The 288358-nt window shown below is 46.0% G+C and overlaps 2 protein-coding genes and 1 non-coding gene across 8 annotated transcripts; 2 read left to right on the forward strand and 1 right to left on the reverse strand.

Annotated features, from left to right (window-relative positions):
• Positions 1-3680: 3680 nt before the first annotated feature.
• LOC137564141 (aldo-keto reductase family 1 member C3-like) lies at positions 3681-95163 on the forward strand. Of its 5 annotated transcripts, XM_068277576.1 has the most exons (10): positions 3685-3946; positions 23690-23749; positions 26200-26379; positions 26781-26897; positions 51901-51978; positions 52634-52756; positions 53163-53272; positions 54889-55054; positions 58443-58525; positions 94996-95163. In XM_068277576.1, exons 1-10 carry the CDS (start codon positions 3830-3832, stop codon positions 95036-95038), a joined length of 1077 nt encoding a protein of 358 aa, XP_068133677.1. In that variant the 5' UTR covers positions 3685-3829; the 3' UTR covers positions 95039-95163. The 5 variants fall into 5 exon arrangements, with proteins under 5 accessions (XP_068133679.1, XP_068133678.1, XP_068133682.1 ...); XM_068277578.1 differs by lacking the exon at positions 58443-58525 and having other exon boundaries at positions 3681-3946; XM_068277577.1 differs by lacking the exon at positions 51901-51978 and having other exon boundaries at positions 3683-3946.
• On the forward strand, positions 90191-90262 carry TRNAG-ACC (transfer RNA glycine (anticodon ACC)). Its single transcript has one exon. It is a non-coding gene; the product is annotated as a tRNA-Gly (tRNA).
• A 595-nt stretch (positions 95164-95758) lies between the features above and the next one.
• LOC137564142 (aldo-keto reductase family 1 member D1-like) lies at positions 95759-189041 on the reverse strand. 2 transcript variants are annotated; one of them, XM_068277583.1, is made up of 9 exons: positions 188934-189041; positions 148838-149005; positions 134631-134747; positions 131387-131464; positions 127145-127267; positions 119136-119245; positions 106538-106703; positions 97640-97722; positions 95759-96048 (listed from the first exon to the last, which is right to left on the reverse strand). In XM_068277583.1, the coding sequence occupies exons 1-9, from the start codon at positions 189027-189029 to the stop codon at positions 96006-96008; spliced, it is 984 nt and encodes a 327-aa protein (XP_068133684.1). In that variant the 5' UTR covers positions 189030-189041; the 3' UTR covers positions 95759-96005. The 2 variants fall into 2 exon arrangements, with proteins under 2 accessions (XP_068133684.1, XP_068133683.1); XM_068277582.1 differs by lacking the exon at positions 188934-189041 and adding an exon at positions 182118-182253.
• Between the last annotated feature and the right edge of the window lie 99317 nt (positions 189042-288358).

The following is a 288358-nucleotide window of genomic DNA, read 5'->3' on the forward strand; positions in this document are numbered from 1 at the left end:
CCCCTAGGGCACCCAATCACCCGCCCACACCTCAGAACGCCCTCAGACCCCAGCCCTGATCACCTCGCCAGTGCATTGCTTGCATCTATTTCCCCCCTCTAATCACACCTTGAGACACCCATCAATCACCTCCTGTCACCCCCTAGCACACCTACCCATCAGATCAGGCCCTCATTTGCCCCGTGTGGGCTCCTGATCACTCGGCCAAACCCTCAGATCCCCCTCAGACCCCCTTCCGATCACCTCCCCAGTGCATTGATTGCATCTATTTTCCCCTCTAACCGCCCCCTGAGACACCCATCAATCACCTCCTGTCACCCCCTAGCACTCCTATCCATCAGATCAGGCCCAATACATCCTGTCATCTAAGAGGCCACCCTGCTTATGACCGGTTCCACAAAATTTGCCCCCTCATAGACCACTTGTCATCAAAATTTGCAGATGCTTATACCCCTGAACAGTCATTTTGAGACATTTGGTTTCCAGACTACTTACAGTTTTGGGCCCGTAAAATGCCAGGGCAGTATAGGAACCCCACAAGTGACCCCATTTTAGAAAAAAAGACACCCCAAGGTATTCTGTTAGGTGTATGATGAGTTCATAGAAGATTTTATTTTTTGTCCAAAGTTAGCGGAAATTGGATTTTTATTGTTTTTTTCACAAAGTGTCATTTTTCACTAACTTGTGACAAAAAATAAAATCTTCTATGAACTCACCATACCCCTAACGGAATACCTTGGGGTGTCTTCTTTCTAAAATGGGGTCACTTGTGGGGTTCCTATACTACCCTGGCATTTTAGGGGCCCTAAACCGTGAGGAGTAGTCTAGAAAACAAATGCCTCAAAATGACCTGTGAATAGGACGTTGGGCCCCTTAGCGCACCTAGGCTGCAAAAAAGTGTCACACATGTGGTATCGCCGTACTCAGAAGAAGTAGTATAATGTGTTTTGGGGTGTATTTTTATACATACCCATGCTGGGTGGGAGAAATATCTCTGTAAATGGACAATTGTGTGTAAAAAAAATCAAATAATTGTCATTTACAGAGATATTTCTCCCACCCAGCATCTGTATGTGTAAAAATACACCCCAAAACACATTATACTACTTCTTCTGAGTACGGCGATACCACATGTGTGGCACTTTTTTTGCACCCTAACTGCGCTAAGGGGCCCAAAGTCCAATGAGTACCTTTAGGATTTCACAGGTCATTTTGCGACATTTGGTTTCAAGACTACTCCTCACGGTTTAGGGCCCCTAAAATGCCAGGGCAGTATAGGAACCCCACAAATGACCCCATTTTAGAAAGAAGACACCTCAAGGTATTCCGTTAGGAGTACGGTGAGTTCATAGAAGATTTTATTTTTTGTCACAAGTTAGCGGAAAATGACACTTTGTGAAAAAAAAACAATTAAAATCAATTTCCGCTAACTTGTGACAAAAATAAAATCTTCTATGAACTCACCATACTCCTAACGGAATACCTTGGGGTGTCTTCTTTCTAAAATGGGGTAATTTGTGGGGTTCCTATACTGTCCTGGCATTTTAGGGGCCCTAAACCGTGAGGAGTAGTCTTGAAATGAAATTTCTCAAAATGACCTGTGAAATCCTAAAGGTACTCATTGGACTTTGGGCCCCTTAGCGCAGTTAGGGCACAAAAAAGTGCCACACATGTGGTATCGCCGTACTCAGGAGAAGTAGTATAATGTGTTTTGGGGTGTATTTTTCCACATACCCATGCTGAGTGGGAGAAATATCTCTATAAATAGACAATTGTGTGTAAAAAAAAATTAAAAAATTGTCATTTACGGAGATATTTCTCCCACCCAGCATGGGTATGTGTAAAAATACACCCCAAAACACATTATACTACTTCTCCTGAGTACGGCAATACCACATGTGTGGCACTTTTTTGCAGCCTAACTGCGCTAAGGGGCCCAAAGTCCAATGAGCATCTTTAGGCTTTACAGGGGTGCTTACAATTAGGCACCCCCCAAAATGCCAGGACAGTGAACACACCCCACAAATTACCCCATTTTGGAAAGTAGACACTTCAAGGTATTCAGAGAGGAGCATAGTGAGTCCGTGGCAGATTTCATTTTTTTTTGTCGCAAGTTAGAAGAAATGGAAACTTTTTTTTTTTTTTTGTCACAAAGTGTCATTTTCCGCTAACTTGTGACAAAAAAATAAAATCTTCTATGAACTCACCATGCCTCTCACTGAATACTTTGGGATGTCTTCTTTCCAAAATGGGGTCATTTGGGGGGTATTTGTACTATCCTGGAACTTTAGCCCCTCATGAAACCTGACAGGTGCGCAGAAAAGTCAGAGATGCTTGAAAATGGGAAAATTCACTTTTGGCACCATAGTTTGTAAACGCTATAACTTTTACCAAATCCAATAAATATACACTGAATGTTTTTTTTTTTAATCAAAGACATGTAGCAGAATAACTTTCACGCTCAAATGTATAGGAAATTTTACTTTATTTGAAAAATGTCAGCACAGAAAGTTAAAAAAGTCATTTTTTTGACAAAATTCATGTCTTTTTTGATGAATATAATAAAAAGTAAAACTCGCAGGCACAATCAAATAGCACCAAAAGAAAGCTGTATTAGTGACAAGAAAAGGAGGTAAAATTCATTTAGGTGGTAGGTTGTATGAGCGAGCAATAAACCGTGAAAGCTGCAGTGGTCTGAATGGAGAAAAAGGCTCTAGTCCTTAAGGGGCGAAAAGACTGTGGTCCTCAAGTGGTTAAGAAAACCTTTTTTTTGCCTGAAGTTGTCCATTAAATGGACAATAATGGTAGGATTTTTAGGCCTCTTTTCCACAGACTGTTGATAGGCAGTGAAATGCCTCTCAAACTCTCACAATTGCTTGTTGCTGCCTGGTAACTGCTCACTGCCGCCTGGTAACTGCTTGCTGAGCACACAGCTCAACAGTCCGTGGAAAAGAGGCCTTAAAGAAGTAGCAATCTAGAGCTAATCAGTATGCTAATAATGAATTACCTTACAACCTGATTAATTAACCAGACTGTTTTACATTTCCTTCAAAACCTGGCGAATGCCTGTTCATGTTAGGCCTCCTTTCCATGGACTGTTGAGCTGTGTGCTCAGCAAGCAGTTACCAAGCAGAAGTAAGCAGTTATCATGCAGCAATAAGCAGTTACCAGGCAGCAGTGAGCAGTTAAGAGAGTTTGAGAGGCATTTCACTGCCTATCAACAGTTTGTGGAAAGGAGGCCTTAAATTGGAACTTGCAGTCAGAATAGACAGATTTTTGATCTCCAATAAAAAGAGAGACGAGGTGAGAGGAAAATGGAAGCTGCCATATTTATTTCCTTGTAAACAATGGCAGTTGCCTGGCAGCCCTGTTGATCTTCTGGCATAAGTAATGTCTAAGTCAAAACCCTGAAACAGGCATATTGCTAATCCAGTAAAACCTGAGAAAGCTGAGTCAGAGTACCTGGTTTGTTGCATGCTTGTTCAGGGTCTATGGCTAAAAGTATTAGAGACACAGGATCAGCAGGACTGCCAGGCAACTGCTATAGTTAAGGAAATAAATATGGCAGGCTCTCACCCTCTCACCTCGGGTTCCCTTTAACTGGAAATAGAATTTGAATCAGCGTAACTTCCCACGAAGGAAACCAGATTCAGGAACTGAGCGGAGCACAAAGTTAATTGAAGTCCTGCCTCTCCAGAAGGAGAGTTTATAATGTTATATGGGTTATGTGTGTATCGTTGTCAGACAGGAACACTGGGTGTGACAGGCACAGAACTACCAAAACAGACAGGAACAAGACAAAGAGATCTGTGTATTTGGATTGCAGGAGATGTCCGTTTCTACTCAGGGAGCTAAAGACCCTAAACTTTACAAGGACTCCTGCATAGTCCTCAGTGATGGGCACAAAATGCCAGTCATAGCGCTGGGGACATTGGCTCCTAGTATGGTAGGTAATATCTTTTTTCACTCTAGAATTCGTGGAGCTGATCTGTAAACTGAGACTACATGGCTAAATGCTTAGCCCTCCTGTCTTTCTGCTGTAGAGGTTTGGGTTTGACTCCAGTCCAGGTTTGTAAATAAGCTTTTTCTATCAGAGTAGCAACACACTAGGCATTGCATGAAAGGTTACATTTTGCTGCGTAAGCATTTTTCGTTAACCTCCCTGGCGGTGCATTTCTGTCTGGAATTATGAGTCTAAGGGCTGGTTCAGACGGACGCTTGCGGAGCGTTTACCGCAAGCGTTCGGAACGTCGCGGTAAACGCTCTCATTCAAGTGAATGGGAGCGTTTACACCGAGCTTTTACGCGCTTTTACCTGAACGCGGCGTTCGGGTCCCGATTTTCGTGAGCGTTCGGGCTGCCCCTGGAAGCGACATGTTGCTCCCAGGGAGCGCCAACCGCGACGGCTAATGTTCCCCTAGGGGAAGAAAAAAACGCGACCGCATCACAACGCGACCGAAGGCTACTGAAAGCCTGACCGCGCAGCCGCCGCAACGCCCCCAGACGCGACGCCACGCAGACGTCCGTCTGAACCAGCCCTAAAAGTGGTACATTTTTTTTAACCACTTGAGGACCACAGTCTTTCTACCCCTTAAGGACCGGCCACTTTTTTTCCATTCAGACCACTGCAGCTTTCACGGTTTATTGCTCGCTCATACAACCTACCACCTAAATGAATTTTGGCTCCTTTTCTTGTCACTAATAAAGCTTTCTTTTGGTGCTATTTGATTGCTCCTGCGATTTTTACTTTTTATTATATTCATCAAAAAAGACATGAATTTTGGCAAAAAAATGATTTTTTTAACTTTCTGTGCTGACAATTTTCAAATAAAGTAAAATTTCTGTATACATGCAGCGCGAAAAATGTGGACAAACATGTTTTTGATTAAAAAAAAAACCATTCAGTGTATATTTATTGGTTTGGGTAAAAGTTATAGCGTTTACAAACTATGGTGCAAAAAGTGAATTTTGCCATTTTCAAGCATCTATGACTTTTCTGACCCCCTGTCATGTTTCATGAGGGGCTAGAATTCCAGGATAGTATAAATACCCCCCAAATGACCCCATTTTGGAAAGAAGACATCCCAAAGTATTCACTGAGAGGCATAGTGAGTTCATAGAAGATATTATTTTTTGTCACAAGTAAGCGCAAAAATGACACTTTGTGACAAAAAAAAAGAAAAAAAAAAAAGAATCCATTTCTTCTAACTTGCGACAAAAAAAAATGAAATCTGCCACGGACTCACCATGCCCCTCTCTGAATACCTTGAAGTGTCTACTTTCCAAAATGGGGTCATTTGTGGGGTGTGTTTACTGTCCTCGCATTTTGGGGGGTGCTAATTTGTAAGCACCCCTGTAAAGCCTAAAGGTGCTCATTGGACTTTGGGCCCCTTAGCGCAGTTAGGCTGCAAAAAAGTGCCACACATGTGGTATTGCCGTACTCAAGAGAAGTAGTAGAATGTGTTTTGGGGTGTATTTTTACACATACCCATGCTGGGTGGGAGAAATATCTCTGTAAATGACATTTTTTTCATTTTTTTTTACACACAATTGTCCATTTACAGAGTTATTTCTCCCACCCAGCATGGGTATGTGTAAAAATACACCCCAAAACACATTGTACTACTTCTCCTGAGTACGGCGATACCACATGTGTGGCACTTTTTTGCACCCTAACTGCGCTAAAGGGCCCAAAGTCCAATGAGTACCTTTAGGATTTCACAAGTCATTTTGCGGGATTTGATTTCCAGACTACTCCTCACGGTTTAGGGCCCCTAAAATGCCAGGGCAGTATAGGAACCCCACAAATGACCCCATTTTAGAAAGAAGACACCCCAAGGTATTCCGTTAGGAGTATGGTGAGTTCATAGAAGATTTTATTTTTTGTCAAAAGTTAGCGGAAAATTGATTTTTTATTGTTTTTTTCACAAAGTGTCATTTTCCACTAACTTGTGACAAAAAATAAAATCTTCTATGAACTCACCATACTCCTAACGGAATACCTTGAGGTGTCTTCTTTCTAAAATGGGGTCATTTGTGGGGTTCCTATACTGCCCTGGCATTTTAGGGGCCCTAAACCGTGAGGAGTAGTCTGGAAATCAAATTCCGCAAAATGACCTGTGAAATCCTAAAGGTACTCATTGAACTTTGGGCCCTTTAGCGCAGTTAGGGTGCAAAAAAGTGCCACACATGTGGTATCGCCGTACTCGGGAGAAGTAGTACAATGTGTTTTGGGGTGTATTTTTACACATACCTATGCTGGGTGGGAGAAATAACTCTGTAAATGGGACAATTGTGTGTAAAAAAAAATCAAAAGATTGTCATTTACAGAGGTATTTCTCCCACCCAGCATGGGTATGTGTAAAAATACACCCCAAAACACATTGTACTACTTCTCCCGAGTATGGCAATACCACATGTGTGGCACTTTTTTGCACCCTAACTGCGCTAAAGGGCCCAAAGTTCAATGAGTACCTTTAGGATTTCACAGGTCATTTTGCGGAATTTGATTTCCAGACTACTCCTCACGGTTTAGGGCCCCTAAAATGCCAGTTCAGTATAGGAACCCCACAAATGACCCCATTTTAGAAAGAAGACACCCCAAGGTATTCCGTTAGGAGTATGGTGAGTTCATAGAAGATTTTATTTTTTGTCACAAGTTAGTGGAAAATGACACTTTGTGAAAAAAACAATAAAAATCAATTTTCCGCTAACTTTTGACAAAAAATAAAATCTTCTATGAACTCACCATACTCCTAACGGAATACCTTGGGGTGTCTTCTTTCTAAAATGGGGTCATTTGTGGGGTTACTATACTGCCCTGGCATTTTAGGGGCCCTAAACCGTGAGGAGTAGTCTTGAAACCAAATGTCGTGAAATCCTAAAGGTACTCATTGGACTTTGGGCCCCTTAGCGTACTTAGGGTGTAAAAAAGTGCCACACATGTGGTACCGCCGTACTCAGGAGAAGTAGTATAATGTGTTTTGGGGTGTATTTTTACACATACCCATGCTAAGTGGGAGAAATATCTCTGTAAATGACAATTGTTTGATTTGTTTTACACACAATTGACCATTTACATAGAAATTTCTCCCACCCAGCATGGGTATGTGTAAAAATACACCCCAAAACACATTATACTACTTTTCCTGAGTACGGCGGTACCACATGTGTGACACTTTTTTGCAGCCTAGGTGCGCTAAGGGGCCCAACGTCCTATTCACGGGTCATTTTGAGGCATTTGTTTTCTAGACTACTCCTCGCGGTTTAGGGCCCCTAAAATGCCAGGGCAGTATAGGAACCCCACAAGTGACCCCATTTTAGAAAGAAGACACCCCAAGGTATTCCGTTAGGTGTATGGCGAGTTCATAGAAGATTTTATTTTTTGTCACAAGTTAGTGAAAAATGACACTTTGTGAAAAAAACCCAATAAAAATCAATTTCCGCTAACTTTTGACAAAAAATAAAATCTTCTATGAACTCGTCATACACCTAACAGAATACCTTGGGGTGTCTTTTTTTCTAAAATGGGGTCACTTGTGGGGTTCCTATACCGCCCTGGCATTTTACGGGCCCAAAACCGTGAGTAGTCTGGAAACCAAATGTCTCAAAATGACTGTTCAGGGGTATAAGCATCTGCAAATTTTGATGACAGGTGGTCTATGAGGGGGCGAATTTTGTGGAACCGGTCATAAGCAGGGTGGCCTTTTAGATGACAGGTTGTATTGGGCCTGATCTGATGGATAGGAGTGCTAGGGGGGTGACAGGAGGTGATTGATGGGTGTCTCAGGGGGTGGTTAGAGGGGAAAATAGATGCAATCAATGCACTGGGGAGGTGATCGGAAGGGGGTCTGAGGGGGATCTGAGGGCTTGGCCGAGTGATCAGGAGCCCACACGGGGCAAATTAGGGCCTGATCTGATGGGTAGGTGTGCTAGGGGGTGACAGGAGGTGATTGATGGGTGTCTCAAGGTGTGATTAGAGGGGGGAATAGATGCAAGCAATGCACTGGCGAGGTGATCAGGGCTGGGGTCTGAGGGCATTCTGAGGGTGTGGGCGGGTGATTGAGTGCCCTAGGGGCAGATAGGGGTCTAATCTGATAGGTAGCAGTGACAGGGGGTGATTGATGGGTAATTAGTGGGTGTTTAGGGTAGAGAACAGATGTGAACACTGCACTTGGGAGGTGATCTGACGGCGGGTTTGCGGGCGATCTAATGGTGTGGGTGGGTGATCAGATTGCCCGCAAGGGGCAGGTTAGGGGCTGATTGATGGGTGGCAGTGACAGGGGGTGATTGATGGGTGATAGGTGATTGGCAGGTGATTGACAGGTGATCAGTGGGTTATTACAGGGAAGAACAGATGTAATTAATGCACTGGCGAATTGATAAGGGGGGGTCAGAGGGCAATCTGAGCGTGTTGGCGGGTGATTGGGTGCCCGCAAGGGGCAGATTAGGGTCTGATCTGATAGGTAAAAGTGACAGGTGGTGATAGGGGGTGATTGATGGGTGATTGATGGGTAATTAGTGGGTGTTTAGAGGAGAGAATAGATGTAAACAATAGATTTGGGAGGTGATCTGATGTCGGATCTGCGGGCGATCTATTGGTGTGGGTGGGTGATTAGTTTGCCCGCAAGGGGCAGGTTAGGGGCTGATTGATGGGTGGCAGTGACAGGGGTGATTGATGGGTGGCAGTGACAGGGGGTGATTGACGGGTGATTGACAGGTGATCAGTGGGTTATTACAGGGAAGGACAGATGTAAATAATGCCCTGGCGAATTGATAAGGGGGGGTCTGAGGGCAATCTGAGCGTGTAGGCGGGTGATTGGGTGCCCGCAAGGGGCAGATTAGGGTCTGATCTGATGGGTAACAGTGACAGGTGGTGATAGGGGGTGATTGATGGGTGATTGATGGGTAATTAGTGAGTGTTTAGAGGAGAGAATAGATGGAAACACTGCGCTTGGGTGGTGATCTGATGTCGGATCTGCGGGCGATCTTATGGTGTGGGTGGGTGATCAGTTTGCCCGCAAGGGGCAGGTTAGGGGCTGATTGTTGGGTGGCAGTGACAGGGGGTGATTGATGGGTGATAGGTGATTGGCAGGTGATTGACAGGTGATCAGTGGGTTATTACAGGGAAGGACAGATGTAATTAATGCACTGGTGAAATGATAAGGGGGGGGGGTCTGAGGGCAATCTGAGCGTGTGGGCGGGTGATTGGGTGCCCGCAAGGGGCAGCTTAGGGTCTGATCTGATAGGTAACAGTGACAGGTGGTGATAGGGGGTGATTGATGGGTGATTGATGGGTAATTAGTGGGTGTTTAGAGAAGATAACAGATGTAAACAATACATTTGGGAGGTAATCTGACGGCGGGTTTGCGGGCGATCTAATGGTGTGGGTGGGTGATCAGATTGCCCGCAAGGGGCAGGTTAGGGGCTGATTGACGGGTGGCAGTGACAGGGGGTGACAGGGGGTGATTGATGGGTGATAGGTGATTGGCAGGTGATTGACAGGTGATCAGTGGGTTATTACAGGGAAGAACAGATGTAATTAATGCACTGGCGAATTGATAAGGGGGGGTCAGAGGGCAATCTGAGCGTGTTGGCGGGTGATTGGGTGCCCGCAAGGGGCAGATTAGGGTCTGATCTGATAGGTAAAAGTGACAGGTGGTGATAGGGGGTGATTGATGGGTGATTGATGGGTAATTAGTTGGTGTTTAGAGGAGAGAATAGATGTAAACAATGGATTTGGGAGGTGATCTGATGTCGGATCTGCGGGCGATCTATTGGTGTGGGTGGGTGATCAGATTGCCCGCAAGGGGCAGGTTAATTAATGCACTGGCGAATTGATAAGGGGGGGTCAGAGGGCAATCTGAGCGTGTTGGCGGGTGATTGGGTGCCCGCAAGGGGCAGATTAGGGTCTGATCTGATAGGTAAAAGTGACAGGTGGTGATAGGGGGTGATTGATGGGTGATTGATGGGTAATTAGTGGGTGTTTAGAGGAGAGAATAGATGTAAACAATGGATTTGGGAGGTGATCTGATGTCGGATCTGCGGGCGATCTATTGGTGTGGGTGGGTGATCAGATTGCCCGCAAGGGGCAGGTTAGGGGCTGATTGTTGGGTGGCAGTGACAGGGGGTGATTGATGGGTGATTGACGGGTGATTGACAGGTTATCAGGGAAGATAGATGCATACAGTACACGGGGGGGGGGGTCTGGGGGGGGGGGTCTGGGGAGAATCTGAGGGGTGGGGGGTGATCAGGAGGGGGGTGATTGATAGTGACAGGGAGTGATTGATGGGTTATTAGGGGGGTGATTGGGTGCAAACAGGGGTCTGGGGGGTGGGCAGGGGGGGGTCTGAGGGGTGCTGTGGGCGATCAGTGGGCGGGGGGGGGCAGATCAGTGTGTTTGGGTGCAGACTAGGGTGGCTGCAGCCTGCCCTGGTGGTCCCTCGGACACTGGGACCACCAGGGCAGGAGGCAGCCTGTATAATACACTTTGTATACATTACAAAGTGTATTATACACTTTGTAGCGGCGATCGCGGGGTTAACATCCCGCCGGCGCTTCCGTATGGCCGGCGGGATGTTACGGCGGGTGGGCGGAGCCAGTTGCCGGGGGAAGCGCGCGTCATCAATGACGCGATCGCTCCCCCGGCATGCCTAAAGGACGCGCCGCCTGAAGGCGTATTGCGGTCCTTTAGGCGTCCACTTTGCCACCGCCCATGGGCTGTGGGCGGTCGGCAAGTGGTTAAAGAATTTTAGGCCTCCAATTCTTAAGTCCTAACTCCCCAAAATATGTCAGAAGAAAAGCCTGGTAGACATTCTGCATATAAATAAAAAACTAGAATACAAATTTGTTTAATTCAATTTATGAATAAACTTAAAAAACATTGTGAAACTGTACAAATAAGACGCCTTGTTCACATTGCGTTTCGGCTCTCGTGTCCGTCCGCGGTGGGCTTTCTTTCTGCGTTTTTTAAAGCGTTTTCTGGTGATTTTCTGTGCATTTGCTTGTTTTTGTGGGCGTTTTTGTAAGCGCTTTGCAGAGCGCTTCCATCTTTTAATCCGGAAAAAATAAATACAATGTATTTTTTTTTTTTTTAAAAAGTTCACGCAATCTCTTGCCAAAGCGATATTGTGAGCGTTTTTTTTTCCCTATACCTTCCATTGAGGCAGATCGCCTCAAAAATGGCCCAAGCACAGCTTTCCAAAGCGGATCGCAAATGAACCATTCTGAGATGAACTCTCTCATAGAGAATCATTGCACAAGTGCTTTCAGGGTGATTTTGAAAATCGCCCATGCTTAAAATTTTCCAAAAACACCTATAATGTGAACAAGGCCAGAGAGTAGTCAAAATTCATGCAGTGGTCGGTGCAGGTGGCAGGCAGAGAGTAGTCAAAATCCAGGGAGAGTTTGGTGCAGGCGGCAGGCAGAGAGTAGTCAAAATCCAGGCAGACATCAGTGCAGGCGGCGGGCAGAGAGTAGTCAAAATCCAGGCAGACGTCGGTGCAGGCGGCGAGCAGAGAGTAGTCAAAATCCAGGCAGACGTCGGTGCAGGCGGCGGGCAGAGAGTAGTCAAAATCCAGACAGCCGTCGGTGCAGGCGGCGAGCAGAGAGTAGTCAAAATCCAGGCAGACGTCGGTACAGGCGGCGGGCAGAGGGTAGTCAAAATCCAGGCAAAATTCGGTAACAGTAAGGCAGAAGCACTTAGCTCAGAAGCAGTTGGGAACCAAATAACGGAAAATTGTATACTTACCTAACCAGTAATTTTCCTTTCCTGTACAAACTCCACGTCAGCATACAATAGTTAACTCCGCCCCTTTAACCCCCTCAGGACATGTAACTATAAATTCTAAGATGGCTGCCCCTGCCAGTGCTTTTTTGTAACTAGTAGTAATATTCCCTTCACATACGGGTGGGAAAAAATCCGTATGCTGACGTGGAGTTTGTACAGGAAAGGAAAATTACTGGTTAGGTAAGTATACAATTTTCCGTTTTCCTATACAAACCCACGTCAGCATACAATGGGATTTAACTATTAACAATAAGACACGGGTGGGCGCTGATAATAATGCTTTAACAGTGTTTCAATTTTGCACATACAGTATAAAGTGTTACATCACACTAAATTGACTTGTGAGGCTGAGAGAATCCTCTTCCCGAACTCTGATGTAGACCCCGCTGCTGGGTCCACCTTATAATGCTTTATAAAAGTGTTGATGGACGACCAGTTGGCCGCTCTGCAGATGGTTTCCGCCGATACCCTAGTATATGCGGCCCAAGAGGCCGATACCGCCCTTGTGGAGTGTGCCTTCACTTGTTCCGGAGGTTCTCTGCCCATTGCCCTATAAGCTGCCCTGATTGCCCCCACTAGCCATGTGGCAATTGTTCTTGATGTGGCTGGATGTCCCTTCCTATATCCTGATGGGATTACAAAAAGTCTATTCGATTTTCGGATGGGCTTGGTTAGGTCTAAGTAGGTAGCCAGTATCGTGGGTATATTCAATGAATTAGGATACTCCAAAGATGTGTCTGTAAAATTGGGTAGTTCCCATTCCTGATTGAAATGATATGAGGTCGCCCTCTTGGGGATGAATTCCTTGACGGGTCTGAGAGTGATTCTGTCTGGGAAAAACTGTAAGTATGGACTTTCGTAGGCCAAAGCTTGTAGTTCTGAGCTTCGGCGTGCTGACGTGACTGCAATTAGGAACACTAACTTAGTTGTAAGGTTGCCTAGCGAGCATTGTGATATTGGTTCAAAAGGTGCCCTCGATAATCCCTGCAGTACTAGTGGTAGGTCCCACTGGGGATACAAATTTTTCCTTGCAGGTCTTATCTTTGTTGCAGCTCTTATAAATTGAATGATTAAAGGATGATTTGCCCACTTCTGATCCATGAGAGATGATAGTGCAGAAATCTGTACCCTTAAGGTATTTACCCCTAGACCTAGCTCTAGTCCCTGCTGTAGAAATTGTAGGATCTCCGTTACCTGCGGGTTGTAGGGGTTAGTCTGATTCTTGGTTGCAAATTCGGTGAATATGTACCATATACGGTGATAAGTCGCATTCGTTGTTCTTTTCCTAGCGCGCAGCAGGGTGTCTATTACTGCCTCAGTGCAGCCCAGTGTTAGTAGTTTTGCCTTTCAGCTTCCAAGCCGTTAAAGATAGCATGCCCGGATTGGGATGGACCAGCTCTCCCTGAGTCAGTAAGTCCTGTGGACATGGAAGCGGCATGGGTGCTGCTATCGACAGTTTCTGAAGTAATGGATACCACGGTCTGCGAGGCCAGTCTGGAATTACTGCTATAACTGTGGTCCTCTCTCGTTGTATCTTCAACAGTAAATGATAGATTATTAGTATTGGAGGGAAAACGTAAGCCAGATTCTGGGGCCATTCTGATGTTAGCGCGTCCCAACTCACCGCCTCCCTGAACTTGTAGCGGGAGAAAAACATCCTGCATTTCGCATTGAATGGCGTAGCCATCAAGTCTATCTGGGGATGGCCCCATCTCTGGCAGATCATTTCGAATACCTTCTGGTTCAATGACCATTCGTTGTTGTCGTACCGATATCGGCTCAGACTGTCTGCTATCAGATTCTTCACTCCTGGTATATGAATTGCTTGTAGGTTGATTAGATTGTCTTGGGCCCATGCCATTATCGGGGACACCTCTCTGAGTAAAGAGCGACTGCGTGTCCCCCCCCTGGTTCTGAACATATGCTACTGCGGAGGTATTGTCCATCCTTAAGAGTAGACTGTTGTTGCGTAATGTTTGTGCAAAGTGACGAACTGCTTCGGTCGCTGCCCTCAGTTCCAATATGTTGGCTGATATATTTTCTGTTGGGTATGACCATGTGTTCTGGGCATATTGTTGGTTGAGGTGCGCCCCCCAGCCTATTTGACTCGCATCCGTGGTTAATACCAGCGGTGTTGGTGTTCGCAGACTGTGATAGTTCAGTAGGTTCTGTGGATTCTTCCACCAGGTTAGCTGCCGTCTGGCTGGCGGCTGAATCTGAATTAACTGTGTCATGGATCTTCCATCCCACTGATCGAGGAAATTTGTCTGAAGTACTCTCACGTTCCATTTCGCCCGTCGCACCATAGGAATGGTTGCGGTCATTGTTCCCAGTAGGCGTAACCACTCTCTTGCCTGAATGGTTTGAGTCTGTTCCACTGCTACAACCTTCGATATGATCGATAACATCTTGTCCCTTGGGAGCTGGACTGCATTCCTTAGAGTGTCTATGTGTGCTCCCAGAAAAAGGATGCTCTGTGATGGTTCTAAGCTGCTTTTCTCCCAGTTGATAAGCCAACCGAAGTCCCTTAGCGTGACGAGCAGTATCTCCCTGTGCTGAATTGCTACCTCCTGCGAGGCTGCCACTAAGAGAACATCGTCCAGATAGGCATGAATACGAAGACCTCTTTTCCTGAGTAGAGCTATAAGTGTTACCAATATCTTTGTGAATGTTCTGGGAGCTGTTGAAATGCCGAAGGGCAATACTCTGAATTGATAATGCTGCGTTCCTATTGCGAACCTGAGGAATCTCTGATATTCTGCCTGTATCGGGCCGTGTAGGTACGCATCTGCGAGATCCAATGAAATTAACCAATCGCCCACCTGGATTGATGGTAGTATTGTCTGGAGGGACTCCATCTTGAATGACTCTAAATCGATCTGTACGTTCAAAAGTCTGAGGTCTAATACTGGCCGCAAGTTTCCATTCTTTTTCGTCACGAAAAATAGTGGGGAGTAGAAACCTGTGAATTTTTGCAGCTGTGGTACCTGTATTATGGCATTCTTGTCGATTAATTCGGATAAATACTGGGATAGTATGTCTTTGTGTTGCGATGTCCTTGGGGTTCTTGTCGCCTTGAAGTGGTCTTGGGGGAAGCCCTGCTTGAACCGCCAAGAATGTCCGTTTCGTATTGTGTTGACCACCCATGGATCTTGCACCTGCTCCGCCCACACCTTGCTGTATAGTTGTAATCGTCCCCCAACTTTTGGTGTGTGAGCGGGCGTGATCTCAGAACGATTTTGAAGGTTGTGGTGCTGAGCTTGCAGTGCGCTGTCTGTTAAACCTGGTGATGTTAGATTGTCCACTCTGCCATTGGCGACGAAAATTTCTTCCCCCTCTTCCGGTGTTAGTATCTCTATATCGGGACTGAAAGCTCACTCTGTTCACCATCCGTTGCCTTTTTAGACGACGATCTTGAGGGATTAATCCAGACTTACCTCCGGTTACCCGGCTTATAGCCTCATCAAGTTTTGGTCCGAATAGGTTCTTACCGTCGAAGGGGATCTTGCACCATGTGCTTTTAGAATTAGGGTCAGCGGACCATGACTTTAGCCATAAGGCCCTTTTGGATGTTACCGAGTATAACATGGCCCGGGCCAAAGCCCGAATGATATCGAAAGCGGCCTCGCCGATAAATTCCGCCGCAACACGGAAATCGTCTAAAGCCTGGATAAGAGATTCCCTGTCGAGTTTAGCCTGGATCGCCCCCTCAAGATTGTCTGTCCAAGCACTTAATGCCTTTGCTATTGAGGTTAAGGCCACAGCTGGACGACAGGCTCCGCCCATACTAGTGTATGCCTTCTTTAGGTCAGCGTCTATCTTTCTTTCCATTATATCTCTAAAAGGCGTGGAGTCCTCTGACGGTAATGTAGTGTGTCTAGCTAAGCGTACAATTGATGCATCAATGATCGGTGGAGAATCCAACTGCTGGGTCAGTTCTGCTTCTAAGGGGTACATTTTCTGAAGTCTGTTAATTAATGGCGCTTTCTTTTCCATTCTGGACCATTCCTCTCTGATTAACTCCGTCACCTCCTCCATAATAGGGAAAGAGACTGCAGACTTCTTAAGATGGGGGTAATAGGATCTGGAATTACTGGGGGGTTCTGGTTGTTCCTCCCACAAAATGGCCTCCTTGACTGACTTAATGAGGAGGTTGATCAGTGCGAAATCAAAGCCTAATCTACAATCATCATTATCTATGTCTTCATCCATTTCTGTTGACCTGTCATCCTCTCGATTGGTCGGTATTAATCCTGAAGATGTATTATGTTCCCGCAGGGTTTGCTGTACTATATCCTTTACTAGTGTTGGCAAGTCAGGCATGGGGGGCTGTTTTTTCCCTTGGCAATGAGTAAAAACAGTCTGCGCATACTAATTTCCCGGGCATTGGATACTCTCCACAAGCCCAACAGCCCTCATGTTCCTCATAAAAGTGTTCACTAGGTTGCTGGGACTTTCTCTTTGCCGTAGCCTTCCTGCTTGAACCCGAAGATGACCCCCATGCCTGTGAGGCATTGGGTGTCTCCTTGGAAGTTCCAGGATTTTGGGGGCTGAGAAGACAATAAAGAGATATAGAAGACTGTCAGTATCTCATTCTATCCACCTCTTTTCCTACCTAATACTTACAGTGCTACCCACTCTTACCAATCATTAGGGGGCTGGTCTGATATGCGGGCAGGCAGATTATCCTCTTCCATATTGGGAAAACCCACTATGAAAAGGCATACAAAGATATGTAAATAGGAGGTAATGTAACGCTAAGCAAATAAAAAGTACATATACATGATACAAAGTTTATGTATGCACACCTTAAAGATCAATAACACTGCTCTGGCTGAAGCGCACTGGAAAGGAGAGCTAGACCTGGAGGAAAAAATACATTCAATATATAAATGGTCGCAGGGCAGTAAAATGGTATAGATGTAGGGAGGCTCACAGTTGCTCCCTCCTACCTCCTCTGATCTCGACAGAGTTCTGGCGACCAGCGACATGCTGGGAGACTAGCAGGCCCTATATGGCCGACTCGGCGTCTTCCGGGTGGTAACGCGCCTGCGCGTGACGTCACCACGCTGCTCCGTCCGTGGAGCACAGCGCTAGGGAGCCGTACACTGCGGAAGTCCCCGCCGCCTAGAGGCACTTCCGGAACCTAGACGAAAGGGGAACACGCCAAGCTCCGCCTCCAACCTCCGACATGCGGATGGATCAATAACCCCACAGACCAGCAGAAGGGGTCCCGCATGGATAACACAAACTTTAGGTCATTGCCATGCGAGCCTCACTCAGGAGAGGGACAGAACCTGAGCGGTGGCCACAAGAAGACGGCCTGGTAAGAGTAAAATAAAAATACTGAAGATGTCACTCATGTTGTCCTGAGGGAATTGAGACAGATGAAAAAAAGCACTGGCAGGGGCAGCCATCTTAGAATTTATAGTTACATGTCCTGAGGGGGTTAAAGGGGCGGAGTTAACCATTGTATGCTGACGTGGGTTTGTATAGGAAATATATTGTTACCATCCTGTGCTTTCAAATGAGCTTATCTGCCATGGCAGTCAGGTGACACAGGAGAGATCAAATTACATATATACATATACAGTGGGATGCAAAAGTTTGGGCAACCTTGTTAATCATCATGATTTTCCTGTATGGTTATGATAAAAAATGTCAGTTAAATATTTCATATAAGAGACACACACAGTGATCTTTGAGAAGTGAAATGAAGTTTATTGGATTTACAGAAAGTGTGCAATAATTGTTTAAACAAAATTAGGCAGGTGCATAAATTCGGGCACCACAAAAAAGAATGAAAACAATATTTAGTAGATCCTCCTTTTGCAGAAATTACAGCCTCTAAATGCTTCCTGTAGGCTCCAATGAGTGTCTGGATTCTGGTTGAAGGTATTTTGGACCATTCCTAGCGCAGCTTCAGCTTTGCCACTGATTCCTGGACATTGGTCTCCTGAAATCTGCTGATACTGAGTGTAATCCATGCGTCCCTCAACTTTGACAGGATTCCCAGTGACTGCAATGGCCACACAGCCCCACAGCATGATGGAACCACCACCATATTTTACTGTAGGTACCGTAGAAGGTGTTTTTCTTGGAATGCTGTGTTTTTTCCTCCATGCATAACGCCCCTTGTTATGCCCAAATAACTCAATTTTAGTTACATCAGTTCATAGCAGCTTATTCCAAAACGAAGCTGGCTTGTCCAAATGTGCTTTAGCATACCTCAAGCGGCTCTGTTTGTGCTGTGGGCGGAGAAAAGGCTTTCTCTGCATACAGCATCTCCTTGTGTAAAGTGCGCCGAATGGTTGAACGATGTGCACTGACTCCATCTGGAGCAAGATGATATTGTAGGTCTTTGGTACTGGTCTGTGGGTTGACTGTTCTCACCGTTCGTCGCTTCTGTCTATCTGAGATTTTTCTTGGTTTGCCACTTCAAGCCTTAATTTGAGCTGAGAGTGTGGTCTTCCATTTCCTCAATATGTTCCTAACTGTGGAAACAGACAGCTGAAATCTCTGAGACAGCTTTCTGTATCCTTCTCCTGAACCATGATGGTGAACAATCTTTGTCTTCATTTCATTTGAGAGTTGCTTTAAGACCCCCATGTTGCTACTCTTCAGAGAAAATTAAAAAGGAGGGACACTTACAATTGACCCCTTTAACCATTTCTGCCGCCCGGACGTGAATGTCACATCCGGGCGGCTGCTCTGCTGCGGTTCGGCGCGTTCCCTCCACCGTGCTGTCCCCCGGTAGCCCTGGTATCAGTGAACGGGAACATGGTTCCCGATCACTGATCCGTGTCCCCAGCAGAAAAACAAATAGTAAAAGTACATCTACATATTTTTACATTACAATTTACACATATAATAACATTAAAAATTAACTGTTTATTTCCCACACCAAAATATTACCCAAATGAATTTTTTTTATGGAAAAAAAAATTACTATAAAAAATAAAATAAAAAAGACATAAATAGTTACCTAAGGGTCTGAACTTTTTAAATATGCATTTAAAGGGGGTATATACGAACTTTTTTTTTAAAATTATAAGCTTGTAAATAGTGATGGATGGAAAAAATGCACCTTTATTTCCAAATAAAATATTGGCGCCATACATTGTGATAGGGAAAAAATTTAAATGGTGTCATAACCGAGACAAATGGGCAAATAAAATACATGGGTTTTGATTATGGTAGTGTGGATTATTTTAAAGCTATAATGTCCGAAAACTGAGAAATAATGCATTTTTTCCATTATTTTTTTCTTATTAATCCTGTTAAAATGCATTTATAAAAAAATAATTCTTAGCAAAATGTACCACCCAAAGAAAGCCTAATTAGTGGCGGAAAAAACAACATATAGATCAATAAGTAGTGATAAAGTTATTAGCGAATAAATGGGAGGTGAAAATTGCTCTGATGCATAAGGTGAAAAATCCCTGCGGGCTGAAATGGTTAAATAAATACTTATTCTCATAATTGTATGTAGGTCAGGGGTCACTGAGCTTACTAAGCCAATTTGAGTTCCATTGTTCCACTAATTTGTTCTAAAGGTTTTTGAATCAATAAAATGACCTCAGTGCCCAAATTTATGCACCTGCCTAATTTGATTTAAACAATTATTGCGCACTTTCTGCAAATCCCATAAACTTCACTTCTCGAACTTAAACTGACTTTTTTATCGTAACAACCAACGATTTAAACAGGAAAATCCTGACGATTAACAAACTTTCGCATCCCTCTGTATATGTACTAATGGCAATGAGGCTTCCCCCCCACCCCTGTAGCTGCAGGCAGTCCAGCGCTGGCTCCCCCAAAGTGTCCCGGAATCCTCCCTCGACAAGCCTGATGCACTGATAAGCGCTGATTTACCTTTCCTGGCTCCAGCGGGCCCTTTTTGCGGCTCTCCGCACGGAGATAGGCGAAAATAGCCGATCTCCGTCGGGTCCGCTCTATTTCGCAGATGCAGGAGACTTGCGCCTGTGCAGTAGAGCGGCCCAACAGCAATTGGCTATTTCCGCCTATCTCCGAGGTGGAGAGCCGATACTGTGCCTGCGCTGGAGCCGGGAAGGTAAATATTTACATCCCCACTGTTCGGGTCTAAGGAGGACGGGGGAAGCCTCAATAGGATACGGAGGCTTCCCCCACCTGAGGTGGGTACCACCCAGGGAAGGATGTTTTCGTTAAGGTTTTGTTTAAAGGTGAATGATTCTTCTAGCTAAAATGTTGTTTTTTTATATCATATGCTGAATATTCATAGCATGGTGGCATGATTTGATAAAATGCCAAAACTCTCTCCAGAAAGCAAGGGGCTGATCTCAGCCTCAGGTCGGGTTGCTGGAGGTGGAGTAATTATCTCTGATTACCGTCTCCATCGTCCAGTGGAGAAAGAGTTAAACTGCTGGATACACAGACTGTCAGAGTCAATCCAGTCTATCCATATACCATCCAAGATTTGGGCTGTTATCGTTGGACTATTACACACAGAACTTTATATCTTCACGGTAATTTGACAAACAACTCAGACATTAAACCCAGTTATTTTCACTTTTATTCCCTTCATTTTTACTGTATCAATCTGTTCATTTGCTGTATTCAACTATAAAATAAATGATTAAAAATAGTTTGTCTAAGTGCTTGTTCTGAAATCTCTGGAATAAGTCCCGCATTTCCTGAAAGAATGTTACCTTAACCATTTTTATTGATATTGTTTTATTTTGCTATCTCTAGAAAGAATGTTGAATCAACCCTTTTTCCTACTGAGGCAGTCACTGAGGCGCTACACCTGCTATTGCTGAAATTCTGTCTTGTCCCCATTTTTATTGCCTGATGAAGCGGGCTGGGCCTGCGAAACGCGTTGCACTGTTTTGGGGTACTAATTAATAAATGTGACTACTATTCAGACAGTCTTTCGTGTCTGCTTTATGGAGGTAAGTCCACCACTTCCTCCCAGCAAATTTTAAAGTTTTTATCCACTTTTATCCTGCTGGCGCCTCTGTTCTCCTACTGCTATACCGTGTCCACCCCTGGTGGAGGGGTGATCTACCCCCTTTCGCATCTACAGAGAGCGACTTCTTATCCCTGAGTGAGGACAGGTCTAATCTCCTCACCTGCCTATACAGTGGTTGCCTGTGTGGTAACCCATGTTTGTGAGTATAATTTTCTCACGATAACCTTTACTTCATTTATGCTTAACATACTACACTTTATTGGGCTCTCGGTTTCTCTACACTTTTTCCTACAGCCTCTGTTACTGTCAGTTGCCATATGTGGCTCTTAAAGAGAATCTGTACTGTCCGATTTGTACAATAAAAAACATACCAATCGAGTCACTGTGATCTCTTGGATCCCTCTTTGCCATTTCGCTGCTCCCCGCCGCGATCCTAGCTTTTAATCGCCCCAGTTTTAAGCAGTGTTTACAAACAAAAAACATGGCCGCTAACCAGGAAGTGGTGTGTGTGTGTGCGTGCGTGCGTGCGTGCGTATATATGTATGTATGTATGTATGTATGTATGTATGTATGTATGTGTGTGTGTGTACAAGTTTTTATTACATAGTGAATGATCTGCACTCCAGTCTGGGATTCGCTTCCCACGGTTTCTCAGTATGTGACAAGCAGCTCCCTCCCCCCTCAGCCTCACATACTGCATCAAGCTGAAACTGAGAGCAGCCTGTGAGGAGTAAACAAAGCACACAGAGCCTGCAGGGGGTGTGCATCACTTGTATTCAGAGGCAGAGGCAGCCCAATCCTCCCTAGGTTGACAAAGCTTGACAAAGAAAAGAAGTTTAGATATATTACAGAGACAACTAGAAAAGGCTGCAGTAATCCAGACCACATTAGAACAGATATAGGAACTTATAGGATAGAAGAAATAAGGCTGAACATTTTGTTACAGAGTCTCTTTAATATCTGCCAGCAGTCATAGTATAGTCCAGAAGTCATAGATCGGGGCCAGATTCTACTGGCAGTTCAGACACAATAGGGCACTGAAAATAAGGAAATGCACTGGTGAGCAGCGAAAAGCTGGGGCACTAAAACCTTCTCATATTATACAGAATCTTCTCAAAAAATTAGCATATTGTGATAAAGTTCATTATTTTCTGTAATGTACTGATAAACATTAGACTTTCATATATTTTAGATTCAAATACACACAACTGAAGTAGTTCAAGCCTTTTATTGTTTTAATATTGATAATTTTGGCATACAGCTCATGAAAACCCAAATTTCCTATCTCAAAAAATCAGCATATTTCATCTGACCAAGTGTTTTTAAAACAAAAAAAAGTCAACCTTCAAATAATTATGTTCAGTTATGCACTCAATACTTGGTTGGGAATCCTTTTGCAGAAATGACTGCTTCAATGCGGCGTTGCATGGAGGCAATCAGCCTGTGGCACTGCTCAGGTGTTATGGAGGCCCAGGATGCTTCGATAGCGGCCTTAAGCTCATCCAGCGTGTTGGGTCTTGCATCTCTCAACTTTCTCTTCACAACATCCCACATATTCTCTATGGGGTTCAGGTCAGGAGAGTTGGCAGGCCAATTGAGCACAGTAATTCCATGGTCAGTAAACCATTTACCAGTGCTTTTGGCACTGTGAGCAGGTGCCAGGTCGTGCTGAAAAATGAAATCTTCATCTCCATAAAGCTTTTCAGCAGATGGAAGCATGAAGTGCTCCAAATTCTCCTGATAGCTAGCTGCATTGACCCTGCCCTTGATAAAACACAGTGGACCAACACCAGCAGCTGACATGGCACCCCAGACCATCACTGACTGTGGGTACTTGACACTGGACTTCAGGCATTTTGGCATTTCCCTCTCCCCAGTCTTCCTCCAGACTCTGGCACCTTGATTTCCGAATGACATGTAAAAGTTGCTTTCATCCGAAAAAAGTACTTTGGACCACTGAGCAACAGTCCAGTGCTGCTTCTCTGTAGCCCAGGTCAGGCGCTTCTGCCGCTGTTTCTGGTTCAAAAGTGGGTTCATGCTTCCATCTGATGAAAAGCTTTAAGGAGATGAAGATTTCATTTTTCAGCACAACCTGGCACCTGCTCACAGTGCCAAAAGCACTGGTAAATGGTTTACTGACCATGGTATTACTGTGCTTAATTGGCCTGCCAACTCTCCTGACCTGAACCCCATAGAGAATATGTGGGATGTTGTGAAGAAAAAGTTGAGAGACGCAAGACCCAACACGCTGGATGAGCTTAAGGCCGCTATCGAAGCATCCTGGGCCACCATAACACCTGAGCAGTGCCACAGGCTGATTGCCTCCATGCCACGCCACATTGAAGCAGTCATTTCTGCAAAAGGATTCCAGACCAAGTAGTGAGTGCATAACTAAACATAATTATTTGAAGGTTGACTTTTTTTGTTTTAAAAACACTTTTCTTTCATTGGTCGGATGAAATATGCTAATTTTTTGAGATAGGAAATTTGGGTTTTCATGAGCTGTATGCCAAAATCATCAATATTAAAACAATAAAAGGCTTGAACTACTTCAGTTGTGTGTATTTGAATCTAAAATATATAAAAGTCTAATGTTTATCAGTACATTACAGAAAATAATGAACTTTATCACAATATGCTAATTTTTTGAGAAGATCCTGTATTTCATACTTGTGGTACCACCTATCCAGCACTCCTCCTCCCCAAAATGTCATAATTCAGTTCTCGTTAATAAGGACAGAAGAAAATGGAGAGAAACCGTATGTAGCTCAGTACATAAGACTCTCTTTGTTTTGTCTTGTCTGCACCTTTTTTTTTTTTTTTTTTTTTTTTTTTTTTTATAACTGCCCGTCTTGCAATCTGTTAAGTGGAAAATAAAATTAAATTGTAACTCAAAACCGAAGGGACGTGTGTAATTAATGTCATTTTTACCCATATTTTTCTCTACAGCTTTGTAAAGATATGTTTACAAGAAAAGCCCAGTCGGACTCTGGTGAAATCTTGGCTCAGGTGCGTTCCAACATATTTTACACTATATCCAAGGCTTGGTTTAATATGGTCCTGCGAACCACAGCTATCATTTTCCAACTAGTTTGATCCTCCAGGCAACAGTTCGTAGCCAAGTTCAATACAAACTCATCTGTTTTGTGCTATGGAGGGGTTAGGAGGGTTGATGTGTGACACACAATTAAGCAGCTTCCTGTGGGCAGGGTGAGGGGAGGGGTGATGTTGAGAACAATGCAATTGAGGGTCACTGAACACCCAGCATGCCGAATCTTTAGGCGATGTCAGGTGGCCGTTGTACACGCACTAGTTCCTGCAGTCATTATTTCTTGCCTCAAGGGAGCTTAATCTAGCGTGAGTATGTAAACTTTAGTAAGAACATAACACAGTATGTACAGTACTAGATTGCATACAGTGTATACTATAGTAATTGAAATGGGCAAATCCCAGCACTCAATGCAATGTTTCCTCAGGAAATGCTCAGCAGCTATTGTCAGGAATATAGCAGCTAGTTAGGATGTTGGGATAATACAGAAGCATATTTTCATTTTTCTGACTGTATCATATGTGATGTCGGCTACAGCCATTCTGGCTTTGGGGAAAGCTGTGTTTGTTTGTATGGCAGAATGAAGTACTTTGAGCTTTTGTAGTCAGTTCCTCTGGAAGTTGGATGCTGCTAATTTAATCTCCTGTAGTAAATTTGCATTCAGGGCAGAGCAAGGGAACTGCCATTGTCTTCATTGAATAGGACCTGGACAGTTAATTAGGACCTGTCTACCTAGCCACTAGCAAGGAAACACTTACTTAGACAATTACCCGACCAGGTTGAAGCCTACACAGGTGGTCGGCTACCTCTTAGTCTGAATAGTGGGCTGGAAGTGGAATTGCTTTGAAGTCTGTACGTGTAAACCGGATACTTGTTGTTCTCAAGATACAATTTTTACCTGTGGAAATTAGAGGTATGGAATGTTGAAAGCTCTGACATTTGCATGTCGCAGCTAGCCCAGATGTGACAGGGGGCTCGGCAGACGGTGATGTCACACTTTGGGGAAATTGCATTAGATTGTGGGACGGAACATTCATTGCCTGAGGCCCCAAATCGGGCTATAAAACAGCAGCTAGGATAGTCAAAACTGGTAGTCTTTGGAGATAGCACAACGCTAGGACTAACCTGGTTCCTGACCAGAAGTTGCGTCCTCCCGCAAACAACGTTTAGATCGATATGCTGGTAACGTTATCCCATTTTTATTTTTACGCAAATATCCTTGTGTGTATCTTTGTAACTTTTATTTTGTAACTTTTACGGTTTTTGTAAATCTTTGTGATATAATATTTTCTGCATTGTTCCACTTTTTTTTCCTGGAATATTAAATCGTTATTTAATAAGTTTGACTTCTGCTCTACTAAACTTACACTCATAGCCTAAAAGAGACTGAAGTGTAACTGTGTATAAGTCGATGCCTTATTGTATGACTGAGCAACACTACTGTATAAGATTGTAATTACATTGTGTGTATGGGGCACTTCTGCGTTTGAGAGCAGAGTGGGAAGTCTAACAGTATCGTTCGGAACGACTGTTAGTAGTTTTGCTCCACTACAGTGTAAGATTGCAACTGTGTGTGCGTGGCATTCTCGTATTCGGCCTAAAGCGCAAAGCTGACCCGAGTACGAAAACACGAATTGCGTTAGCCTGTGGTGGCAGTGAGAAGTGTTTGAGGGGTCCCAGACTTGTTTTTAGCTTGAATAAGGCGGCTCCCCACTTGATCTGGTCAAACCCGCAGTCGGGAACCGTATACGCAGGCATGCCGCAGGTCGGTTCCTGACAGCTATGGTCACAACTCTGTGCCTCCACGCAACAAGATTTCAACAACTGATTGTAAAAGAAACAACCGTGGGCACTAGTGAAAGCATTTCACATGACATTTAATGGAGCTTGCTGTACAATTTATCTCATGATGTACAACTGAGAGAGCAGTGTAAGCAGAGTTCTCCTGTTTCCCAGCAACCACAGCTTTCCTCTCATAATCCTTGGGACTGCATGCATCCACGTGTCCACGTGCGTCATGCTATTGCCAAGAGGCAATCAGAGCAGAAGCACACCGCGCATGCGCACTATCTGTCTGATGCTTGTGCGAGCGTGACGTTTTGCCAGGGCATATGTGAAGAACCTGATTGGCTGGAAGTGTGCTGAGGCAGACCCTTGCCAATCCAGGGTCGCTAAAAGGGCTCACCCCAAACCATATGGCAAGCTTTCTCCTCGTCCTGGTGCCCCGTACATGGTCACAGAAGATGTGCTAAGCAGCGCAAAACAATTGTCGGGCTGCTTGCAGATGTGTGTCCTTGTCAATGTATGCTCTAGACATGATAAAAAGACCATTCAAAATTATAATTCTAAGTATCTATAAACTGATATATATTGAGGTTTTGTTTGCTTTTTGGTTTGATTTTTGTTGTAGACTCCATCTCCTGAACACTTCAATACAGTGTTAGATGCCACCAAGTATGCATTGGACATTGGCTACCGACACGTAGACTGTGCATTTCCCTATCGGACTGAGGGAGCTGTAGGACAGGCCCTTCTGGAGAAAATTCTGGAGGGCACAGTGAAAAGGAAAGACTTCTTCTATACAACTAAGGTACGACGACTGGTTTAACAGTTTTCTTGTTCGAGTCCACAGCCGCTTTTTTTTTTTCTTTTTGCAGTGTTCTCTGTAAAGCACAACATAGTATGTCATCACTAGTGATAGTCAATGAGATGCAAATCCTCCCAAGTTAATGCATGATTATGCAAATTTCATATGCAAATCTACCCTGTTTGAAAATGAATTAAGTGAATTCACCAAGGTGGAATTCGATTGGTCCATTTTCAAACCCCATAAATTTGCATATGATCTATGCATAATCCTTTATCAACTTGAAATAATTTGCATCTCATTGACCATCCCCAATTAACACTATATTTAAACAGAAGAAATAAAGCTACATGAGAATAACCTACCCTAAATCTGTATGTGTCATTTTTTTGCATTTGTCTTAGCTATGGTGTACCTTCCATCGGCCCTATCTTGTCCGTCCAGCTGTAGAAAATGTTCTTGCTTCTGCCCATCTGGACTACATCGACCTGCTTATCATTCACCATCCTGTATCTCTGAAGGTACATCCCAATGCAACCTGAAACATGCTGTAAAATTATTGTCAAAGGGTCACCAAGGCTGATTATTAAGATAGGTGCAGAAAAAAGTGGTACAAAAATAGAGCAACTGTGCAATGCGATAAATCAGAATTTTTAATTTATTCAACAACTGAAACTTAAATGGTGGTTCCACTTTTCCACCAGTATTTTGTGCACTTGTATTGATAAATCAGCCCCATTGCCTGCCTGGTGCATCCCTCTACTGCAGCGGTTCCCAATCCCAACCGGTGTGCCGTGACACACTTATGTGTTGCGGCAGCACCGCCTATGTGTCGCCGCTCATCTCCCCCGCTCTATCCGGTGACTGCTAATTACCCTCCTCCTCCTATTAGTGCAGGACTACAAGAAAATGGCTGCCGCCATCCGCATTTGCAGACATTAACGGCTATTTACTTGTAGTCTTCACTAACTACGAGTCAGAGGGCGGAGGCGGAGCATCGAGGACGGAGCCAAAGTGCGGATGCTTGGAGGGAAGGAGGAGAAGGAGCAAAGGGTGGCCATGGAGCGGTGAGTTAGGAAAGTTTCTTCGTGTGGCATTGTCCCTGCACCATATGTCATATAGCATACTGTCCCTATAGCTATCCTGTGCCAGTAGCAGCAAATTATTCCTGCAGCCCATCGCTCATTGTGCATTGTGTCCCTCTAACCCCCCATTGTGTTAGCAGCAGTGTATCGCAGATTGTCCATGCAGCACTCATTGCACCAGCAACATCAGCAAATTGTTTCTGATCCCCCCATTGTTCCAGCAGCAGAAGCAGATTGTCCATGCAGCCGTTGATTGTGCTTTAGTCATATACATGAAAAGCTCTAGCCCTCATTTTCAAGTGTGTTCTGAAAAATGCACTCTTTATTGATTTTCTGATTATTATCCTTTTTTTTTCTATCATACGTGACGTGTCACGGATATCTGAATGTTTGGCGTGATGTGTCATGACCTGGAAAAGGTTGGGAACCACTGTATTTCTACTTCCTACCAGAATCTTCACCAGTTGGCATCCATTCTTAGAGCAGAATTTGTCAAGTACAGTTTTGCCTTCCTTAAACAAACGAATACGCAAGCATTCAGCCTCACATGAGCAAGAAGTTACTTCCCAATGTGTCCCTTCATACACCTGAGCGAATATGAAAATCATTCCTTTACATCCCTCAAAAGCCACCTGAGTATCCATAGCCACACAGCTACAACCTAATCTTTCTCAGTCGTACAATCTGGATTTAGACAGCTATTTTAGGCTGTACGTTAATATATTGGCCTCAATTCTGGTAGCTGTGTGAGGTGAATATTTTTTTTTTGTAGGTAAAATACCTCATGAAGTATTTCCCTCCTTTTTTTTTTTTTTTTTTTTTTTTTCTTTTTTTTTTTTTTTAGCAATTCTGAAAGATTTTTCTTCATTTCTGAACATGAGGTAAAACATGAAGTAAATGCATAAAGTGAGGTAAAACATGGGTATTTCAGCGGTAAGCATGCAGTAAATAAATAGTAGTCTTCTTCAATTGTCTTTCATAAGCTAGGATAGTCTTTGGAAGATGTTTTTTTCTTTTTTTTGAGGGAGAAAGGTGTATTTGATTATGTAGCAACCTATAAAAAGTATATTTACAGGCATCCCTTATATAAAAAAAAAAAAAAAAAAAAAAAAAATACAGTAAATATTTTAGGCTTGATTCACTAATCCGTGCTAACTTAGAGCACGGCCGCGCTAGCGTTTTGCGTGCATTTTCACACGCAATCATGTATTTTCACGCACAGTCGCGAATTTTAGCGGGAGCACGCAAAGATATAAAAACGCATGCAAAAACGCTAGCGCGGCCATGCTATGAATTAGCACGGTTTAGTGAATCAAGCCCTTGGAGTTTTATTTCTACTACTAGTTGACCCAAGCCCGTTTTAAAACGGGCTCTAGGTCTGTTGTTTTAAACTTCGCATGCGCGCGCACCCGCTGCTTGTGCGCACGCACACCTGTCCACCTGCGCAGATGCCCGGCTCACTGTTCCCGTCCTCCAGTCCCAACTGCTGTCTGGGTCCGTGGTGCGCACATGAGCAGTAGCAAAAAGCACGGGCCCAGCTACACAGGGACACAGGGGTTATAATATAGAGGATTCTTTTCTCTTACTCAGCCTGAATAGGAACAACACTAAAACAGCAATAGGAACGCCACTAAAAACTGCAAAATGCATGCAAATTGACTTTACCTTCAGGTACAGTCAGGTCTTAAACTGATCGGTAAATTTTTCATGCCACCCAGCTGGGAAAAAAATGCTGGGGAGAACACAGCAGTCTGAATAAAAAGGCTCCTGGATTAAGTTACAACCCACACGTCACACTCACAAGGGGTTGGTGGTGCAGTGGTGCAATCTCAGAACAACCCAATTAGGAAACCAATTCTGTGCACAGATATGAGGATCTATCTCAAAACGCAACCCCTTAACCTTCTGCCGCCCGCGTCACCCCAGTAGGCGTGGCCGCGGCGGCAGCCCCAGGACCGCCTAACGCCAATTGGCGTAAAGTCCTGGGGCTCTGTTTTGCATGAGATCGCGCGCATGGTGCGCGCGCATCTCATGCTCGGAGGGCGGAGCTCCGCCCCGCCTTCAGTCTCCGAGCGGCTATTGCCGCTCGGGAGACTGTTAGACGGCGATCACGCCGTCTATTTACTACGTGCAGCGCTGCGATGAGCTGTCCCCATGGGGGACAAGAGAGCGATCGGCTCTCATAGGCAGAAGCCTATGACAGCCGATCGCCATAATTGGCTGGCTGTGGGGAGGGAGGGAGGGAGGGAAGGGTCTTAAAGAAACGGGTTTTTAAACAAAAACGACAAACAATAATATTTTAAAAAAAAATAAACATGGGGGGAGCGATCAGACCCCACCAACAGAGAGCTCTGTTGGTGGGGAGAAAAGGGGGGGGGGGGAAATCACTTGTGTGCTGAGTTGTGCGTCCCTCAGCTTTGACAAGATTCCCAGTCCCTGCACTGGCCACACAGCCCAACAGCATGATGGAACCACCACCATATTTTACTGTAGGTAGCATACACACAAAGTGTATGGTCTTGGACATCTGTAGATGGAACAGGAGCATATGGGCGTACAACATTAAGGCTAGACAGAGCTTTCAGAGAGTTCCTCCATTCTACCCACAGATTCTTCTGGTCAGGAGGCAATGGAACATCCCAGTCAGTAGTTTCACGGGTTAAATCTCTGAGCAAGGACTTACCCTGGATTGTGACAGAAGCCGCAAATCCCAAAGGATCATATACGCTGTTGTTTGCAGACAGGACACCTCTGCGCTGTTGATTGCAGACAGCACACCTCTGCGAGTGAAAGCTTTCTCTTCCTTTCTAACTTGAAAGGTGATGGTGTCCGATTTTAAGTCCCAGAGAAGTCCAAGGCTATGTTGGGCTGGTAAAGTGTCTGAACCCAGATCCAAGTCCCTTAGGTCATTAGAATGATTTTCAGAAGAGAAGGCTTCCATAACTTCTTTGCTGTTTGAAGCAATCTTGTGAAGTCTCAAGTTGGAGAAGGCAAGCATGTCTTGGGCTCTTTTGAAGAGACTGATTGCAGAGTCATTGGAAGGTAATGATTTCAAACAGTCATCTACATAGAAGTCCCCTTCTACAAACTGTCTTGTGTCTGACCCATATTTTCTCTCTCCTTCCTGAGCAGAACGTCTGAGTCCATAGATAGCACCTGCAGGTGAGGGGCTGTTCCCAAAGATGTGTACTCTCATGCGGTACTCTATGATGTCCTTTGAAGGATCATTGTCTTTAAACCAGAGGAATCTGAGGAAGTTTCTATCCTTCTCCTTAACAAGGAAGCAATGAAACATCTGTTGGATGTCGGCAATCAGAGCAACAGAGTCCTTGCGGAAACGGAGGAGCAGGGATTCTCATCCGGATTCCGGATATCCAGGCAACACGGATATCCGAACTTTTTTCAGCTATCTGATTCCAGATTTATTTTTTTTTTTTTTTTTTGAAATCCGGGTAGCTATCTGCGGATATTTGGTCGCATACCCGTATATCCGGATCAGAATACTGTAACTAAGGAGATGACATCATTGAGCCAATCAGAGGGCTCCCAGCAGAAGCCCTAGCAACCAATCACAGAAGGGAACCTTGGCCAGCCCCACCTGACCTCATTGAGCCAATCGGAGGGGGCCCAGCCTAAACCCTGGCACCCAATCACAGAAAGGAACACTGGCCAGCCCCCCTGTATAATGAGGGCTGTCATAATGAGACATATCGTCCTAGCTTGCTGAATGCTCACTGAGAGACATGCTCCAGTGCTGGTGGCCTAGCAAGGACTGTACACAGTGATAAACCTAAAGCTGTTCAGTGATTAACCCCTTCACTATCACTACACTATTGTTGTAATGTTAATTAGCTTGATTTCATTGTGTGACAGTCAGTGTGTGCTGTGCTGCAGGGCTGCTGCAGCTGCTATGTGTCTGTGTGTGTGCTGTGCACAGACCAGGCCAGCTGCTGCCTGCTGGCCAGCTATTAGCCTTAGCTAGCTACAGTATAGTTAGGTTAGGGATTAGAGAATAGGAATACTGCAGTCAGTGCTAGTAGTTGTTAGAGTAGTAGTATTGCTGTGTTAGCTTTCTACAGAACTGCTGTGCTGTGAGCAGTGCCAGTGTGACAGTTAGTGTGCACTAGTGTCTGCTTCTCTGCTGTCTGTCACTCGGCACTTGTCACGTGGCACTTGCCACATGTCATGTGCCATGTCCGGCATGCTCCTGGCACACGTTACACCTGCTGCTGCTGCATTGCCCTGCTCCCTGTGCAGCTTCCACCACCAGGGTGCCACAGGTCACTGATACCACCTATATTTAACCCAAAACACAATTGCTGCATAATTTTTTTGGGAGGTGTCTTGGTTGAAAACTATCATGTCCCAGTTGTGCGGTTGGACTTTGGACACAATGTGGGCTGCACGACCGCTAACTGGAACCTAGTCCTGATGTTCATTGACAGCCACTTTTTTTTTTTTGGGGGGGGGGGGGATTTTAAGCCCCCCCCCACATAATCAATTAGTTTTTCCCTTTAAAAAACATGATGCTACATGCCTCATTTACCCTAAAAAACGTTTTAGAAGCAATTTAAAGCCCACTTCTGGTTTTTCTATTCGGATATCCGAATCCGCACGGATAATGCTTTCGGATATCCGCATGAATGCGGATATCTGAAAGTTCGGATATCCGATCCGGATATCTGGGTATCCGGATCCGGATCATTTCGGATTTTGAAAAGGGGTATCCGAGCACCCCTGCGGAGGAGTACCCCTAGTAGCCTGTTGTTCAGGTCAGGGCCTGTCAGGAGCACATCGTTTAGGGAGATGCCTTAAAATTTGGCGCTAGAGTCAAACACTACTCTGATCTGACCTGGCTTCTTTGGATGGTATACTCCGAAAATTGGCAGGTACTAGCAATCTTCAGGACCTTTAAGGGGTGGGGCAATCTCTGCATGATTGTTCTCAAATATTTTCTGCATGAAAGAAAAGAAGTGTTCTCTAATTTCTGGCTTTCTTTGGAAGTTTAGGTCTGAGAGAAGAGCACTTGTACTTTGTGGTTAGTAAGGCGTTGTCTCTGAGTTCTGAAACAAAGGGGTGCAACCCAACTGTTAGTGCTGTCCTTCACAAAGTCCTGTTCCATTATTTCCAAGAACTGCTTGTCTTCAATAGATAATGCCACCCGAATATCATCTTTTGACCTCTGGAAGACTGTGCACCCTAAGTGGTCTTGGTGACTGTCACAGGCATCATTGTCACTAGAGTCATCTGTGAAGGGACAAGGTAGATGGAAGGCACATGGTAATTCCTTTATGAGGAAGTTGTTGACACATGGTTGGAAAAGTGAGAGGCATCCACTTGCTAGTGTGCTTGTGAACATACAATGAACTGAGTCTGGCTTGTGCACACTCCCTAGGCAGACCTCTCCTATTATGACCCATCCTAGTTCTAGCTTCTGAGCATAAGGAGCGTCGTGGGAACCATCTATTTGTTTTCTCACTTTATGGATTCATAGGATATCCCTTTCGAGTAGCAAGATTATCTTAGTTTGTGGATCAAGTTCTGGGATTAGGTGGGCTATAGGCTTCAAGTGTGCATGCGACATCTGGAGCAGGAATTTCAGATCCATGATCAGGAATTTGATTGCACTCTATTAGTTGGTAAGGGCAAGCAGATGCTTCCATCTATAGCTTCGATCTGGAAGCCAGATGCTCTTCTCCCTGCTGTCTCCACAATTCCTGCACATGTCCTTAGTGAGTATGGGGAGCTGGGGCCTTTAACATTGAATATATCAAAGAAGGTTGAGTGGGATAGAGACAGTGGCGTAGCTAAGGAGCTGTGGGCCCCGATGCAAGTTTTACAATGGGGCCCCCCCAAGCACTCTATACATAACAGTTGATATGACGCACCAAATCCTGCCAATGGCAACTACATTGTCAGAGGTGCAAGAAGGGGATGGGGAACAGTTTGTTAATGATTACCACTATTCAAAATATCTATAGAAGTAATTATTATGAGCACAGGACCAATAGAGAGCTAATACTGTAGCTGAGGGAGGGCCTTTCGGGGCCCCTCTGGCCCAAGGGCCCCGATGCGGTCGCTACCTCTGCAACCCCTATTGCTACGCCCCTGGATAGAGACCCATTGCTTTGATCATCTAGAATGGCATACATTTTTACTGCTTTCTCCCTTTGTTCTGCTAAGTAGACTCAGACTAGACACATTTTGGAGCAGGATCTTCAACCTGTGCCTCCTTTGCAGACCTCTGTACACTGTGGAGTGACCTGTAATGTAGCTGTAGGAGTGTCATCCTCCTCCCCGCCATGCTCGGTGGTGCTGTGAGTATGTTGTAAAGTCCATGGAGCTGGTCCAGGATGTAATGCTGTGTTGTGATCTGTGCTATCACATTCTTTACAATTTTCACTAACCTTGCAGTTCTTGGCAGAGTGAGTGGTGGACGAACAGCACTTGCAGCAGATGTTGTTCTCTCGCTGGTTCAGACGGGCGTTTTTTGGGATCTACTGCCATCCCATGCAAGTGAATGGGAGCGTTTAGAGCTGGCTTTTGCAGGCTTTCATGAAAGCCTGGCAGTAGATCCCAGCGTTGCGTCTAGTCTCAAAAGCAACATGCTGCTTTCAGAGGCAGTAAACGCGAGGAAACAATAGCAGAGACCAGAACTGCTAGCCTTGAACGCTTTTCAAAAGCTTTCAAAAGCTAGCTTTTAAACTCTGGCGTTTGAACGCAATGCCAAGCAAAAGCTCAGCAGACGCCCGTGTGAACCAGCCCTAAGGAAGGCTTTACATTCCTCAATGGGATTCTATCTAAAGCCTCTACATTTCAACAGAGAATGAGGCCTTCGGTGTATAAGACACTGCTTACCAGGGTCTTTAACTTTGTTTGCTGCATGAGGGGAGGCAGCAAACCTGTGGAGAGTGTCTGGGGGAGACAGTTCAGTCTTGTAAACTGCGGCTAAAGCTTTGCGAAAAGGAAGACCTGGAACAGAAGTACGTTAGTGTAAAATCAAAACTAGGATAATTTCTTATCTTAGCCGGATCACGTATAAAGTCTACAAACACAGAAAATGGAGGAAATTAAACATGGTGTTTTTTCTTATAGTTAGAACCACATTTAACCCACTCATTTTGTAAGCCAGGGGTTAACTTCTGTACTATGAGGTTAACAGCTCTGGTAGTGTCAAAATATTCAAGTCCTGACAGATCACCTTCAGATTTGGCTACCTGAAGTTCCATTAACAAGTCACTAAGTTCCCTGATTTTCTGGAAGCCTTTGGAAGCTATTTTAGGGAAATCTTCTATCCTTTTAAACAAAGAGTTTTCTATAGCCTCCACTGAACCATAACATTCATCAAGTCTGTCCCAAACCATTTTTAGTCCAGCTGCTGGGGTTTTTTTGTTAATGGACCTGATTCTTTTTACATGCTCAGCAGATACATTCCCTAGCCACTTAGCTAAGAGGTCCATTTCCTCACTAGGGGACAGTTCAACATCTCTAATTGTGTTCTTAAAGGAGGACCGCCAGGCCCTATAACTCTCAGGGTGATTATCAAACTTCATAAGTCCCTTGGCAACCAGCTCACGCCATGTGAGGAACTTAACAATGTCCATGGTGGTTTGATTAGAAGCAGAGAAAGATGGCAGTGTTTTGCCATAGTAAGAATGTGGTGTATAATCATACCTGTCAGTAGTCTCTCCCTTTGGTCGAAATGTTTCATACCTATTTGGCGTGAAAGGAGAAGTTCCTGGAACATTATGTGCTGGCTGAAGTTCCTGACATGGAGACGGGTGATCTGAAATCAGTTTATTTTCTGTATTGTCTTCTGCCTTGCAAGCTGGAGATTTATTCTGGACTTCTGTCTGCACTGTGAATTGAGTTTGATGAGATCTGTCGATGAGGTCTCGTTGAACATCTTCCATTGACAGGAAAGAGTCGATCATTCTGGAATGTTGATGGACATAATCTGAAGTGCGCTGCAGGGGATCCTGATGGGCGAGATCAAGGCTGGCTGACCTGCTGTGCCTTTTGTCGTCTGGATGGACGAGTGCTTCTAAGGCATCTGCTTTGGCTGCAGCAGCTTCCCTCTGTGCTGAGAGCTTCTCTAGTGCTGCTTGCAGTTTTGATCTCTCAGCTTCAAATGCAGCTTGCTGTGTCGCTTGTTGCAGCTTTAGTTGCATCTCTTGCTCTGCGAAGGCAGCACATGCTTTTGCAGCTTCAGCTTCTGGGCGGACAATGGTAGCCACATTGCTGACTGATGAGGATCTTGTAGAACGGTTTAGACCTTGTCTTGTAAGAAGAAGTTAGGCTTTCTGACATGATACTGCTGTTAAGGATCTTGACTGTGTAGAGACTGCTGTGTTATGATATACAGGTAGCTGCGTGGTAGATAAGTGGTCTTTGTAGTCAGTATCAGTCGTTTCGCTAGCTGGGAAGCTAGTCATTTCAGTTCCACTCGCAGGTAGCAGCCATTTCACTGTCCTGTCCTCACTACCACGTGACCCCCTGGGGCGTGTATGGAGTTTGGCAGGCAGATAAACACCCTCCTACTACTCAATAAATTGAGACCAGGTAATGATCTGTAACTTTAATGAGCTGAAGTAAGTTGGTGTGAAACTGTGAACAAATAACAGAAAGGATGCAATAAGTACATGAACTGCAAATATACATATCACATATCAGCATACAATAGATAGTGTAGACTAGAGCATACAGCAGCATGGTTGCATGATTACCTGACTAGGCCTCACTATACAGTTGAACAAATAATTAGCTGCCTACACAGAAATGCACACAATACATGCCTACAGCTAGTACTAGTTATGCAGATTCATAGGAAACAGTTAGAAAGAATGCCTTACCGGCTATGCAGTCTTTAGTGGACGCACGGATAGGATTCTTCAGCAGAGAGCATGTGAAAGATGGCAGCTTCTAGACTACTCCCTTCTTTAGAGTGACCAGATTTTTGTGGGTCCAACCTGGGACGGGGAGGGGGGCGTGGTGGGGGGGGGCGAAAAGTGGGGAGGACTGAGGAGCGCGCAGCGCCGAAGACCGGGGGCGCCGCGGCGAAAAATGGGCGTGGCCATGACATTGTATGGGCGGAGCTAACGTAATGATGTAACAGCGAGGCATAAGAAAGCAGTGTTTACGCCATGATGTGGACAAACGAGACTTTGCATCATGGGTGTGCAGAAACTGTGTGATGCTAATAGTATACCGTAACCACAAAGCAGCAAACATAGCCATCTATGACCATTAAATAATAAATGCAGTAACAGTTACCCCGGACACCAGAAAATAAACGCAATAGGCAACATGTCAGCACAAAATAACCGCAATGCGGGCAACATGTCAGTATAAAATAAATGCAATGCGGGCAAACATGTCAGTATAAAATAAATGCAATGCGGGCAAACATGTCAGTACAAAATAAACGCAATGCGGGCAAGCATGTCAGTACAAAATAAACGCAATGCGGGCAAACATTTCACCAGAAAAGAAACGCAATGCGGGCAAACATTTCACCAGGCAAGAAACGCAATGCGGGCAAACATTTCACCAGGCAAGAAACGCAATGCGGGCAAACATTTCACCAGGCAAGAAACGCACTGCGGGCAAACATTTCACCAGGCAAGAAACGCACTGCGGGCAAACATTTCACCAGGCAAGAAACGCACTGCGGGCAAACATTTCACCAGGCAAGAAACGCACTGCGGGCAAACATTTCACCAGGCAAGAAACGCACTGCGGGCAAACATTTCACCAGGCAAGAAACGCACTGCGGGCAAACATTTCACCAGGCAAGAAACGCACTGCGGGCAAACATTTCACCAGGCAAGAAACGCACTGCGGGCAAACATTTCACCAGGCAAGAAACGCACTGCGGGCAAACATCTCACCAGGCAAGAAACGTAATGCGGGCAAACATTTCACCAGGCAAGAAACGCAATGCGGGCAAACCTTTCACCAGGCAAGAAACGCAATGCGGGCAAACATTTCACCAGGCAAGAAATGTAATGCGGGCAAAGTTCACCTGGAAAAGAAAGCATTTACTCACCTGGCAGAAGTCTCCTCTGGCGCGCTGCTCCGTCCCGGGACCGTCTTGTTCCTCCTGCTCTCAGTGCTCTGGTCTCCCGCGCTGACAGGGCTAGGGCAAGATGGCGCCCGAAGCCCTGTACTGGAGACACATAGTCTCCAGTACAGGGCTTCGGCAGCCATCTTGCCGTAGCCCTGCTCGCCTGCCGGTGTCGGAGCAGACACCGGAAGAGGAGGCTGGAGCGGGGCTGCAGGCAATGAACTGGCACGGCGTCTATAGACGCCGCTACTAGTTCATGCGGAGAGAGTGGCCAGAGTCCCGAGGCCGGAACGTCCCGCTGCTGAAAGCGGGACGTTTCCCGGGACCTCATGCTGCCTGGGACAGCGGACCCCGAATCCGGGACGCGTCCCGGGCATTCCGGGACGTCTGGTCACTCTACCTTCTTGTCTGATACATGAGGTCACAGAGGAGGAGTAACAGGGAGACAGAACTTAACTGAGAACAATGTAATACAGTGGTCAATAGGTGGCGCTGTCCTACCTCATTCTAACACAGGATAAATCCTGTATGGATTAGCACCTATTTTAATGAAAGATGTCTGCAAGACATGACATCAGGTAATTTGTGCATTGTTTTGAGACCCCCATGTTGCTAGTCTTTAGAGAAAAATGAAAGAGGAGGGAAACGTACAATTGACCCCCTTTAAATACTCATAATTGGATTCACCTATATAGGTCAGGGGTCACTGAGCTTACCAAGCCAATTTGAGTTCCAATAATTAGTTCTAAAGGTTTTGGAATCAATAAAATGACAACAGTGCCCAAATGTATGCGCCTACCTAATTTTATTTAAACAATTATTGCACACTTTCTGTAAATCCAATAAACTTCATTTCACTTCTCAAATATCACTGTCTGTCTCATATGATATATTTAACTAACACTTTTTATCGTAACAACCAACGAGTTATACAGGAAAATCATGACGATTATCAAGGTTGCCCAAACTTTTGCATTCCACTATGTGTGAGTAAAAAGGGAAATGAGAAATCCAGAGTCAAAGATAACAAAATAACCAAAATAATGAAGGTTATGTGGTTTAAGTTAGGTTCAACCAGACATTGAAGCCATGCGGGATCCTAGTGTCCATACAAAAGATCTACATTGCTCATTCTTAAGTAGCCTCTGGTACAGAAGATATTTATTTCTATTTCTAAATGGAAACTTGCCACATCCCCTTTATGGACATCACAAAAGTGTTTTCCCACTTATTGGTTAAGAGTCAACCTTGGCCAAGATAGTGTTCTGCTATTCTCTGTCTCACTAGCCTGTTTGTATACCCCACATACTGAACACAGCATGTCTTGCATATAATGAAGTAAATTACATAGTTAGAACTGCAGTTAATAAACTGTCTAATGGGAAAACTATGTCCGCTGACGACAGACCGCAGAGCATGACTTCAAATAAACCTGACAGAACCTGCAAGTGGCCAAGCCACTCCTATAGGACTCCACTGTGGACAGCCAAGTTGTAGACTGTGGTTTGATGTCATAAAGACTGGGGGATAGTAGATGACCTAGAGTTGGAACACGTCTGCTAGCAAATCTCACGCCCTGCCGCAAAAGAGGGTATAGGCCATCATCGGCTTCCAAAATTGGAAGATATCTCCTGATCATTTCTGAAACCAACGTAAGTTCCCCATTACAGGTGTTGACAAAAGTGGGCTTCTCATCACCCTTGTTCCTTGCGGCAGGGGCGAGTACCAGCTGCAACCTAGTTTAGCACCAGGTTTAGCACAGGCTCTTGCTCTACCTGTATCAATGTCCCATGTGGGATATCCTGTTTCTCTCAAATGAACTTTAACTATATCTAGTTTTCTCTGAAGATTGCCCTGGTAAATTCCCCCATTGCGATAACCTGTACTGTATGGGTTGGGTGACAGCTGTTAGCTTTAAGAGTAGAGTTCCCACTACCTTTCTCTAGGTAGTGGTGGTGACAACTCCTAGGGCCGGATCTCCTTTCAAAGTGATGTCTAGGTAATTAATGGAAACACCACCATATTCACAAATGAACTGTAGATTTAAATTGTTACTATTACGGTATGCCATCAAATCCCAGACCCCCTGTGTGGTGACTTTCCAGACCAGAAGAAGTTCATCGATGTACCTCCCATACCACACGTCATCCACTAAGATGTAGCACTCCTCCTACCAGCCCATGTATAGATTAACGAGGAACCATGAAAATTTAGCACCCACGGAGGTGCCTTATCTCTGGATGTAGAAGCCACCATCAAACATGAAGTAGTTGTGGGCCAGGAGGTACTTGGCAGTCATGAGAACAAAGTCCTGAAGATCCAAAGGGTATGCCGAATACCTGCAAAGATGGTCCTTTAATGCTGTCAGGGCCAAGTCATGGGGGATACATGAGTAAAGGGACTTGTCATAAACCATGACCCAAACATAGTTTGTTTTCCATACAAGTCCCTCTATGCTAGCCAGCAAATGTTTGGTGTCCTTCACATATCCCGGCAAACACCTGATAAGCGGTTGAAACAGGAAGTTGACCCAATCACACAGGCACTCACCTTGAGAGACAATGCCTGCCCCAACTGGTCTTCCCTCCAGAAGAGTGCTCAGTTTGTTGATATTAGGAAGATGGAAATAACTGGATGTTTCACTCCCAAAAACTTCACCAATTTCTGGTCAAATATTCCTGAACTCCCACCATATGATAGCAAACTGAGCAACCTCTTTTGGTATTCTGCCGTGGGATCGTGACCTAAATGCATATAAGTCTCCACATCACCAAGTTGTCTAAGGGCATCATTCTTATAGGTGTCACTATCTAAAATAATGACTGGTCCCCCTTTGTCTGCGATCTTTTGGAAATTTCTACTAGCAAAGCGTCTATCAAAAAAGGGCGCCTGGAAAAAAGGGCGCGGGGTATAGCCGAAATTTTAAGTTTTAATGCAAAACCATATTTATCTTTTAAGGGGTTGTAAACAAAAATTTAGTGCTAAATAGGTTAAATAATAGGTTAAATAGGTTAAAAAAAAGGAAATGAAATGGCAAAATACCGTCTATAACAACAAACGAATTCTGAAAAGAAACGTCAAATATCGTCTATAACAAAAACGATATTTACACTTGTATTAAGCATATCAAGGCAATGGTAGGTTTTACAGATATTTTACTGTAATTATACCTAACTGTAGGCTCACACAGATCTCTCCCTATCCCTATCCCTAACCCCTAGACCCCTCTTTGTTTAAATATATATAATTTAATAAATTGTATATATTACATATATCGTGCTGTAACTATACCTAACCTTACTCTCACACAGTGTCCTCCCTGTACCTATCCCTAACCCCTAGACCCCCCTGGTGGTGCCTAACCCTAAGAACCCCCTGGTGGTGCCTAACCCTAAGACCCCCCCTGGTGGTGCCTAACCCTAAGACCCCCCTGGTGGTGCTTAACCCTAAGACCCCCCTGGTGGTGCCTAACCCTAAGACCCCCCTGATTGCGTATATTATACTGTAACTATACCTAACCCTCCCTGTACCTATCCCTAACCCCTAGACCCCCCTGGTAATGCCTAAACCTAACCATCCCCACCGCACAAACACCCTAAACACATATAAACAATAATATATTTAATCCTTAAAATACTTATCTACAAATAACATGAATAAAATAATTTATATATTTGTAATAGAATAAATAGCCTTAAAATAGCCTTAAAATCACGTATACATTAATATTATAAATAGAGAAAAGTATATATAAATATATACAATACAATAGATAGCCTTACAAGCATTAGAAATCTTAAAATAACAGTAACATTAAAAGCGATATTTTAGTAACTATAATCAACGCATTATAAGTGTAAAAACAAAGTTAATACCAAAAGTGATGTATTTCTAATACAATAAGGTTGAAAACGGTATTTACACATTATACATATGAAAACTAATTTTTAAAAGATCAAAGAAGTGTAAACGAAAATTTAGTTGTTATACTTTTGTAAGCGAAATTTTTAAACTAAATAATAAGTAAAAACTGATATAAGCGAAATTTAAAAACGAAAAAATAAGTATAACACAAACTCAAAACGAACTTGTAAACGATATTTGTTATAAACCTTATTCTGTAAACGAAAACTTTTGTTAATACGATCCCTGTAACCGCTATTTGGCAGTTGGCTGATGGTGTAATGGTTAAGGGCTCTGCCTCTGACACAGGAGACCAGGGTTCAAATCTCGGCTCTGCCTGTTCAGTAAGCCAGCACTAATTCAGTAGGAGACCTTTGGCAAGTCTCCCTTACACTGCTACTGCCAATAGAGCGCGCCCTAGTGGCTGCTGCTCTGCTCTGGCGCTTTGAGTCCGCAAGGAGAAAAGCGCAATATAAATGTTATTTGTCTTGTCTTGTCTTATTTCTCGGGCGCCGAATAGCCGATATTTTGCATTGCAGTCTATGGCGGCGCCCTTTTTGTCCACTATCCCTGTGCGTTCTTTTTTACTAGCCCGCAGTAAAGGCAAGGGCCTGGAATATCGACCAACTTTATCAACTCCTTTTCCACTAGCTCCTGAGAAGTTTCCACTGGAGGAGTCCTAACTGCCACAGGTAAATCTCAAGATTCCTCACTCTGACTGGCTTAGCATCATTCAAAGAGATCAGGATTGCACTATTGGATGCCAGAGAATCCAGCACCAGTTAACATGGATACCCTGAAAATCCTCTGTCAGGTATCACAATTAGTGTTGGGCGAACAGTGTTCGCCACTGTTCGGGTTCTGCAGAACATCACCCTGTTCGGGTGATGTTCGAGTTCGGCCGAACACCTGACGGTGCTCGGCCAAACCGTTCGGCCATATGGCCGAACTAAGAGCGCATGGCCGAACGTTCCCCGAACGTTCGGCTAGCGCTGTGATTGGCCGAACGGGTCACGTGGTTCGGACCCGAACGCGCTCTGATTGGCCGAACTGTCACGTGGTTCGGGTAAATAAATACCCGAACCACGTCATATCTCCGCCATTTGTCTGTGGGTTTAGCTTTGGGTAGGCAGGCAGGGTAGTTCGCGCTCCAGCCACGCTAGCCAGGGTCCCCCCCAGTCATTGTGTGTCACTGCTGGGAACAGTAGTACACCGCTCGTTCAGCCACACTATATAGCATTCTGTGTACTGTTCTGTGTCTGCTGGGAACAGTGGTACACCGCTCGTTCAGCCACACTATATAGCATTCTGTGTACTGTTCTGTGTCTGCTGGGAACAGTGGTACACCGCTCGTTCAGCCACACTATATAGCATTCTGTGTACTGTTCTGTGTCTGCTGGGAACAGTAGTACACCGCTCGTTCAGCCACACTATATAGCATTCTGTGTACTGTTCTGTGTCTGCTGGGAACAGTAGTACACCGCTCGTTCAGCCACACTATATAGCATTCTGTGTACTGTTCTGTGTCTGCTGGGAACAGTAGTACACCGCTCGTTCAGCCACACTATATAGCATTCTGTGTACTGTTCTGTGTCTGCTGGGAACAGTAGTACACCGCTCGTTCAGCCACACTATATAGCATTCTGTGTACTGTTCTGTGTCTGCTGGGAACAGTGGTACACCGCTCGTTCAGCCACACTATATAGCATTCTGTGTACTGTTCTGTGTCTGCTGGGAACAGTAGTACACCGCTCGTTCAGCCACACTATATAGCATTCTGTGTACTGTTCTGTGTCTGCTGGGAACAGTAGTACACCGCTCGTTCAGCCACACTATATAGCATTCTGTGTACTGTTCTGTGTCTGCTGGGAACAGTAGTACACCGCTCGTTCAGCCACACTATATAGCATTCTGTGTACTGTTCTGTGTCTGCTGGGAACAGTAGTACACCGCTCGTTCAGCCACACTATATAGCATTCTGTGTACTGTTCTGTGTCTGCTGGGAATAGTGGTACACCGCTCGTTCAGCCACACTATATAGCATTCTGTGTACTGTTCTGTGTCTGCTGGGAACAGTAGTACACCGCTCGTTCAGCCACACTATATAGCATTCTGTGTACTGTTCTGTGTCTGCTGGGAACAGTAGTACACCGCTCGTTCAGCCACACTATATAGCATTCTGTGTACTGTTCTGTGTCTGCTGGGAATAGTGGTACACCGCTCGTTCAGCCACACTATATAGCATTCTGTGTACTGTTCTGTGTCTGCTGGGAACAGTGGTACACCGCTCGTTCAGCCACACTATATAGCATTCTGTGTACTGTTCTGTGTCTGCTGGGAATAGTGGTACACCGCTCGTTCGCCACTGTATAGCATTGTGCTCTGTGTCGCTGCTGGGAATAGTGGTACACCGCTCACCCGTCACTGTATAGCATTGTGCTCTGTGTCGCTGCTGGGAATAGTGGTACACCGCTCACCCGTCACTGTATAGCATTGTGCTCTGTGTCGCTGCTGGGAATAGTGGTACTGTATAGCATTTCTGTACTGCCACTGTACTGCTGCCAGTCAGCGTGTACTGTAAGGATAAGTGAAATGAGGAAGAAATCCGGTGAAAGAGGGAGGGGCAAGGGAAGAGGTGTTTCCCCTGACGGTTCACGTACAGGCCACAGGGGAGCACCCAAGACAACCCACTCAATACCGCCCATGTTGTCCAGGACAACAACCCTCACAAATCCAAAAGAACAGGACCAGATAATTACTTGGATGACCTCTCAAGCGTCCAGCAGTGGGTTAAGCAGCACCAGCACATCACGCACGAGGTCCGAGTCCTCAGCCAGTTACAAGGAGCCAGTGGGCACAAAGCTGACACAACCGGCAGCGACACCACGCACACAACTGCCAGATAACCAGTCCGATGAATTACCTCAGGACACAATGGGGTATTCGCAGGAGCTATTCCCAGCCCAACAAACTTCCACCTTTCAAAGGTCAATGGAGGAACAGCCAGAAATGTTGTGCCTGGATTCACAACCGTTAACTGTGGGAAATGCACCGCGCACTGAAATACAAGGCGAGTCCGAAGAGGACTCGGAAACCCAAATCCCAGAGCAATTTGGGCAGGAGGGGTTGCAATTGCAGGAGGTCGGCCGACAAGATCTGGAAGACGACGTTGGAGTGTGCTGCGCAGAGGTTGTTGTGGGGAGCTCTACTCCACGGCGGTGGCCCACAATGACATATGACGAGTTTGAGGAGATGGAAGAGGAGGGTATGGACAATGTGGACAGAGACCCAGATTTTGTTTGTGAACGAGAACATCGCCGTCGTAGCAGCAGCACAGATGAGTCTGTTGAAGAACACACTGCTGCACGAGTTCGCCTTGTGCCACAAGGTAGGCGGCGCGCAATTTCAGGCACCACAAGCGTGGAAGTTCAAGTGAGAGGCAAAAGAGGAGCAAACAGAAATCGCCAGCAAGGAGGCAGGTGCTCCAAAGTCTGGGCTTTCTTTGAAGACTGCACTGAGGATGTTACCATGGCGATTTGCAAGGTGTGCAAGACCCGCCTGAGCAGGGGGAAAAATATTAACAACCTCTCCACCACCAGCATGAGCCGTCACATGCTATCCAAACATCCCACTCTTTGGGCAAACGCGTCAGGACAGGGTACCAGAAACAACACTGCCTCCCTTGGGTTCACCAGACTCACCACCAGACCCGCCTCAGCAGCAGCAGTAGCCCAGCCATTGCGTGGTTCACAACATTCACAAACATCAGACGACGCTGACACTGTCACTTTCCGGAGTAGTGCTCTTGAGGTCTCCCAGTGTTCATCAAACACAACAACCAACAGCCCTTCCGTGTGCAGCGCTACGGTTCAGTTGTCTGTGTCGGAGATGTTTGAGCGCAAGAGGAAATTGCCAGCAAATGACCCCCGGGCCGTGGCAGTAACAGCCAGCATAGCCAAGCTTCTGGCCTGCGAAATGCTGCCATATCGATTGGTGGAGACAAACAGCTTCAAGGGCATGATGTCAGTGGCCATCCCACGTTACGTGGTTCCCAGCCGCTACCACTTTGCACGCTCTGCAGTGCCTGAGTTGCATGAGCACGTGGTCAGCAAAATAACCCGAAGCTTGAAGAATGCCGTTGCCTGCAAGGTTCACCTCACCACTGACACCTGGACGAGTGCGTTCGGCCAGGGTCGATACATCTCCCTTACCGCGCACTGGGTGAACCTTGTGGAGCCTGGCAGCGATTCCTCACCTGCTACGGCACGGGTGTTGCCCACGCCACAAACAGCTGCACCGCCGTCCCTCCCACTGGATAACAGCAGCACCTACCTCTCTGACTCCTTCTCCTCCAACGCATCTCAAAGCTGTACCTCATCCGGAAACGCTAACCCAGCAGCAGTAGGATCGTGGAAGCAGTGCAGCACAGCTGTTGGCATGCGTCAGCAAGCGTTGCTGAAGCTAATCTGCCTTGGGGATAAGCAGCACACAGGGGAGGAAATTTGGAGGGGAATAAAGGAACAGACGGATTTGTGGCTGGCACCGCTGGACCTGAAACCGGGCATGGTTGTGTGTGATAATGGGAGTAATCTCATTCGCGCTTTAAGGTTGGCTAAGCTGACACACATCCCTTGCCTGGCGCACGTGATGAACCTAGTAGTTCAGCGGTTCCTGAGGACATACCCAGGCGTGCCCGATCTGCTGTTGAAGGTGCGTCGAGTGTCCAAACATTGTAGAAATTCCAGTACTGCTTCGGGGGCACTCGCCAAGATGCAGGAGCGCTTCAATCTCCCCCACCATCGCTTGCTGTGTGATGTCCCTACGCGCTGGAATTCTACGCTGCACATGCTAGCCCGCTTTTGCGAGCAGAAGAGTGCAGTGGTCCAGTACATGACGGCGCAGTACCGAGGCGCATCCGGCCAGCTGCCAAGCTTCTGTGGATCCGATTGGGCCAACATGTTGGACCTCTGCCAAGTCCTCCAAAATTTTGAGCAATCCACGTTGCTTGTGAGCAGTGACAACTCTTCAGTCAGCATTACCATACCACTGCTGTGTTTACTGAAGAGGTCGATGTTAAAAATCAAGGAAACAGCTGTCATGATGCAACTGGGGGAATCTGAAGGAGAAAACGATCAGCGTGATGGTACCAACATCAGGCCATCCGCCTCAGGGAACGCTGGCCCCAGCAGCTATGACGAAGAAGAGGAGGAGGAACAGCTGGAGTTGGAGCAGGAATTTCATGCCACCACTGACGAGGGCCAGAGCGGTGCACGTTGGACTTCCACAATTCAACGCGAATGGTCAGCAGAAGCAGACCAGGAGGAAGGTGACGACTATGATGCATCACAACAACTATCACAACGCTCACAAGAGGATGATGAGGATTCTGGTAGGACTCTGGCACACATGGCTCAATTCATGCTAGACTGCATTGAACGTGACCCACGCATTGTGCGCATTCTGGACAACACCAATTACTGGGTTTATACCCTTCTGGATCCACGGTACAAACACAATGTTCCAAAACTGCTTGAAGAAAGAGTCAGACAGGTCAAAATGGAAGAATACCAGCAGGCCCTTGTGGAGACTTTAGAGAGGAGATTGACATCCTCCCCCTCCTCTAGCCAGTTGTACGCAGACAGACTGACTTCCGCAAACCCAGGACGACCAGGAGGGCAGCAAACAACGCAAGCCGCAGCTAGTACCCAAAAGGGAATGGTATCGGCAGTGTCCTTGGAGTGGGAAAATTTTCTGACACCCATGCAGCCGCAGCCCACTGAACAGCAAGCGTGCAGATCCACCTCCAACACCGATCGCCTGGAGAAGATGGTCAAGGACTACATGTCAGATGGCGTAGCTGTGTCGAACCATCCATCTGCACCCTTCAACTATTGGGTATCGAAGCTAGACACCTGGCACGAACTGGCAATGTACGCAATAGAGGTGCTGGCTTGCCCGGCAGCCAGCGTTATGTCGGAACGCTGTTTCAGTGCTGCCGGAGGCATCGTCACAGATCGGCGTATCCGCCTCTCTACAGAAAATGCAGACCGTCTGACTCAAATTAAAATGAATCAATCCTGGATTGGAAATGACTACGCAACACTCCAGGACCCCAACCAAGTAACATGACCAATGAACATCTGGGATGGTGTTGCGTTTCCGGGCCCTGTTTATTGAACCTCTCATCTGTATTACATTTATGACTGCATGGCGGCAAAAAGCATTGCTGCTATATCCGCACGCTTTTTGTCCACATGCAAGGCCTGGGTTGTTGTGTCTCACAAAGCGTGGCCTTCTCCTCCTGCGCCTGCTCCTGTTCCATCACGTCTGCTGCTGCTGGGTTAGCGTTGCCGCGTGGTCCCTGTTTATTGAACCACTTATCTTTATTACATTTATGACTGCATGGCGGTACAAAGCATGCTATCCGCACGCTTCTTGCCCTCATGCAAGGCCTGGGTTGTTGTGTCTCACAAAGCGTGGCCTTCTCCTCCTGCGCCTGCTCCTGTTCCATCACGTCTGCTGCTGCTGGGTTAGCGTTGCCGCGTGGTCCCTGTTTATTGAACCACTTATCTTTATTACATTTATGACTGCATGGCGGTACAAAGCATGCTATCCGCACGCTTCTTGCCCTCATGCAAGGCCTGGGTTGTTGTGTCTCACAAAGCGTGGCCTTCTCCTCCTGCGCCTCCTCCTGTTCCATCACGTCTGCTGCTGCTGGGTTAGCGTTGCCGCGTGGTCCCTGTTTATTGAACCACTTATCTTTATTACATTTATGACTGCATGGCGGTACAAAGCATGCTATCCGCACGCTTCTTGCCCTCATGCAAGGCCTGGGTTGTTGTGTCTCACAAAGCGTGGCCTTCTCCTCCTGCGCCTGCTCCTGTTCCATCACGTCTGCTGCTGCTGGGTTAGCGTTGCCGCGTGGTCCCTGTTTATTGAACCACTTATCTTTATTACATTTATGACTGCATGGCGGTACAAAGCATGCTATCCGCACGCTTCTTGCCCTCATGCAAGGCCTGGGTTGTTGTGTCTCACAAAGCGTGGCCTTCTCCTCCTGCGCCTGCTCCTGTTCCATCACGTCTGCTGCTGCTGGGTTAGCGTTGCCGCGTGGTCCCTGTTTATTGAACCACTTATCTTTATTACATTTATGACTGCATGGCGGTACAAAGCATGCTATCCGCACGCTTCTTGCCCTCATGCAAGGCCTGGGTTGTTGTGTCTCACAAAGCGTGGCCTTCTCCTCCTGCGCCTCCTCCTGTTCCATCACGTCTGCTGCTGCTGGGTTAGCGTTGCCGCGTGGTCCCTGTTTATTGAACCACTTATCTTTATTACATTTATGACTGCATGGCGGTACAAAGCATGCTATCCGCACGCTTCTTGCCCTCATGCAAGGCCTGGGTTGTTGTGTCTCACAAAGCGTGGCCTTCTCCTCCTGCGCCTGCTCCTGTTCCATCACGTCTGCTGCTGCTGGGTTAGCGTTGCCGCGTGGTCCCTGTTTATTGAACCACTTATCTTTATTACATTTATGACTGCATGGCGGTACAAAGCCTGCTATCCGCACGCTTCTTGCCCTCATGCAAGGCCGGGGTTGTTGTGTCTCACAAAGCGTGGCCTTCTTCTCCTCCTGCGCCACCCTCCTCCTGTTCCATCACGTGTGCTGCTGCTGGGTTAGCGTTACCGGTCCCTTTTCCTGGAACCTCTTATATGTATTACATTTATGACTGCATGCCGACAAAAAACATGTTACCTGTGCAAAGAAAACAGACATTTCCCGCATTTAAAAGACAGTTTTCCCTTTGAAACTTTAAAATCGATTTTCTCAAAAACTATAAGCTCTTTTTGCTAATTTTTTTTTCCTCTTGTACCCACTCCCAAGGTGCACATACCCTGTAAATTTGGGGTATGTAGCATGCAAGGAGGCTTTACAAACCACAAAAGTTCGGGTCCCCATTGACTTCCATTATGTTCGGAGTTCGGGTCGAACACCCGAACATCGCGGCCATGTTCGGCCTGTTCGGCCCGAACCCGAACATCTAGATGTTCGCCCAACACTAATCACAATTAGAGATGGCCCGAACAGTTCGCCGGCGAACGGTTTCAGGCGAATTTCCGGTGGTTCGAACTTTTCCAGAAGTTCAGTTCGCCCCCATAGTGCACCATTAGGGTCAACTTTGATCCTCTACATCACAGTCAGCAGGCACATTGTAGCCAATTAGGCTACACTCTCTCCTGGAGCCACTCCCCCCCCCCCCCTCCTTATAAAAGGCAGGCAGCGCTGGCTATTACACTCACTCGTGTGCCTGCATTAATTAATGAAGGGACAGACTCTCATAGGGAAAGATTAGATAGGCTCTTGTAGGCTTGTTAGCTTTTTCCTGGCTGATTGTTATTGCTAAAATAGCACCCCTCAACAGCTCTTTTGTGAGCTAATGTTCTCCTGATGTGTTTTTTTTTTTTTTGTGTTGCCCACTGACACTGCATTATACAGCCCTATTTGTTGCAGCTGGACCTTGGTAATTGCTATTACTGTGCCAGCCAGGTCCTGCCTAACTATCTATACTGGGACACACACCTACCTATGCCTACCTAACTACTGGGGCACCTACTTACCTATACGGGGGACACCTACCTACCTATACTGGGGCACCTACCTATGCCTACCTACCTATACTGGGACTCCTACCTATGCCTAGCTAACTACTGGGGCACCCACTTATGCCTACCTACCTATTCTGGGACTCCTACCTATGCCTAGCTAACTACTGGGGCACCTACCTATGCCTATCTACCTAAACTGGGTCTCCTACCTATGCCTAGCAAACTACTGGGGCACCTACCTATGCCTATCTACCTATACTGGGACACCTACCTATGCCTAGCTAGCTATTGGGGCACCTACCTATGCCTATCTACCTATACTGGAGCACCTACCTATGCCTACCTACATACAAGAAGATAATAAGGTCGTTGCTTCATTGTGGACAGACCAAATTTGATCAGGTGCACACTCAGTCACTGTTGTTCTGTCATTCAGCTACCTCAGCCCGACCATATGGGCTTGAAAACCGTCATGGCCTGCACTCTCGCCATGGTGCGCACCAGTCCAGCACAGTCGTCACTATGCAAACAGATGTTTGCGGTGCATTACACAGTGAGTTTGGTGTGTCAGTGTGAAGCAGAACTCTAATTACACTCCCTGATTGATGATTGATTCATGCAAGATGTTTTAGGCTGGTTTCACAGTGGGACGTTACAGGCGCACGTTAGAGCAGCCTGTAACGCACCCCAACGCACAGCAATGAAAAATCAATTGGTTGTTCACAGTGCCCACGTTGCGTTACATTGCATGCAGTACTTTACACGCGACTAAGCCGCGTTAGACGGTTTGCACATGCCCATTAGGGTTTTTTTTTCATTTTATGGGCGGAGAGGAGACGGGGAGAGGCCGCTACGTAGCCAGGCACATGGCTACTTATTATTCACTGCACTTGCAGTGTTTACATCCTGGAGCGGCGGAGATTGGCTGGCGGGACCACGTGATGCGGAGAACTCCGCTCACGTGGTCTCCGTAGTGCCTCCGACAGAGCAGGCACACCAAGAGCTGCTTGTAACGCGGCTCTTGGTAGCGTCCTGCTCCAACACCACCAGGCGTTGCATTAGGGGCACATTATGCGACCTTAACGTCCCCTCTAACGCAACGTCCTGGTGTGAAAGAGGCCAAAAAGCACTTTAGGACTGCAATTCAGCATTCACTGTGATTTCTGCTCTTAAAACGCTGCTTTGTGTCAAATACAGATTTTTCCCCGGGACTTTTGGCATCTATCCCACTCCGCCATGCCCCCCTCCAGGTGTTAGACCCCCTGAAACATCTTTTCCATCACTTTTATGGCCAGCATAAGTGTTTATAATTTTCAAAGTTCGCCTCCCCATTGAATTCTATTGCGGTTCGCGAAAGTTTGCGCGAACCGAACCTTTCGCGGAAGTTCGTAAACCGAAAATCAGAGGTTCGGGCCATCTCTAATCTCAATCAAGGGTGATGTGTCCTTCAAAAAATGCCTATCAGAAATCTGGCGAAATGGCCCCTTCAGAGATACCTGATGTCTCAGGACACATGCTGGACAAATAACTGAGCATACTTGCAAATGCCTTCCGCTTTAGGAAGGTGAGATTATACTTGCTATAGCTTTTTTTTAGTTAGTGTGTGGAAAGGAAGGGATGGAAATGGTTTTCAGGTCGCTTGGCCATGTACAAAAATACTAGTAGTTTTCTATTACTGATCTGGGTACTCTAACACCTCAAAAAAGATTTGGAAGAAAACTTGCAGTTGATTCACTCTTATTCATGGTTGAATGTTGGACTCTTCTGACTGGCAGTGCAACCAGCTGCAGATGCCTTTCTGCTACTCCAGACTTGGCAACAAAAATTCTAGACTGTCCTGTAATTTTATGATTTACTCATTTTATTAAGCCTGTAGGTGACCTCTTCCCTGTACATGAGAATGGAGAAGCCTTGTATGACCACGTTGATCTCCGAGAAACTTGGGAGGTAAGTCTGCACTTGGGGCAATTGTAACACACTGCAATTACAAAGGAATTGTGAAAGCCATACTGAGTAGACCCTATATGATGGCTACCTTTCAGAGATCTCAGTCCATAACAGAGACCACTACCGTTCTGTATTTTCTTTGCCGCACTGCTAAATTTTACTGTTATTGGCCATATCTTCCCTTTTTGTGGCATGAGAAAGTTGATGTAGGACCCAAACAAGATCCATCAGCATAGTGACCAATGCTTTATGCCCCTTCTTATTAAATGACTCAGTAAAATTAGATCAAGTGCCTGATGAGATACATCAGATACAACAGCGAAATAATATGCAATACTGTTATGCATATGGATGACTAGTAAGGGCAGGACTAGGGATACTCATTCGAATTTTGCAGAAATGAAATTTCCGATCAGAAATCAGCAACTCCAATCAGAAATCAGATTTCTGTAAAATACCACAGCACCGTAACTCAGAAATGTTAGGCCAATCACAGATCTCAGAAGCATTGGCCCAATTAGAAAATGCAGCGTCAACAGTATTTGGCCAATCGGAGAATTAAAAACAAAAAAGAATCCTCGGAAATCAGAAATCAGACTTGCGAATTCAAGCAACTGTCTTACTACTTGACAAGCTTTTCACCTCTCTCAAACAGGCAATGGAGCAATGTAAAGATGCTGGATTGGTCAAATCCATTGGATTGTCCAATTTTAACCGCCGGCAACTGGAGATGATCCTCAATAAGCCGAAACTGAAATATAAACCAGTCTGCAATCAGGTACAGATACTGATCTGTCTCAGGCTGCATTTTCAAATAAGCACCCATCACATAACCCCTTCTTTATCTGCACGACCACCCATCACCTAACCCCTTTGTTTATCTGCACAACCACCCATCACATAACCCCTTCTTTATCTGCACCTACCCATCACCTCACTCCTTTTTCTAGACCGGCAACCATCAGTAAACACCTTATTTGTTTGCACAATACCCATCACCTAACCCTACCTTTGTCTGGACAACCACCCATCACATACCTCCTTCTCCACTTGAACAACTAAACACACACTTATCCCTTCCTCTTCCTGCACAGCTACAGAGAAAAACTTTCAGCACTGGGAAATTCAGAAGTAAAAATGTATTTATTATTCCAGAGTTATCCAGATACTGTATTGTCTTACAGGTTGAGTGCCACCCCTACCTCTCACAGAAGAATCTGCTGGAATTTTGCAATGCAAATGACATTGTACTTGTTGGCTACGGGTTGCTGGGATCTCGGGGTGCCGGGAGTTTGTGAGTAATGCCATTACATTATATATTGCTGTTTATCAGACAGTGACTTGGGACACACATACTGGGTATAGGTAACTTGTTGTGAGTACCTAGTAGTTATTGTTGAAAGTTGGAACTCCTGTTGCATGATTCATTGGCTATATAAACAGCAGAGGAAAGTCATTTATATTCTTTCACTAGAAGCCTCAGTTCACCCTCCCCTCCCATACATATTAAAAAGTCCCTAAGGTAACTATTTATGTATTTATTTATTTTAATGATGGATATCATTTTTTAAAATGTTTTATTTTATTTTGGCAACTATGGGGTAGGGGTGAAAGGGATTAAAAATTAATAAAACAAATGTATGTATTTTTATTATATATTATCATGTATGTGGGTGCAGCAATTTACCCAGTGGTAAGTGACACTTTAAAGGGATTACTGTAGAGGGGTCGGGGGAAAATGAGTTGAACTTACCCGGGGCTTCTAATGGTCCCTCACAGACATCCTGTGTTGGCGCAGCCACTCACCGATGCTCCGGCCCCGCCTCCAGTTCACTTCTGGAATTTCTGACTTTAAAGTCAGAAAACCACTGCGCCTGCGTTGCCATGTCCTCACTCCCGCTGATGTCACCAGGAGTGTACTGCGCAGACACAGACCATACTGGTCCTGCGCTGTGCGCTCTTGGTGACATCAGCGGGATCGAGGACACGGCAATGCAGGCGCAGTGGTTTTCAGACTTTAAAGAGACTCTGTAACAACAAAAACCTCCCCTGGGGGGGTACTCACCTCGGGTGGGGGAAGCCTCCGGATCCTAATGAGGCTTCCCACGCCGTCCTCTGTCCCACGGGGGTCTCGCCGCAGCCCTCCGAACAGCCGGCGACTGTGCCGACTGTCAGTTCAATATTTACCTTTGCTGGCTCCAGCGGGGGCGCTGTGGCGACTTTCGGCACGGAAATAGACGGAAATACCCGATCTCCGTCGGGTCCGCTCTACTGCGCAGGCGCCGGAAACTTGCGCCTGCGCAGTAGAGCAGACCCGACGGCGATCGGGTATTTCCGCCTACTTCGGCGCCGAGAGGCATCAGAGCGCCTGCGCAGGAGCCAGGAAGGTAAATATTGCGTCACGGCTGTACGGAGGGCTACAGCGAGACCCCCGAGGGACGCAGGACGGCGTGGGAAGCCTCATTAGGATCCTGAGGCTTCCCCCACCCGAGGTGAGTACCCCCCAGGGGCCGTTTTGTCGTTACAGTTCCTCTTTAAAGTCTGAAATTCCAGAAGTGAACCGGAGGCGGGGCCGGAGCATCGGTGAGTGGCTGCCCCTGACCCCCCTACAGTATCCCTTTAAGGAAAGGAAATGCCAAGAAAACACAGGTCTGAAAGTCCTGGCCACAACAAATAACAAGGAAAAGGGCAGGGGGGAAATACTGGGCTGCATAAAAGAGCGTGAATAATTGCAGCACTTGGGGCCTGGAGGAGGTATTGCCAGGTACAACCACCATTTTTGACATAATACAAGGGGTGTACTTGCCTTTTTAGGAACTTTTTATGTTATGGGACTATTTAGAACAGGCAACACCACTTTTCCACTGGACAGGGCCTTAAAATTGCAGCAAACGTGTTACTTTTTTGCAGGGTGGATGAGAATTGTCCAGCTGTTTTGGATGATCCTGTCCTCATCTCGTTGGCAAAGAAATATAAGAAGACTCCAGCTCAAATATCTATCCGATACACTCTTCAACAAGGCTGTGCTGTTGTAGTTAAGAGCTTTAATCCAGACCACATGATGCAGAATCTTCAGGTAAATTGCTGTTAGTGGAATAAGGAAAATGCTAGCATACCTCCCAACTTTTTGAGATGAGAAATAGGGACACTTAAGTCACGCCCCTGCCACACCCCCGCCACACCCCTAGTCACGCATACCATAAAGATTGCATAAGAAAAATGTGTTTTATAATTCAAACCACACTGGTCCTTTCTATCCTGGTTCATTTTTCTTCATATTAACATTTTAAAATGAGTAATATAACAATGTAAAGGATTGGAATAAAGTTTAGAGTCAAACACATTTTTAATAGAGAAATATATATACTTACATAAAAAGTGGGACAACGTCCTGAAAGAGGGACAAATGAGAAAAGAGGGACAGGGCTCCCAAAGAGGGACTGTCCCTCCGAAAGAGGGACAGTTGGGAGCTATGTGCTAGTGTTTTTGTTTTTACTGCACTGAAAAAAGAGGGTTAGACCTCAGTGTACCTAGAGCTGTTCAGTTGGGTTTGGTGACCTGAGGACCCCAAAAGGCAACATGTGTCCCTCTCTTTCTTCTCAGTCAAGTTGAAGCAGTAGGTGCTGGCGCTAAGGTGTACAAGTTCTGGATCTGTGTCTGTCTGCCACCTATGGGTGTTCCATTCATGGGAGCGGGCAGCCAAAGATAGAAGCACCAAAGCCCCTGTGGCATCAAAGTACTAGCAAACTTTCATGGAAATCTTATGCAAATTCATGCAGCTTGAAAATTAACCAATAAAATAAAGCAATTGATACTTCCATTTCCAATTTTTTGAATCAAACTACTACAGTACTTCTTTATTAATAGGCTCCTGTTCAGCAGCAGGACTTGGCCATCTTAGCAGATCTGGTTATAGGGTCCTTTTCCACTGCTAAGCTGTGTTGCAATCACGCAAACATCAATTTTCACTTCCCGCGCTTGCGCTGTAGCCGCCAGAAACAGAGCGCAATCACGGTGAGAAGCACACAAGCTGGAGATGGAGCACTAGTGGAAAATGAGCAACGCGATTTATATGTAATCAGCAAAATGGCTGTGGTCCACTTTTTGAAGCATATTGCAGCTAGTGGAAATTACAGCAGCACCGACTGAGGACACTGGCTTCAGTTTGAGTAATTTAAAACAAATTAAATCTTTCTTCACACCAGTAACAAAACAAATGCAAACAATAACACTGAGGTCAGGTGTATATTGTATGTATACTACTGTAGTGTGTTTATCATTTATTACTGTCATTCCAAGTTGTCACATTATACATATAACACCCCCATTTCCTCTCCCATTTGTGTGTCCACTGGTCTGAGTTTCATATTTTTATTTTATTTTTTATGTATCTTAAAGAGACACTGAAGCGAAAAAAAATAATGATGTTATGATTTGTATGTGTAGCACAGCTAAGAAATAAAACATTAAGATCAGATACATCAGTGTAATTGTTTCCAGTACAGGAAGAGTTGAGAAACTCCAGTTGTTATCTCTATGCAAACAAGCCATTAAGCTCTCTGACTAAGTAAGTAGTCATGGAGAGGGCTGTTATCTGACTTTTATTATCTCAACTGTTCCTGGACTATTTACTTTTCCTCTGCTAGAGGAGAGGTCATTACTTCACAGACTACTCTGAAAGACTAATTTTGAATGCTGAGTGTTGTGTAATCTGCACATATTATAGAATGATGCAATGTTAGATAAAACACTACATACCTGAAAATAAAAGTATGAGAATATTTTCTTTGCTGCTAATCTTCTAGTAATTATTCATAGTACACAACCAATTCACTATATCATATTTTTTTTTTCGCTTCAGTGTCTCTTTAAGTGTTATTAATAGAGATGAGGAAAATATTCTCCTGCTTAGTAAGCTTTTTTTTCCATTCCTCTGGATCAACTAACACATGTGAGGTTGCAGGCAAGCCTTGTACCATAGTTTCTGGTTGAACTCAATGGACGTATGTCTTTTTTTTTAACCTGACTCACAATGTAAATAAACTGCAGTAAGCAGAATAATGAGCATAAAGGCTTACTGCACGATGAGTAGAGCAGAATGCAATACATAGTCTACTCATCCTAAGACTTTACACACCTAATTCTAAATAGTTTAGTGCATACGCCTGTATGTAACTATGTAGTTAGCTATTTACCGTATATCGTCTAATATAAGCCGATCTCGTCTATAGGTCAACTCCAATATTTGACTCTCTTAAGCTGGGATTTTTTTCTTGACTCAAGTATAAGTCTACCCAGCAACTTTAATGGCTGCACATGGTGACCAGGTAAACTTAACTGCATTTGGGGGCCAGGAGGGGTTAATGACTGCACCACATACAGTATTTTTCAGACCATAAGACGCACCCGACCATAAGACGCACGTAGGTTTAGTGGACAAAAATTGGGGAAAAATATATACTAAACCTGGTGCATCCATGGAGCATGGGTGTCTTGTGGACCTTTTACCCCGCAAGCAATATCTACCACTAAGCATCTGTTTGCATTAGAAGGTGTCAGCCAGTGTCACATTAAGCTACTTCCTAGGGATTTAAGAGTCATGGACACAGACAGAATGAGAATGCATTATTACTTTGCAGCACTGAGGCTTTGGAATCAGACTGTGCAGGTTTATCTTTATCAGTTCTTTTACACATCTAAGTCTATCTCAAAGATGCCAACTGCTGAGATGCCAAGTGGACATTGTTCAGTGTGGCAAAACTTGGACACAAGACATGTCATTACAACCCAGCACGCAACTTCAGCACACAGCTTCTCCAGAACAAAACAGTGCTGAGGATCACCGCTGCCTGCAGCAACACTTGGGAATACATGCCGCCATGGTGTTAGGGCGCCCGATGTGACTAATGTAGCGGCAGGTTGCCGCTCTGCCCCTCTGCTCTCTTCCCGACTATAGCACTGACCAGAAGTGCAGTGGCCTCCCGAAGTAGCGTCAGCGCCGGCTGCTGCTTGACTTGTTTCCCTACTGTGTCCTCAGAGTGCTGGGAGTCCGATACGCTGAGCCGCAGCAACTTGTGTCACCAAAGGGCTTTGCCACCCATCTCACTATGTGAGCTTCCAGCGCACATGCGCTGGGGTCAGGGAGACCATTCAAGCTGTACACTGAGGATTCAGAGGTGAGGGCTTCCTGCTGCGCTTCACTCTTATTGCAGCTGCCGTGTGGATTTCGCTGGTTCGAATATGTTTTATTTGGACCATAACATGCACTGACTTTTTCACCCCACATTGGGGGGACAAAAAGTGTGTCTTATTGTCTAAAAAATATGGTAAATCAGTTGATAACCTCAAACTTCCTCCTCTTGCAAGGAGCTAAATAGTTAGGGACCTTTTTGTCTCATTACTGTTTATCAACATCAAAGATGAAGATCCAATCATTTCAAATCTTTTCTTTGAAATCTTGTCAGGTCTTTGATTTCAACCTCAGCGCAGAAGATATGAAAACTATTGATGGCCTCAACAAGAACATACGCTATTGGAACTGTGCTTGGTAAGGAGATTGCAGCAATGTGTGAACTACAGGCACCAATAATCAGAACTCCTCTGTCACTACTCAAGACATTTTTAGGAATAGGCAATTCTGGCAGTCAGCCAAAGCAGTGTTTCTCAACATCATTGTAGTATATAGTATATATATGCAGTGTTGCTGCAGTAGTAAGAGAAGGGGGAGGAACCTGCTGCAGATATATGGAAAGCTTAGTTAGGTTCTTGTAGCTTGTTCCTAGCTGATATTTGCTGTTGAAAAGCACCACAAAAAGAGCTCTTTTCAGAGCTAATGTTCTTGTGAAGTTTTCTTTTGTGTGTGTGTGCTAGTGTTGGGCGAACAGTGTTCGCCACTGTTCGGGTTCTGCAGAACATCACCCTGTTCGGGTGATGTTCGAGTTCGGCCGAACACCTGATGGTGTTCGGCCAAACCGTTCGGCCACATGGCCGAACTAAGAGCGCATGGCCGAACGTTCCCCGAACGTTCGGCTAGCGCTGTGATTGGCCGAACGGGTCACGTGGTTCGGACCCGAACGCGCTCTGATTGGCCGAACTGTCACGTGGTTCGGGTAAATAAATACCCGAACCACGTCATATTTCCGCCATTTGTCTATGGGTTTAGCTTTGGGTAGGCAGGCAGGGTAGTTCGCGCTCCAGCCAAGCTAGCCAGGGTCCCCCCAGTCATTGTGTCGCTGCTGGGAGTAGTAGTACACCGCTCGCTCAGCATTCTGTTTACTGCCACTCTGTGTACCTCGCTCAGCCACACTATATAGCATTCTGTTTACTGTTCTGTGTCTGCTGGGAATAGTAGTACACCGCTCGCTCAGCCACACTATATAGCATTCTGTTTACTGCCACTCTGTGTACCTCGCTCAGCCACACTATATAGCATTCTGTTTACTGCCACTCTGTGTCTGCTGGGAATAGTAGTACACCGCTCGCTCAGCCACACTATATAGCATTCTGTTTACTGCCACTCTGTGTACCTCGCTCAGCCACGCTATATAGCATTCTGTTTACTGTTCTGTGTCTGCTGGGAATAGTAGTACACCGCTCGCTCAGCCACACTATATAGCATTCTGTTTACTGCCACTCTGTGTACCTCGCTCAGCCACACTATATAGCATTCTGTTTACTGCCACTCTGTGTCTGCTGGGAATAGTAGTACACCGCTCACCCGCCACTGTATAGCATTGTGCTCTGTGTCGCTGCTGGGAATAGTGGTACACCGCTCACCCGCAACTGTATAGCATTGTGCTCTGTGTCGCTGCTGGGAATAGTGGTACACCGCTCACCCGCCACTGTATAGCATTGTGCTCTGTGTCGCTGCTGGGAATAGTGGTACACCGCTCAGCCACACTATATAGCATTCTGTTTACTGTTCTGTGTCTGCTGGGAATAGTAGTACACCGCTCACCCGCCACTGTATAGCATTGTGCTCTGTGTCGCTGCTGGGAATAGTGGTACACCGCTCAGCCACACTATATAGCATTCTGTTTACTGTTCTGTGTCTGCTGGGAATAGTAGTACACCGCTCGCTCAGCCACACTATATAGCATTCTGTTTACTGCCACTCTGTGTACCTCGCTCAGCCACACTATATAGCATTCTGTTTACTGCCACTCTGTGTCTGCTGGGAATAGTAGTACACCGCTCACCCGCCACTGTATAGCATTGTGCTCTGTGTCGCTGCTGGGAATAGTGGTACACCGCTCACCCGCCACTGTATAGCATTTCTGTACTGCCACTGTACTGCTGCCAGTCAGCGTGTACTTTAAGGATAAGTGAAATGAGGAAGAAATCCGGTGAAAGAGGGAGGGGCAAGGGAAAAGGTGTTTCCCCTGACGGTTCACGTACAGGCCACAGGGGAGCACCCAAGAAAACCCACTCAATACCGCCCATGTTGTCCAGGACAACAACCCTCACAAATCCAAAAGAACAGGACCAGATAATTACTTGGATGACCTCTCAAGCGTCCAGCAGTGGGTTAAGCAGCACCAGCACATCACGCACGAGGTCCGAGTCCTCAGCCAGTTACAAGGAGCCAGTGGGCACAAAGCTGACACAACCGGCAGCGACACCACGCACACAACTGCCAGATAACCAGTCCGATGAATTACCTCAGGACACAATGGGGTATTCGCAGGAGCTATTCCCAGCCCAACAAACTTCCACCTTTCAAAGGTCAATGGAGGAACAGCCAGAAATGTTGTGCCCGGATTCACAACCATTAACTGTGGGAAATGCATCGCGCACTGAAATACAAGGCGAGTCCGAGGAGGTCTCGGAAACCCAAATCCCAGAGCAAGTTGGGCAGGAGGGGTTGCAATTGCAGGAGGTCGGCCGACAAGATCTGGAAGACGACGTTGGAGTGAGCTGCGCAGAGGTTGTTCTGGGGAGCTCTACTCCACGGCGGCGGCCCCCCACAATGACATATGACGAGTTTTAGGAGATGGAAGAGGAGGGTATGGACAATGTGGACAGAGACCCAGATTTTGTTTGTGAACGAGAACATCGCCGTCGTAGCAGCAGCACAGATGAGTCTGTTGAAGAACCCACTGCTGCACGAGTTCGCCTTGTGCCACAAGGTAGGCGGCGCGCAATTTCAGGCACCACAAGTGAGAGGCAAAAGAGGAGCAAACAGAAATCGCCAGCAAGGCAGGTGCTCCAAAGTCTGGGCTTTCTTTGAAGACTGCACTGAGGATGTTACCATGGCGATTTGCAAGGTGTGCAAGACCCGCCTGAGCAGGGGGAAAAGTATTAACAACCTCTCCACCACCAGCATGAGCCGCCACATGCTATCCAAACATCCCACTCTGTGGGCAAACGCGGCAGGACAGGGTACCAGCAACACTGCCTCCCTTGGGTTCACCAGACTCACCACCAGACCCGCCTCAGCAGCAGCAGTAGCCCAGCCATTGCGTGGTTCACAACATTCACAAACATCAGACGACGCTGACACTGTCACTTTCCGGAGTAGTGCTCTTGAGGTCTCCCAATGTTCATCAAACACAACAACCAACAGCCCTTCCGTGTGCAGCGCTACGGTTCAGTTGTCTGTGTCGGAGATGTTTAAGCGCAAGAAGAAATTGCCAGCAAATGACCCCCGGGCCGTGGCAGTAACAGCCAGCATAGCCAAGCTTCTGGCCTGCGAAATGCTGCCATATCGAGTGGTGGAGACAAACAGCTTCAAGGGCATGATGTCAGTGGCCATCCCACGTTACGTGGTTCCCAGCCGCTACCACTTTGCGCGCTCTGCAGTGCCTGAGTTGCATGAGCACGTGGTAAGCAAAATAACCCGAAGCTTGAAGAATGCCGTTGCCTGCAAGGTTCACCTCACCACTGACACCTGGACGAGTGCGTTCGGCCAGGGTCGATACATCTCCCTTACCGCGCACTGGGTGAACCTTGTGGAGCCTGGCAGCGATTCCTCACCTGCTACGGCGCGGGTGTTGCCCACGCCGCAAACAGCTGCACCGCCGTCCTCCCCACTGGATAACAACAGCAGCACCTACCTCTCTGACTCCTTCTCCTCCAACGCATCTCAAAGCTGTACCTCATCCGGAAACGCTAACCCAACAGCAGTAGGATCGTGGAAGCAGTGCAGCACAGCTGTTGGCATGCGTCAGCAAGCGTTGCTGAAGCTGATCTGCCTTGGGGATAAGCAGCACACAGGGGAGGAAATTTGGAGGGGAATAAAGGAACAGACGGATTTGTGGCTGGCACCGCTGGACCTGAAACCGGGCATGGTTGTGTGTGATAATGGGGGTAATCTCATTCGCGCTTTAAGGTTGGCTAAGCTGACACACATCCCTTGCCTGGCGCACGTGATGAACCTAGTAGTTCAGCGGTTCCTGAGGACATACCCAGGCGTGGCCGATCTTCTGTTAAAGGTGCGACGAGTGGCCAAACATTGCAGAAATTCCAGTACTGCTTCGGGGCACTCGCCAAGATGCAGGAGCGCTTCAATCTCCCCCATCATCGCTTGCTGTGTGATGTCCCTACGCGCTTGAATTCTACGCTGCACATGCTAGCCCGCTTTTGCGAGCAGAAGAGTGCAGTGGTCCAGTACATGACGGCGCAGTACCGAGGCGCATCCGGACAGCTGCCAAGCTTCTGTGGATCCGATTGGGCCAACATGTTGGACCTCTGCCAAGTCCTCCAAAATTTTGAGCAATCCACGTTGCTTGTGAGCAGTGACAACTCTTCAGTCAGCATTACCATACCACTGCTGTGTTTACTGAAGAGGTCGATGTTGAAAATCAAGGAAACAGCTGTCATGATGCAACTGGGGGAATCTGAGGGAGAAAACGATCAGCGTGATGGTACCAACATCAGGCCATCCGCCTCAGGAAACGCTGGCCCCAGCAGCTATGACGAAGAAGAGGAGGAGGAACAGCTGGAGTTGGAGCAGGAATTTCCTGCCACCACTGACGAGGGCCAGAGCGGTGCACGTTGGACTTCCACAATTCAGCGCGAATGGTCAGCAGAAGCAGACCAGGAAGAAGGTGACGACTATGATGCATCACAACAACTATCACAACGCTCACAAGAGGATGATGAGGATTCTGGCAGGACTCTGGCACACATGGCTCAATTCATGCTAGACTGCATTGAACGCGACCCACGCATTGTGCGCATTCTGGACAACACCAATTACTGGGTTTATACCCTTCTGGATCCACGGTACAAACACAATGTTCCAAAACTGCTTGAAAGAGTCAGACAGGTCAAAATGGAAAACTACCAGCAGGCCCTTGTGGAGACTTTAGAGAGGAGATTGACATCCTCCCCCTCCTCTAGCCAGTTGTACGCCGACAGACTGACTTCCGCAAACCCAGGACGATCAGGAGGGCAGCAAACAACACAAGCCGCAGCTAGTGCCCAAAAGGGAATGGTATCGGCAGTGTCCTTGGAGTGGGAAAATTTTATAACACCCATGCAGCAGCAGCCCACAGAACAGCAAGCGTGCAGATCCACCTCCAACACCGATCGCCTGGAGAAGATGGTCAAGGACTACATGTCAGATGGCGTAGCTGTGTTGAACAATCCATCTGCACCCTTCAACTATTGGGTATCGAAGCTAGACACCTGGCACGAACTGGCAATGTACGCAATAGAGGTGCTGGCTTGCCCGGCAGCCAGTGTTATGTCGAAACGCTGTTTCAATGCTGCCGGAGGCATCGTCACAGATCGGCGTATCCGCCTCTCCACAGAAAATGCAGACCGTCTGACTCAAATAAAATGAATCAATCCTGGATTGGAAACGACTACGCAACACTCCTGGACCCCAACCAAGTAACATGAACAATGACCATCTGTGATGGGGTTAGCGTTTCCGGTCCCTGTTTATTGAACCTCTCATCTTTATTACATTTATGACTGCATGGCGGCAAAAAGCATTGCTATATCCGCACGCTATTTGTCCTCATGCAAGGCCTGGGATGTTGTGTCTCAAAAAGCGTGGCCTTCTCCTCCTGCGGCTCCTCCTGTTCCCTCACGTGTGCTGCTGCTGCTGGGTTAGCGTTTCCGGTCCCTGTTTATTGAACCTCTCATCTTTATTACATTTATGACTGCATGGCGGCAAAAAGCATTGCTATATCCGCACGCTATTTGTCCTCATGCAAGGCCTGGGATGTTGTGTCTCAAAAAGCGTGGCCTTCTCCTCCTGCGGCTCCTCCTGTTCCCTCACGTCTGCTGCTGCTGCTGCTGGGTTAGCGTTTCCAGTCCCTGTTTATTGAACCTCTCATCTTTATTACATTTATGACTGCATGGCGGCAAAAAGCATTGCTATATCTGCACGCTATTTGTCCTCATGCAAGGCCTGGGATGTTGTGTCTCAAAAAGCGTGGCCTTCTCCTCCTGCGGCTCCTCCTGTTCCCTCACGTGTGCTGCTGCTGCTGCTGGGTTAGCGTTTCCGGTCCCTGTTTATTGAACCTCTCATCTTTATTACATTTATGACTGCATGGCGGCAAAAAGCATTGCTATATCCGCACGCTATTTGTCCTCATGCAAGGCCTGGGATGTTGTGCCTCCTGCGGCTCCTCCTGTTCCCTCACGTGTGCTGCTGCTGCTGCTGGGTTAGCGTTTCCGGTCCCTTTTCCTGGAACCTCTTCTCTGTATTACATTTATGACTGCATGGCGACAAAAAGCATGTTACCTGTGCAAAGAAACATGACATTTTCCACATTTAAAAGACAGTTTTTCCTTTGAAACTTTACAATCAATTTTCTCAAAAACTATAAGCTCTTTTTCAAATATTTTTTTTTCCTCTTGTACCCACTCCCAAGGTGCACATACCCTGCAAATTTGGGGTATGTAGCATGTAAGGAAGCTTTACAAAGCACGAAAGTTCGGGTCCCCATTGACTTCCATTATGTTCGGAGTTCGGCGCGAACACCCGAACATCGCGGCGATGTTCGGCGAACGTTCGCGAACCCGAACATCTAGGTGTTCGCCCAACACTAGTGTGTGCCACTGACACTGCATTATACAGCCCTGTGTGTCGCAGCTGGCCCTTGCTAATTGCTATACCGTGCAAGGCCCAGCACATTCAGTGCCTACCTTTTCACTGCACCTGTGTGTGACAGCTGCACATTTATAATACCAGTCCGACCATGCATACCTGTTCATGTTCACTGCACCTGCGTGACTGCATGCAGTGTTATATAATACCAGTCACTGCATAGCTGTTCACTGCACCTGTGTGTGACAGCTGCACATTGTATTGTGTAATACCAGTCCGTGCATACCTATAACTGCACCTGTGACTGACTGCACATTGTATTATATACCAGCAGTCACTGCATACCTTTGACTGCACATTGTTGTACCAGCAGTCCCTGCAACCTTTTCACTGCACCTGTGTGACCGCACATTGTTGTACCAGCAGTCACCTTTTCACTGCACCTGTGTGACCGCACATTGTTGTACCAACAGTCACTGCAACCTTTTCACTGCACCTGTGTGACAGCACGCAGTTTTATATACCAGTCACTGCATACCTGTTCACTGTATCTGTAAGTGTGAGACATCTGCACATTTGTAATACCAGTCCGTGCATACCTGTTCACTGCATCTGCGTGACAGCACGCAGTTTTATATAGCAGCCACTGCATACCTGTTCACTGAACCTGTGTGACTGCACATTGTTGTACCAGCAGTCACCTTTTCACTGCACCTGTGTGTGACAGCTGCACATTTATAATACCAGTCCGACCATGCATACCTGTTCATGTTCACTGCACCTGCGTGACTGCATGCAGTGTTATATAATACCAGTCACTGCATAGCTGTTCACTGCACCTGTGTGTGACAGCTGCACATTGTATTGTGTAATACCAGTCCGTGCATACCTATAACTGCACCTGTGACTGACTGCACATTGTATTATATACCAGCAGTCACTGCATACCTTTGACTGCACATTGTTGTACCAGCAGTCCCTGCAACCTTTTCACTGCACCTGTGTGACCGCACATTGTTGTACCAGCAGTCACCTTTTCACTGCACCTGTGTGACCGCACATTGTTGTACCAACAGTCACTGCAACCTTTTCACTGCACCTGCGTGACAGCACGCAGTTTTATATACCAGTCACTGCATACCTGTTCACTGTATCTGTAAGTGTGAGACATCTGCACATTTGTAATACCAGTCCGTGCATACCTGTTCACTGCATCTGCGTGACAGCACGCAGTTTTATATAGCAGCCACTGCATACCTGTTCACTGAACCTGTGTGACTGCACATTGTTATACCAGCAGTCACTGAATACCTTTCACTGCATCTGTCGCTGCACATTGTATTATACCTGGGAGTCAGTGCATACCTTTCTATGAGCGTGTGGGCGACAGGCCGGCGACAGCTCCTCGCCAGGTCCCTCCACGTACACACGCGGAAGAGGGACCAACGGCGCGACGGAAGCTGTCGCTGACGTTCCTCCTCCCCCCGCCGGAAGCTCCGTATTCCTCAATGGAGTTTGCTGTTGCTAGTCCGCGTACTCACGCGGACTAGCGACAGTTGCGGTGGCAACTGTCGCCAGGCGATTGAGCAGTTCAATCGCCTGGCGACATCAGCGACGAGCGACAGTTCGGGGTGCGCTCCCCTGCAACGGCGCATATTCACGGGCGACCTGTCACCGCAACACGCGCGCGGCGCCTGTTGCGGCGACAATTGTAGCCCGTGAGTATGGGCCATTACCATGTGTGGTGGTAGCTATTTCTCAGGCTCCCACTCCAGACCGGAATCGAACACCGATTCCCTGGCCATACCCTTTCTTTAACAATGGTAGAGAAAGCACCATCGACAGTCTGAGCAGCGATGAACCCCTGGACTATTGGGTGCGCAGACTTGAATGTGGCCAGAGCTGTCACAATTTGCCATCCAACTTCTGGCTTGCCCTGCCTCAAGCGTCCTGTCAGAAAGGACCTTCAGTGCAGCTGGAGGCATTGTCAGTGATAGAGAAGTCGCCTAGGTCACAAAAGTGTTCAGTACTTCACCTTATCAAAATGAATGAGGCATGGATGCCGGAGGGCTACTGCCTGCCGAAGATTAAGTCAGTCCCCACACAGCATCTCTGCCTGCAGGCCGCTTGACTGCCTGCCCCAAGACTAAGTCAGTCCCCACACAGCATCTCTGCCTGCAGGCCGCTTGACTGCCTTCTCCGCCACCACCAACAGGGTCCATGACTCCAGGTGGATTCCTGAATTTTTAAGGCTGCTGCTAGCAGCGGCCGCTATAATTTTTCTGGTGCGTGTACATGCCTGCCTAATTTTTCTGGCTGCACTGCGGCTGCAACAACAAAACAAAAGGCATGTACATGTGTCAATTCCCCTTCGTGATCGTTACCTTGCCGCGGTGAAGGGGCATGCGTATCACAATGAAGCAATGACCAGCAAAATGAGTGTGTTGGAGTTATAAGGGGGCACACCTTACTAAAGAAGATAGATAATAAGGTTGTTGCTTCATTGTGGACAGACCAAATTCGATCAGCTGGACACTCAGTCACTGATGTTCTGTCATTCAGCTACCTCAGCCCGGCGACCATATGGGCTTGAAAACCCCCGTCGCCTGCACTCTGGCCATGGTGTGCACCAGTCCAGCACAGCCGTCACTACACAAACAGCTGTTTGTGGTCAGTGCAGTTTCTAGGTGAAATTTCTCCCAGGGCGAGTGTCAAAAAATATGCCCCCCACCCGGTTCGAATCCCAGCCAGGGCACTATTTGCATGTTCTCCCTGTGTCTGTGTGGGTTTCCTCTGGGCACTCCAGTTTCCACCAATATCTCTAAAACATACAGATAAGTTAATTGGCTTCCTCCTACAATTGGCCCTAGATTACAATACAAACACTTCACTAAATACATAGACGTAACTATGGCAGGGATTAGATTGTGAGGTCCTATGAGGACAGTCAGTGACACGACTATGTATGCTGTAATGTGCTGCAGAAGATGTCACTGCTATATAAATACATAATAATAATAATAATAATATGGTAGGACATTAGACTATGACTATGGTAGAATTAGCTTGTGAGCTCCTCTGAGGACAGTCAGTGACATGACTATGTACTCTGTAAAGTGCTGCAGAAGATGTCAATGCTATATAAATACATAATAATAATAATAATAATAATAATATGGTAGGCGGACAGGGCACACTGCAGAGAGGACGGACAGGGCACATTGCGGAGAGAACGGATAGGGCACACTGCGGAGAGGACGGACAGGGCACACTGTGGAGAGGGCGGACAGAGCACACTGCGGAGAGGGCAGACAGGGCACACTGCGGAGAGGACGGACAGGGCACACTACGGAGAGGGCGAACAGGGCACACTACGGACAGGGTGTACAGAGCACGCTACAAGAGGGCGGACAGGGCACACTACAAAGGGGGCAGACAGGGCACACTACGGAGAGGGCGGACAGAGTAGGTGATGGGAAAGGGTGAGTAGAAAAAAAGAAAGGGCTATAGCCATATGAAGTTATATAAAGTACATGTAAGTTTTGTAATACACAATCATATGCAGCTAAGTACTAAACTTAAATGTACACACATTCTATCCCCATATATCTAGTCCAATGCAATAATATAATTGAGCTACTGCCTCATTGTGAAAAACAATCAAAGCCTGCATCCCCCCACTCACTGTGTCCATTTGTCATCATCCTCATCTATTCAGGGAGATGTGCAGCTTGATCACAGGATAAACAGAGTAGGAAGGATCATGACCTGGATAGGGGGGCAATCTGCGACCTCCCCTTGTTTCGGTAAATAAAAGACTGCGACAACCCTTTGGATTTTAAAATTGGCCACAGCTTTTATTACCCTCACATATATCATCTGAGGCAACAAGTTTTTAATTTGTAATATAAATCAAACTTCTATTTCTTCTACATGATATTTTCAAACACATAAATAAGGAAAAAACATCGGAGTCCCCTGACAAAAGGCCGCCCAATAAAACGAGCCGCAGCGCACCTGTACCAGCCACCAGCCACAGTTATAAGAGCTCGATGGGTACACACTACTGCCGGCTCAACTTTAAAACATCCACATGGGCCTTGTCAGGGGCCCCGCCGTTATGCTGTGACGATCGACATATGCGGTTATTCCTACTGATGCTGTCCACTTCAGGGGGGGGGGGGTGGGAGGGTTGTTCTTCTGTCGCTGGATCACAAGAGGAAGTACAGCTTCCTCTCCTCTTCTTTTGTTGTTCCCCTGCCCTCCCTAATTTGTCACCTTGACCCCCCTGACCTATCCTGTCCAGCAGTGAGGTCACCAGCCCCCAACCAGGTCATGCCCCCTTTGTCGCCCAGCTCCGCCTGCTCTCGAGGGGGTTTCTTGACCTGGATAGGGGGGCAATCTGCGACCTCCCCTTGTTTCGGTAAATAAAAGACTGCGACAACCCTTTGGATTTTAAAATTGGCCACAGCTTTTATTACCCTCACATATATCATCTGAGGCAACAAGTTTTTAATTTGTAATATAAATCAAACTTCTATTTCTTCTACATGATATTTTCACACACATAAATAAGGAAAAAACATCGGAGTCCCCTGACAAAAGGCCGCCCAATAAAACGAGCCGCAGCTCACCCGTACCAGCCACCAGCCACAGTTATAAGAGCTCGATGGGTACACACTACTGCCGGCTCAACTTTAAAACATCCACATGGGCCTTGTCAGGGGCCCCGCCACAGCTCTTCGGGGGTTGCCTCAACCCCGAATGCCCCGCCACCTGGCCAAAGCCGCCTCCAGGGCTTCCCTCAGGCCAAACAGGAAGACGTTATTGCCCACCTCATTGAGGTGCTCTCCGTCTTCCCGGAAAAAGGATGCGTCCTTCTCTAGTAGTTTATGCCGGACAGAAATACCGCCTCCTCTGCAAACCACTTTTGCAACCGCTTTATTCACCTTCCATCTTGCCCTGTTGATTTTTGTTTAAGGGATTGGGGGGCGCCAGCGCAGCCTCGGGATTATTTCGGACCAAATGATCACTAGGCCTGGGAACAAACTGCCTGTTCTTAATATGAAGGCTTTTATATCCATGATCAGTACATCCATTGGATCCCAGCCCAGGTCGTTTCCCCCTATGTGCAGGATCAGTATGTCTGGGGGGCCCCATAAACGGGTGAGTCTGTAAAATTTTTTGATGCATCTGTCTAAGGTGAGACCCGGGGCCCCATACCAGTGTGTCTCCACTCTATCGCTGCTCTGGCCCAGGTTCCTCCCCCTGTGGCTCTCGGTTGCTCTCCTCTCGGCCCATACCACATAGGAATGACCCATACTTTCAGCCTTCTCCTGATCTCTCCTGCGGGATAGAGAATAAAGCATTGTAATTCTGGGAAGATACATGTTCTTTGGTTGTTATCTACGTGCTTTTTGTGTTTCCCCCCCCCCCCTCCCTTTCTCCCCCCCCCCCATTCCTGTTTTAGTATTCCGTGAGGTGTGGGCGGATATAAGTTTTGAACCTTTTCGACTTCCATCTCCCTATCCTCATAATTGTTTCCTTACTGAGGCCCCCTTTATCCGCTTCCGTTGCTGCCCCTATGCGAAAGGAATGCGATCCATACTCATTGGCATTGCAGCCTATCCACGTTAAGCACTGTTTTAGCACCGCCACAAACTGGAACCGTGACAGAGCTGATCCATCCTCATGCACCAGCAGTCCCCTTGCTTTGCTCGCCTTTGTTTGCCTGAATCTCGTATAGCACCCTATCGGACATGAAGGGCAACCCGGTATCTCCTGGAGCTGTATTAGAGCTCCCTTACCTAATTGGTCTGTTTTTGACTTTGGTATGATTATATGTAGCACATTCCTCACGAGATACACGTCGGAGGCCTGGATGCCCCCCGGCGTGCTCGTTCGGTCACTGACCAATTCCCCTATCCGCAAAGCCCCGTAGAATGCCAGCGAGTAGGCCAGCTTGAACAGGAGTGTTTCGTGGTTGTTTCGGCAAATCGCACTGGTGCTGTGCATTAACCTCAACAAGAGGGGGATGGTTATGGGGCGTCTCGGGTCTGGCCGTTTGGGTCTCCTCCGGAACCCTTTTAAGGCTTGACGAACTATAAAACCCTTCGTGAAATCGGGCCACCCCTTCAGTTTGAATAGAAAGGCCAGGGCCGAGATAGCCTTGTTGACCTTTCCAGGTAAGTGTCCTTCGCTGAGCATTTGTCCCAGGAATGCCAGGAAGATGTCCTGGTTTGACTGCCTGGGCCTGAGTGTCCGTTCCCTACCTTCAAAGGCCGACCATCTGGCCCACTCTGCCTTGTACGCCTTCCAAGTGCCTCTCGCCAGCGAATGCTCAATCCAGTCTGCCATCACGGTAACACTAGGGTCCATACGTGCGGCGGTATCTGCATTGGCTCCGTGTTCGCACGTGGCGCCAGCTCCCGGAAACGTTCCAGCTGGAAACGAGACAAAGCATCCGCTATACCATTAGCTGTTCCTGGTATGTGGCATGCTCTAAACTTAATATTGTGGCGCAAGCATTGTAAGACGAAATACCTGACCAGATTGACTATGGGGGGCGAGCTGGTGGTCAGGCTGTTGACGATATTGACGACAGCCATGTTATCCGAGTTGAACACTACAGATCTGTTGGCCAATTCTCTCCCCCACAATTCGGCTGCCACTACCAGTGGGAAGAATTCCAGTAGCGCCAGGTTCCTGATGAGCGGCAGAGACGCCCACGATTCAGGCCAGGTGTGGTGACACCACTGGCCCTGGAAAAAGGCTCCAAAACCTGCACTGCCAGCTGCATCCGTAAACAGCTGCAGTTCATCGCTGGTCTGTGGCTCCTCTAACCACAGTGTCCTCCCATTGTACTCTTCAAGAAAGGATAACCACATCCGTATATCCGCTCTTGTCTCGGCGGTTATACGTATGAAGTGGTGTGGCCGCGCAACCCCGGCCGTCAGGAACGCAAGTCTGCGGCAAAAGATCCTGCCCATGGGCATCACCCTACACGCAAAGTTCAACTTACCTAACAGTGATTGGGTCTCCCTCAATGTCAATTTCCTTGTCCCTAATGCCGCCGTTAACTCCTGTACCAGGCCGTCCAGTTTGTCCCGCGGTAGTCGAAATTCCATTTTTGTTGTGTCAATCTCGATCCCCAGAAATCGAATTATTTCCTGTGGTCCCTCGGTTTTTCCCATGGCTAATGGTACTCCGAAGTGCCTGAAGACGCTGATCAGTGTGTCCATGACTGTGTGACACGCATCCGTCCCTGCTGGTCCTGCGCACAGGAAGTCGTCCAAATAATGGACCACCCCTTGCTGCCTGGCTTCCTTTTTGACCACCCATTCCAGAAACGTACTGAACGTCTCAAAGTAATCGCAGGATATTGCGCAACCCATCGGGAGGCAACGATCAACATAATAGTTGCCCCCCCCATTTGCAGCCCAGCAGGTGCAAGCTATCCTGGTGTACCGGGAGGAGTCTAAAGGCTGACTCTATGTCAACCTTTCCCAGGAGTGCTCCCTTGCCCATTCTTCTCACCATTTTGGCCGCCTCGTCGAATGACGTTTATGCCACTGACGTGAGATCAGTGGCGGACTGGCCCGGGGGGAGGGGGGCTGATTTCCCCCCGGGCCGCCTCCTGTCCCTTGCATCAGGGCCGCCCAGGGCTGAATCTTACATTTGCAGAAGCGAGTGGCCCTTCTCCCGAACAGCTACTATTCTGGCTGCTGCTAAGACTGGCTGCTAGGCAACAGAGATCCCACCCCTTGCCTGCAGACACAGCCAGCCAGTGAGGAGAAGAGAGCAGCGTCGCCTCCAGCGCGTCATTTGAAAGGGCAGAGACAGCCTGAGTATTCCAGTGCTGCCTGATGTCTCTCCCTGCAGAGTGTCTCCCTCAATCCCAGCCTCCTGCCTCTTGTAGCTGGGAAGGACAAGGAGGCTGACAGTGGCAGAGTCTACAGACCAGAGTCACCTTGTAAGCCGACACCTCCTCTGCTTTTCCCTTGTTATGCTTTGAGCAGGCCAGTTCTGAACACACTAGCCAGGCATTCCACTGTCTGATGTATTCATGTAACCCTTTCACTGCTGCCTGCTGGACTGGTATTAGCTTATATAGCTTTTTGCAGCACTTTCTATTTAAAGGGATACTTAAGTAAAAAAAAAAATATTTACTCACTTGGGGCATCCCTCAGCCCCCTGAAGCTGTATGGTGCCCTCGCAGCCTCGCTCCAATCCTCCTGTCCCCACCGGCGGCTACTTCCAGGTTCGGCGACAGCCGCCGACAGGCTGGAAACACGAGTGATTTTCCGCGTTCCCAGCCGCTATATCACCGTCTATGCTATAGCGTATAACATCAGGGCCGGATTTGTACTTTTTACTGCCCAAGGCCCACTATCACTGGCCGCCCCATGACAACGGTAGGGTTAGAAAAGGGCTTTCAGACATGAAAAAATGGGGTGGTTAGTGATACTGATAGATCAGGATATCATTTACAAAAAAAAAAAAAAGCGGAGATTAAAAGCTAGGTATCAGTGACATGACTATGTACTTTGTAAAGTGCTGCAGAAGATGTCAGTGCTATATAAATACATAATAATTGTATGGTATGACATAAGACTATGACTATGGTAGGATTGGATTGTGAGCTCCTCTGAGGACAGTCAGTGACATGACTATGTACTCTGTAATGTGCTGCAGAAGACGTCAGTGCTATATAAATACATAATAATAATATGATAGGACATTAGACTATGACTATGGTAGGATTAGATTGTGAGCTCCTCTGAGGACAGTCAGTGACATGATTATGTACCGTACTCTGTAATGTGCTGCAGAAGATGTCAGTGCTATATAAATACATAACAATAATAATAATATGATAGGACATTAGACTATGACTATGGTAGGATTAGATTGTGAGCTCCTCTGAGGACAGTCAGTGACATGACTATGTACTCTGTAATGTGCTGCAGAAGATGTCAGTGCTATATAAATACATAATAATAATAATATGGTAGGACATTAGACAATGACTATGGCAGGATTAGAGTGTGAGCTCCTCTGAGGACAGTCAGTGACATGACTATGTACTCTGTAATGTGCTGCAGAAGATGTCAGTGCTACATAAATACATAATGATAATATGGTAGGACATTAGACTATGACTATGGTAGGGATTAGATTGTGAGCTCCTCTGAAGATAATCAGTGACGTCACATGACTACAGTATGCATTCTGTAACAGCACTATATAAATACTTATACTTAGGACTAGTTCACACGGGTGACCTGCTGGTCGCTTAAAGGAAACTAGACCTGTGGATAAAAGCAGATTTGATACTTACCAGCGGCTTCCTCTAGCCCCATAAACACGTCTGTGTCCCTCGCCGTCCTTCCACGGTCTGCCGTTCAGCCGCTATCAGCCCCAGTAACTATCTCAGTCGCGTCAGTCTGGGTCTATTGTGCATGGGTGGGAGGTCTGCGCATTCGTAGAAGACACAGACTGGATCCGACTGACGCAATTACCAGGGCTGATCGTGGCTGAACGGCCGTCCGCAGGAGGAAGGCGTGGGACAGTAGACGTTTTTGTAGGGCTGGGAGAATGCGTGGGTATCAAATCTGCTTTTATCCACAGCTGTGGTACACTTTAAAAAGAATCTGAAGCGAGAATAAATCTCGCTGATTCTCTTATATATAGCAGGGGCATGTTTGCCCCTGCTAAAACGCCGCTGAACGGGGGTCCCTTACCCCCCAAATCCCCCCCTGCTGTCGTGGATTTTGCTGCTGCTGGAGGCAGAGCTAATGGCTGTAGCTCTGCCTCTCTTAGCGCGTTTATCAGGCGGCGGATCTCCGCATCTCCCCGTCCCTCTCAGTGAAGGCAGACTGAGAGGGGCGGGGAGACGCCTCTCCCCGTCCCTCTCAGTGAAGGCAGACTGAGAGGGGCGGGGAGAGGCGGCGATCAGCGCTGACAGATGCACTGAGAGGCAGGGCTATAGCCGTTAGCCCTGCCTCACCAGGAAGTGATCCCCACGCTGCACGGAGGGGATTTGGGGGGTAAGGGACCCCCGTTCAGCAGCGGTATAACAGCGTTTTAGCAGGGGCACACATGCCCCTGCTATATATAAGAGAATCAGCGAGATTTATTCTTGCTTCAGATTCTCTTTAAGTACTGTCTATTAAAATGAATGGACAGCGGTGATACAAGTGGTACCGTTGTTGTCATCTGCCTGGCACTTAGGCGATCCTGCAAGGTACGAGGTGTTAAAATCATTGCATGCTGGGAAACGCAGTCGAAAGCCGCCAATTGCTTTTCTGCTCGCTAGGAGAAAAGCATTTGAGCGAAACGCTGCAGGACACCCCTCTGAACCGGGCCCTAGGGTGACACATTGGTGGAATGTGTTTGGAGAGGGACATACAGTATAATATACAGGAAGGAAAGACAGGGTGAGAGGTGTATAAAGTTTAGAGACTGGAAGGGGGAGGGGAGGAGGAGGTAAGGGGAAACACAGCCAGAGAAAGATGGAATGGAGAGATGGGAGAGAAAAGGAAAGGTATAGTTTTGTGGTGATACAGAAGGCATCATTCTTGGAGGACAGCTAGAGAGAACTGCAGAGAATTATCAAGCTAGCATGAGAAAGATGTGAGGACATTTCTGCTGAGAGCATCTCTCACGGGCTTCCATCATTGCAGGGATCTGTGTCTGCTCTCTTCCTCACCCAGAAAGCAAGGCAGCTCTAGCCTGTAATCTAATGACAGATAAGGCTGCAGTGATTGCTGGTCTCTTCCAGACCAGACACAAGCACGGAGCAGCTTCAACGAAGTTCCAGGCTTGAAGGAAGGGTGAGAGAGAGAGAGCTCACCGAGGAATGAGTCACTGTAGTACTGGCAGCAGTAGGGAGACACACTTGCCGACATTAATTACCCTTCTCTTCTTCCTCCTCGTTTGGTTTGGGATGAAACTCCCTCCCTCTCCTCAGCCCTCCCCCTCAGTGTCAGAGTGGAGAGGGGAGGGGCGCCCTTTCTGTTCCATGTACGCTGGCACAGGAGATACTGGGGCAGGGGCACAGCGTGGCTGCAGACAGCAGATTGCCGAAAAACAGCTGATCTCTGCTGCCAGTGTGTGACACCCGCCCCAGCTCTCCTATCGGTAGATTTCCGCCCTAGGCATAGAACTAGGTGGCCTGTGCGGAAATCCGGCCATGTATAACATATACGCTATAGCAGCATAGAGGGTGATATAGCGGCTGGGAACGCGGAGAATCACTCGCGTTCCCAGCCTGTCGGCGGCTGTCGCCGAAACCCGGAAGGCGAGGGCACCATACAGCTTCAGGGGGCTGAGGGATGCCCCAGGTGAGTAAAAATCTTTTTTTTTTTTACTTAAGTATCCCTTTAAGTCATGCATATTTATATATACTACTTTGGCTGCATACTGATATATTGTACTACCTCAATAGCACTTACCACTTTACTTAAAGAACTTCTGATGTGAAGTAGAAAATCTATCTTTTACTCACCTGGGGCTTCTTCCATCCCCGAACAGCCGTCTCAGTCCCTCGCTGCAGCCCCAGTACTCCTACGTGTCCCCTCTGGCTGTCCGCAATGATGGTGACCCGCTGCTGGGGTCAGCTCTTCTGCGCCTGCGTGTCCACATCGTCTGGCGCATATTGTGCCTGTGCAATAGTTGTGCGCAAGTGCAGTATGCGTGAGATGACATAGACGCGCAGGCACAGAAGAGCCGACCCCACCAGCGGGTCGCCATCATTGCGGACAGCCAGAGGGGATACCAAGGAGGACCGGGGCTGCAGCGAGGGACTGAGACGGCTGCTCGGGGAGGGAAGAAGCCCCAGGTGAGTAAAAAATAGATTTTTTACTTTGCATCGTAAGTCCTTTATTAAGGCTTTATTAAGTACAAGGTATTAGTACAACTGGGTGATGCATCGGAAGTCCTTTAAAGGAAACTTGGGTTGTGTTGTGTACTGGTGTATTTATACTTACCTGTGGCTTCCTCCAGCCCCATGAGGTGCTCCCTTGCTGTCCTCTCTGGCCACTTTGTTGTAATATTACACAACCCCTCCCAGTAATCTGGCCAGTAGCAGCCAGTCATGCGCTTCTACAATGCCCTGCCACGCACGAGTGCTCTGCGTCTGCACAGTGCACAGGCACAGAACGCTCCCAGCTGTGGAAGCATGATGGGGGTGCACATGCAGTCGAGCCGTACCTGCGTAGAAGAATGCGGCCAGCCAGATTACCATGGGGGACTACAACACAATGGTGAGGGCGGCAAGGAAGCCTACACACCTCATGGGGCTGGAGGAAACCCCAGGTAAGTATAAATACACCACATCTCAGAGGGGGAACAGGTGACACAGGGACATGAGGTGACACACGAGGACAAAAGAGGCACAGTGAGAACAGAGGGGGAAGAACAGATGTAACATGAGGGAACAAAAGAGATTGCGGGACAAAAAAGGCACAGGGGGACATGAGGTAACAGAGGAGGAACAGAGGTGACACGTGGAACAGATGTAACATAGGGGGACAAAAGAGATGGGGAACAGAGGTGACACGGGGACAAAAAAGGCACAGGGGAACAAAGGGGACACTGGGGAAAAAGGAACGGGACATGAGGTGACACAGAGGGAGACAAGAGACACACGGGTAACACAGAGGGGGACAAAAAAGGCACAGGGGGAACAGGTGACATAGAGGACGACAGAAGAGGCACAGAAATGAGTGTTCTGACTTAAGAATGGATTCAGATTAAGAACGAACCCACATTCTCTATCTCCTTCATTAACCAGAGACTACCTGTATTTCGTTAGCCACTTTATTAGGTATGTTTTGCTAGTACTGAATATGATATTTTTTTTTGCCATCAGAACTGCCTTAATTCTTTAAGGCATTCCTCAGAGATTTTTGGTCCATACTGGCATGATAGTGCCATGCAGTTAGCTCCGCCCACATCATGCCACGGTCAATCCCATCTTTGTTGTTCGCCTCACTGTTGTAAACCCCCCCCCCCCCAAGGGCCTCTGGGTTGTGTTTTCCCCCCAGGCCAAAAGGTCCCAGTCCTCCCCTGCGTGAGATCAGGGTTGATACCGTCGTTTACTGATGTCCCTTTGGGGTGGGACAGATGATGTATCATCCGATACTTACCAGGCTCCTTTTTGGGGACCACGCCCAATGGTGAAACTGAAAAGAAGGGGAGAGGCGGTGTTCTGAAGGGGCCCGCCATCCTGCCTAGCCTTACCTCGTCGTCCAGTTTTTTGGTGACTATGTGAGAAAATTCGATTGCAGTTTTGAGATTCCGGCACTGACTGTGTATCACGCTGGATTTTGAAGGTATGCGAAAGCCTTCCGCAAACCCGTGCCTCAGTAAATCCGCATGTTCCCTGTTTGGGTACTTATCTAGCCAGGGTAGCATCTTGTCGATGCTCACCGGCATTTCCCCCTTTTGTACCGGGCTCGGTTGTCCGATGTGCCCCCATCCTTCCTCGCTTATAGCATTTTGCCCAAGAGTGGTTAGTTCCGCCACAGGCTGCACATTCGTGTTTGAATCTGCAGCTGGCTCCCCACTTGCAGGCCCCATTGCTAAATGTCCAACACACTCCTTTCTTATGCGGGGCCAGAGGTCCATCGGATGTCCCGCTGGCCGTCTGCTGAAAAGAATTATGGTTATGGACTGAGGCGGTTACTGCCGCCGATGCGCCCCCCCCCCCCCCCCCCCCCCGGATTTTGGGGCAGTCATGAGCCGCATCCATAAGGTGAGGTCCAAAATTCAGAAGAAATCCCAGCAGAGGTTGTTCTTCCTGCACCAACTGAAGAGATTTGGCATGCCCAGGGAGCTGCTGACCAGCTTCTACACTGCCACTATAGAATCCATCCTCTGCTCCTCAGTCATAGTCTGGTACACAGGCGCTACAGCCAGCGATAAACAGAAACTGCAGAGAGTCATAACTGACGCAGAGAGAATCATCGGGACTCCTCTTCCACCTCTTGATCTCCTCCACCCCGCCAGGATAAGGAAGAGGGCCACAGCAATCTCCCGTGACCCCTCCCACCCAGGTAGCCGCTATTTCAAGCTCCTCCCACTGGGCCGCCGCTTCAGGTCTATACCATGCAAAACCACCAGACGGAAGAACACTTTCTTCCCCCAAGCGGTACGGCTGCTGAACTCCAACCCCTGACAGGCCGGCCTACTGGCATGCACTAGCGGGGTCTTTCGGTCAGTTATTATTGGACTGCTCCTGCACGGCAGGTAGTAAAGCACTGACTGCTGACCCAGGACTATCACTTGTGTTGAACAGATTTATACCATCACTGTAGTTCTAAATTGTTTATGTGTGCGTCTTGTCCCTTTTTACTATGTCTAAGCCATGTGAACCACGATCAATTCCGAGTATAGCTCTCGCTGTATTTGGCGAAATAAAAATGATTCTGATTCTGATTATGGTCCCAACCTATTTCCGGTCTCGCTGCCATGCGCTGCCGATATTCTTCATCGTAGCGCAGCCAGGCCGTCCCTCCATAAGTGCGATAGGCCTCAAAAATTGTTTCCTGGTAACAAAAAAGGGGGGTGCATAATTCAGGCGATTTCTCTCCTATTATGCTCCCTAATATGGTGAATGCCTGTAACCAATTATGAAATGACCGAGGGATAAGTCTGTACAACCTTCTCTCGTTTACTTCCTCCTTGCGATGCTCCTTTCCTTTTTCCCATTTTTCTAAGTTAAAGCGGTCTAGTGGTAAGAGGGTAAAGATGTCGATATACTCTTTATTCCATACCCTCTCTTTTAACTCCAGTTTTAAGTGGGTTCCCAAGGGGCCCTCGTAAGTCAAATAGGCATTGCCTTTTGCTGAGTGTGCTATGGGCGTTTTTCGCTTGGAACCTTTAGATTCCCCCAATGAGTTGCTATCTGTTGTGCTTGCGCTGCTGGATATGGATGTGCTGCGCAATCTAGCTTGGCGCTCCACCTGGGGCGTGTCCTGTATACTTAGCCATGCCTGCAGCTGCGCTGGACCGCTAAGCTCCTGCGCCTTGCCCTGCATTAAGTTCAGCATGTCCCTCAACGCTCTCATTAACTCACCCTGCTCTGTATTGGTTGTATGTGTTCGCGCTGGTGCTGCGCCTGCGCCACTCAGAGTTCCTGAGGTCTCACCTGATTCTGCCACCAGAGGCGCCACTTGTCCCGAATCTGCCGTCCCTCGTGAACTGTCCGGATTGCCGCTATCCGTCGATGCAGGGGGTAGAAGTAACGATGCCACCCCCTCAGCTCGCCCTGAAGTGTGAGCAGCCACTGTTAGAGGGGGTGATTGTTGCTGGGTCCCAGGCCATGGTGCACGGGACCCGCGCCCTGCCGATTGACCTCGATTGGGGACCCAGGTAGCACGGGCTTCGATTTGCCCTGCCCTCCCCTGCTGTCTGTCCTGGGCCCAGGCGCCCTGTGGCCCCACACCTCTCTGTAGCTGATCCTCCTCCCTTGTCCCCCAGGGGCCTGGCCCGTATTGTTGCAGCGGCCCATCGGCCGCGGGGGCGCCTTGTGGTCCTGCCCCCTCCCCCCAATCCCACCCCGGTTCCTGCCTGCCCCTGCTACTGCCTGGCCTCCCTCCCCAGCTGCCCGCGTCCTGCCCCCCCCCCCCCCCTGTGTGCCACCTGCCCCCTGGTGTCCCCCAGTACCTGCTGTCACTGTCCCTGGGGCTGTGCGCCGGACCTGCCTCCTGCGCGGCGATGCCTGGTGTCCAGCAGTCTCCCCTTGATGCCGTGCCGTCGCGCCGCGCTGTCTCCGCGGTAGGGGCTCCCGCACCGTTCCCCCCCGCGAGGTGTCCCCCAGCCCTTCGTGCAGACTCCACCGCTGCCGGAGCGGCTTGTACGGCCCAGCTCTCGCCCTCATCCTGGCGGCCGCCATCTTCCCAGTGGCCAGCGCCCGGGGGTAGTGATACCACTTCCACTTCCGGGTCGCCGCCATCTTGTTGGAGCCCAGGGGAAACGTGGGCGCCGTGCGGTGGGCGGAGCTTGCGGCCTCTGCGCTTATGCGCAGACTTAGACTTGCCGCTACGGCCCTTGGGTTTCCCGGCGGCCGGAGTCTTTTCTGCGGAGGGCGGGCAGTTACTGTGCACCTCGCCGTGAGGTGCTCCGGCTGGCGGGGAAGGAGAGGCCCCGCTTTGTGGGACTGCGCGCGGCTTCTTAGGCCGGGAGGCTGGCCGGGTTGCCAAGGTCCCAGGATCCTCAGGAGAGAACCTTGTGGGAGCCTTTCGCCGGCGGTGGCTGGTCTGTGGCTGCGCCCCAATAGGACTACTGCCCAGGTGAGCCATTTGAGCCTGTACCCATTGTAAGCCCCCTGATTCTGCCCCCACCCTGACCTTCTCCATGAGGGCATGCAGTGCCTCCTGGAGCATGGCTGGTCCCTGTATAACCCCCCGTGTGCCTACCGTAGCGATGCGTGCGTGTGTGCAGTCAGCCTGACTATTTGGCCTAAAGATGAGCAGCTCCCTGGGTGATGTGTTGTTCTTCTGTCGCTGGATCATAAGAGGAAGTACAGCTTCCTCTCCTCTTCTTTTGTTGTTCCCCTGCCCTCCCTAATTTGTCACCTTGACCCCCCCTGACCTATCCTGTCCAGCAGTGAGGTCACCAGCCCCCAACCAGGTCATGCCCCCTTTGTCGCCCAGCTCCGCCTGCTCTCGAGGGGGTTTCTTACTGCTAGACTGTCAGCCAGGCAATCTCAGTGCCTGGCATTCCAACAGACCACATGCTGCCTGCAAAGTCTTCCATGCTTTTACTGTTTACAAGTAGATGCCAGGCAGTACATATATATTTGGCATTTGCTTTATATGCCCCCTCACCCCTGATGTGCGTACTTGTAGCTGCAGTTTACATGCACTACTGTAGTTACTTCTTGGTGCTGTTGGCTTTATTCTTTGTCCTTCCGAGTACTACTCAGCTCCCATCTGCTCTGCTCTCAATTTCTCCATGCAGCTGAGGGGAGGGGCGGAGCTAGAGAACACTAGAACAGCTGAGGGCCCTTTTCCACCAGCCGAATCGTAAAGTCGCAAACCGCTAGCGATTTTACAATCGCTACGGTTTGCTTTTTAAAGAGGAACTGTAACGACAAAACGTCCCCTGGGGGGTACTCACCTCGGGTGGGGGAAGCCTCCGGATCCTAATGAGGCTTCCCACGCCGTCCTCCATCCGTCAGGGGTCTCGCTGCAGCCCTCCGTGCAGCGGTGACGTAATATTTACCTTCCTGGCTCCTGCGCAGGCGCTCTGACGGCTGTCGGCTCCGAAGTAGGCGGAAATACCCGATCGCCGTCGGGTCTGCTCTACTGCGCAGGCGCAAGTTTCCGGCGCCTGCGCAGTAGAGCGGACCCCACGGAGATCGGGTATTTTCGTCTATTTCCGTGCTGAAAGCAGCCACAGCGCCCCCGCTGGAGCCAGCAAAGGTAAATATTGATGCTACAGTCGGCTCTGTCGCCGGCTGTTCGGAGGGCTGCAGCGAGACCCCCGTGGGACAGAGGACGGCGTGGGAAGCCTCATTAGGATCCGGAGGCTTCCCCCACCCGAGGTGAGTACCCCCCAGGGGAGGTTTTTGTTGTTACAGAGTCTCTTTAACATAGGAATCGCGGTAGGTCATTTCCACTACCGCGATTTGTTTTTGACGGGAACGCGAACGCGCAGCGGAGCGATATTTGCCGCGATTTTGCTATGCAGTGCATAGCATAGTAAAATCGCGTCCGCAAACGTCGGGAAATCGGCGGAATTGCGATTCAGCAATCGCTAGCGTTCAGCGTGAACGCTAGCGACTGCTAGTGGAAAAGGGCCCTGACTGACACGGATAAGAGGAAGAAGAGAAAGACAGGCTGCAGTGTGTGACATGAACAGCCGCCCGACTGCCGACTTCTATGAAGAGTGAGATAGTGGCGTAGCATGCGGCCACATGAAAGTGCTGCGCTCTGTACTATCAGCCTGCACAGCGTCAGGCTCCCTCTAGCAGTCACAGTGTCCTCCATCCTGCGCCCCCCCTTCCTTCACCTGCCGGCCTGCGCTCAGTGCTGTCACACGGCCTGCACGGTGGTAGAAACGGCTCTGTTTGCGGTGCGTTACACAGTGAGTTTAGTCTGTCAGTGTGAAGCAGTACACTAATTAAACTACCTGATTGATGTATACACATGCAAGATGTTTTAAAGCACTTTAGGCCTCCAATTTAGCAATACAATGTGATTTCTGCCCTTAAAGAGACTCTGAAGCGAGAATAAATCTCGCTTCAAAGCTCAAAGTTAGCAGGGGCACGTGTGCCCCTGCTAAACCGCCGCTATCGCGCCGCTAAACGGGGGTCCCTTCACCCCCAAATTCCCCCCCCCCCCCCCGCAAGACTTGGTCGTACATTTGGTCGCTCCTGACCTGGAGGCAGGGCTAACCGCCGCAGCCCTGCCTCCAGTTGCGTCTATCAGCGGCGCATCGCCGCCTCTCCCCCGCCCCTCTCAGTGAAGGAAGACTGAGAGGGGCGGGGGAGAGGCGGAGATACGCGCTGACAGACGCGCGTGGGGCAGGGCTGCGGCGGTTAGCCCTGCCCCAACCAGGAAGCGATCCCCGGCTGCACGGAGGGGATTTGAGGGTGAAGGGACCCCCGTTAAGCCAAGGGATAGCGGCATTTTAGCAGGGGCACACATGCCCCTGCTATTTATGAGGTCTGAAGCGAGATTTATTCTCGCTTCAGAGTCTCTTTAACCTCTTGACGACCAGCTAACGCCGATTGGCGTAAACTGGTCGTCTGCGGGTTACCATGGAAACTGCCGCTCGATCGAGCGGCCTTTCCATGTCAGTTCACGGAGGGTGTCTCCGTGAACAGCCGGAGAGCCGCCGATAGCGGCTCGCCGGCAAAATGTAAACAGGCGGGGAAGAAATCCCCGCTGTTTACATGATACGGCGCTGCTGCGCAGCAGCGCCGTAAGGCAGATCGGCGATCCCCGGCCTCTGATTGGCTGAAGCCTATCCCACAATGCGCAGGACGGATATCCGTCCTGCGCAGCCCAGCAAGGGAGAGGGAGGTAAGGGGAAGGAGGGAGCGCACAAAACGCTGCGGAGGGGGGCTTTGAGGAGCCCCCCCCGCTACCCACTAATGGCCGGCGGCGATCAGACCCCCCCAGCAGGACATCCCCCTAGTGGGCAAAAAAGGGGGGTAGTCTGATCGCCCTGCTGCAGTCCTGATCGGTGCTGCGGGCTGTAGAGCCCACGCAGCACCGATCAGTGAAAATTCCCCAGGTCGGCAAGTGGTTAAACCCTGCTGTGCGTAAAATCCGGATTTTTCCCCTGGACTTTTGGCGTGTATTCCACTCCGCCATGCCCCCCTCCAGGTGTTAGACCCCTTAAAAAATCTTTTCCATCACTTTAGTGGCCACAATTAATGTTTGTAGTTTTGAAGGTTCACCTGCCCATTGAAGTCTATAGCGTTCGAAAGTTCGCAGGTTCACAAACTTTTTTGCGTGTTTGGGTTCGAGGTTCGCAAACCAAAATCGGAGGTTCGCGACAACTGTAATATTAAGATACATTCAATATTTGTGTATAAATGCTTTTCAAACAAAATATACTCCTTTCTGAGAAAATTGAGGCCTTCCTGAACTACATAAGCTCCCAAACAGTCGTTTATGGATTGAGCGAGGTATTTTATATTTCTATCAAGTTGTTGACTCTGGTATTATTACTTTGAGCAGCTAGCAGCCTAATTTCATTTATCGATCTCTATGAGATTTTACTATACACAACCAGAGCCAGGACAAGGTCCTCCAGCGTCCAAGGCTGAGACACCGAAGTGCACCCCTCCATCCATCCCACCCCAGCTGTCACACACTGATTGCTGTTAGACTAAGAGGCCCCCCAGGGTCCCCAACACCCTAAAAACCTTAATCTATAGTAATCTGGCTTGCAGTCACTGCCATGTATCCCCCTTTCTTATCTCTCTCTGCTTCAAACACAATAGGGGAATGATAGCTGAGTGAGTTGTGCGCCCCCTCCTACCAGGGCCGGGCCGAGGCATAGGCTGGAGAGGCTCCAGCCTCAGGGCGCAGTGTAGGAGGGGGCGCACAATTCATTCAGCTGTCATTCCTAATTGTGTATGAAGCAGAAAGAAATAAGGAAAGGGGATACATAGCAGTGACTGCAAGCCAGATAACTAGATATTAAGGTGTTGGGGAGGTTGTGGGCCCTGTGGCCCTCTTAGTCTAACAGCAATCAGTGAGTGACAGCTGGGGTGGGAGGGGTGGAGGGGCGCACTTTGGTGTCTCAGCCTTGGGTGCTGGAGGACCTTGTCCCGGCTCTGCCTCCTACACTGCGCCCTAGACTGGAGCCTCTCTCGCCTCTGCCTCAGCCCAGCCCTGTACACAACTCTCTCATGCTCTTAGAGCCCAATTCCCTGTAATACCACCCTCCCTCTCTGACTCCGGCGTTCTAAATATTGTAACCGGTTCTTCCTCCAGTCAGCTAATTTCAGCCTTATATGCTGCAATTATAATGACTGGTGCCACTCATAGAGCCTATGTCTGGAAATCCCAGTGTGTGCAGGATCTTGGTGAGATCTCTGATGAAGATTGGGAGGAGGCTCTCAAAGATTCTGCTATGGTTTCCCCCTACATGCCAGATGGACTACTTACTAGTCTCTATCTACTGCACAGAGCCTACCTCACTCCAGTAAAGCTATCTAAATTTCCCTCTGGCTATTCACCTCTTTGCCCTTGTGTGCCCTTGCACAAGGTACTTTTTATCACATGATATGGTGATGGTCCTTTGATCTAATGCCATTGACCTTCTGTCTCGCCTCCTCCCTTTTTATTTATTTATTTTTTATTTTAAGGGGGGTATTGCAATGGCTGTCTGTTGGGGATAGTGGGTCCCACAGGACCTTGGCTGTTTTATGTTAACAGGTTTTTTGTTTCTATTTGTATGTTTTTCTAACATACCACTCTTTGGAATGTTCTCCCCCTGAGGTTTTTTTCTTTTTTTACATTGTCTGTACTAATAATGCAGGACTTTGTGACTTGTTCAAGCAGCATCAGTATTCTGATTATCCCTCTATCTTACTGTTCCCTTTTACTGCCTGCATGCAGTTAATGCCCTTGTAACTTTTTGCACTATTCCAATAAAGATTGACAAGTTCAAGTATCCTCTAAATGCTACTGAAGTACCTCCTGGGGTACACGTACCACACGTTGAGAACCTAGGACCTAGAGCACTGCCTGTTGGAACACCATTTTAGCATGATAGCACTACAAGCTTTAGAACTGTAGCACAAGCACTGGGCAAAAAATGTCACAGGGCATTTAGTAACACTCAGCTAGCTCAGTAGCTGAATTTGCTCCACTTGGTTTGGATAGCCATAATTTAGTAGGTGCTGCTGATGTGCTTAAAGTGTACCTGAGACGATTAAAATAAAAAAAAATTATACATACCTGGGGCTTCCTCCAGCCCCCTTCAGGCTGATCGGTCCCTCGCTGTCTTCCCACGCCACCTGGATCCTCTACTAGGCGGCCTGGTAATTCCTGCCACGTGTGCTCCCCCGTAGTGGTCCCATCAGCTGGAAGCGTTCAGCGTCTGTATTAGTACTGTGCAGGCACAGAACTCTTCCAGCAACGGGAAAGCGACGGTGCACACAGCTTGGCCGCACATGTACAGTAGGCCCTGAATGACAGAATTACCGGGCAGCCTAGCGGAAGATCCAGATGGTGAGAGAAGACAGTGAGGGACCGATCAGCCTGAAGCCTGGGATGGGGGAAGCCCCAGGTATGTATCATATTTTTTTTTATTTTTTTTTTTATCTCAGGTTTCCTTTAGGTTATTTGGTGCTTCTCTTAAGACAATCTAATATTTCCTTTTTTTTTTCTGACCCTCTATCATCCTTACCTACCGTGAAGTCTTCCTTGTGCCTAACCCTAACCTCCTGACCTCACTTATAATCCTTCCTGGTACGTAACATGAACCCCACAACACACATACGTACCACATTTCCATTATGAAGCAGATGCAGGGCCTTCCTGTTGGTTACAAACAGTTCTGCCTCCTAGATAGCATCATTTGAAAGAAGAGTTGTGCTCATGCGACCAAGTAGCTAATTCATCAGGATAGGTATGTGGCAACTTTTACAAAAGACACTTAAACTGAACCTTAACTCTGGGGGGAAAAAAAGTTTCACTTACCTGGGGCTTCCCCAAGCCCCTTGCAGCCGGTCTGTGCCCTCGCAGCTCCTCGAGTGTCCTCCGCAGGCGCAGTACTGTACGCTTGCACCTGCACATGATGTGCTTGATGGCGGAGAAGGCAAAGAAGTGGACGCATTGTCGGGGGCCGACTGTTAGTCGGCCGAAAATGAAACTAAGCCACGGCGGGGGACCGGAGGACACTCGAGGAGCTGCGAGGGCACAGGACGGCTGAAGGGGCTTGGAGAAGCCCCAGGTAAGTGAAACTTTTTTTCCCCCCCCCCAGGGTTAAGGTTCACTTCAAGTGTTACTATAGATTAGGGACAAAATTTCTCCTACGTGCCTGAATTTCTGCTTGTAGCTGAAACCTTACTTTTTTTATGGCATCATACATGCCAGTGTGTTACAGGCTGTGTTTCCTCATAACACTCCTAAACAGGGGTTGTTATGAGATTCTACTCTTTTGGGGATCTGTGCCATACATCTGGTCAGGTGATAATTATGTGCTTAATACAATAGCTTATTTTGGCATTGCAGGAACTTGTATTTCTGTAGGTTGCCTAGCAACTTGCTCATTGCTTCTGGAAAACTAATTTATGAAGGCCATGATCTTTTTGTGCATAGGGTAGATTCAGTTTCTGGAATCTGAAGCCAGTACTCTTATATTTCTTTTTGTAACTTTTCAGATTCTGAAAGCAAGTGAGGTTTTTTTTTTTTTTTTATAGCTATCAAATCAAATGCAACCTACAATTGATTCTTTAGTTCATTTAAGATTATTGTATTTGTTGCTACTCTGTTTATTTGCACTTAAAATAAATCTATACAATTCCCTTATGTTTAGTGGTCATCCCTCTCCTATACAGTTTCCTGGTGTTTAGATTTGGCCCATGGGCCAGAGTTTGACATGTATGGTTTAGTTACATAGTCAGGATATAGTCAGGATACCAAAGGTGCAGTTATTTGGTAAAAGAACACTCGTTAGTGTTACCACAACGTTCGATCATTCCTGTGCATTGGCCCAGTTTGTTGTAGGGTTAGCATTAAGGATTGTCACTGCATACGTCATCTATAGAGATGGCCCGAACGGTTCGCCGGTGAATGGTTCCAGGTGAACTTTGGGTGGTTCGCGATCGCATGCGAACGCGAACTTTCCCGGAAATTCGGTTCGCCCCCATAGTGCACCATTAGGGTCAACTTTGACCCTCTACATCACAGTCAGCAGGCCCGTTGTAGCCAATCAGGCTACACTATCTCCTGGAGCCACCCCACCCCTTATATAAGGCAGGCAACGCCGGCCATTATAGTCGTTTGTGTCCCTGTAGTAATTTGTGAAGAGAAAGCTGCTGGCAGACTCTCATAGGGAAAGATTAGTTAGGCTCTTGTAAGCTTATTAGCTTGCTCCTGGCTGATTGTTATTCCTAAAATAGCACCCCACAACAGCTCTTTTGAGAGCTAATCTTGTTCTTGTGCTTTTTTTTTTAACCTCCACCCTCCACCTTCTCCTCCTCCTCTCTTGTCTTGTCTTCCAGGGATTTGTAGGATGTCAAAAGCCAGCTTACATACATTGGCCGGGAATCGAACCCAGGTCAACTGCTTTGAAGGCAGCTATGCTCACCACTATACCACCAACACTACATGCTGAAGCCAGCCTAGCATGTACCATTGTAATATACCCAAGAGAAAAATGAGCTTGCTTATTTGTCTAATTTGCTAGATGAAAGCAGTGGGGCACATGGTGATACTTCTTACAGGCTTCAATTCAAGACTTCAGAAAGATCATGTGCCCCCCTGGATAATGCTGTTGTAACACACACAGCAAAGGACAGCAATTTGAAGTCTGGAAGATTCCAGGGAAAGGGTGGGAAGGATGAAAAGCTAGGTGGCCATGCAACCATTCCTGCTAACCTAAAGCTTACTTGTGTCTTACAACACATTGGCTTAAGACTTTACCATATCCAATGCTCCAATATGGGGAAGCTTCTCTGTTTGCTGTTTTTTTTTTTTTTAAGTATGGTGTCATAGTTCACTCATCTCTTCAGCTCCAAGAAAGGTCCAGGAGTAGTCTTAGCTACCGTAATAGCTATGTTATGGCAGTGCCCTTATTACACTTTCTCTTACAGGGCTATGGAAACCGTTTTGCCCATGCGATAAAGCGAGGTGCAAAAATGAAATCATGCCTAGCAGAGGATGGTTTCGATCCATCAACCTCTGGGTTATGGGCCCAGCACGCTTCCGCTGCACCACTTTGCTTATGTTTGTATATAACCTTCAAGTTTAAGAAGGGTACATTAGTTGAAATAATTACACTACTATCTATGTTACAGCAAGGCCCCTAATGACACTTTCTCTTATGAGGCTATGGCCACCTATTGGCCCATGTGGTAAAGTAAGGTGTAAAAACCAAAGTACACCTAGCAGAGGATGGTTTTCGATCCATCGACCTCTGAGTTATGGGCTCAGCACGCTTCCGCTGCGATTTTATTTGTTGTAGGTAAAAGTGAGTAAGACCGCTTAGCCATATGGAAAAATGGGCACTCCTTTGCCTACTTCTTTCTGGCCTTTGTCATCATGAAAGGATCATAGAAATATATGTAGAAATTTGATATTTTTTTATTTTTAACAGGTTTTGTTTAAAGTGGCGTTAAACTTCTTGGAGCAGACTTTTTTCCTCCCTCCACAAGACACACATGCATCCACATAAAATCGTTTAGCAACAACTGTGTGCACCGTCTCTGTGGTGCAATCAGTTAGCATGTTCGGCTGTTAACCGAAAGGTTGGTGGTTCAAACCCAGAGAGAGAGAGAGATGATTCTACATGGCTATCTGGGGTTCTCTTTGGACAACTGTTGAATGCAAAAGGCAAGGCTGTCCCTGGGTGGGCTTGAACCACCAACCTTTCGGTTAACAGCTGAATGCGCTAACCGATTTTGCCACAGAGACTGTGCATGCAGTTGCTGTTGAATTATTTTATGGGGATGTATGTGTGTCTTTTGGAGGGAGGAAGGAAGTCTGCTCCAAGAAGTTTCAGCATGTAGCGTTGGTGGTATAGTGGTGAGCATAGCTGCCTACCAAGCAGCTGACCTGGGTTCGATTCCTGGCCAATGTATGTGAGTTGGCTTTTGACATCCTACAAATCCCCAAGCAAGCTCATTTTTCTCTTGGGTATATCACAATGGTACATGCTAGGCTCGCTTCAGCATGTAGTGTTGGTGGTATAGTGGTGAGCATAGCTGCCTTCAAAGCAGTTGACCTGGGTTCGATTCCTGGCCAATGTATGTGAGGTTGCTTTTGACATCCTACAAATCCCTAAGCAAGCTCATTTTTCTCTTGGGTATATCACAATGGTACATGCTAGGCTGGCTTCAGCATGTAGTGTTGGTGGTATAATGGTGAGCATAGCTGCCTTCAAAGCAGTTGACCTGGGTTCGATTCCCGGCCAATGTATGTAAGCTGGCTTTTGACATCCTACAAATCCCTGGAAGAAGGAGGAGGGAGGAGGGAAGAGGGAGGAAGTTTAGGCCTGCAATTTAGCATTGAATGTGATTTCTGCCCTTTAAAACACTGCTTTGCATCTTATCGGGGCCGAATGTAATCTCAGCGACAGAGAAGGTGCAGCATTATAGTGACAGATTGCCGCCTGTTCCAGCCAGGCTTCCTGCGACAATGTCTGCCTCCATCCTTTGCCACATGGCTCTCTGACTTGACTTCAGTCTTCTTCAAGTCACGTATAATCACGCAACGTGGTGAGGGGGAGCTGCCCCAGACCGCCACTCTCAGCTGTTTCCTGCTCCCTGCTCGCTATTTAATAGGACCCGCTGGTCTCGAAGGTGGGACCATGGCTCTCTCATTGGGGCCAATCACTGCACTCAATGAGAGAGCCATGATCCCGCCCTCAAGACCAGCTGGTCTAGCAGCTGTGATTGGTGGTCTGGGGCAGCGCCCCCTGCCTAATTGGTTGTTTGCTCCTGAAGACTGGCATGTCTTCTGTGTAAAGGAAAAGGGGGATACTGGACAAAGGGGGATGGACAGAGAGGACACAGGTCTGAGGGACATTCATTTGAGGGGGCAAGACATTTATTTGAGGGGGCGCTGCCCCCTCATGCCCCTGCGTAGAGCTGGCCCTGATACTAACCGTATATACAGTATAAAATGAGAGAGCACCACTGGCAATAACTGTGATCTAACTACAAAATCAGCCTTGTCAATACACAATCTGACTTGGAATTAATTAGCCATAAAATTAGCCCAAACCTATGACATATAATAAAAGTATTACACATGAAAACCTTTCTCCTAGACAAAGACAGTAAAATTGCCTACACGTCACAGAATTGTCAAAGATATCAGCACATCCTTATGCACGTTTCACAATTAGAGGCAGGGCGCTTCTTCAAAGCCACAAAATACAGATATATGGCCCTGTGAACCAGAGGAGATCATCCACAAGGCAAACCTAGGCAGTTACCTAGGGCATGGAGAGAGTCCAGTGGGCCTGGTGGATGCTATCTCCTACTAAATCTTATTTAGATAGCCAGGTGATCATCAACGGTGGGCAAAAGCTGCTATCTTGCCTAGGGCTCCATTTCATCTTAATACTTTTCTGCCGTGAACATAAAATAAAGGCAAAAGGATAAGATAATACCATATAATTATCCCAATAAATGTAGATACAGATATGCCTGTAATATAGCCGCGTACATGCAAAAAGGGCGTCGGGAAAAAAGGGCGCGGGGTGTAAACGATAAGTGGCAATACCGTTTATAAAAAATAATGTGTTGTATTTCATTTACAATAATGTTTTACAATTAAAAAACATTAAATAATGTGTATGAGTTTGCAAATTGTAAAAACGATAGTCTTTCCTATTTTGTAAGTGAAACTTATAACGTTTGTTAAAAAACGATAATATATGTATAATAATTATAATTGTATAATATTGTGTATAACCTTCATTTATCGTTTCTTCATGTAATAAGATCTGAAAATATTGTTTGTAACAATATAAAATAACTGTAGTAAAACATTCCTAAATATTACTAACATTTTAGTACAACTAAACCTAACCCTACTCTCTCTAAACCCCTCTGGTGGTGCCTAACCCTAAGACCCCCTGGTGGTGCCTAACCCTAAGCATCCCCCTGGTGGTGCCTAACCCTAAGATCCCCCTGGTGGTGCCTAACCCTAAGCACCCCCCTGGTGGTGCCTAACCCTAAGACCCCCCTTAGTGATCGCTTTATTGTGTGGATAATAATGATTCACAAATAGTGACTGTAAAAAAATATTACGATTTACTTACTGATCGCTTTATTATGTGAATAATAATGTTTTACAAACAGTAAGTCATAAAATTTTAAACGTTTAAGTTACATACGATAGATATGTTGAATATATTTGTAAACGTGATTTGTTACGGGCGCAGTTATAAAATGTTAATAATTTCCGGCGCTCTTTTTTCCTGTTCGGCGCCCATTAAACGATAATTATTATGTGAGTGAATGGCAGCGTCCTTTTTGTCCACTATCTGCCGGCGCCCTTTATTCCTGTTACCAATGGAGCCTGCTGAACATAAAGCAGAATAACTGGTCTCTGTAACCCAATGTGAGAATGTTGGGAGTGTAGGAAGGAGGATGAAACGCACGTCAGGCTGTGCTGATATCTGTGACATACTGTGATATATAGGCTTTTTTTTTACTGGGTTTGAGAATGTGGTTTCGTATGTACTGTAGTACTTTTATTAATGCATTAAAAGTTATTGATCTAATTTATTTGTAAAACACCAACATCTCTAGCACTGTACATAGTACAAACAGATACAATAATGGGGAGCATAGATACATGAGCAGTACAATCAGGACATCCAGCGGCACAAGTACAAATACGTGGGGAGGGGACATTTCCCCCCCCCTCCCTCACCTCGGGCTCTCCTCTCAGCACTCCCCCTCCTGCAATCATTGGTGGCAGCGGGCAGAAGCAGCGGCGGCGGCAGGCTGAACACATTACCTCCTTCTCGCCGGAGGTCTTCCGATCTCTAAGAGCAACTTCCTGGTTACACAGGAAGTTGCATGAAGCTCTTAGAGATCGGAAGACCTCCAGCGAGAAGGAGGTAATGTGTTCAGCCTGCCGCCGCCGCTGCTGCCCCCTGCCACCAATGATTGCAGGAGGGGAGCGCTCATAGGACAGCCCGAGGTGAGGGAGGGGGGGGGAATGTCCCCCCTCCCCACCAATCTGCCACACTCTCCTCTTATGCTGCGACCTCTCCTGTCCCCCAAAAGTACCTGAGCGGGCCCTAGGGGGGCCCCGGGCTCCCCATGAGGGCAGGGGTCGCATCCCCTATTGTTACACCAGTGGTAGGGGCCCTGAGGGGCCACCTTGTCCTCCACACGTGCTGCGTGAGAGAGTGCAGCAGCGGGCGAATGAGTAGAAGCTGTGGGGGTCCTAAAATACTCACTTTGCCGGGATCCAGGCGCTGCATGTACTTTTTCCTCTTCTTGTGTTCCATCTCACAGTAACAGCACCCCCTAGGGGGCGCTGTTACTGTGAAATGGAATGCAAGAGCAGGAAGAAGTAAATGCTGGAAGTAATACCTGGCTCCCTATACTGGGAACACCTATTCCTGGTTCCCTATACTGGGCCACCTATGCTGGCGGCACTTATACCTGGCTACCTATACTAGAGGCGCCTATTCCTGGCTACCATATGGGGAGGGGGAGATGAGGGAGTGGGGCACTTTTGGCTACCACATCATTTAATGGAGGGGGAAGCCTGGGTTCAAATTCCGCATAGGGGCCCCATGGTCTGTAACTACGCCACTGAGGGTCTTATGGGAGGAGCGAAGGCTCCAGGAGAGATTGCATCTGGAAATTAATGAGGAAAGGTATGGAGGGGATAGCTTATGTAGAACTTTGTATTATCATGTTAGGAGCTTGAGCTGGATCCTTGGGTGATTGGCAGCCAGGGGTGGCATCAGATGAGTGGGAGGAGAGGTAGATGAGAAGAGCAGCAGAGTTCAAGACTGGAAGGGCACCAGTCTGTTTTTTGGTAGCCGCAGAGTAGAGTTACATTGCTAAGGACACGATTTGCGCGTGTACAAGCATTTTAGTAGCCTCTTGTGTAAGGAAGGGATGAATTCTGGAGATATTTTTGAGCTGAATGCAGCAGGAGGTTGTTAATGTGTTAATATGTGGTTTAAATGAGATCTCAGAGTCCAGGGCAGGTCCCTCTTCCTTATGTTTCCTACCTGTTCATGCACCTCCATCACCGTACACCCATATAATGGATCTGAGTGAACTTGACTTGCCTAACCTCCATGCTCCCATCCAGTGACTGCCTAAGCATTACCTTGTACTCCTATTGTGCTGCGTGATCTGGTTTGCATGTATTCTTGCATTGTCTTATTGCTGTACTAGGGACCTTAGCCCGTTTAATAATGGGCTCTAGGTCTGTCAGCGCGCATGCGCCCACCACACGCACACCTGCCGCGCATACACGCCCTCCCCTCCTGGCCCCGTCCTCCCCTGCAAGCTATGCATCAGTGTCTCTTCGTACCTCCAAATGCACAGAGCAAAGAAACACACACAGAGACATGGGACGCAGAGACACTTGTCTGTAAACTTAACTAATGTACAACGCCGCATAGTATGTTGGCGCTTTATAAATACAATAAATAAATAATAAATAAGGTTTCATGATCTTATAAATAATTGACTTACCATTGAAACCCTTCTGGTGTTTATACTTTGTGTTTGTTGTTGTTTTTGTTTTCTTTTTGTTCAAGCCACTTTTTGCACTTATTCCATGTTTGTCATGTAATTACTGATCTGTGATTTCCCGCATTTCCAGGTGGAAAAGTCATCCAGAGTACCCTTTTGAGAATGGGGACTAGATTCAAAGCAAGACGGCAGGGACATCAGCACTGGGCAATACTCCGAAGAGGGAACAGTGTTAAATACTCCAAAATATTAAATATGGTCACCAATGTGCATTTCATAAAACTTTGTTTGGGATTAATTATGTATTTTTTTTTCTTTCAAACAAGAAAAGGTTTCAGCTAATGCAAAATGAAAAAGAATACTACCGCCCGCATTTCATTCACTGATCCTCAACTCCTTCCCAGTGACCTCCAGCTGCCTTCTTACTCCCTACCTCCTCTCCCTCAAACACTCCGGTCTGCTTGGCTTACAGATTGTATGGGCAGGGCACAGATATGGTTCCTGAGAATATCGTAGGGTCTCTTACCAAATCTTCTTAGGGCCTGTGCACACTAACATTTCTGAGCTGAATTCAGCAACGCTAACAAGTGTGCAATAGAGAGAAATATTGGACAATACATAGGGACCTGTTTCAAGTGCCGTCATGCTCGTATTTGTTTCTTACTTTGTATAGCGCCACGGAATATGTTGGTGCTTTATAAATCAATAATAATAATAAATAGTCAGCACAAGTCCTACTTGTGTTTTTTTACTTTAGATTTGGCATTAAAAATCTTGGACACTAATTTATTACAGATAAAGTCCTCTCTGAAGGCATGTGGATACAACTGCTATGCACTGCCTCTGGAAATGGCAAAGGGACAGGGCAGAATAAATTCACACACAACATTAAAGAGGTTTTATATAAAAAATTGTATTAAAATACAGTTGAACAACAAGATTATGTGGCCAAGAAGATAACAGATGCTCGTGGTTATAAAAAAAACTGTTTGCTTCCATTGGTAGCGGATAATTACTCTGTGTTCTGTGATTTCATCGTCCTTCATCATCTTTGTGTTATGGATGTAGGTGGGAAACACATCCAGACTATTCCCATGAGAATTAAATGTAGGCTGACATCAATGAGATTATACCTGGACCTTAGTATTCATCCTTAAAGGGGTATTCCGGGTGATCGCTCCACCTGTAAAGAGACACAACAGAGTCAAGGCTTAGGTCTTACACAGATGAATTTTGATGTGGTGTGACCATGCTGTAGAAAGGGTGGGGGGTGTGCGGAGGACACAGGACGGAGGGGGTGGATTGAGCATGATGGGTAGGTACTATAATTTGGAGGGCATGGCAATATCCAAGGACAGAAGTAAGCATGATGGGGGCCATTTTATTATTCTCTCGCTTTAGATTTTTATGTCTTGTTACATCGCTTTGTTGTCTGCTCCTCACCAGAGAATTTGATAGTCAGTAACATATACATTTGTCATTGAGGTATTTGCCTGTTAGTAGAGTCTGTACTTTTAGTGGGGTATCTGGCTTTCAGTTATATGTGACACATATAGTGCAAGTGTAACGGAATAGGGTTCATAATGAATGGTGGCACATTGAAGCGAAGCAGGTAACTTCGACGCACGGCGCTCAGTGCCAAAGCTGGGTGCCCTCATAGCAGCAATGCTATGATGAGTGTCCTGCGTAAGAGTAATTCGAGGATCCAGCGTTCACCAAACTCCAAATTATATCTCCCTCTGAAATGCTACAACTCAGAGGGGGAATCATATTTAACGCCGCCAGGTAGTTTAGCAGCAGCAGGGAGAGCCTTTAATGCAAAGCCTGCATGCAGGGTTAGAATAACGCGATAAGTTTGCAATGCAGTGCTGTAAAAAGGTCCATAGAATTGTATGGGCAGTGAGTTGACATGCAGAATTATTGAGCAATGCAACTGAGCACTGTGACCTAGCCCTTGGTGTTGTTGTTTTTTTTACCATTCTCCTGACTAATACCTTTAGTTATCTTTGATGCTTTGTAAGCTCTTTGGGAACCATGCCTTTTGCTGCAGTAGGCAACTGAGGAAAGTCCTACAAAAGCAGATGACCTTGATTTGGTCTTAATAAGAGTCTCTTTAATTAATGGAGTTCTGTATAAATAAATTAAAAGCTCCTTCTACAAAGTGTTACGCTGGGCATAGACGGCTCGATTTTGCCACTCGATTCCGCGCCAGATTCTGCAGGCCATTATCTTATTTTCTGCTCGTTTTTCTTATCTTTTCCCATTCTCCTCCATGCAGATCGAGTGCGGAAACGATCGGGCAGGAGATCAGACATGTGGGAAATTATCTATCGAGCCATCTAAATGGCTCAGAATCGAGCCGTGTATTCCCAGCATTAGTATAGGTTTGCATACCTATGAAACCAGATTTTTGTATGTTTTTATGTTGTTATATTCTTTCTCCTAACACTTTTTTTTTTTCAATTAAATTGTACAGGTTATACCTTACATCATATTGAAGTCAGGAAAAATAAATGATGTACCTTATTTTTAATTTGGAGATCCCATGACCAGGGTAAATGAGAACCTCCTCTAAAATGTGTAATTAATCCAAAACCTAATCCTACAGATGCAAATTTCTACTGGGTTCAAACAGGATAAATCCAACTCAGTAGCTGGGTAGGTGAAGATCTGCACAGTCATGAGTGTAGATTAGGCTAGTAGCACACTATCTATTTGTTCCCTTTTTTTTATCACTCCCCTAGCTGTGTCCCCAGGTGGAAGTAGGTACTCACATTAACAGTTCCACATAGCGAATGTTCTTATTCAGAACCTCAATGTCCTTCATTTCCTTGTCAGTCAGATTAAAGTCAAAGATCTGTGCGGGAAGAGAAAAAATAATAATAATTATTATCATTTTTCCTTGTAAATTGCTGACATATTGCATAGTGATGTACACTAGCGTAACAATAGGGCCTGCAGCCCCTGCCCCCTCGGGGCCTACTTGTGGCCGGTTTGGGGGGCTGGGGGGGTCACAGCATGAGAGGAAAGCCATGTTGCACTTCGGTGGGGAGGGGGGACGGTCCCCCCCCTCACCTCGGCTCTCCCCTCTGCGCTCCCCTCCAGCGTTGGATAGTTTGTGTATGGAGGCAGCAGGCAGCGGCAGGTACATACCTTCCATGCGTTCCAGCGTGGACATTTCTCCCTCTAGTGTCTGACACGACTTCCTGTATAAACAGGAAGTCACGTCAGAGGCTAGAGAGAGGAACATCCATGCTGGAGCGCACGGAAGGTATGTATCTGCGGATCAGTGAATAATGGCGCACTGCGCCTATGCATAAAAATGGCGCCTCATTAAAAAGATAGACTTATCGCTATTTGTCACAGGACCACTAGTGGCCGGACAGCACAATGCCTCCCAATCTGTTTCAGCACACAGACCATGCAATCTGTGGTCACAATCGGTGAGCAGAAACCGCTGGAATTTTGGCAGCAGACCGACTAGAAGGGAGCCTGTTAGTTACGGTAATACAATTTAAACACTATTTCAGGGTATAACTGCCACCACCTCTGTTACCATGGGACAGAGGAGCCCACCGACTGGCTGATTCTAGACCTGCAAATAAAACAGTTAAACACACTCTATTCTGTCTAGCTAGCAAGAATAGTAGCGACTCTTCAGAGACCAGGGTTCAGTTTGTGCGGCTGAATAATAGGGTAGCTGAATGAATAAAGGACGTAGCGTCGTTTATTAACTATGCAATAAAAATAATTAATATATACAAAAAATCGTTAAAATCAACAATTATAGAGACAAATGATAACACAGTACAAAAATAAAAGGGAGAAAATACTTAGGTTCGTGGAAATATGTCCTTCTGGGAAAACTCACAAAGTTCTTGGTTTCAGTTCAGTTCAGGAGCAAAGTTAAGACAAGATGGCCACCACTGTTCCTCAGAGTGGGAGCATGCTCCCATGAAGGTGGAATTTGGAGAAATGAGGAGGAATCCCTCACAAACACTTTTGACTGATCCCCATCTTTGGGTGGAGTCTCAGGTCCAACCAGGGGCTGGACAGGGTACGGTTAACTCCCTGGGTGGGTGCCTGGTGAGCACCAAATATGACATTTTCCATATCTCGGCTTATGCTACCCGCACACACTTGTGGTCACAGATTCATGTTCCTCAGAATATGACAGATCATATGACATCAAACTTAGGTGCTTTTGCATGGCCGGTTACAAAGTAGCGGAATACCTCGGGTTCTGGGTATGTCAGGGGCCTCAATTTAATATCAAAATATTCACCAGATCCAGACCAGTAGAATGAGATAACTTTCACATCTCTCATATGAACGGTATTCCTTAAACATGCTAAAAATCATAAACTCCATGTACTTCTAAACTGGCTCCGGCAAGTCTGAGCCCTGGCTGGGGGAGTTTCCTCTGAAGGAAAGGACTTTTGGTGTTTTAATTAACATCTGAGTGAGATCAGCTCGGACAAACTCTAAAGGTTCGTATACACGTCCGATAAAGATCGTTCGTTCCGAACGATTCGTGACGTTTACACGATATTCAAATTAGACCGAAAAGATCGTTCGTAATGAACGATTGTGTACGCACGTGAACGATATAAGTATAAAGTACTGAACGACGAACGATAAAAAAAATGCGTGCGCAAACGGGAGTGACGTTATGACAGGCAATAAGAACATGCTTACTACTCCACAGATAATCATTATCGGACGATCTTTGTACACACTGCAACGATTGAACGATTATCTTTCGAAAAAATCTGCCGGGTTGGATCGGTCGGAATGAACGATAACGGTCGTTATCGTCCAAAAAAAGATCGTTGGAAAATTTGGAACGCACAATTATCGGTCCGATTGTCGTTATCGTTCGTTTTTGAACGATCGTTATCGTACGTGTGTACTCAGCTTAACACCTCTGCTAAGGCCCAGATCCCAGTCATATGCTAATTAACAAGTCAACAGAGCCATCCTGCACTTTAGGTTACTGAGCTATTTCTCTGCTGAGAGCAAGGAGAGACCCCAAGCTGGGCCGCAGGTATCCCACAGACATAAGATTCTGATCTGGCAACGCAATGACAATCGATGCAGGAAGCTGATTGCGATTGCATTTTCTGGTCTCATGGCTCGTCCGTCACACTATTTATCGTTAGTACTGCATAATAATGGCGCACAGGGAAAAAAGAAGAAAAACGGCACACAGTAACGTTATTTATCAATAGCGCCATTCATATGCCAAACAGCAGACGTTATTGAGCACAGTAACGTTATTTATCAATAGCGCCCTACATAATCCCGCTTAGTATTTTTGCAGGGGGGCCGGTGGGACCTTGTTATGCCCCTGGTGATGTACAATAAATAACAGAGAACACCGATTACAAACTCATACAGATAAAGGAACTTCTTTATAAATTTTGGAATGGAGGGAAATTTACTCAAAGCAGTACTCCAGGTTCAAAAGCAAAGGCACGCCTGCATAGCCCACTTATAACTCATAAAATAAACCTTTAACAACTGGAATTTCTAGATGACAATAGTGGTTGCTTGATCTAGACTTCCTGTTTACCAGATTCAATGCTCTCCCTATGAAGGTGAGGCCTCAACTTCCTGTGAGATCATACCCCCAGTTTAGACCTCCCTCCATACTGTACAATATAATTAATGCAATAAGTAGGATAAGGATGTGACTGGATGTGTTCTAATTTTCCTTATAGGAGTCTCTCGCTGTGGAGAGATCATTTGTGCTGCATTTTGTCACACAGGGAGAAGGTAATGCCAGTTTGGTAGACAATTTTATCTTTTGCTAGTAAATCATGTCATGACCTTATAAAAAGGACTATTCACAGTTCTTAGCAGTGATTTAGCTGCCTGCCAAATCAATCTGTTCCCTTTTCTCTGAGCTTTGTGTAAGCTTGTTTCATTTCAGGAAACAAAGTGACCTCTAAAGCTAAGTACACACTTGAGATGAAAGTCTTTGGAAAATGAAAGATCACAGACCAATTTTACCCCCTTCCATGTAGTATGAGAGCATACCTATACAGTATATTATATTAAGATACTGTACACATGTAAAATATCAGTTTCTGCAAAAGATGGGTTCCTGCAAAATTCATTCTTAGTCTATGATATCTGCAGATCTCATGCACACCTTGTTTAACCACTTCACCACTGAGGGGTTTTACCCCCTGACCACCAGAGCAATTTTCACCTTTCAGCGCTCCTTCCATTCATTCGTCTATAACTTTATCATTACTTATCGCAATGAAATGAACTATATCTTGTTTTTTCCGCCACCAATTAGGCTTTCTTTAGGTGGGACATTATGCCAAGAATTATTTTTTTCTAAATGTGTTTTAATGGGAAAATAGGAAAAATGTGGGGAAAAAAAAAATTATTTTTCAGTTTTCGGCCATTATAGTTTTTAAATAATGCATGCTACTGTAATTAAAACCCATGAAATTTATGTGCCCTTTTGTCCCGGTTATAAAACCGTTTAAATTATGTCCCTATCACAATGTTTGGCGCCAATATTTCATTTGGAAATAAAGGTGCATTTTTTTCAGTTTTGCGTCCATCCCTAATTACAAGCCCATAGTTTATAAAGTAACAGTGTTATACCCTCTTGACTTAAATATTTAAAAAGTTCAGTCCCTAAGGTAACTAATTATGTATTTTTTTTAATTGTAAATTTTTGAATTTTTTTTAATTACCAAAAAAAAAAAAAAATGGGGAGTGTGGGAGGTAATGAGTTAATTTTTTGTGTAAAAGTCATTTATTTGTATGTGAAAAATGTGTAGGGTGTAGTTTACTATTTGGCCACAAGATGGCCACAGTAACTTTTTGCTTTATTGCGACCTCCAAGCTTCCTTCCGGAAGCTTGGAGGAAGTATAAGGAGGCTGGACACGTGAGTTTCTTCTCACAATGATCGCGCTGCCCATAGGAGAGCAGCGGGTCATTGTGGGGCTTAGATCAACGAACGGGAATGGATTTTCCCGTTCATTGATCTCCGGGCGAGCGGGCGGCGGCGGTTTTACTAGCGGCGGGCGGCGTGTTTACGAGCGGGAGCGCGGACAGCGTCGGGAACGCGGAAAGTACGTGTTTCTCCGTCCCTGGTTTTTAAAGGATGGAAAAAGGGGCGGAGAAATACGTACGCGCGGGGGTAAAGTGGTTAAAGGACAATCGAAGTGAGAAGAATATGGAGGCTGACATGTTTATTTCCTATTAAACAATACTAGTTGCCTGGCAACCCTGCTGATCTATTTGGCTGCAGTAGTGTCTTAATCACACCAGAAGCAAGCACGGAGCTAATCTTGTCAGATCTGACAATAATGTCAGAAACACCTGATCTGCTGCATGCTTGTTCAGGGTCTATGGATAAAGGTATTCGAGGCAGAGGATCAGCAGGACAGCCAGGCAACTGGTATTGTTTAAAAGGAAATACATATGACAGCCTCCATATCCCTTTTGCTACAGTTGTCCTTTATCGGACATTCATGTGCAGATCAATCATCTGCAGATCTGAAGATCCATCCAGGTGGATCTGATCTGCAGATGAATGTCCGTTAACCACTTTACCCCCGCCCGTACGGATTTCTCCGTCCCTTTTTCCATCCTATAACCCCCAGGGACGGAGAAATCCGTACTTTGCGCACTCCCGCCGCTGCCCGCGCTCCCGCTCGTAAACACGCCGCCCGCCGCTAGTAAACACGCCGCCGCCCGCTCGCCTGGAGATCAATGAACGGGAAAATCCATTCCCGTTCGTTGATCTTAGCCCCGCAATGATCCGCTGCTCTCCGATGGGCAGCGAGATCATTGTGAAACGATACATACTTACCCAGCCTCCAAGTACTTCCTCCAAGCTTCCGGAAGGATGCTTGGAGGTCGCATTAAAGAGGAACTGTAACGACAAAACGGCCCCTGGGGGGTACTCACCTCGGGTGGGGGAAGCCTCAGGATCCTAATGAGGCTTCCCACGCCGTCCTGCGTCCCTCGGGGGTCTCGCTGTAGCCCTCCGTACAGCTGTGACGCAATATTTACCTTCCTGGCTCCTGCGCAGGCGCTCTGATGGCTGTCGGCGCCGAAGTAGGCGGAAATACCCGATCGCCGTCGGGTCTGCTCTACTGCGCAGGCGCAAGTTTCCGGCGCCTGCGCAGTAGAGCGGACCCGACGGAGATCGGGTATTTTCGTCTATTTCCGTGCCGAAAGTCGCCAAAGCGCCCCCGCTGGAGCCAGCGAAGGTAAATATTGAAGCTACAGTCGGCTCTGTCGCCGGCTGTTCGGAGGGCTGCAGCGAGACCCCCGTGGAACAGAGGACGGCGTGGGAAGCCTCCTTAGGATCCGGAGGCTTCCCCCACCCGAGGTGAGTACCCCCCAGGGGAGGTTTTTGTTGTTACAGAGCAAAAAGTTACTGTGGCCATCTTGTGGCCAAATAGTAAACTACACCCTACACATTTTTTACATACAAATAAATTACTTTTACACAAAAAATTAACTCATTACCTCCCACACTCCCAATTTTTTTTTTTTTTGTAATAAAAAAAAAAAATTAAAAAATGTACAATAAAAAAATACATAAATAGTTACCTTAGGGACTGAACTTTTTAAATATTTATATCAGGAGGGTACAACACTGTTACTTTATAAACTATGGGCTTGTAATTAGGGATGGACGCAAAACTGAAAAAAATGCACCTTTATTTCCAAATAAAATATTGGCGCCAAACATTGTGATAGGGACATAATTTAAATGGTTTTATAACCGGGACAAAAGGGAAAATACATTTCATGGGTTTTAATTACAGTAGCATGCATTATTTAAAAACTATAATGGCCGAAAACTGAAAAATAATTAATTTTTTCCCACTTTTTTTCTATTTTCCCATTAAAACACATTTAGAATACAATAATTCTTGGCATAATGTCCCACCTAAAGAAAGCCTAATTGGTGGTGGAAAAAACAAGATATAGATCGTTTAATTGTGATAAGTAATGATAAAGTTGTAGACGAATGAATGGAAGGAGCGCTGAAAGGTGAAAATTGCTCTGGTGGTCAGGGGGTAAACCCCCTCAGTGGTGAAGTGGTTAAACAAGGTGTGTATGAGATGTGGCCCTAAGAATGCATTTTGCAGGAACAGATCTTTTGCAGATACTGATTTTTTTTGCATTTGTACAGCATCTTTGTGTACAACATCTTGCAAAGATTTTTATCTTATGGCTCTCATACTACATGGAAGGGGGTAAAATTGGTCTGTGATCTTTCATTTTCCAAAGACTTTTATCTCAAGCGTGTACTTATTAAGACCAGCAAACATATGCCCACATGAAGGTGGCAGACAGTGATAACACTGCACAGTAAACCAGAACAACACAGTCACAGTAGGAGTGTCAGTGACCATAACTGTGTAAAGGCCCATACTCACGGGCGAGAAATGTGGCCTGTCGCCAGCACACGTGAGCGTGTGGGCGACAGGCCGGCGACAGCTTCTCGCCAGGTCCCTCCGCGTACACACGCGGAAGAGGGACCAGCGGCAAGGCGGAAGCTGTCGCTGACGTTCCTCCTCCCCCCGCCGGAAGCTCCATGTACCTACATGGAGGTTGCTGTCGCTAGTCCGCGTACTCACGCGGACTAGCGACAGTTGCGGCGGGGGGGCAGCGGCGACTGTCGCCATGCGATTGAAAGTTTCAATCGCCTGGCGACATGAGCGACGGGCGACAGTTCGGGGTGCGCGCGCGTGCGGCGGCCCATACTCACGGGCGACCTGTCGCCGCAACACACACGCGCCGCGTGTTGCGGCGACAAATGTCACTCGTGAGTATGGGCCTTATGGCTACGGCATTCTGAACTTTGGTCATATAGCACAGCCTTCCTTTACTGGAAAGCCATTTACTCTGGATACCCTAGAGCAGGGGTCTCAAACTCGCGGCCCGCGGGCCATTTGCGGCCCTCGATACAATATTTTGTGGCCCTCGCCGGCAAAAGCTTCCTTATAGTTCGCTTCAGTGCTCCCAAGTAATCCGCCGCATCCCGGCCGCTAAACGAGGGCTGCAGAGCCCCCTAATTGCCCGGGGGGTAATCCGCCGGCATTTCCTGGAAGGGGCAGAGCTTTCAGCTTCAGCTCTGCCCCTCCTGACGTCAATCGCCGCACGGATCGCCGCCTCTCCCCGCCCCTCTCTGTGAAGGAAGAGTGAGAGGGGTGGGCAGAGGCGATTGTGAAATTCCTTATGCGGCCCAGCCTCATCCTGACTTTGCCTCCTGCGGCCCCCAGGTAAATTGAGTTTGAGACTCCTGCCCTAGAGTCTTTCTGGTGATCAGTCCATCCTGTCATTCCTGCATGGTCCCAGGTTGAAGTCATGCAACCAGTTGGGTGTTCAGTACCCTTCAGCCTGCTTATGGAACCACTGAAGACATGTGCTTGGTATGGATGCGCTAGTCTTTGAAACTACTCAGAAGCATGAGTAGTTGCAGAGACTGCCTGAGAAGTCTCAAAGAGCTATTTGACCTAGTACATGGATTAACTTCAACCAGAGATGGTGCAGAAACAATGGGATGGACCGAGGACCGGGATGCTCTGTGGCAGGGGTAGGGAACCTATGGCTCGGGAGCTATATGTGGCTCTCTTGATGGCTACATCTGGCTCATAGACAAATCAGTAGGAGTTGATTCACTAAGCTACACTGATCAAGCATTGCAGCTTAGTGTGGCAGCGCAAGAAACATTTTCAAAGTAGGCAAAGTAGACTTACTCGCGCTCCACCCAAAACTGCTGCTCCAATTGTCCCACCCTAGATCCTGTCAGGTCCAGTGACTTCAGTGTGCATGCGCAGAAGAGGGCTCACGCCCATGTTGCCAATTGCCATGGTGATGTATATACAGTTTATCCTCTGGGCAGAGGAAGGGTCAGACACGTCTTCAGCTTCTCTTGGGTTTCAGCAACATCAGCAATTTCCCCGAAAGCCAGACAGGAGGAATACCGGCTAACAGCTTGTACAATTAGCTAGCTGACCTGGGGGTTGATTCACTTTGTAGAATGAGATCCTTGCACTTTCATTGGCCTAATAGGCTGTCTGTCACTTGAATCAACCCCCAAGTCAGCTAGGTAATTGTATATGCTGTTAGTTGGTATTTCTCCTGTCTGGCTTTCGGGATAATTGCTGTTGTTGCTGAAACCCAAGAGAAGCTGAAGACGTGTCTGACCCTTCCTCTGCCCAGAGGATCAATGGTATACACATCACCATGGCAACATGGGCGTGAGCCCTCTGCTGCACATGCACACTGTGCCAGTTTGAAACATATTGTATGGCTCTCACAGAATTACATTTTAAAATCTGCGGCGTTTATGGCTCTCTCTGCCAAAAAGGTTCCTGACCCCTGCTCTATGGTATCCAGAGCCTTGCCTCTATTTTCACATTCAACTGATAAGACTTGTAAAGGAGCTGAATATCCATATGACAACATCACCATTGTCACCCTACTCCTGCATTGTCCTAGCAGCAGATTTTATGAGAGGAGTTGATGCTGCTTGTTGCACAACTGTGTGCTAGATATAAAACTATAGTATACTTCCCGTGGACCCTAGAGATGTTCAACGAGATGCTACCTCTTTATGTAGCCTTTAGCTGCCTTTCAAAGAGATGTGGCAGAAAGCAATGAGCGATAGTATTACCTGGAAGTTTTCTCGGATCCGTTCTGGATTGAAGCTTTTCGGAATGACCACAACCCCTCTTTGAACATTGAAACGTAGCGCCACTTGGGCAGCTGTCTTGCCGTATTTCTTGCCAATATCATTCAAGGTTGGATCATCAAGAAGAGGCGGAGAAGACACATTCACCCTAAAGGAGGTGGATAAAAATAATGGGTTTAGCTCAGACCTCATTACATATCTATTTGTCACATCTCTATAGAATAATACTACAACCTGAACTCTAGGAAACTTAGAACATCTACTGAATTTGACTCTTTAGCAGCCAATTTATTTAGAGGCTCGCAAGTGCTCCAGGCCAATTTATTTTAGCAAATGTTTTCTTACATTTCCCTGCTTCTAATTAGTACTGCTGTAATGTGTATTTACCTCCACTTGTCACAAGTGGGCAGTCTGAGACTAACAGAGAAACTCTGCTTTCAGTTTCTATATTTTCTGTTAGTAGACAGAGATCAAAGCATTTCAAGAATTTACAGCACAACGAGTTCTGCCGACTGAGGTCAAAAGCAGTGCATTTATCTCAAACAAGATAATTCTATTGAAGTTGCTAGTGGGTTAAGGTACACTAGAATAAAACATTGATTTCCAGAATTTTTGTTTATTTGTGTCAGAATGTAACACATTGGCATAGTGTTGTCCAGGAGTGTAACTATCACACCTTCATCCCCAGTTGTCATCAACTGCCAAATGCATGCATGGACAGGGTAAAAATGTGGGCGGGACTGTCTGGAAGTAACAAAAATCCGCCTCTCAGGACCAAAGCAATCTTTTTAGAGAGAAGTAAAAGGGGAAAACCGAGAACCCACTATGGTGTAGTATATAAAGTCTAATTCATTATCGACAAGGTCAATGAAATGATATTCATAAATGATACTCACAGGCAACCACTGTAAATGCAGGTGGTGAGATTAAACCCGACCCCACTCGGGCTAAGAAGTAGCAGCTGGAAATAAGGGGTAACACCCCTCCACTAGGGGTGTACAATAAACTGGACTGAAGAAGGATAAACACTAAAAACAGCTAAAACATTGAAGGTAGCGGTGGACTTACCAACAAATGGACAACAAATAACACATTAGGTCTATTTCCAGATAAAAAAACAAAACATTTTATTGGCCAACACTCCAAAAAGTGGAGTATTCTAAAATAAAGTGTTTTGTTTTGATCTCAGAACAACCTTTATTGAATCTGTTGCGAGTCTGTTGGTATGTATTGCAACAGTAATAGGGCAGACTGAGGCCTAGCTGTTTTGGATGAGGCTCAATAGCCACTTAATGTTGGCTGTGATTCCCAATGTAAACTGTGACGGATTGCGAAGAAACCGCATCAAGTTCTGGCAGTGAGGCGGCGGAATCCGCGCACAGAGCGGCGGTTTCCCCGCAGCAACTGGTTTGTCTGGACCTAGTAGTGCACACAGATGGAGAGCTACGTGCGCGCGTGCCGCAAGACAGGCTCTTTATGCCAATAGGAGAAGGGTCAGCTGATCGAGGCGGTCAGCTGATCTCAGCTCAGCAGGTGATTGGTTGATGGGAGCTGGGCGGCGCTGTGGAGCGCTTTACTATATATATCTCTTGCTGTTCAGTTGCTGGTTGTCTGGCGTTGCGAATACCTATGTGTTAGCACTCAGACCTTAGTCAGATCCTTTAGTGTGGTGGAACCAGGAGGACCTGGGAAATCCGCACTTAGCCAGTTCACTGTATTATTATCTGTGTATTCTCTAGCATAGTTCCAGGGTGTAGAGACCACGGACCTCACACCCCAGACTAGGAATATTGTATATCATCTGTGTTATTCCTTAGACCAGTTCCAGGGTGTAGAGACCAAGGACCTCACACCCCAGACTATGAATATTGTATATCATCTGTGTTATTCCTTAGACCAGTTCCAGGGTGTAGAAACCATGGACCTCACACCCCAGACTAGGAATATTGTATATCATCTGTGTTATTCCTTAGACCAGTTCCAGGGTGTAGAGACCACAGACCTCACACCCCAGACTAGGAATATTGTATATCATCTGTGTTATTCCTTAGACCAGCCCCTGGGTGTGAGACCACGGACCTCACACTCTAGACTAGGCATTATTGGATATCTGTTTATGAATTGTATCTCTCCTGACTTCTCTTCTGTTTTCTGATTCGGTACCTTCGCACATCTGATCTACTGTTGCCGACTCTGCCTGTCCCTGGTTACCGAATTTGTCTCCTGTCTCTGTACTTTATCTGCCTGTGTGTTACCGACCCGGCCTGCCCAACCCCTCTGGCTGTCACCCAACCTTTGGGTGCTCAGTCCTCCTGCAGGGGTCCCCTGCTCCTCAGAGGGGGCCCTGCTGCAAAACCAGTCGGGGACTCTCCCTCCTGGAGCCCTTGACTGCAGTAGAGTCTTTCTCTACTTATTGGACCACCTGCTACCCCGGTGGTTTAATTCCTACTGTTACACCAAACACTTACACGCTTCAGGTGTCTAGAGGTTAGTGCTATATCTGTATTATTGGTGATTCTGCAGATCATCCATAATCAGGTATAGATCTGTATTCTTGATGATACTGCAGATCACCAATAATCATATTCTCTCTGGTTGCTGACACCCATCGTTACATAAACGTAAATAGGCCTTGTTCAGCCTTCTATGGCTCATACACACGGGGCACAACTGCCGCCACAAGCACGTGACACGCGCATGTCTGGGCGACAGTTGCCCCATGTGTATGAGGCGCGCACCCCGAATTGTCGCCGGAGACAGAAGTTGCCAGCGATTGAACTTTCCAATCACATGGCAACTGCTGTCTTCGCAACTGTCGCTAGTCCGCCACACGTACTGCGTGTGTATGTGCGGACTAGCGACAGCTACCCACAGCCAGAAGGGAGCTTCCGGCGGGGGGACAGAACTTTCGGCGACAGCTTCCGCCGCATCTCTGTCCCTCTGTGCAACGTGTGTACAGCTGCCGCACAGAGGGACAGAGATGTCTCTTGTCTGCTTACAACTGCAGACATTTGTGCCTCATATGTATGAGGCTTTAGGGGAAAATGCAGAAGACAAGTCGATTAGCATAATCTTTAGATTTATCATGTGCCCAAGAAGTTTCTTCTATACTATCCAGGACACATGACATCAGTAAAATAAAAATCAGGCAATATACAAAGTGATCTTTACTTTGTTTAAAGAAATTAAATTGTTAAAGGACAAATTAAGTGAGAGGTATAAGGAGGCTGCCATTTTTATTTTCTTTTAAGCAATACCAGTTACCTGATTATCCTGCTGATCCTCTGCCTCTAATACTTTTAGCCATAAACCCTGAACAGGCATGCAGGAGATCAGGTGTTTATGACATTATTGTCAGATCTGATAAGGTTAGCTGCATGCTTGTTTCTGGTGTGATTCAGACACTACTGCAGCCATTTGGCTGCCAGGCAACTGGTATTGCTTAAAAAAAAATATGGCAGTGTCAGGATCTCTCCTGTAGCATGTTCTGTCGTTTGCAGTTGAACTGCAACCGGGCAATTCTGACTTATCTGCTTGCATTCGGTTGAGCATTCGCAATATGTCTCATTGTCATTTGCAATCACTCTGCAGTTCAGAGCAGCTCAGGATGCTGTAATGAATCCTCCTATTGCTTGCTGCAGTTGAAAAGCAGCCAGATAGCCCTGGATTTCCTGCATGCATATTGTTGCATAATATTGCATGTATTTGTTATGAGAGTCCTTTTTCACAGTCGGCTGGCACCTTGTGGTCAAGCTAGCTCAGGATTGAGTGATTACCATTCAGCTGTGTGGGAATTTGCATGTCTGTATTCATTGGCTGATGTCCACATAAAAGTCTGCCTCCCATTTCAGACTCGGCCCGACATAGCATACAGCTCCCTGGGTTGTTGCTGGGTCAATGCTGTGAAAATATTGTGTATTGCCTTGCTTTGTATTTCCATGCCTGCTGGATGTTTGCTGCACCCGCGGCGGGTCAGTGAAGTCCACTATCCTGCTAATTGGAGACTGCCTTCACCACGCTGGTGACTGGTAGTTATCCATCTTGCCTTGTTCCTGAGGACGTAACTGACGCAGCAGTTGCCATTAGTTACGCTCCTACCTGTTTGTCTTGTCTTTGTCAGTGTGAATGTTTGCCGTCGCTGAGGCAGCGACTAGATTGGCAAAGCATTCCGTCTGTCTGTCTGTTATTTGTCTTGTTACTCAGCCTGAGGATTAGTTCGGCGTCGCTTTAAGCAGCCATTGTATATTAATGCGACTTTCACTTTCATGCCAGATTGACTTAGATACGACCTTAGCTTTACTGACCATTCTCTCGCCTAGTCCTTTGTAGCGCAGCCATCTGATCTAACGTGTATGACCTTAGCCTGTTACCGACTCTGATTCTGTCTAGTCCACTGTACCACTGCCATTTGATCTAACGTGTATGACCCTAGCCTGTAACCGACTACGTCTGTTGTGTATTGTATCACATAGCATCTAGCATGATAGACGGTATCAGAAGCCCAGAGCTGCAGTTGCTCTGGGCAATTTTGCTCCCTTGTTCATTACTCCTGTAGCCACCTGTGTAGCCTCTTCCATTACCCAGCTACAAAGTCTTGAGCACACACACTGACTCAGAAAGTATACCCCCCAAGCATTACAGGCAGCATCCATATACCTCTCACTACACTTATCCTTTAATAGGGTGCTTCTGCATAAGTTCTTGTTGTCATGCCTTAGGTGATGACACACATTTTATATCAGGCTTATACAAACAAGTTAATAAAGTAGAAAGACCTTTGAGCAGAAATAAACTAAGCTAGCAATAAACTGCATTAAGCAGAAATTGATTTTTTGTTGTTCAGTGAACTTTCATAAGACAAATATTTTAAGCAAGCTACATAAACCACATTTACAAACAATTTGAAGTTCCCTGTCACTACATTGAGAAGGATTATTCACCAGAAAACACTTAAAGTGAACCTTAAGTCAGAAAAAAAAATCAGTTTTAGTCACCTGGGGCTTCTACCAGCCCCCTGCAGCAGTCCTGTGCCCTTGCAGCCACTCACTAATCCTCTGGTCCCCCGCTGCCAGCTAGTGTAATTTTTGCCGACAGGCCCGTCAGGACTGGCCACGCGTAGCTTTTTCCGCATTCCCGACTGCAATTAGCGCTATTGCGAGCCGCAACGCGTACAAAAATATGCATTGCCGCATATCTATGCGTTCGTAATGCGGCAACGCGTATTTTTGTACGCGTTGCGGCCCGCAATAGTGCTAATTACATTCGGGAATGCGGAAAAAGCTACGCGTGGCATGTCCTGACGGGCCTATCGGCAAAAACTAGACTAGCAGGGGACCAGAGGATTAGTGAGTGGCTGCGAGGGCACAGGACTGCTGCAGGGGGCTAGTAGAAGCCCCAGGTAAGAAAAACTCATTTTTTTTCTGGCTTAAAGGGAAGGTCCAAGCAAAAAAAAAAAAAATGAGTTTTACTTACCTGGGGCTTCTACCAGCCCCATGTAGCCATCCTGTGCCCTTGTAGTCACTCACTGCTGCTCCAGTCCCCCGCTGGCAGCTTTCTGACCTCGGAGGTCAGGGCCACATTGCATACATTTTTACGCATTCCAGCTAGTGCAGGAACAAAAATGTACGCGTTGCACCACTAACGCGTAAAAATGTATGTGTTAATGTTCCTGCACTAGCGGGAATGTGTAAAAATGTACGCAATTCGGCCCTGACCTCCGAGGTCAGAAAGCTGCCAGCGGGGGACTGGAGCAGCAGTGAGTGACTACGAGGGCACAGGATGGCTGCATGGGGCTGGTAGAAGCCCCAGGTAAGTGAAACTCATTTTTTTTTTTTTGCTTGAACCTTCCCTTTAAGTGTCTCTTTAAGATAGCTGCCAGTATTCTCAGGAGTGGACGTCTCAGCAAATGTTCAGAGCAGGTTCTACACACTTTAGTTAGCATGTTAAATGTTAAAGTTCATGAATAATTGGAAAGAGATTAAATGTATGGAAAAGTTACCAGGAGAAAGACTCTTCTCGAAAAAAAAACAGGATAACACAGCTTAGGTTTGCAAAGCCGCATCTTAACAAGCTGCAAGACTTCTGGAACAATGCCCTTTGGACAGACAAGACCAAAATGGGGATGTTTGGCAATAATGCACACTGACCCATTTGGCAAAAACAGAGCATAGCATATCAGCACAAACACCTCATACCAACTGTGAGGCAGGGTGGTGAAGAGATGACGATTTTGGTTTGTTTGGCAGCCACAATACTTAGGCAACTTTCCGTTATTGAGCAAACCATGAACTTTATATACCAAAGTGTTCTAGAGTCAAATATGAGGTCAGCTGAGCGACAGATTTGCTGAAATTGGTGCATTTTACAGCAGAATGGTCCCAAGATCACCAGGGAATCTATAACAGAATGGCTGGAGAGAAAGAGTTACAATGACCCAGTTAAAGTCTAGACCTCAACGTGATTGAAATGGTGTACCAGTCCAGGACCTTAAGAGACTTGTGGACAAACCAGTGCCTATAAACCTCAATGAAATGAAGCAATGATGTAAAGAAGTGTGGGCCACAATTCTTTCACAATGATGTGAGAGGGTGATAAAGTCACAAAGAACGCTTCTCAAAGTTATTGCGTCATAAAGGTGCTTCTACTAGCTGTTAAATCATGGGTTGTACTTAATTTTCCACAAATGGCTACTCAATTTTGGCTTCATATTTGTTAAATAAAATCACATGGTGGAAGTTGCGGTGTGTTTTACACCTGTGATGTTATGTTAGAACTTTTTTATATTGTGTCTGTATATGTAACTTGGAATTAAAAGAAAGTGTACTTTCTTTCTCTCATTACTGTATACTGATTGATACCATGGATTTGATGTCTATTTTCTTTTAGAGGTTTGTAGCCATTTCAGTTTGTGTCTGAATTTCCTGACCCTTATGTGGTATTAGGAGAAGGAAGTATGCCCTGCAACACATTTCCTCTGTGCATATGAGGATGACTGCTGGTTCCATCAACATTTTGGCCATTGTTTTTTGTGGGTAAACTTTATTTTGCAGCAACAATTTGAAATTACTGTGGTCAAGACAAACACAGATTTCACATTGCAGAGATAACAAGAATAAATAGAGCATCCAAAGCACACAATAACAGGTTAAATAACTCTTCAGTTAATCTAGCACAGCTCAACATGTGAGAGAGATAAATATTTGTTCTTATGGCCCCAAGCAATCAGTCATCTTCTCTGTTTTCAAACCAGCGGTGTAAAAATAACAGTTCAAAGCAGGACAAATGTTTTTAGGGGAACCAACAATCCCTCTCACATTCACTTCAGGAACTTAGCTGAAAGGGACCCTGAGGGCCTGAGCAGTGGGTTAAAATGAAAATCGGGACTTACCTGGGGCTCCTCCAGACCCCATAGCCCACGAGGTCCGCCCACATTCTCTTCCTCTCTTCCGTGGTGGATCTGGTAATCCAGCTGTCACGGAAGAGCCGTGAGAAAAGAGAACGCAATCGCAATCCATTTGTTGCACCGATTGCCGTTGATGTGTCAGATCAGAATCTGACGTTTAGGGATAGCAGGCTGCCAAGCCTTGGGGGGTCTTCTCTTGGGAATCGGCTCTTTCATAGAGTTTCTTTTCATGGGGATTACTTTGTTCTTCAGGGAAGCCAGTGGTTACATTCAATTACCTGGTTCAAAGGAACTTCTCTCTCAGCTGAGTGTGTTTCAGTACCATTTGGCCTAACCTACTTTAGAATGCAGGGAGTCCAGAAGACAGTTTCGCAGGTACCTGTAACAACTCAGACCAGGTAATTAACCTCGTCACAGTTACCTGTGAATGACAGCATACGCAGGAATAGTCAGGAAACACACCGCAGGGGGCCTATTCAGAACCTACATTCCCCCATACAGCCTGGGAGCAGCTTAGCATGGTTCCTACTATGGATAGCACAAAGTGGAAAATATACCCAGTAATTTTTTGGTAAGATTGTAGCTGAATGCCACTGACTATATCTATCATAATAATACATGATGAAATGGCACACGTTTTAAGATATCGTGGAAGTTCCTAGCTCTTTTCTAAGGTGAGACATTAATTTTGGTGCAAACACTTGAGCTAGACTCGTGATTCTTGACCTCTGTATGATCCACCAGATCCACTGTGTATTAATCTGTTACCAGCGCAAATGTGGCATTTATCTGTTTTGAATGACAGGGTTATATAAGTTTAAGCCTAAATCTCTCTCCAAGGACATGGACTGTGATTGGTTGTCAACCAGAGGGGCAGGCTTGGTCCCACCCCAAAACTAGCTTCAATAAAACAAATCTTCAGGCAGAGAGGAGGAGTCCTCCAAATTCCATCTGCACGAAGGCATGCTGTTGCTCTGAGGACCGAGCAGCGGCCATATGTGTTTGAACTTTGCTCCGGAAACAAAGAAACTTCATGTGTTTTCCCAGAAAGGATATATTTTTACCTGACCTTAAGTATACCTATTTTCTTCCCTTTTTATTTTTATACTGGTCTACTATTGTCTCCATAATTGTTGATTTTAATGCTTTTCTGTATATATTAATTATTTATATTGCATTTATAATAAAAGACTTCTAAAAGTCATTTATTTGCTCAGCTCAGTTCAGCTTTGCTCAACAGTGTTTTAACTGTTCTATTTGCAGGTATTAGTGTCAGGCAGATTGGGGCTTCTCTTCCCATCAAAAAGAGGGAATGGCAGCCTAGTATTTTGTGTTCACACGCCTCACTCTGGTCTGTTTTAGCTCATTGATTGCGTCCACAAGATTGGATGGTCTGTGTGCTGAAACCAATTAGAAGGCATTGTGCAGTCCGGCCACTAGGGGGCATGTGACATCGGCGACTTCGACTGAAGTTGTGCATGTGCACCTCCGCACACACCCTTTGTGTCATCACGCCAGTCGCTGCAACAGTCCTGCGCATGCGCGGCTTTCTAAAGAATGATGTGCGTATGCCTCTTATGGCGACCAGACGCGCACGTGAGACATCAGCCGAAGTCGACCACAGAAAAGAGGAAGAGGATGCCGGCAGACCTTGCGGGCTACGGGGGACAGGAGGAAGCCCCAGGTAAGCCTAGGTCCACATGGACCCGGTTTGGTTATTTGTTCCCCCCCCCCCCTCTGTTTTTATGTGTTTTAAGATGTTTGGAGCATACATTTCCAGTCCGTATTCTGGAAATGTATGCGCCGAACTGGAGGGTGAAGCAGCCAGGACGGGGGTGACAGCGGTCGTCGAGGAGGGGAGACCCCCCCATCCCTCACCTGGGTCCCCGTCCTCTCTACCCCTCCGGCTACATGCGCAAAAGTAATTAAAGTGTATGTATGCAGCAAGCGGGGAGCTTACCTTCTTTACTTCCTCCGCTCGCCGGAGGGCCGCATTGCAGGTAGTGACGCACCGAGCGGAGGAAGTAAAGAAGGTCAGCTCCCCGCTCGCCGCATACGTACACTTTAATTACTTTTGCTCATGTAGCTGGAGGAGTAGTGGGGACGGGGGACCCAGGTGAGGGGGGGGGGGCGTCCCCCCTCCCTGCCGACCACTGCTACCCTTGTCCTGGCTGCTTTCCCCTCCAACATGGCGGCCCCCCTCTCCCCCCCAGGCTGGGACACAGAAAACGGATCAGTTTCTTTATCCAAAAGTGCCTGTGTAGAGGGGGATCAGTTTTCCCATTGCCTGCCACTACCCCTCCATGTATCAGGATCCATATGCGGTGCAGGAAAATGCAGCAGATCCGGACCTTCCGTTCAGGTTATGAAAACGGGTCCCCGCAAACACAGATGGATTCGTTTTTTTGTTTAGGTAAAGACAGCTGCTATTTTTAACATTGCTATCCGTGGCTCCAGTTTTGATCAAGTTTTAAAAACACCACAGATACGTTCCCAGACCTAGTGTGAACCTACTCTAAGCCCTGATTTTCATTTTAACCCATTGCTCAGGGTCCCGCAAAGTGTAGCGCCTCTTCCGGATGCTCCTCAATGTAAAAGATTTCAAATGTAAAGTAAAAATCTACCCATCACAATGAAAATAGAAAAGACATTTCACATTACAAAGATAGCAAGATTAAAAAGAACATCCAAAGCACACAAATAAAAGGTTTAATAACTCTTCAGTTATTCTAGCACAGCTCAACATGTGAGAGATAAATATTTGTTCTTATGGCCCCCAGCAATTAGTCATCTTCTCTGTTTTGTCTTCAAACCAGTGATGTAAAAATAACAGTTCAAAGCAGACAAATATTTTAGGGGAATCAACAATCCCTCTCACATTCACTTCAGAAACTTAGCTGAAAGGAACCTTGAGCAGTGGGCTAAAATGAAAATTGGGACTTACCTGGGGTTACCTCCAGCCCCCTGTAGCCTGTGAGGTCCACCGGTATCCTCTTCCCCTCTTCAGTGGTACCGCTGGCGGCTCCAGTAATCAAGTGACTTTGACTAAAGTCGCCCGTGGTGACACGAAAGGAGGGGGGATTGCGGGCTGCGTTGAGAGGTTCTTTGCAGAGAGAGTTAGGGCAATGTAGAGGTGGGGTAGGCCTCCGTGAAAAGGTCAGTTTTGAGGGCTTGTTTGAAAGTGTTGAGGGGGGAGGGGGGCAAGCCTGATGGGCAGTGGGAGAGAGTTCCACAGGATGGGGGCAGCTCTAGTAAAGTCCTGTAGTCATGCATGGGAGTGAGAGATGCGTGGCATGGTTAGGAGGAGGTTGTTGGAGGGGCAAAGTGGCCGGCCAGGTGTGTATCTGTTCACCAGGTCAAAGATGTAGGTCGCGTAGGACTTGTCTACAGATTTGTAGGCCAAGCAAAAGTCCATAGACCTTACTTGTTTCTAGTGTGCAGGGCAAGGGCACAGGGCATGCAGGTTTGTGTGTTGTAGCGCCACCCCATTGCACACTCGCCAGTGTACAGTAATTATGCTATCACATGGCCCAACGTGGTCTCAAAGGAGTTTAAATCCACGTAGACCGACGCTGTGCCAGACTAGATCGAGCAACAGCACAGGAAGCCCAAATGCCCGTATGTGATATTTATATTACATGGCACAACAGTGGGGGTAGGTGGATGGGGTCACAGGGATCTAGTGTCAGACTTAAGGTGGCCATACATCAGGCAACTTGGCGGCCGATTGACCATCTAATTCGATTATTATAATCAAATTGGATAAAAATTGGTGACACCAAGTGCATGCCCGACCGACAAAGCGACCACTTTCGGGACGGAAATTGGTCGCATTGTTGATAGCGCGTGCTGCAAGATGTTGGGCCGAAGTTGGTTGGTCGGGTGCACGGGACCGACGAAACCGTCCATCGCCTCGGGGCTGTGCCCCACTAATGTCAATGTCCCCCCGGTGCCCATGTAAAGTATACATTACCTGTCCGTGGCCTCCGCTTGTCCCCCGCTGCTCCTGGTGCATTATCCTCTTCCGCATACACGCACGCCCCACGTGGTTTCCTGGAAAGTGTGCACGTGTGACATCACACAAGCGTGTTTTTACTAGGAAATCACGTGGGGCACGCGTGTATTTGCAAGAAGAATCCCGGAAGCCTGCGGGGGACAAGCAGAGGCCGCGGAGAGGTAATGTATACATTTACTGGCATGGGGGACATTACATTAGGGGGGCACAGCAGCGAGAGCCTATTCCGAATTGATTTCAGCATGAAATTGATCTGGAATCGGCCTGTGGTGTTTAGGCAGCTGACATATCTTTCTCTTATCAGATTCGATAAGAGAGAGATTTGTCTCTTGGTCGAATCTGCCCATACAATGCTAGATGTATGGCTATTTAGGTCTGATACTTTGATTTAAAATGGCTGACACTGTGTGAATTTTACCTGGCAACAGCGCCATCTAGCAGCCATTTTTCTGTGTCTGACTATGTGCAAGTTTGGGCCTATACTGGAAAGTGCCAATGTTGGACATAGTCTGACACAAGATGGTGAGGATTAAGATTTACTTTAAGTAAGCAATATGCATGGCACCACCAGCATCTCTAGGCAGGATTACAGCCTATTGCCAGACATTTTCTGCTGTACATCCCCTCTTCAATTTCCTTTCACCCCATGTAATGCATCTTATAGACTTCAAGTGAGATGATTCAATGGCTTGCAAAATTCCTTCTTATCAGGGTTGTGCAGAATTATATTTCAGAAGGATTTAGGAGAGCGAGACTGTGAAGGTTTATGATGCAAAATTACCGGCTGAGAATTAGATGGTGCCAGAACACTATGTCGCTGGTGATCTGAAGATGTAACAGAGGTCAAGCAGATGGTTTGGCATTCATTGGAGTGGGTGCGGGCACTTAGAAAAACCATTATAATTATACAAGCCACATGTACAATATACATTACAACAATATATGTACCCATAGGAATAATCACAAAATTAGGTCAGCTCTGTCCCTTTATGTGATGTTTTGCTAAATTCTTTAGTCAGATCCCTCTTTCTTTCTTATATACAGGATGCTGTATTATGAGGTTTATAATGCACACGCATGTACAATATACAATACAATAATATCTGTACCCATAGGTATTACCACAAAATTAGTTATGCTACGGTCTTTTCTGGTTTACATACCATGTTGCATCTCGACAGGTCCCCAGAGGACTATAGCCCACAATGACGATGTTGTGCTTCTGACAGAATTCCATTAACTTTGGCTGGGTGAAATAAGGGTGACACTCCACCTGTAGCGGTACAGAAAGAAAAGGACATAGTTACATCTGCTGTGGTTTAAGTTGTCTCTGCCACCTGCACAGTAAATAGACACGTGAATGGTCCATTTAGGAGATTGGAGGTAAATTCATATGAGCTGCAGGCTCCTCATCACTACTATGGCGAGATGTGGCAAGTACGTATGGCATGTGGCAGGCTGCAATCAAGATAAAAAAGAATAGACGATTTACATTAGAGTTAAAGATGAAGAAAGAACTATACAAAAGAAGACAAAAGGTAGAAGAAAGCTACAGGAGGGAGAAATATGCAGATTAGAAGAGTGAAGTATGTAGAATGAAACAAGAAGAGGACATATGAGATAAAGGTTACTGAATTTTTTTAAATTTGATTTGTTAGAAATCTGGCAGCACCATTCTGTACTAACTGCAATTGGTGCAGGTCCTTATATAGAGAGAATTGCAGTAGTTCAGCCATGATGTGATGAAGGTGTGACTAGGGTTGAAAGATCCCCTACGGTAAGATGGTGTTTCATTGTTAAAACGTTGTTTCGGCAAAAGTACGACTATTTGACTATAGCCAAGATTTGACTTCTGAAGTTTAAGTCTCGTAATCAGTACACCCAGACTGCACACGAGGTCAGATAGATTTACATTTGAGCTCCCTATTCTTAGCGGTGCTGACAGAGAGTAGAATTGTTTTGATGTCAAGCGCTGACATCTGACTAAAAGAACTTAAGTTATGTCAACATTCAGTTTCAGGAAGTTGCCATTCGTCCACTCCTTTAGCTAAGCTAAGCAAATATTTACTTTTAGAATTGGTTCTACCAGGTTTCAAGAATAAATAAAATAACTGGGTGCCAACACCAAAGCAAAGGTATGTTAGGCCATGTTGTATACAAATAGCAAAGTTAATAGGATTGAGCCATGTGGCACCCAATAATTAGTGGTTTGGACTGAAATGGATACTCTTTGCGTTCTGCCAGTCAAGAAGGATCTGAACCACTGGAGAACTGAGTCATCAAGAACACTGTGCCCCTGAAACATGGTCAGCAAGGTTTCATAGTCAACTGTATCAAAAGCCACCGAGAGATGAAGCAGTATCAGGATGGAGCGGTGGCCCCTGTCTCTTGCCACGAGCAGATCATTGCAGATCCAAGTGAGGGCTGTTACCCAGCTGTAAAGGTTCTAGATAGATAGCAGATAGACAACCTTTTCAAGAACTTTCCCTATGAGGGGAAAGTATATATGCAGTTTTTGATTTAACCTAACTTGATTTAAATAAATTTTTCTGATCAAATTGTTAACACTATCACTTGTACGATTATGAGCATGCTTCACAAAGCTTTTTCCTCTGCTTTCCTCTGTTTTCACCTTATCTATGTTACTTTTTTAAGTTCTAAAAGAGTAAAAATATAATATAATTAAAGTAAGAAAAGTAATATTGAAATTAAGTTAATCAGGAACAACTTTCTTTGAGTGATTACTTTGCTTGTAAATGTGCTGAAAGGTTATTTTTTATAAATTAGGTGATAAATAAGTCATTCATGAGAAGTTTTGTGAATAGAGCCCATGTACGGCCACTATCAGTGTAATGCCCATGTTATCAATTTGTAACTAAAAATAAGAGAAGTAAAAGAAAAAAAGATATTTTCATCTGCGCCATGTTTTACAAAAGTGGGGCAAACTCCTTTCATAAGAAAGTTCACAGCTGTGAAAATCATAAGAAGGAGCAGATCCCCATAGAGTACATGAGCTCTGAACAGCTAAGTACAGTACGTTATAATATTCACAGCTGCAACCATTGACAGGCTTCCTCTGCTACAGAATCTATTGTTCTGTAATGACTAGCAGAACTCCGCATGGGGAACACATCTTGTCTGCAATCTGATGATGCTGCACTAAGCAAAGCAACCGTAACATGTCCTAAATGGACATCATCTGGTGAGACAGCACAGTCTCTTCCCAGGATTCAGAATACAAGCATAAATATAAAAGTTTATCTACGGTCATAGAAATAAGACAATACTGCTTTGCACGTGGTTAGGCTATAATCCAATAGCCTGATATTGTTAGAAACTGTTTCCATTATAGCTTTAAAAATGTATTTACACAAATTGCGGTGTAATTGTCCTTATTCCTACTCAGAAAGTCAGAAGAAAGCCCCTCTAGATTCACCTCCAAGCTTATCTCCTGCCTGAACACGTTTCTTTTCTCCTTATTTCCAGAGCCTGTGATAAATCCTCATATAGGGTTCAACCATAAAAAAATCATGATTGCAAAAGGAATCGCGGTGCAATGCAATCACGGTTTTCATTTTCTTTCAAACACGCGGTTTGCCGCGATTATGACTCCTGGCAGGAAAAAGTAAGCACTGATTTTGCTATGTGATTTGCATGTGCTCCCATTCTTTTAACCTAATTGCAAATGCAGTCAAACTGTAACTACATTTGCGATTTGGCAAAAAACAAATTGCACCACTCTGTACAGGGCACCATGATTACCATGTTAATCATGGTGCAAAACGCATACGTTTCAAAAAATAGATTGAAGTGAATGCAGTGTGTAAGGCCCCGTACAAATGAATGATCCATGACTAGTTTTTAGACAATGGTCTGCTGAAAATCAGCCCAATTACTAAAAAAGATAAAAATCAAGGATGTTCCCAGGGATCTTGACTCTACTTCAAATTCCTAAAGCTGGACTTGGTTCCACCAGATCAGGTGCAAAGGACTAGATCATACACAGTTACATAATTATCTACATTGAAAAAAAAGACAAGCGTCCATCAAGTGAAACCTCTTTGGCAGCACTACACCCTAATCCAGGGGGAAAAATAACCCATAAGAGTAGAAACTACCACCATGACTGGATCAAGGTATCATCTTCCTACATCTAGCAGAGATAGCTGTGGCTGCCCTTCAAAGTAAGGACAAGTATCCAAGCCCCTTCTAAATGGAAGTATAGAGTTCGGCATAACTATTTCCTGTGGTAAGGCATTCCACACTTTAAACACTCATAAGGTGAAGAACCACTTTCCAAACGTGGCAAAACCTTCTATGTTCCTTGTAGAGTTCATGTCCTCTTGTCCTTGGCAGACATTTAGTTTGCTTTGCTCTTTACTGTTAAAGCTTGTGTTGTCATCATACCTAGATCAAAAGAGCTCTCTGAGGCTCTCAGAAAGAGTGTTGATGATGTCAGATTCTGGGAAGTGATTTATGAAGATCACTAAACAATTGGACGTCAATCATTCTACTGTCTGGAAGATTATAAGTAAGATCTATTTAAAACATTTGCCAAACTTGTCCAGCACAGACGTACCTAGAAAAGGCAGGGGTAAAAAGCAAGATGCTGAAAACGAGTCTATTCAGATCCTAGAATTTCTTCACGTGGCCTACAGGTATCGGTATTTATTGCCACTGTTGATGTCAAAGTTTTTCAGTCTTACATTACAAAAACAGTTGCACAAATTAGATCTACATGAGAGGAATACAGCTTTCCAGAGAGATCAGTGTAAAACTTGGCAAAAAACAGTATTTTTGCAAAAATATACAGTACTAACTAATGAGGCAACAATGGTGTCATTATTTGATTACAATGCAAAAAGACACGTTAGGAGAGAACCTAACAGTTTTGCATTAGAAGAATATAAAACCAAATGTATAGCTTGGTGGTGAATATTTTATGGATGGGGCTGTTTTGCTGCATCAAGAAGCAGATTATCTTCACTTCATGTTCTTTAGGAGGGTGCTGGAGGATAAAATAAGGCAATTGGTCAGATTTCCTCATGATACAATGCATTTCGGCTTGTGAAGCTGTGATTGATTGAGGGAAAACATACCCCTATGGCTGCTGAATTTCGAAAAGCTTCAGCTACAAATGAAAAGCTGAAGTGTTTAGGATGAGTTGCTAAAACAGTTAAGTAGCCATGAGAGTTTTTCTAGTGGTGAGTGGACTATGTAGCTTAAGGCAAGACATTGTTTGGCATAGATTATTCAGCTTTCTGCACATGCTGCCAGCCATCCACAGCCTGACTTATGCGGCAAATTTACTTTGTCAGCTTTGTCTGCTGTTTGAGAAGTTGTTATTGCATGTCTTGGTGAAACTCATTTACTGCCTGATGTTTCATACCTGATGCTTAATACCTGGACACTGAGAGCTCTAAACTATACTGCAGTAAACCTTTATGGCATAGTGTGTGAGTGGATGAGTGAACAAGGCTGGTCGCCGGTTGTTTTTAACTAATTGTCAGTGCTGACAGTGCCGTCAATAATTTTAACTGGTGTGTCTATTTTTAGTACTTATTTTTTAAATGTAAATCAATGTCTTACACCACAAATAAGCCCCTTTAACCATTTCAGGACCACAGACTTTACCCCCACCCCTTCCCTAAAGACCAGGCCATTTTTCACAAAAATGGCACTGCAGCTTTAAAGAGAAACCGTGACCAAGGATTGAACTTCATCCCAATCATTAGCTGATGCCCCCTTTTACATGAGAAATCTATTCCTTTTCACAAACGGACCATCAGGGGGCTCTGTATGGCTGATATTGTGGTGAAACCCCTCCCACAAGAAACTCTGAGGACCATGATCCTGGAAAGTTTCCTGTCTGAACCTTGTTGCATTGTGGGAAATAGCTGTTTACAGCTGTTTCCAACTGCCAAAAAAACAAGCAGCAGCTACATCACCTGCCAGCAGTAAAAATGTCACCATGTGATAAATGTCAGAATGTAAATCAGGGATTTAAAAGATTTTACAATGAGCAAACACTGACTAAATCATTTATACATAATTATTGTAAAAATGAAGCACTTTTTATTACATTATCTTCACTGGAGTTCCTCTTTAAGGGCTCGCTGCAGGGCCGCACAACTCAGCACACAAGTGGCTTCCCCCCCCTTTTCTCCCCACCAACAGAGCTGTCTGTTGGTGGGGTCTGATCACCCCCCAGATGTTTGTGGATTTTTTTGGGAAATATTTATTACATTATTTTTCTAATATTTTGTAAAAAAATTTTTTCCTCTACCCTCCTCCCTTCCTCCCCCCGCCAGCCAATCAGCGCAATCGGCTTTGATAGGCTTCAGCCTATCACAGCGGATCGCTTTTGTCCCTCTGGAGGGGACAGCCGAGTGACACGGCTGTCCCCTGTACAGTGCTGCTCCGCTCCGCCTAATAAGCAGGAGATTCGCGCGATCTCCTGCAGAAGCCAGCCCTAGGACTTTACGCTGATTGGAGTTAGACGGTCCTGGGGCTGCCGCCACGGTCACGCCCATAGGCATGACGCGGTCCTGTAGTAGTTAAACATTTTATCTCTCCACAAGTACCTCCCGCCTTTCTACCTGGCAAGCATTCAAAACAGTTACCAGTCTTCCCAGGAGTGGACAATTGTACCCCAAGGTCCGACCATACAATGCTCAGGGAAATTTAAAAACCTAACAGCGGCATCTCAAGACAGTACAGACTTTAGCATGTTAAATGTTTAAGTTCATGACAATACAATTAGAAAAAGACTGAACAAGTATGACAAAAACATAGTAGCAGGCCTTAGGATTACAAAGCTGTATCTGAACAAACCAAAAGACTTCTGCAACAAAAAAAATGTATTGCAATAATGCATAGTGGTGAAAACCAAGCACAGCATAATGGCACAAACCCCTCACACCAACCGGTTTGAGTGGTGGTGGAGGAGTGACGATTTGGGCTTATTTTGCAGCCACAGGACCTAGTTAACTTGCAGTCATTGAACTGACAATTAACTTCTATGGATTGGAAAGCATACATTTTAACTGTGAGCTTAGCTCTACAACAGTTTGTGTAAAATTGGATCATGCAATAGGACAATGATCCCACGCACACAAGCAAATCTACAACAAAATGGCAGTAAAGGAAAGCCTAATAGTCGGTGGCTGCGCTAAACACTAGTGCACGCTGGGGCACTGCCCCCCCCCCCCTGGAAATCACTGTGCCCCCCGAGTGCATTCCCCCCCCCGCTCACTAATATACAGTTAACTGTTTCCAGGAGCATACACTGAACAGGATAGGGTCTGTAAAAAACTCTCCATGTCAGCCTGAGTTTATGTAGGAGTTAAGTAAACCAAGGGTTTTATCTATTTGCCATAAATACCTCACAATCCTTGCAAGATACCTTGTAATTAGTATATTTGGGTAACACTTGCAAAAACATCTCTCTACTGCCTTATGATTGTATGTTCTAACATTGTAGTCAACAGGAATAGAGGCAGAAGAAGGCTTACTATCTGAAAGCTTACTGTTTTTCTTTTAAATTAGCCAATAAATGGTAGTATCCTGATTCAAAACGTCCTGCCTGTAAAATGCAAGCTCTAGTCTGCAGCAATGCTTAGCTACTAAGGTAAGGAATTGCACACACACACTGGGCTCGATTCACAAAAAGGGTGCTAACTCAGTTAGCACGCCCAAAGCTTTTATTGATTGTGCGCAAAGTTTAGCGCTGCGAAACGTCGCACCGGGTGAGCTCAAACCGTCGCACTGAGTACGCCCAAAAAGTCGCACTGTGCTAAACTTTGCGTTTGCGCATCCTAAAAGGCTTTAGGCGTGCTAAGGGGCTTTTAGGCATGCTTACTAAGTTAGCACCCTTTTGTGAATCAAGTCCACAGTTTTTCTCTCCTCCTTCTTCTCTCCCAGACCTGCCACTCAGGGATAGACATAACGGAAAATAGAGAGGAAGGCCTTGTTTCTTATTAAATCATTTTAAAACCTGCTCTGGACCACATTATTTTTTGTATTATGTCCCGATACATGAAGTTTTAGGTGCACTTTTTTCATGACTCTATATTTATAGCAAGCTTGGGCCATATTTATTAAACATTGTAACGTATTTTACTAACGACTATCTACTGTTGCACTTAGTGTGCATTACACTGCTTGCATAGTGCATATTACTCTAGCAATGCTCACATTACTTAGGTAATGCGAGTTGCGCTGTATGTAACAATAACATTAGTGAATACGGTTCTTCATAGCCAAAGTGGATTTTCCCTTTATATTCTTAAAAGGGATACTTTACTGTAGTACAAAAAATCCATAAAATGTACAGTATATCATTGCTATAAAAGTAATTCTGTTAATTTACAGCAATAAATATTATCAGTCTGCAGGTACTGCTTTTAGTTTTTGAAAAAACTTCCTGGAAACCATGGCAATAATACATGGTTTAGTGCCAAAGACATTTGGAATTCTCCTCTCTCGGGCTGTCTTGTTGGATTCTGAATCTGCACAATGCAGGAAGTGAAATGTATCTACCCCTTTGCACCTAGACCAGAGGCAGGGACGGATCTAGACCAAGTTGCCCCAAGTTGCGCCTGGGGCAAGGTCAGGTTTTGGCGCCTAATCTGCCATTTCCCATCCACATTTTGCCGCCTTTTTAAGAATTGAACAAACTGCGCCTGGGGCAAGAGACCCGTTTTCCCTCCCCCCCCCCCCTAGATCCGTCCCTGACCAGAGGTGCCCACACTTTTTCGGCTTGTGAGCTACTTTAAAAATTAGCAAGTCAAAATGATCCAGCTATGCACAATTTTAGGAGCACAATAATATATACAGAATGGAAAATGTAGTATCACTATCTACTCAATGTGCACCCCTGACCTAGACTATGTGAAGAAATTTTAGACATACTAGTGACCTAAGCCCGTTTAAAAGCGGGCTCTAGGTCTGTCACCACCGCGCGCATCCACCTGCCACCTGCACGAATGTGCACCTGCCTGGCGCGCACACGCACCCGACCAACCTGCCTGCCACACACAAACGCCCACCCACTCAGCCGGCCTCCTGGCCCAACATCTGTGTCAGTGCAGGACATGTGCAGTCGCGCAAAAGCACTGACACACGGACATGGGACCCAGGGACACTTATACTTTATTAGTAATATTCTCACCTGGTTGCTGCTGGGTTTGTACTTCAGTCCTGGTTTGTTTAGGATCAATTCAAGCTGCCTGCGGTTGAAATTAGACACCCCCAAAGATTTGCAGAGTCCGGCATCCTTACACTCCTCCAAAGCCTGTAAGATAGAAAAACGTAACTTTACAACATGGGATTGGCTGGGACTCCAACACTTCAGGCCCAGCTGGACAAAAGCAAAAATCCCTTCTAATCTAGTTCACCCTCGGCCAGAGGAGGCCTCTGTACAGGCACACATGATTAGATAGTTCACCATCACATGATTTCAGTACTCGTCCCCTCTTGTGTGGTGTTCATGTTATTGTAAAGATGCCCATACATCTAGCGATTTTGCAGTACGATCGACCATTTGATTCAATCATTTAATCGAATCGAGAGAGAATCGAGTGTGTTCCACAATTCCCAATCGAGGAAAATGGCTGATATCATGTCGAATCGACCAGCTTAGTCGATCAAGCAGGATGCAAGATAACACAGGAATCGGCTACTGTTCACATATCATTCGATCAATTTTTGCATTCAAAGTATGGAGACACAACATTGGTCAGATCGATTAGTGAAGGTGGATCGCATAGGAATCGCTTGTGAGGTGTGGATCACTAGTCGATCGACTTTCGATCAACTATACTGAAGTCGATTCACCAATAAAGTTGATCGCTTTGTTGATTGAATCAGAATTGCTTGATGTATGGCTGCCTTTAGTCTCACATTTGTACCAATTTTTTTCGTACAGTATTGCAGAATACATACCGGTAGTTGCTTAATAAATCAAGGGCAATATTAATCATAGTTTTCCAGGATCAACTAAACCAATCATTCCAAAAACATTATCATTGTTGATTTGTAACCCTCACCTACTGCACAAAAAAATAAATACAGGAAATAAAACATGTAATACAAAGCTGGTGTACAACATGAACATAACCAGGGGTGTAGCAATAGGGGTTGCAGGGGTAGCGACCGCATCAGGGCCCTTGGGCCAGAAGGGCCCAGAAGGGCCATCCCTCAACTACATTATTAGCTCTCTATTGGTTCTGTGCTCATAATAATCACTTCTATAGATACTTTGAATAGTGGTAATCATTTACAAACTGTTCCCCATCATCTTCTTGTACCTCTGACACTGTAGTTGCCATTGGCAGGTTTTGGTGTGCCGTATCAATTGTTATGTATAGAGTGCTTGGGGGGCCTCAATGTAAAACTTGCATCGGGGCCCACAGCTCCTTAGCTATGCCACTGAACATAACTTATACAGTTTTCTAACAAAACATATAGAGGTTACAAAAACAATTCGCAGATTATTACACCAGCACCACTAAATAGCATTGAACGTTCAGGGGACATGCTGCTGAAACAACACATCCTCCATTGTCCAGACTATATTTCTATGACGTTCCAGCACATATCTAAGCATTACCTTGTACTCATACTGTGCTATGTGGTCTGGCTTTTCTTGTATTCTTGTAGTGTCATATTGCTGTATGTCACCCCTAAATATTGTCTAATGTCCAGCGCTGCATAATATGTTGGCACTTTATAAATACAATAAATAAATACATATCATGAAAACATCACCCTAGTGACCCCATGTATTCAAGATGCAATCCCCACAAAGTAAAAAGAAGAGGCCCACCAGCCACTGGCAATGCAAGTAATAAGGTTGTCATTGAGCATTTTCTAAACCTTTAGACCTCTTTTACACTTGTCTTGCAAGTGTGCATTGCATTACCCTGTTTTACCCACAGGGTAATGCAATGACAATGCAAGGCAATGGGGCTTAGCACACTTACTGCGTTGCGTTGCAACGGAAGTACCTGATCAGCTGCCAACCTGCTGCAAAGTCAACAGCGCATTACCGACAGACTTCCATGGTGACGCAGCAGAAGTCATGTAAGTCAATGGGCAATGCAGGGATTTTACATGTGTTGACCGCGGCGATGCGATGCGCATGCATGGAGCAATCAGAATCAGAATGTATGCGAATACAATGAGGAAACCCGGGAATCCCAGTGATGCACATCCTGTCCAGCAGGGAATACTTCACTAGGCAAGGGCGGCAAGGGGTGGTGATGGGTAGTGTGTGTGTGTTGGGGGGGGGGGGGGTTTGCACTATGCATATGACCCTGTCTGCAAACTCTGCCAAAGGGTCATATGAATGACGTTTTCTGCATTGCGGGATGGGGGTGGAGCATCACACCACAAGCGCAATGGCCTGGTTTAATAGCACTATAAAGGAGGCACAATACTGGGGTAGCACTATAATGGAGGCACAATACTGGGGTAGCACTATAATGGTGGCACAATACTGGGGTAGCACTATAATGGAGGTACAATACTGGGGTAGCACTATAATGGAGGCATAATACTGGGGTAGCACTATAATGGAGGTACAATACTGGAGTAGCACTATAATGGAGGCACAATACTGGGGTAGCACTATAATGGAGGCACAATACTGGGGTAGCACTATAATACAGGCACAATACTGGAGTAGCACTATGGTAGCACAATACTGGGGTAGCACTACCATGGTGGCACAATACTGGAGTAGCACTATCATAGAGGCACAATACTGGAGTAGCACTATCATAGAGGCACAATACTGGGGTAGCACTATAATGGAGGCACAATACTGGGGTAGCACTATAATGGAGGCACAGTACTGGGGTAGCACTATAATGGAGGCACAACACTGGGGTAGTACTATAATGGAGGCACAATACTGGAATAGCACTATCATGGAGGCACAATACTGGGTCAGCACTATAATGGAGGCACAACACTGGGGTAGCACTATAATGGAGGCACAATACTGGGTCAGCACTATCATGGAGGCACAATACTGGAGTAGCACTATCATGGAGGCACAATACTGGGTCAGCACTATCATGGAGGCACAATACTGGAGTAGCACTATCATGGAGGCACAATACTGGGTCAGCACTATCATGGAGGCACAATACTGGAGTAGCACTATCATGGAGGCACAATACTGGAGTAGCACTATCATGGAGGCACAATACTGGGTCAGCACTATCATGGAGGCACAATACTGGAGAAGCACTATCATGGAGGCACAATACTGGGGCAGCACCATCATGGTAGCACAATACTGGAGTAGCACTATAATGAAGGCACAATATTGTGGCTATCATTGAGGCACAATACTGGAGTAGCACTATAATGGAGGTACAATATTGTGGCAGCATTATCATGGAGGAACAATACTGGGGTAGCACTATCATGGTGGCACAATACTGCATGGAGTAGCACTATACTGGAGGCACAATACTGGGGTAGCACTATAACGGAGTAGCACAATACTGGGGCAGCACTCTCATGGTGGCACAATACTGGGGTAGCACTATAATGGAGGCACAATACTGGGGTAGCATTATAATGGAGGCACAATACTGGGGTAGCACTATAATGCAGGCACAATACTGGGGCAGCACCATCATGGCAGCACAATGCTGGGATAGCACTATAATGGAGGCACAATATTGTGGCAGCATTATCATGGTGGCACAATACAGGGGCAGCACTATCATGGTGGCACAATACAGGGGCAGCACTATCATGGTGGCACAATACAGAGGCAGCACTATCATGGTGGCACAATACAGGGGCAGCACTATCATGGTGGCACAATACAGGGGCAGCACTATCATCGTGGCACTATAATAGAGGTAGCTCTACAATGGGAGCAAGATTTAATAGGGATGGTAATGCTTGATAAATGTACAGGTACAACCTCCACCCACCATCAATCTTTATCAAGACATTTCCCCTCCCACTACACACACACACACACACACACACACACACGGTTGGCCACAGGTATCCCAGTCAGACACTGGTCAGTCTCACATAAGGACGTACCTCTTATGCTTTCTTGTAGCAGGGTGAACCAAAGGGATATGTTTTGCTCTCTCTCAGAATTGGATCATGCACAAGGCAACTTAGACAGTTGCCTAGGGTCAGAGAGAGGCTAGGGGGCTGGTTGATGCTAGTTCCCACCAAATATTACCAAAAAGGCCAGATGGCCATGAAGAGTGCACCCACGATAGGTACTTGCCTTGGGCCCCATTTCAACTGAATCCATTTCTGCTTTCTCTTCAATATACAGAATGCTGGTAAATCTGAGACTGGGCAGTCCAAAATATCCTTTGAGAAATAAAGTTTAACATATTAGAAAACAAATGCTGCAAAGCCTCACCTCCCAGGTGGCAGCCAGATCCGTTTCATGGTACAAGTATTTTCCGTTTTCATCTCTTGGGTAGATTTCATCTCCAGGCTGCAAATAAAAAAAAATTAGCTGTTAGGTTAAAGGATAGGGTTGCTGTTCAAGTCCATTGATAGAATTCCGAATATCCCAGAAATAACTGATCTGGTCTCTAGGGAGCGGCATTACGCTATTCAACCACAGACTTACAAATTAGCTATGAATATTGGGTGAGAGGTGCAGTGCCATCTTGTGACATAATTGTGAACTTCAGCAAGCAATTCAGGAAAAAAAAACGTATAAAAAAACCAACAGTTTTTGTAAATACTTAGGAGCGGAGGTATATCATTTATTCCTATCTAAATATTATGCATTGGATGGATTGACAGTATTTTAAATGCTTCTACTTTTTAGATCAGCCTTTCTCAACCTTTTTAGAGTCGAAAAACCCCTGCAAAATTTTGGGGATCTCGGGGAACCCCTACAAAAAAAAAATGGAGAATAAAATTGTGCCACTCTTCCCTTCTACCTACGATTATAACTAATATTACACACCTCTTGGTTAACAGTACTAAAAATGTAGCAATCATCCCCACATATAATGAATTCCACAATCACCACCCACTTATGAAAAGCAGCAATTACCCCCACACACGTGACATTTCTCAAATCCAAGGCAGGATTTGTGCTTTCCAGCACCCAAGGCCCATTGTCACCAGCCCGGCCTTCACCCACCGACCATCATCATCAAAACTCTCCCCATAGTAGAGCTGCAGTCACTCACAATAACAAATAAGAAAGTGATGCCAACACTCATCTCTTCCAGCAAATCAAAATGAGAGATAAGTGTCATGGATGAAGGAGGGCACTTCCACACCAGTGTCAGGGACAACGTTTAAAGGCATAATAAGAACCTATTATCTGACAAATGCAGCCTAAATATACAGTACTTGGCCATTGTGCATAGAAGTCAGCAGAATGTGGCCAGGCTGACTTAGGTGATCTTTCTGCACGGCCTGCATTAGTAGTGCACACAAGAAAAAAAATGTACCTTGCATCCGTACAAATGCACTCCAGGCTCTGGGCATAGGAGGGATGGATGGATATATGAAGAGGAGAAGGTGGGTGCCGTGGACATCTTGGATGCAGCAGTTGGGGAGCCATCGGAGCAGCCGAGAAAGTGCCTCTACACAGGAAGAGCAGCGTCCGGCAATGCACAGTTGCCATCCCTGTGCAAAAGCAGCACAGCTCTTAGCGCTGCAGCCAGCTCCGCAAATGTTCTAAGTCATGCCCCGAAGTAATATAGATAGCCGTTGCCAGCTGCTGCTGTCCCCACATGTCAACGGTGCTGTTTTCCTGCTGCTGCAGCTGGTCAGATCAAATAGGAGGGTTTGATGATACGCTGCAGATGGGATTTATTCGCCAGACACATCAACAACAGCGGGACTACTTTCACCCACTAAAAAGGAGGAAGCAGGACTTTTTTGTCACGCAGAAGTGGCAAAAAGCTGCGGAACCCCTGATGGGTTATCACGGAACCCTAGGATTCCGCGGAACCCCGGTTGAGAATGGCTGTTTTAGATAATTAAATATGACAGGATACTCAGAAATATGATACTTTACTTTATTTACATGATGAAAACTAGTTGTCCATCTGGTGCAAAAAAAAAGATCTTTTGTTATCAGAGCAAGCCGTAGATGCTTGCCGGTCTACCATGTGAGGACTAAAGCTCTGTACGTTAGGGGACACCTGTAATCATGCTCGATTTTTATCCAAAACCAACGTGAGTGATTGTTTTGAATAATGGATAGCCAAAGTCCAAAATCTTTGGCAACCTTTAGTATGGAGTGGAATATGGTGATGGATTTGCAACAGGAATTTAGATGCAACTCTGTGGTTCACCTACGGGTGGCACTGTGTGCCTCAGCAGACTAGTATATATCACTTGTGGTAGAAGAGAGGTTAGGCAGAGCCAGCACTGCAATTAGGGTTGTTTATTGAAACAAGATAAAATCACTTACAGTCAGCATGCAGTCAGGTGCTAGAGCGGGTTTAGGTGGGCGCCAGGTCTGTGTCCCCCTGCAGACGTCCGTTTCGCGCTAACATCGCTTGTTCACCGCAATGAGAAGAACTCTTGCTATCTGCCACACAGCCTGAACACGCCATTTAAAGGAACCCACATCCTTACAGTCTATAGCTAATTACAGCTGAGTCCAGTCTCCTGCTGCAGCTCCACAGAGTGCTGGAATTCTACTTTTCTTGCTTTGCACTAGTATATATTACTCTGCTTCATCTCTACTGAGAGAGCACCATGTCACTAGCCTATCATACTTACAGGTCTTATGCAGGAAAACAGAGGCGCCAAAAGGAAGCTAAATGAGCTTAAAAAAACCAAATTCTTGGTAAATAGAGGAGGTAGTGATGGACTTACCTCCTCCAAGTAGACACACAACGACTGTAGTAAAGACAGTCAATATATTTAATTTATGAACTCCAAATATGCAACGCGTTTCACAGGTTTGATCCCGCTTCGTCAGGCAATAACAACGGAGCAATAGCATATGTGGTCACTAGAAGAGCCAGAGAGCCACAGAGGTGACTGACTCTTCTACTGTATGCTATTGCTCCGTTGTTATTGCCTGATGAAGCGGGATCAAACCTGCGAAACGCGTTGCATATTTGGAGTTCATAAATAAAATATATTGACTGTCTTTACTACAGTCATTGTGTGTCTACTTGGAGGAGGTAAGTCCACCACTACCTCCTCTATTTACCAAGAATTTGTTTTTTTAAGCTCATTTAGCTTCCTTTTATCCTTTTGGCGCCTCTGTTCTCCTGCATAATATTGAGTCCCCCCTGGGTGGAGGGTTGAACCCCCTTTTTCTCATCTACAGAGAGCGACTTCTTATTCCTGAGTGGGGTCAGGAAAATCTCCCCACCTGCTTTTACAGTGGTTGCCTAATGGTAACCCTGGTTTGTGAGTATTAATATTTACTCTATCTAGTAACCATTTACCAGTACATATTACACTATTGGGGCTCTTGGTGTTCCTTGTTTTTATATACTTACAGGTCTAGTCCAGGAAAGGGACATATACACATTTTCAGCTGTACTGAGGACGGATCCAGAATATAGCAGTGAATGTCAGGGTCAAGACACAGACATTGGGGTGGTGCATCATGGGTAACCCTGGTTTACTGCATTGTGGACAGACATACATAGCAGGGCAAAATTTACCTTAAAGGCCATTGGCAGCTCGATAATGTACAGATCTACATAATCTAGTCCCAACGTCTTCAAAGTTTTCTCTAATGTTGGTCGAACCAGTTCTGGAGGGTGGCAGGTGTTCCACAGCTGTTAAAACAAAGATACACAGATAGTTTTTAATAGCAGTTCTGGTAGAGGGACTTCATGTGTGAACAAGGATTTCCGGTAAACTGTGGTCAGCACTGTATAAAAACAGTAGTATGCAGCAGTAATTAAAGGAGTTTATCTAGTACGTTCCTTCTCCTTATCATCCATCAGTCATCACATATGCAGCCAATCATCACCCACCCATCATCAATCATCATCATTCATCCATCAACAATAACAATATCTTATAATAATGACATTATTATTACTGCTACTAATACGGTTGTTCTCAGTGTTCTCCCCAGGCTCTTTTAGCTGGGTGCTCCACCCGGCTAGTTTTGGTGACCACCCGGCTGTCATCGGCTCACCTCCTCCTATGCTGTAAGCAGAGTTGCTCACAGAAGCACTGGCCCTGCATTCTCTTATCTTGCCCCACCCGGCTACTTTTTCATGCCACCCGGCTGAAAAAAATTTCTGGGGAGAACACTAATATATATCATTTTCAATCAGTAGTCCGCTTAAAGAGGAACTGTAGTCAAAATAACATATATAATAAAACTACTAATTTTTTTTTTTACCATATTAATTGATAAATTATTTAGTCAGTATTTGCCTATTGAAAAATCTTTCCTATCCCTGATTTACTTTCTAGTATTTTTCACAGGCGGCAACATCTTCAGTACTGGCAGGTGATCTCTGTGGAATGTTCATTTTCTGAGAGTCATAAAACCAGTCGAAAATATCTCTGGTCTCCTAGAATGCTCTGCTGGAGGGATAATTTCACATAATAAAAAGACTAAGCTAAGTCTCAGTGGGGTTACATACCAATATACAGCAATATACAGCTATAAGTGTCTGATGCTAAAACCAGGGTATTTAAAGTGAATCAAGGGGAGGGTGGGAAGATAGGACATTTCTACTTCAAAGAGCTTAGAGAGTCACACTTGATTACATTCACACCTTCCCCTGGATAAATATGGGCAGTGGGAAGGGGGGGGGGAAGGGCAGCTCCTACAGTATATATGTCAAACTCCAGCCCGCGTGCCAAAGCTGGCCCTCAGAGCCATTAAATTTGGCCCTCAAGTGGTTTCCCCACTTTGCATTTTGTTCAGCCCTCTCTAGACCACCAGGGAAGCTATATTGGAGGTGAATCCCTAGAACACCAAGGAGGCAATATGGGGAGGTAGGGGGAAATAACTAAACACTAGGGAACTGTATAGGGGAGGGTGGGGGCCTCTAGACACTAGGGAACTGTATAGGGGAGGGAGGACCACTAGGCACCAGGGAACTATATAGAGGTTGGAGGAGGGCCATTAGAAACCAGGGAACTTTATAAGGGAGGAAGATGGCTAGTAGACATTGAGTTTGGCCTGCGACTGGGTCCTAGTGTACAATTTCGGCCCACTTTGCATTTGAGTTTGACACCCCTGTTCTACAGCTATTAGAAACCAGGACAAACTGCTGAAAAAGTAACCTGCTTGAATCCTTTTAATGTAAAAGTGGGTATCCTGATTCCTGAATAATATTCTGCATCAGGGGCGTAACAATAGACCCTGCAAGTGATGCAGCCGCAGGGGGGGGGGGCACAAGCCACAGGAGGCCCAGTCCTGAGAGACTGACAACTAAGGGCAAGGAGAGAAAAAAACTTTCTGCTCTCTGCACAATTGTTCTAAGGACTGCATCTGCTAAGCCACTGATAAGGAATCATGCAAAGTTTTGCAGACAAAGCTTTGTAGACATTCCCTATTCAGTGTTCAGCAGGGTCTTTTGTACAAGCTGCTTTTTGGTGTGTTGGCTGAAGGGGGCCCCATCGAAAGTTTTGCAGGGGGCCCAGTGATTTATAGTTACACCCCTGTTCTGCATTCTTACATATGTCACTACAGTCCCTCTTTAAAAAATCATTTGGAATCTTCTACTACCTTGGAAATTAAGAGTCGTAATATTATGTCAGTGGAACTGGAAGAAATTGGAGCATCTGAAAGAGGCCAGTATGAAAATGGGAGGGTTATTTCTGTGTGTGGACAGAAGCCACAGGAGAGAGCCAAGCCTGGTGGGTCTTGCAGTTCCTGGAAATGAACAAGAACCTGCGATGACTCGGAGAGTAAGCCAGGAAAGCGTTGCTGTACCTAAAATAGCTTTGGAACTGGCAGGAGAACTTCGACAGAGGATATTTGATTACTCGTCTACTCAGTGAGACATGCTAAGCTTCTAAATAACAGAAGTTGTTCCTGAGAGTCGCTCGATCAGCCAAGGACAATATTATTTCACTGTTCTGGCCTACTATTGCTTTGGATGGAAGCAGAATCTTCATCCTAGTCTTCTCCATTACATGGAATTGTAGCTGAGAGGAAAAGGCGCTACTACATGCATTGACATTAGTTCAGATGAACTCAACAAATCTCCAAGCTTTACATCTGAACCAAAACTCCCTTTCACTTGATCGAATGTCTGCCATGCTCAAGATAGCTAAATAACATTTATTAGTGGACAGTGTCATCCCAATTTACTAGACAGAGCTGCAGAGTGTGCTGTCTGTGCAGAGAGGCTGCCACCTTCCTTTCTGCAGATTCTATAACTGACACTTCTGGCATGATTTTAACACGACACTGACTTCAAACTAGCAGAGTGGTCTGTACAAGCAGATAGGCTCCCAGTATAACAAGTTAGAAATCCTTAATGAAGAAAAACATGCAGAGAAAATTCATACACCACTTTTCGGAAATGCAGCTTACTTAGAACAGAGAGAAACACAGAGAAAGAACAGGGAGTCACAATAACATAGAGATCTTCACATCATTCTACATACAGTGACATCTTGTGGATGCTTTATTATACTGCAGTTTAAAGTAATGTTGATACTGCCAACACAAATACTGAAGGTAGTTTCCACTCTCAGGGTGTTTAGTGGTAAAAATGGACTATTTACGAAGAGGTGACCAAGCTGTGCACCAAATATAAAAAAAAAAATATTATCTAAAAAATGCTACAATAACGGCACTTGTCAGAGTATTTGCCACGTCTGAAAATCCTGATCACCTCGCTTATAAACAAACGATCACCTCCAGGAACAAGACTTGATTCTTGAGGTGACAGTTCAGAGCCGACTTCAGTACAGTCACCTCACTAGCCTGGAGGCTAGAGATACGTCCACGGAGCGGGGAGGTGAGATGACACAAGGTCCATGATGTAGTGGCTTCCAGAGGACGGGATGAGTAGTAGAACAACATACTCGGTGGTCACTTGTGCATCCAATGTCTCTGAAGATCTAAAATGCTGGCTCTTTAAGCCATATCAGGGAACCTTCATACATATGCTAGATTCATGCCCAAGGAGGCTTGGTACAGTAACAGTGTTTTGTAACTAGCTTTAACTAGGTAAAAAAAAATTGGAAATAGAGGGAAGCCTGAGGAACCCCCATGAGGAAATGGACTAGTCCAAAAATTGGCTGAGGCCAGAAACCCACTAGAAAAGCTTTTCTGAGCGTTTTGTGATTTGAAAAGCTCTTGCTATGGGTGTGAACCCACTTGAGCGATGTAATTTTATAAAAATCCCCCATAGCATTGCGTTAGCAAGAGCTTTTCCAAATCACTAGCGCTTAGAAAAGCGATCCTAGTGGGTTTCTGGCCTCAGAGATTCTTAAAACCTGCTGTAAGTGACAGCTGCAATGGAACAAGGGCGTTTACAATGCATTTTACTGTGTGACAAATGTAAGTCTCATCATGGTATGCCTATCGACAAGCCAGCAGAGGGATATGAGAAGGATTTTACAGAGCATGTGCAGATGGGGTTTTAGAATGCCTCTGTAAAGGGGCCCATATACCTAACGATTTTCCCGCCGATACACTAATAACTGTGATCGAATCTGCTGTGAAATCGTTGTGCAAACGTTTTCGATTCCAGTCGTTCCTGTCTGTGCGGAAGATTTCCCTCGATCGCCAGCGGGTCGGGAGTGCATCGATAGCGGTGGTCGAATGTCCGACGACCGATGCAATACAGCGGCAATACATTACCTGATCCGCCTGCGTGTATCCCGGCTGTCACCGCTGCTCCTTCTCCGCGCTGGGCTCCGGCTGGATTCACTTCTTCCTGTCCCGGCAGGTCGTTTAAACAGTAGTGCGCCCTCTACTGTTTAAACTTCCCCGGACAGGAAGTGAAGCTGGAGCCGAGCGCGGAGAAGAAGACATCGGAGACCGGGGGACTCGCGCCGGCCGGATCAGGTAATGTATGCAGGGGGGAGGGGAGTGGCGGCGGCTTCACAGATGGTGAATCGATTTCATGCTGAAATTGATTCACAATCTGTTTGCAGCAAAGGTGGCCATACAATCCCTTTCTGATCAGATTCAATCAGAGAGGGCTCTATCTGTTGGTCAATTTGATGGCAAATCGACCAGTGTATGGCCACCTTAAGAGACATACATCGACACCACAGGGGCTTTGGTAAAATGTATAACTGGAGAACAGCTTTGAGTCTTACCAATCAGACCTCAAATGTTCTTTGTCTTGTATTCTGTGTTAAAAGGTGGCCATACACTGGTCGATTTGCCATCAGATCGACCAACAGATAAATCCCTCTCTGATCGAATCTGATCAGAGAGGGATCGTATGACTGCCTTTACTGCAACCACATTGTGAATCGATTTCAACATGAAATCGATCACGTTCTGTGGAGCTGCTGCCTGCTGCCGCCCCCCCCCCTGCATGCATTACCTGATCCGGCCAGCGCGAGTCCCCTGATCTCCGCTGTCTTCTTCTCCGCTGGGCTCCGGGTTCCGGCTGGCTTCACTTCCTGTCCGGGGAAGTTTGCTCTACTGTTTAAACTTCCTGCCGGGACAGGAAGTGAAGCCACCCGCAACCCGGAGCCCAGCGGAGAAGAAGACAGCGGAGACCAGGGGACTCGCGCCGGCAGAACAGATAATATATTGCCGCTAGCGTCGGTCGTCAAGCATTCGAACACTGCTATCGATGTGCTCTTGACCCGCCATCGATCGAGCAAGATCTTCCGCACGGACGGATCGACGGGAACGATTGATTTAGGTTGGAAATCGTTCGTTCTGTCAGCATTTGCGCAAAGATTTCACAGCAGATTCGATCACAGTGATCGAATCTGCTGTATATCGGTAGGAAAATCGTTAGGTGTATGGGCCCCTTAAAAGTTCAGATGTTCTTATTGTATTAGTAATCTGAGAGCGAGAGACCAGCTCTCCAGAACAGTGAAAATCTACAATAAATCTGAATAGTCATCCATCTGTGGACTTTTGCCCTGTTTAAATGAATGTATAGTCTCAATAAAGTCCCCCTTTGTGTCGGGTTTAGTCTGCCCTTCCTGCTCCGTAATTCCCACAGATGGTAAACCGATCCTTTTTTTTACGAATTCCTTTACTGATTTAGGTTCTGTTGAATGGCTTTCATTGTATAAGATCTGTAAAATAATTCCTGTAAAGCCCACAAGTGCCTTCTTGATACAGGAGGTATTTACATGTCATGCAAGACTTCAGCACAAATCCAAGAAAACAAGGGATTAGTCCACGTCTCGGGACAGTGGGCGGAGCATTGCTTCATGCCCCTCTTAGATACCTGCAACACCAAAATGTATGTTTACAGATACAGTTGCAAAGCATAAATGAACTATACTGTAGTATTATTTTTTTTACGTTTATTGTTACAGGGCTTGTTCATATTATCGGTATGCAGCGACATAACATTATACCTCAATATAGAACATCTGTGGTGCTGTCTATTGTGACCAGGGCCGGGCCGAGGCATAGGCTGGAGAGGTTCCAGCCTCAGGGCGCAGTGTAGGAGGGGGCGCAGAATTCATTCAGCTGTCATTCCTAATTGTGTTTGAAGCACAAAGAAATAAGAAAAGTGGATACATGGCAGTGACTGCAAGCCATATAACTAGATATTAAGGTGTTGGGGAGGTTGTGGGCCCTGTGGCGCCTCTTAGTCTAATAGTAATCAGTGTGTGACGGCTGGGGTGGGAGGGATGGAGGGGCGCACTTTGGTGTCTCAGCCTTGGGTGCTGGAGGACCTTGTCCCGGCTCTGATTGTGACACTGACCCCATTCCCTACACTGAACGCAGCAGCACACAGGAACTGACAGAAATGCACACAATGCACTCATGAGAACATCAGGCATTGCTTTGTGTCTCCAGTGTGGTATCATCAGTGATTCAGCAAGCCTGAACTGAATGTTTTTAAAGGTGGCCATACACTGGTAGATTTGCAGCAGATCCGATCATCAGATAGATTTTTGTCAGATGCCTATCAGGTTGAATCTGACAGGAATCTATCGGATGTGTGCCACACACTAGGAACAGATTTCCAATAGATTTCAGAATTAAATCTATTGGATATCTATTGAAAATCGATCTAAAGGCATTACTGAACCATTAGATCCAATGCAACTCTATGGGCCATCAATCTGCTGCCAGCAGCAGATCGACATAGATTTTTCCATCCTGTCAGATACTGTAGATCAAATCGATCGAAAATGTTCAAACAAATCCAAATCGATCGATCAGCCGTTCAATCGATCGAACACTAAAATCGACCAATGTATGGGGCCCTTAAGATTGACTGCTATCATGAGGTAAGAGTTTTTCCTAATAAACACATTGGGCTTGATTCACAAAAGAGTGCTAACTGTTAGCACAGGCGTTTTCGCGTGAATTTTCGCATTGCGCGCGATCGTGAATTTTTGCGTGAAATGATAACGGTTTCACGCGCAAACGCGAATTTTCCCGCAAAATTGATATCGGTTTCGCGCGAAAATTCGCGTTTGCGCGTGAAAACGTTATCGTTTTCACGGGAAAATTCGCGATCGCGCGCAATGCGAAAATTCGCACAAAAACGCCCGTGCTAACAGTTAGCACTCTTTTGTGAATCAAGCCCATACTGTTCTGGTTGTATAAACACAAAACCTCTTACACTGAATAGTGCAACTGCAACCACAAAAACAATTCACAAACCATTCAGCAATCCTCCCTATGATCAGCTCTGACCCAAGTCAAGGTGAGTGGAGTAACTGGCATACAAAGGTAATCCCCTGTAGCAGCTGCAGTGTAATTGTTTTTAGGATATAACCAGTTAGTCCTGGATTAATTACACTCACTACAGGTATATACTGTATGTATGCTCCTCCAGTTACACAACTAGGGGTATAAGAAGGGACGCCAACCCTGCGACAAACAAAATTATATCCTGCGTCCCCTTCTGCCTGCAGATGCCAAGTCTTTATAACTCCAGTCCAGGTTTGCTGGATCGCACAGGGTCTGCACTGATCTACACACTCATGAAATAAGTATCATGGCGCGAATGAGCTCTTTCATATTGCTCGCATATTATGTAGCACCAGGGCTCTGGAGTCGGTACAAAAATCATCAGACTCCAACCCCGACTCCTCAGTTTATGAAACCACTGACTCCGACTCCAACTCCGACTCAGTTTATGAAACCACTGACTCCGACTCCAGGTACCCAAAATTGTTCTGACTTCGACTTCTAATGGTGCGTACACACATGCGACTATAGTCGTTTGAAATAATCGTTCTCCGATCATTACAAACGACGATCGTTTAAAAAAAACCTCCAACGATCATTAAGTTAAACAATGGACAAGCTAGATTGTTAAAAACTAAAGATGTGCCTTGGCATATTTTTTTAAATGACGATCGTTTGCAAAACTAGTACATCGTTAGAAAATGGTCGTTTGTACTAGGCTTGACATGCGCATTTCGTTATATCTCCATAGAACTTTTCATTATAATGTGCAAGCGCAACATGTGGTTTTCGTTATTTAACGTTCGTTCTATGAATGTGTCCTGTGACACGTTAATTGCTTCATGATTATACCAAAAACAGGACAGAGTGTTTTTTTAATGTGTTTTCAACGCTGTATTATCTAAATGCTCTACCTACATACCTACAGTATGAGTTCTCGTACATTAATGTCATATACGTAACGTTAGTTTTATAGTGTAACGTACGTTTTGAATTGTTCGTTACGTGCGGGTGGAACTTCCTATGATGTCACTTCCAGGAACAGTATGTGACATCTTCACTGTACAGAAGATATCATAATGGCTAGACGTGAGCCCGTCACAGAAAACACGCATTTTCCTGTATTCTACTGTGATGTGACGTTGTTCCGGATCGTTCGTTAACAAACGATCAGATCATTACTCCCTTTTAAAAACTACTTTTGCTTACGTCGTTCTTTCATCAATTAAAAGATCGTTCGTCGTTAACAACGAACGATCGTTGTCGTATGTGTGTACGTAGCTTTACCAGGACTGTGGAGTTGGTAAAAAAATCATCTGAATCAGACTCCTCAGTTTGAAACCCCCAACTCCAGGTACCCAAAATTGCTCCAACACCGACTCGACTCCACAGCCCTGCCCTTTACAGAGTACATGAATCAATTCATGTCAGTAGGTGTCCCTCAGAAGAGCTCACAATCTAGCACTCCTGCCATAGTCTAAAGGTGGCCACACACGATACAATAAAATGATCCGATTTTACAGCAATTCGATAAAAACGATTGTATCTCTCGCAAAAAAAAATCGAAAGCTTTTTTTTCATTCGACTGAAAAATCCGATCGGATTTCTCGTTTTTCTCGATTTAATTCGATCCGGAATGCCAGATATTTCTCTTCAATTTCTACTAAAGATTGTATGGTGTGTGTTGGATTGTCAATTTATTAATATACACACCCTAACAATTTTCTCAGAGTTTCCAATCATTTTTATCATAATTGAGGAAAAATTGAACATAGGTGTGTGGTACATTGGTCATATTTTTGAAATGTTACAATCAGTCAGAAAAAATTGATTGCAATTCTTAAATTGAACAGATATTTAAAACATTGTATGGTGTGTGGCCACCTTAAGGATGAATCCAGTTAGCCTGCTACATTCTTTGGGGAGATGTGAAAGGAATTCTGAGCACTTAGGAGGAAACCCACATAAACATAGGGAGGTCATGCACACTCCATGCAGTTAGCATCGTGCCTGAGATTTATTACTGGGAGTCTAATTCTGCAAGCTAAGACTACAACCGAATTTTGATAAACTATTTCCAAGTTTTCCCTAATCAATATTATCATTACAATGTGTCCATAATACAGCGTTCCCCCCAGTGGTCTGCAGACACCTGGCTCTCTATTGCTTCCATGTGCTTCCTCTGTGCTGTCTGTATGTACATGACTACCACTTTGCTACTCACTGCTGTTCTGACAGCTTCCACATGCTTCCTCCTGCTCCCTGCCAAGCCCCTCTGCAGTCCATGGCTGTGCGTAGTACAAGTCTGTCTTCTGCCTCATATACTGGTGATCCGAGGTCATAGCAAGTAGCTGTTCCTATCCCCTTCCTGTGGCTGCTGCCTGCTGGGTTAACAGTTCCCCCATAGGTTTGCTTGGCAACCCTCCACTGCAGTTAATAGCTGCGCATAACAGCACCATCTACATATCGGACATCTCATTCACATACAGCAGAACTGCTATTTGCATATCAGTTCCTTCTATAATCCATTCTTTCACTCCACTGGGATTTTTGTAACCGGGGGTGTCGCAGTATAATAATAGCTACTGAACTTTCTGCTGGCAATACTTATGGGAACTCATGGAGAAGCATGTGATCAGTTTGATCAGCTGATAGATTTGTAAGGTGCTGATTGCTGTGATGACTTCCTGGTTTCATGACCAGGAAATCATCAGCTGATCAAACAGATCACATGCCTCTCCATCAGTTCTCCTAAGTATTGGCATCCCTTCGTGACTGTGATTGGTAGATGAAAGATTACAGATGTATAAGTAAAGGTTTCTAAACACTTGCAAATAAAGTTATTTGACTTGAATGATCTCATTAAGGTCATGTGAAAGTAATTTAGAAAAAATCGTGCACAATTGTCAAAGAAGATGAGGATTTACATAGTCTACAGGCTGTGGCGTAGCCAAGGAGCAATGGGCTCCAGTGCAAGATTTACACTGGGCCCCCTCAATATATAACAACAGAATACACAGATAACTCATCATGACCCAGAACTACTAGAAATGTCATTTGGGAGTGTTGCATACATCCCAACTTTTTGAGATGAGAAAAAGGGACACTTAAGCCACACCCCTGCCACACCCCTGGTCACGCCCTCACCACGCCTCTAGTCATGCATACCATAAAGATTTCATAAGAAACATATGTTGTTTTATAATTCAAACCACACTGATCCTTTCTATCCTGGATCATTTTCCTTCATACTAACATTTTAAAATTAGTAATATATCAATTTAAAGGTTGGGAATAAAGTTTAGAGTCAATCAAACACATTTTTAGTACAGAAATACATATATTTACATAGAAAGAGGGACAAAGTCCTGAAAGAGGGACAAATGAGGAGGAAAGAGGGACAGAGGGACAGGGCTCCCAAAAAGGGACTGTCCCTCCGAAAAAGGGACAGTTGGGAGCTATGGTGTTGCAATATGCGAAACAACAGTTGCTCACTCTAAACTAAATTATCACAGATACCTTCTTTTTTAACAAGGCAAAATTATATTCTGCAATACATAACAACTGATTTAGAGCACTAAAGCCTGGCAAGGGCAGCAGCAGTGTCAGTAAGGTAAGCAGGGGGAAGGAACAGTTTGGTGATGATTAATACTATTGCTACCACAGTAGGGCCCCTCAGTTCCAGATACCTTAGGGCAATCTCAACATCTCAATCTGTCTTTGTACAGTATGTTTGTTTATTGGGCAGCACGGTGGCATAGTGGTTAGCTCTCTCGCCTTGCAGCGCTGGGTCCCTGGTTCGAATCCCAGCCAGGGCACTATCTGCAAAGAGTTTGTATGTTCTCTCCGTGTCTGCATGGGTTTCCTCCGGGCACTCTGGTTTCCTTCCACATTCCAAAAACATACGGATAAGTTAATTGGCTCCCCCTAAAAAATTGGCCCAAGAGTACAGTACTTACACTACATAATATAGACATATGGCAATGGTAGGGATTAGATTGTGAGCTCCTTTGAGGGACAGTTAGTGACAAGATATATATATACACTGTACAGCGCTGCGTAATATGTCGGCGCTATATAAATACTAAATAATAATAATATTGGCAATGAATAATATTGAAAGTACTTTTACTGTCTTATATTAAATGTAAATGTGGCAGGCTTAAGCAAATTAGAACATTTTTGTATATTGTTAAGTATTATGGATTATTAGATTAATCCTCTCCTTTCTAACCTTTTTATCAGGAATCTAATTGGCTTCCTCTTTTGTATCACTCGGGTGGGTTTTTTACCTTCTCTGTGGGACACCGGTTTCCCAGGGTCCCAGAACTGTTACTATCTGTTTTCAGTGCTTATAGAACTACAGTATGTAGTGCAACTTTATGCCTGATCAGTGCCCCTTTTCTGCTGTTCTGGTCTCCCCTTTAACACAGGATTTCCTCCTGTGAGGCAGGGCTGCTGAAACAGGAGATTTTCCTCCCCAATTCCATGGATACAGATGAGCACTCAGTTGGAGCATAACTTCCGGTATTTGAAACGCAGCATGTCAAGCTGACATGGCGTGCACTCACGTGTACATTGTGATGCGTGGTTTTTCGTCATGCGTAAGGGGAGCCTGATTGGCGGATGGGAGTATGTGAGCGCACCCAGAAGTAGATAATAGCAAAGTGCCTATTCAGTGGTGCGGAGCCATCAAGCGGTCCATGATGATGTATGCTTAATGCGAAACAATTGGCAACCGAAGTATCTCTATGTACCCGGGAAGGGTGATGTATTGCCTTTATTGTGACTTCTGGAATGTTGAATTTTTGCTATTAAACACACCGGTATGCATTTTACTGGTGCCCACGTGATCTTTGTCATTGAAACAGTAACTTTGGACTACTTTCTCACGCATGGAGACACAGGAAGGGAAAGCACGCTGCACAAGATGGTATCCCTGAATTGTCAGACTAATGAGTGCATGAACTGCTTTTTCCTTCAATTTGTGTACTAATCAGTCTGTCTTTGTAATGTGCCTGCGCATCATGAACAGCTGTTGGCATGACGACTTATCATTTAGGCTGTACCAGCCCCACTAGGTGAAGATTACAGTCTTGAATCACTTTGTGCATTTATCATAATTTTCCACCATATTGCTCTCTTCTCCATCGTACCAGATTACTTTGGGCTCTGGTCCCTACTCTGTTACAGATACAGTGTGTGATACATCTATAAGGTTGAATTCATTATCACAAGGATTGCTTACATTCACCATAGAAATTTATAGGTGGCCATATATCTCTCGACTTGGCGGACGATCGCTCAGCCGTTTTGATAAATATTATTGAATCAATAATTATCGAATCGGATGAAAATCGGTGCTGCCAAGTGCATTCCTGATCGACAATGTGACCAATTTTAGGCCGAATCTGGTTGCATGTAGCAATCGGACATGCTGCAAGATTTGAAGCCGTCGTGGTTGTTTGGGTGCCCGGGGATAATGGCAGCAATATTGGGATGAGCGACAAAACCAACGCCACTGCCCGCTAGTGTGCATTTATACATTACCTGTTCTGTGTTGCCCAACGCGTGGTACCTATCCGTCTTCCGGTTCTTCCTCTTCCATTTGCGCCTCACGCGCCGCCAGAGTATAAAGCATGTCGCGTGTGACGTCACACATGTCACGCGCAAAACTCCCGTGGCGTGTGAGGTGCAAACAGAAGAGGATGAACCGGAAGATGGATGGGCACAGTGCGGTGGGCAACACAGAACAGGTAATGTATAAATGCACACCAAGGCGGCACATTTATACTCTAGGGGGGCAGTGGAGAGGTGACAGATGTGGCGGCCGATTCCCAAGAGTTTTCATGCTACAACCGATCGGAAATCGGGCTGCGGTGTATGGGCAGCCAACAGATCTCTCTCTAATCAGATTCAATCAGAAAGAGATTTGTTTCTTGGTCGACGCTGCCCATCATCGCTAGATGTATGGGCAAATTTAAACTTTCTGTGTATACACTGATCACATGATAATGCTACTGGACGCTATTGTCACTGGCATGTGCACTGGGATGATCCTGGGCCACATTTCTCTGTTTATTGTTATGTTAAGGCTACTTTCACATTAGGACGTTGCGGTTTGATGTGACGTTAAAGCCGCACCGCAAACTAACAACGCAACGCGGCCAAAAAGTGGCAATGCAGCGTTACCAATGCATACAGCATATACAGTAGAAAATACAGGCAATGAAGAGTATGTCGCCAAGTCTTACTGAGCATGTGCAAACAGTCTAACACAGCTAAAAACGTGTATAACGCACAACATGCAGCACTTTAATTTAACGTGCAGCGTTAGACACCAACGCAACGTCTGCACTGTGAAGAAGCCATTGATTTTGCATTGCTGTGAGTTATTCTACGTTAGGTGTTGGTTTAACGTGCGACTTTAACGTTGCACTGTGAAAGAGGCCTCAATCAGTAAATAAAATCTTATTTCTCAGATAATAATAGTATTATGTATAGTTCATAACGGAGTATCCTCTGCTATCCATTAGTAACTTTGCAGGGGATAAAGGGATTTGGGAGCTGCATAGAAATTTTAATTTCAAACCCATTTCCTGCAGCGTAAAGAATCCACACCACTGAATGCATTCAATCATTCCTCTTAACTTTTTGAGATAAGAAAGAGGGACATTTAAGCCATGCCCCTGCTAAACCCCTAATCCCACCCAGCAACACCTCTAATCATGCCCCCGCCACATCCCTAGTCACGCATACCATAACAATGTCATAAGAAAAATATATTGTTTTATAATTCAAACTATACTGGTCCTTTCTATTATGGTTCATTTTCCTTTATATTAACATTTGAAAATAAGTAATATATACATTTAAAAGATGGGAATAAAGTTTAGAGTCAATTAAACACATTTTCTGTAGAAAAATACATATAATTACATAGATCTTTACATCAGTCTTGAAAGAGGGACACATGTGGAAGAAAGAGTGACAGAGGGATTAGATTTCCAAAGAGGGACTGTCCCTACAAAAAAAGGGACAGTTGGGAGCTGTGATTCAATAGCTAGTTATTCAAAGTATGCCACTTACTTTGCCACAGTAGAAAATGTCCTCTCTCTTTACCTTCCCCTCGGCTATCTTCTCTCGGATTGCCTGCCCCACCTCGTGCTCGTTATAATAGACGAAAGCCCCATCAAAGTGCCGGTATCCAATGTCTATGGCCAATTTCACCGCCTCCAGGCAAGTTCCTTTGGGGGTCTGCAAATAAAATGACATATGACATAAGGGACAAACACCAAAATCAATAAAACTAGTGTCAAATTCCTGAGACACAAACTGATGTCTACTTGTGTAGCCAAAATGCCAAGCACCAATGCAGAAATCTAGTCCGAGCAATTCCCACACTAAGTGGAATACAGCTGGGAAAGGAAGTTCTTGAGAAGGTATTTAGAGCAATGTTCAACATTAAAGTATGCAGCCCCACTCAATGCCAAGCAGTGGCGGCAAAAGCAAGTAATATAGATCTCTAGGGGAAAAAAAATATGGAGCGCGGTCCTGGACATTCCAACAAGGATGCATGAGATCTAGAAAGAATATAGGAGTGAGAGTGAGAGTAGTTTTCCATCTGAGGACACGAATCCTGACAAAAGGAGTACTGTGCTTGTGTTGTTTTCCTGGTACTGCTGGGTACTCCGGTTTCCTCCTACACCCGAAAAACATACAGAAGAGGTAATCCCCCCGCCCCCCCCCCAAAAAAAAAAAACCAAACAAACACCTTATGCTGGGGATACACTGTACCGTGTATCGACCAGCTGATCCGGCCAGCTGATAATATTCAGCTGGCCCGATCATGCCGCTTGACCCGCACCCGCTCGATTCCCACCGGCGGACAATGGCAGGGAATCAAGCGGCTGATAAGGACCGCCGGCGGGGACGAGCGGCAATCGATCCACGCGCACAAGGCGGGGCCGTGGCTGGGTTCGATACGGCGGCTAATCGAGCCGCCGGTCGACCCGTTTATGCCCACTATTATTCTGGGGATACACGGTAAGTTTCTGTACTGTGTATCGACCAGCTGATCCGGCCAGCTGATAATATTCAGCTGGCCCGATCATGCCGCTCGACCCGCGCCCGCTCGATTCCTGCCGGTGGACAATGGCAGGGAATCGAGTGGCTGATAAGGACCGCCGGCGGTGGACGAGCGGCAATCGATTCGCTCGCACGCGCGGACAAGCGGGGCCGCGCCGGGGCTGATCCGGCGGCTAATGGATCGGACAATGACTATGGTAAGGATTAGATTGTAATCTCCTCAGAGGGGCAGTTAGTGACATGCCTACATGCACATACTTATATATGTAAAGTGGAAGACATCAGCACTATACACATGCACACTAATAATGATGTATTATGCAGGTGGAGGTGGACTTGCCCTTGGAGCTAGAGGACCTCATTCCAGCACTAATGGAAATATTCTCACTTTCAAATTGGGTTATTGCGGGCCCTGAATAAGGTGGAGAATATCTCCGCAGGGTAATCATTACACTCTGCTAGTGAGAAGCATCTTAATGTTGATTCCATCTGGAACACGATGTAGCATCATGTGGGTTAATGTTACTGAGGTCAAACGCTTCTGCCCCTGCTGGTCATCATAAGATTATAGAACACCGGTTGTGCTCCACAGAGGGCTTCTAGAGAGATGCTGACTGCCCCACAAAGCACAGAAATATTTTCCCATTTCAGTTCAAAACAAATGGAATCTTTCTAATTTTTTTCTTTTAGGTGTCCATGTGATAAAGAAGCTGAAGGCGTAATTCTAAGGCTGATGGTTTATTGAAGAGACAAGAGTCCTTCGTCCTCATATTCTAATCTAGCAGACATGTGAATGGTGAGCAGATGTCTATAAATATACAGTCACGAGAAAAAGAAAGTACTCACTTTTTCAACTCTAAGGGTCCTTTTAAACTTAATCAGTTGTTCTCAGTTGTAAGTGAAAGACAACTGATTTTCAAAGTAATGTCCATGTTTTCCTACGTATGGCTCAGTTCACGCTATAAGCTTTTTAATTGACAGCTTTTTCACAATGCACTGCTATGGAGAAAAAAATAGTATACTACTAACATGTACCAGCGCAGTAACTGAAAAAGGGCCCTAAAGGTGGCCACTAACTATCCAATTTCTAGTGAAAAATCTTTAGAGCGAAAGTGAAATATTGTAATAAATCGTTCACGACACCATCAACAAACGAATCTTTGCTTCCTATCTATCACAACCAACAAAAAAATACAAATTTTGGTTCAACAAAAATCCAATCAGACGACTGTTTTTATTATCGTTCGTAATCAGTTTTGCCCATCAACCGACATTATTTACAACCAATCCGATCACATCCGATCAGAATTATCTGATTGCTTGAATGATTTTTCGCTAGAAATTGGTCCGTTAGTGCTCACCTTAAGGCTCCTCTCACGCTATACAAATTGCCCCTCCTTACCTCTCTCAATTGTGCACAGCACCGTCATCCATTCACCCCCCTCCATAGCATCAGAAGCAACAGGCTGAAAATCATGGGTGGGAGCAGAAGCAGTTGTCGATGACTGGACCATAGCAGTGTACTGCATGGAGCAGTGCAATACTGCAATTTGATTGAGTTTTGGTGACCCCTCAGAAATCCCCTCTTTTCAGCTTGTAACTCAGCCCTGCCTGAAATGTACATGTGCAGGCAGAGGACAGGTTAAATGCTGGCAGTTGTGTAGGCAGAGAAGTGTTTAAATTCTAGAATCTGTGCAGGCATCAAAGGAGTTAAAGGCTAGCCCCTGTGCAAGCAGCAAAGGTATTACATGCTGGCAGCTGTGCAGGCAGCAAAGGGGTTAAATGCTGGAAGTTGTGCAGGCAGTTCAGTCTCCCCCCTGAAAGAGGCATTAAAGTCGGCATCATGATAATAAGAGATACTATATAGGGTGAAACACAATACTAAAATGGGTGGGAACTATAATGGGGCATTATAGTGGGAGAAACATTGTGATGGTGCAGCAGAAAGTTGCAGCTTTACTTGCCATTAGTAACCACACCCAGTTTTGGTGACCCCTCTGAAATCCCCTCTCTTCTGCTTCTAACTCACCCTGCCTGAAATGTACTTGTGCAAGCAGAGGACAGGTTAAATAACAGTTTAAATGCTGCTAGCTGGGCAGGTAGAGAAGTTGTTAAATGGTGGCAGCTGCACGGGCAAAGGGATTAAATGCTGGCAGCTGAGCAAAGAGAGAAGGGGTTTAAAAACACACGATTGGTTCACACGATGGCCAGGGGCCCCGGACCCCTCTCACTGGCCGGGGCCCCAAGGCCAACACGCGATACCTGGAGGGGAGTACAGGTGGGCCTGGACCTCTCACACCCAGGCTCTGGACCTCTCACATCCAGAAAACCCACCAACACTGCCTCCATACTCAATGCTAAATCCAACACACACAAGCAATAGAACACAGCAGTACATGCATCCAGCTACATTTGAAATTGGTCAGCTGAAGCTTCCCACCTGAATGCTAATGGCTGCTAGATGTGGTATGGCAGGTAAAGGGTGTATGACAGTGCATCCTGATTGGCTGCCGAGCACCTGCTGACCAATTTCAAATGTAGCTGATGCATGTACTGCTGTGTTCTATTGCTTGTGTGTGTTGGATTTAGCATTTAGTATGGAGGCCGTGTTGGTGGGTTTTCTGGATGTGAGAGGTCCAGAGCCTGGGTGTGAGAGGTCCAGGCCCACCTGCACTCACCTCCAGGTATCGCGTGTTGGCCTTGGGGCCCCAGCCAGTGAGAGGGGTCCGGGGCCCCTGGCCATTGTGTGAACCAATCGTGTGTTTTTAAACGTTTTCTTTCAACTCTAGGACATGGCGGACAGGTGAGCGGTTAGGGAGGGACCCCTGTGGGAGGGATGCCTGCATGGGGCGGTCCTGCTAGCGATGCAATCTTGCGATGGCGTCCAACTGAAGCCTCCCACCTGAATGCTAATGGCTGCTAGATGTGGTATGGCAGGTAAAGGGTGTATGACAGTGCATCCTGATTGGCTGACGAGCACCTGCTGACCAATTTCAAATGTAGCTGGATGCATGTACTGCTGTGTTCTATTGCTTGTGTGGGTTGGGCAAAGAGAGAAGGGGTTAGATTCTGGCAAACATGCAGGAAGACAAGTGTTTAAATGCTAAAAGTTGAGCAGGCAGCAAAGGGGTTACATGCTAGCAGTTGTGTATGCAGAGAAGGGATTCAATGCTGGAAGCTGTGCAGGCAAACAAAGAGGTTAAATGCTGGCAGCTATGCAGGCAGAGAAGTGGCTGAATGATGACAGTTGTGCAGATTGATATGGTGCTAAGTACTGGAAGGCTGGGCTAGCAGAAAATGGTGAAGTGGTGGGAAGCTGTGCAGGCAGGCAATAGGACAGTTCTGAGTAGCTGTACAGAAGGAGCAGGGTTTACATGCTCAGTGAGCAGCGAGGGGAGGGATTAAGTGGTGGGCAGCTGTTGAGGCAAAGAATGGGGAAAGTGCTGTTCAGGCAGAAAAAGGGTTTGGCTCTGCTGGCAAAGTAGTTACGGTAAATGGTGAGTTGCACAAAGAGAAGGGGTTAAGTGCTAGATAATTGTGCATGCATAGGACGGGATACATGCTTATTAATTTATGTTAAAAGTCTTGAAAACAATTTGCGTAATGTGTGGCTCTATGCATGGAGGCAGCTGCCTGTGCTGCTTGCTAGAAATGCCTGTCTGTGGATACTCAAATGTTTATGTCTACCTGTCTGTTACCTGATCTACTTTCATTAATGATTACATAAACATGGAAAAAGAAAACAAAACTGCTACATGGTCTGACCTTAGAACTGTGAGCGCAACATCAACACTGCGTAAGCTTATATGGGATGAACCTTAGAACTGAGGTCTGAGTTCAATATTGAGTGTATCAAGTGAGAGACTGGAAGAGCTACAACAAATCACAGATGAGTGCCCCAAAGATATATTTTTAGCTTGACAACTGCAACTGAAAACCCTGTTTTGAAAATCTGCTCCAAAATGTTTTAAAAACACGACCTAAACATGTGACACAGCTGCTAACATGGAAACAACAAACAGTGCGGGTGGGATTGCTGCTGTTCCACTCAATGCCAGTCTGCAGCAGGGTGAAACATAGATAGTGCCCACCCAAAAGATTACCACAAACCAGCTGAAAGTTCATCAATCAAGTGTTTTTATTTCAGTTTGTAGCAGTAGTGTAGCTACAGGGGAGTCTATGGCACTGTGCGTTTTAAAACTACCGTTGCAAGTTCTACGTGTCGTGCATGAGCGGAAGCATATTTTAGCAATACACTTCTGCGCACATCATCGATTCGGCCACAGGAAGTGAGCGCTAGAGAGCATCATTTCCTGTATGGCCTGCTACCAGACGGGGATTACCGCGTTAATAATCCCTGTTTTTTGGCGGTGTGGTCCATGCACCACACCGCTACCTTCAATACACAGTGTGAAACTGGCCTCAAGCTACATAAAACTTGCATCAACTCTGAACTGAATGATTTGCATCTCACTGACAGCGTCTCAATTTATACTTTTTTTTCCTATCCACATACAGCATCCCACATCTACCATATAAACCTCTCAATTTCGTCTTGGACAGAATTTTTTACCTTTTTCACATGCAGCTCTCTACCCCATAACACTGTATAGCCTCATATTCTGTGTACAGCCCCTCTGCATTTCCGCGTGCATGAAAAAAGGGCGCTGTGAAAAAAGGGCCCGGGTTATTAACGAATTTGGCGCCCGGTGTTAACGAAATTTGCTAACGAGAATCATCGTTTTCAAGCTTTATTAACTATAATTACTGTTGCAAAAATAAATGAGAAATAATAACGAATAAATATTAACGTTAAATGTCATAACGTTTTTTGTCAATACTGCTTAACTAAACCCTACCCTCACACAGAACCCTGCCCTGGTGGTGCCTAAAACTAACCACTCCCCTAGTGGCGCCTAACCCTAACCACCACCCTGGTGGTGCCTAACCCTAACCACCCCCCCGGCGGTGCCTAACCCTAACCACCACCCCGGTGGTGCCTAACCCTAACCACCCCCTCTGGTGTTGCCTAAAGCTAAAACTAACCGCCCCCTAGGTGGTGCCTAACCTTAACCACTCCCCTTGGTGTTGCCTAACACTAACCACTCCCTCTGCAGAATCACCTTTATATATATATATATATTAATGATAATACCTTTGAAAAATTAAAATCTGTACTTATTAACGAAATAATATGACAAAAACTATACCGTTATAAACTTCTAAAATGATAACTACCTCAAAAACTATAATGTTATAATCTTATTAACAACATTTTTCGCGGCGCCCTTTTTCATGCTTTTTTTGCCATATTAACGATAATTGCATTAAAGTCTATGGCGGCGCCCTTTTTGTCCACCCTCAGCCGGTGCCCTTTTTTCCTGCTCCCGCATTTCCTACAGCCATCCGCTTTTAAGTGCAGCTCCCTTCCTTCACCACCCTCATGCAAAGCTCAAAACTGTCCCTGTTTTTAGACTGAATGTGCCTGTTTGGTGGCCAAATCCCTGTTCCTCTCTCCTCCACAGTTGTACCTGTTCTAGATTTTCTGTACTCATTCTGGACAAGTAAAAGCCTGTCTCGACTGCAAACTGAGATCATGGTCGCAGTCCCGCTGTGATCTGATTGCAATTGGAAACTAATTTACAAACACGGTTTTTCATGTGATTCAGCGTAATCGTTCATCCTATCTACATTATCCACAGTTTTATTGCCCTTCCCGAAGGTGAAAAGAAGTGCTTCAGGCAGCATAGGGAAATTTCAAGAAAACTGCATATTATCACTTGCTATGCTATTGTTTTGGCGCTCCCATAAACTTAAATCTAGAAAGCCAGAATGCACTACGTTTGCGTTTAGGACAAGGCAAATGCGATGCGATTTCAGGATCAGAACATAGCCAATGGAAATGGGCTCTTAATTTTCTAATTTTAGTAATGAAGGTGTTAAAACTTTGTGTTTTTTGCTTAAACACTTAAAAGCCACCTCTGTGCGCTTGTACGCTTGGAAAACTTCTGGGGGCTGGAAGAAGCCCGTTGAGTAACTGGGCACTATAGTTTTTAATTGAGGCCGGTTTTACACTGCAATGGTGGGGATGAAATGCTCCTGCCGCATTCCACTGCAACGCAAAAATGACAAACATGACTTTGCGTCGAGTGCGCCAACATGGTCATATGCATAGCGCCGCCCCCTGCTGGGCAGGAAGTACATCTCTGGGATTCCCGTTGGTCTGTGCCAGTGCCATGACGCACCGCGCTCTGTCGTTTACACTACATGCGTCACCCATAGACTTACATTACCCCTATCGCTGCGCATTAAGTGACCTGTTGCTATTGTGCCGGTTCAGATACTTCCGGCACACCACAAACATACCGCAATAAGTGTGAAAGTCTCTATAAGTCTCTGTAGACTCATTGCTTTTGCAGCAAAATAGGGTAATATAACACAGGTTTACCATGCTGGTGTAAAAGGGGCCTAAAATGTCACTGTGAACAGGGGGTAGCGCTGCAGTCGGATGATCGCAACGCAACATTAAAAACAGTCTTTGGGTAATTTCAACGTTAATGCGTGGTAATCCCATTTCTGGCTGAAATCCAAGCCAGAGGTTAGGCTCTCTTCTTGTGGCGGAAAAACGAATTGCACAGAAGTGTATTGAAAAAAATATGTTTCTGCAAATGCGCGCCACAAAACCAACGCAAATCGTTTTTTTAAAAAAAAGCTGCATCGCCATAGACTTAAATGACTTACAGTCCACCGCACGTTGCCACGCAAGCCAGCGGCCAATGTGCGGATGCCCTAGCATTGGCTGTGAAGCAAAAACGTCACTTTCATCGCACCAGTCAGGGATGAACAGCCCCATAGACTTTCATTGACGAGGGTTACCCTGCAATAACGCAATGCAATGAAAACATCTGTTGACACCTGAAATGACTGCCACCCGGAGCGATCGGATGTGATCACTAAGGTGACAGTTCGAGGCCCTAATTCTGTAAAGAAGCATTGCTGTCCTGCTGCCTAGCAATGTACCTGTACAGCACTGGGGTCCCCAAATTGTACGCCCGAGAGATCGCATTCAATTACTACAGACACACAGGCTGGCGATAACAGTCTACTACATGGACAACTGGTATAGAAATATGGCATATATGGTATCATTTTAACCAAAATAAGCCTAAGAATATATTTTGAGGTTTTTTTTTAATTGTTGGCACTTGTCATGGTAAGATTAGAAGGGTGAAAAAATGAAAAACTGTTTATTTTCTGCATTTACATTTATTTTTCCCCCTGTAAAATGCCTTAATAATTAAACAATTATTGATAAAAATATTACCCAAAGGAAGTTTTTATATTATTATGAAATAAAAGAATATATATTTAGATCACTTTGATGGCATAAGTAATAAAAAAAAGTTCTTCTGCATCAATAGATTTGTCCTTGACCCGCCCCCCCCCCCCCCCCCCCCCCCAAAGAAACAACCCCAAAACATTATTCCAGCAGAACATTGCCTATGTGCCAACTGCATAACTACATCCTTGATGTTTGCTATTACTGCCTGCATTGTATAGGAGAACTGAAGAAAGTTGATTTAAAATAAAAAAAAATCATCCTCCATACGTTTAGAGGAAGAAAGAACAAAAGAAATAAGAACAAAAGAACCCTCTCCCCCTTATGATATTAATTAACCAGAGTGCATGAGGTGATTCAGACAAGCTGCTGGTGCTACAGATCGTTCTTGTCTTGATAAGGGTAAAATAATAAAAATGATTTGCTCCTGACTAATCTTCAGTAGTAATATGGCAACATCTGTGCACTCGGCTAGCCATGTCTGTTTAGTTTCCGCTTTGATGTCGCTGCTGAAGCTATCTGCAGATCACTCAGTCAGCAATCCCCAAATCATTGCTAGTATTACCCTCTACATAGAACGGGCCAAACCACTATGCGATGGTGCGTGGCTAAACAAAAAACTCTGGGATTTAGAAAAGTATCCCCTCTATTCATATTCCATTCCCATACTGTCTAGTTCTTACTTATAATATTATTTGAAAATGTTTATGGTAAACACTGTATACCCCTGATGACAGCACTAGCTGAAACCGATCGGGTGAGAGCAAGCATTGAAGATCTGGAGAGTTGGTGGATCGTATGAGGAGTACCACTAAGCATGGGAATCGTTTTTTGCCGGTGTGTCGTAAAGGAATTAGGACCCACAAAAGTTAGTGATACTTAGCATAATTGTATTAATTTGGATTTTATTAAAGCACTATACTTGCATATGATCCTACAACTGAGGGAGTCCCCTTTTCTCTGCTTTATCTCTTTATACATGCACACGGGCATTGGAGTTGCTAAAAGGGGACTCCGAGCACCGCACTAGGATCTTATATTACGTTTGGGAGCAACAACAGCGCATAAGAATATTGTTGATATGGTAAACAATATGTCCTAAAGACCTAAACTATATTGACAAAAGAATTAGGTGCCTGCTTTAACACATACATGAACTTTAATGACATCACATTCTTAGTCCACCGGCTTTCATATAGAGTTGGCCCAAACTTTGCAGCTATAATAGCTTCATCTCTTCTGGAAAGGCTTTCCACAAGGTTTAGGAGTGTGTTTATGGGAATTGTAGACCATCAGGAACTGACCTTGCACAAGAAAGCCTGGCTCGTAGTCTCAGCTCTAATTCATCATAAAGGTGTTCTACTGCAGAGTTCCCCAACCCTGTCCTAAAGGTCCACCAGAACATGTTTTGCAGGAAACCACACACAGTCACAGGTGGAGTAATTAGGCCTTGTTTACAGTTAATCAGTTAATATGCGTTTTTTCTTCTTCTCCATAGCAGTGCATTGTGAATAAGATTTCAGTTAAAACGCGTTAAGCGCGAAAGGTGCCATAGGAAAACATGGGCATTACTTTAAACATCAGTTCAGTTATAACTGAGAGCAACTGATAAAGTGTAAACAGGGCCTTAGTGTTGCAGCAGAACCGATTAGCTACCTCTGTGCATTCATGCAAATCATGCAGTGTTGGTGGGCCTTGAGGACAGGGTTGGGGAACACTGTTCTACTGAGTTGCCGTCAGAGCTCCGGGTAGGCTATTTAAGTTCCTCCACACCATATAACCCATCCATGTCTTCATGGACCTTGCTTTGTGCACCGGTGAGCAGTCACACTGGAATAGGAAAGAAGCGCCAAGTTAAGAGCATAATATCATCAAATCTTTATACCCTACATTCAGAATTCCTTCCACTGGAACTAATGGGCTTAGACCAATCTCTGAAAAACAACCCTAGACCATAATCCCCCTCCACCAAAATTCACTTGGCACAATGCAGTCAAGAACCATTCCTCTTGGCATCTGCCATACCTAGACTCATCCATCAGATTGCTAGATAAAGAAGCATGACTGTCCCTCTAGAACACATATACACTACTCTAGAGCAGGGGTGTAAAAAAATACAAATTGTACATTGGGACCTAGTCGCAGGCCAAAATTGTACACTGGGACCTAGTCGCAGGCCAAAATTGTACACTGGGACCTAGTCGCGGGCCAAAATTGTACACTGGGACCTAGCTGCGAGCCAAAATTGTACACTGGGACCTAGTCGCGGGGCAACCTCAATGTCTACTGGCCACCTTCCTCCCTTATAAAGTTCTCTGGTGTCTACTGGTCCTTTCTCCTCTATACAGTTCCTGGGTATCTAGAGACCCTTACCCTCCCCTTTACAGTTTCCTAGTGTTTAGTGCTTTCCCCCTACCTCCCCATATGGCTTCCCTGGTGTTAAAGGGCTTCACCTCCAATATAGCTTCCCTGGTGGTCTAGAGTGGGCCAAACATAATGCAAAGTGGGGAAAACACTTTCCCCAAATTTAATGGCTCTGAGGGCCAGATTTGGCTCGTGGGCCGGAGTTTCACATGTATGCTCTAGAGTCGGCAGCATGCTTCACACCACTGCATCTGACACTTTGCATTGCACTTGGTGATAGAAAGCTTGGATGCAGTTGCTCAGCCATGGAAGCCAATTCCACAAAGCTTTCTATAAATTGTTCTTGAGCTCATCTAAAGGTTACAGTGGGATGCAAAAGTTTGGGCAACCTTGTTGATCGTCATTATTTTCTTGTATACAGTAAATCGTTGGTTGTTACAATAAAAAATGTCAGTTAAATATATCATATAGAAGACACACACAGTGATATTTGAGAAGTGAAATAAAGTTTAGTGGATTTACAGAAAGTGTGCAATAATTGTTTAAACATGATTGGGCAGGTGCATAAATGTGGGCACCACAAAAACGAAATGAAATCAATATTTAGTTGAGTGGTCCTCAAACTAAGGCCAGTGGGCCTGATGCGGCCCACCGAGGCTTTTGCACTGGCCCTCCAAACACAAAATCTATAACTTATGGATGCGGCCCACATATAGAATAGCAGTGCTGGCCCCACCCATCCACATACTGTAGAAGCCAATAAGCAGTAATTCACTGGCTTCCAATCCAATTCTGCATCAGGTGACACTGCTGAGTAACTTCTTGTCACCTGGGTATGCTTCACAGTCTGGTACCCAAAGAGTTTCTTTGGGCACCGCATGACTGAATGTCTGCTGTTGAGAGTTCTCCTCAGGGCATGATTGGGGGGAATCAATACCTAGATTCAATGTAATGTTTTTCAACATAATTTTATGTATGTTCCGGCCCCCCATCAGTCTGAAGTACGTTGACCCGGCCCTTGACCGAAAAAGTTTGGGGACCTCTGTTTAGTAGATCCTCCTTTTGCAGAAATTACAGCCTCTAACGCTTCCTGTAGGTTCCAATGAGAGTCTGGATTCTACTTATAGGTATTTTGGACCATTCTGCTTTACAAAATATCTCTAGTTCATTCAGGTTTGATGACATCCGAGCATGGACAGCTCTCTTTAACTCACACCACAGATTTTCAATTATATTCAGGTCGGGGGACTGAGATGGCCAATGTTGTACTTGTTCCTCTGCATGAATGCCTTAGTGGATTTTGAGCAGTGTTTAGGTCGTTGTCTTGTTGAAATATCCAGCCCCGACGCAGCTTCAGCTTTGTCACTGATTCCTGGACATTGGTCTCCAGAATCTGCTGATGCTGAGTGGAATCCATGCGTCCCTCAACTTTGACAAGATTATCAGTCAATGCACTGGCCACACGGCCCCACAGCATTATGGAACCGCCACCATATTTTACTGTAGGTAGCAGGTGTTTTTCTTGGAATGCTGTTTTCTAATTCCTCCATGCATAACGCCCCTTGTTATGCCCAAATAACTAGATTTTAGTTTCATCAGTCCACAACACCTTATTCCAAACTGAAGCTGGCTTGCCCAAATGTGCTTTAGCATACCTCAAGCGGCTCAATTTGTGCTGTGGGCGGAGAAGAGGCTTCCTCTGCATCACTCTCGCATACAGCATCTACTTGTGTAAAGTGTGCCGAATGATTGAACGATGCACAGTGACTCCATCTGCAGCAAAATGATGTTGTAGGTCTTTGGTGCTGGTCTGTGGGTTGAGTCTGACTGTTCTCAACATTTGTCGCTTCTGTTTATCCGAGATTTTTCTTGGTCTGCCACTTCAAGCCTTAACTTGAACTGAGCCTGTGGTCTTTCATTTCCTCAATATGTTCCTAACTGTGGAAACAGACAGCTGAAATCTCTGAGACAGCTTTCTGCATCATTCCCCTAAACCATGATGGCGAACAATCTTTGTCTTCAGGTCATTTGAGTTGTTTTGAGACCCCCATGTTGCTACTCTTCAGAGAAAATTACAAGAGGAGGTAAACTTTCAATTGACTCCCTTAAATACTCTTTATCATAATTGGATTCACCTGTGTATGTAGGTCAGGGGTCACTGAGCTTACCAAGCCAATTTGAGTTCCAGTAATTAATTCTAAAGGTTTTGAAATCAATAAAATGACAACAGTGCCCACATTTATGCACCTGCCTAATTTTATTTAAACAATTATTGTGCATTTTCCGTAAATCCAATAAACTTAATTTCACTTTTCAAATATCACTGTGTAAGTCTCCGATATGATATATTTAACTGACATTTTTTACTGTAACAACCAACGATTTATACAGGAAAATCATGACTATTAACAAGGTTGCCCAAACTTTCGCAACCCACTGTATATGAAGCATGGTGGTCTGTAGCTACAGACTTTGCAGAAAGTTTGTGACTACCACTGCATTCTGTGCACATCAGTATGCGTTAACCTCATTCTGAGCTATGAGTAATGAACAATGAATATTTACTTCCACTTAAATTCAAGTATTAATGACCAGCAAACAATAGCATATAACGTAACTTGCTTCCAACTTTGTACTAGCACGTTGAGAATTAAGGGAATGACCATGTCCCTGTGCGCAAAGCACGGTTTATAAAGAACAAAGTACTAAGTTTGATGTGGAAGAACTCAGCTGGCCTCCATAGAGTCCAGACTTGAATCCCATCAAACACCTTTGGGATTAACACTGACAGTGAGCCAGACCTTGTCATTGCTTGACCTCACCGGTGCTCTTGTGTGTGACTGGGAACAAATCTTACAGCCATGTTCCAAATCTAGCAAATATCCTTCCAAATGGAGCATAAGCTGTTACAGGAACCAGCTCCATGCTAATAACTGTGATGAGCACACATGGGTGCGGTGTTCATATATCCACTTCTGCACATGTAGTTCTAATCTTAGAACACGTGCTACTATAGCTACATGGAACATACATTTTGCTTCTATGTTAAACACTGCGTGGGTTAAACCATAACCCCGGCTTAACTGTCCCAGCTGCAGGGCTTGCTGGAACTTTGAGGAAATCCTTGAACATTAAGGGAAGCTTGCCAATTTCCACTAATGCAGGCAAAAAAATAAATGCTTGACTCTGTCTGCAAATGTTTTATTTCTTTCCCCATTATTATTGGAAGGCCTGGAAAGGATTCAGCTGGTTGCTGGCAGCCCAGCTAGATAAAAGTACTTCTGAAGGGTCAGTCCTCACCACACCAATATATCAAAATCTGTGTCGTTGTTTTAACCCGCAGCTGGATTCTAGGCAATGGCCTACAATCAAGTAAATTTGCCTGCAGCCCCTGAATCACACTAAAGAGCCCTTAGTGATAAGCAGCCACATCCCTCGCACATCTCTTCACTCTAAAGTCTTGCACAGCCCCCACACATGAAACGTCTATAGAGAATGTAGTTAGTTGATTTATTATGCAGGGATTGTGGTTTCAAAAGTGGGTGGGGTTAATTAAAGCAGGTGGCAAAACAGTATTTCCATAGTAATAGTCCCCTCATTTTTTTTATAGCTTGCCCTGGTGATCTAGAGGTCCCGCCATCTTATTTATAGCATTCTTTAGCGGTCCCCTTCCCATTCATATTTTTTGGGGTCCCCCATTTCTCTTTAGGGCATTCCCTGGTAGTCTAGTGGTCGCCCCTTTAAGGCATTGCCTGCTATTCTACTTGCCCACTCCATCGGAGCAGCTTTCCCTATTAGTCTAATGGTCCTCTTCCATTAAGGCATTCCCTGATAGTCGAGTGGTCGTCCTTTCTCCCTTTTAAACATTCCCTGGTAGTCTAGTTGTACTCTCCACAATCCCTGGTAGTCTAGTGGAATATGCACTCCCCTGTTAAGCATTCCCTGGCAGGAAAGTGGTATCCCCTTCACCTTTGTGGATCCTCTATGCTATCTAGTGGCAAACTTTCACTTTAGCTTTGATACCCTGGTAGTCTAAGTTGTAGCCATTTCCCTGGTAGTCTAATGGTTATCCCTGTTTCCCTGGTAGTCTAGTGGTCGCCCCACCCGCAGAGATCGGCAGCTGAAGAAGCATGGCTGTAAGTATTTCTCACCCCTCCTGTTTCCTGCGACAATTAGCTCTCTCCCCTTGCTTATAATGATGCCAGGCCACTCGCATTTACTTGGCACCATCAAGCCAGGACCTGGTACATGCCAACAAAAGTGATGGAAGAGAGCTGACCACCGCAGGAAGCAGGAGGAATGAGAACCTACAGCCATGCTTCTTCATCTGCCAATCTCTGGCGGTGGGGGAGGGGGGGAGTCAGTGCCCGGTTAGTACCCTACTTGTTGCCCTGGGTGAGAGTTAGTGCCCTACTTGTTACCCTGGGTGATGAACACACGTGCTAGCAAGCTTGCTATACTCATTGGCGCTGCAGACTAACAATCACATCCTCCTGCAACTGGTAGGAGAGAGAATGTGATTATACTGTAGTGTGGGCACAAGTGGTTAATACTTTCCCACCAAAACTTGCCTCTAAAGCTTAGCCCTTCTGGTGCAAAATGCTGCACTTCCTCCCAAAGCTTACCACAACCCCCTGGATGCTAAATACCTGAATGATTCTCCCCACTCCAAATCAAGCATAACATTCATTCATTTTGCTGCTGAGCTGGTGTAACCTAGGAAAAGTAATCAGTTACTTCAGACTCCAGGCTTTATTAAAGTACATCTTGCATTACAAAACGTTTTTAAGTAAGACCATAGGCTGCTTATGTGGAAGTTCACATTTTACCAGCATTTTCGCCAACTACATAATGGTATTGGGCTAATGACGCAACTGACATTGCTCATGTAGTGTGCAGAATACTCATAATGTAGTTTGCATAAACGCTACTGAAATGACTATGTACATGCACCTATCTGCGCAAGGCAATTTTACAGCTGGTTAAATCTCTGCCCCTAACAATCTAATGCTGGCCTGGCACTTGATCTGGAGATCAATATCTTCTTGTGCCAAATATCGATCAAATGATTGATGCCTGATCAAAAACAATAACTTGAACCACTCGTTTAAAATTAGGTTTTAGATGAAACGTACGTCTACAGTTAGTAGGACTTCCATAAGAGCCACCAGCGTCTGTGGGTAGAAAAATCAGACCCTCACAGGTCTCCACACAAACAGAAGAGATGGCACACCACTGGCTGCAATAAACTTTGCTGTATTGGAACAAGTGTACACTACATGTTACGGATATTACATCCTTCCTCAGGTCTCCACCTGCACGTCTGAGTGTCAGAGGTCAAGTTTAAGTGCACTTTCAGAAGGCATTTGCTTAAAGGGTCACTTAAGTCAAAATTATAAATCAATTTAACTTAGCTGGGGCTTCTTGCAGCCTCCTGGAGTCCTCCTGTGCCCACAACATCCCGGCAAGCAGTGGCGTCCCCTGCAAAGGTGGCCGGTTACCGTCAGTCGGCGGCTACTGCGCATGCATGGCCTTGAGCCGAGTGCACCCCTGCATGCACAGTACAGGGAGCGCGGTGAGGAGGCCCATGGCTGGCCAGCTTTGCGTGGGTTGCCGCTGCTTGCTAGAGAGACTTGGACAGATGTTGTGGGCACAGGATGACTTCAGTGTGCTGCATGAAGCCCCAGGAAAGTTAAACTGATTTTTAATTTTGACTTTAGATTTCCTTTAAAGAGACTCCGTAACAAAAATTTTAGCAGTATTTCTCATATTCTACAAGTTTCTAAGGCTGTTCCATTGTGCTCTGGCTTACTGCTGCACTTTCTACTTGCACGGTCTTTGTAATAAATCAACTTATCTTTTCCCTGTCGGACTTGTCGGCTGTGTCTGGAAGGCTGCCAACTCTTCAGTAATGTGAACAAGTTAACTCCTTCCAAGCCCCTCCAGTGCTCCTGTGATTATTCCTCACAGACAATGTCCCTGCTCTAACTTTCAGCTTGTCTGCTATCTGTGAGGCTGATAAACACAGACTGATAAGCTGAACAAAGAATAGCTGGCTGATGAGGAAGCTGCCTGTCAGGCTGACAGGAGTGCAGACCCGAGACTACAGGCTCTAAAGACACAGCTTGTCATGCTTCATTGACACAGAGCTCTTTCAAAACTTGCACATAACCTCTGGAGACTGATTTCAATGTGTAACTCACTGAATTCTCTGTGTACTTACTGTGTATTAACTGAGTTCACTGCTTTGCTGATGTACTTCCTGTTTTGGTGGCCATCTTTTCTGTTTACAAAACAGTTTATAAAACAGTTTTTTTACCCTCTTTATTGCAGCGGAGAGCAGCAAAAATAATACAGAGGGGGCTAGGAGATGACCCCAAACAGGCAGGGATGTTTGTTTTTACTTCATTTTGTGAATACAGATTCTCTTTAATACCTGATGCTTATTTAAGAACTGTACAATATAGTCATGTAACAGTTCTATCACCCAAAATGATCATTGGTGGTTGTTTTGGGCTACAATTTAGGAAACAGTCATTGTACAGACATGCTCCCGGGCTCACTACAAACAGAATGCATTGCTCCGTGGAGAGAGAATTGGCAGGAGGCCTCCTGTAGGCAGTGTCTGCAGGAGCTACAATAGCTGAGGATTTTTGCAGCACTGCAGGCTGCCACATACCGTTAAGTTTTATCTGATGCAGAGCTATTTTGGTACCAGGTCAGTGTTTGGCCATAAGTGCTCCGTTCATCTGAATAGGTTGTTCCAACCACAACCACAATGAAACTACCTTTAATTTTACAGAAGCATCAGGTGCTGAGAATACTGGTACCATTAATTGTGAGTTTTTGAGGCCTAGAGAATATTCTGTATTTGGTTTGGAGACTCAGTCAAAAAGTTAGTAGCGGATGTTGGACTCTTCAGCTGAAGTGTATGATCTTAAAGCCAAAACATGAACAGAAGAACAATATTGCTAAGGGTCATCGCTTACTTAGGGTGGGAGCTCCAATATGTGTTAAAGAGAATACGAAGCAGCCTGGAACATAAGAGAGATATCTACCATACATAGGAAGAGAGAATCCTCTGGATCCTAGTGTCCTCCTCACCCCCATAGCCACTCGCTGCGACCTTCTGGCAGGTTGTGGATGCGCTCCTCTTTGTGCGCAGCATGGCCACACCTGTGCAGTAGCATGGAGATGCTCATGGAGAAGCGGCTCCAGCTTACTGCGCAGGCGTGGTCGTACTTGTGCATGACGAGGACCGCAGCCACATAACATATCCCACACAAGCTCTTGGTGGATATGTGTAGGGGGTGTGCACGTAGCATTGATGGGGGCCAGTAGGACTCAGAATCCAGAGGCTTCCCTATTCCTATTTAAGTATCAATGTTTATTGTCTCCAATCCGCCTTGGGTATAATTTAAAGGACTCCCAAGGTGAAAAAGGAACGCAATCTTTACTTACTTGGGAATTTTTCCAGTCCCTAGAAGTCTTCTGGGTCCCTTGCTTCAGCTCCGGAGCATTTTGGCCTATTTGCACCTGCGATTTAGTGGTGAATCACAACGCATGTTTAGAAACATCACACAGTGCAGTCGATGCACTGTCTGATGTCCTTGCGATAGTGTTTTCATAAGTGCGGCTGAAAGAGCGCTATATGGAAACAAGCCCTAACATTGATGTGTACCTGAAAAGCGGACACCAGTGTGTCAGTGAGCTCAGGCCCTAAGGAAGGTGCTTGATGGCTGGCACACAGGAGGCTGCACTGCCCGACAAGCATGCAGTTCAGCCTCCTGTGTGAAAGAAGTCAAAGAACATTAAAGCTAATTTCCATTTAAGCAACGGAGGAGCCATGTGTCAGTGCAGTTCTGCACTGCACGTGACTCCCCTGGGGGCGGTGCTTGCGTCCCATTCATTATACTGAATAGGATTGCGGGCGCAAACGGGCAAAAATGCATGCAACCATGCGCTGCAATTCAGTGGTGAGTCGCAGCGCATGTATGTAAACAGTAATAATAATCTGAACATTTGTATAGCGCTTTTCTCCTGTCAGACTCAAAGCGCTCAAGAGCTGCAGCCACTGGGACGCGCTCAAGAGGCCACCCTGCAGTGTTAGGGAGTCTTGCCTTGAACTCCTTACTGAATAGGAATTGACCTAACTAGGATTCGAACCCTGGTTTCAGAGCCAGGACAAGGTCCTCCAGCACCCAAGGCTGAGACACCAAAGTGCGCCCCTCCATCCCTGCCACCCCAGCCATCACACACTGATTGCTATTAGACTAAGAGGCGCCACAGGGCCCACAACCTCCCCAACACCTTAATATCTAGTTATCTGGCTTGCAGTCACTGCCATGTATCCCCTTTTCTTATTTCTTTCTGCTTCAAACACAATTAGGAATGACAGCTGAATGAATTCTGCGCCCCCTCCTACACTGCGCCCTGAGGCTGGAGCCTCTCCAGCCTATGCCTCGGCCTGGCCCTGCCTGGTTTGCCCTGTCAAAGGCAGTGCCCTTAACAAGTACACCAGTTTATGCACTGACTGGTGTCCCTGCGATCGCCTTTCCATAAGCGTGGCTGAAAGTGAGGTTGAAAGCACACATATGGAAACCAGCCCTGAGGCCTTTTCAAATCACTAGCGCTTAGAAACGACTTCTGGTGGGTTTCAGCCCTTATGCAGGTTTTCTACTCCAGCTTTTGCAATTAGACTTGAACGCCTTCTCTTTGTCAAGTACGGTACAGTGAGATCTTAGCCAAACATGATGGTTTGTTTTGTCTGGATGACATCAAGCTGGTTTGACCAGTTTTTTAAAAAAAAAACTCAACATCTAAAAGAAAAAAGTTACATTATACAGATTCTGAAGAGCTAGTAAAACCACTCACAGCTAAGCACAGCCTGTTATAGTGCTCACAGCTACAGACACTGACATGTGTGACATTTATGACCCATTGCTATGCAGCCTATTGTTCTATAATGAGTAGCAGACACACTCCACATGGGAAACAGATCTCTTCTGTAATCCGATGATGCTGCGCTAAGCAACCGTACTGTAACAACGGTAACGTGTTCTTACTGGATGGAAGTCAGGTACAACAGCACATTACTTTCTCAGGAAAATGAAAACTGCTACATTTTCCAGTCTTAAAGGACCAGTATCATGAAACATTGTAAAATGTAAAATACATAACTCTACACACAGACATAAGATGTAAATCTGTCATAAGTTAAAATGCAGTGTGTATATTACTTTTTTCCTTTGTCACTGTTACTTACAGTCAGTATTATTAATTTGGTAGTTCAGACTCTCTTAATGGGGCCTTATTGATTTTTCCTGCCAATATCCAAACGATTCGATCACTCTGATTGAATCTGCTTGAAATTGATACAGAGGGTGACTTGATCGATCGCTTTTCAGGCGAAATTGGTCGAACACTCTGGACAGAATATATCAATTGGCGGCAGATTGACAGCCCATAGGGTTGGACTGGATCGATCAGTGCAACACTGCTGTTGGATAGTTTTTTAAGAGGTTTCATTATGAAATTTTTTTTATCAGTTCCTTGTGTGTGTCATAGAGATTTGGTCTCAGTGGAATCTATCTGAAGGTCAAATCTGGTGACCGTCTGTAAGTGCGTATATGTAAAAAAGGCCCCTGTTTGTAGCCAATGAGCACGATTCAGTTTACAAAAGTCACCGGATGTAGCAGCTAAAATGCTATAACCCTATCCTTGACCCTAACCTTAACCTTCCATAGTAGTGCCTAACCTTTCACTCCCCTGGTGCCTAACCTTAACCCCCCATAGTAATGCCTAACCTTAACAGCCCATGGTGGTGCCTAACCTTAAAGCGTACCTAAGATGGGTTGTAGTTGTACTTACTCCAGCCCCATGAGGTGCGTGGGGTCCCTCGCTGTCCTCTCTGGCCATTCTGTTCTCTTGTAATCCCCCGCGGTAATCAGGCCAGTCGTGCGCTTCTGCACATGCGCGGCTCGGGCACGCACACACCCCTGCAGAACGCTCCCGGCTGTGAGAGTAGAAGAGTATGGTTGGCCAGAATACTGAGGGGGATTATAAGTGAACGAAGCAGTCGGAGAGGATGGTGAAGGACCCCACCCCATGGGGGCTAGAGGAAACCCCAGGTAAGTAAAAATACACCAATACAACCCATCTCAGGTTTCCTTTAAATCTCCTCCCTCCATAGTGTTGACTGACCTTAAACACTTCATAGTGGTGCATAAGCTTAAACTCCCCCTAACCTAACCTTAACCCACCAAGGTGGTGCCTAACCTTAAACCCCCATAGTGGTTACTAACATTAAACCCCTTATGGTGGTGCTTAACCTTAAACTCCCCCAGGCACCTAACCTTAAAGTGAACCTCCAGACTAAAAATCGACTCAGCAGCACTGAAAAGGCCTGGTGTTTCTTTAACAGTTTCACAGCATCAGAACTTTGTTTCTCTTATACAAGCCTCATTTTTAGCTGCACAGAAGAAAACTGCCCGGGCAGTTTTCCTCTTATGCTGTGCAAAGCATGATGGGATATCTGATGTTGTTGTTCTCGTTCTGCTGTTTTGGTGCAATTTTTTTTTTTTTTTTTTTTTTTTTACGCTTTGAATTTGACATTTGAAGCCTAGTGCGTGCAGCTGGGAGGGGTAATCAGGACACTGGATAGTTGGAACTGTGTCTTCTGCTCCCTGTCACCTCCTTTCAACCAAAAAGATGGCAGCCCCATGACAAAGATGGCAGCCCCTATGAATCACATACATTTGCCTGTTCCTTCAAAACAGGGTGGGTAAAAGATTATATTACCTATCTATTCTAATTAACATAACTAATGTAACTTAATGACAGTATGTTTGTTTAGGCTGAAGTTCCCCTTTAAACCCTGCACGATGGTACCTAACCTTACCCCCATGGTGATGCCTAACCTCAACCCCCCCCCCCCCCCCCCCATGGTGGTGCCTAACCTTAACCACGATATTTAGTGAAATTGTTGTAGCCACAATTTGTGAATGCTATAACCGGTATATGGTGTGACCATTGTAGCCATGATTATAATGCTACAATGATTGGGTTACTAACTGAATAAATATGCAAAAGAAAATACATCTACCATATACACGGAGCGGTTATAATGTAAATACTAGATGCCCTTTATATCAAAGATAAAAAACGGTATTCAATGAGATTGTTGCAGCTGCAAAATTAAGGACTTATAGTGAAAAAATTACCATATTTTTCACACAATAAGACAAACTTTTCTTCCCCCCAAAAGAGGGGAGAAATGTTGGTGCGTCTTATGGTGTGCAGGGATGAGCAACGGATTAATTCTGAATAGGTTTTCATCCAGGTAATTAGCACACCGATCGGGGGTGGGGGGAGGGCTCGGGGGCACGGGAGGGTTAAAGTTACCCAGGAGCCTTCTGCTTTAATCCATCCCATGGCGCATCCCACGCTGCATTCCAATTCACGGTCTTGTGACTACTGCACTTCCTCCTTTCGGGTTGAAATAGGAAGTGCGGTAGTCACGTGACCGTGAATTGGAATGCAGCGTGGGACGTGACCGTGGGACGGATTAAAGCAGAAGGCTCCTGGGTAATTTTAACCCTCCCTCCCTGCTCAGGTGTGCTAATTACCTGGATGAATTCTGAATAAAACCAATTCGGAATTCATCCGTTGCTCACTCCTGATGGTGTGAATAAGTTGCCACAGACCATGTCCCGGTGCTGTGCTAGGCTCACTCGGAGTTGTCCCGAACACAAAACATGCATATCACATGCAATGTAATAAAGCAATGGCCCTGGCTCTACTTTGCTCCCCTCTGCCCTTGCCCTCTTGAATACCGGTAATAAAGTCCCAGTGGTCCCCCCATAGAGCCGGGGACATTGAGGTATTGTATTGTGTCTAATACATGTGTTTTGTTACAATGTGTTACAATTTGCTCATCACCAGGCTCAGGACAATTTTTGTTTTGTTTATAAATTACAGTCCCTGCCTAATCACTGACCTCATAAATTGGGGGGGGGGGGGGAGAGAAGCTCCACAAGACACCCCTGCACCATGGACACACCAGGTTGGGTATATATTTTCCCCAATTTTTGTCCTCTAAACCTAGGTCTGTCTTATGGTCAAGTGCATCTTATGGTGCGTAAAATACGTTAGGTCCTGTATTGTGGCCGCAAACATTTCCATAATATAGCCGTAATACAATATCAGGGCCCTTTTAACCACTTATAGCAGCAAATAACATGGAAGTCTATGACAGTGCATTTTTTACACAGGTGGCACTAGCGCCCTTTACAACTGATACCCTATAAGTGTATGGTCACCTTAAAGAGAACCCGAGGTGGCCTTGTATTACGTAAGTGGTGCACAGAGGCTGGTTGGGCACACTAACACCAGCCTCTGTTGCCCCATCGTGTGTGTCAAAGACCCCCCTGCTCGCCGCTAAACTCCCCGCAGTGCTGGCGACACGCAGCGCGTCGCCAGCACAATGTTTACTCTATCGCTGTCTGTCAGCGCCGCTCCCACGCCTCCTCCGCATCGCCGCTACCCGCCCTCGTCCCTTCCCTCCAATCAGCGGGAGGGAAGGGACGAGGGCGGGTAGCGGCGATGCGGAGGAGGCGGCGGAGCGGCGCTGACAGACAGCGCTAGAGTAAACATTGTGCTGGCGACACGCTGCGTGTCGCCAGCTCTGCGGGGGTATAGCGGCGAGCAGGGGGGTCTTTGACACACACGATGGGGCAACAGAGGCTGGTGTTAGCGTGCCCAACCAGCCTCTGTGCCCCACTTACGTAATACAAGGCCACCTCGGGTTCTCTTTAAAGAGGAACTCCAGCCTAAAGAAACATACTATCATTAAGTTACATTAGTTATGTTAATTAAAATAGATAGGTAATATAATCTCTTACCCACGCTGTTTTAAAAGAACAGGCAAATGTTTGATTTCATGATGGCAGCCATCTTTTTGGTTGAAAGGAGGTGACAGGGAGCATGAGACACAGTTCCAACTGTCCTGTGTCCTGAGCACCTCTCCCAGTTGCTAGGCAACATGAATAACAACATAGGAAATCCCATCATGCTCTGCACAGCATCAGGGAAAAAAAGCCTGGGCTTTTTTTCCTCGATGGGTGGAGCTTAGGTAAAAATGTAGCTAAAAAAGATGCTTTGGTAAGAAAAACAAAGTGATGCCGTGAAACTGTTAAAGAAACACCAAGCCTTTTCAGTGCTGCTGAGAAGATTTTTAGTCTGGAGGTTCACTTTATTAACAGACATGTTTCAGACTAGACCATCTCATCAAGGCTTCCTTTATTTGTTTTAAAGAGCTCCTTTAAAATGACCTATACAAAAATGTCTGCCAACCTGCCAGCTTCCTGCACACCAAGCATATTGCTGGGTTCCTGGAAGATCTAGTCCTCAGGTTGGAAGTAATCTGTGGCATACCAAAAAATAGCCATGACCATGCACCCAATGGTGGGCATGGTCATGATGGGTCGTGGGCAGGACCAAATGTACATGAACTTAACATGTAATTCAAAGACAGTGGGCCTGCTTAGCAAAATGTTGGATGTCCTTTAATAGACAATTAATAATGCCCTAGTTAGTATACAAACAGCCATAGAAGATATATTAATTTGGACATTTAACACACACTTTCTAGATAATTTGTCAGCAAATTGCAAGGCTGCCCTGCTGGTGCAAGTGAAGAGGGGAGCAGCTAGGCTAGTAATGGCCAGCAGCGGTGCTGGGTCGATGTGGGCATTGCAGCATAAAGAGGGCTTAGCAACAGTGTGGCTAGCCTTCCGTGCCCCACCCCCATGATAACAGGGACGCCATTCTGTCCCAATATTCGAGGCACTGCCAATGGGCACATAAAACAGATTTGGGGCATGAGCCTCATATCTATACCTCTAGCGATACAACTGCTGTACACTATTCTGGCAGTTGGACTTTGACACTAGTGCACAGGGAGTGCTTTTGGAAAAAAAGGAAATACTGGAAATACTCCAGGAGAGGTGCTGCAAGGTTAGTGAACTGGAATGTACCCATAGCAAAATCTCATCATCTTTTATAGAACCAGAACAGTGTGCATGACTGCAATCATAGCACTAGCTCCAGTAAATTCTGATATGATATTTGACCTCATAATGAACACTACAAAAAAAGGGAACAAAAAAACTACAAACATTGGAAAAAAAACACACACAAAAGACACGCATATATTGAAGCAGCGATCAGTGCTCAAACTGTAGCCAGTCTGCTATCAGTACATGCACAGAGTAGCAGTTCATACTGTACTGTAGTTACTGAAGGCGACATGTCATGTCATTATAAAACAGAGCTAAAATCAGTACAAATTGCATATAGAAATCCAAAAAAAACCCTGCGCTCGAATCCTGGTTTCAGACAGTTCCACAAATCTTGACTCTCTTTATATTCCTAATGCCCGGCTCAGCTCCGCTCTCTAGGGTGTGTACAACTTTAAAACAAAAACATGGAGCGCTCCATGGTGCATTATCATAAAAAGAGTTTAATGCGCTATAAAAAGTTATACTCACAAGGTATTTAAAATCAATTCGCTTATCAGCGGCAAGCCCTTCCGCTTAGCTCCCCAGGTACTTTAGCTCTCACACTGTAGCCATTAGTGCGGTCCGGTGGTGTCCGTAGCTCGTCTCTGGGAGGGTGGGCGTGGCTTACTGTGGACGTGCTTGTAGCGTCATTACGCGTTTCGGCGCTCTGCGCCTTCGTCAGATCTGACGAAGGCGCAGGGCGCCGAAACGCGTTATGACGCTACAAGCACGTCCACAGTAAGCCACGCCCACCCTCCCAGAGACGAGCTACGGACACCACCGGACCGCACTACTGGCTACAGTGTGAGAGCTAAAGTACCTGGGGAGCTAAGCGGAAGGGCTTGCCGCTGATAAGCGAATTGATTTTAAATACCTTGTGAGTATAACTTTTTATAGCGCATTAAACTCTTTTTATGATAATGCACCATGGAGCGCTCCATGTTTTTGTTTCAAATTGCATATAGTTCAACATCTCTGGCAGGGGCGTAACTAGAACTGGGCCCCCAGCGAAACTTTGGATCCCCCCCCCCCTGCCCTTTGCTTTCTGCATGGGTAAACTGAAAATCAATGTCATTCAATTGGCTAGTGCACACTTGAATGTGTTCAGAAAGCAGCGAGGCACTGCAGGCATTTTTTCTATCAATTATATTAGCTTCTGTGGTACAAAGTGCATGCTTTCACACATACAGACATGCATAATGTGCTGAAAACGCATCCAGAAATCTGACAGACGAGTGTGCTCCCAGCCTCAGCTTATTGCACTCACTCTGTCCATTTCTGATGGAGCAGAACTGGCTCTGCTTCTTTAACATCAATTCACTACAGTACACAGCACTTGGGGAGGGGTAGAGAGCTTGGGGGCAGAACTGGCTTTGCAGACTCCTCCAGCATCACTACAGTACACAGCACTTGGGGAGGGGTAGAGAGCTTGGGGGCAGAACTGGCTTTGCAGACACCTCCAGCATCACTACAGTACACAGCACTTGGGGAGGGGGTAGAGAGGTTGGGGGCAGGGCACTGTACACAAGAGCCTGCTGCACACTGAATAGGGACTGTCTACAAATCTTTTCATGATTCCTTATCAGCAACTGAACAGATATAGTTATTAGAACAATTGTTCAGAGAGCAGAAGATTTTCTCTCTCTGTGCTCTTAGTTGTCAGTCTCTCAGGACAGGGAAAAGAAACATATCCCCCTCTGCGGCTTCTGGGCCCCCTTACGGATGCATAGCTTGCAGGGTCTATTGTTACGCCTATGATCTCTGGGCACTGGAGAGCCTTGTCTGGTCCTGGATGTATGCATAACTGTGTGCCAATCAGTGGCATAACTACAGTTCATGGGGCCCCCCAACAAAACTTTGATGCCCCCCCCCCCCCCCAATGTTTACACACTTTCCCTTGCCTCCCTTTTCGCCCTTCACGTGCTTGAGCCTGTATTACAAGGGTCATATAAAAGTGTGGCCATCATGATATTCACAACAATAACAAATGTAGCCACAAAAACACCTGATCTGAAGTACACTTCTCTGTATCGGAGGAAGGGAATTTTAGTAGTTGGGGCCCCCCACAGCTCTAGCCCCCCCCCCCCCCCCTTCAATTGCAGATGCTGCTCCTCTCTAGTTACACTCCCGGTGCCAATATTGTGAGGTGCATCCCATAAATGTAATGTATTAACCCCCCTGGCGGTATGAAAAATTCCGCCAGGGGGCAGCGCAGCAGTTTTTTTTATTTTTTTATTTTTTTAAATCATGTAGCGAGCCCAGGGCTCGCTACATGATAGCCGCTGCTCAGCGGCATCCCCCCGCCCGCTTCGATCGCCTTCGGCGATCTCCGTTAAGGAAATCCCGTTCGAAGAACGGGATTTCCCGGAGGGCTTCCCCCGTCGCCATGGCGACGGGGTGGGATGACGTCAGCGATGTCAGCGACGTCGGGACGTCATTGGGAGTCCCGATCCACCCCTCGGCGCTGCCTGGCACTGATTGGCCAGGCAGCACACGGGGTCGGGGAGGGGCCTGCGCGCCGCAACGGATAGCGGCGATCGGGCGCGGGCCAGCGGCGATCAGTGTGCTGGCGCAGCTAGCAAAGTGCTTCGCTGCGTCCAGCAAGAAAAAAAAAATGTAAATCGGCCCAGCAGGGCCTGAGCAGCACCCTCCGGCGGCTTACCCCGTGTCACATACGGGGTTACCGCTAAGGAGGTTAAAGATAAAGGCCCCTTTTGACCTGTAATCTGCAGGGAGAAAACAGAGGGAGACGCTAAAGAGAATTCTCTGTTCAACAAATGTTTGACAAGCAGCATTAAAGAGAATCTGTATTGTTAAAATCACACAAAAGTAAACATACCAGTGCATTAGGGGACATCTCCTATTACCCTCTGTCACAATTTCGCCGCTCCCCGCCGCATTAAAAGTGGTTAAAAACAGTTTTAAAAAGTTTGTTTATAAACAAACAAAATGGCCACCAAAACAGGAAGTAGGTTGATGTACAGTATGTCCACACATAGAAAATACATCCATACACAAGCAGGCTGTATACAGCCTTCCTTTTGAATCTCAAGAGATCATTTGTGTGTTTCTTTCCCCCCTGAGGGGGGAGTGCATAGCAGAACCACAACACTGAAGAACTTGGCAGCCTTCCAGACACAGGCTGACAAGTCTGACAAGGGAAAGATACATTGATTTATTACAGAGACTGTGATAGTACAAAGTGCTGCAGTAAGCCAGAACACATTAGAATAGCTTTTGGAACTTGTAGGATGATAAAAAACAGGATGCAATTTTTGTTACGGAGTCTCTTTAATGAACAATCTGTTGGGAGGCCAAAACCAACCCAGACAAGACTGGTCAAATGTGGCTCGGAAAAGTAAGAAATGTGAGCAATTCATGCATTGAGACAGTCACATGACAGAGAGGTGAAGTGAGACATCCAATCACAGGATGAAATGCTCTGCAAACCACAGTCAATCACTCCTCAAGCTAAGGAGTAGAGATGTTAAAGGAAATGGTAATAATTAGGGGAGGCCAATGAACTTTGCGCTGATTTTGATTGGCGCAATTCCAATCTGCACCAAACCCGAATGAGAGCCGGAACAATTAGCAACTCATTGACCTTCTCTGCTAAGGAGAAGCAAGAACAATGGGAATAATAAATGTAGATCAAAGGGTGCTTTATAGAGTAGCTGAACTGACACGTTACTTACTATAAAAGCTAAAGATACGAAGTTGTCTCTAACCTCTCCACCAGCCTTTGTGCACTGGCTGTATTCTCTCCAACCTCCCTCCCATTCCACTACAACAACTTAATTTTTATTATTCAACTAATGATGCTATTGAATCTCTCTATTTCTGTCTCTGCCCATGTTCAGCTGTGCTTGTGCACTGTGCATGCACGAGTTCACAAATCACGCATGCCCAGCAGAAGGAAACACTCGTGCACATCTTCTTCCCTTTGCGCATGAGCCAATCCTTTAACTGGCTAGGCACGGTTTGTGCCATATTTTTATTACGAATGGTAAGTGACAGCGACATAGGGAAAAAATTATAGTTCATTTCACTCTGGGTCAAATGTACATACTTAACTGCTTTCGGACTGCGTTAGCTGAAATCTATGTCCTGCAGGTGGCTGCGCGGCCAGGACGTAGATTTCAACTAGCCTGCCGCACACTCCTGCTGCTACCGCCGCTCTGCACCTGCTGCAGTTCACTCGCCCTGCTGTCTCTATGACGACAGAGCTCTGTGAGCTGGTCAGGAGCTGCTTTCATTGGCTCCTGACCACATGAACACTGTGAGACAATCAAATTGGCTCACACTGATGGACAGCGTCAGGAGCCAATGAAAGCAGCTCTTGACCGGAACACAGAGCTCTGCGCCATAGTGACAGCAGAGCGAGGGGCCTGCGGTGATGGGAGAACGTCATGACTGGCGGATATGTGTGGCAATTTGTCGGTAGCCGCCATTTTGTGGTATCAGCAGTCTCTGGTCTTTAAGGGGCCAGAGACTGCTTATACGCAAAAGGTTAAAATGTAACAATTTTTCATGACAGTGGTCTTTAAAAAACAGGCCACTTTTCAGAGTGAAGACAAGCAGATAAGCTTGATGGAGGATCCCTCTTCTTAGGCAAGTGTCATTTTTTTTATTTCACTCCACCGACCTCAGGTTCTCTTTGACATTGAATGACAGTTCTTGCCAGCTGTGTACCTTCTTCTGTTCTACTTTCTATTGTTACTTGCCCAGACATCGCCTTTTCTGCTATTTGGTCTTGTGCTCAGCATCATTTCCTCCCGATACTGTAACAATTTCTCCTGACGCTATAAGCAGTGCTCCCTCTCCTGTGGTTAGCTCTAAAAAAAATACTTACCTAAATAATGGGAAGCCTCTTGATAGTCCAGAGGCTTCCTTGATCCTTCTTTAGCTCACCAATCCAGAGCTGGATCTCTCTACACATATTTAGCCAAGCGGGTCAAAGATTCGGCCAAGCAGGTCAAACATGCTTCTTCTTCCTGGGAGTGCTGCTATGAACAAGCACATCCACACTGGAAGATCCACACATGGCCAGTACAAGGAAGCGCTTGTACATGAAGAAAAAACATTTGCACCGGTTGCTTAGTTCTACTGGGCATGTTCAGACCATACCTGCGCATTCCCAGTGCGGATAAATTCATTCAGTGGACTTTCCACGAATACAAAGTTTGTATCTATGTTTTATATTTCTTTGATGCTGCAGGATTGCTTCACTTAGTCACACAGAAATAATTATAGCAATTCAGCGCCCAATCCATTGTCTCTTCATGGACCTCTCCTTTCATAGATCCAGAACAAGCGATGATTATAAAAAGTTCTACGGTTTACCCCAAATAACAATTATTTATTATGTTTGATTATATTTACTATTTTTAATTATTTATAAGACAACCTAGGCAAGTGTCTAGGGCCTGGTAGGCATCTAGGGGGAAGACAGACATGTCTGACCTTTGTGACTGGGTCTCCTATGCTATCTTAACAAAAGGTGGTTTTATAATTTAAGGTTATTAAAATTAAAAATTATAGATTTTCTAGAAGTACAGGAACAGGCTGCATCATTTCTTCACCCACACTTTTGGATTGTAATGGAGTGGGAATGTGCCCTTAACCCTTCCTATCAGTAGAGAATACCCACCATTTATCATTCCTCTCAGCCTTAATATCCAGCATACAATCCACTATGTCTCCTCCAAAGACCAATTCATTGCGGCAGAGATGAATTAAGATGTAATGAGGCCCTAGGCAAGATAGTAGATTTGAGCCCCCTTGTGTTTGTGTTTGTGTAGGGGGTACATTTGCCTAGGGATCACTAACAAAGGGGTACACATGCTAAAAATGTTGAGAACCACTGCTTTTGATGGATACTTAAAGAGAACCCAAGGTGGGTTTGTCAAATCATATTAGGACACAGAAGAATGTTCTGTATACAAATGACCTGCCTTCTGTATCCTTGCATTGTGCATCCATTACCCCCCTTCACAAGTTGGTTATGCCCAATACACAATCACACAAGAGCAGATAAGATAACGCTATAATGTATTCAGCTGATCTGCTCATTCATAAGTTATGCAACAAGTATTGCGGGTCAGAGTCTATAATACAGTACTAGTTTCCAGAGAATACTTGCAGGATCTAATGAACACAGTTGCATTTCATAATGTACTATATATTTACCTTACATTGCATGCTAAATGGGCCCTTTTGGTCATTTTTTAAGCTTTAAATGACAGATCCTGTCTGAAGAGCTTTAGAGAAAATAGTGGTAATTTGCAAAGCCATGTGGATAACCTACATCACTGCAGGACGCTTTGCTGAACACGATACAACAAAAACCATGCGGGCAGCCCACATGCCTGCAGAACGCTCTGCTGAACACTATACTCAAACCACTACAGAAGCCATATAGACAGGATCCAGTCAGCATAATGAGAACAACAGCAGTGTATAAAGCATCAGAGAGGAACACGAGGCAACAGTGATTGAGAAAGAAGTACAGGTGGGGTCAGGAAGAGATGAGGGTAGCAGACATAGAGATGGTATTAGTGCAGGTGGGATAGGAGGGAAACAGGAGGCAGCAGTGATAGAGGTGGTAGTAGTACAGGTGGGATAGGATAAGGAAAGGAGGCAGCAGTGATAGAGGTGATAGTAGTACAGGTGGGATATTATGGGTAAAGGAGGCAGCAGTGATAGAGGTGATACTAGTACAGGTGGGGTAGGATGGGTGCAAGAGGCAGCAGTGATAGAGGTGATAGTAGTACAGGTGGGATAGGATGGGTACAGGAGGCAGCAGTGCTAGAGGTGATAGTAGTACAGGTGGGATAGGATGGGGACAGGAAGTGGTAGTGATAGAGGTGGTAGTAGTAGAGGTGTGTGTGTGTGTGTGGGGGGGGGGGGGGGCAGGAAGCAGCAGTTGGTCATGGTGCGGGTGGGATAGGATGGGTACAGGAGGCAGCAGTGATAGAGGTGGTACCGATGGGATGGTGACAGAGGACAGCAATGATAGAAGTAATACAGTAATGCAGGGGGGAAGGAGTCAGGGATGCAGTGATAGAGGTCTCATTAGTACAGGTGGGCTGGGACAGTGACAAGGCAGCAGTGATAGAGGTGATAATGTAGGGGGATGGATTGATGACAGTGTAGCAATTATCAAGGTGCAATTAGGGTGGGGGTGATCTAGCACTGGCACAGAACAGGTCCAGCAGGGGCAGTTAGGAGAGGGACACATTCAGCACTAGCATAGGACAGGGGCAGAGGACAGGTCCAGCAAGAGGAGTAGGGAGAGGCATTCAGCACTGGCACAGGACTGGGGCAGAGGACCAGTCCAACAGAGGCAGCGAGAAGAAGGACACATTCAGCACTGGCACAGGACAGGTCCAGCAGAGGCAGTGAGGAGAGGGACACATTCAGCACTGGCACAGGACAGGTCCAGCAGAGGCAATGAGGAGAGGGACACAATCAGAGGCAGTGAGGAGAGGGGCAAATTCAGAGGCAGTGAGGAGAGGGACACATTCAGAGGCAGTGAGGCGAGGGACACATTCAGCACTGGCACAGGACAGGTCCAGCAGAGGCAGTGAGGAGAGGGACACATTCAGCACTGGCACAGGACAAGGGCACTGAGAAGAGGGACATATTTAGCACTGGCACAGGACAGGTCCAGGAGAGGCAGTGAAAAGAGGGACACATTCAGCACTGGCACAGAACAGGTCCAGCAGAGGCAGTGAGGAGGGGGACACATTCAGCACAGGCACAGGACAGGGGCAGAAGACAGTTCCAGCAGAAGCAGTGAGATGAGTGACACAATCAGAGGCAGTGAGGAGAGGGACACATTCAGCACTGGCACAGAACAGGTCCAGCAGAGGCAGTGAGGAGAGGGACACATTCAGCACTGGCACAGAACAGGTCCAGCAGAGGCAGTGAGGAGAGGGACACATTCAACACTGGCACAGGACAAGGGCAGTGGCAGTGAGAAGAGGGACACATTCAGCACTGGTACAGGACAAGGGCAGAGGTAGTGAGAAGAGGGACACATTCAGCACTGGCACAGGACAGGTCCAGCAGAGGCAGTGAGGAGAGGGACACATTCAGCACTGGCACAGGACAGGTCCAGCAGAGGCAGTGAGGAGAGGGACACATTCAGCACTGGCACAGGACAAGGGCAGAGGCAGTGAGAAGAGGGACACATTCAGCACTGGCACAGGACAAGGGCAGAGGCAGTGAGGAGAGGGACACATTCAGCACTGGCACAGGACAAGGGCAGAGGCAGTGAGAAGAGGGACACATTCAGCACTGGCACAGGACAGGTCCAGCAGAAACAGTGAGAAGAGGGACACATTCAGCACTGGCACAGGACAAGGGCAGAGGACAGGTCCAGCAGAGGCATTGACACATTCAGCACTGGCAGAGTATAGAGGTGCACATCCAGTAATAGCAGACAGAGAGTGATCCAGCAGCATGAATTTCAGCAGTCAATCAGTTCAGTTGAGACAGTGCAGCACTGACTCACCGTGCGGGGGGCAGAGTAGGTGCCCAGTCCCAGCAGAGGGATGCTATTGCCGTCGTTGAGGGGGACTCTGTGATGCGCTGCTGTCAGCTCCATGCCTGCTGTATGCACACACAGAGAGCACTGAGCTGGAGGTAGCCGGCTACATTCATAACTGGAGCTCCAGGGGGCGGGGCAGGGGAGGAGGAGTAGCCATACTACTACAGCAGCTCTCCAGTTTGCCTGCCTGATGTGTGGATGCAGCTGGGAACTTCTTTCCAGTCTGCCTGATGTGTGGCTGCTGTGCTGCTGCTGGTGACTTCTGTCCAGCTCCCTGATGTGTGGCTTCTGTGCTGCTGGGGAATTATGTACAGCTCCCTGATGTGTGGCTTCTGTGCTGCTGGGGATTTCTGTCCAGGCTGCTGTGCTGCTGCTGGTGACTTCTGTCCAGCTCCCTGATGTGTGGCTGCTGTGCTGCTGGGGAATTATGTACAGCTCCCTGATGTGTGGCTTCTGTGCTGCTGGGGATTTCTGTCCAGTCTGCCTGATGTGTGGCTGCTGTGCTGCTGGGGACTTCTGTCCAGTCTGCCTGATGTGTGGCTTCTGTGCTGCTGCTGGGGACTTCTGTCCAGCTCCCTGATGTGTGACTTCTGTGCTGCTGCTGGGGACTTCTGTCCAGCTCCCTGATGTGTGGCTGCTGTGCTGCTGGGGAATTCTGTCCAGCTCCCTGATGTGTGGCTTCTGTGCTGCTGGGGATTTCTGTCCAGTCTGCCTGATGTGTGGCTGCTGTGCTGCTGGGGACTTCTGTCCAGTCTGCCTGATGTGTGGCTTCTGTGCTGCTGCTGGGAACTTCTGTCCAGCTCCCTGATGTGTGGCTTCTGTGCTGCTGGGGATTTCTGTCCAGTCTGCCTGATGTGTGGCTGCTGTGCTGCTGGGGACTTCTGTCCAGTCTGCCTGATGTGTGGCTTCTGTGCTGCTGCTGCAGTACTTCTGTCCAGCTCCCTGATGTGTGGCTTCTGTGCTGCTGGGGATTTCTGTCCAGCTCCCTGGTGTGTGGCTGCTGTGCTGCTGGGGAATTCTGTCCAGCTCCCTGATGTGTGGCTTCTGTGCTGCTGGGGATTTCTGTCCAGTCTGCCTGATGTGTGGCTGCTGTGCTGCTGGGGACTTCTGTCCAGTCTGCCTGATGTGTGGCTTCTGTGCTGCTGCTGGGGACTTCTGTCCAGCTCCCTGATGTGTGGCTTCTGTGCTGCTGGGGATTTCTGTCCAGTCTGCCTGATGTGTGGCTGCTGTGGTGCTGGGGATTTCTGTCCAGTCTGCCTGATGTGTGGCTGCTGTGGTGCTGGGGATTTCTGTCCAGTCTGCCTGATGTGTGGCTGCTGTGGTGCTGGGGATTTCTGTCCAGTCTGCCTGATGTGTGGCTGCTGCTGTGCTGGAGGGGACTTCTGTCCAGTCTGCCTGATGTGTGGCTGCTGTGCTGCTGCTAAGGGACTTCTGCCCAATCTGCCTGATGTGTTGCTGCTGTACTGCTGTGCCTGCTAAGGGTCTTCTGTCCAGTCTGCCTGATGTGTGGCTGCTGCTGTGGACTTCTGTACAGTCTGCCTGATGTGTGGATGCTGCTGGGGACTTCTGTTCAATCTGCCTGATGTGTGTCTTACTGTAAATATGTCAGCCTCCATATCCCTCTTCATTCAGGTGTGTTTTAACCACTTCCCTACCAGAATTTTTTCCCCCATAAAGACCACAGCAATTTTCACATCACGCTCCTCTCATTCTTTCACCAATAACGTTATCGCTATTTATTACACAGAAAGTATCTATTTATTGTTGTGTTTTTTTTGCCACAAATTAGGATTTCTTTGGGTGGAACTTTCTGCTAAGAATTATTTTATTTTTTTATGAATTTAGAGAATAAGATTTTTTTTAAGAAAAAAACATTTTTTTATTTTGGTGATGTAGGGTAGGGGTAAAAATGGTTAATAATTAACTATATATATATATATATATATATATATATATATATATATATATATATATATATATATATATATATATAATAGTGTGTGTGAGTGCAGTTTTACTTTTTGACTATTAGATGTTGCTACACTTTTTTCCTGTACACAGGAAGTACTGTGCATGTGTTTGATACTTTCACTCTGTGAATGATTACCGGCATCTCGCTGACTCTGGCTTTCATTCACTACTCTCACTTTGATCAGCTTCGGGAACACACATTCCCATTCACTGATCACTGACCGTCAGGACGGCGAGAAGAACATACGTGTGCGCATGAGACCGGAGCTGCGACGAGAACAATCAGGTACGCATATCCACACCCCTGATCCATATGTGAAGTTTACAGGGACGTAGATATGCATAGCAGAATTCCGCAAATGGTTAATATAACTGCATAAAAACAGCGGAACTCCTGCTTCCCTATTTCTAACCAGGTTTTAGTTAGACCTCTGTGAATGGTTCCTCATGCTATACAATTTTCTTGCAATGCAACATTTTAAATGCTTTTACTGCATTTTTCTTTTCACACTGAAAATTGCAAACAAAGTTGCACTGTGAATGCACAACAATCATGTCGCACTGTATGGATAAAATCGTGAATGCAACACAACGTGCTTGTGACCAGTCTTGATTTTAAGTGGAAAAGGGTCGTTAAAGTGAACTGAGCACCTCTTATGTCAAAAAGTTTAACACAAAACTCCCCCTAAGGCTTTGTGGGGGGGGGGGGGGGGGCAGCACTGAAATCAATCTCAGACAACTCTGATAACCAGTAGCCAGGTGAGCCAGATTAAAGGAAAAACTACTAGAACCTTCTATTCAACCACCCCTAACCTAAGCTCACCAGCAGAAACAGCTGTAGTGGGTCCAGAACTACAAGAAGACTAATTTTCAAGTCTCTTCATGGTCCAGATGGATGGAGTGGTGGATGTTTGGTTAACAGCCACATCCCAACAAGGCTGCAATGTCAGCTAGGTGGTGGCGGAGTAACGTTTTGGGCTGGAAACATGGGAAAAGAGCTGTTCGGCCCCTTTAGGGCCCCTGAAAGTGTGAAAATGACCTGTGAAAAGTATGTGGAGTTTCTGACTGACCACTTTGTAACATGGTAAAAAAAGGAGAACTGTATTTTCAGTGATAAAATCATCTTCATACATGACAATGTACCATTCTGGTTACTATTGGTATAAAAAGAGAGAAACTCATGGTGTGGCCCCCATTCTCCCCTGACCTCAATCCTATTGAGAACCTTTGGAGCAACTTCAAGCAAAACATGTATGAGAGTGTGAGGCAGTTTACATTCAAACAACCGCTCTGGGAGGCTATTCTGACATCCTGCAAAGAAATTTATGCAGAAAGTTCAATAGATGCAAGAATTGTATGGCTATAGTTCTAAGGAAGACGTCCAGCTGCACTGTGAGGTCAGTTAAAAGTCCAATTTTTATTGTGACATAAATGGAAAAAGCTCACATGTATCAAAGCAAACATAGCTCCTTATGCTACATACACACTTAAAAGATTAATGAACAATCGCAGACCAATTTTACCACCTTCCATGTAGTATGAGAGCCATACGCTGGGCATACACGGGTGGAACCCGCCGGATCGACTCCCGCAGCTTCCCCGCTCGTCCGCGCGGATCGATTCCTGCTCGTCCCCGCTGACGCTCCGTATCAGCTGCTCGAATCTATACGGCAGGTCATCGGACCTGTCGGATATTATCAATCGAGCCATCAATGGCTCGATTGATAAGGATACAAGTTGCCGTGTATGCCCAGCCTTTAGTCTACACAGTCTATTCTATTGAGCTGAACTCCCCATCAGATAAAAATCTTTGCAAGATGCTATATACAAAGATGCTGCACACATTCAAAAGATCAGTATCTGCAAAAAAATCAGTTCCTGCAAAATGCATTCATAGCCTATGATATCTGCAGATCTCATATACACCTTGTTTAACAGACATTCATCTGCAGATCTGACAATCATCTGCAGATCTGAAGATCCATCCTGGTGTATCTGATCTGCAGGTGAATGTCTGTTAAACAAGGTGTGTATGAGATCTGCAGATATCATAGACTATGAATGCATTTTGCAGGAACTGATCTTTTGCAGGAACTGATCTTTTGCAGATACTGATCTTTTAAATGTGTACAGCATCTTTGTATATAGCATCTTGCAAAGACTTTTTATCTGATGGGGAGTTCAGCTCAATAGAATAGACTGTGTAGCGTATGCTCTCATACTACATGGAAGGTGGTAAAATTGGTCTGTGATCTTTTATTAATCTTTCAAGTGTGTATGTAGCATAATTGTACGTACACACTTACAACTATGGTAGTTTGAAACAGCAGCTTAACGATCGGTCTGCCGACAATCGGGTAAAGAACTTTACCAAACGATCATTAAGTACAACGACGAACGCTACAAAACTATAGTGTGTACAGTTATTTGCCCAGCACGATCGTTACAAGGGCCAATGCGCCTGCGTTGGATTTTGGCCAGCTTCTGTACTTCCTGTGTAGTGCGGCCTGTAAAGATTGTTACATTACAAATTTCAAATAAACTTTGTTTGCAAGTTAACTGTCATATATTTGTATCTATTGTAACCCCATGTTTGTGTTTTTTTTTAAATTTTTACAAATATGTACTCAACATTTCCCTCTACTCATTCTTTTCTGCGAGAACGATCGTTAAAATGTGTATGATGATTGCTGCATTCCATCGTTGCATTCCAATCGTTCCAATGTTGTTCGTCTGGTAACTATCGTTCCTTGTAAACGATCGTTATCGCAAATGTGTACGTACCATAAGTCATAGCTTCAATTGTAAAGCTACTATCAAATAATGGGTCCTATCAAGTTCATATGTAACTTGACATGTTAAGATGTTTTTAATTGAAGTAGCTTTTTATTCCAGTAAATATGATCTCCTAATGTTGTAAATTAATTAAATAACTATTTTCAGTTCTTTACGACCTATAAAATGTTATGAAACTCTGTTGTGTGTAATAATTTGGAAGAGTGCATTTCTAGTTTTCTACTTTTGAAAAACATACCGTTATTAGGTTTGTTCAGTAACATTTCAATTATACTCTAAGGGCACTTTCACCCCGGGGCGGTGCGATATTTTTACCACACCCCACCACCGGGCAATGAAAGTCTATGGAGACTTTCACACTTCTGCATTATGGCACAACGCGATGGAAGTGACGTTTTCACTGGATCCCTGATGCAGGTCCAAAACTACGTTACCGCACATCTTCTGAGTCGACTTGTCGTGATCTGTGTCGGCTCAGAAGTTATGTTAGTCTAAGGCAACGCGTGGATTTTGCAACAATTACCGACACGATGTTGCGACATGCATGTGCGTAAGCGTATTTTTACAGTATGCTTCCGTGAACTTCCGCATATCCCAAAGTCGGAAGTAACCACAAGCACATGTCACTTACTGCTTGGCTGGTGGCCATACAGGGAACACCACGTATTAACACGGTGGTCCTTGAAGGTCTGTTTCTGGAGGAGCGACGCTCCGCATCGCTAACACTGGTTTACAGTGTTAAACCGGCCTAATGGTTAATGACTCAAAATAATTCTGACTATCACTTGCATCAACTATTCAGGAAAATCAAAGAAAAATATTATTTGCATAATAATTTGGAACGTGGTGTACTTACCTATGGGAGGCTGCTCTGTAGCCCCCGTCAATATGAGAGTATCCATCTTCCTGCTTTCAATGCCGCAGACCCAGTGGTTTGAAGTGCCCTCAATGTTGAGTGCGTCCCCGGGCCGCTAGTGCATGCCAGGAGGACATGTATGATCCTCCGCCGCCGCAGTGCCTGCCGGGAGATGACCCATTCCTGGTTGCCGCAGTGCCTGCCAGGAGATTGAGGAGAGTGGAGGTGGCGACACCTGTTATGAGGGGGACTGGAGGCTATGAGGGCAGCACTAGCTTTATGGCGCTAAGGTTTATTACAACAGAGGGTGGGATTAGTAATGCAGGAAAAGGGGCCCCATCAAAGTTTTGCTGGGGGGGGGGGGGGGTAGGCATGATTTGTAGTTATGCCTCTCATCACATTGAGATCAGATTGCACTAAGCAGCCCTGTGAGATCCCCTCTAGTTAGTTACACAGCAACATATTTTTAGACATAGTAATGTTTGAATATAAACTGTATCTATTAATCGGATGGTTAAATGGAAACTGTGACCAAAAAAAGAGTAAAAGATACTTACTTCAGTCCAGAGGCTTTCTCCATCCTCCTCCACTCCACCTCAAGGATCCTGCACTGGCTCCCTCTGAACATGTTCAACAAGCCTTGTCGAATATGTTCTCGTGGCCGCGCTCTTGTCTGTGTACAAGAGCGGCCACACTGCGCAGGTGTAAGTACAGCCCGCACCTGTGCAGAAGCACAGACCTGCTCGTGCACAAAGGAAAGAGCCATGCACGAGCAGCTTTGTGCAACTGCGCAGGTGTGTGTTTGTGCCTGCACAGCGTAGCACATTCGTGCACCAGCATGGCCAAACACTTCCACAGAGGGTCCCAGCGCCAGATCAGTGGTCTAGTAGTACATGGGAAGCCTCTTTCTCTCTTTTTAAAAAGTAACAGGTTTGCTTATCCAGCACCACAGAAGTTGGATTTTTTGGGGTCATGCAGTTCCCTCTCCTTCTGTCCAGTTAAATTGTAACACCTATGTGAATTTTGTGGATCAGCTTAAAGGACAACTATCAATAGATAGCCTTTTCCACGAACTACTATATAAAATAGGAGAGCATCTGTAATTAAGTAATGTAGATGTGAAATACAATTGTTTGCATTCCCCCATCTCTCTGTACCTTATAAATGGCGTCCCGTAAGAACACTGACGTCATCGGCCTGGAACAGTCCATTTCAGAACAGGGTGCACCATCTTGTGAAGTTATGTGTGGCATAATTTATTCACTGCTCATCCCCCTGATGGCTGTGCGCTGTAAGCCACACAATCACAGTGACAAGATAGAGGAGCAATCCCCTCTCGCTGCTTTTCTGCCCCCGCTGGTCCCTGCTTTTATTAACTTTATTCATTGTCCAACCATCCTACTGCCATGGGCTTCAGTCCAATGTACTTGTTTGCTATTGCATCAGCAAACGTGAAGAACTGTGGCTATGCTAAGTACGGTACTGGGGGCAGAGCATTTGCAAAAGTGTTTGTTTTGTGTGCCTCCGAGCGCATGTTGCTATGGCAACACAGTTCAGAGTGCACCGAGTAGGAGCAGCAAATAGTCCACACTGTCACTTCACAGGGTAGGCATCCCCCTGAGAAGATGCAATCCAAAGAATTGCATCACCAATAGTAGACAATCAAAAGAATTGCATACCTATAGTAGAGCAGTGCTGGTGCTAAAACTCGTAGCAGTGGTAGTCCATGTTGTCTGCTTATGCCTTGATAAAGGGAACCTGATTGGCCCCAAAATGATTGTCGGCTGAGACGATTTGGTGGTCTAATATAAGACTGTTGGACCCCTGAGAAGATGGACTACTCCACGGGGCGACACTATTGTTTATCTCATGGGACATCAATGTTAAGGTACGAGGAGGAGGAAACAAAATATATATAAATCTTAAAGCTACAATGTTTTATTACAAATGCCTCCTATTTATAACTGTGGTTAGTAAAAAAAAAAAAAAATCTTTTGATAGTGGTCCCCCAAAGCAATCCTGTGAGGTTTGCAATACAAAAATTAACCTCTTGACAACCAGCTAACGCCGATTGGCGTAAACTGGTCGTCTGCGGGTTACCATGGAAACGGACGCTCGATCGAGCGGCCTTTCCATGTCAGTTCACAGAGGGTGTCTCCGTGAACAGCCGGAGAGCCGCCGATCGCGGCTCGCCGGCAAAATGTAAACAGGCGGGGAAGAAATCCCCGCTGTTTACATCATACGCGCTGCTGCGCAGCAGCGCCATAAGGCAGATCGGCGATCCCCGGCCTCTGATTGGCCGGGGATCGCCGGCATATGATAGGCTTAAGCCTATCCTTCAATGCGCAGGACGGAAATCCGTCCTGCGCAGCTCACAGGGGGAGGGAGAGGGAGGGAGCGGCGAGACGGCGGAGAACGCTGCGGAGGGGGGCTTTGAAGAGCCCCTCCCGCTAAGCAAATGCAGCCGGCGGCGATCAGACCCCCCCAGCAGGACATCCCCCTAGTGGGGAAAAAAGGGGGGTAGTCTGATCGCCATGCTGCACTCCTGATCGGTGCTGCGGGCTGCAGAGCCCACGCAGCACCAATCATTGAAAAATCACCTGGTCGGCAAGTGGTTAAGATACTTACCTATTCCAGAGGCTTCCCCCCTCCTCCGCCTGGCCATTTCAGCGCACAGGCTGTATAGGAGTTAAAGTGATCCTGAAGGGAACAAAGTGCCCTAAATGGGTATTAACCTCAGGAGAGGGAAACCTTTGGGTCCATCAGAGGCTTTCCCTGTCCTCCTCCGGCCATTCCAGCATAATGACCCCCCAAAAAAGTCTGAAAAGGGCTTGTCGATGACTCACACATGCGTAGTAGCCCGGACCTGCTCGGGTTTTGCTGGAAAAGCCTGAGCCCAATTTGGTCCATACAACTGCTCAGGCACAGTAGGCTTGCGCAAGTGCAGCTGCACAGACCTGATCAGGCTCGGCTTTTTCCACTGAGGCACTATTTGGACCGTGCTACTGCACATGTGTGACAAGCCCTTTTTGAAGGTGGAGAAGGGTAATGAAAGCCTCTGGAGGACCCTCTCTTCTCAGGTGAATACCCCTTTAGGTTCCTCTTTTTCCCCTTCAAAATGACTTTAACTGATATACATACAGATTCTTCTGGATGAAATATTGCTATTTAATTTATTTTACCTCCATAATTAGTTGGAGTGAAACATATTTCTGGTCAGTATTTTACTGATATTGTTGCAATAATATAAATAGTCAACTTTGCTTTAAATAGTAACACCATAGATCACGTAGTTAAATTGTAACATATATATAGATTCTCTGTATCAGCTTCGTAGCTATATAGACATTTTCCAGCTGAACTGCTGTAACAGTTTATGGTGTTGCTACATTGTTAGTCATACAGTAACATATTTGTGAGTAAATTTTCAGTGATGTTGTAGTGCTAATACAAATAATATGCAATACATGAAACAGAATAATATGAATCAAACTATGAAATTGTGACACTCATATGCAAACAAAGATTAAGATGAAATGGGGGCCAAGGCAAGACACCAGCCTTCGCTCCCTCCTATAGTATTTTTCGTAAGTTAAGGTGGAAGAGTGGCTGGAGGAAGTGGAAGCTGGGCCCCTTGATGCCCAGTAGTCCCCAGGCATTTGCCTAGGTTGCCTTGTGGATGATCCTGCTTTGCTCATATGCAGGGTCATCCATTTTCTTTTGTAAAAAAAAAACAAAAAAATCTTAAGGTTAAAATGTTAGCCCTTACCTTATACTCGCTGGAATCTATGGAAGATGAATTGATGCCATGGCGCTGGGGCTCCTGGAGGCAGGCGCCACAACATTGCACCTTCCTGGACCAGGACAATCTTGGACCATCTCAATTAAGAGACCTGCCATGGCAGATTTTTTGGGACATCTGACTGACCCTGAGCTCCACCTCACCTAGCCTGGCAGAAGTAATTTCATCGTGCGCCACACATTATCCCTCTTCCCCCCCCCTCCATAGCAGCAATCTGTACAGCCAGGGGAGTAACTTAAAAGAAACTTTAATTGAAAACAAAATTGGCCGGTTACTTACCTGAGGCTTCTTCCAGCCCCCTGAAGTCTGACTGGTCTCTCGCCGTCATCCCACTCTGCTTGGCTCATGCACAGAACGAACATGCACACCGCGCATGCACAGAACGCTCCGGGCCGTGGTAGCAGGATAGAGTAGGCGCATGGCCAGCACCACACCTGCAAAGTGGCCGGTTGACTCACGAGTCGCCCTGGCTTATGGAGGGGGCAGCGGAAGAACAGTGGAGTGTGGAATCACAGCGAGGGAGCAGGAGGGCTTCAGGGGGCTGGAAGAAGCCCCAGGTAAGTAAATGGGTATTTATTTCTGTTAAATGTCCCTTTAAAGCAGGCTTAAACTCTATACACGATAAATTGAAAAAATCATTATTTGGCACCCTCACAATAAATGTACTGTATCTGTCACCCCTTTTCCTGTGTCCGAAGCCTGGCTTCATGGTAAATACTTTTCTTTTGTTGATATTCATTCTGGGTGAGATCACTCGTCTGGAGTTCACTCCTGCATGAAAAACGCAGTTGCTCCAAAATTCACACTCACTCCAAAAATCGCAGTCGTTCCACAATCGCTCCAAAAATCGCAGTCGCTGAGAAAACGACTTCCTCTTTCTCGGCTTTAGGCATAAGGGACTGCAGGTTCAAACAAAATTCTTCCGACTGTCTAATAAGTATGGGGGGTGGGGGGGCAATGCTTCATATACATATTTATTGATGTACATTCATTTTTTATTATATGAAAAAGAGTTTAATCCCAATTTCTATGTCTGGCCCCCCAGCAAAAATTGGCAGGCTGGGCCAACCCCACTCCCCACGTATCTGTGTGGTGTTAGTAAAATAATAATTAAAAAAAGAAAAAAAACTTGCAGCCTTATGTGCGGGGCGCAACACCCTCAACACCCTCGCAAACTTTTTCTCCCCCCTCAGATCGTGTAGAGTAATGTTGCAAGGCTGAAGAGGAAATAAAGAGGACCTGTCCTGCTACCAGAACAATGTACAAATATACAGTACTGGAAGGGAAAAACACAAAGACAACGGGAGCCCAAATGGTGCAGTATGTCTCAATAAATAGGTGTTCAAAAAAACTTCTGAAAAAGGGGTACTCACAAAGGTGGGTTGCACATGGGGCAACCGACCGCTTCAAGCAAGTGGAGTGTTTAAACCTGACTCCACTCAGGTATACCAGCAGTCCTGGGTCTGGTCGCTCTCTTAGCAAAAAGATCCTGCGTACCTTGATTACCATAGGTGGTGGGATCCCACCTTGGTTCAGGTGTGTAAGGTTCCCCACCCAGGCAAGTGGGGGGGATATGGCACAGAAGTGGTAAAGAGGCGCCCAATTTCTATAAAATACTCTAAAATCAATAAAATAACAAAAATGTTGAGGCGCCCCAAATGCGGTTGGGGCGGCACTTTATTTGGCCTGAGGAAGTGGGCTTGGTCCCACGAAACGCGTTACCTGTGCTAAATCTCCAATTGAACTTCCTTATCAAAGTGAGTTGTCGTATGTGAGGTAAGCCACCTCATTTTTGTTATTTTATTGATTTTGGAGTATTTTATAGAAATTGGGCGTCTCTTTACTACTTCAATGTACAAATATGAAGTTCAGTCACTGCACTACTCTGCATTCCAGCCCCCTTAATGGTAGGAGCAGAGATGGAATAAGATGTAATGGTGCCCTAGGCAAGGTAGTAGATTTGGGGCCACCTTGTGGTCTTTATGGTAAGCAGAAGTGGAGAGAGAAGGTGGTTGGAGGACCCTTTGACACTCACTAGGGCGTATGTATGGATCAGTGGCTGGTGAGTTGGGCGCCTGGTAAGCTATACAACGGCTCTCCCTGCTGCCACTAAACTCCCTGGTGGCGTTAAATACTATTCCCCCCTGGAGGGAGGCGTAATTTGGGGACTGGCAGTAGCTGGATCCCCGAATTACTATTGCGTGGGGAGCGTATCATAGCATTGCTGCTATGAGGGAACCCAGCTGGGTGGCAGGCATGGGGGATATTGTGTATAGCAATTAGCCCTGAACTATTGCGTCCCAATCCCTGCAGGTGACAGTACTCTTACATGTATCTCCTGATACACCCTGTTGGCGAGTGGCGGTGGATATCTGAAGGTGGAGGCCTCTGATGTGGGAGAACAACTCTACTCCAAAACATTGGCCAAATGATACAATTACAGAGCCACTGTGTGTTGAAAATCTAGTGTGTGTGTAGTTACCTTTGCTCTCCTCTCCTGATACACTTTTTTTTGTTGCTGGAAGATTCTGCTTCATCCACAGAATCCTCATTTCCCTTATTGTGCTGTATTGTTTGGTCTGTGTGTGGTGTGATGTGTCATGGTATAACTGATACTATCATGTGTTTGATGGTGCTGAATACTTAGAACAAATTGTAATATTAAACAAGTAGGACAAGCTGTTGTGACATGTGGGGAGCTCATGTGTGAGTCACAGCAGCCAGTCACAGATAAAGGATGCTATTTTAATACCAGAGACTCCTCGTGTTCCTCATCCCATAATGTATAACTGAGGCAGCAGAAAAGAATGGATGCAGTTCAGGTCAGTAGGCTTCACAGTAAAACCGCACTTTGAAAGTATAACTTCAAGTCCCAGAAATAGACATGTGACCAGGCTGAGATCCAATTGCCTACTATTGGTATTATTAGTACAAATTGTTTTCTCTATTTCTAAATTTTAGTTTGATGCAATGATGTTCTATGAGTGTCCTCTCTCCTCTTGTCTGCCCTCCATTCCTGCTTCTGTAATCCCCTTTAAAGAGAACCCTAGGTGGCATTTCATTACGTTAGTGGGGCACAGAGGCTGGTTGTGCACACTAACACCAGCCTCTGTTGCCCCATCGTGTGCCTCAAAGACCCCCCTGCTCGCCGCTATAGCCCCCGCAGTGCTGGCGACACGCAGCGCGTCGCCAGCACAATGTTTACCATAGCGCTGTCTGTCATCGCCGCTCCCCCGCCTCCTCCGCATCGCCGCTACCCGCCCGCGTCCCTTCCCTCCTATCAGCAGGAGGGAAGGGACACGGGCTAGTAGCGGCGTTGCGGAGGAGGCGGGGGAGCGGCGCTGACAGACAGCGCTTAGGTAAACCTTGTGCTGGCGACGCGCTGCGTGTCGCCAGCACTGCGGGGGCTATAGCGGCGAGCAGGGGGTCTTTGAGACACACGATGGGGCAACAGAGGCTGGTGTTAGTGTGCACAACCAGCCTCTGTGCCCCACTAACGTAATGAAATGCCACCTCGGGTTTTCTTTAAAGAGAAAATGCAGTGAAAATAACTTATACTAGGCAAGCTATGCAGTGAAAATTAAATTAATAAAATTGCTTATATTTTACACTATTCATTTATACATAGCTCCCAACTGTCCCTCTTTTGGAGGGACAGTCCCTCTTTGGGAGCCCTGCTACTCTCTCCCTCTTTCCTCCTCATTTGTCCCTCTTTCAGGACTTTGTCCCTCTTTCTATGTAAATATATATATTTCTCTACTAAAAATGTGTTTGGTTGACTCTAAACGTTATTCTCATCCTTTAAATTGATATATTACTAATTTAAAATGTTAATATGAAGGAAAATGAACCAGGATAGAAAGGACCAGTGTGGTTTGAATTATACAACAACATATTTTTCTTACGAAATCTTTATGGTACGCGTGACTAGGGGTGTGCCGGGGGCATGATCAGGGGTGTGGCAGGGGCCTGGCTTAAGTATCCCTCTTTCTCATCTCAAAAAGTTGGGAGGAATGATTTATATATTAACTTAGTCAGTGTTTGCCCATTGTAAAATCTTTCCTCTCTCTGATTAACATTCTGAAATGTATCACTGGAGGTGACATCTTTAGCATACCTCCCAACTTAATGAGATGAGAAAGAGGGACACTTAAGCCACTGCCCTGCCACGCCCCTGATCACGCCCCTGACACACCCCTAGTCACGCATACCATAACAATTTCATAAAAAAAAAAACGTTGTTTTATAATTCAAACCAAACTGGTCCTTTCCATCCTTGTTCATTTTCCTTCATATTAACATTGTAAAATTAGTAATATATCAATTTAAAGGATGGGAATAAAGTTTAGAGTCAAACACATTTTAGTAGAGAAAGATATATATATTTACATAGAAAGGAGGGACAAATGAGGAGGAAAGAGTGGCAGGGCTCCCAAAGAGGGACTGTCCCTCCAAAATAAGGACAGTTGGGAGCTATGTCTTTAGTTCTGCCAGATGATCTGTACAGAATGTTTGTTACTTAGAGTTCTATGCACAGAGGGAGATACTGTTTGCTTAGCAGTTGTAAAAACCTTTTATTTCCCACAAAGCAACGAGGTTCACAAACAGCAAACTGTCAGGACCATGGTCAATGACATCACACTGTGGGAGGGGTTTCACCACAATATCAGTCACACCCTCAGATGATCTATTTGAGAAAAGTATTTCTCTTGGGAAAGGGGGTATCCGCTACTGATTGGGTTGAAGTTCAATCCTGGGTTAAAGTTCCTCTTTAAAGGATGTGCAAGCTGAAAGAAAAAGTTAAGCTTTACCTATCTGTCTATCTGGTCCAGTACTGCTGTTCTGCTGCCCTCCAGTGTGCCGTTACCCCCTCCGAATGATCCCCGATCACAGATGTGGTCATGGGCGTCTGCGCATGTGCGGGAGTGTCCATGTGCCTCCCTCGATCGTGCTCCCGTATCAAGAGAGGTGAGCGGACACAGCTGCACAGAAGGCATCAACCACAGCTGTGCTCAGGGATCTTTTGAAGGGGCTAGCAATGCAATGGAGGGCAGCGGAACTGCGTCACTGTACCAGACTGACTGCTGGGGCTGGAAGAAGCCCCAGGTAAATAAAAGCTACATGCACAAGCTGGATTAAACTTGGCCTTGAAGGCCAATATGGACCACCGCGGGCGAGAATATAGTGTGTGTATAGAAGCCCCGCCAACGTCACCTAAAGATTCAGAATGCCAGATGTTTAGTTTTATGTGATGCCTGACCAACACCCCAGCACATTGTTCTCCTTACCCCGCTTTCCCCCGGAAGCCACTTCATTGTTGGCCATGCATCATCCATTCTGTGTGCTCCATAGTAACAGATGCGTAACTAGCCTAGTACAGAACTCTGCCTCCAACTGTAGCCTAAGGCCCCTTTTACATTTGCCTTGCAAACCTCAGTTATGTTACCCTGTTTTACTGCAGGGTAACGCAATGGCATTGCAAGGCGCAGCATGGCGCATTACTGTTGGACTTCCACGGCCACGCAGTGGCGGTAGAAGCAATGTAAGTCAATGGGCGATGCAGAAATTTTAAACATGTTGGCGGCAGCGGTGCAGCGTGCATCAACGAGAATATGACGGGGAAACCTGGGAATCCTAGTGACTTACTTCCTGTCCAGCACGTGTGAGTATGTGTGGGGGCGGAGTGACGCTATGCATATGACCCTGTCGGCACACACTGCCGCAGGGTCATATGATTGACATTTTGTGCATTGTGCAAACGCACAGGCAAGATGTAAAACTGGCCTCAGGGACCAAGTCCAAAACCAAGTAGGCAACTGTCCTCATCTAAGCATGCAAGGCTTTAGAGCAGGGTGGGAAGAATCTATCCCTATTTACAGAGTAATAAAGTGATGTGAATTGGGTTTTGTAAACAACCAATACAAAATATTGGCAAGCATTCAGGACTCGGTGTAGCTGAGTTGTGCTTAGTTTTCGCAAGATCATGGAGTGATGATTTTATAGAAAATTATATTAAGATCAATGCTTATTATTATTGAAAAATCTGCTGTACGTAGCTCAGCGAGGAAAGGGGAAGAGAAAACTCTGTGCATTGAAAACATTTCATCAAACATCATTTAATATTTCGTTCTGATGTACAAATATTAACAGAAGCCACTGTAAGAGTTTTCTAATGTCCATTGCTGATTGGGAGCATCAGTCTGCATAATAGTAAACCTGAACTGAAAATTAAACAGAACCCGAGCCTAAAAAAGGTTAACAGCAAATATTTACTTAGGCTAGGTCCACACTAGGCACGGTTGCAGGACGGACGCTGCAGTCCGGGATCCAGGGGAAGTACCACCAGACCGCAAACTTATCCATTTTCAAAAAAAGTGCATCAGTTTTGCATCAGTTTCCGTTCAGTTTTTTACCCCCAAAAAACGGACAGAAAACGTCTCTATACTTAGGAAGGTAGTGGGAGGATTTTTGGGCCAATAATAGAGTTCAGGCTATCCATTTTTTCATCTGTTTTTGGTGCTATTTTGCCTGTGGAGATGGAGTTGCGTTTTCCCATTGCTTTTCACTACCCATCCGTGTATCCGTGGTCTGTAAAAATGCAGCAATTCCGGACCTTCCATTCAGGTTTTGAAAACGGGTCCCCGCAAATGCAGACGGATCCGTTTTTTTCTTGGGTGAGGACGGCTGCTATTTTTAACATTAGTATCCGGGACTCCGTTTTTCATCAGGGCTGAAAAACACAGCCACGGATATGTTTCCAGACCTAGTGTGGACTAGCCCTTAAAGGGAATCTGAAGTAAAAATAAACTTATGATATAATGAATTGTATGTGTAATACAGCTAAGAAATAGAGCAATGCTATTTTCTGAAGCACTTATACATCAAAGAAGCAATGAAAGACAACTTCAAATAAGATTTTACTGCAGAGAAGTTCAAAAGGTCATTAGTTCTGCTCTGTTTTATAGTTTAAAATGCAGAGTGTAGTTTGTAAACTGCAAATATTAGAGAATAATGCAATGTTATAAAAAAAAAAAAAAATACCTAAAGCTCCCAACTGTCCGTCTTTTGGAGGGACAGTCCCTTTTTGGGAACCTAATGCCTCTGTCACTCTTTCTTCCTTATTTGTCTCTCTTTCAGGACTCATGTACAGATATATGTAAATACATGCATTTTTCTACTACAAAATGTGTTTAATTGACTCTAACGTTATTCCCATTCTATAAATTGATAGATTTATTTTCAAATGTTACTATGAAGAAAAATGAAACAGAATAGAAAGGACCAGTGTGGTTTGAATTATAAAACAACATATTTTTCTTATAAAATCTTTATGGTATGCCTGTGGTTAGGGGTGTGACAGGGGTGTGATCAGGGGTGTGGCAGGGGCGTGGCTTAAGTGTCCCTCTTTCTCATCTCAAAAAGTTGGGAGGTATGATATACCTGAAAATAGAAAATATGAGACTCTTTTCTTTGCTACTAAATTCTAATAATTATCCATACTACACATATAAATCATTATATCATAAGTAGAGATGCGAGCGAATCGCTATGTGCCTGCACTACTTCCGGGTCGCTATGACCTGTAGTAATACGGCTGCGCTGGGCCGGCGGTGCGCGTCTTTGATCACGCGCCTGTTGCCGGGCACTCTGTGCGCATGAGCGTGACGTCACTCATAAGGTCATGCACATGTGCAGAAAGTGCCCGGCAACAGGCGCGCGATCAAGGATGCGCAGAGCCGGCCCAGCGCAGCCGTACTACTACAGGTCATTGCGACCCGGAAGTAGTACAGGGTGAGGGGTTCGCCGGTGAGCGGTTCACGAACCATTTGACAACATCCCTAATCATAAGTTTTTTTTTTTGCTTCTGTGTCACCTTAAACAGTAACTTTAGCAAAAAGAGGAATACAGTACATTGCAAAGTGAGAAGTTAAAAAACAGGAGATCAAGAAATGATTGATAGTGACCATGTAATTAGTTTATGTTGTTTGATCCACAGTGGGTCTGCATGTAATCATCTTTACTGCTGGCAGACAAGAAAAAAAAAACTAGACAGCACCAACTGCCATTATCTATAACCACACCCCCTAACATTGCGATAGGCTAAAAGTTTTTTTGTTATAGATATACATATGCACAGAGGAAAATAAAGATTTTTGGCAGTTTGGCAGAAACAGCCGTTATGTCCCCCAATGCAACAAGATTCTATGCATCCTCTTCTCATATAAAAAGTTATAATTGCTTGCTGGGTCTTTTTCACCAACTCACTCCCGTCCCCCACCCATGCCCACTGGCTTCCAGCACATAGACCCACCACCGAGCAGAGAAATGCTGTGGCACTTCCGTGGCACTCTATAGATCAGATAGAAAGAATGCCGTTGCACTCCTCTGCAAAGAGGCGGGGCTAACTTGTTATGAGAAGAGGATGCATTGAATCTTTGCTTTAGATGGAGGCTCTCTATCTTATGGCATAACTAATGGTATGGGTGGCTGTAGTCTCTTGTGGCTATTTTTAATTTAAGGGCAGCAACCCAAAGGCTAGGTTCACAGTGGGATTTCCAGTTCTGTAATGGTGCAAATGCAACGGAATGGAAATGCGGCGCCACACATTTATCCATATGTTGCATCGCATACAATGAAGTACAGTGAATCATACAGCCAATGAAAAGCGTGCTTCACTGTCACTGTTAAGACACACTTTTGCGGCAGCACACACCTTTATACCGCAAAGCAACCACCGCACTGTGAACGTCACTATAAGTGGTGAATTACAATGCAGCCCTTATGCCGCACCACAATGCACCACTGTGAACATAGCCTAAAATGCAGCCAAGTAAGTGTGATGTTGCATGATTGGGAGCTAGGTATGCAGCATAGAGCGAGAGGCGGCTGGGAAGAAGAGAAGAACCAACACGCTGCCAGAACAGGCAAGTATACCCTGCCCTGCTGCACTTACTCTGCTGGGGAGGATGTGTGTGCCTGTCTATGTGTGGGGCTAGGGGAAGTTGGGACCTCCATGACATTTTTGCTTGGGGGACCAGAGTCTTCTTGTTATGTCCCTGATCCCAGTTTTCAACATAGTGTATATGGGCAACTTTTTGTGGACTTTTAAGAATTAACTGCACATAATAACTGAAAGAGACTCTGTTACAACATTTTCAGCCTTATTTCTTCTATCCTGTAAGTTCTTATACCTGTTCTAATGTGGTGTCTCTTACTGCAGCCTTTCCAAGTTGCACAGTGGCTGTATTATCTCTGTTATATAATCTAATCTTCTTTCCTCTGACAATTGTTGAACTCAGGCACTCAGGCTGGAATGTGCAGCTCTGGTTGTGATAGGATAGAAGCTATACACACCCTCTCCATGCCCCCTGCGAGCTCTGTGTGAGTCACAGACTGAGCTTCTCAGAGCCTATCACAATCTTTTAGCAGCCATGTCTTTTGTTTGTAAACACTGCCTAAAACTGGCAATTACAGCCAGGATTGCAGCAGGGAGTGGCAGAAACAGCACAGAGGGGCCCAGGAGAACATAATGAATAGGATGGTATGCTTTTTATTGTAAGAATTTTAGAGTACCGATTCTCTTTAAAGAGACTCTGTATTTAAAAAAATGCCCCTCGTGAGGGGGAAGCCTCTGGATCCTATCGAGGCTTCCCCCATCCTCTTCCATCCCACGGTGGTCTCTGTCTGCCCCTCGGAAGGCACAGCCGACAATTTGTCAGGCTGTGCAATATTTACCTTCCCTGGCTCCAGCGGGTAGCGCTGTTGCGGCACTCCGCTCGGAAATAGACGGAAATAGCCAATCCCATTCGGGTCCGCTCTACTGCGCAGGCGACTGGGATCGGCTATTTCTGCCTACTTCGGAGCCGAGAGCTGCTACTACACCTGCGCTGGAGTCGGGAAGGTAAATATTTACATCCCTGCCGTTCGATGAGCTGTAACTCTGCCGCCGTGGGACGGAGGACGACAGGGGAAGCCTCGATAAAATTCAGAGGTTCCCCCCCCCCCCCCCCTGAGGTGAGTACCCCCAGGGGCATTTTTTCTTAATACAGATCCTCTTTAAGGACAATCATTTGCACTTTTTACTCCCCTACCCCCCCCCCCCCCCCCCGCCTCTTCATCAGCACGCAAATTAAAAAAAAGACTTTGAAATTCCTACAGAGGATCTCTGGTTGCAGGGGTCTTTGACCTATTGTTCCTCCAGTCCACGCTGGCAGTAAACAATAGTAAGCGCTCGGGGTTGTGTATTTCTGTGCTGAACCGTAAGAGTAGCTTAAATTGTTGGCAAAAAATGAAAATTCCTTTTCTCCCTTGTGACTGTAACTTACGATAATTGATCTTAAGTTGTAAATATTGTTCTTCTGTTAACATTTTAAACACCTCCCCTAGTCCAGATATTAAGTAATGTTTCCTGCAGATCCATCACAACCCCCCTCCCTAATACTGTTGCTTCTCCACATTTAACCACCCTAAGGACAAATGCTATTGCCCTTCCCTCTGCCTTCTGCGGTGAGAAGTACTATTCAAACTTTATATGAATGCTAAATATACTTCTCTTTGTTAGGAGGTGTACTCTACAGGTAGATAATTAGAACACATTATCAGGTGCATACATGATTCTGAACATTCCTTCTTACCTACACAAAACTTTTATTATCAGTGCAGTGTACTGTTCTCTCTCACACACACACACCCTAGATAGCTAGATATCGTAACCTGATCCCTTAGGAAAACATCACTTATAATTACTGGTCACCTTGACCTATAAGGAAATTACCTGCTGATCCCTCAACATCAATAAACATCTCAACTCAAGCTTAGGTGCAAGCGGTTACTTGCAAAACCTGCAGCCTAAATCTAGCCATTATTTGAGTTTTGGATTGTGTGCCACAAAGCATACCTTGTTCAGCGGGTGACTGAACAGGATGGGAGTGATTTTTGTGTTCTCAGTCTAGTCACTGCCAAGTATGATATTGCAATGTCCCAGCAGGAGTGTGGCCACCGCTAGTCTTGCTGGGAAGGGGAAATTGGGCCAATCGGCTCAATTCACATATGCATGAAGCAGTTGGGAGATGCTTGGTGAGTGGCCGGAAAACTCACTGAAGGTTGGTTAACATACTCCACACAGTCTTGGTTGTACTAACTTATCCAAGCTTAAGCATTTGCACATAGTACAAGAGCATATAGAAAAATCCTTTCAAAGGATTCTCATTTTGTTGAGAATTTAGATGTGGTGGTAAAGTTGTACAAAACTGTACAATCAACACTCTATGGAGTTACCCATAATCCTTTTCTCCGTCCTGTGCCTACTTTTAACATTAACCTAGATATTCTTTAAATTAGTCTATGCCCTTTCTAACTGTAAACTTGAACCCCTCCATAACACTAAAGTTTTTCACACACTAGAGCCAGGCATGGGCAAACTTGCCCCTCCAGCTGTTAAGGAACTACAAATCCCACAATGCATTTGCCTTTATGAGTCAGGACTGTGGCTGTCAGACTCCTGCAATGCATTGTGGGACTGGTAGTTCCTCAACAGCTGGAGGGCCAAGTTTGCCCATGCCTACACTAGACCAAAGCTGCCTGCTGGGTCTGCCTCTCATGAGAATCAAGCGTTTGTACAGCAGCCTTCAACCCCCTTGATGCATCTGCAATCGAGACCATTGTTCCCGCACTACCCCTGCCCACTCCAGAGTGCGCTGCACCCTTGCCCTCCTCCCCTCTGCATAGTAACGGAACATGCATCTATGCTGCAGGCTAACAACATATCTGTACAGCCTAAGCCCTGAACTGGGTACTTATGTATAATCCCGTCAATGACTGGACTCTCATATATTTGCGATCATATGTTCAAAGTTATTTAGCACCACCTACAGATCATAAGTTAGGACTCAACATTGAGATACTGTGGGAAGCTGTCAAATGGTTAAATAAAAACAAGACTCTGCTAATTATCACAATTTTGACCTGGATCATATGAATTTTTCAAAAATATTTTGTGCACTTAATTTTTTTGTGCATGAGAGATTGTTTTTTACTGGGCATGCCCAGTCCATACCTTGCACATGCTCAGTTCAAAAGTGGCCGTGCACGAGCACTTCCTGGTGAAGCTAGTCGTGTATAAAAAAGGCCAAGAATAGGGAACAGGAAGGACCCTGAAGACAACGAGCAATAAAGGCTTGAAGAAGTAAGTGTATTTACACATTATGCGCTTAATTTAAAAATTGATTAAGGTGTATTTTAAGATAAGGGGTTACAATTAAGTGGTCCCCTTACCTGTTCAGAGTCAGACTGATGCAGCCACTGTGGACATTTGCTTTGCTGTATGACAGGTGTGAAGGACAATGTGATGAAGATTCCCTCCCAGCTGTGATTCATGAGGTTTACATGTCCAGAACACCTAATAAGCACTGTGAACAGAACATCATTAAACAGAAATAACACACAGGCACATTGATGTGGAATTAGCTTGGCTCTACCATTTTTATTGTGTCTCAAAGAGGATAAGACCTAGTTATTTTATTAAATAAACCTTATTGAAAATGCCCACCAGTCATAAAATCTGGGCAACCATAAGATTTAATGTAAAAGTGCTAATAACAGGAACTTAAAATTGCCCTCAATCAACAATACAGTTATAATCTGTTTTAGAATGACAGAGCTCTATGTATCCCCTGGCTTCCTGTTATTTTAAAACATGTCTCTATTACTGGGGAAAGCTGGACACTGGAAAGCTGGAACTCATTACAGGGGCACCACAAAATTGGGTGGCATTGGAAAGCTGTGGTTCACTCCTGAAGGCACTGGAAAGCTGGAACTCACTACTGGGGGCACTGAAAAGCTGGCACTCACTATTGGGGGCACCAGAAGGCTTGGACTAACTACTGAGGGGCACTGAAAAGCTGGCACTCACTACTGGGGGCACTAGAAGGCTTAGACTCACTATTGGAGGACCTGGAAAGCTAAAACTTACGAAGGGAGGCACTGAAAAGTTGACACTCACTACTTGGGGTATTGGGCAGTTGGGACTCACAATTGGGGGCACTAGAGGGCTGGGACTCACTACTTAGCACTAGAGAGCTAGGACTCACTAGTGGGGGCACTTAAAAGCTCAGACCTACTAAGGAAGGCACTAAAAAGCTGGACTGTACAGGGTCTGGGGTGGAGTTTTGCCAGTTTAGGGGTGGAGCTTCACTGCAGTTTAGGGCAGAGCTTTGCAACAGTCCCAGCACGCCTTTTAAGAGGAACATTGTGGCGCCCTGAGCAATGGTTCAGGTTGCTCAGAGCAGAGGCTGGCCCTGCTTGCTGATATGTTGCTCAATCCAAATAGTGTTCACACCCTTACCCAGAATGTTTGCTCTACATCCATCATAAATAATGATTTTAAGATCTTTACCAAAACTTTAACCAACAGTTTGGCATTAGAAATTAAAGCATAGTCTCTACAGAACAGACTTGATTCATCTGTGGTCGCAGGGTCACTGATAATATTCGCCTAGCAAATTCCAGATAATCCAGGATGCGGAGTTGAACACTTGGCATCTCCTGTTGCTTAGACTTGACCTCCACAAGAAGTTTAACTCTGTATCCTGGACATACTTTAAGGCCGGTTTCACACTGGCAACCTGGGCACCGCAACCCCCCCCCCAAAAGGCAGTATGCGGTAATCTCCATTCTGGCTGCAGGCCAAGCAGGAAGTGAGGCTCACTGCACTTACTTCCTGTGACCAGATTTTGAATTGCGCGTAATTGTATTGAAAAAATACACTTCCGTGCATGCGCGCTTCAATGCAAATGCCAAAAAAGCTGCATCGCCATAGACTGACTTCCGGGTGCCGCAGGTCACAGCACACACCGGCCACACACCTGAGCGGCAAATTGAGGACTTGGGCACATCACACTGCGCAAGTATGAAATGCCCCATAGACTTTCATTGGAGTAGCGTTACCCTGCGGCAAAACAGGGTAACGCAGGGTAACAAAATGCAGCAATGTGAAAGGGGCCTAAGGGGTTGATGAAACATATTGCTTTGAGAGGATATTTATTGAACTCTGTTAGAGCACTCTACTGTAATCTACAAACTTGCAGGAAGTATTAAGGGGCCCATACACTAGTCAATTTCAGCCATCGATCTATGGAATCGATCAATCAGAAATCGATTCTATCAAATCGATCGATCGATTTGAGGCTGATTTCAATCTATTTGATGTATCTGACAGGATGAAAAATCTAGGTTGATCTGCTGCTGGCAGCAGATCGATGGTCCATAGAGTTGTAATGTCAGGCTTGGCAAGTAATCAGCATCCCCGCTTGAACGGGAGGTGAGGAAACAATATCTGCCCGACTTCGGTTACACCCAGGCCTTGTAAGGTGCAAGGTATAGGAGCTGAACGTAGAGTGAACTATGTAACTCACCAGAACCTAACAGGAGATAAGCAAAGTCCAGTAACAATCTGAGGTTATAAACGTATAATCAGAAGTATCGAGGTACACAAAGAGCAGGCAAAATCAAGGTCGGGCAATCCTAGGTCGGTCCAGGCAGAGATCAGAGAGTAGTCAGGTATCAGGCAGAAGGTCGGTTCAGGCAGCAGGCAGAGAGTAGTCAGATTCCAGGCAAACTCGGTACACAGATAATCAACAAGCAATGAATCACACCCAGCAGAAGCACAAAGCCAAAACTATCACCAGCAATGACAGAAAGCACTCAGCAGGTATAAATACTTCATGCAACCAATCAGTGGCCGGCCACATGCACACACAGCAGCCAATCACACGCAGGCAATAATTCTGTTTAAGTGTCAGCTGACAGAGAGATCAGCTGACACAGGTAGCAATACATATCAATTGACTAACCAGTCAGCTGACCAGCAAAACATCCTGACTGTGTGTCAGCTATAACATACTGGTTAAGGGCATCGCCTCCGATGTGACTGACCCGGGTTCAATCCCAGCCAGGGTCAGCATCCATTATTTTATATTTATTAAATAAACCCCTGCCTAAGTGTCAGCTGACTATCCTGTCAGCTGACACTACCTCTGTCCCTGCCTTAGACCATACTGGAGGAGCGAGACATCTGCCCACCAGTATGCACAGAGCGATCCCCAGTGTGTGTATCACCAGCAGAGGACAGCCGCCGACATGCGGAAGTGGAGGACCTGACACGGCTCTCGTCAGGAGCGGTCGCATTGCGGGAACCTCCAGGTGAGTTCCTAATGCCTAGTACACACTATACAATTTTATGTTAGATTTTTCAGTTAGATTTTCTGTAATTAGATTATTTTCTGTAACATACTGGTAGAGACTGGCCATTATCTCTGGTGCATTGTCTTCTGGTTATCTCCTGCTGAGTAGAACAATGCTTAATTGGCTTGAAAGTAGAGATGGCCCGAACCTCCGATTTTAGGTTCGCGAACCCGGCTTGCAAACCTACCGCGAAAGTTCGGTTCGTGCGACCTTTCGCAAACCGCAATAGACTTCAATGGGGAGGCGAACTTGGAAATGTAACGATCAGTGAAGCACAGAGAGGATTTGATTACCGGTGATCTGCAGTATCACTGGGAATACAGATGTATACCAGATTATAAGTAATCTGCAGTATCACCGATAATCCGATATACTAGCTAACCTCTGTTCACCTGAGTAGAGTGTAGTGTTTGGTGTGACAGTAACACTTTGAGGACTAAGCCTCAGTGCAGCAAGGAGTACTGCACAGATTCCTTCCGCAGACCTGAGCTCTCCAAGACGGGAGGAGTCAGACTGACAGTAGGAAGGATGTCTGAAAGTGACCCTCAGGAGGAAGGGTCGCTAACAGAGCGAGGAACCGCCTCTAACGGTAAGGTCGGTTCTCGAGGTCGGACAAGCCAGGTCGTACACACACGGACAGATACAGTACAGGATCAGGAGACAAAGGCGGAGTCTAAGTACAGGCAGGGTTCGGCAACGGGGTATCAGATATATCGAGGTACAGAATCAGGAGGCAAAGGTGGAGTCGAGGAACGAGTATCAGAAATATCGAGGTACAAGATCAGAGTTCAGGAGGATAGTCAAGGCAGGCAAAAGTCATAACAAATAAATACAATCAAACTAGTACTTTAGCTATCAACAGAATCTAGCTAAGTGTAGGATTACAGCTCCAGCTGGTCCCGGCACACTTGCGGATCTGACTACGGATCTGGGTGCTCCCACATATGTGATCGCAACGCCAGACAAAGAGCAAGTGAACAGCCAGCAGTATATATACACAACGACCTCTCCAGGAACTCCCTAATTGCTGGACCAATGAGAGTTGTGGAAAATGTCAGCTGACCCGCCTGGTTAGCTGACTCACTTCTGGCTGTTATTTAAACTCAGCCTCTGTGCTCGCGCGCGTGTAAGTCTGAATCTTGGTGGACTATCAGTCCCAGCCACACCAGTACTGTTTTGCAATGTATCTAGTGAACCAAGTGCGGGAGCCGCCTCCAATGCGGATTCCGCCGTTTCCAATGCGGATTCCGCCATTTCCAATGCGGATTCCGCCGCTCTGCCTATGCGGCATGCGGCGTTTTTTCCGCGTTGTGGCGCCCTGCTGGATGCGGAAACAGCCGCCTCACCTTGAGAGGCCGCGGCTTTTCCGCGTTTCATTACAGTACCCTCCCCGAGGAGTGGACTCCGGACAACTCCTACCAGGCTTCTCGGGGTGTAAGGTATGAAATTCTTCCCTCAACTCATCCGCATGCATGCGAGTCCCCGGGACCCATTGTCTCTCCTCAATGCCATACCCCTTCCAGTGTATCAGGTACTGTACCGAGTTCTGGACAACGCGTGAGTCCAAAATTTTCTCTATTTCGAACTCGGGTTGGCTATCTACCAGGACCGGAGGAGGCGGAGTAAGGCCCATATGGACTGTGGGTTTGAGCAGAGACACGTGAAACGACCTTACGCCCCGCATGCTGGCAGGAAGATCAATGACGTAAGTGACGTTGTTAATTCTCCTAGTCACGGAAAATGGACCCACAAACCTGGGGCCCAGTTTGGCAGAAGGCTGCTTCAAGGTCAAGTGATGTGTGGACACCCAGACTAAATCCCCTGGCTGAAATTTCCATTCCACGGACCGTCTCTTGTCCGCTTGACCCTTCTGATTCTGGAATGCCTTCTGCAAGTTCCCCTTAACGATTCCCCAATTGTCCCTCAGTGACCTCTGCCAATCCTCCAGTGCTGGAAAAGGAGAAGAGACAATTGGAAAAGGGGAGAATTTGGGTGACCTCCCTGTCACAATCTGGAATGGAGAGAAACCAGACGAAGAATTCTTTAAATTATTTTGTGCAAATTCCGCAAAGGGTAAAAATTTTACCCAGTCACTCTGAGCCTCCGCAACGTACCATCTCAGGAATTGCTCCAAAGACTGATTAATTCGTTCAGTCTGCCCGTTTGTCTGTGGGTGGTAGCCTGACGAAAAAGACAATTTCATGCCCATTTGGTTGCAAAATGCCCTCCAGAATCCAGACACGAATTGGACTCCCCTATCTGACACAATGTCTTCCGGAATGCCATGCAGCCGAAAGACGTGAATGATGAACAATTCGGCCAGTTCTTGAGCCGAGGGGAGTCCTTTCAGAGGCACAAAATGAGCCATTTTGCTAAAACGGTCGACTACCACCCAGATGACCGACATGCCTTCAGACCTGGGCAATTCCCCCACAAAATCCATGGACAAGTGGGTCCATGGCTCACTCGGGGTGGGCAAAGGCTGCAACCTTCCTATAGATGCCAGCCGGGAGGGTTTACTGTTGGCACATACCGCACACTCCCTGACATACTCCTTGCAATCTGTTGCCAAAGAAGGCCACCAAGCACACCTGGCAATCAGATCCTGCGTTCTGGCAGCTCCAGGATGACCAGCATTCTTATGGGCATGAAAGAGTTGCAGGATTTGTAAGCGAAATGGTAGTGGGATAAACATGACCCATTCAGGTTTTCCCTCAGGAACATCCTGCTGAAAGGGACCCAAAACCTCTGTCCAATCCTCCCAGGTTTCCGTGGCAGCTAACACTAGTTTCTGCGGGATGATGGACTCAGGAGCGGGGGACTGTGCTGTCTCTGATTCAAAACACCTGGAGAGGGCATCCGCCTTGGTATTCTTACTACCTGGAGTATACGTAATCAGGAATGTGAACCTCGAGAAAAACAGAGACCATCGGGCCTGCCGAGGGCTCAATCTCTTAGCCCCCTCGATGTATTCCAGATTCTTGTGGTCGGTATAAACCGTGATCGTGTGCTCTGCTCCTTCTAGCCAATGACGCCATTCCTCGAAGGCTAACTTAATGGCTAGAAGCTCCCTGTTGCCTATATTGTAGTTTCTCTCCGCAGGAGAAAACCTCCGAGAAAAATAGGCACACGGGTGTAATCTACCCTGTAAGCCTGAACGTTGAGACAGCACAGCTCCCACTCCAACCTCTGAGGCGTCTACCTCAACGACGAAAGGAAGAGAAGTGTCCACGTGTCTCAGTATGGGTGCTGAGCAGAACAGTTCCTTTAAAGTAGAGAATGCCTGTAAGGCCTCGGGAGGCCAGTGAGTGGTGTCTGCCCCTTTCTTTGTAAGACCGGTGAGGGGTGCGACTACTGTGGAGTACCCCTTTATGAACCTCCTATAATAGTTTGCAAAACCCAAGAACCGTTGCAAAGACTTCAACCCCACCGGCTGCGGCCACTCCAGGACCGCGGAGACCTTGGCAGGGTCCATAGACAGGCCCGAGGTGGAGATTATATATCCCAGAAAGGCGACAGACGTAACCTCGAAAATACACTTCTCTAGTTTTGCGTACAACAAATTCTGCCTCAGTTTGTCCAGTACAAATCTGACATGGGTTCTTTGATCAGGGAGATTGTTAGAAAAGATAAGAATGTCGTCCAGGTAGATTAACACAAACTTCCCTAACACCTCCCTAAAGACCTCATTAATGAGTTCCTGGAAAACGGCCGGGGCATTACATAACCCGAAGGGCATCACCAGGTACTCGTAGTGCCCGTTAGGTGTATTGAAGGCCGTTTTCCATTCATCGCCCTTTCTTATACGCACCAGATTGTATGCCCCCCGTAAATCTAGTTTCGAAAAAATCCTCGCATCAGTGACCTGTGTGAATAAATCGTCTATTAACGGCAACGGGTAGCGATTCTTCACTGTGATTTTATTTAGGCCCCAGTAATCGATACATGGCTGCAAACCCCCGTCTTTTTTCTTAACAAAAAAGAAGCCTGCCCCGGCCGGCGACCGGGATGGGCGAATGAAGCCCTTGGCCAAGTTTTCACGGATATACTCCTGCATGGCTAGTTTTTCAGGTCCAGACAGATTATACAAATGGCCTCGAGGGGGCATACAACCAGAACGGAGGTCAATGGGGCAGTCGAAAGGGCGATGCGGAGGCAATTTATCCGCAGCCTTAGGACAGAACACGTCCGCATAATCCGAGTACTGTTCAGGTACTCCTTCCACCTGTACACTGGTTTGACCTATCATCAGCCTCCCTAAACACTGCTGGAAACAATGAGGTGACCATGCTGTTAACTGCCCCATGGCCCAATCTATCTGTGGTGAATGGATTTGTAACCACGGCATGCCTAGGATGATTGTGGAGGTGGACATATGTAATACAATGAACTGCAGTCTCTCTCTGTGCAGCACCCCTATAGTGACTCCCACTTCTGATGTCTGTGATAACGGGTGATTCCTCTGCAGAGGGGAATCATCCACTGCTGTAACCTGGATGGGTGGTTTTACCGGGGTGAGTGGAATACCCAACCTTTTAGCAAACTCAAAGTCCATAAAATTAGCTGCAGCGCCAGAATCAACAAAGGCTTCCGTGAGCTCGATCTTATCTTCCCATGTAATCGTACACGGGAGGAGCAACCGTTTATCCCCTAAGGACAGCTCAGACCGACCAATCTGCATTGACTCGGGAGAAGGTGGAGTCACTGGGGTTGTGGCGCAAGACACCATTCTGACACGGTGACTACCCCTGGTTTGTCTTTGATAGCGCAACCTGCGGTCGATTCGAATGGCCGCTGAGATGGCCTCATCGACTGTTCTGGGCTCGGGTTGACTTAACATTAGGTCGGAGACCTCATCCGACAACCCAGACAGGAAGTAATCTAAGAGGGCATAGGTGTCAAACCTGGCCGTAACTGACCACCTACGAAATTCGGCCGCGTAATCTTCGACTGAACCCCTGCCTTGCCGTAAAAGCTTAAGCTTCCGCTCAGAGGTCGCAGCAAGGTCAGGGTCGTCGTAAATTACCGCCATGGCCTTAAAGAATTCCCCTACCGAGGTCAGAGCTGTATCTGTGGGGGGCAGGTTGTACGCCCAGGACTGGGAGTCACCAGTTAACAAAGTTTTAATAAAGATGACCCGTTGGGTCTCAGTCCCCGAGGATCGGGGTCTCAACTCGAAATGTGATAACACTCTACTCTTAAAATTCCGGAAGTCAGACTTGTGGCCGGAAAATTTATCAGGTACGGGCATACGTATATCATTAGTCGGAGGGGATCGCACCGAATCAACTGACGTCTGAAGAGTTCGCACAGAGCCTGATAGGCCATCAATTAAGGCTTTGTGCTGGCCCAGTGCTTGATGGATGCTATCCACCGAAGTGGCAAGCACAGTCAGAGGGTCAGTGCGTGCGTCCATCTGTTTTTAGGTCTGGCGTTCTGTAACGATCGGTGAAGCACAGAGAGGATCTGATTACCGGTGACCTGCAGTATCACTGGGAATACAGATGTATACCAGATTATAAGTAATCTGCAGTATCACCGATAATCCGATATACTAGCTAACCTCTGTTTACCTGAGTAGAGTGTAGTGTTTGGTGTGACAGTAACACTTTGAGGACTAAGCCTCAGTGCAGCAAGGAGTACTGCACAGATTCCTTCCGCAGACCTGAGCTCTCCAAGACGGGAGGAGTCAGACTGACAGTAGGAAGGATGTCTGAAAGTGACCCTCAGGAGGAAGGGTCGCTAACAGAGCGAGGAACCGCCTCTAACGGTAAGGTCGGTTCTCGAGGTCGGACAAGCCAGGTCGTACACACACGGACAGATACAGTACAGGATCAGGAGACAAAGGCGGAGTCTAAGTACAGGCAGGGTTCGGCAACGGGGTATCAGATATATCGAGGTACAGAATCAGGAGGCAAAGGCGGAGTCGAGGAACGAGCCGGGGATCGGCAACAGAGTATCAGAAATATCGAGGTACAAGATCAGAGTTCAGGAGGATAGTCAAGGCAGGCAAAAGTCATAACAAATAAATACAATCAAACTAGTACTTTAGCTATCAACAGAATCTAGCTACGTTTAGGATTCCAGCTCCAGCTGGTCCCGGCACACTTGCGGATCTGACTACGGATCTGGGTGCTCCCACATATGTGATCGCAACGCCAGACAAAGAGCAATTAAACAGCCAGCAGTATATATACACAAGGACCTCTCCAGGACCTCCCTAATTGCTGGACCAATGAGAGTTGTGGAAAATGTCAGCTGACCCGCCTGGTCAGCTGACTCACTTCTGGCTGTTATTTAAACTCAGCCTCTGTGCTCGCGCGCGTGTAAGTCTGAATCTTGGTGGACTATCAGTCCCAGCCACACCAGTGCTGTTTTGCAATGTATCTAGTGAACCAAGTGCGGGAGCCGCCTCCAATGCGGATTCCGCCGTTCCCAATGCGGATTCCGCCGCTCTGCCTATGCGGCATGCAGCGTTTTTTCCGCGTTGTGGTGCCCTGCTGGATGCGGAAACAGCCGCCTCACCTTGAGAGGCCGCGGCTTTTCCGCGTTTCATTACAGGAAAATTAGAAAAAATTATGCTGGCCAGAAAAGTGATGGAAAAGATGTTTCAAGGGGTCTAACACCTGGAGGGAGACATGGTTGAGTGGGATAGACGTCAAAAGTCCCGGAAATAAATTTGGGTTTGACGCAAAGCAGTGTTTTAAGGGCAGAAATCACATTCAATGCTAAATTGCAGACCTAAACTTCCTCCTCCTCCTATCTTCAAGCTCATTTTTCCCTTGGGTATATCACAATGGTACATGCTAGGCTGGCTTCAGCATGTAGTGTTGGTGGTATAGTGGTGAGCATAGCTGCCTTCAAAGCAGTTGACCTGGGTTCGATTCCTGGCCATTGTATGTGAGGTTGCTTTTGACATCCTACAAATCCCTAAGCAAGCTCATTTTTCTCTTGGGTATATCACAATGGTACACGCTAAGCTGGCTTCAGCATGTAGTGTTGGTGGTATAGTGGTGAGCATAGCTGCCTTCAAAGCAGTTGACCTGAGTTTGATTCCTGGCCAATGTATGTGAGGTTGCTTTTGACATCCTACAAATCCCTAAGCAAGCTCATTTTTCTCTTGGGTATATCCCAATAGTACAGGCTAGGCTGGCTTCAGCATGTAGTGTTGGTTGTATAGTGGTTAGGAAACAACATCTGCCCGACTTCAGTTACACCCAGGCCTTGTAAGGTGCAAGGTATAGGAGCTGAACGTAGAGTGAACTATGTAACTCACCAGAACCTAACAGGCGATAAACAAAGTCCAGTAACAATCCGAGGTTATAAACGTATAATCAGAAGTATCGAGGTACACAAGGGGTGGGGTGGCTCCAGGAGGTAGTGTAGCCTGATTGGCTACAACGGGCCTGCTGACTGTGATGTAGAGGGTCAAAGTTGACCCTAATGGTGCACTATGGGGGCGAACCGAACTTCCAGGAAAGTTTGTGTTCGCATGAGATCGCGAACCACCCAAAGTTCGCCTGGAACCGTTCGCCGGCGAACCGTTCGGGAATTAGAAAGATAATTTCCAACATGTTGGAAATTATCTATCTGAAATGATAGATTTGTTCATGCCCCAATGCTCAAGTCTGATGTTCAGGAATCCACACTGGAGCAACGACCAATCAGCAGTAAATCCTCAAGATCCGCACCGTCAAATTAAGGTCTTTATTAAATGTATAAAATTAAAACACTCTAGTGTGAGTGTGGGTCTATGAAGATTTGAGAAAGGACTGTGGAAGTCCGAAACTCCTGTGCGTCATCCGTTTGACCCACGCTGTTTTATCATGTTTTAAGTTTATGCATTTAAAGTGAATGGGAACCGCATTTAAAAAAATGAGACCGATACTTACCCAAGGAGAGGGAAGGCTCTGGGTCCTATAGAGCAGTGTTTCTCAACATTTTATTTGTATGTACCCCTTTTAAAACTCTGTACTCACCAAGTACCCCCTGGCATAGTAAACATTATCACAAGTACCCCTTGACAAATATATATTTGATTGTAGTAAATAATAATTGGTTCTAAACAATTTCCAAGCATTTACTATTGCTTTTAATTAGCTAAAATACTAATTTGGTGTTGATTAACTAAGATTTATGAATTTCTAAAACTCTACATTTGTTATTCTTGGTTAAGTATATCAAGGCCGAGTAACCCTGTAAACATCAGAAGTACCTGTCACAGGAGCCCTAGTGGTCAGACCGCAATTGGCCTTCCAAACGGAGCCAGCGCACGGATCGTGCGAACTCTGGTCGCAGTCAATGTGCAGGAACCACTGGGAATTGGCCGCAGACAAACCAGAAGGGAGGCTGTGAGGTATGGTAATTACAACTTACACACTAGTTCAGGGTATAACTGCCACCACCTCTGTTACCATGGGACAGAGAAGCCCGCTGACTGTCTGAGCCTAGATCTACAAATAAAAACGGTTAAAACACGCTGTATTCTGTCTAGCCAACAACAAACAATAGTAGCGTCTCTTCAGAGATCTGAGTTCAGTTCCTGTGTATGCTGAATAATAGGGTAGCGGAACAACAACTGACGATAGCGTCGGTTTATTGAAAGCAATATAAATAATTAATATATACAGACAATTAATAAAATCAACAATTATTGAGACATTAATAGCCAGTATGAAATAAAAAAGGAGAAAATACTTAGGGTTTGTGGAAATATGTCCGTTCTGGGAAAACTTGTAGAGTTCCTTTTGTTCAGTTTCAGCAAAGTTTAAAATCCAAGCAAACTGGAAAATGTCCTTTGTTCAGTTTCAGCAAAGATGGCCGATCAAGATGGCCGCTAGCCATGTGTCCTCTGGCTAGCACCAGACAGCTCTGTACAGATGGAATGTGGAGGACTGCGGGAGTGGTCCCTTGCAACCACTTTTGAACAATGCCCACCTTTAAGTGGAGCCTCATGTCCAGCCCAGGGGTTGGACAGGGGCGGTGAGCTCCCTGGAGGGGTGCTCTAGGCCCACCAAATATGACATTTGCCATATCTCGGCTTACGCTTTCCGCACACACATGACCATCACATATTCATATTTCTCAGACTAGGCCAGTTCATATGATACCAAACTTGGGCATGTTTGCATGCCCGGTTAAACAACGGTGGAATCCCCCGAGTTCTGGTTATGCCAGTGGCCCCAATTTAATATCAAAATACTCACAAGATCCGGACCAGCAGAATGATATAACTTTCACATTTCTCACCTGAATGGTGTTCCTTAAATATGCAAAAAACCATATACAACATTCATTTCTTCCTGCTTTTTGCTGCAGCCAGGATGTCTAGTTTCAAGCTGTGACTAGCTTCCTGGGATAGCCCTGTATGAAAGGGACCTTTTGGTTCCTTTAATTAGCATCTGAATGTGAAATCAGCTGGGACAAGCTTTGAGTTTACACCTCTGGCTAACAGGTCACAGGCACCAGGTTTCATGAAAAGAACTCTGCTGCTCTTATGAAGACAGCAGAGACCCTCCAGGCTGGACTGAATGGTATCCACAGACATGAGATTCTGATTTGGCAACGCAAGGCAATCGAGGCAGGAAACCGATTGCGGTTGCGTTTTCGTTTCTCACGGCTGTTCCGTGACAGTACCCCCTGGGGTACGCGTACCACACGTTGAGAACCTAGGCTATAGAGCCTTCCCGCTCCTCTCCTGGTCCCCTTGCTCCCGTGCTGACTTACCCGTTAGCAGTATTTGACTAATTTAGTCAAATACTGCTTTACCCGGCCGGAGGAGGCTTCAGAAGTCTTCAGGGAGCCCGAGTGCACCTGCGCAAGCATGCTCTCTTGCACGCTCACGCCTGTGCAGTATGGAGCCGCACGTCTTCGGGAGGACACGGCTCCCAAAGACTTCCAAATACCCTTTCGGTGGGGGATTGAAACAGGGGGGAGCCAGCACAAGGTAGAGGGCACCGAGAGAGGAGACGGAAGGCTCTATATGACCTAGATCTTTCCCTCTCCTTAGGTAAGTATTTGCCTCCTTTTTTTTTAAAATGCGGTTCCCATTCACTTTAATAAAGACATTAATTTGACGGTGCGGATCTTGAGGATTTACTGGGAATTTTCTATCTGGCAGGTAAATCTTACAGAAAATTGTATGGTGTGTACTTGGCATAACAAGAGTTGCATTGGATCTGATGGTCCAATAATGCATTTATATCGATTTCCAAAAGATTTCATTCTGGAATCTATTGGAAATCTGTTACTAGTGTGTGGCACACATCAGATAGATTTGACTTGACAGGCATCTGACAGAAATCTATCTGATGGTTGAATCTGCTGCAAATCTATAAGTGTATGGCCACCTTTACTGGCTGCTTCAAGGATCACTAGAGGTTTCAGGAAAAAGTGCCCACTCTAACCAATCTGTTTACTGTTACAATGGAACCTTTGGCATTAAATATGAAGAATAGAGATGGCTTGAACCTCAATAGACTTCAATGGGGAGGCAAACTTTGAAAACTACAAACATTTATGCTGGTGTAAGGCTTGGTGGTGTATTCTCCACAGTCAGCATGCAACGCATGAGCTGGCGTGGAGGAGGTACACACACCAGCACAAGGAAACAGGCTATCCCTAGTATAGTGGAGGGGAGGACTGACTCCAATAGGAGATTGTGGCGCACAGAGCCGGTGCAGATCTGACAGCCACAAACAATGCTTTCGTTATAACGTCTCAGCGCAAAGTAGCGCTGAGCGCATAAACCAGAACTGAGGAGATCAGGACAGGTAGACAGAATGAACGCTTGATAGCTAGCGGCTACTTAGCGACAGCAAGCGTCCAAAACAAGACAGACTGGAATGAGGCAGCCATTGCGATTGCAGCGATGGCGTGCCTCCCAAAGACAGGACAGGATAGTCAGGAAATAGAGGGATCAAGATAGATGAACGTAACACAGACAAATATACAATAAGTATGTTTTCCTAGCGTATTACAATTACAGCTATCAATGAAACTATTTGTAACGTCTGACTAACATATGTATATATCGGCAATGAACCGATATATGACATAAGCAGGAACGCTGACTAGGACTGGAGTAATACAGGGAACAGGACTCAGAAGGATTCGCTATCTCTTCGCAGAGATGAACGCAATCCACAAACGGTAACAGAACAGGATTCAGAAGGATTCGTTATCTCTTCGCAGAGATGAACGCAATCCACAAACAGTAACAGAACAGGATTCAGAAGGATTCGTTATCTCTTCGCAGAGATGAACGCAATCCACAAACGGTAACAGGACAGGATTCAGAAGGATTCGTTATCTCCTCGCAGAGATGAACGCAATCCACGAACAGGACCAGGAGCAGGATACTAGCTCAGCACGGGTGCTCACGATACGCGCAAACTACCAAAACGTGCTGGAAAGCTGACTAACTGCACACAGGATATAAACAGTTCATGTACGTATACATCAGCGACACTGATGTATCAACGTAACACGAATACAAGGAAAATAATAAACGTGCTGGTATGCATATATATGGGCAATGAACCAATATATGATGCAAAACCAGCAAAGTATCTTTTAGAACAAGAAACACGATCGGGGGCTGAAGCGACAGCAAGACAGGCTTAAACTGAAGCTATGAAAACCCGAGGAGTCCTGCAGGAAGCAGATCTTTATACTGAGGTCATCCAATGGGAGCAGACATGCAGATTCCCACACAGGTGAATGATAATCAGTCACAAGCTGACAGCAGGGAAAGACAGACAAAGCTATGCAGCTTGTATGGAAAGATATCAGAACTGCCTGAGCTGCAGCACTACTATTTCCAGCAATACCTGCTGCAGCAGCGATCATTACAGTACCCCCGCCCTTAAAAGCGGATTCCAGACGCTTTTCAAAACTGAAATTCCCAACAAAACAGTCTGACTGATAATTCATGATGACCGGGACAGCCCGGCAAGACCGAATTCCAGAATCAGTCCCCACAAGACTGGACCCATCAGAACCAGAACCTACAGAACCATGCCCATCAGTACTACAAGCCCCAGTGTGACACCCATCAGAACCATGATTTCCAGAAGAAAGCCCTCCGAAACTCCCTGAGCGATACCCACCGCCTTCCAGGAACCGTTCAAAAACGCCAAAGCCTTTGCAATGCCCACCGGGACTGTCTTTACCAACACAAAACCCACTGTTGAACCAGTCCAAGGCACCAGGACAAGTTTTCTCAGAGACCTCCCAGAACACCTTGAAGCTCCAAAGAGATCCCCATAGGTCAGAACGCCCCTTAGGCTCACATGGAGAACTATCAAGAACCCCTATGGAACCTAGGGCAATTCCCGAGTCAGGGCCACAAGGACAAACATCAAGATCAGGGCTTTCAGGGACCAGAACCATCTCTGGGCATGCAGGCAGACTGGCAACATCAGAACATGTTCCCACTAAGGAAGCATCAGAGCACGCTAACACCTTAGACACACTTGGGCATTCTGGCACACAAAGAACATCTGGGCACACTGGCACAAGAGAAACCTCTGGGCATGTCAAGGAACTGTGAGCCTCAGGGTCAGCCAAGACAGGACCAAAACCAGGACTGGCCAAAAAAAAATCATCATGACTAGACTTCGCAACTACTGGACTTTTACACGAGAATGCAGGATCAGACTTAGATGTCGCTGATTCCAGCAAAGTCAGTAACAAATCAGATTCAGGGGCACTAACAAGACAGGACAAATCTTCTGATGTATGCACTGAACCAGATAGGGACTCCACAACTACCTCTGGACTGGACAGAGACTCATCTAATACACTGGATTGGAGCTCATGAGGCGCTGCAGAACAAGTCAGTATTGCAGCAGCCCCCACTGGACTAGGCAAAACTGAGGAATTCCCTGGACAGGAAGGGGACTCTGGAACCTCTGCCACAGCGGCCAGAGAACCAGAATCTTTCAGGATACAGGGCTGGGTTTCAGGAACACTCATCAGACCGGACTGAAATTCTGAGATTTCTATTATTTTGACCAGAGAATCAGAATTATCCATGTTATAGGGCAAGACTTCTGAAACATTCAGAGGACAGGGCTGGAGTTCCTCGGCTGTTACAACACTGGAGAGGGACTCAACAACATTGGTTAAATCAGACTGTGTACAGGGCAAGGTATCTAACACACTTGCTGACGAGGACAATATTTCAATGGCTTCTGCTTTGCTGGGCAGAAATTCATCAAGTTTTATTAGAGCAGACTGTAATTCCAAAACAGCTGCTAGACAAGTGAATATTACTGCAACACCAACTGAGGTAAGCAGTGCCTCAGACTCCTCTGCTAGAGGGTTTGAAGTATCCAAAGTACTGGGTGAAGCATAAGACTCTGCGACCACAGCTTCACTGGACAGGATCACTGAACAGTCCATATTGCAGGGCAAAACCATGGAAGCACCTGCTGGACAGCATAATGATTCTGTGACCTGAGTTTCATTGGAGAGATCTACTGCACAATTCATGGTACAGGGCAATTTTACTGGAACATTTTCTGAACAAGGTAATAATTCTGCGATTTCAGGTTCACATAGCAGATGCTCTGAGCTATTCACGAAACTAGAGCGAGGTGTAGAAACAGGAAGATCAAGACACAATGTTTGCGCATCTGAATCACCATTCATTTGTAAAATTGGAAAATTCAGATGCTGGGGTTCTGAGGTTTCTAGACAGGATTGCTGGGACTCGGAAACTGATGTAGTGCATCTATTGGCATCTGCTGGATCAGACAGGAGTTGAACTTTATTAACACAGGTAATTTCTGCAGAAGTGTTTGCAGAGGCAGGCAAGATTTTTCTGGTGTCTGTTTCACTGAACAAAGAGTCATGAGTACTGGCTAGGCTGGACTCGGAAGTCAGCAGGACCTCTGGATTCTCTGCTGAGAAATTTGCGCAGGGCAAGGTTAAGAATGTATCAGTGGCTTCTGTTTTACTGGTAAGTAACACTGAGTTATCCATGGTACAGGGTGGAATTGCAGGAACTTCAATTTCACACAAAAAGAGCTCCGAATCACCTGCTGAATCAGCCAAAGGTGCTGAAGCAGGCGGGTCAGAACGCCAAATTTGCGAATTCGGAGTCACATAAAAATCATCCAAAATCAGTTCCCACACATCAATCAATGGAGCCACAAAGTCATACCCAAACAAAATGGTTAATTTGCATATATTCAGCAGTGGTGCTCTGGGAGACATCTTGAGCTCACTCTAACCTGAATTATCGCAAATTCTTTCTGTTTTAGGAAAGCAAATTTTTGTTTTTCTTAACATCTTAGTAAGGGGGCTTTTAGGACCATTGTAGTCCCTTACACACTCCAATGAGTTCTGGGTCACCATGAGCTTGCTGGTTAGTCTGTACCTCTAAAAGTCATACCCACACACACCAGTTTTTATTAGGTTATAGGCAGACTTAATGCATGCATTCAATACTAATTCACTTTTTGCACTGTAAAATTGACAAAATGAACTTGAATCATTCTTCCATTCATTGACCAGAGCTTCCATCTCTCCTTTCTCAAATGGAGGATTCCAAGCATACTTAACAGGGAGATCATGGTTTGCAGATATGATTGTAGCAGGGACATATATTGGGTTAATTAGCAGGTGATTGGCAGATTCCTTATTCCTAAGAATCTCCAATACCTGTAGCAAGTGCTGAACTGTAGTGTATGCAAACTTTCCTTGCTTCACAAATAAGTTGATTTGTTCAATACTCTGTAATATCTCCTCATAATCATACTCAGATAATTCTTTTAAACAAAAATCTTTATTTTCCCTAGCCAGGGAGGAAAGTTCATTAGTAGTTTCATAAGTCCATTTAACTCCCCTGAAAGACAATTGCATTTCATTATCTGTTAATGGCAGAATCTCATTATAGGTCTCAGTCGCTAAGGATAACGACTCTGCAGATCGGACACGTTTCTTAGAACGTTTGCGTTTTGCCTTAGACCCTGCTGTTTTTGGTGATTTATTCAAGGCTGCAGGAAAATTATCAGTAACACTTTCTGCTTGCTGAACATTTTTACAAGCAATTGAAGGAGAAGCTGATTGGCCTGCTGCCAGGAGTTCATTAAGAGGAAAAGGCAATGGATCTATGCGCAACCAGTTATGGATCACAAACGCTAGAAATTCCAGCGGTCTCTCTTTCAAATCGGAATGATTGAGAACATCAAATGCCCACTGGAATAATTCCCCTTTAAACAAAATATAACTTAGTTGGAGTGCCCAGGTTGAAACAGGAGTCGCTTGGAGATCGGGATTGGCCAGGAACCTGGCACATTCAGAGAAAAACTCATTTTCTGTTTCAGAGTTAAGTTCTTCAAATTTCTTAAAGGAACAGGAACCATAATTAACAGTGTCATACTTTCTGGGAATCCCCCCCACAATGGGGATTGGTAAGGGGTTTTCATAATGTAAGGCTTGGTGGTGTATTCTCCACAGTCAGCATGCAACGCATGAGCTGGCGTGGAGGAGGTACACACACCAGCACAAGGAAACAGGCTATCCCTAGTATAGTGGAGGGGAGGACTGACTCCAATAGGAGATTGTGGCGCACAGAGCCGGTGCAGATCTGACAGCCACAAACAATGCTTTCGTTATAACGTCTCAGCGCAAAGTAGCGCTGAGCGCATAAACCAGAACTGAGGAGATCAGGACAGGTAGACAGAATGAACGTTTGCTAGCTAGCGGCTACTTAGCGACAGCAAGCGTCCAAAACAAGACAGACTGGAATAAGGCAGCCAATGCGATTGCAGCGATGGCGTGCCTCCCAAAGACAGGACAGGATAGTCAGGAAATAGAGGGATCAAGATAGATGAACGTAACACAGACAAATATACAATAAGTATGTTTTCCTAGCGTATTACAATTACAGCTAACAATGAAACTATTTGTAACGTCTGACTAACATATGTATATATCGGCAATGAACCGATATATGACATAAGCAGGAACGCTGACTAGGACTGGAGTAATACAGGGAACAGGACTCAGAAGGATTCGCTATCTCTTCGCAGAGATGAACGCAATCCACAAACGGTAACAGAACAGGATTCAGAAGGATTCGTTATCTCTTCGCAGAGATGAACGCAATCCACAAACAGTAACAGAACAGGATTCAGAAGGATTCGTTATCTCTTCGCAGAGATGAACGCAATCCACAAACGGTAACAGGACAGGATTCAGAAGGATTCGTTATCTCCTCGCAGAGATGAATGCAATCCACGAACAGGACCAGGAGCAGGATACTAGCTCAGCACGGGTGCTCACGATACGCGCAAACTACCAAAACGTGCTGGAAAGCTGACTAACTGCACACAGGATATAAACAGTTCGTGTACGTATACATCAGCGACACTGATGTATCAACGTAACATATTCTCTAGATTAGGCCATGCACCCACTAAATAACCTAATTACGCACTGCCTGTACATATACTGTATACTTCCCCCACCTCTTGTTTCCACCCCATTCCTTCAGATTGTAAGCTCGCAAGGGCAGGGCTCTCACCCTTTTGTGTCATGGAATGTTATTAATTCAATTGCTTGCACACTGTTAGAAATTTATACATTTTAGTCATCCTGTTAAATCAAATTGTAATCAGCAGTGCTGTATCTTGTATCAGTGTTCATATTTCCATGTATATCATTGTCTGTATCATTATGTATCCCTTGTTTGTTTTCTTACATTGTACAGCGCCACGGAATATGTTGGCGCTTTATAAATAAATAAATAATAATAATAATAATAAACACGAATACAAGGAAAATAATAAACGTGCTGGTATGCATATATATGGGCAATGAACCAATATATGATGCAAAACCAGCAAAGTATCTTTTAGAACAAGAAACACGATCGGGGGCTGAAGCGACAGCAAGACAGGCTTAAACTGAAGCTATGAAAACCCGAGGAGTCCTGAAGGAAGCAGATCTTTATACTGAGGTCATCCAATGGGAGCAGACATGCAGATTCCCACACAGGTGAATGATAATCAGTCACAAGCTGACAGCAGGGAAAGACAGACAAAGCTATGCAGCTTGTATGGAAAGATATCAGAACTGCCTGAGCTGCAGCACTACTATTTCCAGCAATACCTGCTGCAGCAGCGATCATTACAGCTGGCCACAAAAGTGACGGAAGAGATGTTTCAACTCTAACACCTGAGTTTTTGCATGGCAGAGTGGGATACACGCCAAAAGTCCCCGGGAAAAATCCGGATTTGACGCACTGCAGTGTTTTAAGGGCGGAAATTACATTGCATGCTAAATTGGAGGCCTAAAGTGCTTTAAAACATCTTGCATGTGTATACATCAATCAGGTAGTGTAATTAGTGTACTGCTTCACACTGACAGACCAAACTCACTGTGTAACGCACCTGCTGGACTAGTGCGCCCCATGGCCAGAGTGCAGGCGATATCGGTTTTAAAGCCCATATGGTCGCCGGGCTGAGGTAGCTCCATGACAGAGCAACAGTGACTGTCCAGCTGATCGAATTTGGTCTGTCCACAATGAAGCAACGACCTTATTAACAACAACAAACAAACACAGAACATTTATATTGCACTTTTCTCCTGGCGGACTCAAAGCGCCAGAGCTGCAGCCACTAGGATGCGCTCTATAGGCAGTAGCAGTGTTAGGGAGACTTGCCCAAGATCTCCTACTGAATAGGTGCAGGCTTACTGAACAGGCAGAGCCAAGATTCGAACCCAGGTCTCCTGTGTCAGAGGCAGAGCCCTTAACCATTACACTATCCAGCCACTCCTACACTATCCAGCCACTCCATTATTATCTATCTTCTTGGGTCAGGTGTGCCCCCCAACCCCAACACACTCCTTTAGCCGGTCTTTGCTTCATTATGATATGCAAGCCCCTTCACCACAGCAAGGTAACAATCACAAAGGGGAATTGACACATGTACATGCCTTTTGTTTTATTGTTGCAGCTGCAGTGCAGCCAGAAAAATTAGGTAGGCATGTACACGCACCAGAAAATTATTATAAATTATTATTATTATTATTATTATAAAGGCCGCTGCTAGCAGCGGCCTTAAAAATTCAGGAATCTGCCTGGAGTCCTGGACCCTGTTGGTCGTGGAGGAGAAGGCAGTCAAGCGGCCTGCAGGCAGAGATGCTGTGTGGGGAGCGACTTAGTCTTGGGGCAGGCAGTCACACAGCGTGCAGGCAGAGATGCTGTGTGTGGGGACCATCTTCGGGCAGGCCTGACCATGCTTTGCAGACCAGGCATCCGTGGCCAGCTGGACCCTTGACCCAACGCTGTGTGCCAGAGATGTCACCACTTGCCTTTCAACATCACGGTACAGTTTGGGTATCGCCTTTTTTTAGAAATAATTGTGACCTGGTATCTTCCACTGCGGTGTGTGGCTTTGCTTTTGTGTGCTTCTTTCCCTCAGGTGGTCATCCCATTGCAGTTTGTGCTTTGTAATCATGTGCCTTCGTAAGGTAATTGTCCCTACGTGGGTCTTGGTCTTTCCATGGCTGTGCATGTATATGCAACACAAGTGTCTGTGGGACACACACAAAAAATAAATAAAATAAAAGAGATCACAAGAACATCATTAGCTCTCAGAAGAGCTGTTGAGGGGTGCTTTTTAGCAATAAGTAGCAAGCTAACAAGCCTTATAAGAGCCTAACTAAGCTTTCCCTATGTCTACAGCAGGTTCTCTCCCTTCTCTAATTACTGCAGCCACACGAGTGAGTGAAAAGGCTGACGCTGCCTTACTTTTATAAGGGGGGGGGGGGGGGATCCAGGAGGGAGTGTAGCCTGATTGGCTACCCTGTGTCTGCTGACTGTGATGTAGAGGGTCAAAGTTGACCCTAATGATGTAGTATAGGGGGCGGGTCAAACTCGCATATAGTCCACGGTTTGCCGCGAACGCGAACCACCAAGGTTTGCACGAATACATTTGCGTGTGAACCGTTTGGGCCATCTCTAAAGAAAAATGATCCACATGAATACCAAGAGGGAGCTAAAGAATTTCAAATCAGCCTGTATGTGAATGACATTCTGTTATTCATCTCACAACTGTTTACATCTCTGCCTAACCCAATTAAAATATTAGAGGAATTTGAGAAAAGCTCAAGGCTACATATCAACAAGCTTAAATCCTTGGCCATGTCACTCGACTTACCCACAGGCTGGTACAAGCTCATGGAGGTGAACTTCCAATTTACCTGGAACCAGCACAAGTTAAAATATCTAAACACTGTTTTAACTTTCCTTAGCCAAACTTTACAAATCTAATATCGCACCATTGTTTTAAATGATTTTTGGTTACAAAGAGTGTTCTGACATTAAAAGATAAGGGTACATAGCCAGGGCTGGGCCGAGGCAGAGGCGAGAGAGGCTCCAGCCTCAGTGTGCAGTGTAGAAGGAGACGCACAAGTCACTCAGCTATCATTTCCCTATTGTGTTTGAAGCTGATAGAAATAAGAAAAGGGGATACATGGCAGTGACTGCAAGCCAGATAACTAGAGATTAAAGAGACTCCGTAACAAAAATTGCATCCTGTTTTTTATCATCCTACAAGTTCCAAAAGCTATTCTAATGTGTTCTGGCTTACTGCAGCACTTTGTACTATCACAGTCTCTGTAATAAATCAATGTATCTTTCCCTTGTCAGACTTGTCAGCCTGTGTCTGGAAGGCTGCCAAGTTCTTCAGTGTTGTGGTTCTGCTATGCACTCCCCCCTCAGGGGGGAAAGAAACACACAAATGATCTCTTGAGATTCAAAAGGAAGGCTGTATACAGCCTGCTTGTGTATGGATGTATTTTCTATGTGTGGACATACTGTACATCAACCTACTTCCTGTTTTGGTGGCCATTTTGTTTGTTTATAAACAAACTTTTTAAAACTGTTTTTAACCACTTTTAATGCGGCGGGGAGCGGCGAAATTGTGACAGAGGGGAATAGGAGATGTCCCCTAACGCACTGGTATGTTTACTTTTGTGCGATTTTAACAATACAGATTCTCTTTAAGGTGTTGGAGGGGTTGAGAGCCCTGGAGCGCCTCTTAGTTTAATAGCAATCAGTGTGTGGCGGCTGGGTTGGGAGGTATGGAAGGGCGCACTTTGGTGTCTCAGCCTTGGTTGCTGAAGGATCTTGTCCCGGGTCAGTACATAGCAGCCGCTAAAATATTCCGGTTGCCCACACTTCTTTCTGAGCCATCCAAATTAAAATCCCTAAAAGCGAGCTCGTGAAATTGGTCTACAAATGAGTTTAGTACAATAAATACATTTGCTGACTGGTTAAAAGTAACCAGTTAAATAGGGATGAAATTAAAGGACTGGCCTAGGTGGCAAAGTGGAGAAGCCCTCTCACTGATACCCCTTCAAAGCTCTTAAAGGAAACCAGAGATGAACGCTTTGGCACAAAATAAACATATCCCCCGATAGATTTTACAAAATAAATACTATACCTGGTATTTTTGCTGCTCTGGAGTGTCGTTTTTGTGTTTTTTTACTAAAACTCCATGCAAAACACAGTTCATCAGAAAAGCATATTATTTAGTGGGTTGTGTGCAAAATGAAATCACCTTTTCTAAAAACCTCTTATGACTAACAAATATAGATAAAGAAAACATATTTTTCAATGTATCCTTACATTAACAACTCCTCCCATCTCATAATAGTTCTCTGTGATGCTGAAAATATACAGAACAGGAAAGCAGAGCCAGAAGGGGGCAGGCTTGGGCTTGAAAAGACATCAGAGAAGACAGACTCAGCTATAATGATTCCTGAGCAAAGCAAGACTGAATGCTCAGTTGGGGATTTTATCAGGGCTGATAACAAGCAGGCTGAGCAGTGGAGGAGTAGGTAGCAGAGTAGATAGCAGAGTAGGTGTTTACTCTAATGTTCCCACTGATATATATGGTAAATACATTAGGGTGCTTCATCTAGGGTTCACTTTAAAGTATACCAGAGACGATCTGTTAAAACATTTTTTTTTTTTACTTACCTGGGGCTTCCTCCAGCCCCATAAGCATGGATGCGCCCCTCGCCATTCTCCTGAGTGCCTCCGTTAAGGCGCAATCTTTACCGGTATTCGGCTCAATGACGTCAGCTGGGGCCTTCTGCGCATGTGCGGACCTTCCCAGCTGACGTCGCTCAGTCAGACTGAGCCCAAATGAGCCAAGTACCGGGGGTTGATTTCAGCTGAATGGAGTATTGTGTGAGGACTGCAGGAGGATGGCGAGGGACGCATCCATGCTTATGGGGCTGGAGGATGCCGAGTGTAAGTAAAAAATGTTTAACAGCTCATCTCTGGGTCACTTTAAGCTTAGCTGAATACTCACCTAACAGCTCAGGAAGATGGGTCACAGCAACATCCCTAGACAACGAGCGTTCCCCGATCCATCTTCCTGCCAGCAGGTACACGCCACGTCACGAGACGAAACACGACTGCCACGCAAAGTGATCGTGGCACTTTGTGGGGCAATCGTTGGGGATCTTAAAGATCTGACCCACCATGATGGTCGTTGTTGCCGCACGTTGCCAAATGTTATTCGCGTAATCACACCCCTATACTCACGGCGCAAGATCGCGGAAACAATAGCTTGTCACTTAAGAAAAAAAACACTGGTCATCAGAAAATCGCATTGTGGGTTTAGTATCCCACCCTATAGTGTCAACAGCCTTCTATGGACCCCCACCATTGAGCCTCACCTTATTTATTGTATTTATAAAGCGCCAACATATTACGCAGCGCTGGACAATAAATAGGGATACATACAATATTTAGGGGTGACAGACAGCAAAATGACTATACCTGAATACAAGAAAGACCAGATCATGCAGCACAGTATGAGTACAAGGTAATGCTTAGTCAGTCACTGGAGGGGAGCATGGAGATTAGGCAAGTTAGGTTCACTCAGATGCCTAGCCTAGATGGTCCTTTGGGTTCACAGTAATGGAGGTGCATGATCAGGTTGGACACAAAAGGAGGAGGACCCTGCCCAAAGGCTTACAATCTAAAGGGAGAGGTAGGGACACGAGAGGTAGGAGACCAGAGTTCAGCTGTGGGTTTAGAGCACTTGTAAGGGGTAGTAGGCCAGAGTGAAAAGGTGAGTTTTGAGGGCTTTCTTGAAGATGTTGAAGGAGGGGGCTGCCCTAATGGGTGGAGGTAGGGAGTTCCATAGTGTTGGAGCAACTCTTGAGAAGTCCTGGAGGCGTGCATGGGACTGGGTGATGCGGGGGGCGGTTAGACGAAGTTCATTGGAAGAGCGGAGTGAGCGCCTAGGTGTGTACCTCTGAGTAAGATCGGAAATGTAGGTTGGACAGGTTTTGTGGACAGATTTGTAGGTCAGACACAGTATCTTGAATCTGATTCTGGACTGGATAGGAAGCCAGTGGAGGGATTCAAGGAGGGGATCCGCCATGGTGGAGCGATGGGAGCAGTGGATAATTCTGGCTGCCGCATTCATAATGGACTGCAGTGGGGCTGTTCGGGTCATAGGGAGACCAGACAGCAGGGCATTGCAGTAGTCAAGGCAGGAAATTATGAGGGCATGGATGAGGAGTTTGGTGGTGGCAGAGGTCAGGAAAGGGCAAATCTTAAAGATGTTACGAAGGTGAAAGTTGCAGGACTTTGTGAGGTTTTGGATGTGGGGAGTGAAGGAGAGTGCGGAGTCCAGGGTGACACGCAGACAGCGGGCTTGAGAGGTAGGGTGAATGGTAGTGTGCTTAAAAGTGACATGCACATCTGGGAGGTTTATGGATGTCCGGGGTGGGAAGATCATAAATTCCGTTTTGTCTAGGTTTAGTTTCAGGAACCTAGCGGACATCCAGGAGGAGATGGCTGATAGACAGGAGGAGACCTTGTCCATGGTAGTGGTGGATTTGTCAGGGGTGTGGAGGTAGATCTGGGTGTCATCTGCATACAGATGATAGTTAAAACCCATGGAGGAGATAACATTGCCAATGGAGGATGTGTATAGGGTGAACAGTAGGGGGCCAAGGACCGAACCTTGGGGGACTCCCACCGAGAGGTGGTTGGGGGTGGACGAGGACTCATTGAAGGCGGTCGTGAAGGAGAGGTTGGAGAGGTAGGATGAAAGCCAGGACAGGGCAAGATCGTGAATGCCCGTAGACTGGAGGAGTAGGGGATGATCTACTGTGTCAAAATCTGCTGAAAGGTCATCTTTAGCTAAGGCAAGGTCATTGACCACTTTGGTGAGAGCAGTTTCGGTTGAGTGGGCAGGCCGAAATCCAGATTGCAGTGGGTCTAGCAGTGAGTTGGCATTGAGAAACTGGGTCAGGCGTTTGTGAACCAGACGCTCAAGGAGTTTTGAGGCAAAGGGGAGGAAGGAGATAGAACGGTAGTTGGAGGGTAGCGAGGGATCGAGGGAGGGTTTCTTGAGCAGGGGTAGTACAGTGGCCTGCTTGAAGTCTGAGGGGAAGGTGCCTGTGGATAGGGAGAGGTTGAACAGGGTAGTGAGGACTGGGGCTAATTCCGTGAAGTGAGGCTGGAGTAAATCAGAAGGGATGGGGTCAAGGGGGGAAGTAGTGGTATGGGAAGTCTGCAGTAGGTGGATGACTTCCTCGGTGGTAGTAGGAGTGAAGGATGTGAGGGGAGGATAGGGTGGAGGAGAAGCTGGTTGGGAGGGGGTGGGAGGAGGTGAAGATTTGAGATTGGATATTTCCTGACGGATGGAGACAATTTTGTTGGTGAAGTGGGTGGCTAAATCTGTGGCAGAGAGGGAGGAAACGGAGGGTAGGGGGGTGGGTTTAAGCAGGGAGTTGAAAGTGGCAAAAAGACGCCGGGGGTTGGAAGCTTGTGCTCCGATGAGCTTGGTAAAGTATTCCTGCTTCGCATGAGCAAGGGCAGTGTGGAGCTGCAGCAGGTTGGTCTTGTACTGTAGGAAATCCTGGTTAAGTCTAGTTTTCCTCCATTTCCGTTCAGTGGCGCGTGTTTCCCTCTGGAGGTTGCGAGTATAGGTAGTGCACCAGGGCTGGGGGTTAGGGGGTCGGTTGCGGCAAAATATTGGTGGAGCAGCTTTCTCTAGGGTTGATGAGAGAGTTTGGCGATACTGAGCTGGAGCAAGATTAGGACAGGTTAGGGTGGGGAGAGTGGAGGAGAGGGCATGGAGGGAGTCAGCAAGGACGCTAGGGTTGAGCTTGCATAGGTCTCGCTGCCATCGACCAGGTGGGTGAGCGAGTAGTTTGGAGGTGCCTTCCGTGCCAAGGTTGAAGGTGAGAAGGTGATGGTCTGAGGGTGGAAAGGGTGCAATGGCAAGGTCTGCAATAGTGGAGGATTTAGTGAATATAAGGTCGAGAGTGTGACGTGCAGTGTGAGTGGGGGTGTTGGTGTGTTGTACTAGTCCAAGTGAGTTGGCAATGGTGAGTAGCCGGGTCACAGCGGAGTTCTGGGCTTCATCGATGGGAATATTGAAATCCCAAAGGATGATGGTGGGGAGGTCAGAGGAGAGGATGTGAGGGAGCCAGGAGGCAAGGCCATCGAGAAATTGTGGGGTGGAGCCCGGAGGACGGTATAAGACCGCAAGAATGGCAGGGAGGGGGGTGGTAGAGGCGGATGGTGTGGGCCTCGAATGATGTGAATTGTAGGAAGGTAGGTGGGGTGAGGACATGAAAGGTGCAGGATGGGGAGAGGAGCAGACCCACCCCTCCCCCAGTCCTGTTGTCTGGTCTGGGGGTGTGACTGAGGTAAAGCCCACCATAGGAGAGGGCAGCCTCTGCGGCAGAGTCAGAGGGGGTGAGCCATGTCTCAGTGAGTGCAAGGATGGTGAGGGATTTGGAGAGGAAGAGGTCGTGGACTGCTGTAAATTTACTGCGGACGGATCTGGCATTCCAGAAACCGCAGTGTAGGGGGAGCATGTGTTTGTGGGTGGGATGGATGGAAATAAGGTTGGAGCGAGGATGGGTGTTGAGGTTATTTGTGGACAGAGGGCTGTGAAGTGTATGAAGCAGGTCAGCAGGCGATGCTTGTCTGGCAGCAGGCTGTGGCCCAGGATTGGGGGTGATATATCACCAGCTGCAAGTAAGAGTAGGAGGGAGAGAGTAAGCAAATGTGAATGGGATTTAAATGTTTGTGAGGTTTTTGAGCTGCCGGAGGGAGAGAGAGATTTCAGGAGAGCTAACAGTTCATGAGAAGCTGAGTAAGGTGAGGAAAGCAGAGCAGGTGAAATTAATATGGAGTGTGGTACACTGGGAGGATGCATATTGCAATGCAACTTGTAGATATTTGCAGACAGGCAGAACATAAGAAAAAATGCAGTAAACATAGTAATGGTCTCTGATTATAATCAGGAAGTTTCCAACCACTAAACAGTTTATATGAGTATGCAGTTAGTGCAAGCAAACCTGTGTAAATAAAGAACCTTATAGCTATCCAAAATTAGATAGCTTGGCAAAACCCGAGGTTATGTAAAGCTATCAGTACTTTTAAAATATATTTTTGGAAATGACCACACTTACATCTCTGTCCTAGGAAGTCCAGCGCCCCCCCCCCCCCCCCCCCCCCCATCTCAAGCTGCAAAGTTCAGAAACTTAGCGCTATTGGCTATTGGAAACAACTCTGTAACAGTAGAAACACACATTTACTAGATTGTTAAATTTGGCACTTCCTCGCCTCTCTTAGGCTTGTCCCACTGAGCCCACATCTATCCCATCAGATTATGAAAATCTTTCTGGTCAGTTCCCTTGCTCGAAAATAAATCAAATTTGTGGATCAGGTCATTTGGATGATGGGATTGGCGAACAAGTGGTGAGTTAGGTGCCCGATGCGGGTAGTAGCCAAACAGCTACTACATAGGAATTAATAATTGTATATGTTTGGGTGGGGTGGTTAAGAGGTTCATTTCAGGTACTTGGAAGGGAAGTTAGGGTTAGGCAAAAGAAGGGGGTGGGTGTTCTTGTTAGGCACTTAGAGGGGAGGGTTCAAGTGAAAATGAGTAATTTATAGGTGTATGCGGTACATGCGATGCATGCGTTGTTGCTGCAATACTGCTCACTCTGTAGGTAGGGCTGCTTCTGCTGGTTTCCACAAACTCATCATACTGTTCATACTGCAAGGCAGAACTGTCTGAGAAAAATCACCGCCTGAAGCTCTGGAATTCTATGCTGCAGGAAAAGGACTGGTGTAAAGACTGCTGATTTATTCACTAAGGAGATTTTACACAGAGAAAAACAAGCTCTGCCACTGAGTACTGCAAAAGGCTAGGAATGTTGTTGTTTTTTCAGATTAACGGTCACTCATTATTAGTAAAAGCTGGATTTTGATTGTAAGCTCTTGTTTTCTATTAGTCACTCACAGTCTGTACTACAGCATGACAATATTTTGTGACCTACATTCACATGGGACAGGATCACGTGAAATGGATCTCTGCTTTAGCACTGAACTTTTCAAGAGTTCAGCAATCCCACAGATGACAGTTGCGTCAAATGGCACCTTGCCCCCTCTCCCATAATCCTCTGGCAAATTATCACAGAGGTCACCGCTGGGGTCATTGACACGAGGTGATGATGAGCAGATTTTACTTTTTTTTCCCCCACTGCACTTTTGACCATAGTAGAAAGGTTTGAAGAAAAACAACAGTTACTGCCAAGGGGTCAATTGACAACTGGCACCTAAGTCAGATTGATCACATTTCTGTGTAGATCAGCGCAGTGCGTATTAATAAAACATATCCCAACTGGTGTTTACAAAATACACAAGATAATTCACTAAAGGTGAGGAGAGGCCAAGTGAACTGGCGCTCCTCTCATACCTCCAGCCATGTGCAGGAGAATCAAAAGTGGTTACAAACAAAAAATATCTTTAAAGAGGACCTGATTTCAGAACGTCCTCTCTGCTCTAAAGGTCATTATGCTGTTGAGTATCTTTTAAAGAAAAACATTTCTTTGTTAGGGCTGGTGCGCCCCGGAGCGGTTCTGGAGCGTTTTTTAAAACGCTTGCAGGGGGAAAACCGCTTGGCTAATGAAAGTGAATGGGCTGGTGCGCACCAGAGCGGCTCGTTTTTTCCATAAACGTAAACTCCCGGGCTGCAGCATTTTTTGGATTTCTGAGGCGTTTCTGCCTCAATGTTAAAGAATAGGAAAGTGGAAAACCGCTCTAGAAAACGCTAGATCAGAGCGGTTTTCCAGGCGTTTTTGTTACAGTAGCTGTTCAGTAACAACTGTACTGTAACAATATTTGTAATCTGCTACACAAAAACGCTCCCAAAAACGCTAGGCATGTTTAGAAAACGTCTCTAAACATGCCTAGAATCGCTCTGAAATCTGCTCCAAAAACCTCTAGTGTTTGAGGATCTGCTAGAGGTTTTTGGTGTGCACTGGGCCTTACAGCTGATACAAATCCTGCAATAAATCTGCTGTGTGCCTACTTCCTGCTTTCATGATTCCTAAGCTGACACATCTGAGAGAAATTACAGTGGTGATTAGCCACAGATTGGGGGGATTAGACAGGCAAAACACAGGTTGCATTTCTCTATGTTTTTCTGTGCAAGAGTTCAGGTCCACTTTAAAGAGAACCCGAGGCGGAACTTAAATGTGAAAAAAAAACAACCTTAACCAGCTATCCTCCCTGAGTCAAAGGATCTGCTCCTTGTTGTCCTATGTCATTCCGTTCATCCTCCAGTTCTAAGCTTTCTGCTTCTGAGAGCCCCTTGAGCAAGCAAACAGAGGCGGGGAAGAGACATTCCTAAGGCCAGAGTGGGGCATAGAGAGGCAGAGAAGGGGTGTTCTAATGCCAGAGCAGACGTCATGCAGGAGTGCATTTCCGACAAAAGATGCCACTTCCGGGTTTAGACTACTGACAAGCTGCTTGGTAATTTCGGAGTGGGCGGGCAGAGAGCGGTGCCGACAGGACACAGAGGTATGTGACTGAGCAGGGATTATGCCTCTGTGTCCCATTTCTTATGTAAAATCTGCCTCTGGTATACTTTAAAATAAATTTTAACAATGAAAAATACATTTGCATTCTCTCCTGAACCTAAATTTAAATAAAAAAAATGACACTTACCTCAGTGGTGGGAAGCCTCTGGATATTACCTATGTTTCCTGTATTCTCCTGAAGACCACTGGTTCAGCTCTTAGCCTCACTAAACATATTCAAGAAGAGCTTGGTTTTGATCCTGCCCTATATGAGCATCCCAGCTGGGAATGTGCATGTAAGGTCCACGCAGTAGAGTCCAGTAGAATAAAGACACTTGTGTGTGGCGTTTCCCCTCCGTGCATGAGCAGTTTGTTCTGAAGCAGGGAATTTATTCCCTAGTCAGCTGGTAATTTGGGGCACTAAATAAACTGCAATGTTAACTGCGGCTATAGGAGCACCCAGTGTATAATTTAGGCACCGGATTTCAGGTTAGCAGTGGGACGCTCGGCTATGAGGGTGTTGGCAAAATGGATGCATGGCTGTGGCATTGTAGGCAAAACAGGCACTTGGCTATACTATAGCCGAGCACCAGGAGATTAATTTTGGTGTGGCAGGTAGAGGAGGGTGCTCGGCTAAAATATAGCGGATTACCACAAATATCGGAGGAGCAGTGGGATTAAGTTACCAAGCATCTGTTGTTTGGATATTATGTAGCTGAACTTCAATTCAGGGGTAAATTAGTGTTATTAAGGGGAGGTAAGTGTTAGGAGGGAGAGGGGTAAGTGGTAGGAGGGAGAGGGGTAGTATTAGGAGTAGGTGGGAGAAGGTTAGTGTGGGAATTAGGTTAGTTTAGGTGATAGAACAGTAGAATAGTGGTAAATTTGCAGAGACTCTCAGGCACCTTTTTTAAACGTACACCTTCGTTCTCCTGGGTATGCACAGACTTTATTCATACGCAAATGCCCAGTACTAATGCATGGATGGGATCTTGGCAGGGGCGTATCTGGGTAATATAGAGCCTATGGCAAACTCTGAAATTGCGCATCCCCCCTCTAAAAACAGTATCCTTTCTCACGTACATTTGTAATGATTGTTTGTGTTTTTGGGCTCAGGACATTGCTGAAGTTACTTTTTGGGAAATATCTCTTCTTATTCCCTTTCTACCCTCTTTTCTAACACTAACCCAAGTGGGCCCTACATGTTCCCCAGTTAACATAATTAACCACTTTACCCCCGCCCGTACGAATTTCTCCGTCCCTTTTTCCATCCTTTCACCCCCAGGGACGGAGAAATCCATACTTTCCGCACTCCCGCCGCTGCCCGCGCTCCCGCTCGCTCTAACGCGCACTCCCGCTTATAAACACGCCTCCGGCCGCTCGACCGGAGATCAATGAACGGGAAAATCCATTCCCGTTCGTTGATTAAAGCCCCGCAATGATCCGCTGCTTCTCCGATAAGCAGCGCGATCATTGTGAAAAAAAAACTTTACCAGCCTCCTAGTACTTCCTCCAAGCGTCCTTCCGGATGCTTGGAGGTCGCATTAAACAAAAAGTTACTGTTGCCATCTTGTGGCCAAATAGTAAAACTACACCCTAAAGCATTTTTCACATACAAATACATTACTTATACACAAAAAATTAACTAATTACCTCCCACACTCCCCATTTTTTTTTTTGAAATTTAAAAAAAAATTAAATAATGTACAATTAAAAAAAATACATAAATAGTTACCTTAGGGACTGAACTTTTTAAATATTTATGTCAGGACGGTACAACACTGTTACTTTATAAACTATGGGCTTGTAATTAGGGATGGACGCAAAACTGAAAAAAATGCACCTTTATTTCCAAATAAAATATTGGCGCCAAACATTGTGATAGGGATATAATTTAAACGGTTTTATAACCGGGACAAATGGGCAAATACATTTCATGGGTTTTAATTACAGTAGCATGCATTATTTAAAAACTATAATGGCCGAAAACTGAAAAATAATGAATTTTTTCCTACATTTTTCCTATTTTCCCATTAAAACATATTTAGAATAAAATAATTCTTGGCATAATGTCCCACCTAAAGAAAGCCTAATTGGTGGCGGAAAAAACAAGATATAGTTCATTTAAATTGTGATAAGTAATGATAAAGTTATAGACGAATGAATGGAAGGAGCGCTGAAAGGTGAAAATTGCTCTGGTGCTCAACGGGTAAAACCCCTCAGTGGTGAAGTGGTTAATCTGATCTGAGGTATGAGTGATGGGAGGCACAGCAGTGCAGCACAGAAGCAGGCATGGTGCCCCATGGTGCTGTGGCACCCATGGCACAAGCCATGACTGCACCCCTCTAGATACGCCTCTGGATCTTGGCCACAAAAAGATGGTCCTGTGAAAGAAGCACAAGCTAAAAGAGGATCTGGCAAGTATCTGGACCAACTGCAACAAACACAATTGCTAACTTCCAGTCAGAGCAATATCCTGCCTCTATCTGGCCAGCAGACGCTTGTCAGCCAATCAGGTGCACTGTCATACACCCTTTGCCTGCTGTACCATACCTAGCAGGAATTACATAGATTAGCATTCAGGTGGGAGGCTTCGGTTGGACGCAATCGTGAATTGCGTCGTTTAACAGGGACGCCCCGTGTAGGCACATCTCCCACACGGTCCCCTCCCTAACCACTCACCTGTCAACCGCATCGTAGAAGCTGCAAAAAATAAAATTTAAAATCACAAACACTGGTCCACATGACAGCCCAGGGGCCCCAGGTCTCTCTCACTCACTGGGGCCCCCAAACCACCATGCGACACCTAGAGGAAAGTGCGGGCAAGCCCTGGACCTCTCACCTCCAGGGAACTCACCCCACCACCTCTAAACTGAATGCCAACTGCAACAAACACAATTGCTAACTTCCAGTCAGAGCAATATCCTGCCTCTATCTGGCCAGCAGACGCTTGTCAGCCAATCAGGTGCACTGTCATACACCCTTTGCCTGCTGTACCATACCTAGCAGGAATTACATAGATTAGCATTCAGGTGGGAGGCTTCGGTTGGACGCAATCGTGAATTGCGTCGTTTAACAGGGACGCCCCGTGTTGGCATTCAGTTTAGAGGTGGTGGGGTGAGTTCCCTGGAGGTGAGAGGTCCAGGGCTTGCCCGCACTTTCCTCTAGGTGTCGCATGGTGGTTTGGGGGCCCCAGTGAGTGAGAGAGACCTGGGGCCCCTGGGCTGTCATGTGGACCAGTGTTTGTGATTTTAAATTTTATTTTTTGAAGCTTCTACGATGCGGTTGACAGGTGAGTGGTTAGGGAGGGGACCGTGTGGGAGATGTGCCTACACGGGGCGTCCCTGTTAAACGACGCAATTCACGATTGCGTCCAACCGAAGCCTCCCACCTGAATGCTAATCTATGTAATTCCTGCTAGGTATGGTACAGCAGGCAAAGGGTGTATGACAGTGCACCTGATTGGCTGACAAGCGTCTGCTGGCCAGATAGAGGCAGGATATTGCTCTGACTGGAAGTTAGCAATTGTGTTTGTTGCAGTTGGCATTCAGTTTAGAGGTGGTGGGGTCAGTTCCCTGGAGGTGAGAGGTCCAGGGCTTGCCCGCACTTTCCTCTAGGTGTCGCATGGTGGTTTGGGGGCCCCAGTGAGTGAGAGAGACCTGGGGCCCCTGGGCTGTCATGTGGACCAGTGTTTGTGATTTTAAATTTTATTTTTTGCAGCTTCTACGGTGCGGTTGACAGGTGAGTGGTTAGGGAGGGGACCGTGTGGGAGATGTGCCTACAGGGGGCGTCCCTGTTAAACGACGCAATTCACGATTGCGTCCAACCGAAGCCTCCCACCTGAATGCTAATCTATGTAATTCCTGCTAGGTATGGTACAGCAGGCAAAGGGTGTATGACAGTGCACCTGATTGGCTGACAAGCGTCTGCTGGCCAGATAGAGGCAGGATATTGCTCTGACTGGAAGTTAGCAATTGTGTTTGTTGCAGTTGGCATTCAGTTTAGAGGTGGTGGGGTGAGTTCCCTGGAGGTGAGAGGTCCAGGGCTTGCCCGCACTTTCCTCTAGGTGTCGCATGGTGGTTTGGGGGCCCCAGTGAGTGAGAGAGACCTGGGGCCCCTGGGCTGTCATGTGGACCAGTGTTTGTGATTTTAAATTTTATTTTTTGCAGCTTCTACGATGCGGTTGACAGGTGAGTGGTTAGGGAGGGGACCGTGTGGGAGATGTGCCTACACGGGGCGTCCCTGTTAAACGACGCAATTCACGATTGCGTCCAACCGAAGCCTCCCACCTGAATGCTAATCTATGTAATTCCTGCTAGGTATGGTACAGCAGGCAAAGGGTGTATGACAGTGCACCTGATTGGCTGACAAGCGTCTGCTGGCCAGATAGAGGCAGGATATTGCTCTGACTGGAAGTTAGCAATTGTGTTTGTTGCAGTTGGCATTCAGTTTAGAGGTGGTGGGGTGAGTTCCCTGGAGGTGAGAGGTCCAGGGCTTGCCCGCACTTTCCTCTAGGTGTCGCATGGTGGTTTGGGGGCCCCAGTGAGTGAGAGAGACCTGGGGCCCCTGGGCTGTCATGTGGACCAGTGTTTGTGATTTTAAATTTTATTTTTTGCAGCTTCTACGATGCGGTTGACAGGTGAGTGGTTAGGGAGGGGACCGTGTGGGAGATGTGCCTACACGGGGCGTCCCTGTTAAACGACGCAATTCACGATTGCGTCCAACCGAAGCCTCCCACCTGAATGCTAATCTATGTAATTCCTGCTAGGTATGGTACAGCAGGCAAAGGGTGTATGACAGTGCACCTGATTGGCTGACAAGCGTCTGCTGGCCAGATAGAGGCAGGATATTGCTCTGACTGGAAGTTAGCAATTGTGTTTGTTGCAGTTGGCATTCAGTTTAGAGGTGGTGGGGTGAGTTCCCTGGAGGTGAGAGGTCCAGGGCTTGCCCGCACTTTCCTCTAGGTGTCGCATGGTGGTTTGGGGGCCCCAGTGAGTGAGAGAGACCTGGGTCCCCTGGGCTGTCATGTGGACCAGTGTTTGTGATTTTAAATTTTATTTTTTGCAGCTTCTACGATGCGGTTGACAGGTGAGTGGTTAGGGAGGGGACCGTGTGGGAGATGTGCCTACACGGGGCGTCCCTGTTAAACGACGCAATTCACGATTGCGTCCAACCGAAGCCTCCCACCTGAATGCTAATCTATGTAATTCCTGCTAGGTATGGTACAGCAGGCAAAGGGTGTATGACAGTGCACCTGATTGGCTGACAAGCGTCTGCTGGCCAGATAGAGGCAGGATATTGCTCTGACTGGAAGTTAGCAATTGTGTTTGTTGCAGTTGGCATTCAGTTTAGAGGTGGTGGGGTGAGTTCCCTGGAGGTGAGAGGTCCAGGGCTTGCCCGCACTTTCCTCTAGGTGTCGCAAGGTGGTTTGGGGGCCCCAGTGAGTGAGAGAGACCTGGGGCCCCTGGGCTGTCATGTGGACCAGTGTTTGTGATTTTAAATTTTATTTTTTGCAGCTTCTACGATGCGGTTGACAGGTGAGTGGTTAGGGAGGGGACCGTGTGGGAGATGTGCCTACACGGGGCGTCCCTGTTAAACGACGCAATTCACGATTGCGTCCAACCGAAGCCTCCCACCTGAATGCTAATCTATGTAATTCCTGCTAGGTATGGTACAGCAGGCAAAGGGTGTATGACAGTGCACCTGATTGGCTGACAAGCGTCTGCTGGCCAGATAGAGGCAGGATATTGCTCTGACTGGAAGTTAGCAATTGTGTTTGTTGCAGTTGGCATTCAGTTTAGAGGTGGTGGGGTGAGTTCCCTGGAGGTGAGAGGTCCAGGGCTTGCCCGCACTTTCCTCTAGGTGTCGCATGGTGGTTTGGGGGCCCCAGTGAGTGAGAGAGACCTGGGGCCCCTGGGCTGTCATGTGGACCAGTGTTTGTGATTTTAAATTTTATTTTTTGCAGCTTCTACGATGCGGTTGACAGGTGAGTGGTTAGGGAGGGGACCGTGTGGGAGATGTGCCTACACGGGGCGTCCCTGTTAAACGACGCAATTCACGATTGCGTCCAACCGAAGCCTCCCACCTGAATGCTAATCTATGTAATTCCTGCTAGGTATGGTACAGCAGGCAAAGGGTGTATGACAGTGCACCTGATTGGCTGACAAGCGTCTGCTGGCCAGATAGAGGCAGGATATTGCTCTGACTGGAAGTTAGCAATTGTGTTTGTTGCAGTTGGCATTCAGTTTAGAGGTGGTGGGGTGAGTTCCCTGGAGGTGAGAGGTCCAGGGCTTGCCCGCACTTTCCTCTAGGTGTCGCATGGTGGTTTGGGGGCCCCAGTGAGTGAGAGAGACCTGGGGCCCCTGGGCTGTCATGTGGACCAGTGTTTGTGATTTTATTTTTTGCAGCTTCTACGATGCGGTTGACAGGTGAGTGGTTAGGGAGGGGACCGTGTGGGAGATGTGCCTACACGGGGCGTCCCTGTTAAACGACGCAATTCACGATTGCGTCCAACCGAAGCCTCCCACCTGAATGCTAATCTATGTAATTCCTGCTAGGTATGGTACAGCAGGCAAAGGGTGTATGACAGTGCACCTGATTGGCTGACAAGCGTCTGCTGGCCTGATAGAGGCAGGATATTGCTCTGACTGGAAGTTAGCAATTGTGTTTGTTGCAGTTGGCATTCAGTTTAGAGGTGGTGGGGTGAGTTCCCTGGAGGTGAGAGGTCCAGGGCTTGCCCGCACTTTCCTCTAGGTGTCGCATGGTGGTTTGGGGGACCCAGTGAGTGAGAGAGACCTGGGGCCCCTGGGCTGTCATGTGGACCAGTGTTTGTGATTTTAAATTTTATTTTTTGCAGCTTCTACGATGCGGTTGACAGGTGAGTGGTTAGGGAGGGGACCGTGTGGGAGATGTGCCTACACGGGGCGTCCCTGTTAAACGACGCAATTCACGATTGCGTCCAACCGAAGCCTCCCACCTGAATGCTAATCTATGTAATTCCTGCTAGGTATGGTACAGCAGGCAAAGGGTGTATGACAGTGCACCTGATTGGCTGACAAGCGTCTGCTGGCCAGATAGAGGCAGGATATTGCTCTGACTGGAAGTTAGCAATTGTGTTTGTTGCAGTTGGCATTCAGTTTAGAGGTGGTGGGGTTAATTCCCTGGAGGTGAGAGGTCCAGGGCTTGCCCGCACTTTCCTCTTGGTGTCGCATGGTGGTTTGGGGGCCCCAGTGAGTGAGAGAGACCTGGGGCCCCTGGGCTGTCATGTGGACCAGTGTTTGTGATTTTAAATTTTATTTTTTGCAGCTTCTACGATGCGGTTGACAGGTGAGTGGTTAGGGAGGGGACCGTGTGGGAGATGTGCCTACACGGGGCGTCCCTGTTAAACGACGCAATTCACGATTGCGTCCAACCGAAGCCTCCCACCTGAATGCTAATCTATGTAATTCCTGCTAGGTATGGTACAGCAGGCAAAGGGTGTATGACAGTGCACCTGATTGGCTGACAAGCGTCTGCTGGCCAGATAGAGGCAGGATATTGCTCTGACTGGAAGTTAGCAATTGTGTTTGTTGCAGTTGGCATTCAGTTTAGAGGTGGTGGGGTGAGTTCCCTGGAGGTGAGAGGTCCAGGGCTTGCCCGCACTTTCCTCTAGGTGTCGCATGGTGGTTTGGGGGCCCCAGTGAGTGAGAGAGACCTGGGGCCCCTGGGCTGTCATGTGGACCAGTGTTTGTGATTTTAAATTTTATTTTTTGCAGCTTCTACGATGCGGTTGACAGGTGAGTGGTTAGGGAGGGGACCGTGTGGGAGATGTGCCTACACGGGGCGTCCCTGTTAAACGACGCAATTCACGATTGCGTCCAACCGAAGCCTCCCACCTGAATGCTAATCTATGTAATTCCTGCTAGGTATGGTACAGCAGGCAAAGGGTGTATGACAGTGCACCTGATTGGCTGACAAGCGTCTGCTGGCCAGATAGAGGCAGGATATTGCTCTGACTGGAAGTTAGCAATTGTGTTTGTTGCAGTTGGCATTCAGTTTAGAGGTGGTGGGGTCAGTTCCCTGGAGGTGAGAGGTCCAGGGCTTGCCCGCACTTTCCTCTAGGTGTCGCATGGTGGTTTGGGGGCCCCAGTGAGTGAGAGAGACCTGGGGCCCCTGGGCTGTCATGTGGACCAGTGTTTGTGATTTTAAATTTTATTTTTTGCAGCTTCTACGATGCGGTTGACAGGTGAGTGGTTAGGGAGGGGACCGTGTGGGAGATGTGCCTACACGGGGCGTCCCTGTTAAACGACGCAATTCACGATTGCGTCCAACCGAAGCCTCCCACCTGAATGCTAATCTATGTAATTCCTGCTAGGTATGGTACAGCAGGCAAAGGGTGTATGACAGTGCACCTGATTGGCTGACAAGCGTCTGCTGGCCAGATAGAGGCAGGATATTGCTCTGACTGGAAGTTAGCAATTGTGTTTGTTGCAGTTGGCATTCAGTTTAGAGGTGGTGGGGTGAGTTCCCTGGAGGTGAGAGGTCCAGGGCTTGCCCGCACTTTCCTCTAGGTGTCGCATGGTGGTTTGGGGGCCCCAGTGAGTGAGAGAGACCTGGGGCCCCTGGGCTGTCATGTGGACCAGTGTTTGTGATTTTAAATTTTATTTTTTGCAGCTTCTACGATGCGGTTGACAGGTGAGTGGTTAGGGAGGGGACCGTGTGGGAGATGTGCCTACACGGGGCGTCCCTGTTAAACGACGCAATTCACGATTGCGTCCAACCGAAGCCTCCCACCTGAATGCTAATCTATGTAATTCCTGCTAGGTATGGTACAGCAGGCAAAGGGTGTATGACAGTGCACCTGATTGGCTGACAAGCGTCTGCTGGCCAGATAGAGGCAGGATATTGCTCTGACTGGAAGTTAGCAATTGTGTTTGTTGCAGTTGGCATTCAGTTTAGAGGTGGTGGGGTCAGTTCCCTGGAGGTGAGAGGTCCAGGGCTTGCCCGCACTTTCCTCTAGGTGTCGCATGGTGGTTTGGGGGCCCCAGTGAGTGAGAGAGACCTGGGGCCCCTGGGCTGTCATGTGGACCAGTGTTTGTGATTTTAAATTTTATTTTTTGCAGCTTCTACGATGCGGTTGACAGGTGAGTGGTTAGGGAGGGGACCGTGTGGGAGATGTGCCTACACGGGGCGTCCCTGTTAAACGACGCAATTCACGATTGCGTCCAACCGAAGCCTCCCACCTGAATGCTAATCTATGTAATTCCTGCTAGGTATGGTACAGCAGGCAAAGGGTGTATGACAGTGCACCTGATTGGCTGACAAGCGTCTGCTGGCCAGATAGAGGCAGGATATTGCTCTGACTGGAAGTTAGCAATTGTGTTTGTTGCAGTTGGCATTCAGTTTAGAGGTGGTGGGGTGAGTTCCCTGGAGGTGAGAGGTCCAGGGCTTGCCCGCACTTTCCTCTAGGTGTCGCATGGTGGTTTGGGGGCCCCAGTGAGTGAGAGAGACCTGGGGCCCCTGGGCTGTCATGTGGACCAGTGTTTGTGATTTTAAGTATCTGGACCACCTAGAGGCTTTCCACCACTGAGGTAAGTACCCCTCTCACCCTCATCACAGGTTTGCTTTTATGCTAATAATATACCCAGTTGACCCTGGAGCAGCAGGTCACCAGGGGTATGCCAGTTTTTTCCCCTCTGAAATGACTTGCTATGGCATTGTGTTTGGAATTGTGGGAGGAATACGGGGAGCAGTGGGAAGAGCCAGACCTGCACTGAACGGAAAGCTCTGTTGTAAGGCCAGAAGGGTCTTTTTCATTTGAAACTATGGTGTTGCTAGACCGAGGTAAGTAGGGGTTTGTGTAAAATAGTTCTTGATGAAGAAGTTTGTCCTCTTCACACAAAAAATTAACTAATTACCTCCCACACTCCCCTTTTTTTTTTTTAATTAAAAAAAAATTAAAAAATGTACAATTAAAAAAAATACATAAATAGTTACCTTAGGGACTGAACTTTTTAAATATTTATGTCAGGAGGGTACAACACTGTCACTTTATAAACTATGGGCTTGTAATTAGGGATGGACGCAAAACTGAAAAAAATGCACCTTTATTTCCAAATAAAATATTGGCGCCAAACATTGTGATAGGGATATAATTTAAACGGTTTTATAACCAGGACAAATACATTTCATGGGTTTTAATTACAGTAGCATGCATTATTTAAAAACTATAATGGCCGAAAACTGAAACATAATGAATTTTTTCCCACATTTTTCCTATTTTCCCATTAAAACATATTTAGAATAAAATAATTCTTGGCATAATGTCCCACCTAAAGAAAGCCTAATTGGTGGCGGAAAAAACAAGATATAGTTCATTTAATTGTGATAAGTAATGATAATGTTATAGACGAATGAATGGAAGGAGCGCTGAAAGGTGAAAATTGCTCTGGTGCTCAAGGGGTAAAACCCCTCAGTGGTGAAGTGGTTAATCTGATCTGAGGTATGAGTGATGGGAGGCACAGTAGTGCAGCACAGAAGCAGGCATGGTGCCCCATGGTGCTGTGGCGCCCATGGCACAAGCTATGCCTGTACCCCTCTAGATACGCCTCTGGATCTTGGCCACAAAAAGATGGTCCTGTGAAAGAAGCACAAGCTAAAAGAGGATCTGGCAAGTATCTGGACCACCTAGAGGCTTTCCACCACTGAGGTAAGTACCTCTCTCACCCTCATCACAGGTTTGCTTTTATGCTAATAATATACCCAGTTGACCCTGGAGCAGCAGGTCACCAGGGGCATGCCTGTTTTTCCCCCTCTGAAATGACTTGCTATGGCTTGGAATTGTGGGAGGAATACGGGGAGCAGTGGGAAGAGCCAGACCTGCACTGAACGGAAAGCTCTGTTGTAAGGCCAGAAGGGTCTTTTTCATTTGAAACTATGGTGTTGCTAGACCGAGGTAAGTAGGGGTTTGTGTAAAATAGTCCTTGATGAAGAAGTTTGTCCTCTTTAGGGGAGGAAGAACTTGATAAATACCTCTAAGCACATTTATATGTATGCTTAGAATCATGCAATGTGAATTCTGTGTGTATTTGCAAATTCAATTCATCATAAAAATGCCCCCAGCAATCAGTGGCTGAAGATGCCTCCTTTGGGCCTGGTCTTATTGCAATCCTTAAAGAGGAACTTACTCCAGTGAAACTAATGTAATAAAAAAGTGCTTAATTTTTACAATAATTATGTATAAATGTTTTAGTCAGTGTTTGTTCATTGTAAAATCTTTCCTCTCCCTGATTTACATTCTGACATTTATCACATGGTGACATTTTTACTGCTGGAAGGTAATGTCACTGGATGGAGATGCTGCTTGCTTTTTTGGCAGTTGTAATCAGTTGTTATTCCCCACAATGCAACAAGGCTCCCACAGTGTGATGTCAGTACCTCAGTGCTGTGAGGTGCTCACATCACACTGTGGGAGGGGTTTCACCACAAAATCAGCCATACAGAGCCTTCTGATGATCCATTTGAGAAAAAGAATAGATTTCTCATGGGCAAGGGGGTATCAGCTACTGACTGGGATGAAGTTCAATTCTTGGTTACGGTTTCTCTTTAAGTAAAGCATGGTCTGGTGTTAAGCCTCCCTCACACGATGAGGACTGTCACCCAAAGGGATCAGTACGCAATCCCTCAGGAAACAGGTCTTAAGGCGCGGCACACAACAAAGTGGCACACGGTAGGTGGGGTAAGTAGAAGAATAATGCCCTCAGCCTACACTTAACTGAGATAATACACAAAGCTGATCACCTAATTCACCGAGGGGGTGCAAGGACCCCCTGTACACATACAAGATCTTCAACAGTGGTGACCCAGACCAGCTACAACCATCTAGTTTATCAGTGGCTGTCAATTGGCCTATCTGACACCTTTCTTTGATCCCACTCCCTCCTTCTTGCAAAAAGCACCATCATGGAGAGCCAAAACTACTATCTTGCCTTGGGCCCCATTTTGTCTCAACCTCATTGTTGGATGCTGGAATATTTACTACACAGGCTCCCAGAAGTCAACAAAATCATAGAAATATCGCATGCGTTTGCATTTTCGCATTTTTATATTTTTAAAGATGATCGTAGCCTGAATGCGATGCAGCAACCCACTTCTCAAAAATGTTAAACAATGGTGGAGGGGTAGCCATGTAGGATGGTTGTATTTTCTATTAATAATGCTGTGGATGAGAAAATGTTCTAAGCTGTTTTTTTTAGTACCTCTTTAAGTGGCGTAGGTGAGGAGCTAAGTTTACACAGGGCCCCCTCAAACACTCTATACATAACAATTGATGTGGAGCACCAAAACTTGCCAAGGACAGCCGTAGTGTCAAAGATGAACCTGTCCATTGGTGATCACTTATCATTGCCAGCAGGAGCGTAACTAGAAATCACTGGGGCCCCTCCTGCAAAACTTTGCATGGGTCCCCTTCTCCCAAAACCCAACCCCAAAACCCTAAATCATACAGAAAAACATGGGCGTAATTGTGGCCCCTGCCTAAGTTTCTTTTTCAGGCATGATACAGAGCTGGATCAGAACTGTGATAGTTTGCTTGCAATCTCTATGACTGCGCTATTATGACGGTGAGCCTATTTTTGGAAAATCATTTGTGAAATTAAACCTGTAATGACTTCAGCCTAATATAGCGGTTTAGCAGTGTTATGCTAGGTACACATTATACATTTTTCTGACAGATTTACTCTCAGATCGACTATGTCCAAAAAATCCAATCTGGTTTCCGATCGTTTTTCCAGATCGGACCTGCTGGAAATAGTCGATCTGACAGTAAATCTGTCAGAAATGTGTTTTGTGTGTACCTAGCATTATGGCACACTGTGCCTTCATCTTGTGAATGGAGATAAACAGCAGTGTGACCTTGCTTATCACTGAGCTATTTAAACATGCAAATTGCTTCTCTGCATCATGTAAGGTTAATATTTACTATAATCTTGGGAGCTTTATTTTCACTATAACGGTGGTTTGCACTTTTGATACTGACATACTGATAAACTCCGCTTCTACTAGATAAGATAGCGATGCAATCTGCAGGATCATCTGCCCATCTCCAGAGAAGACTAAAAGCCCTACAGAGAGTGTCCACAAGATCACTCACCTAATGCCTAGTACACACCATACAATTTTCTGTAAGAGTTTCTGTTAGATTTACCTGCCAGATAGATAATTTCCAACATGTTGAAAATCCAGATAGCCTGCCCTGCTGCAGCTGAGCTAGGCGCGCTCCCGCTACCTTCTGCTGCCCCGGAGATCAATTAATGGGTTCCTATTCATTGATCTATGTCTCCCTATAAAACCGACGGCTTCTCTGAAAAGCCACAATTTTTCTAAGTTTCACGTCATCCCTTCAGTTCCTGTAAGCGAGAGCTCTCGCTTACAGGATGAAAACGCCAAAAATGACTGTGGCTATCTTGTGGCCAAATAGTAAAACTACATCTAAATACATTTTTTTTTAAATCTACACAATCAATTACATTTAAAATTACCCGTTTACCTCCCCACTCCAAAAAACCCCAAATACAATTGTTAATAAAAAAAATTACAATAAAAAAAAAACATAAATAGTTACCTAAGGGTCTAAACGTTTTTAACATGCATGTCAAGAGAGTATATTACTGTAATTTTTTTAATTATAAGCTTGTAAATAGTGATGGACGCAAATTGAAAAAAAATGCACCTTTATTTCCAAATGAAATATTGACGCCATACATTGTTATAGGGACATAATTTAAATGGTGTAATAACCGGGACAAATGGGCAAATAAAATATGTGGGTTTTAATTATGGTAGCATGTATTCATTTAAAGCTATAATGGCTGAAAACTGAGAAATAATAATTTTTTCCCATTTTCTTCTTAATATTCCAGTTAAAATGCATTTAGAAAAAAATAATTCTTAGCAAAATGTACCACCCCAAGAAAGCCTAAATGGTGGCAGAAAAAACAAGATATAGATCAATTTATTGTGAAAAGTAGTGATAAAGTTATTGGCAAATTAATGGGAGGTGAAAGTTGCTCGGATGCATAAGGTGAAACAACACTGAAGGCTGAAGTGGTTAAAAATGCAGGCTGCTGGATGGAATACTTGCTGGGGTCCCCTTTTTCTTTGCGGCTGCACTCCCATCTGTGTATGAGCGCAACTGCACTTACCAAGCGCAAGTATGGCCCATGCCTGCACTGTAGCACAAAGCCGCTCGTGAATGGCTTTTTCCTCCATGCATGAGCAGCTCTGAGGGGAGTGCAGCCAAGAGAGCATATTTGACAAGGCTTGTTGAGTATGTTCAAAGGGTCCCTGCATTGGAATGAGGTCAAGGGTGATGGGAAGCCTCTGGACTATACAGAGGCTCCTCTTTACTGAGGTAATTATCTATCTTTCCCAGTTTTTTCACCACAGGTACACTTCAGGTTAGATACCTATGTAGAGGGAAGGCTCGGAAGCCTGCATGAGGAGTTCTGAAGCCCTATTCGGCTTAGCAATTTTAATAACTTCAACGGGGAACGGCACTGGAACAACAGTACAGAGAGAGGACTGAGAATGCTCTGAGGTATCCAAAGCCTTCCTTTTACATAGGTAAGTATCTCCCTCTAAGCTCCACACATGCTCCATTTCTCCTGCCCGCAGGGATAGAGACTCGAGCTCTCAGGTGACAGTTTTGGGGGCGAGTACTGTACAGTCGCATCACTAGTCTGGTAGCTCGGGATGCGTCTGTTGCTATGGAAGCGAGAAGGAGGGATGACACAAGGCACACAACCAAGCAGCTTCTCTGGAGCAGAGTGAGGAGAACAAAGCACTTGGGGTCAATTAGATGTTCTTGTTGCTAAAGATTTGATGTGACTTTTAGGGGGAGTTGGGGGTCTCTTGTACGTGTTAGATTCTCAGCCAAGATGGTCCTTAGTGGCTGCCACGGCCTAGTATCATCTAGTGTGCATAACAAGCTTTATGAGCTAGAACAAAGGTATCAAACACAAGGGCAAAATGCAGCCCTCCATGGCATTTCATGTGGACCTCCAGAGCTTCAAATGTGCATCATTGTAAGCAGTAAAATGACAGTAAACTGCTTTCCCATCCAGAAAAGCACACCAGTGACAGTGTTTCTGGTTGATACATTGTCAGTTTGAGGTAGGGTGCAGCAACAACCCATGAGACAACCTAGCAAAATTAGCATGGGAAACCTTCTTGGGAACCAAAACCCCGTGTGCCTGGTAACCCCCCCCCCCCCCTCCCCGCTACCTCAGCTTACCAAAAATACTATGGAGGAAGTGAAGGCTATGATCTTGCCTTGAGACACATGTCATCTTGATCGTTTTCTGCCGAAGCAACACTGGGGCAGTTAAATATTAAATTGCTCCGCTTTGCTACTCTGCAGAAGAAGGAGGAGCTAACCCCCCCCCCATGTTCGCTATAGTTATGCCACCCACTTTGAGACTGTTCAATAAATGTTAACTCTAAATAAACAATTAGGCCCACGATTTTGTCCCCTTCCATGATTGAGTTTGACACCCCTGAGCTAGAGTGAGAGTTCACATAGAAATGGGTCAGGGGTGAGTTATGGCTCCTTGGCCCACTGATTTTAGAAGATGTAAGCAAGAAACAAGATCCTGCATGTCTTTAGGTAACAGACAGATGTTTCTGCGACAACAGAACCGAGGTATGTAATTTCTCTGCAACACTGTGATATTAGAGGTTAGTTTCCGAAACCATCACTAAACACAGGGAGCCTTCAAATGAGATGTTTATGTGAGGTTTTGGCTTTTGGTTCCTGCTTTATAATTGAGAGCTGGAATTCTGTTTATGCTTCAGACTCTGTCCGGCCCATAAAAAAATACATCCATAATTTCATACAGACAACCTTCTAGGAATTGCTACTTGATTGCATTTGTATAAATCGTAAACAGTCATGTCTGCTTTCAACATGTAATTATATGTCTTTATACAGGACAGGACAATAAATTAAAGCCCCATTCCCGGCACACAGATGTAAATATATCATCAAATAGCTTAGTAAGCGCAGTGCTCAAATCTTACCTTTTTAGAGTCAAATAAAGTATCTGCAGCTGGAAATCATACGTTTAAAACATGGTCATGTGACCTCGTAAAATAGTAAGGTTACTTGTACATTAACAGATTGCCACTCGACATAATGTGATCTCAAAGCAGCCTGAGCATAGTACGCGTTTTTTTCCATAGCAGTGCATTATGAAAAAGATTTCAGTTAAAATGTGTATAGTGGGAACTGTGCCACAGGCAATCATGGGTATTACTTTGAAAATCCAGTTCAGATTTAACTGAGAGCAATGGATTAAGTGTAAGTAAGTGATTAAGTGGCCTTACCCCTCCCTAGGTAAGTATCCCCCAGAGGGCGTTCTTTTTCCTACAGATCCGACTTTAACCATTTATGCCGCCTGGACATGATTGTCACGTCCAGACGGCTGCTGCGCTGCCGCGCCGTCCCGCGCGCTCCCAGGCCACCCCCTTTAGCCCGAAGATCAATGAATGGGAACATAGTTCCCATTCATTGATCGAAGTTCCCGGTAGAAAGACAGACGGCTTCTTTTCAGAGGCCGCAGTCTTTCTGAGAAAAAAAAAAGTTTCCTGTCCTCCTTATACTTCCTGGAAGCTTCCAGGACTAAAAAAACATTTTCACTGTGGCCACCTTGTGGCCAAATAGTAAAATTACATCTACATACTTTCTTTTTATAAAATAAACACACATTATTACATTCAAATTAACTGTTTACCTCCCACACCAAAAAATACCCAGATAAAATTTTTAAAATTACAATTAAAAAAACCCCATAAATAGTTACCTAAGGGTCTGAACTTTTTTTTAATATGCACATGAAGAGGGTATTTTTAAAATTATAAGCTTGTAAATAGTGATGGACGCAAAAGTGAAAAAATGCACCTTTATTTCCAAATAAAATATTGGCGCCATACATTGTGATAGGGACATAATTTGAATGGTGTAATAACCAGGACAAATGGGCAAATAAAATACATAGGTTTTAATTATAGTAGCATGTATTATTTTAAAGCTATATTGGACAAAAACTGAAAAATAATGAATTTTTTCAATTTTTTCTAAATCTTCCTGTTAAAATGCATTTAGAAAAAAACAATTCTAAGCAAAACATATCACCCAAGCCCTACTCCATAGAGCCAAATTAATCCAGGCCATGCACTGATGAGGATCAAACAATCCGAAACAGTCTGTATGCATGTTGGATTATTATGGCTCTGTACAAATTAAGAAGCTGACACATCATTGCATTGCAGCGGTTCTGGAGGTGTGTTTAGCTTCTAAGGGTACAATGGTTAATTTGCATATATTCAGCAGTGTTGCTCTGGGAGACATCTCAAGCTCACTCCAACCTGAATTATCGCAAATTCTTTCTGTTTTAGGAAAGCAAACTTTTGTTTTTCGTATCACCCAAAGAAAGCCTAATTGGTGGCGGAAAAAACAACATATAGATCAATTCTTTGCGATAATTAGTGATAAAGTTATTGGCGAATGAATGGGAGGTGAAAATTGCTCTGATGCATAAGGTGAAAAATACCCGGGGCTGAAATTATTAAGTAAATTATGAGTTGAATTTACTAGGAGAAAATTATATTCCTAGTACTTCCATAATAATCTCCCCACTAATGAAAACTCAATCATTTCTAACCTTTCCCAAACATAAACTCCTTCCCTCAACATTTATACTTTCCCATAGCCTTAGGGCCCGTTTCCACTGGAACAGAAACTGCAGAGTTTCCACGCAGGAAAATTGCGCGGGGAAACTCTGCCATAGGAAACTTTGGCGCCGCCAGCCGAATCGCTTACCCTAGCGATTCGGTCGACACTGGCCACAGATTTTCCGCGGGAGGTTGCGAATCCCATAGCCGTGCATGGCATGGCTCATGGGATTTGCCTGCAATCCCGCACACCTGGAAGTGCCGCCGCGCGTTTCACTGACGCGTGCGGGAAGTAGTGGAAATGGGCCCTTATATAACAGTATTTCCTAACCTTAACCCCTTAGCCCTAATTGTTACACATGCTCTCCTCCACCCTCCTAAAATACGTCCCGACTAAGAACCATCTAGCGTAGTGTTTCTCAACACACGGTTCGCGTACCGAGACCACAGACGGGGGGGGGGGGGGGGGTACACAGCCAGGAGTGAACGCAGCGCAAAACGGGGGAGCATGCCCACACATATCGGTGAGGAGGGGGGTCCACTCCTCCCCCCTCACCTAGGGCTCTCCTGTCAGCGCTTCCCCCTCCCACACTCATTAATAGCAGCAACGGCGGCGGCATGGTAAAAGGAACACGGACTTGTCACAAGAGCCCTAGTGGTCAGACCGCAAATGGCCTTCCAAATGGTGCCAGCGTACGGATCGTGCGAACTCTGGTCGCAGTCAATGCGCAGGAACCGTTGGGAATTGGCCGCAGACAAACCAGAAGGGAGCCTAATTACAACTTTATACACTATTTCAGGGTATCTGCCACCACCTCTGTTTTCTGAGACAGAGGAACTCAGTAACTGGTTATTTCTCGACTTGCAAATAAAACGGTTAACACACTCTATTCTGTCTAGATCTCAACAATAGTAGTAGCGTCTCTCCGGAGACCTGGGATCAGTTTCTGTGTATGGCTGAAAAGCAGGGTAGCGGAACAGTGAATGACTTTGATAAAGTCTTTTATTCACAGGCAAAATAAATAATTAATTTATACAGACAATTATTAAAATCAACAATTATTAAAACAGTAATAGCCAGTATGAAAAATAAAAGAAAGGGAGAAAAAATACTTAGGGTTTGTGGAAATATGTCCGTTCTGGGAAACTTGTAGAGTTCCTTTTGTTCAGTTCAGCAAAGTTTAAAATCCAAGCAATATGGAAGATGCCCTTTATTCAGTTCCGACAAGATGGCCGCTAGCCATGTGCCCTTTGTTTCAGCTCAGGCAAAATGGCCACCACTTGTTCCTCACGGTGGCCGTGTGTTCTGGAAGGTGGAAAAATGGAGGAATGAGGGAGGAGTCCCTTGCAACCACTTTTGAACAATGCCCATCTTTGGGTGGAGCCTCAAGTACAGCCCAGGGGTTGGACAGGGTGGGGAGCCCCCTGGCTGGGTGCTCTATGCCCACCAAATATGACATTTGTCATATCTCGGCTTACGCTTTCCTCACACACATGACCATCACTTATTCATATTCCTCAGACTAGGCCAGTTCATATGATATCAAACTTGGGCATGTTTGCATGCCGGTTAAAAAACAGTGGAATCCCCCGAATTTTGGTTATGCCAGTGGCCCCAATTTAATATCAAAATACTCACAAGATCCGGATCAACAGATTGAGATAACTTCCACAGCTCTCCGATGTATGGTACTTCTAAAACATGCGTAAAGATCATAACTCTATGTTTCCCTATTCTGGCTGAATGGTTCCGCTAAGTCTGCCTCCTGCTGGGATTAGCTTCCTTGGCTCTGAAAAGACTCCTGGTTTGTTAATTAACATCTGAGTGTTACACCTCTGGCTTAATTAGCAAGTCACAAGGCCAGCAGGTTTCCTACCAGCTGGTAAAGGGGGGGGGGGGGAACTGCCTTTTTAAAAAACCAGGAATGTCAGTCTCTAATTGCTTGCCCGACTACAATCAATGGCAATCGGCGCAATAAACCGATTGCGTTCTCGTTTCGCACGGCTGTTCCGTGACAGACTTACTTCCGCGTTCCACGCCGGAGGTCCTTCTCTGTCAGTGATGACGCTACTTCCTGTTTATCAGGAAGTAGCGTCAGGCTCAGAGAAGATCAGACCTTTGGCATGGAACTTGGAAATAAGTGTGCATTCATTTTTCTATGCCGCCGCTGCTGCTGCTATTAATAAGTGTCGGAGGGGGAATCGCTGATAGGGGAGACCAAGGTGAGGGAGGGGGGGGGGGTGTGGACCCCTCTCCCCGCTGCTGAGTGTGGGCATGCTCCCCCCATTTTGCGCTGCGTCCCCCTCCTGGCTATACTGAGGGCGCCCATGCCTGGCTATAGTGGGGGCACCTATACCTAGCTATACTGGGGGCACCTATACCTAGCTATACTGGGGGCACCTATACCTAGCTATACTGGGGGCACCCCTGCCAGGCTATACTGGGGAGCACCCATGCCTAGCTATACTGGGGGGCACCCATGCCTGGCTATACTGGGGGCACCTATACCTAGCTATACTGGGGGCACCTATGCCTGGTTATGCTGGGGGGCACCCATGCCTGGCTATACCGGGGGCACCCATCCCTGGCTATACTGGGGGCACCCATGCCTGGCTATTCTGAGGACACCTATACCTAGATATACTGTGGCACCCACCCATGCCTGGCTATACTGGGGGAACTTATACATAGCTATACTGGGGGCACCTATATCTAGCTATGCTGAGGGCACCTATACTGGGGGTGGGCACCTATACATGGCTATCCATCTATACAGGGGCACCTATACCAGGGCCGGATTTGTACTTTCCAGTGCCCTAGGCCTGCTGTCACCAACCCCCCCCCCCCCCCCCCACCACCACCACCTCCAAAAAACATTCTGTCCAACACTCACTAGCGATCACTGGTTTGAATGGGCTGATTTCAGTTGTGCTGCTTTGCCCCCCCCCCCCCCCCCATTCAACAGATAATTCCTGTAATTTGCGCTCCTGCCCAAATGTGCACAGCAGCCGATAGTGTTCTGGGCATGCATACTTGAGAAATGACGCTGATGTATGACCGGTACTTGTCAAGAATGCATAACACTGTACCGGCCTTATGTGTTGTGCACATTCAGGCAGGGAACACACTTGACTTTCAGTTTTCCGCGCACGTTTTTCTGCATACTTTTTCTGCACACCAAGTGTGTTTCCATGCCAGAAAATGCGCGCGTTTTTTCACAGTAGCTGATGTAATTGATACAGAAAACTGCCAAAATGTGCAGAATCAGGATGCAGTATGTCAGTTTTTTTCTGCGCGCGAACAACACAGTAAGTGTGTACTAGCACATTGATTAACATGAGTTCTCAGGTTTTTCTGTGCAGAAAACGTGCACGAAAACAGTCAAGTGTGTTCCCTGCCTAAAGCGAGAACAGGTAAGTAGCAAACATCCTGTCAAGATCCACTTTGGATGTTCTGTTATCATTAGAGTGGACCTAAACTCAGAACTTCTTCTCTGCTCTAAAAGTACATAACCTTTAAAGAAAAACATTTCTTTGTTACAGCTGATATAAATCCTGCAATAAATCTGCAGTGTGTCTACTTCCTGCTTTCATGGAAGCAGACATATTGTTAACATCATGTGCTTTCAAATGAGCTTAATTGTTGTGGCAGTCAGGTGACACAGGGTAGAGATCAAATGACAACTTGTGATTAGACACAGATGAGGGGGAATTAGACAGGCTCTCTAAACACATACAGGGTACATTTCTCTATGTTTTCCTTCTGTCCTGTGCAAGAGTTCAGCTCCACTTTAAAGCATCTGAATTAAATTTATTTATATTTGCTGAAAAATCTATGCATCTCTTTTGAATGCTGAATGTACATATGGCGGTGTGCTCTAACATATTGACAGTATACAGGAACAAAGTGTGAAGAAGGCTTATTAGCAGAAAGCTTACTCTTTTTCTTTTAAACCAATACATGGTATCATCCTGATTCAAAACTCTCTGCTTTCGCTGATGGCTAAGATGGTACAATGCTCTACTGCTACAGGAAAGTATAAGGATGCCAAACCATACACACTAGCATAGAGGTTGTAACAGCTCAGGTGTCCTTTAAAGTGACAGTTTAGCAATGAAAGGGAAGCAAACAGCATTTTTATTCCTGCAGTTCTCATAGATAGTAGGAGCTGAAGGACAGAAAATGAGTCAGGAAAGAGTTAACTGAGGAAGAGAAGACACCATTGCTGGCTAGGAAGAAAACAAAACCTACAGCCATACATTCAGGTAGAGATAAGAGTGTAATTAACAGCTGCTGGGGTCAGTGTCACAGCTGTAAAACAGAAAGTGAAGAAACTAGCAGAGCTCACTGATGTTTGGGAATGCCTGCATTAAAACTCAGCAGAACTTAGTTCTTTCTGCTTTGTAATGTAAATCCCTGATATTGTTCACATCGAATTGTATGTCCATCATACAGAGGAATGGATCATTAGGAGGTGACAGCAGATGCTGATTTTCATAACACATCAGGAAGTGAGAGAGAGAAGCAGGGATTGAGGAACTCTGGAATTCAGCTGTTAGTGCAGAGCAGGGCACTGGCTGGCTGCGCTGTGGGACCAGAAGAGGTGTTTTAATTTGACATATGACCTCTTCTCTCTCCAAGTCCTGCTGCCCTTCTGATCTTATCTGATTTTTATCGCCCTAGTCCATGGCCTTTCTGGCCTTCCCAGAAATCCGGCCCTGACCTATACCTTCAGTGGGGGTATATATACCTTCAGTGGGGATATATATATATATATATATATATATATATATATATATATATATATATATATATATATATATATATATATTGTATGTGTGTGTGTGTGTGTGTGTGTGTGTTTATGCGGGGGGGGGGGGGGGGCTGGAACTGAATTGCAGTAGGGGGCACTTGGGTCGAAAAAGTTGAGAAACACTGATCTAGCAGATGTACGAGGCTTTATTTGCACTGATAACTAATTAAAAGCCCAAAAACTCTTGCATGGCAAAGAGACACTATTAAGAGGAGGAAATAAAATCGGAGCAGATAATAATGGCGCACAGCACCGCAGGTACAATAATGGCGCCGCATTCAGTTACATTATTAAACGCTATTTAGCGTTTTAACAATTAAAAAATGGTGCAGGTTATTTAAAACGCTATTTAGCGTTTTAATCAAACTGCACTGCAGCTTACCCCTCCTGCCTGTAGTGAAGCCCCGCCATAGAGCCAGACTTTTCAGGATGATCGGCTCAGGCAAGTGCCTGCAGCCACGATGATTGCAGACGCAGGACTGTGCGCTGATAGCCCCATAGTCCCGGTTCTGTTACCGCTCCCCTGGCTGATAAGCTTGCACTGTGCTCAATGATTTTTGGTCAGGCAGAGGAGCGGTAACAGCACCTGAACTATGGGGCTATCAGCGCAAAGTCCTGCCTCTGCAATCATCGCGGCTGCAGGCACTTGCCTAAGCCGATCATCCTGCAAAGTCTGCGGGCTCTATGGTGGGTTTACTACAAGCAGGAGGGGTAAGCTGCAGCACAGTTTGAATAAAACGCTAAATAGCGTTTTAAATAACTTTATCGGCGTTTCCGTGTGCCGTTATTTATCCCACGCCATTTTTCACTTGACTCAATAAAATGGTCAATGGCTCAATATGGGGGCTGTAAAACATTAAAAGACTACTACATAGGAGAAATTGTTTTTCTCGTTAGTTTATGTTTAGTTTAAGTCTGCTTTCATTTGCATTTGTAAGAGATGTCATAGCTTTTGAAATGCGTTTTTGTGCATTTTGCAATAAATGTATTGAAATTACATTTCTGACTTGATCTTGTAGCTCCTGGCTGCCTGAACAGAGAGGGTTGCCACCCCAACTTAGAGAAATCACCTGATCCCACTCACCTCTTCCCTTTGAAAAGAAAGATTAATTCTTTGTGGCCAGCACTGCAGCTCAGCATTATCATAATCTTCTAGCCCATTTCCTCTCTGATCATTGTTTCTAAAGCATTTTACCATTCCCACACCCTCCCCAGTCATGTATACTTGTCATATATATATATATATACATATACACACACACACACACACACACACACTGGGCTTGATTCACAAGGCGTGATAACCATTGCACCACGCTGGTGAAAAGCCAGTTTAGGCGTGATAAGTTTAGGCGTGATAAGTTTAGACGTGATAAGTTTAGGCGTGATAAGTTTAGATAAGTTTAGATCGCGCGCAAAGCAGCGCCATTAAACACTATGCGAAGTGCACCAGACTTTGCTAGCGCAAAACTTTTGATCAGCTGTGCACTGCGGTGCTAACCCAGTTGGTGCTATAGTTATCATGCCTAAACTTATCACGCCTAAACTTATCACGCCTAAACTTATCACGCCTAAACTGAGTTTAGGCGTGATAAAGGGCTTTTCACCAGTTAACTGTTAGCACCGCTTTGTGAATCAAGCCCAGTGAGTGTACTTTTATTGCACTTGTTTTCTAATAAAAACATTGTCACACTATGGAGCCCTCCTGCTCTCTACTTTTTGTCCTCCTGTCTAAACCCAACCCCACAGCCGGGTTCTACAGGAGCTGCTAGATTGTGAGCAATGACAACGACTGCTGTCCTCTCCCTGACCAAGCAGCGTAAGATTTCCCATCTATCTTTAAAACACGGAAGGCTGAACTAGAACTTTAACAGCAAAACACAACATGTTTTTAAACTGTTTGGTTTCCAGGATACAATGCTTTCCAAGTGATGACCTTCACTGCATGCAGATACTATAAAGTTCACTGTAAACATTATGTATGTTGCAATGAAACTGTGACCCAGACTAGCGCACTATGCTTTCCAGCAACTTAAAGAGAAACACATTTCTTGTAGGCATGGCTAGTGGTGAAGCACCAATGCAACAGCAGTGTGAACAACCCTCTGCTTCTGGTAATAGGGTATTCAAACCCAACTATCCTACATAAAATGATAAGGAAAAGAAAACTAAAGGTGGCCATACATCTATTGACTTGGCGGCCAATCGACTGATTATCAAATCAGATGAAAATTGGTGCTACCAAGAGCCCGTCGATGATGCAACCAATTTTGGGCCAAAATTGGTCACATGTATCAACCGGACATGCTGCAAGATGTTGGGCCGTCATGGTAGTTCCGGTGCGCGGTGATAATGTCAAGCGATATCGGGACAAGCAATTAACGTGCCAAAACCCCCGGCGCTCCCCCCCCCCCATGTCATATGTGCCCGCCCCCCAGTGCACTATACTTTACCTGTTGATGTCCGCTGCTGGCACTGGGCTCCATTCTCCATCCATACATGTACCCCAAGCAGTTGCCGGCGTAAATGTGGGCGCTTGCGTGACGTCACACGCGTGCCCACGTTACTCTGGCAACCACGTGAGGCATGTGTATGGACGGAGCCCGGAGACAGCGGTGGACACAGACTGGAAAAGTATAGTGCACGGGGTGGGGGGTGATGGGCTGGCAGTTGCACATTGGGGGGACAGCGTCGGGCTGGCGGTTGCAGCGTCAAAAGACCAATTCCTGATCGATTTCAGCATGAAATTGATAGAGAATCGTCCTGCGGTTGTGTATGGGCAGATGACAAATCTCTCTCAGATTCTATTAAAGAGGGATATGTCTTTTGGGCCAATCGGCCCATCATCGCTAGATGTATTGCTACCTTAAATGTTCAACTCACCAGATGAGGGTGTACTAAGCGAAATAAGTGAGTAAAGTTTAGGCCTCGTTCACACCATTGAATGCATTTTGAAGTCGTGCACTTTGTAGCACACACCATGAGGTAGAATAACAAAACTGAGGTAAGCAGAATAAACCGCACACGATATACCCGAGGCAAACCTAGTGTCAAAAACACAGATACTTACCTAGGAAGAGGGAAGCCTCTGGATCCAGCAAAAGCTTTCTATGTCGTCATGGCCCCCCCACTGTTGTCAGATTTGGGATTGGGATAATGAACCCACTCCTCTTCATGCACGAGGGTGGCCACACTGCGGCTGTGTGAGAATGGGCGTGACTCGACAGTGAGCTAGAGCTGCTTGTGCACAAATGGCTTTGTGATACTGCACAGGGGCAGCTGTGCTCTTGCGGGTGCAGCAGGGCCAATTTAAGGGGCCCTGTCGCCCTGGGGCAAACCGTAGCATTGGGGCCCCGCCCCCCATTGCCCCTCTGCTCCCCGGGCCCTGCAAGTATAATAAAAGCAATTATCACCTATTAGTCCCGGCGGGTGAGCGGACGGGCAGCGGCTGCACTCTGAGACACATTGTCTCCCTCCCACTCTATGACCCGGCCTGTCATGTGTAAACACGCGCCGGGTCATACAGTGGGAGAGAGACAGCATGTCTCCGAGTGCAGCCGCTTCCCGTCCACTGACCTGCCGGGACTAATATGTAATTATGGCTGCTGTTATACTTTCAGGGCCCCGGGGAGCAGTGCGAGTGGGGGGAACAGGCAAAATGTAGCAGGGTCAGTGCTGCGGGGGCCTCAGCAGAGGTCAGGGCCCCGGGGCAAATGCCCCCTTTACCTCTATGGTAGCGCCGGCCCTGGGGTGCAGCACATCTGTGCTCGTTCATGAGGAGGAGCGTGGACGCCATCTTCAAGAGGGTCTCAGGATGTGGTCTGGAGGAGGATTCAGGAAACCTCTGAAGGATCTGGCCACTCTTCTTACTAAAGGGGGAGGGGAGCAGATAGAGCCCACACTTTTTACTAAGGGCCCTTTTCCACTAGCTGCGTTTTTGCCAAAAACGCAAAACGCATGCATTTGCTGATTCTGAAGTGCCGCCTGTTTAAAATAATCTTGGGTGGCCTTTTCCACTGCTGCATTCTGATTTTTTTTTTAACGCAAACGCATGTCTGTGCGATTACAATGCGTTTTGCGTTTCAATGTAAAGTATAGGAACACATGAAAAACGCATAGAAATTAGTTTTGCGTTTTTTATTGATTTAACCACTAGTATCTATTTTCAAACACTTGCAAATGAAAAAAACGGAAACGCATAAACGCACATCAAAATAGGTCAAAAACGTTTTGCAGTGGAAAAGGACCCAAAGTGAGGGTGGGGAAAAGATTTTTATACTGGATGCAATTCTTATTAAGGCGGGGGGAGCATATTTTTAAACTGGCTATACTTCTTACTAGGGGGCCTTGGGGGAATTAGGTGGTGGGGCCTCATGCAATTTTTGAAGCCCCATCTTTTGTAGTTATGCCCCTGGACAGCAGTTTATATATGATCCATAATACAAGATAAACTAAAACTGAATACCCATGCCTTGAATGCTTAGCAGCAGTACTGAATAGGGCCATTTTGAGATATCCAATGTGCAGCCAGGCAGGAGACAGTGCAGCAGTGATCTCATGTGCCCAGGCTGCCTATAATGATGGGCTCAGTTGACGCAGAGTGCTATGCGATGTTGCATCGGGTCACCTAATACTATCAGTGTCACCCTGGTGTGTGGAAGTAGGTGGTTTCAGTGCTCGGCATTGAGCGCCGCTATAGCATGAATGCTATAGTGTACACCCTGCGGAAGGGTAATTTGGGGTTCCGGCAATCTAATGACTTCTCCCTCCAAGTTGCTACGACTCGGAGGGGGAATAGTATTTAACGCCGACAGAAATTTAAATGGCAGCAGGGTGAGCCATTGTTCAGCTCACCCAGCACCCAGCTTACAGCTGGCGGTATAATATGTACGCGACATACTGCTGAAATTAAATTTAGGGACACGTTGCCTGTTTATGTGTTTGTAGTGGATATGCTGCCTAACTTTGCTGCCTAATTAAGTTGTTTCTGATCTCATCAAACAGTACAAATTGAACACAAGCTAAAGAGTCAGAGGTGTATTAAAGCGTCTGGCTTTGGTAACGTTAAAGGGCAACACATTATAAAGGTGTAAAGTGTGAATTGTGATACCTACTCAATGATGCCTTAAGGCCCTTTCACACTGGCATAGTGCATTGCGGCAAATTGGCGCACTGCTACTGCAGCCTAATGAAAGTTTATGAGGAAGATTGTACTTCCCACGTTATGCTATGCTGTGCCAGAAGAGCCCCATTTAACACTAGTGCATACCTACGTTACTGTGCGGCTCCTGCGACGATCTGTGTCGTCCCAGAAGTCATGTTAGTCTATGGCGATGCAGGGTTCTTTAAACACGTTGGCATTGCGACGTCGCGGCTCGAAACAGGAAGTGACCGCCAGCACACGTCACTTTCTGTTTGGACGAATGCCAGACAGGGAACACCGTGTAATAACGCAGTGTTCCCTGAAGGCCTGTTTTTGGCAGTGCGATGCAGTACGGCAGGTGTGCTAATGCCAATTTGTAGTGTGAAACCAGCCTGATAAATGACGGTTCAAGGACTTCTCCTTTAACCATCTTAGCGCTATGGACGAGCTCAGCTCGTCCATGACCGCCAGATGGCGCCGCTAAGGCCCTGCTGGGCCGATTTTAACAATTATTTTTTTTTAACCACGCAGCTAGCACTTTGCTAGCTGCGTGTGGGGGACGATCTCCGCCGCTCGCTGCCGATGCACCGCTACCCGTCGCATAAGGGCCCCCCCCCTCCCGAGACCCCTGCGCAGCCTGGCCAATCAGTGCCAGGCAGCGCTGCGGGGTGGATCGGGACTCCCGATGACGTCGGTGACGTCATCACGATCGTTACCATGACGACGGGGGAAGCCCTCCAAGAAATCCCGTTCAGAACGGAATGCGCCGGAAGCGATCGGAAAGGTGAGTAAGATGCCGCCGGGAGGGGGGAATCATGTAGCTAGCGCTGGGCTAGCTACATGGTTTAAAAAAAATAATAAAATACTGCTGCGCCGCCACCCTGGCGATCTTAATAGAACACCAGGGTGGTTAAGAAGCATTCCCAATGGTGGTCATTTTCAGTGCTTACCTATGTATTGCGTTTTGCATTACATTTTTTGTTTGTTTGTTACCCGCAAAGAAAGTAACTTAATTTAACAGCTTTTTGTTTCCTGCTTTCTATTTACCTAGATTCCTAGGTGAGGTGCGGTATGTTGTTTTCAATCAGTTATTTTTTTACTTTTTTCTTTGAAATCCAGCCATGAACTTTACCTGGCAGTCCGGTCATTGGCCTTTGCTGGTGATGTCTGTCCTGTGTCAGAGACTGCAGCCACAAGACATAGAGATGGGTAGACACTGAGCAGAGTGAAATGTGCCATCTCCCTGTTAAGCTCCAGGATAGAATAAACACATTGGCCTCAATTCACTAAAGGCAGTTTGGTAAAATCATTTAGGTCGGTAAAATATCGCATTCTGTATTTTACACTTTATTTTTCCAAATCTTCTAAAGATCTTCTACATAATGCACAAGTTTGGTAGTTTACTGAACAAACATGCTTCAATTCACTAAGCCCTGCACAGTAAGGCACTGTTCAGACTATGTGCGTTCCTAGCCGTTTTTACAGAACGCATACAGAAAGGTTTTACGCATAGAAACGGCTACTAATGTTTTCTAATGGCCTCGTTCACATGTCTGCGTATGAGACGCACGCATTTCTCATCCACATTGCTGCACGCAGTTCTGTGCATCACGCACAGAAACGGACGCAATGAATGTCTATGGACGCGTATCAAAAATGCGTACTATTGCGTTTTAGCGTACGTTTCCCTCTGCGGTTCCCATAATTTTTTTTTCACCGGGTCACGTGTGTGTGCAAAACGCAATAGAAAACGCATTCGAACGCAAGAAAAACGCATGCATTTTTCAACTTGCGTTTCTTTGAATTTATACGCGTTCTACAAACGCTGACAGTCTGAACAGGGCCTTAGTCTAACTTACCAGCCATGTAGCAGGTCAGCGGTGAGGCAAGAAGCTGTGCGCATGAGTTGAGGTGTTCTCTCCAGTGCATCTCCGACATCCCTTTAGATGGGCTGCAGCCACGAGGGGGAGCTCTTCTGTATAACTGTATTAACTGATTTTAACATCTAAAGGCACACAGAAACATCTCATAAAATGTCACCTTCCCCTGCTCTGCCAGAGTGAAGACCCGCCTTCCACCATGTTGGATCAAATCAGAATGGGAAGCAGGGCTCCCTGGCTTTCCCTATTGGCTGCCTGGCTCTCCCTATTGGCTGTGTGTCAATGTTATACACACAGAGGGCTTGATTCACTAACCGGCCGGAGTGAAAAGCCACTTAATGCCCGAAAAGTAGCTTTGCGGGCACTAATAGCAGCGCAAAGCTACATCGCGCAAAGCTACATTGATGCGCCGTTGCGGGGGCACCTGATGCGCCGTTTTCGGCGCTCCGGGTGCAACGTTCACAGGGCAGCAGGTACGACGTTATCGTCGCACCATGCACTATTACCGGCGCATTGCGCACGCTGCTGTGCGCGATGTGTGGGCGCAAACCACCTAACTCCGTGGTTAGGTTATGTAATGCAGCATTTACCCCTCATATGAAATGCACCAATTATCCCCACATATGAAATTAAGTAATTAACCTTACATATGAAATGCACCAATTGTCCCCTAGATATGAAATGCAGTAATTATCCTCACATATGAAATGCACCAATCATCCCCACCTATGAAATGCAGACATAACTTACACATATGAAATGCAGTTATCACCCCATATATAGAATGCATTGATCACCCTCCACATATAAAAATGCAGTAATCACCTCCACATACGAAATGCTGCCACTATACCCCACATAGGAAATGACTACCAAATATAAAATTCCCCTAAACTGTTGGTATCATTGGGCTTTGAGAACCAGCACCCCCATCCCCCCTAGACAGTAGTATCAGGCGGCTTAACCTCCAACCATCCGACAGCAGTGACGGGTGACCCCAATAACCCCCCAAGACAGTAGAAAGTGGAGGCCTCTACTTCCAACTCCCTCAGGTGCTTTGGCCTCCCACTGCAACCCTGCACACATCTTAAGAGTAAAGCAGGCAAATTATGGGTTGTGTCAAGATTGGAGGAATAAACTCTCTGTGCCCCCTCCCTTGGAATTTCTTCCCTCTTTCCTGTATTCCTTTGTGTTTCCCCTCTATTTTCCCCACTATGTTTAGAGCTACCCCTGTGCCCCTCCCCTGATTGTACTACTTTGGCCACCTCCTAAATCCGGCATTTTCTCAGTGACTGTCTACTATAGATATTATCTAAACAATCAAATTACCGCGCTGATATATATAAAGGGAATGTTAAAAATTTCTGGTGGTGCGCTGCTCTAAATCAATAATACCACAATACACAAAAATACAGCTGCGCACTAATGATTCTACAGTCCGTCCATATTTCTCTCTATAAACATTTGACAATCAAGCAGTCCACATAAGCTTCCTCTGGCTGCATGAGGCTCAGCAATTCCACTTCAGGGAGTCACCACCACCACACCCCAAGCAGTGGGCACTCACCGTAATGTTATGACTCTTTGTCAGATGGGTCTTCAGCACTTATGTGGTCATCTGGCCGCCCCCTGCCATACAACAAGTCTCATCCGCTGCTTACAGTTCACTGCTGAATCACCTCAAAAAAACATAACCAAATCTCCCATAGCGTTAAAATGCAAAAACCACTCCAATAAAAACAGAATTGCACACTCACAGTCATAGACGTGTTTTGATGGCACAGAGTTTTTATGGGCTCTACCCCAAACATTGGCCGCCGGGTCAGCTTAGCTGCGCTGTCCCTCTCGCCTTCCACTCCGCACCCACGTTTGTCCCCACGTCTGCTAGTCTGTAGGCCATGTGCGCTTGACTAGTATCGTCGCCTTAGGGACTCCTCCGAAGCATGCAATGCCCTTTCATTTCCTTTACTTATACCTAATGCGGACATCTTTCCCCTCCCTTATCATCCCTCCCTACTCTGGAAACAGTCATCCATCTCAGCCAATAGGAACCCGCTCTTCCCCGAAAGTGACCTGAGCGGAGGGTTCCTAGGCAACCAATCGGCCGCCTCTCGATTACTCCCCCGCCTCCATCTTGCCGCTCTCCTGCTCCTCCCATCTCTGCCTCCCATTGGAGGTCAGGGATGCCTCACCATGATAACAACTCTTCCCCTGGAAACATACTCTTTGTGGAGCCGTCGCTGCAGCGAAAATAAACAAACAATAGTGACATCCCCAATCCTACACTCTTAGGGCCCTTTCACACCAGAGGGCTTTTTCGGCGTTTTAACGCCACGGCCGAAGTTGGCGTTTTCCTAGGTAAAAGAAAGTCCATAGACTTTCATTTTACCATTCACACTAAACGCTGCGTTTTGGAGCGTTGCGTTTCAACGCTCCCAGGCGCTTTTTCTGGGCCTACCGCGGCGTTTCTCATTACAATTGACTGTAATGTAGAGGCGTTAAAACGCCTTCAAAACGCCTTCAAAACGCCTGCAGCCAAAACGCAGCGTTTTAGCCTTTCACCGCTGCCTGTAGTGTGAAAGAGCCCTTAGCAGCCACAACTCTTACTTCTCCAGATTCTGAATAGGGTATAGCCCTAGCCCTTACAGATTATTAAAAGACAGCTATTTTACATCTAATTTTTCACCATTAGACATACCCATATACTTCCATACAACTAGTATGCAATTCCATGCATACAATCTTTTTGATACAGTTATCATAGAACAAGAGGAATAATTACATTTATTTTACAATTTATGTTCAACTGTAGGTCTAGAGAACAAGGTGGTAAGCCTTTACCCAAAACCTTTATACACTCCATGATAAGGTCACCTATGGCAACCGTGTTCACCATTGAGTAATCGATATGACCCTTTGAATCAGCAGAGTCAATATGAACATTTTTTAGTGGAAGAGAGGGCATACCATTAGACGAATTGGGAAGAAGAACCCAATTATCTACCAGGAAAAAGAGGAGCAGAAGGTGGACAAGGGGAGGAAGAAGGAAGTGCCAAAAAAAATAAAAATAAGGAAGCAATAGAAGGAAAATGCATATTCAATCTTAGTGGGGTCACCCTGAACAATGAAAAGCTAAACATTTTGGATGACGGACTTAAATTTGCCCCCAAACAAGGCATGAACAAATTTGCTACATATATTGATTTAGAAAAATTTACACGAAAATTACATTTAAAAAAATATTTTTCCAAGAGAGAGCCAACAGCATATGAGGCCTAGATGGTTAACCACAATATAGACACACTTCTCTTAAAAACAATTCAACATTTAATCCGCAAGAAACCGGCTTCCATGCTATTGGCGCCTTCAAGAAGATGGTTAGCAATTAAATTTGTGAGATTCCGGATAAAAAGTATCCAGGGGTGAGAAATATAGCAAAGGAGTTAGTGGATACCAAAGGGCTGGCGGTTCGACCAGCTGACAAAGGAGGGGGTGTTGTGGTCCTAAGTAAGGACGAATATAGGGAGGAGTTAGACAGACTGGTTTATGATGATGATACCTATGAAAAACTTAAAGGGGATCCCACTAAAGAATATATAAGTCAATTAAGAGAACTACTGAAAGAGGAATTAGAGATAGGATGCCTCAATGATGCAGAATTCAGATTTCTGATACCTAATGCTCCTAAAATCCCGGTTATATATCAAGTCTCTAAAGTCCATAAAAATTCCACGAATGCCCCGGTAAGACCAATATTGAGTGGCATAGGATCAGTCACCCATAGATTGGGACAGTATATTGACAATTATTTACAGCCATTGGTAAGTCAACTCCCTTGTCTATTGAAGGATACCAAACACACATACAAGAAGTTAAAGGCCAAAAAATTGAGCAGGGCACGCTGCTAGTAATGGCAGACGTTGCCTCATTATATACAAGTACTAGTGACCTTAGCCTGTTTAAAAACGGGCTAGGTCTGTCTCTGCGCACCTGCCGCGCGCATGTGCGCACCCGACGTCGCCCGCGCACGTCCGCCGCGCGCGCACTCGCACACACGCCTGCCTTTTCCTCCCCTTTAGTGTCTCTGCGTCCCTCCCTGCACATGCGCAGTAAAAAAAAAAACACACACACAGGGACATGGGATGCAGAGACATTGAGTCCTATGGGAGAAAAGCGCTTTACAAATGTTATTGTATTATATTGTTGTATTGTATTAGGGTTTTATTATATAGGATACCGCAGCAAAGGGGAATAGAAGCAGTTAAATATTATTATATGAATAAGAATGGTGAACTTCCCACAGAACAGATTGAATTTTTACTGAAAGTATTGAGGTTTACACTACAAAATAATTATTTCTGGCACGGGGGAACATTTTATAGGCAACACTATGGGTTGTGCTATGGGGGCGGGGTTTGCACCCAGACTCGCAAATTTATATATGGGAAAATGGGAGGAAGAAATTTTGGGGTCACCGTTTTCACGAGGGGCTCTAACCTGGAAAAGGTATATAGATGATTTGTTAATTTTTTGGGAAGGCACAGAAGAAGAATTGGGTACATTTATGAGAACACTAAATGATAATCCATTTTCTGCTAGGAATTTCCTATCAGTGAGGGTCACACTGTAGTCACTTCCTATGAAGTATGAGTCAGGACTGAGTCAGGGTATCCTTTAAGGTGGGACGCTGCCTAATACTGTTTATTGAGGGGGGACGCTGCCTCATGTTATTTGAGGGGAACGCTGCCTAATGCTGTTTATTGAAGGGGGACACTGCCTCATGTTATTTATTGAGGGGGGACGCTGCCTAATGCCGTTTATTGAGGGGGGACGCTGCCTCATGTTATTTATTGAGGGGGGGGGGGCGCTATCTAATGCTATTTATTGAGGGGGGGGGCGCTATCTAATGGTACAGTATTTATTGAGGGGGGACGCTGCCTAATTGAGGGGGATGCTGCCTAATGTTAATTATTGAGGGGGGACGCTGCCAAATGTTATTTATTGAGGAGAAACGCTGCCAGTCTAAGTACATTTTGTGGGAATCTGCTGCCAATTGCTTTTTGTGGGAATCTGCTGCCAATCGATTTGCATTTTGTGGGAATCTGCTGCCAATTGTATTTTGTGGGAATCTGTTGCCAATCGAATTGCATTTTGTGGGAATCTGCTGCCAACCAATTAGCATTTTGTGGGAATCTGCTGCCAATTGCATTTTGTGGGAATCTGCTGCCAATTGCATTTTGTGGGAATCTGCTGCCAATAGAATTGCATTTTGCAGGAATCTGCTGCCAATCGAATTGCATTTTGTGGAAAGTGCTGCTAATCTAATTGTCTAATATTCTAATTCTCTTTTTTTCGAGGGGGGAAGGGGGGGCTTGCGGCTCTAGCAAGAACCTTTGGCCCTCCACCATGTGGTCTTTGTGGGAATCTGCTGCCAATTGCATTTTGTGGGAATCTGCTGCCAATAGATTTGCATTTTGTGGGAATCTGCTGCCAATTGCATTTTGTGGGAATCTGCTGCCGTTTGCATTGCATCTTGTGGGAATCTGCTGCCAATCGAATTGCATTTTGTGGAAAGTGCTGCTAGTCTATGGCCCTCCATGCCCGTGAAGTTGGACAGCACTGCTCTAGACCTACAGCTGAACATAAATTGTAATATAAATGTAATTATTCCTCTTGTTCTATGATAACTGCATCAGAAAGATTGTATGTATGCAATTGCATGCTAGTTGTATGGAAGTATATGGGTATGTCTAATGGTGAAAAATTAGATGTAAAATAGCTGTCTTTTTATAATCTGTAAGGGCTATACCCTATTCAGAATCTGGAGAAACAAGAGCTGTGGCTGCTAAGAGTGCAGGATTAGGGGTGTAACTATTGTTTGTTTATTTTCGCTCCGGCGATGGCTCCACAAAAAGTATGTTTGCAGGGGAGGAGTTGCTGCGATGGTTTGGCATCCCTGACCTTCAATGAGAGGCAGAGATGGGAGGAACATCAGAGCGGCAATATGGGGCGGGGGGAGTAATCAAGAGGCTGCCGATTGGTTGCCTAGGAACCCTCCGCTCAGGTCACTTCTGGAGGAGAGCGGAGGGTTCCTATTGGCTGAGATGGATCAATGCTTCCTGGGTAGAGAGGGATGATGAGGAAGGGGAAAGATGTCTGTATTAGGTATAAGTAAAGGAAATTAAAGGACCATGCATGCTTCTGAGGAGTTGCTAAGGTGAAGAAACTAGTCAAGCACTCATGGCCTACAGACTAGCAGACGTGGGGACAAACGTGGACACAGAGTGGGATGCGAGAGGGACATCGCAGCTAAGCCGACCCGGCGGACAACGTTTGGGGTAGAGCCCAAAAAACTCTGTGCCATCAAAACACGTATATGCTTGCGAGTGTGCAATTCTTTTAAATGGTTTTACATTTTTACGCTATGGGAGCTTTGGTTATGTTCTTTTGAGGTGATATGATTCAGCAGTGAACTGTAAGCAGCGGATGAGACATTCTTGTATGGCAGGCGGCGGCCAGATGACCACATAAGTGCTGAAGACCCATCTGACAAAGAGTCATAATATTACGGTGAGTGCCCACTGCTTGGGGTGTGGTGGTGGTGACTCCCTGAAGTGGAATTGATGAGCCTCATACAGCCAGAGGAAGCTTATGTGGACTGCTTGATTGTCAAATGTTTATAGAGAGAAATATGGATGGACTGTAGAATTATTAGTCCGCAGATTAATTTTTTGTATATAGATATTGTCTACCCAATAACCCCCCCCCCCCACACACACACACACCACCACCACCAACAATAGTATCCATTTGTGCCCTCACTCCCATTGTGACCCACTTCCCATTTGAAAGTACCCGTGAAATGGGTGAAAAAAACTGAATGAAGTCCACGGTGGGATAGATTACCTCCTCCATAGACTCCTGATGCTGCTTATTGTCTTCGGGTCCCTTGTGTTTCCTGTCCCTCTAAGCAGGGGCGGAGCAATAGGGGTTGCAGAGGTAGCGACTGCATTGTGGCCCTGAAGAGCCCTCCCTCAGCTACAGTATTAGCTCTCTATTGGTCCGGTGCTCATAATAATCACTTCTATAGATACTTTGAATAGTGGTAATCATTAACAAACTGCTCCCCATCCCCTTCTTGCACCTCTGACACTGTAGTTGTCATTGGCAGGTTTTGATGCGCCGTATCAATTGTTATGTATAGAGTGCTTGGTGGGCCCCATTGTAAAACTTGCATTGGGGCCCACAACTCCTTAGCTACGCCACTGCCTCTACGTAAACGACTGGATCTCTCCCATCAAATAGGAGTGATTCCGAACCGCACATGCACAGAAAAATTAAGCGCTCATCCACAAGCACTTTCTTTCACTGTGCATGTGCGGTTTGGAACTTGTGCATTAGCAGATAAATGCCACTTGGTAAAAGTTCCAGGAAGGAAGAGGACCAGGCATAGGAGGGACCCCCAATACAACAAACAACATCAGAAAGCTAGAGATTTTATAATGTAGCCCACTATTGGTTTAATTCAATTGTTTTTCATCGATTCAGGGGTACCTAAGTATTTCCACTATGGCCAACTCACTGCATTTTTTGTCCCCACTATGTCCACTTCTGCCCCAGAATTGTCTCCAATGTGCGCCCTTAATGTACTTAAAGGGAAGGTTCACGCTGCTTAAAAAAAACAAACTGCACTTACCTGGGGCTTCTTCCAGCTCTTGGCAGTTGGTGCCCTCGGCGCAGCTCCTCTCCCTCCGGGCGTCCAGCGGTGAAGAAGCCGACCTCGCCAGGTCGGCTTCTGTGCGCTCCACGGCGGGGGGGTCACATGGTGTAGAGACGTCATCCGGTCTTTACTGCGCATGCGCAGAACTACTGCGCTTGCGCAGTAGAGACCCGATGACGTCACGTACACCACGTGACCCGCCTCGTGGAACGCACATGACGCCGACCCGGAAGCCGACCTGGCGAGGTCGGCTTCTTCATCGCTGTATGCCCGGAAGGGAGAGGAGCTGCGCCGAGGGCCCCGATACGTGCGCCCGCTCAAACTGGTCGGGTCGCCCGCTGATCGAGGTCTGATGCTAGGCTGCTGCTGGGAGGTGAGGGGGGAGCCCGTCACTCACTATCTAACCTGGGGGGTCCCTGTCACTCACTATATTACCTGGGGGGCGCCTGTCACTCACTATCTAACCTGGGGGGCCCCTGTCACTTACTATCTCACCTGGGGGGCGCCTGTCACTCACTATCTAACCTGGGGGGCGCCTGTCACTCACTATCTAACCTGGGGGGCACCTGTCACTCACTATCTAACCAGAGGGCCCCTGTCACTCACTATCTAACCTGGGGGACGCATGTCACTCTCATATCAAACCTGGGGGGCACCTGTCACTCACTATCTAACCTGGGGGCTCCTGTCACTCACTATCTAACCGGGGGGGCCCCTGTCACTCACTATCTAACCTGGGGGGTGCCTGTCACTATCTAACCTGGGGGCCCCTGTCACTCACTATCTAACCTGGGGGCCCCTGTCACTCACTATCTAACCTGGGGGGCGCCTGTCACTCACATATCAAACCTGGGGGGCCCCTGTCACTCACTATCTAACCTGGGGGCTCCTGTCATTATCTAACCGGGGGGGGCCTGTCACTCACTATCTAACCTGGGGGCCCCTGTCACTCACTATCTAAACTGGGGGGGGGGGCTGTCACTCACATATCTAACCTGGGGGGCGCCTGTCACTCACTATCTAACCTGGGGGCCCCTGTCACTCACTATCTAACCTGGGGGGCGCCTGTCACTCACATATCAAACCTGGGGGGCGCCTGTCACTCACTATCTAACCTGGGGGCTCTTGTCACTATCTAACTGGGGGGGGGGGCTGTCACTCACTATCTAACCAGGGGGCCCCTGTCACTCACTATCTAACCTGGGGGCTCCTGTCACTCACTATCTAACCTTGGGGGCCGCCTGTCACTCACTGTCTAACCTGGGGGTCCCTGTCACTCACTACCTAATCTGGGGGTCCCTGTCAGAATTCAGAATCCAGGTGAGAGGTGTCTACCATATTAAGCCTATTTATGTGAAAATGCTGTCTATTTATGCGCCTCATGACTGCTGAATTTGTCTTGTTGGGGGCGTAATGATTGCTGAATTTTTACTTGTTGGGGGCCTCATGAATTGTTAGGAGCCTCAAGATTGCTGAATTTGTCTTGTTGGGGGCCTCATGATTTGTTGGGGGCCTCATGATTGCTGAATTTGTCTTGTTGGGGGTCACACGATTGCTGACTGTGAGACTATGGGAAAAGCTGAATCATCATCATATGAGACAACAGCATTAAATCTACCTTTTTAAAACAGAAAGTAAAACTGGGAGGTTCTAAAAAAATGATGGAGCACTTCCTCCTTCCGGCTTGGACTGATGATTTGTGAGGGGCCCCAAAATTTCTGATGGCGGCCCTGAGTCTGTAGGCCTATCTCCTCTACTACCCCCATCAACTCTAGGAACACTAATGTGATCTCCTTTTCTCCCAGGATTACTGTGTGTCTTCCATTTTTTCAATTAGTGTCCACTTCTCATGTAATATTGTATCCTGCATGTATCCCCTGCAGTAACATGAAGGCCACAATTTGTCATTTTTCTCCCCCAAAATCATCTTGCCTGCATGCTCACAGCTGACAGCCCTGCTTGCCAGTGTCTGCATGTGTATATAGTTTGAACTGAGCAGCTCCAACTCCTAGCAGCACTTATTTGCAGCAGCAGACATGTAGTGTGAGTGGAAGCCGGGTGTTCTCTGGCTTTCCATGCAGCTTAGGAAGCTAGAAGGTACACGATTTGCATATACACCAAATATCTGCCGCCGGGAGGCGAAGATGCTCAGTTTGAACTATATACTCGGGTACACAGAGGCAAGCAGGCTGTCAGCTGTGAGCGCGCAGGCACGATGATTTCTGGGTGCAAAAGGTTACTCCAGGGCCGCCATCAGAAAAAAATTAAATCTTAAAATTAAAATACATACAAATAAGAAGTATGAGTAAAATGAGCCATAAATTACTTATCTCCTATGTTGCTGACATTTACAGTAAGTAGTAGAAATCTGACATTACCGACATATTTTGGGCTAGTCCATCTCTACATAGGGGATTCTGAGCATGACCCTCATTCTTTATAAAGACTCTCCCTGAAAAAGATTTATACAAAGATGCTGGCCAGCCTCCCTGCTCATGGTACAATTTTTTGGTAGTTGGATGGAGCAACTGCCATTCACTAAGTGCATTTTAAAAATAAGGAAATCCCTGTGAACACCCCCATGAATAGATGGACTAACACAAAACCTGCAATGTCAGATTTCTACTACCTACTGTAAGTGACAGCAACATATGAGAAAGGTAATTTATGGCTCATTTTACTCTGGAAGAAACGTACTTCTTAATTGTGTATGTTTACATATATTTTAAATTTTAAGATTTTCGCAACAGAGGTCCTTTAATTATGACTAGCCAACCCGCGTCGTAGCATACGCCGCATCTATCTATCTAATAGAGTACGTGCCTCAACCTTGAAGCAAGAAGAAGTAGGCTTTCCATGAGAAAATGTATGCGTGCTCAAACACCAAGTTTAACCCTAGCAAGTCTGGCTTTGCAAATCCGGCCTAATTGGCTATTCATGAGGCAATGCTCATGCAAATATGCAGTTGCTTTCGCATGCCAAACTATGCAGGGTACAAAAACCAATACCGCAAAGCGATCGCCCTGCGGGTATTAGTTCATGCTACATTAGCACTATCCAGGAGCGCCACGGGGAGGATTCCGAATGCCCCCATACAACCGGGGGACTGCGGGGTCCCAGGCTCTCTTACTGCCTGGAAACCACAGCGGCACCCCGGAGGGGGAGGCTGGGTGGCGCAGCTGCACCCCCCCCCCCCAAGTGTGGTCAGCGCCGGGGAGAGCCATCCACACCCACCTCCCAATATTAAAAACAGGCACTTACCTTAACGTCCATTGCGTTCTGCAACATGCACATTAACTTGGGGGCACCACATGAGAAAGGAGTGAAGCATGGGTTACCCCGAGCTTTAGAGCTCAGGACTGGCTCACATACAACACTCCGGGGTGGGGGGAGGACAGGCGCAGACAACTCACTCCAAGGCTCACACCACCAGAGCAAGCCATCCACCACCTGCCTCCAAAGGATACAACTGCAAAAAATGCTTTCCATGAGAAAAATTTTGCGTGCTCAAACACCAAGTTTAACCCTAGCAAGTCTGGCTTTCCAAATCTGGCCTAATTGGCTATTCATGAAGCAATGCTCATGCAAATATGCATTTGCTTTCACATGCCAAACTATGCAGGGTCAAAAAACCAATACTGCAAAGTGCTCTCTCGCTGCCTGGGAACCACAGCGGCACCCCGGAGTGGGAGGCTGGGTGGCGCAGCCGCCCCCCCAAGCGTGGCCAGCGCTGGGGAGAGCCGTCCGCACCCACCTTCTAATATTAAAAACAGCCACTTACCTTAACGTCCATTGGGTTCTGCTACATGCGCATTACGGCTCTCCCCGGCGCTGGCCACACTTGGGGGGGGTTGTCCACGCCACCCAGCCTCCCCCTCCGGGGTGCCGCTGTGGTTTCCAGGTAGTGAGAGAGCCTGGGACCCTGCGGTCCCCCCAGTTGTATAAAAAGGGGGCATTGGGAATCCTCCCCGTGGCACTCCTGGAGGCCTGGAGCACACCAAAAACGGCTAGCAGATCCGCAAAATGCTAGCAGATTTTGAAACGCTTTTTCTTATTTTTCTGTAGCATTTCACCTAGTATTTTGCGGTTTTGTAAAGCATTTTTGGTGTAGTAGATTTCATATATTGTTACAGTAAAGCTGTTACTGAACAGCTTCTGTAACAAAAATGTCTGCAAAACCGCTTAGAACTGCCGTTTTTTCAGAGCGGTTTGCGTTTTTCCTATACTTTACATTGGAGGCAGAAACGCCTCCGCAATACAAAAAATGCCTCACCTCGGGAGTATGCGTTTCAGCAAAACGCCTCCCGCTCTGGTGTGCACCAGCCCATTGAAATACATTACCCAAGCGTATCCGCAGCCGCAAGTGGATCGCAAAACGCTGTAGAACCGCTCTGGTGTGCACTAAGCCGGATAGTGCTAATGTAGCATGTAGCAGGGTGACTGCTTTGTGGTATTGGTTTGTGCATGCATTTGCATGAGCATTGCCTCATGAATAGCCAATTAGGCCAGATTTGCAATGTCAGACTTGCTAGGGTAAGGCCTCTTTTCCATGGACTGTGAATAGGCAGTGAAATGGCTCTCAAACTCTCACAACTGCTCACTGCTGCCTGGTAACTGCTCACTGCTGCCTGGTAACTGCTCGCTGCTGCCTGGTAACTGCTCGCTGCTGCCTGGTAACTGCTCGCTGCTGCCTGGTAACTGCTCGCTGCTGCCTGGTAACTGCTTGCTGCTGCCTGGTAACTGCTTGCTGCTGCCTGGTAACTGCTTGCTGCTGCCTGGTAACTGCTTGCTGCAGCCTGGTAACTGCTCACTGCTGCCTGGTAACTGCTCACTGCTGCCTGGTAACTGCTTGTTGCTGCCTGGTATCTGCTCACTGCTGCCTGGTATTGTTGAAAATATAAAGGGAAGAAAAAATCGGCACAAGATGAGGATCTGGCAGGTCAGGAGATGCAGGTGCAGGATGCAGTTGTGCCTCCAGCGAGACGTAATGATCAAACAACAGAAGGAAGATAAAGCCGGGCACCAATTGCCAATAAGTCACCTATTTAATAACTCCCAACACCTTCAAAAGGTAACTGCTTGTTGCTGCCTGGTATCTGCTCACTGCTGCCTGATAAGTGCTTGCTGCTGCCTGGTAACTGCTTGTTGCTGCCTGGTATCTGCTCACTGCTGCCTGGTAACTGCTTGCTGAGCACACAGCTCAACAGTCCGTGGAAAAGAGGCCTTAAACTTGGTGTTTGAGCACGCATAAATTTTCTCATGCAAAGTACTTCTTCTTGTTTGAAGGTTGAGGCACTTAGTCTATTATATATATAGATAGTTTGTCGCAGCGCACCACATTTCAAATGACACATTCTGTTATAACCAATGGAAACCAAGATCCTCCAGTAGGTAGAGTCATCCTTCATCACATCCCAACTATGGGGAACTCTCCAGAAATGCTGGACCCTATAATCTATGGGCACAAGTGCTTTTGGGACAATCAAGGCCTTACCCTGCCTTTCAATCTGCCTCTCTGCTGGCAATGCTGATTACAATGTAGGATTACGGTATAGATTTATTCACCTCAAAAAAATAACAGGCTGCATAGTATGGTATCCTTACAATTTTTATAAAAACAAGTAATTCCATTCACATGGGATGTAGCATAAACCATGCTCAGAGTTCTCCAAACCTCTCTCGCCAGATGCATACCGCCCATCTGGCTCCCGTCGTGTATGATGTTTCTAGGACAATCTCTGCAACATGTAAAATACATAAAACAAGAACAGATAAAACATTTACCTAAAACAACCATTTACTTACTATAAAACCTTTCATGCCCCCACCAGCAGTAACAGATCCCATAAGATGCTGTGGTGAGATGTACATGTGCTGCACCTTGGGTAAACCCAGGGGACCTGGTGGACAGTCATCGGGTGGTAGGAAACATATGATTGAAATTTCAGGCTTTTCTCTGTTTGTGCATTGAATACACGGTGCAGGGATATAAAGAGAATCTGTAAAGTATTGCAACGTCCTGGCTGCAGATAGTGACCTGCAGAAGATCATCCCAACACATCCTAGATTCCCCTATAGAAAAACACCTTTTTCCTCTGCTGAAAGGAAGACAAAAGGAGTTCTATACAGTTCTACAGAGTGCTGAAATATCCTATTTTATGAGATGCTATACCTGCTGCAGGATGCCCTGTCACACCTTACAGCAGTTCTTTCCAACCTTTTCAAGTTCTAACACCCCACAATGAAACTTCATAACACAATAAGTTTAATTTTATGAACATATTTAGTAGTAAATGTGTTTACATTAGTGTTGGGCCAAAATTTCACATATGTGAATTTTCACATCGAAATTCGCAATTACGCATTGTAACCTTAATGCAAAATTTCTGAGACAATCGCAATTTATTTCGTATGTAATAGTAATAGTTTATAATTTTGCATAATTTGGCGCCGACTTTGGCAGTTAATAGCAATGCCCCCATACATGCTATTTGCTACATATGGTAAGGAAAATAGTGGGTACAAGTCAAAAAAATAATTTTTCAAAAAGACCTTGTAGTTTTTGAGAAAATCGATTTTAAAAATGCAAAGAAAAATGTTATTTAAACTGTCATTTTTCAGAGTTAAAAAAAAAAATTCTGTGCAAAAAAATTTGCCAGATTGCAGAAAACTCAGGACAAGGGTTGCCTGTAGTGTGGGGGCTGTTTCTTGGCATACGCATTTCAGGCACAGACCTGAACTGCAAATTCGTTCTAAGGGTTCAGTACTGTTCATCTCCAGTGTCAACCTATTCAAATGAATAAAGGTTTTTTGTATTGTTTTTTCATGAGCTCAGTGTGCAGGTAGCACTCAGCCATGAGCTGCTCCTAGCATGAAACAAATATGGGTACAACCACCCCCACCCTGCCCCCTTTTCACAAAATGTTTATCAGTTAATGTTTTTGCGCCCTGTAACCTCTGCAATCACCCACTGTCAGTTCTGCCAACGTGTCTACCACTTTGAAGTACCCCAGTGATTTTCCTATGCAGAGCTGATATAATTCAGGAACATGCAAATCCTGTGTCTCGTCTATTCCTCAGCCCTACCTAGTGTGCCCGCTTCCCCTTTAGATTGTTCGCGAACCTCCCGCGAAAGTTCGGTTTGCGTGACCTTTCGTGAACCACAATAGACTTCAATGGGGAGGCGAACTTGGAAAACTAGAAAAATTTATGCTGGCCACAAAAGTGATGGAAAAGATGTTTCAATGGGTCTAACACCTGAAGGAGGGCATGGCGGAGTGGGATAGATGCCAAAAGTGCCGGGGAAAAATCTGGATTTGACGCAAAGCAGCGTTTTAAGGGCCGAAATCACATTGAATGCTAAATTGCAGGCCTAAAGTGCTTTAAAACATCTTGCATGTGTATACATCAATCAGGGAGTGTAATTAGAGTTCTGCTTTACACTGACACACCAGACTCACTGTGTAACGCACCGCAAACAGCTGTTTGTGTAGTGACGGCCGTGCTGGACTGGTGTGCACCATGGCGAGAGTGCAGGCCGTGGCGGTGTTCAAGCCCATACGGTCGCCGGGCTGTGGTAGCTGAATAACAGAACAACAGTGACTGTTCAGCTGATCAAATTTGGTCTGTCCACAATGAAGCAACAACCTTATTATGTTTGGTGTGCCAACCCCAGAGACACTTATATAGCCGGCGGTCATTGCTTCATTGTGATACGCAAGCCCCTTCACCGCGGCAAGGTAATGATCATGAAGGGGAATTGGCACATGTACATGCCTTTTGTTTTGTTGCTGCAGCCGCAGTGCAGCTAGAAAAATTAGGCAGGCATGTACATGCACCAGAAAAATCATTATAGCGGCCGCTGCTAGCAGCGGCCTTAAAAATTCAGGAATCCGCCTGGAGTCCTGGACCCTGTGGGTGGTGGCGAAGAAGGCAGTCAAGCGGCCTGCAGGCAGAGATGCTGTGTGGGGAGCGACTTAGTCTTGGGGCAGGAAGTCACACGGTGTGCAGGCAGAGATGCTGTGTGTGGGGACTGACTTAGTCTTCGGGCAGGCCTGACCGTGCTTTGCCCCAACGCTGTGTGCCAGAGATGACACCACTTGCCTTTCAACATCACGGTACAGTTTGGGTATCGCCTTTTTTTTTAGAAATAATTGCATATCTTCCACTGCGGTGTGTGGCTTTGCTTTTGTGTGCTGCTTTTCCTCAGGTGGTCATCCCATTGCAGTTTGTGCTTTGTAATCATGTGCCTTCGTAAGATAGTTGTCCCTACGCGGGTCTTGGTCTTTCCACGGCTCAATTTTCGGTGGCAGAGAGTACAGATGGCATTGCTCTCATCTGAGGCAGACACACAAAAAAAATGTCCACACCGCTAAACCCTGGGGTGATGGCACTTTGGTGGTGGCGGCCGACTGAGTGTTAAGTGGGGTGCCAGAATTAGTGCAGGAGGGGGAAGATATGTCACGCTTCCATGTGGAAGCTGAGAAAGATGAGGTTTTATGTGTTAAATAGTCAACTACGTCCTGACAATATTGGGGGTTGATGGCAGGTGCCTTCTTCTGAACACTGTACTTTGGTCGCGGGCTGCACAAAATCATGACAGCGCGACCTTGAACAGACCTGCCAGGTGGCCTGCCTCTGCCTTTTGTTTTGTCCATACTGGAGGGGATGAAGTGAAAGGTATGCCCTGACTTGACTAATACAATGTGCAGTCAGTCACACAGGTGCAGTTAACAGGTATGCACGGAGTGGTATATCACACTGCGTGCTCTTACGTAGGTAGGTGGGTGCACTGCAGTGAACAACAGGTAGTAGGTATATGCAGTGATGGGTATTACATGACACACACACAGACAGGTACCAGATAGACACAGTGACACTGCGTGCGCTCACGTAGGTAGGTGGGTCAACTAACAACCATCCCCCGGCAACTAATAACTCTCCTCCCAGGCAACTAATAACCTCCCCGCAACGAATGACCCCCCCCCCCCCCCCCCCGAGGAAATTAATAACCTCCCTGCAACAAATAACTCTCCCCCCATCACAACTAATATCTCTTCCCCCAGAAAACTAATAACCTCCCCGCAACTAACAACCCTCCCCCAAGCAACTAATAACCTGCCCAATCCCCAAAAATGTATAACCCCTGCGGCCAAAAAATGGGTGCCTACTAAATAACGGACACAGGGCCACCACCTATGGGATTTGCAGCTACTAATAGCGGGTGCCCATTTTTGACCACGCTATCATTAACTGCTCTGCTTCACAGGGGGGTGGGGCTTCTTTTCTTCCTTCTGCCATCTTTCTCTTTGCTAAAATGATGTGGAAGCTGAGTTGCCATGTATTTGATTTAGGACTTATTACAATAGCCTTTAGACCATGAGAAGTATGATTACTATGTTAAGTACCGTAATAAGATATTGAGGATGCCGGTAAAAGGGGCTCCCGGGTATTAAGCTGGTTTCAATACATGCAACTACACAGCTATGTTAATTCGGTTTGGTTAGGTTGTGGGAAATGGAGGGACTGCTCAAGGTATGAGGGCCTGTGCGTGGGGGAATCCAGACCCGATCACGTTCTTTCTAAGATTTATCAGATTCTGGTGGATTTAGTTCCTAGCCCATTTGACCATATACACTCCTAATGGGAAGCTGATCTAGGAAAATCTTTCTCAATATACGAATGGAAAAAGTTGTTGATCTTGACCCACGGGACCTCTACCTTGAGCATAGGTCAGGAGAGGAATTACAAAATATTAACCCGCTGGTTCCGTACCCCAGCACAGGTATGGAGATGGTAGGAGGGAACGACAGATGCTTGTTGGAGATGTGGACAAGGTGGGGGGGGGGGGAGATTATCTGCATATGTGGTGGTATTGCGATAAGGTGCGAAGAATATGGGATATTGCTTTCAGATGGTACGAAGAAATGAATCAATGCCACTTTGACCACGCTCCGGAAATAGCCCTATTGTCTATGTTTCTAGGTAATATTAAACAGGAAAAAGAATAAATTCTTGGCCATATTATCGGTTCGGCCAGATATTTAATTGCTAGGAATTGGAAGACAGATATGAGTATGGGAGAGGCAGACTTGGCAGAGGCGGTAAACAACCTGATGAGAATGGAGGAACTAGTGCTTTTGGCACAAAATAGAGGGGACACGTTTTCTAGACATTGGTCACCGTGGTTAGAGTATAGAGAGAGACTTGGGCCTCGATTCATAAAGCATTACCGCATGCGTTATCACCCAATCGGTAAATTACCGCATGGTATGTTGTTGATAGTGGATTCATAAAATTTAACGCATGTTTTACCGCATGTGGTAATAGTGGGGTAATGAAAATGTTGTTTGTGTCGGTAAACTGAATGAAGTCTATTCATGAAAAAAAAGGGGGAGGCGATAAATAACATGTTGTTATCGCCAACAAAGACCTGGCGAGTTTGCTCTACACGGTAGCATTTTAGGTGACAAATGGAGCCCTTTCAACTTAATGTTATGGAATTTTTGAGGATACAGAGGAGGAAGGGTGATTGTAGTATCACCAAGGGTGTTTAGAAATCGCACAGAGTTAGATAATTTATAAAAATAATTAATCAGAATCAGAATCATTTTATTTCGCCAAGTACAACAGGAGTTTTACCCGGAATTATTTTTGGCACATACAGGGTCGGTGATGGTACAGTAAGCATTACAGATTACAGTAAGCATTGCAGGTACAATACAACATAAGAAGGCATTTGCACAGTACCTAACCATCATGAAAGAAGGACCAGAGGGGTAGTCTGAGTGCTATGTGAGCGGAGCTGCCACATTAACCTGCGGCGCTCAACACTCTGCAGCAATTTCAGATGCCCGCTGTGTGTCCTTGGGACAGACAGATGTAAAAAAAAGAGAGAGAGAGAGAACAGAGAAAGAGGGAAAGGTAAACGGAAAGTGAAGAGAGAGGGTAGAGACAGAGAAGGAGAGAAAGAAAACGAGAGAGATGGAAAAGTCCTCCTGGAGTTGCGGTGGAGATCTGGTTGGTTACTGGCATCCCCGTCTTGCAGCCTGGGATGGTGCGGTCAGTCGACAGTCGGAGGCAGGCAACAGGGCAGTCAGAGCGCGGCAGTCATCAGCTGTTGCCCACGCGGTGGGCTTCCGAGTCCTCAGGGCTCCGCAAAGGGTCTCTGGCTGCAGCTTAGTGTGGGGCCAGAGGATCGTCACTGGCCTGCCGTTTAGTGTGGGGCCAGGGGATAGGCACCGGCCTGCAGCTTAGTGTGGGGCCAGAGGATCTTCACTGGCCTGCAGCTTAGTGTGGGGCCAGGGGATAGGCACTGGCCTGCAGCTACTGTGGGGCCAGAGGATCGTCACTAGCTTGCAGTTTAGTGTGGGGCCAGGGATAGGCACTGGCCTGCAGTTTAGCATGGGTCCAGGGGATAGGCACTGGCCTGCAGTTTAGTGTGGGGCCAGGGGATAGGCACTGGCCTGTGGCATAGATTGGGCCAGGGGATAGGCACTGGCCTGTGGCATAGAGCGGGCCAGGGGATAGGCACTGGCCTAAATATATATATATATATATATATATATATATATATATATATACTGTATACATATATATAGATACATATATGTATATATATATATATATATATATATATATATATATATATATATATATATGTGTGTGTGTGTGTATTAGTAATTTATAATAAATAAGTCACGTGTGTCTAAAACTGCCCACTTCTACCCAGCATGCACCTTGTCATTAGGAAGTCAGCGGCAAACTACCGCACTCAGCAAATTCTACCGACAGCTTTACGCACCACACGGCACACTTACCGACTGCTATCGCAATCACCTCGCACTCAGAATTTTTTTTAATGAATTCACTGCAAAAACCCTCATTTACCGCTAGCTGTAATTTCCCGCCCTTCTCTGAACTACCGCACTCACTTTTATGAATCAAGGCCTTTGACGTGTGTATGTGGAGGAAGATGTGTGTAGGCTTGTATATATACATGTACAGGGTGATATGAATATATGAGCTTATATTAGATAGTGCTGGAAGCAGACTGTCTAAGGGTAAGGTTAGGGTGTGTTTCTTTTCTTTTCTTTTTTTTTTTTTCCCCTTTCTTTTGGGTTTTTGGTTCTTGTCTTTCACCTTTGGCTTCATGTTCTCTCTTGATTTATGATCCTTGAAAATGGATTTTTGTATTGTATTACATGATAGTATATCTATGACTTGGATTTAAAGGAATACTATCGATTCACATATTTTTTTTCAATTGACACAGGAATTGTTTGGGAAGTGCTGCTAAGTACTGGTGTATACAATTTAATAGCAACTTCATTGTTTACTGTTATCAAAATACTTTCAAACTTTACTGACGTCAAAACTGACGGCAGACTGAGCCATGAGGAGAGGGGAAATTCCCCTCACACTTGATCAGTTAACTCTATGTGTAGCTCTGTGTGTGACAGAGAGAACAGCTGCAGATCCTGTGTCCTGTGTTTCTGACTGAAGAGTCTGAAGAGAGCAGAGGAAATGTAACTAATTGTCACAGCTTTTTCATACTGTTTTTGCTTTCAGTTTGATATGTTTGATATTTGCTTTCTGTAGTCTGATATGCAACTCTGACTGTGCATTGAAGCAGACACCCCTTCTGCAATTGATTTGTCCCAATATAGCTAAATCCTACCCTCAATAAATTACAGCTTTTGCCTCTGATATTTAACATGAAAAGTAGGAAAATGTTTACACAGCTACATAGACATTATTTGCACACTGTCATTTTAGAACACTTGAGTATCGATAGTATTCCTTTAATAAAATTGTGATTAGCAAAAAAAAAAAAAAAAAAAAAGTACCGTAATAAGGATAGGTTTTCTATATGACCTATCATGCTAAACGCATGTAATATAATCTGTATTGTTACTGTGTTATGTAATATTGCTATGCTATCAAAAATCTTCTATGGGGTGTGTTACGTTTTTCTTCCACACTGCATTGTGTACCATTATCCTGTAATTAGGAAAGTTATGTTATCAGATGTTTTCTATAAGATCTCGTAGGCTGAGCATGGAATTCTAATGAGCGTAATAAACATTTTGTGCAATAGTGATACGTCAACAGATATCTTTATGGAACTTATTAAGCTGTCCTTAAGTAACCTAATGAATATGCTTATACTGTTTTGTAACAGTTGCTGATAATATGATTGCCCTTTTATTATTTGTCCTCTTGGCTCTGCGTGGGAGCTGCTGCACTGTCATGTTGGTACTAAAACTTTTTATTTTGTTGGTAAAACAAAAAACAAAAAAAAAGTAACAGCCTTCTGCAGCGCCTCTTGCATGTCACACATCATTGCTAGAGGGATTGACAGCCATGAAACCAAATTCCTATTGCCCATTGCTCTGTGTTTATTATGTAGTCTACATCATGACCTTACATTGCAGGCATTCCAATATAATTATATTGACAGTGCAGTTCTGCATACAGCATTTCAGGCAGAGTAGAAAAAAAAAAAAGAGTAAGAGAGAAAATGACATCAGGATTGGCTTCAGTCAGAGAGGCAGTAAAAATGGAAAATGCATAGAACAGTTTTCTTTTTATTAACTATAAAAAATTAACTGAAATCAAAATGTGGAGAGTATAATACAAATGTACAAATTGGAAGAGAGTAGAAAATAGAACAGGCACTGCAGTGGTTTTGCGATACTAGTTTGCAACAGTATATCAGACGTACAGAGGCAGCAAGCAGGGTTATAGTGTATCACATAAAGTGTGCTCAAGCCAGGAAGCATACAAATAGCAATCACAGTTGAAGAAAAAGCAGGCTGGCACATGTAGATCCAAAGCAACAACAGCTTTAATCACTCTGGCTTATACACATAAAAAACATGCATTTGTCAAAAATGACCGTTTCGCGTCTTCAGAGGCCGCTGCGCAAAAGCCTCTAAAGACGCTCACGGAGCAAAACGGTAGTTAGGTGACCTCACGGCCCCCCACCTCACCCCACAGCCATCAGCAGCAGGGTAGGCTTAACGGTCATTTTTGACAAATGCATGTTTTTTATGTGTATCAGCCGGAGTGATTAAAGCTGTTTTATTGCTTTGGATCTGCATGTGCCAGCCTGCTTTTTCTTCAACTGTGATAATACAAATGTATGTAGAACAAGTACCGTACGCGTATAAGACACTAGGCGTATAAGACGACCCCCCAACTTTTCCAGTTAAAATATAGAGTTTGAGATATACTCGCCGTATAAGACTACCCCTCTTCCAATGCACACCAAATAAATATTAAAAAAAAAAAAAACATCATATACTGATGCTGTGTATAAACAGATATGTATGATGCTGTACTGTATGTGGTACCCAGTATATAACACTATAGGCGATTGGCTGTTTGGATTGGCTAACTCTCCCTCTCCCTAAGCGGACTGATCAACTCTCCTTGTCCCTGAGTGGATTGCTCAGCTCTCCTTGTCTACCTGTTTATAAGAGCGGTATGGAAGAATAGATTGTGCTGTGCCCATAAAACATGCCTCTTTCACCCTTCTGGCCCGCCCTTGTATCCTATTTACCTCCTTCTCTGCCTCTCAGATCTCGCACATGTGCGCCTGCGACGCTTCACTACAGTCCTCAGCAGCGAGATATGAGCGTCGGTAACAGGATATGGCGTATCACCCGGCATCAATGACACCCAGTGTATAAGACGACCCCTGACTTTTCAGATGATTTACAAGGGTTAAAAAGTAGTCTTATACACCAGAATAAACTGTATTTATCTAATTATATTTGTTTTTTCCTAGGATAGTATGGCCGACCCTTGTGCTTTAAGCGAGCGTTTCAGATGGTGAACAAATATGGTTACTACTTTGGCCTACAAAGATAAAAAATGTCCAAATAAAGAGTGATCCTTAGAGATGGTGTCATGTAATAATGTTATCTTTTTGGAAATGTGGTGTATGGATGTATGGGCAACAATTTGGCTCAAACAACCTTCCTAAATTGGAATAAAGAAGCCGTTGGAAAGGAAATTAGCTATACCCCACAACTACACCCCCGCTTCATGCGCACGCACACACACCAGATCGACCAGCAGATAGATCCCTCTGTGATCGAATCTGATCGAAGAGGGATCTATTGGCTGTCTACACTGCAATCAGATTTTGAATCGAGTTCACTATGAAATCAATTCACAATCTGTGGAGCTACCGCTGCCGCCGCCCCCTGCATACATTACCTGATCCGGCCGGCGCAAGTCCCCCTGTCTCCACTGTCTCTTCTCCACTCTGGGCTTCAGCTTCACTTTACTTCCTGTCGGGGGAAGTTTAAACAGTAGAGGGCGCTCTACTGTTTAAACTTCCCCCGACAGGAAGTAAGTGAAACCAGCCGGAGCTCAGCGTGGAGAAGGGACCGCGGGGACACACGCCAGGGGAACAGGTAATGTAAGGAAGTAAGTGAAGCCAACCGGAGCCCAGCATAGAGAAGGGACCGCGTGGACACATGCCGGCGGAACAGGTAATGTATTGCCGCTAGCGTCGGTCATCGGACATTCAAACGCTGCTATCGACGCACTCTCGACACGCCGGCGATCGAGCAAAATTTTTCTGAGCGGACAGAATGATGGGATCGATCGATTTCGGACTGAAATCGGTCGATCGGTCAGCGTTTGCGCATCGATTTCACAGCAGATTCGATGACAGTGATCGAATCTGCTGTCTATCGGCGGGAAATCGAGTAAGTGTATTGGCACCTTAAGACTCACCTAGATTTAGAGAAGGCAAACTAGAGAACAAATATTCTACACCTGATACGTCTCAGGGTACAGAGATGTCTACCCCTGCTAAGTTAACAGTGCTCTCAGGTCCCTGCAGAGTAGTGACTTCCATCCCATGTCATGTGACAGGAACAGAAGCTGCCCTATAATTGGCACTCTATGTTTTCCAATATCTTTCAATTGATACATTTTCAGAGAATTGAATGGTGCAGGATAGATTATACATTTCTTGATTTATAGGCCCAATTAATTTTTTCAGAGCTTTCAATAATTTTTTCATAACTAAGGAAAACTTTGAACACATGTGGGACGCATGGGTAAGAAATCTATCTTAATTCGCAATAAAAAAATAAAAAATAAAATAAAAATAAAATTATATATATATATATATATATATATATATATATATATATATATATATATATATATATACATATATACATACATATATATATATACATATATACATATATATATACATATATACATATATATATATATATATATTGTGATAGGATGTCAGTTGCCTTGCAAGAGAAGGTTGTGGATGGAATATATGTGTCACCTCGTTTGAGGTATTGGGTTAGATAAAGCTCCAGGAAAAAAAAAAAAAAAAAAAAAAAAAAAAAAAAACTG

The sequence above is a fragment of the Hyperolius riggenbachi genome, chromosome 3 (assembly GCF_040937935.1).
Source record: "Hyperolius riggenbachi isolate aHypRig1 chromosome 3, aHypRig1.pri, whole genome shotgun sequence".
NCBI classification, from domain to species: Eukaryota; Metazoa; Chordata; class Amphibia; order Anura; family Hyperoliidae; genus Hyperolius; species Hyperolius riggenbachi.

Excerpts from the sequence above, each read along its gene's own strand:
- LOC137564141 (XM_068277576.1), top strand. The coding sequence starts at position 3,830 with ATGTCCGTTTCTACTCAGGGAGCTAAAGACCCTAAACTTTACAAGGAC. Across the intron at positions 52,757-53,162 it reads ATAAACCAGTCTGCAATCAG|GTTGAGTGCCACCCCTACCT; the intron begins GTACAGATACTG and ends ATTGTCTTACAG. Across the intron at positions 53,273-54,888 it reads TCTCGGGGTGCCGGGAGTTT|GGTGGATGAGAATTGTCCAG; the intron begins GTGAGTAATGCC and ends ACTTTTTTGCAG.
- LOC137564142 (XM_068277583.1), bottom strand. The coding sequence starts at position 189,029 with ATGCCACACATAACTTCACAAGATGGTGCACCCTGTTCTGAAATGGAC. Across the intron at positions 127,268-131,386 it reads ATCTGGCTGCCACCTGGGAG|GCTTTGGAGGAGTGTAAGGA; the intron begins GTGAGGCTTTGC and ends TCTATCTTACAG. Across the intron at positions 96,049-97,639 it reads CGCTATGTGGAACTGTTAAT|GTGGAGCGATCACCCGGAAT; the intron begins GTGAGTACCTAC and ends GTCTCTTTACAG.